The sequence below is a fragment of the Catharus ustulatus genome, chromosome Z, assembly GCF_009819885.2.
Source record: "Catharus ustulatus isolate bCatUst1 chromosome Z, bCatUst1.pri.v2, whole genome shotgun sequence".
NCBI classification, from domain to species: Eukaryota; Metazoa; Chordata; class Aves; order Passeriformes; family Turdidae; genus Catharus; species Catharus ustulatus.
Window position 1 is genome coordinate 28,302,788 of NC_046262.2, and position 288,358 is coordinate 28,591,145.

Genomic DNA, 288,358 nt, shown 5'->3' on the forward strand with positions numbered 1-288,358 from the left:
CCAGTGCTCCCCATATTTGTCTTTTGACCATCATCCGGCATACCACAGGGTTTTACCTGCTTGATCTGCTGGTTGCAGCACACATTTCACACTGTTCTGGTTACAGGGGAAGGGGATGGGGTTTTTAGTGCTGTGTGGGTGTGATGACATGGTTTACTGCATACCACACGCATATTGATGGGGATATGGATTCAACAGGAAAAGCCGAGGATCAGAAAGAAGGGGGAGTGCGCCATCTTGGCTGTCCCTAGCCAGAAGGTGTCAGAATCAGCCCAGTCCCTTCCCTGTTCCTTTGAGCCCAGTGGAGTGAACACCCCTGGCTCTGGCAGAGCAGAAGCAGCCGTGCAGAGTCCAAAACCCCAGCTGAGCCAAGCCAGGCATCACTGATGCTGAACTCAGCCACGTGGGACCAAGCCAAGCCAGGGGAACAGTGCCAAACGCAGCTGAGCTCAGCAGTCCAGAAAACAAACAAACAAAAAAACCCACCTGTGCAACATGAATTATATGTCTTCCAAGATTGTTTTGTCCCAGCTCTTAGTTGTCTTCCTACTGGAGGAGGGAGGGACATAAAGCCATGGGAGCTTTCTGCACGTTATTGCTTTTGGGCATTATCTTCATGAAGTTTTTTGGGTTTTTTTCACAGTGAACACCCTTTGTCTTCCTTGAAAGAAAATCTTTCCCTCCTGTTTGACAGAAATCACCTCCAGAGGCTGACTTTCTGTCCTCTTCCCAGTATCCTTGTCATTGCCCAAATTCTGCGACAGGGATCCCATTTGCTTGGCTTTGCTACCATCTGATTTCATATCATATGCCACAATATCCCAGCATTGAGGCAGACAGTCCAACAGGGGCTCTCCTGTCTGGTCATTGAAATCTTTTCCTATGTCTTGCAGCTCACCCAGGGGTGGGAATTGGGTAATTACCTGTGGTCCTGCCTCTTCCTCTTGTGGTGAGGGTCCTGCTTCCTCTTCATGCCTCACAAAGTAAACTGATTTGGTTTGGGATTTCTTCTTCTGTACAGGGGTAGCTACTACTGGCAGGGGTTGTTCCCCTGATTCAGCTCCAGTTCGAGTAGCCACAGTGACTTCTGATTTGCTTTCCTCCTCCTCTAAGGGGGCTGGTAATGAGCAGTGTCCGACAAATAGTAGCCAGGGTCCAACACACTGCATGTGCCCCAGACACTCAATTGAAAAATTGTTCCATTTGCTCCTATTGTAAATATCTTAAGATCCTCAAATTGAATAATTGAACAGAGAGGAAGATGTCGAACATTTTATGCTTGCATAACAAATGACAGAATAGAATACTTAAAATTTTCAGTCAGTCTTAGGTCTTGAACTAGAGTACCTGTGGAGATAAGCCTGATTGTACACACATCTCAAATAATTTCATCTCAAATAGTTTAATTGTAATAAGGGACATAATAAGAATGTGATTGTCATATGACTTCAATAAAGGTACCTGCCACCTTGTAGAAGACTCTCAGAAGAAATATAAATGTGGGAAGAACCAAAAAGCTAGATTAAGCATGTCAGGAGAAAAAAGGATACTATTGCAGAGTTGTATCAGAACTGCCATAAATCAGACTACCTACACAAGGAAGCACAAAATTCCTGTTAAAGTTCAAAGTTAAATTTAAGTTATGTGATCAGTGCAAATATTTTAAGAATATACGATCAGTTTTATCTAGATGATATGTGGTTGAATGGTGCATGGGAAAAGAAACCATTTTGGTTTATCCCCTCTGTAACATCTGCAATCTTATTATTGAGTTCTTAAAATGAGAAGTCCAACAGATATCTAACAAATGTAATAGTATTAGCTATTTCACTTTGACTCTATAATCTTGTCTACTCTTTTACTGAACCTAGACAACTAATTTTAACTTTGGTATTTATATACAAAAAATTTTACATAACTTAAGAGAAAACTTCATTAAGAAATTGAATATTAACAAATCAATTTTTAAAAATAGTTAAATTTATCTAAGTATCTAGCTCAAGGACATTGCCATTCATTTAAAATTCCAGTAATTTCTCCCCAACAAGAACTCCAGTTAGGAATAATAAGTCTACTATTGAATTTAGCTAACAAGAACAATGAAACAACAAAAAGCTAAACAATTACATCAAGAACAGTTGAAAAAAGCAGCTATTAAATGTGGATATTGAATGTGTTTCCTGAGCTACAGCTGGTCAGCTCTAATTAGATCAATGGACTTTTCAAATTATGCTATTAAAATTCTCAGTCAAGTCAAAGCTTCTTTCTCCTCAAAAATACTGATCTATAAATTAAACAGGTAAATCAACCTTAACATCTAGTCTGCATATAGCAGCTTTTGCCTGGGAAGTGTGGCACTTGAAAATGAGCTTATGCAGATTCTTACCTCTGAAAGTACCTCTTTAAAGATCCCAGGTAACACTTAGGGTTGACCTTAAGTGTGACTTCAGTCTTCAGAAGAAAAGGACCTGCCATAAGGGTATGAATCCCTCTATTCACTTCACCAAAGACATTGCTGTTTAAAGAATGTTTTGACAGCAAATTATTTTGATTGTTCCTAAACATAGGAAGTAATTTAGCTAATTCTTGAAGACAAGTCTGAAGTCTTCCAATGTAATTACAGTCCCTTCCTTCTCAAGACCGTTAGTAAATTCCTCTGCAGCTGTTTGCCAGTTCTTTCTGTAACTTCACTGTCTCCCTTCATGCAAGCAATTAATGAAAATGTCAAATAATACTATACCAAAAGGAAGATCCGTGAATTCTGTTTGGTCTGTCTCTCCTTCTTGAAAGCACACCTTTGTTAAATAGCAGAAACACGACACTAAGAGAATCTGACAGAGATAGTTGTTTTTAGTAGTTATGTTTGTTCTATCTTACCTTGGTTTAATTATGAAGATTTAATTATGAAGTTTTGATGCCAAGATATATAAAATCTAACCACAACATCTGATGTTTTTAAAATCCATGTTGATGTCTCTTCATCATTGTGTAAATAATCATATTGTTCACTTGATTTTTTGCTGCATTTCCTCTTGCCCCTTGAATTACAATTGGACTAAATTACTGATCTGTAGTTTTCTGTCCAGTCTTGCACCATTTATGTTTTTTTTCCTACCACTGGAAAGCTCTCTCATCCTCTTTGAATTTCCACAGATAACTATTAACAATTTTTGGAGGTTAAGCCTGAGTGAGGTAAACACCTAGCTTAACAAACCCTGGCCCTCATAAAAGGGCATAAAGGTGATCTGAAAAATATTTCAAATTTCAAATGGTGGTTTCAAAACCCAAAAATGCATTAAATCCAATGCAGGAAACAGAACACCATAGCTAAAATTAAGACATCTATCTAGCTTCTATTATTCGCTAACAGCCATATATAGATACCACCATCAGGATGGACTCAGCTGGAGCCCTGCCTGTACTGCAGCTGGACTGTGTGACAGATGATTCTCCCCACAAGCAGGTACATTTCTTGGGATTTCAGATTCCTTACCTGACACTGACAGATCCTGCCATGTCCAAGGCAGATCATTAACCAGATCCTTGGTAAGTGACTTGGTAAGTGTGGTGAATTAAAATTAGTGAAATACTACTAATCCTTGTAGCTGCTCAGTATTATGAAAGCATTGTATAGATAATTCCTTTAGACATAAACCATTGTCTAAGTCTGAGACTAATATTGGACCTAGCCCCACCTTAGCTCCACAAAATGTTTAGATAGTAAGAGGGTCCTCTCTGAACCTCATAACTCAGTTATGGGGTCTCCCCTACTCTTGGCATCTCTTGTCTCCATGTGAAGCATTCGAAATTCTAAATCGATTCTCTTTCATTTCCTCCATGCAATAATTGATAAGGTGAACCCTGCCATGGAACTTACTGAACCTTGTCAAACCACTCCTCATTAAATTCCTTCAAATTTATTGAAACCTGTCAAATTACTATTTTACCTTTTTTTTTGTTGTTGTGATGCCCACTATGTCCACATTCTCAACTAGATCTTTTCTTAGGGGTAATTAAGTAACACAGTTTCCTCCAGTTGTTTTCTCCATCTTCTGCAGAGTGCTTCAACACCTTTCCTGAATTGTCTGTATAGTTTATGTCCTTTTGTATCACTTTCTCATCAAAATGGTAATTGAAATTTCCCATTAGTGTGAAGTTTTTCTGCTTTTGTGAAGTCCTTTGATCACACAGAGAAAAACTCATCTCCATTAACAACTTTATTTACTTCATAGTCCCTACATAACAGCAATATCCTTTTTGCTGAGAAATGTTAATCATTCCAGCTTCCAAAAGCCCTTCTGGTCTAAGAATAAACATGTTGGAAATAGCCTTTTAGTGGTAAATACCTTTCCTGAACAGGCCATACATGCCTGTGTGCATTATCCAACCAAATCTCTATCTTGCCAATTAAGACATGATTTTGAATATGATTTAAGAGACCAAGCCATTTTTGTTTCTTGTCCTTGTCCATAATTCTATGTAATAAACTGATTATAGTGTATGTGTATATATATATATATATATATATATATATATGTATAAATTCTTATTATCTGTTAGTATGTAATGAACCATATCATACAATGAATAAATATTTGTATATAGTTAACTAAGATGTGTTAGTTTAGCTCTCTCAAGACCACACCAGGAAAAAACTTCCTTCCACATGTAAGTCTTTATATGAATTACTGTTTTGTACATGGCTCTTTATATCAGCACTGGTCAGCACTCCTGCAGGAGAAATCTCATAGGAATTCACGTTGGGTAAGGTTCTGCCCAGCATGCTCAGCTGCAGTGTCAGACCAGGCTCCTTGAGGTATTACCTGACAGGGCCTGAGAACTCCTCAAAACTGGCAACACAATTTCTCTGGACCCTGGCCCTGCTGCCAAAGCTACCATTGAAGGCTAAAGGCTTCTTTTTATTTCCAGTCTGCACCTCCATGTCCCACTTTGTCAATATTTTCTCTCATCCTCTTCTCACATACTGCAGTGAAGAGCCTTCCTCCCTGGTGACCTCATCATTGATAGCAGCAGACTGTGTCATGGGGATTTTTTGGATTCTCAATTACCTATTCAGGTCAACTAATTTAGATTAGCTGTAATCTAAATTTATAGTTAAATTTAGTCTCCAAGATAAAATTTAGGAGATTATTATGTTAAAGAAACTTCCCAGACTGACCATTCAGGTGTGGGCAGATACTTCCACAGCTGGGATCAAAGCTCCTCCATAGTGAGCATCTCCAGAGAGCTCACACCCCACTCACACGCAGTCAAAGTTTCCTTACTGGTTTGACTTCAGGTTTCCCAGAGCAGAGACTCAGACATCTTAATCTTTCATGCAATTTATTCATGGTGCAGTAACACAGAAAAAAGCCTGAGGTGCCTCCGAGGAGGACCCTGAACAAAGAAATCCCTGGGCTCTTATGCCCTCACAGTCAGTGCAATAAAGGTCTTGCTATTCCATCTGACTCCTTGTCTGAAGGCTGTTGGTCCAGGCTGGCTCGTGCTGTGACTCTGAGTGTCCAGTCACCTTGGCAGCACCACAAGTTGCTGTGCCCTTTGTTTGCAAGGGGTCCATACCAGTTCTCAACCTCTTGCTTTGGGCTGTCAGAGCCCAATCTGCATCTGATGCTGCAGCGGCCCACCAAGCTACCTGCACTGAATGTATTCCCTAAGCCTTGGATTCTGCAAGTCTAAAAGAGGCAATAGTTTAGCCCAGTGAGGAATGAACAGCAGTGATAGTAAGAGCAGACCAACCACTCATGTTACTGAGAAGCTCCAAGGCCAACAGCTACGATGCATCAGCAGGACAGGAATTTTAACTTGCCTTTTGAAATAAGGGGCTGCCTCTCAAAAACTCTGCACAGAGGGCACAGGATTGCTGGGGTCAGCATGGCACTGCATGGGAGCCCTCAGCCCACTGCTGTGAAGTAAAAAGAAAAAAGGTCAGGAGGAAAAACTGTGTTGTCATACTATTGCTATATGAGAAACACTTCATCTCTTGGTGCAGGGACAAAATGATGCAAAACTACAGACAGAGAAGCATTTCAAGAGTAGCCTTTGGGATCAAGACTAGCTACTGCTGGTCTCAATGACTTCTGCAGTACCAGAAGCATATGGTCACAGGCAAACTACACTGGGTTGCTGCCATAGGGAAAACCTTCAATAAATTAACTACTGAGTAGTGATACCAGGAGAGCTGAAACCATGGCATCCCATTCTGATTCAGAGGCATTTTGTTTTTAGCTTGTTTGGACAAAATAGCTCCTGATGAGACACTCCTCAGTACCAGAAGAGATGCATCACTTGCTGGCTGAGATCTCACAAAAATTGGAAAGACCTGCAGAGTTCCAGGTCAAACGCTGCAGTCCCGGGAAGACAATCCAGACAAGGCAAAGTAGCATGTCTGGCTGTGGGCTGTTTGGCTGGCCTGTTTTGAAGGACAATAACCAGGAGTTTTCAAAGCACAAAGGTTGGCAGACAGATTTTTATTCTCATCTGACTTTTTGTACGCTATGTCACTCAACTGTGTTAACAATGATGTGCTCTTGAAAAATCATTGAGATACATCACTCTAAGGTTAAAACATGAGAGTAGGCTGCACTTGAGGAACATGTAGCAATTCAAATGTAGTGGGGGAAATTTCCTGGAAAAACTTAGGTAGCAGGAAGCTTAGATGAAGAAAATGAGCCTGATGCACTAGCTAGAGAATTTACTTTCATTTCCATTAATGCTGGCTCTCTAGATATTGTAGGCCAGAAAAGAGCATGGGACAAGCACACTGTTACAGTGCAGTATCTAACATCGAGACCTCACCACAAAGCAGGTGGCACAAAGCAGTCTCACAGTTTAAATCTGTTGGAACTATAATCCAGGTAAAGGAAGCAACAGTTCAGGTATTTGTTCCCAAGATGAAAGCTGTGTGAGGAATAGAATTCATTCCATATGTGACACAAATTAGGAAAGGACCCCCTTTCAGCTAACTGCTTGTACAAGTGAGTGACTGCAGAGCAGGAAGCAGGGTGCAAGTCTACCCAGGTTCCTCTCTGCTGAATAGGGAAGGAGTTGTTGCTTTCTACAGAGTCATTTGTCTACTGCCAGCTGAGTAGGAAACACAGTAGTGTCTCCCTAAAACTCAGAGTGCTAACTCTTGGTCTGTCTCTGGCTCTGCCTGTAAGTGGAGGCTAAAAAATTAAAAAAAAGAAAAAAAAAGAATAGCACATTTCCTCATGAATCTAGATATCTTCCTCTATGGTTTAAACAACTGGCAAAATAAAGAACTGGCCAAACAGGACTAGGAGGAAGATGTGTCTTTCAGGTCTCTGGAAATTGCTACACAATTCTCTGCAGCACATTTATCACTCTGAATATGGTCAAACTTACATGTCATCACTGTCTGAGGCACTGACCTCTAGATATACCACAATCAACACATTGCATAGTTGCATTAAGAGTTTTCCATCAAATTTAAAACAAGGCAATAGCAGGGAACAGAGCCGGGGAACCTGTTATTACATACTGCTGTGAATTATTCCCATGTCTTTGGGCATTGTTCTAGGAGGTTACAGTCCGATCTGAATCAGACTACACCCCTAGAGAAAAAAATTCCCCAAAACATTCAGAATACGCTTATACAGACACAAATGGCAGTGCTAATTTGGGAACATGCTGTTATACCACTTTCTACTCCTTAACTCAAAATAGTTATTCAGAAGATGGCTCACACATCTTATTAAGATTATCCAGAAATTGGACAATTTCTGTGCAGTAAGACACAATCAACAGGACTGTAAGGAATTTCTGTAAACAGTATACTGCTAAAACAATATTTCCTTAATACCTAATTTCTCTGTGAAAGAAATGTGTGAAAAAACCTCAATTTTTTCCTCATTAAAAAGTGTATATTTCTGAAAAATTCTGATGGTAAGAAGAATGTGTTGCCTTAAACTGCTGTCCTCATGTTTATGCTGCTGAATACATATGGCAGCACTCCCCAAGGCACTATCAGCAGAGACAGCGTCCTTTTGCTCTGCTATCTGGATCAATACCCACCTCAATTATTATTTTACATTTTGCTCCAAAGTATGTGTGCTTCAAAGCGTGTTTGCTTTCCCTGACTAGCAGTCAGACACCTCATTTTACATGAAAGGCTTGCTTCTCATCTTCAGAAAATATCTCTGGATACCAAGTGATGTGAGCAGTAGGCAGATGGCAACCTCTAGACCTGTTCCAGTTGAGTGACACGTAATTGTCACCTTTGGCTACATTGCAAAGAAACCATTAGAAAATACAGCCTTGTGTCACAGAAAAGGGAAAGGGAAAGGGAAAGGGAAAGGGAAAGGGAAAGGGAAAGGGAAAGGGAATGGGAAAGGGAAAGGGAAAGGGAAAGGAACCTTTGCACACATTCATATGTACACAAATATTTTCTTATTCTAAAATACAGACTTACAGTACAGTAATTTCACGATTACAAGCCGCACCATTTTGACTACAGTTTTGGTCCGTACCTGGAAGTGAGGCCTGTATCCGGAGCGACCAATATATGAACAATATTCTAAAAGTTGCCAACACAGAAGTGAGAGCCCGTGGCAGCCCCAAGCCAAGCTGGAGCCCGGCCAGCCCCGGCAGAGGTGGGAAAGCCTGGCAGAGGTGGGGCCAGCGGCGCAGGGTGGGGGGTCGACAGAGCCCGAACCAGCAGCGTGGGGAAGCCCAGCAGAACCGGGGCTAGAAGCGCAGGGGAACCCGGCGGTGCAGGGGAGCATGGCAGAGCCGGGCCAGGGCGAGCAAACGCGTTGGTGGCAGTGCAGGTCGCGGGGGGGCAAGCGAGCCTAGCAGCGGTGGCAGCACCGCCCGGCCAGCCTCGAGCAGCCCTGCCGAGCCGTAGCGCCAAGCTGGGCCACCAGGCCCCGTCGGCAACCATGAGCGGGCCGAGCCTGCCTGACCCCGCCCCAAGCCAGTAAACCCCGCTATGCCGCGATCCTGTTACTAATTGGCAAATCTGTGAAAGTTGCACACGGATCCTCACTACGAACGAAAGTGCGGCTAATAGTCTGTTGCGGCTTATGTATGGATGAGGACCTAAACGTTGCTGACACCCCGGAAATGCGGCTTATAATCCGTGCAGCTTGTATTTGTGAAATTACTGTAATTTCACAACTATAAGGTGCATCCTTTTGACTAAAATTTTGGCCCGAATCCGGAAGTCTGCCTTATAGTCTGGTGCACCTTATATATGGACAAAATTCAGAAATTTGCCAACCCAGAAGCGAGAGCTGCAAGCCACGGGGGGAGCCGGCAGAGCCGCGGCTTCCGGGTGGAGGCGGGGCTGTGGGGCCACGGCTGCTGGGTGGAGGCGGGGCCGGGGCTGCCAGGTGCCTGCAAGGCCACGGGGCTGGGGCTGCCAGGTGGAGGTGGGGCCAGGGCTGCCGGGTGCCTGCGGGGCCGGGGCTGCCAGGTGCCCACCGGGCCACGGTGCCACGGCAACCAGGTGGAGGTAGGGTTGCAGTAGCTGGGTACCTGTGGGGCCGCGGCCAGCAACCGCACGGGGGAGCTGGGGACAGGTCCTCACTGCAAAAAAAAGTGCGCCTTATAGTCCAGTACACCTTATATATGGGCAAAAGTTCGGAAATTTGCTGACACCCGGAAGTACGCCTTATAATCCGGTGCGCCTTATAGTCGTGAAATTACTGTAATTTTTGTTTGTGTCACCTGCCTGTGCTATGTCCTGCCTGCTAAAGTTGTTACAGACGAGGCCTATTAAGGAACACAAATTTCACCTTTTCTTTGAGTTGACTCATACCTCTGAGAAAAGCCTGTTTATATCAGATAAAGACTGATTTTTCTATTTTTAATCCCATCTCAGCCTGAAACAGTTCCACTCCAGCAGTATTTCCACTTACACTATTTATAGTTTTACCAGTGGCTTACATCTAACCCAGCAAGTTAAACTCCAGATTGTTCCATTCAAGGCTTAAATTCACAAATTTAAGGTTTTAACTACATCTTTGGTTCACTAAAGCCTGCTATAACCATATCCACCTTTTCCAATATTTCTTTTCAACAGCTTGGGAGACAGTTTTCTAGCAAGATGAATGCATGCAGAATAATTTTTAGTTTCTTCTTGCATGGAATTTTCATATTTTGGCATTTTGTAGGGACTTTATGTACCTCTTATTCATCACCTTAATATTAAGTAATCTTAACATCAGAAACTGTTGATACTGCTCAAAAATAGGGAATACTTCCCCTCCAGCTCCTCCTGTAGACTTCTAGGAAACTCTGATCTAAACCAGGAGTCTCCAAACCTAAAACTACCTGTGAAGTTGCTGGAAGCCAAGCTATAGACATTTAGTTAATCTGTTGCAAAAACAAACCCACCAAAACTATAGCAGAAAGTCACAGAGCTGCTTTTTCCACTCAGAGTGGCAAAAAGCATCTTAAAGTCACTAGAGCTAAGATGTTTAAGAAGACAACACATTTCTTCGTGTTGTTACAAGGATAGAAAAGATGGTTCTTTTCATGTGGAAGATAACAGCATTCATAGCAAATATCCATTCTGCCCAATCTCTACCAAATGAAACTGATGTCTGAAAAAAATAAAAAGGACTGAGAGATGCCTTAATGCTGCAATAACTAGAATATCTTAAGAAAAGGAACTTAAAAATTAATAATTGCAGGGACTGGTAGTCCAATCAAGGAATGCTTGTCAAAAGATAACATGGAGAACAAAGCCAAAGGCATCAACTGCACAGCCTAAGCCCTGAAGCATACTCTGAGCCAACTACATCTACAAAGACAAATTACCATGAGTATGGTAGATGTCAGGAAAACCAAAACCCTCACCTCATGAACTGTATCGCTGGAAATACAACTTTTACAGCTCAGAAAAACTGGCAGGAATGCAAAAGGATTAGAAACTAAGGATTGAATCATTTAGCAATTAGCAACTTAGAAGTACATCTGAATTTGTGGAGACCAGCATGTCTAAGAACACACAGAAAGATGTCTAAGTGTCTGTAGAGCAGTTACTTGATGAACATCTAGCACTCTTACACAGCAGCAGTAGGGAAAAAATGGAGAAGTAAAGCAAATAAGGAATGACTGAAGTTTTAATACTCTAACTATTTAAGCTTATATACAAAAAAAATATACAGGCTGCAAATGTTGTGTTGCAGTAAATTTTATACAAAGATAACACTGCATAAAAACAATTCTGCAAATACAAGGAAATGGAAAACATGCGGTCAAAATAATCAGTGAGCTGAGTCAGTGTCAAGTGGGGTTTCAATTGGCAAGATATTCTTTCTGTACAGTTTTGAACCATGAATCCCTTTTTAATATTGTTGGATGCTAAAAGGAAGCTGGAAGGGACTCCTCATTAGAAACTTAGTAGCAGTAGAAGTAAGGGGTTCAAACTGAAGAAAGGAGAATTAAGATAGATACTGTGGAAGAAATTGTTCCTTGTGAGGTTGGTGAGACACTGGAATGGATTGCCCAGAGAAGCTGTGGGTGCCCCGTCCCTGGAAGTGTTAAAGGCCAAGGCTGACTAACTCTGAACAGGGAAGGTGTCCCATCCCTGCTTATGTCAGGGGGGATGGAACTAGGTGATCTTTAAGGTCCCTTCCAACACAAGCCATTCTATGATTCTATACTCAGTCTTTTGACAGAGGAAGAATAATTCGGCAACACTTAGTATAATTACATTTTAATGAAATATTGAAGTTCTTGAAGTGTTACAAAGATATAATACATTTGTAATATAAGTGTAAAGGCTCAACATTAAAATGAAAAGACATAGTAAAAAATATAGATTAGAAGTTACTGCAGCGAAACAAGCTCATTGCAATTACATTTATGTTTTGTTTGTTTTGTTGTTTTTGGTTTTTTTTAAAGAAAACTAGCTTTATTGTCTGGCACATATAGACAAGATAAAATACAGCAAGAGTTTTCTTCCATGAACTAATTAATCAAATAGTACTGCAACAAAAACTGGTTTCATGCATAAGTGTAGAGGGGATTTTAAACTCTGCATATAGTACTAATTTCAGCTTTTGTACAGCCCCATTTGCAACACATTCCTGCCAAACCCAGAGACTCCCGTTTTCTTCTGGGATACTTGGTCCAAAGGTAACTGCTTGATTCCATGGGATTTGCATTTCCCGTTCCCCCACTGTCCTTCTGAGTAGCTTCCTCTACTTGGTGAACAACTTTTTTTAAGTCGCCTGCCACGGGTACATATTCATTATAGTAATTTAAACTATACAAGTCCTTAAACGCCTCCCACCCAAGAAATGGGCTGTTTCTCTGCAGCTGCTCCACTTCAGGATCCAAAACTGATTGCAGGTTGAAGCTTCCCAGTAGTTTGTTACTTGCTGTTTGTGCAGAATCTGTTTTAAAGAAAAGACTTGTCTTAGATTCAGACTGCAGGAGCATCAAAAGGATTACATAGCTCAAAGAACAAACCCCATTCAATTAGTATTAAGTGAAACACTATGATGTAGAAAAACTGTCAGTACTTCAGTCTCCACACCATGACTTATTTGTAGCTTACTTTTAGCAGAATCTAAGTTTTAAAGTCTATACCTCCTGTTAGACATGCAGAGTACACAGAAACAACTGCAACTGAAGTAAAGGCATCCTGTCACAACTGCAGTGTTATTTTTCCACAGAAACAGAATTTTATTGTAAAGACATGTATCCAGAAACACCACAGAGCTATGTCATGTGTCTGATGAATTAGATCAGATCCCTCCTCTGCCTCTCCTCCAATCACATAAACTAGCATCATGTGAAGGACAAATGTAGGAAGGACTAAATAAGCAAAGATTGTATGTAAACTGATTCTTAGATTGTATTTTTCTATAGCTATTTTTAACTGATGTTTTACACTAATTTCTTTCATTTCTCAAGGCATGTAGGCTTGTAGAATTTGCTTACAACATTCTTCATCTCACTGACTAAAGCGCTCTCAAAAATCCAGCCCTAATTCCTTTCACCTTACACTGTTTCTCTTGATTTTACCTCTGCAAGGCTAGTGGCATTGCTTATTTCAGCTAATGTGAAGAACAGCAGCTTCTTCAATTCTTAACTTTAAAAGAATCCAGAAAAAGTCTTTGTCTTGTGATCTTAATTCTGTTGATATAGTTACTTTTTGTTTCAGAAAGCTGAAAGAACATGAGAACATCCAGCAAATTTTGTGTTTACTTATGGCTAATTAGAATATAGAACCCAAGTTTCTGATAGAACAGCTGCCTCAATACGTGCAAAAATAAAAGTAGATGTAGCTACTTTATTAATTAGACAGCAACTGCTAAATAATAGTCTTTTGGATAGTTAGACATCATGTAGCATAGTGGAGGCTCCTTAGTGACTGCTGTTCTCAGAAGCTGCTGTTAATAAAAAGGAAAGTAAAACTTGCTGGGAAAGAACATAATCCCCACAGAGGCTGTAAATAACTAATTATTACTTAGGCTACTTTAATCTTTTACTCAACCTGTTGGGGGGGAAAAAGGCAACAAATTCCCAGAAAACCAGAATACTGGTTTCATTAGCTGCCTGAAGTCTTAGATTATTTCACTAAGGTGGTTTAATCAGAAAAAAATTATATTTTCCATTGCAGGTTTCAGCCATAATTCCATCTTTTGTCCTTTTAAAAAGGTTATTTTTCAGTATTCAAAACATCAGCATAAATTGGAGATATCACTTAAAATTACTGTTACCTTACCTCAGTTTGAAAGCACATCCCAAAAGACATCTACTGACAATTTCTTGACACATGAGGCTTGGGACATCAGACAGTAAAACTATGAGGAATATTTTACCCATTAACTGTTTCACCATAAAGCAGTTCTAGCAGCGTCGATTGTAACCTGGAGCACCAGAGTCCATCCTCCAAAGTGCCAACTCTTTGGTGCAGAGCAGCACAAGGGAGGGATTACATCGCCCGATTCTCCGTCCGTGGTGGTCCCGCACATCCCGGGACCTCCGACGGGCAGCGCGGCGCCAGGGTTCCCGTCGGGAACGGAAAACCCCGGCAGGAATCCCGATTCGCTCCGCCACCCGAGGGATTACAGAGCCTCGGGAAGGGAAGAAGCCATAGTGATAGGCATTCCCCACTGATTCCCAGGGCGAGCCAGACCTCCCCATATGGCCAAGGCAGGGGAGGAGTGTGATTTTGTGGGATTTTCTAGTGGAAGCTCCTCTGCAGCCGGCATCCTGCGCAGCCGCGCAGTGTCTCCGAACTGACCAAAAACTTTGAAGATTATCCCGGCAAATAATGCCCCAGCATCTGCCGTCCCTTTCCCTCTGAATCTCAGGGCGTCCTTACAAAAGTCTCGGAAATGCCAACTAGGATCTAGAGGGAAAGCGAGGGAGAGACAGGGACCTTCCCTTTGCGGCTCGGGGCGGGAGAAGCGAGAGGCGCCGCGGGAGGCTCGCCTTTCCCCGTTCCCTTCCGCTCTCCGCATCCCTCCTCGCTCGGCAGCGCCCCGACAGCCGCCTGCCCCTCGGTCCCGCTCCCAGGACACTCACCGGCCGCGGGCGCCGGCTCCACGGCCAGCAGGGAGAGCCGCTTCCAGCGGGACCCGCCGCAGGTGAAGATGACGGCGCGGATGAACTCGCGGCCGCACAGCTTCACCCCGTACGCGTCGCCCTCGCCCGCGGGCAGCACGGCGCCGGGCTGCCCCGGCGGGGCCGCGCACAGCAGAGCCACGGCGGCGCACAGCACTCGCAGCTTGGCCATCCCCATCGCCGTCCCGTCCCGCGGGCGCCTTTCCAGCAGACCCGACGGCCGCCACAACGCCCCCGACCGCGGCGCTCGGCCACCCAGCCCGCCGCTGCCCGCCGCCCGCTTTTATGCGCTGCGACAGGCGCTGAGTCACCGCCCCGGCCCCGGCCCCGGCCCGAGCCCCCTCCCCTTCCCCGGTACCGCGCTCGCCTCTCCGCCGAGAGGTCGCTGTGCCCGGAACAGCCGTCCAGGAGCCCTGGGGCAGCGCTTTCGCCTCCTGCCCTAGCTGGCTATTGCGGCTCTTCACTCCTCCGCACACTTGAGCTTCAGCTTCCCTCTTCGGGGTCCCGTTCCCCACCTTCCCGGAGACACCTCCTTTTCCTCCACCGGCTGTTCGTGCTCGTGGCTAGATAGTAGTGCCGATGCCGTCTCGTATTTCTTTGAAAAAGTGAAAAACTTAATCTCGGCTGTTTTTTCCCTTGCAGGCCTAGAATCCCCATAACTACCTCTGTGCCCTAAAAATGTTGGCTGACATAAAAAGACAAAAACAAGTGAAGTAAAAGAAATGCACTTTCAAAGAAGTACTTCAGCTGTGGATACTTGAAGGGGGATTTCAAAGCCTGGATTTCTTTCAGGTTTGTTGAACTGGGGGCCTGAGTTCAGTGGCAGCCACAGGCATGCAAGCATCAGAGATACCTGGCTCCAATGTGGGCATCCTAGAGATTTGGAGCTGCACAACTGTGTGGCTCCTGAATAGGGCCCAGCAGGCTCTTGCTGACAAGGGTGGTGGTGTTTGTACTCCATTAAGAACTACGCACTCTGTGAAAGTAAACTTTACCTCTGTATTTGTTTGTTAGCTTGCAGTTGGTTTATTTATTTTTTTTTTCCAGCTCAATAGGACAAGAAGTGTTTGCTGTCACCTGTTATAGAAAGCCATACTGTGAAGAACCAGAAAAGTTAATCTCTCTTCAAATACTTTGAAGCTGTTGTCAATAGATCCTTTTTCATGAGGGCTATGCTTTTAATCCTTTGGATATTGTTGGCATATAAAGAAAACCCTCGAAACTCAATCTAGAAGGAGAGCGCAGAGAAGACATACATCTAGAGATTAGTGTACAAAGATGTATGATTTAGTTGTGCTGGCAGAGAAGTTACAGACTCCAGTCTCGTCTTCAAGGAGGATTTGGCTGTTTTACACTGAGCTGGATCTAGAAGAAGCCTGCAGAGGGCTGAAATAGTGAGCAAAGCTGTTGTGGTTTAACGCCAGCCAGCTGCCAAGCCCCACACAGCCACTCACTCATTCCCCCATTACTCTGACTGGGGAGAGACCAAGAAAAGTGAGAAAAGCCATGGCAGTTTAATAAGGAAAGCAGAATCTGCACACAAAAGCAAAGAAAAATACGAATTGATTTCAGTGCTTCCTGTGGGCAAGCAGGTGTTCAGCCATCTCAGGAATGCCATTGCTCCAAAAGCACCCTCCTTTCTCCCCCTTCCTTTTCCCCCCCACTTCATATACCACCAGCATGATATCCTTTTGGTCATTTTGGGTCACCTGTCCTGTCTGTATCTCCTCCTAAGCACCCCCAGTCCCCTCAGCAGCATGGCAGAACCAAAAGCAGAAAAGGCCTTGGCTCTTATCTGTTCAGCAGTAACAAAAACCATCTATTGTCAACTCTGTGTTCTGCACAAACCCAAAACATAGACAAATACCAGCCACCAAAGAAAATTAACTCTGCCCCAGGCAAAACCTGGACAGTTTTTGGTTCAGTCTTCAATGTTTAAACAGTGGTACCTTTCCAACAGTAGGCACCATCATCCAGAATGTTGCTAGGATGCAATCCACAGAAGTGGAGGCTGCTAATCTGAAATTCCTGAAGAACAAAACCTCGATCTGTTCCTCCCTCAGCTGAAGTCCTACCTACTATACTATTATAGACAGAAGTTGTGCAGGGGTAATTACTTGCATTTTGAGAGCAGAACCTTGATTTTGCTGGACTTTTTTGAAAATACCTTCACATCAGGTGATAGTGCAGGACTTCTGCAAGAACTGTAGTCTTCTAGACAACAGATTTCAGTTTTCAGTGACTGGAAAGCTGTAGTAATGTGGAAAAGCACTACTAGGACAAAGCAAGAAGTGAAGGACCTCCTGAGCTGGGCAGTGACTAGAAAACTGCTATTCAAAACAAAGCATGCAGAAGAAGATTAATAATATAAATTTAATTAATTTGAAGTAAGTATATAACTTCCTACTGTTGCTTTATAAAGAAGGAAAAACAACAAGAGAACAAAGAAATTAATTTCCATTCATGAATTGTAGGATGTTTCAAGGCAAGTACATCCAGTGTACTGGCTCAATGGAAGTATTTTGTGTATTTAAATTTCTTAACAAAAGATAAAGATAATTGTACTATTTCTCTCCTTGCACTAAATTATTAATCTCTTGAGCAATAGCAAAGTTTATACAAGGTAAAGGAGGTTTCATGACAACTGGGAGCTAAATATAAAAGATATCTTTTAACAATATCTCAGTAGCCTTGAATACCTTGAAGGCCTTATTCCCATGACTTCCAAATGTCAGACAAAGAAAATCAGCAGTAACTTACTGATTTCATTAGACATTTGCCAGGGACTTCATTTCAAATTCATGCAATTCACTGCTGCAAGGGCAACTCAGTTTTTGAAAGCTGTCTAAACAAGAATTTAAAGTATTTCTAAAGTTTGCTTAGTACCATACAGGATTCTGCAAGAAATGGGAAATACTACTTCATCAATGTTATTGATGACCAAGCACAAGCATTCCTAGTTACCTTCATTAGAGGATTGTGCAGTTTAGAAAAAAGCTCAATCTTAAGATAGCTCATAATTAAAAAGTTAAGAAATCCATGCATTTTTGCATAATGAAGTCCAAGGCCGATTAAGAAAATAAACAATAATGCAGAAGCAATCTTATTTGTCTACATCCACATAAATGCTTTCCCCTTCTTTTAAAAGCAGTGACGTGCAGTCAGCATTAAAATAACTGCTATTATAATAAAGCATGTAGGAAGGGGCTGTGATTTTCAACTTTCCATATTGTAAGGAAGGGCCCAAACTGGACTTGTTGCTTGTTTCTCCTCAATACTCATGCACACTATCACAACCAGATAAAGGTGGAGGCACTTGCGGCTTGCAGGCGGCATGCACTTCCTTGGGTTCTGTGAATGAGACATATCCATAATTAGAACAGCTTAATTTTGACATCCTAATCATGACTGATTTCTCACTTTTCCAGAACAATCCTGCTCCAAATGATACTCATTCAGGATATGTGGCTATCAGGCATTTTAACCAGAAAAATCCAGCAGAATTAAGGTGGCAGGAGTAGTGCCTTCAGGCCAGAACAAGCTCACTCTGGAGTTGCTCTCCTTTTTATCCCCAGTGATTCATGGAAACAAAGACAGTTGTTGTGATATATTAAAGTAAGTCTAAGCAGCTGAGACCAGCTGACCACAAATGACAGGAAGAAGCAGGATGGTTTAGGTGCTTTATTTATTTCTTTAACAAATACGATGATTAGGCAACTTGTGCCGTCAACATTTATCTTCCCAAAGTAAACCTTGTCCCTGATGAGCTCCTGTTTTCTTTCATTGTCCTCTGAAGGAAGTTATACCATTCAATTCTCTTGTGAAAACTGTCTTTCATAGGATTAAAACATGGGCTAAAAGACACAGATGGACACATAGAAATACCCAAAAAGACCAGTTAAATTGTTTTTCTTTTTTTGGAAGAAAGACTACCAATAGATGACAGATATGCAATACTTCTTCAAAACTAAAGGAAGGTGGACTTCAGAACTTGGGGAAAACATAGGGAACACTCTGTTACTCAAACAAGAAAGTGGAGTACTTGTGTTCATTTTATTACACTGACTATCAAAACATGACATTTAAAATCAGTTACAGACTGCACGCATTATTAACATGTAGAGGACAGAACCAATTACAGAAGTGATGACGCAGAAGTGAATGCACTTTCAGAAGGCAAACTGTGGAAACTGTGCTATTAATTTCTTCTATATTGAGAAGCTTTTGTTTCATTATATATTTGCCTTGTCTTATGGTAACAATATTCTAACTTCAGTTAAGTAGTCTTCAAAAGCATAGTTGGGGCATTATCTCCAGCTGGAACTTAATTTTTAAGTCAACAAATTGTCAGTACAGACTACATCTTAATTAATTTTTGAATGCTTTTTGAGCATTTGTTTTTCCTTCCACAATTAGATTAATGCTAGAAGAATTTCCATCCAAAACACAAAATAATCTGTTTCTAAACAAGATTTCCAATACAGAAATATTCATTTTTTTCCAAGTGTGACATAAGAACATTAAAGTATACCAAAACTACATTCTTGGTATGTGCCATGCTAGAGTAAAGGCATGCATAAAATTTCTCAGCTTTTCAGTACTTGTAAGGCCACTTGGATCTACTCACTACAAAAACATACATTAATAATTTTGCTTGCTGTTAGCCTAAGTTAATATTCATCATAGTAGTGAAACTCTGATTTCAATTACCAAAAAACAAATTATCCTGAGTTTCAGAATGTTGAACAAGCATGAAAAAGATTCAGAAAATAGCTACATAATTTGTTTCCTCTTCTTCAGAAACTATCTCTGCTCATGCTTTAACACAGTTTTCCCCAAGAGTAAAAGACACAGTTAGCAAGTTATGTGTTTACTTCTGAACCTACTTCGGATAAAAGCTGTTTATTCTAGAATTTGAAGCAGAGATGGTGAGTTCACTGCCTAATGAACAGCAAATAAAAAGTGTCTTATTTTTCAAAGAAACTGACTGCCTGCTCATGACTTCAAATTGAGCTGTGTATCCTGAAATATATTTGAAAACTGTACATATTTATTTATAAAATTTATATAGTTATACAAACTCATAACCACCAATTACCACATCTTTATTGATTATACTGAGTTTGGTCAGTACCAGACATTTTTACTACAGGTGGAAGTTATTTTCAGACTCTGAACAGTCAATGCAAATTCAGTATTTCACTACAAACAAGGAAAATATACCACAGAATAATTAATATTTTTAAGAGATACACATAACATGAAACCAATTGCTTTAGAAAGTACTAATTCTTAAAAATTAAATTTTGATTTTATATGAGCTCATAATCTTATCAAAACTTTAATTATTTATTTATGTTTAAATGCAGTACTATAATCACTTTTCAGCTATGTAGCTTTAATACCATCTTTCTATTTTTCTATGAAGAAATTGTTCTGAGATATTCTGACTTTCTCCAAGTCTTCAAATGTGATAGGTCCTTTTGGCAATTCTAGCAAAGCGCTCTGTGTGTCAAGTATGTTCTCTGCTTCACCTTAAAAAAAAAAAAAAAAAAAAGAAGTCAATTTCCTCAGTTTTACAGCTAGAAAGCAAAGGAAGGGGAAAAAAAACCTTAAACTGATTTAGCCATTCGTGTTTGGACCACATTAGTAAAATAGCAAGTCATAGGTATGTGTTTTGCAAGCCAACTGATGTCAATACACCAGCAAAGTTGTCTCTAAGGAATTTTGGACTAGTGGGGTAATTGGGAAGAAAGTGGATCAGACATACACATGAAGGTGCACAGAAGCTTTAACAAGTAAACTTGTACACAGTGTCACAGTTGTACCATACTTGCACGCAATTTTTCTTTGTGCCTCAGGACTAGCCTGAAAGGAGTCAGAATGAAGGCAGCACGGGACTTGGAGAAGCATTGGTGAAAGCATACTGCTTACAGGATTTGCTAAGACAATTGCCTAAAAATGAAGCATAGCAGGGAAAAGTTGCAGTGCTCTGGATAAGGCTGGAAGGAAAAGATCTAGGACAGAGAATCCAAAAAACAAAGATACAGACTGAACATCATACATATTTTGTGGTGGTCTGATTTTGATACAAGAAGAGATGAAGATTAGGCAAAGAATGCATTTGTTTTGGCTGATGACATTTGGCAAAATACAAACAATCTTGTTTATCCATGCCTTAAGTCCCAGCTTCATGTTCCTTACAGCAGTGGTTTGAAACTGCATTTATGTGTGATCAACCAGACTGAATATTGCAATGTAGTCAAAGCTACAGTCATTCTACAAAACAGGTCTGAGTGCTGGTATCTCCCAACTGTACTTTTTATAGTGCCTGGGACCATTGGTAATATCCAACACTGGTTACCACGCCCACGTCAGTCATTTGCATATAGCATCTGATTATGAAATATCAAGAGACCTTGGGACAGAGATGTAGATATGCAAATCTCTACATCTGTCCCTCCCATGTACTTCAGGATATTGCCCCACTCACTGCTCAGGACACAAGGACTCAGCTATCTAAATCTTAGAAAAGGTAGCCAGTTCCATTGCTTAGTGGGAGAGTTTTGTGCAATTAGAGGCTGGCCATAAAATCTATCCCATCCTCTAATAATTGTGTGAAAAACACCAGCAGTGTGTGTGCCTCGACTGGGGGGAAAAGTGAAACAGCAAGGCCAAGAACATAGACAACAGGACAATGACTGATTCTTTGTGTCCTCAGAGGTTTAAAAAAGATAGTTTGATGGTTATTCTGTAACCCTGACATACCCAAAAGATTAGGTCCTGATACTCAACCCCGGAAACTTACAGCTTTCCGACAGCACAAGCAGAACTCAAAACAAGTATTTCCCATGACTTCAGTTTGGGGTTTTAATTAGCCCAAGCTACAAGGCAGAAAAAAATACTCTTCCAGTATTTCAGCAAGAAAGAATACTAAAATTATGAGATAATTTTTGGTCAAGTAGGCCAGAGACAGAAGGAAAATTTAACTGTAAGCAGGATCAGAGACAAAATGCCTAATGAAAGAGAAACAATGAAACCTTCTAGGGGTATAAAATGATTCCAAAGATGAAACGCAGCAGATGCAGACCTATGTGATCAAGGTGGTTCAGATATAAGGTTCACTGTGCAGCTCAGAAATAACTGCAGATTATCTTGGGAGAGGGAATTGCCTATGAGGTTGATGACAGGGATATCCTGGAAGAAAGAGACCAATTAAAGAAAGAACAATAAAGGGAATAGTGCATAGGTTCTTACACTGGAGAGATCAAGCATGACATGCACCAACAGAATAGACAGACAAGCACAGAACGGGTTGCGAAGGCATGGGAGTGAACATGGGGATCAGCTGAGTATTGAGAATAAGCATTGTGGCTGCTGGTCAATTGTGTCATAAAACCTTCTCTTCACTACATAATTCTAATCATAAAATAAAAATGAACTCCTGAACCTGATTTCCAGACCAGATTCATCCAGGCTATTCCACTTCCTTTTAATCTAGTGCTGATATTGGCAATTTGTTTCATTTCCTTCTCTTACTTTCCTTTATCCTGTCCTGTAAGTAGGATCTGTAGACCCAAATCTCTCATGTCTTTTTATAAAGCTAAACAAATTAATCACTTTTTTTTTTTCCCTCTTGCAAGGCAGCTGTTCATTCCCTAATAGTTTTAGGTATTCTTTATAATTCCAGATTCCCTTTACAGAAGGGATCTAAATTACATGTACATCTGTTGTCTGTTTGTACTAAGGTTGTGAAATATGCATCCCCAGAGATATTCAAAACCCTTTTGGACATTTTCCTGGGGGATTGGCTATAGATGATCCTGCCTGAGCAGGGGGCTTGGACCAGACAACCTCCAGAGATCCCTTCCAACCTCAACCATGCCATAATACTAGGCAGGCTCACTTGGTATTTCTAGACTCTGCTCAATGCTCAGTTTCACCACACTGTTGGATTACACCCATTCTGTGATCATTGCCAAATTAAAGTTTTCCCTTTTTCTACAATTTCCATCTGGTGAGCTCTGGTGGTAGAAATCCCTATTAGTCCCTAGTTTCTTGCTGACATTATTAAGTTGAATCCTATTTTGCTGTCTCATTTCTTCAGACCATCAGCTCTTCTTGTACTGCAGTTTATTTATTCACTGTTGATGAACTTAATAAAGTTTATCACCCAAATATTTGGTTAGGATAACCTACTAATAATTTATTAATAATAAAACAAATGAATATCCATACCAAATCTTGAGGAATACTGTTGATAACCTTGCTGAAGCCTACCCTTCCTATTCAAACACAAAATGTGATATACAGTAATTTCACGAATTTAAGCCGCACCATTTTGACAAAGATTTTGCTCCCAAACCGGAAATGCGGCTTATACTCAGGAGTGGCTAATATGTGAATAATTTTCTGACATTTACAACCTCAGAAGTGCCAGCCAGGGTGCTGAGCCGAGCACCTGCCAGTAAAAGCTGCCATTTCGCGATTGTTACAAATTGTTACTCTGTTGCGTCATGGGTGGAGCCTGGCTCCCTGCAGGCAGCATGGGGGGCAGGGAGAGAGGAGGGAGAACTCTCTCCTTCCCTCCTCTGCCGCAGCCCGGGGGAGAGACAGGGGGGCCCCGTGCTGCCATCGCTGCGGTTCGGGGAGGAGGCGGTGTGCTCCGGCCCCGCCCGCCTCCGCCGCCGCAGGAGCTGGGGGGGCTCCGTCCCTGCCTGCCACTATGGGGCAGCGCCGGGCCAGGGCGAGAGAGCCCAGAGGCGGCGGCCGGCCCCGAGCGGCCCCGCCGAGCGGCAGTGCCGGGCTGAGCCACCTGGCCCCATCAGCAGCCCCTAGCGGGCCGAGCCTGCACAGCCTTAGCTGAGCCAGTAAACCCCGCCCTGCCACGGTTCTGTTACTAATTGGCAACTTTGTTGCACGTGGGTCCTTGCCGCGAACGCCAGAGCGGCTTATACTCGGGTGCGGCTTATTTATGGACAAAGAACGAAATATTTGCCAACACCCAGAGATGCGGCTGATACTCAGTGCGGCTTGTATTTGTGAAATTACTGTAATTTCTTTACTCTCATGCTTACCTGTCTACTCATTTCCATGTCTTTCAAACTAATTTGATCTTTAGGTAATACCATATCAAATGCTTTCACAAATTTATACTGGATCTACCACATTTCTTTTGGGAAAACAAAAAAAAATCTGGAAATGACAGACTTAGTTTGGCATATTCCATTTATTTTCTATTTGGCTCCACAGTTTCCTTTCTGCAAAACCTTTTCACAAGCCTTGTATACTGCTGAAGCGATGAAGATGACTTCTATTTGGAAAGCAATAGGATACTACATTGCCCTCTTCAACCTACACAGGACCACATGATACACAGTAAACACATCACATACAAATTCTAAATTCCAAGTGCTAATTTTGTGTGTACTAGTGTGTACTAATCTCCTTTACAACACTTTGATTTCCAAGAACTACCCTTTCTTCCCTATGTTTACCTGACTCTTCATATTAAAATCCAAAGAAGTTTGTTTAATGCTGTCAGGGAAATGTTCACCGGTATACATTGCTGCATCACCTAAATGTATTTGCACCTACATGAAGCAGGAACTACAGCAGATTTTCTCTAATTAACCTGCCACTATTTTCAATGAAGCATACAGAAACCTAAATGCTAGATCTGGAGGATAAAGACCAAGAGCTGAAATGGATTTTTATTTTGTTTCAATATGGTTGTGACAGTAGTAGACAAGATAACCAAACTAGTTAACTAAGACAATTTGTGAAGGTGACAAACCACAGCCAGATGCTCTCCACTTGTAGTCAACACTCCCTGAGCCAGCCTCCTTCACTAGGAATCAGAGTTAACATAAATGCATCTCCATAAACATCAACACAATGTATATAATTTAATCAAAAAACAAGGGACAACTATGAGGCAAGACCCCACTTTCTGGGACTCAGCTTTCTTCAGTCTTAGCAGGACACTGAAGATCATCACTTGATGACTGTGTTTGGTCATGAAGGTGTACGGCCACGATTCATGTCTGTATTCCTTTATCTTATAATCCCTAACCCTTTCCCCAAAAAACAGCATCAGAGTGGAACACTGAAGAAAATCACTAGATTTGTCCTTTCTCCCAAATACACAATTCTTACATCAGCTGTATTTATAACCTTAGCTTTCAAATATTTTGAAACAAGACGAGAAAATTCTTAACTGAAAAGAAATGCTCTAAAACTACAGTGAGTACCTCTGATTAGCAAAATACCCGATTTTAACAAAAAGGAAAAAATGAAACATAATATTTCTGTCAAAAAACCCCTCCAAATACCTATTACAAGTTTTCTCCCAGGCATTTAAAAAACATAATAGGTTATCTGGAGCTTGGTTCTACATGAGGACAGGACAGATTTACATACCTTTAATCCTTTGCAACAGTGTCCCATATCCCATATCATATTGATAGCTAAATACAAAGCTTAAGGGAAGTATTGGCAGTAAAACTGCTGGGTTCTTCCTTTTTACTGCTCTGTGCAAGGAAAAAAAAATAAAATTAGGATATTCAGCACATTAGCAATGCTACTTTAGGCTGACCTTGACTGTCTAAGACTTGTGTATCCTTCCAAAATCTCTAATCAAAAAGCAAGTCTTAATTTCCTCAGAAACATTAGTCTTCTGGTTGCCTTCTCTGTCAACCCAAGAATATTTTTAAAATGAGATAGTGATTTTTGAATATATCTAACAAATATGGGATGATCTAACTCATTTAGCTTGCATGTGCAGTCACATGTACTCAGCCACTTGCAACATGGAATAATGTAGATTCTATGTTCATTTCCAAATGCATCTGAGTCTACAGAGAACCAATAATTTATAAGATGCACTTAATTGTCACTGCATACACAAAACCACAAATATTTCCTAAATTCCCTCTAAACATGTTACAGAACAACAAAAACATATTATCAACCAAAAGTAATGATTGATTGTAAGTTCTTCCCTACACAATATAGCTTTATTTATTTTATTTATAGCTTTATTCTTTTTCCCTTGGGTCAGTTGATTCAAATTTGAGTGAGTAGACTTCAGAATATGCCCACTTGTTCACTGCATTTAAAAAATCCAGATGTAAAATATGTTACACATATGTTCCTTAAATGTCAGTACAGACAAGAAAATAGCAGGGCTTTTAAATACTCTCTCCTCTTCCACACACAGTTTTTATTTTACACTGGACTTTTGGTACTTTATATATATACACTTCATAGATATATAATTTTATTGTCAGCTCATGTCTCTGCTTTTAAGGAAATCTACCGTACAGACAAAACCAAAACAATCACATTCTGAAGCAGACAGAATCCAGAGTCCATTTCTCATTTGATCAATCTCTGAGCAATCACTGGATAAAAATAACTACTTGTTGTAATGCAAAAGCAAGATCTAGCAAAATAGAAATATATAATGTAATACATTTGTATTTTCTGTTAGGGAATAAAATTCATACCCAGTTGTTAAAACTACAGCAGCAAGTCCAAAAAATGTCCCAAAATATTTGAGAAATTCTCGTGACCAAGCAATCTGCATGGCTGTTTGTCGCTCTCTCATCAGGTTCTGCAGTACTAGTTGCCTTTCCAGCTAAAGAAGGAAGACAGTTTAAACAAAATTAAGACGTCCATTTATTCTAAAGATCAATCTCTCTGTGGTCTATAAATTCAAAACACTAACTAAGAAGGCAATCTTTCATGGCCTTTGATTGAGAATGATCTTCTTCAGTAATGGTTCATACCAAGAAACGCTTTAGGTCAATTAGCAAACATTTTCATGCAGAATCTTTCTAACTGTGCTTCTCAAGGTCCAGACAACTAAACTGGAACGTTAGGTTTTGAGTGGTACCCAAATCTCAGCAGGACCCTCTAGATTAAGACTCTCTGACCTTTGCATTTCCATGGTGATTCATAGAGTACCTGCTTTCCCAATTCATTCTTCTTAATTCTAATTTAGTTGTAGAAATTTTAGAGTCAATCTTGACACCTCTTTGCACTTTAAGGGTTTCCTCTTCCTCATGATGCATCATAAAGCTAATAACTCTTCTGTAACACCACAGTTACAAATAAAGAAAAACACTGTGAAGACAACATATCTTTTATAGATACTGAATATATATCAAAAGTCCATAAGGAAATACTTCTGTAACTAAAATTAAAAAACAATAATGCAAAAAGTATTGTTAATATATCTAGTCAATATACTCATATGTCCAAGCAGCACTTTCTATGGTACAGAAGAATTAAAAACCAGACTATTAGATTTAATTAATTTTTTTAATTACATGGCCCATCTAAACCTACTGGTACATTTCCATTAAGTAAGGTAAATCCAGTATTTCTCAGAAGTTCCTCTCAACGATACACAAAGTAGAATTTCTTTCTTAGAGTGATGAAAAAAGAAGAATTGTGCCAAAAATTAGCAGTCTGACACCAGAGTGGAGAAGTTAGTTAACAGAACAAGAAGTCTTGTTCTTGACAGCAATATTTATAACTCATCTTCTGGGGAAAAAACTGAGTATCTGGGTTTGTATGTCTAGGCTAACTAACCAAGTTGGATGAAAAGTTCAACAAGGTAGAGGAAACAGAATATCAGCTTCCTATAAGAGTGTATTCTAGGGAAGAACAAAGAGTGAATTCAGAAAGTTCTCTTCTAATGAATCTCTAAAAGTAATTAAATATGTTCTTTTCTCCTGCTTTCTAATTAAAGAATAATTCAAAGGATTTGTAATTACTCAAGGTTTCCACCCATTTATTCATCTCCATTACTATTGATTAAGCCTGAACAGAACAATTTCTGTTAAATTGTTACTAATTATTTCTTCAGACTATGTTGATCTTGCTGTCTTATTTACAAGTTCATTCAGTACCTAGATAGGTAGAAATAATTTTGAGACAGCATAATGAAAAAAGGACAGACCTAATTACATATAATTGTACACAGTAGGAAAAACAACATTCTCTATAGTCTCACAGTAGTATTTAATCTGTTTCCTTTTCCTCAAGACTTACATTGCAATTGTTGTTCTCACAAAAAAATATCAACATGCATTACCTTTCTCATAACCATAATTTTCAGATTGTTTTGTTGTGTTTGTTTTTTTTTCCAGAAGTAATTATATAATGGTTGATAAACCACTTAATAGAATATCAAAATAATTAGCTTTTATTTTGTCACCTACAAGACAGTTGGAAATTCTAAAATAAACAAGTACACTGCCCATTAATTAGACTAATTTTGGTCCCAAATACCCTAGGCCTGGTAAATTGTTGAGGGCTGACATGATAAGATAAAATAATGACTTGTAATAAGACATTTAATGACTTTATTTTCATCTTCAGTGTGATTATAGGTGTAGTTTCCACATATGTGAAAAGTATTAAGGGATCCTTTGTTTGCCTGTCAGCACAGATAAGGGCCTGTGCGTCCAAAATGCACAGTATTACCTTAAATGAGCTTCAATTTGAAGAAGCACATGGTAAGGAAGTGGGACAAGGACATGCTGATGAAATATAGGTCATGCTACATGGGAACAATAGAGAAGAAAAAAACCAGACAGTTCAACATGCACAGTGTTTAGAAAGACGTAAGCATGGCTGTAAAAAGAAGGCTGCAAGTTCAAACTTACAAAAGTAAACTGAAGGAGCCTAACATGATTTCTTTAAAACCAAATACACACAGACATACACAAAAAATCCCCGAAAAAAAATCCCAACAAAATCCCCCTCACACTTGTTATATTTTGACAGCTCTTTAAAACCCAAGTGCTGAAAGAAAAAGACACAAACAATAAAGTCAAACAAACACCATCCTGAAGGAGACTGTCATATCAAATTCCAGAAGCCCAAGGGTACTTTCATGTATATCTACAAGTAGTTCATATAAATAACTTACTATAACTGAAAAGAGCTTGTTTTCTATATTAAAGAAAGCAGCAAGATAGCATTATCAAACATTTTTCATATTCTTTTCTAACTAGATCTTTTTTCTTTCACTTGAGAGAAACGATCCTTAACTTTCTCAATCCAAAAACAAGTAGCAGAATGAAAACGCATGGAAAAATGCCAGTAATTCCTTTCCTTTCAGCAAAATTCTTCCACACAGATGCAAAATGAAACAATACCGTATTTAAATTAATTTCTTTTAAAAAATGTGTTGGAGGCAAATTTTAGAATTGTGAATCTTAGAGATTAATATTCTCTGTGTATATGGGTAAATGTGATAGCCAAGAAACAAGAATTTCAGAGGAATACTAATCCACAAAATGCAGTAAAAAGTAGGTCCAGTGACATTTGGCTAAAAGAATAACTAAATTCTTGCTATAACTGAAGTTTCATGATATTACATTGAATAGTTTATAAGACCTATTTTGAATAACTTACAATACAGCATTCATAAACTTACAATATACCATCTGAGATGTGTTTGGGGATCCTAAGTTAGCTACACTACTGATGCAGGGATTTGCAAACCAATTTTTATTTGGTCATAATTTATACTGAGAAAACTTACAAACAATACATGAACAAGTGCTCCAAAATCCCTTTGTGGATTTCTGTGGTTTTATTCCAAACCTAGGATTACCTCTCTCAAACGCCAGAAGTTCCCTTTGTTCTGTACGCCTTTATTCCAAAAAAATCTTTATCATGCTTTCCATTTCCAAGATCAGTTTTGTCACTTGTTAGTTTCATATTGCTGGTTTCATACTTATAGTTTCATCTTGCAAAACAAAAGACTGTAGTGCTGTAGCTGCTAGGATTACAACAGGAATCTGAGTAATGAAGAGATATATTCTAAGTGTTCCAGGGCAATTCCACACTGACTACACTGGATTTCAAACTCTCCTTCAGGAAAAGTAAAAACTGAGCAATGATAACGGCCAAAGTTGTCCTTCTACACACGGTTTATCACACAACTTAGACTTACTGGGATAACTGTTGAAAAAACATTTTGGAGTACACCTGAGCTCTTTTCAGGGAGCTCTGTAGCCACGGTGCAGCACAGCAGGGAACACCCCTCAGGCATATTCTGACAAAGCAGACAAAAGGCAGGGCACCTGCCCACCCTGTGCCATCGAAAGCTGCTTTAGCAGCTTTTTAGCAGACCTGACATCTGATCAAATAGGTTTAAAAGCAGTGCTTGACTGTAAAAGAGTATATACCTTTAAATAATTTTGGATACTCTAAGTGTCAAAATTAAACACGTACACGGGCACTTAGGCAACTCATCTGAACTAGCCTTTTAAAAATTCAAACAATTCATGGGCAATATCCTTATGCTTATCCATTTAACATGCCAATCTTAAATTAATATCTGAGCTTGAGTAGTTTTGAATGACCAAGATATCCTGATGTGCTGGTTTTACACTGTTAAACAACTACTGGTAGATCTTAAAGCAAAACCAGTGCCTTAAGCAACTGCCTTAAGCTGACCTAAGCACGTCAGGATTTGAAAACATGTATATAGGAAAACACTCAGGAGTCTACACAAAAAATGACTCAAAATTAGATGAAAGAAAACCAAACCATGTTTGACTGCAGTTCAAATCAATATCCCATTTTCAGCTGTTAATTTCCTAGTATTTGTGTCTTATTTTCCTCCACATGCGTTCTGTTGAAAATGTCAGTCATGCTAGGATAGTGAAAGACTTTTGATCTATTAACATGCAGATTTTATGAAAAATGCCAAGTCCTACTCTATTTGGACTTACTTTACAATAATTTTTAAAATTACTTCCTTTCTCAATATGGCAGAACAGAAGTAAGGATTAAGGACAGTAGGTATTAATTTTTACTGCAAATATTTAATAGAATTTTATAGGTAATAAGACAATTAAAAGTGTATCATTCAGACTTAGCAGAGTTGGGTTGCAATTTATTTAGAAAAGTCTTACTGATGGGAGAAGCTGACTATTGAGAAAACAAGCCACAGGTGCATATCACACATATTAGGTGAACAACCATTCACCATCCAAGTGCCATGTCTCAGGGAATAAATTCTACTTCATTTTGAGTAGAATTTATACTATATACCATCTATATAGCCATAAAATCTTCACTAGGAATGATTTACATGACTATACTTGCACTAAAAACTACAGAAAAAGGGTCTAAAGAGCAGCTTTAGCAAAGGAGGAAGAGAGATACTACAATTTCCCTAGCCTGGTTGCTGTGCATAGCACAAGAGAACTGAAGCTGTGATGTGGATCCATGGGTGCACATCCAAGCATGCATTTCAATTACTTGCATCCTATAAGAATCAGACCATGATTTTATAGACACAGTTAATATCATAATTTAAAAAGTGACAATAACAACTCCTATATTGGCAAAAGATATTGATTGTGTAATTTTAAAAATTAGGTATAGTATTCCAAAATAAATGGGTGCTAGTAGCAAGTGACATTTTAAATTTTATAACACTCTCAAGAGGACTCAATCAGAAATAACTTTCCCATTTTTTCTTTAAATAAAGCGAGTAGTTTCTCAACACTGTATGAGCAACTGTAAGGGCTGATTGGGATTTTGAAGTCTGCCACATAGAAACTGTTATAGTAAAAGGAAATCAATTTTACAAAATGAATCATGACAGATGAAGAGAAGTGAGGCACAGAGGGAAAAGGTCAGTTACTCTGAAACTGATAATGCTAATAAACTAGTCTGTGGTAACCATCCTTATCATTTCTACTGATTATTCTTCAGACTGTCACAATGATGTCAAACCACATGAAAGAGCATTTATATCATCATTTCATTGATTAAAATCCAGTGGGACAAAATTCTCATCTGAAATAATTTAATCAACTGTGACAACTTGCAAAAAGACATCCTCTCCGGATTACAAGCCACATCTTACTAGACTAGAAATTTCTCATACTTTAGACTGCTAGCTTGTGTTCTGTCTTCCATGTTCAGATGCTGTAGCTGGAATGGATGCTACTTTGGTTTTGTACACCCAAATGGGATGGAAGGTGATGTACAAATACTCAATAGCAATTAAAAGCAGAGTCAGTGCAAAATACTCCCTTCTTCACTGTCTACATGCATTAAACATAATTTCACTGTATTTTGTGTGAGCTTATGTGTTTATAGGGAGGAAGACATAGTAATCACACCTCAATAAAGAATCAATCTGCAACCCAATATGCTTAATGGCTCTCCTGGGAGATAAGCTCTTTTACCCAAACTCTCTAAAATACTGGGCAGGACAAACATATTGAGAGCATTCATGGCAGTAAACCTACAGAAAACATATTTAATGTCATCATTATACCAATGTACTGGTAAACAGATATTCAGACAGGAAAGGAATTAACAACCTTATAAGAAATAATCAGATAAACACCATCTCTGCTTAAGAAACCCAGTATCTAAATCTAAGAAAACTGAAGCTTGAATAAACTTTCGGAATACCCTTACACTCATGGTAAAAGAGCTCTCCAGTTTGGTCACAGGTTAATACATCTGTTATGGCTACTCTGCCTATAATAGGTTATTTTCACATACAGTTTTTCAGTGTTGAGACCTCCTGAAAGTGTTTTTTTAAAAAGTACTAACTTCAAACTTCTGAGCACTCAGAGGTGCAATGAAAAATCAGACTTAAGTTTTAAAAAAAAGTGACAATCACATATACAAAAATCTGCAAATCCTTTCCAAAACATGAATGGAAGTTAGTGGGCAGATAGTACAGCTACATGTGGCATTTCATCAGCAGATGAAAGATTAAAAGCTCATGTGACTTATCTTTTCTAATCAATGGGTAAAACCAGAAGCTACTGCTGCAAATAGTTCTTTGGAAAAAATAAATGAAAACACCTATCTCTACAACTCCATTGTAAGCCACCAGAGTGTAATACAGAGATGACAACCTGAAATAATTACACAGTGTCTGCTTGGTTCTATGGACCAGCATGCCCACAGACATTCAGGAAATGGGCCTCTAGATCAAACAAAGTTAAAATAAATCAGACCTAAATGTTTTATCCTGCTGCTTCAAAGCTTGTTTGCAGATATTTCTCACATTTAGTACACAGAGCAATTAAAATTATTAGCACTGCAAGAAACTGCACTCTCTAAAAATTTAAAGCTTCCCCATGCAAAGACAGATTGCCAATTATTTACAAGCAAAGAGCAATCAGAAAAAGAAAAGGATCTCACACAAGCCAGAGCATAAACTGCATCAGAAAAAAAACCACAAAATATTCTGAGTTGGAAGGGACCCACCAGAATTGAATCCCAACCCTTGACTGAATGGTCACAGATCAAACCCATGACCTTGGCATTATTAGCACCAACTACTTGATATTCCTTTTATTGTCAATAAGGTACTGAAATTACACTCTGTATAAAGAGAAAATAATATCAAAAGCCCTTAAATCCATGTGAGATTTTGTGCTACCCAAAGGACAGACTCAACCTAATGGGCAAACCATGAAGGTAACATTTCTTGGCAGTAACCCAGCAGAAGGCATCCACCACCTGCATTTAATAATCTTATCTACAAGAGTAAGTGAAGTTTCTACGTACTGTTACCAGTGTTCAGAATTCTCAGAAGTTCAATATCAGCTTTATAGAGGCAAACCTAAGTCATTGAATAACCAGTTACGTAAAAAGCTGGGATCAATGCTGTAGGAACAGTAAAATACATCAAGACGTATAAAACAAAGAGTTAACATTACAATATCAAGTAATTTCAGTATCTGACTAATAACAGAATAAAAGCTTTGTTTTTTCCCCAAACTTAATGTTCAGGAAACAGTATTTCATAGAAAGCAGGTAGAAGACCAAATATTACTTCAGTGTACTTAAGAAAAGACTCAAATGATAGGTTTGTTCTACTAAGAGGAAAGGAATTATGGTAAATTTGTTGTGTCACAGGGAGCACATTCAGAAGGCATTTTTTTCTTTGGAGTTAGTTAAATTCCTCCAACAAATTAAGACTAAACATGTAAAGGTAAGCTACAGGTGCACCACCAAGCAAGACAAAATTTGCAAGCTGCATTCACAATGATAGGTACCAGTCACAGATATTCCCCCCCAAAATACTGGTATAACTGATTCGACTGAGTAAATCCAATTGATATTTGTCTCACTACTAGTGCAGCAACCAGTCTGTTTTGCATCTTTTGCTGGTAGTCACTGCACATTAGAAATAGCTATTAAAATCTGTTCTTTGTTAACCACTTCATTTATTTCTTTACAGTGATCAGGCAGAGTATACAATCTGTATACAAGCTGATACCAACAAAACTGGCTTTTTTCCCTGCAAGACAGATGGTTCTAATCTTCCTCAGTACAGATATCATTTATCTTGTTCTGGTCCATTTGATGCGCAGAAACTAATAAGGGTATAGAATTGTTACCAGAGAGCATTTATTTCCCAGAATTAAGCCCAGATCACCTAAGGGGCAAAACAATTTATGTAATGCTTCAAGACAAATGCATTAGTGATGTCATAAGCGCTACTAGTACCTTGTCAATAGAAAACAAATCTAGCTATTTCCCACCCCAAAGGGATACAGATGGTAGTAATCTGGAAAGGCAAAGCTTGCTTACATTTTACTTCACAAGAAAGGGAACAATTGTTTTCATTTTAATAGAACTAAAAAAAAATCCCTTTGACTAAATTTCACTGAAAACTTTGGGGAGGAAAAGGTTACGGATTTACAAGACCCTGAAGAAAATGACTCAGTGTCTGAGACATTAAGAGAAATTAAATTTTTCAGGTATCATCATAGAGGTAGTTGATCTTTTACTAACAAAGATAAGCTGACAAATCTGTAGATGGAAAAATGTCATCACACAGTTTTATTTGGCACAGGAAGGACTGCAGAAACCTGTTTCAGTACTTTCCTTTTTTTATCAATGAAAGTGAAGAGGCTTGGAAAAAGTTTTCTTGTTCAGAAACTCACTGGCATTTTAACATAGGCCCTTTTTCCTGCCAAGAGTCAAAACAGCACGCATATGCATTTCAAGCACCACTTCATTTTAAGATCAACTGATAAATAATTGATAGCATTTTGACTGAGTAATGAGCTAATTGAATTTATTAAGGAAAAAAAAAAGAACAAACAAAAAAAACCCGAGAGCCCCAAAATTGTATTTGTTAATATAATTATCTTTAAATAAAAGACATGTCATCTTCGCCCCTGCCCTTAATCATACTTTCTCGTACTCTCTTTTTCATTCCCACTTTTAGTTCATTACTCAAAAGGAGTCCCAGGATAAAGGACCAGGACATGTGCAAGACAGAAGTCTCTACCAAGAACAAACAACAGGCTTATGAGGTGCAGGGACAGGAACCGGACACAATGATCCTGATAGGTCCCTTTCACTCAGGATATTCTGTGATTCCATTAATTCCTTTTACCTGTTTAAGACGGAGTACTAAGATTAAGCCTACTAGGTATCAAAAACACATTAATGTTTTTGCTTTTCAAAAGTTTTGGTTTTTCCTCAACCAATTTCCATTAACATTTTGCATTTGTCTTTAAGAATGTGGCCAAGTGTCTAGTTTCTAATAAAACCCCCATTGGCATATCTTAATATTAATTTTAAGGAACTTAAAACTAACTGAGGAGAGAAGGTCAGAGGAGACTCATGAATTGTCTGATAAATAAATCAGGTTTTCCTCAACTCTCCCTCACAAAATTCTCAGTATCTGCAGTAAAGGTAGTCCAGCAAAATAGTATGTGTAGAATCCATGATTCAGTTCAAGTATCATAAAACCAGTAACTTAAGGAAGGTGTACATTTCTACAAAAACAGTATCTCTTTAAATATGCTTGTACTCTATCTCATTTTTCATTTAAAGACGTTTAAAATGCATCAGCTGTCTCTTTTACCATACATCCTGTCACATACTACCATAGCAACTTCAGTTGGAAGTTTCCTAAGAAGTAAGAACTTCAAAAACCACTACAGGATTATCCAGATTATCAGACAGATTCCAATAAGAAACAAACTTAAAACTCCTGCCGGAAGGTTCAGACTTATTTCTTACTGGGCAAATACAAATGTTAATGACTCCTTTGTACATTTTGAAAAAGACTTCGAGGTGAAAAGCAAACACCAATAATAAACGCTTGTATAACTGAAGTTACAACATCTTGTTTCAAGATACACACGAGTGTCTGCATATAAGCAGAGATGTTGTAGTCCTCTTCCACTTCTTTTAATAGGTCTATATTTTTAAACTGTTTTTATGTCTTTGTTTAGAAAAAAAAGAATGCAATTGAGTCAAAAGATATGGTCAATTAATAAGTATGCTATGGACTACTTCTATACTTTCATTTCAGATTTAAGGACAAATTGTTGAACGTGAAGAGAAAACTGCCTTGTTACTTTCATTTACTGTGATTCAAAGCAAACCTCTTAAGGCAGTACTATCCTAGCAGAAGGGTAATGCAATCATGCTATGGTCTGCCTCTAACAAAGTTGCATTTATCTATGCTTTCAGTGAGTTTTTGATTTTTTTGCCCCAAAACCAGATACTTTTGTCACACACCCTTTGTAACATTAAATTACATTCTAATGATATTAGTATTTATACATTAGTATATATGATGAAATAATATCCCAAAGCAATTTCTTGCAAAACTGAGTGCTTTAGTGCCATTTGTGGATATAGAAAACACTCAAAAGCAGTTTCACTTCCAGCTGATTCATGAATGCATGTGACATGACTTGTACATGCAGTGTAAAATGCATACATGTTTCTCCACAGGCAAGAGCTGAAGAACAAATGAAAGCACAGAACATCTGAAAACCATTTTTCAGAAGTCTTACCATTTATAATTTGAATGAGGTAAGATTTTTTCCTGCAAGAGAAAAATACATTTGGCATTTCTGTTTAGTGTCAAAATAAAATTTCACTTACAGAAGAAAATGCTGTATAATTTATATTTATCAAAAGGCAGACTATACCTTACTTCACTAGAGGATGAGTTTCCCTAGAAGTGCTTTATACTATCTGCCCACTTATTCCACTTTTAACTGAGGAAGAAATGCCTTTGGTTTTTATTTCCTTAATTAATTTGCATCACTGCCAAAACTTCAAAAGAAGCTGTCAAAACAAAGCAAGGAGGGGAAAAAAACCATGAAAGACAAGGGGGGAAAAAATGCACTGAGGTACAGAACTATAGAGGATTTTCCATACCACCATCTGGTCCTCATTAGAATAGGACAATGTAGTTTTATCATGGCTCAAAATAGATCTAGATGATGTTAGGGACCCCAAAAGAAAGAAAAAAAAAATTAAAAACCAAGGAAAGATTGCTATAGATTTTCAGGGGAAAAAAAATAATACCACTGCAGTGTCAAAACACAGAAAAATAAGCCCTTACTTTTCCAGATTTACTTGATCTTGACTTTTTTTTTACCACAGAGTATAGAATCTTTTCCATGCCCATACAGGGAGCATACAGGGAGCAAGTCCATAAACTCTCAAAGACTAACTGCTATGAAAGCAGATTTATGACTGTTTCCTGGCTGTCCAATATTACCTGGGGAGAAGAATGCACTTTAAAGTCTGACATAGTAAAACAGGGAGAGAAGAGGGACAGCAGAAGGCTGGGATTGAGACTATCCAGAGATTCATGTTGTAGGCAGGTTACAATAAAACACTTTTATTATTGGTAAATGCAAGATCTGTCAGAAGTATATTATTTTTCTAGCCTGTTTATTTTCTTACAAGTTTAGTGGCTCCCATCAAAGATTAATTTGGAGGACTGTATCTGACTCCTGAAAGCAATGATGCTTTCCCACCAAGAAGACTATCTTTTTGTCTGGTAAGAAATCCTATAGCTGGGAAGGAAAAAAAATCCAAAAGTCTACCAAAAACCCCTCCAAATCACTCTGAACTGCAATCCCAAAACAACAATAAAACAATTATATGCCCTAAGCTCTACTACTCTCTTTTCTTTCCAGCTTTTTCAGTGATTCTTGGCTCCTTCTGTAAAACTTACTCTTAAAAGTTACACTTTTCAAGGATTTCAATCCTCCAATCTGACCCTGAAAGAGCCAGTCTGCTGTAATCTCAAGGCATGATTTTTAAAATGCGTTTTGCTTCAATAATGGTTATAGCTTTCTACTGAAATTTCTGATTTCAAGGGACTTATGTATGTGCTAATGCTGGATACATAATGCTACATACAGGGTAGGGGAAATGTATCTGCTAATACAGCAATATATATTACAAAACTTCCAAAGTATACAGGAGATTAAACAATTCTTTTTCAGGTAGTTTATTCCCACAAACAAGATTTTTGCTTTGTTTTTGCAATCTGACAGGCAGGGCACTTGGAGGTTTTAATTTCTGATTCCCTTCTCCAGCCCTTTTGATGTTATTTCTGTACCATTATGACTTAACATACATATAAAATCTGTCTGATAGCTGTCAGTTAAAAGTTAGATCAAGTCACGTCTTGTTTCAACAGACTGCAGCTGTGCACGTGGTGCTCAGTAGGAGTGCAGACATCAAGCAGTAACTGCTCATAATTCTCAGTCTGCGAAGAAAGAGAGGTAAGAAAATCCTCCCTCACAGGATCCACAAAATACAGTGAGCCACAGCCTGCTTCCATGGGAGTTAGAGCATCATAAAATACTTGGGCTCAACCCCAACAGTTCTGCTCAGAACAGGGTCAACTATGTGATTAGAGCAGGAGACCAGGGTGCTGAGGGCTTTTATCCTGCCAGGCTTTGAAAACCTCTAAGGGTGGAAGCATCACTGAGCCTCTGCTCCATTGCTGGACTAGCCTTGCAGGGGAAAAGGTTTCTCCTTACACTCAGTCTGAACTGCTCCCCAAATCCTGTTTCAATGTATTCCCTTTACCTCTCACCTTTCTGGCTGTGCTTTCTTGATTACTCACTCTTAGTGGGTGGCTGCCCTCAGAGCCTGCCCTGAGAAGGCATCCCACTCCAGGCTAAGTAAGCACAGTTCACTTGGCCTCCTAGCAAGAAGAGCTCCAGCCCTTGGCCATCTTGATGGTCTGCTGCAAAAGCTGCTCTTTTACACCTACATTATTCTTGCACTGAGGAAGATGGGGGGCAAAAGCAGATGCAGTATTTAAATGCATTTAACAAAACACTGAACAGAAGACAACAAAAGATTTTGTCAACCTACTGGCTTCACTATAGTTTATAAAGCCCTTTTTTGTCCTTTTGACTCTGTCTTCTGTCAGGATACACTGCTGACTTATGCCCTAGCTGCTGTTTCCCAGTGTTCCCTGCATCTCTACAGAATCGTTCCCGTCTTTCAGCTCCCAGTCTGTGTTGTGGCCAAGGACACTTAGCTGACACTTAAATCATGTCAGTTTTCCTGAACTCCTTTATCCTTCAAAGCTCCTATGGCACCTCACCTACCAGTTTCCCAAGCAAGATGAAAATCTTCCCCAATGGCCAAGGTCTGCAACTCATCTTGCCACAAGCAAGTCTGCCTCTAATATTACAGTTGTCCCTTATTTGTAAATAACAAACTCAGCTGTGTGTGATGGCCCATCTAGTACATACACACCTGTATCAAGCAATTATCTCTCACATTTTGCAGAAATTTACTCAATTGTTTATATCCTCCTATTTATGGCACTTCCAGCATATTTTGGGGAGACTACAGTCTCATGAGAATCAGTTAGTAATCCAGGGACTTTCTTCAGTTGTTAAAAGAACAGCTTCTGGTTTCTTCACATATTTGTCAGTCTGACTGGTGACCAGCAACATGCTCCCTCCACAGTGTTATGTTTTGTGGACTGTCCTTTGACACTAACTCACAAGCTACACCTTCTCATCATGGGTATCACTACTTCTTGTTTTTCCTGAAGAGCTAGTACCTGTCTGTTAGAGATTTCAAGTATCGTGGTAGCTGTCCTACCACATCACATCTCAGTCATTCTCATGATGTTGCAGTACTGTGACCAGAGACAGCTCTTGCTCTTCCTGCTTTTTCCTCAGGCTGCGTACATCAGTGCTTGAGTGTGCACAGGCTTCCTTTCTCCAGAACCATCAATACTGCAGAAAATCCCAGCCCATTTTCTCATAAAATCTTCTGCAAGGACTGGATGCATTCTAGACTTCTTTATTTAACAATTGCTGCAACAGCACAACATGCTTCTATTGTGATGCTGTAGAGTAGAAACATTTTTTTTTAGGATGACAGAATGTGATTTATTTTTTGATTTGAAGAAAACACAGAGGTTTTAAATTTCCTGGAATTTGGGGCTTTTTTTTTTTTTTTCAAAACTAAAGTGAAGTGCTCTGCAACAGCTTAGAGAATTCTTTGTGCTCTGTTTACCATCCTATTTACTTCATTTCAATAGGCAGGCCCCTACGCAACACAATTTTCTCTTCTATTCTCTGACTCTGAATCAGTGCTTCTCTCCTCACTGCAGGTTTCCCAGAAATGCATCTAGGTGAAAACTTCAAGGGCTTTTAAAACATCAAGAGATGCACTTAAATCCTAGGCCTGATTGTTACACATAAGGGTATTAAAACAAATCAGTCTTTCCATCCATGCCTTTCCACCCATCTATCATCTCATAACAGAGAAAAGAGTCATACAACAAAATTGCAAAGTAGTCTTCAAATCAGATCTCATTATCAATGATGAAGCTAATACAGGAAAGAGTAAAAAAGGTCAGTCAATAAAGGATTCAGTGTATCACCAATTATTTGTGGAGTTTCAATGAAAAAAATTTTCGATTAAGTAATGGAACACTTATAGACTGGAATATAGCTGAAAAGAGTTATGAAGTATTTTAAATGCTACTAGGACTTACATTTTAGTTGTATGGACTAGAAACCGATGCTTACTATGCAGTATTATTCCTACACACATCAAGATATCTCCATGTAATTCAACTCTCATAATACCACTGGAAAAATAACCAAAAACCCTGTTACTAAAACAAAATCTCAGCATCCTCCTCTGTAGAGTTACCCTTCAAGTAGTGCAGACATGCTTTACAGACAGGAAAACTAGGCTAGGAATAGGTTGCCCCTGTGTAGGGTTTCCCAAGAAAAGAAAAGAAAAGCAAATTTTAGAGGCAGAAGCACTGTTACCTCTATAAAAATAACAGTGTGATAAAATCTAACTGGTGGAGTGGGGTGTAGTGTCAGGGGACGGAATGGCATAAGTCTGGTTTCTGTTCAAAATTAAAGAAAGCATTTTTGGTTTCCCTACATGTGTTAGGAAACCTTGCTGAAATTTGGTGGGAGAGCTTATGCTTTTCTATGTCTGCACCCTAAATAAAAAGTATTTTAAAAATTGTGCTTAGAATGTGTTTTACACATCATTGCAAAAATACTACTCTCAGATGCAAAGTTAGTAAGTTCTGCTTTATGCAGTCCTAGAATCAAATTCATCAGCAATAAATAAAAATTTTCATCTGTGCTGTGACATCCTACCATGATTTTGCTTCTTATCACTCTAAATAACACTATACAGAGTATACAAGGTTTTTTAGTATTTTTTTATATTATTTTAAAACATTATTTCAAGACATAACACATACTTGTATTATGCTTCTTTGGGAAGCATCACAGTATGTGAAGTCAGACAACTCTTAATTAAGAAAGCAACCTGTTAGCGTTCTTGACACCTGGCTCTGGACAGCAAGGTCACTGTCTAGAAATATTAATAAGAAATATTTAAACTGTTTTAATCCATACTGAGGAAAGCATAATCAGCCACAAACATTTTTGCATTCCTACTTGCTGCTTTCAGACATGTATAATTTTCCAGGCTGCCTCATACATCTTAAAATGGCTCTCTTAGTAAATATTTATTGCAATAGTTTTCTTAAGGTATACATCTGGGATGTTAAAAAAACAAGGACAAGGACTAAAAGCCTCACTAGAACAGAAAGTACAGAACATAGCACTTTGACTAAAGAAATACACGAAATTCCTGTGTTAATTGTGTTAAGAGGACACACAGAGCTCATATAAAACAAAAGTCTGCTATAACTGCACTGTGGCCTGGAGCAGAGACCTCCTCTAACTCATTCAGCCTCAGGAAAAGCACTTTTCAAGGCCATATACTAGCCTTGAGCTGTTGATCTGATACATTAAAGTGTTTGAAAATAATTTTGCAAACTACACGTCAAGAAGCAGGCTCATGATAAAACCGAAGCCTCAACAAACTTCTACCACAAACAGTCTCCACTTGACACAGACTGGTATTTCATTCTGGAGCCACACAAAGACAATACAAACAACTAGCAAGTCCTTCAATATCAAGGCAAACAGCTGAGTTCTTATTATTCTTCCAAAAACCATTAAGATACAATTTACAAGGCCACAATCCTTTCTTTTCAGAGTTATCTCAAGAAAGGCATAAAGAAAAAACCCATGGACAACATCTTCAAATAATGTCTCATGCTGAAGTAGTCAGGCTGGTTTGGCGGTCCAACAGGTATCAGAACGACTAAAACTGACTGAGCTTCAGCATTCACCAAGTTTGGGATTTGGAGAGGTCTTTAGCAACTTCTATCATGTTATTGCCTTCTTTTTTTTGCAAAAGTCTCTTTCCAACCTACAATCTTCCACATGAAATAAGTCAATCACTAAATAGCTTTGTATTTTCTCTCTGTTCAGAGGAGAGCATACACATATTTGGTTTTTTTTTTTTTTTTAAGGTGTTCTATCACAGAAATTAATAACACATAAAAATCTTGTTCCAAGAACTTTACAGTAACATTAGGACACTTAGTCATCTGCAAGGAGCAGGAGAAGTTTACAGCTTCTGACTATCTCACCAATACCTATTGTGTTTCATTCCAGGTCTACTCAAAGAATGACTAGTTTGTTTCTGTGCTCTGTCACACCATCATTGCTAGTACGGAAGGCATTCCAGGTGTAATAATTCTGATGAATTCTTGACCCACATCAATTGACATAGAGTAACAATTGTACCCTATTCCTTTAATCTCAATCATGCTATGAAAAGCTTCAAGAAGTTTTGATCTCACATGTTGTTTTGAGGTTGATTTACATTTAAAACAAATTGGTAATTTTTAATATCTTATAGTAAGTACATCATATTGCTTCAAGTGTAACCTTCTATTTTATTAATCAATATGACGGTTTTCACAGAAAGATGTCTAAACTGATAGTGAACTAATCCAAGCCCCAGTATTTCACCATAAGAATATATAAATGCTTTAAATTGAGTTGTTTCATTCTGGTCCTAGCATGACCTAACTTCCGCAAGTATTTCTAGTTACAATTTCTGTCTAAAGCAAATAAATCAGGTTATACCATTTTCTACAAATAGCCTGGAAGTCTAGCAGAAGACTCCATGTCACAGGTTTTAGTCACATATGGAAAAGACAAATGGCAGTCTTTCCTCTTCCCTACACTTTCCCCAAGCTTGAGGCAGGGCTACATTCTTCCATCCCCTAATGATATAAAATTTAGTTTACCCCCTGCCCCCACCGAATCTTTTACAACCAATTCAACTGTACGCTTCATGCATGTCCTAAGGTGACTTTAAAATGCTTATATCCCCAAATGTCTATTCTATTTGTGCTAGATATTAAGTTCTACAACTTTAAGACTAGTTCCAAAAGTGAAGAGAAAGAGAAGAGGTGCAGAGTTTGTTATCAGAGACTGCACTTGCTCCCCCACATCCTTTACACAGACTGTGTTGTCCGCAGTGGACAGTAGAAGAGAGCTCTCCTTACCTTTTAATTAGTTTTTAATCAGCTGAGGCAGAGAAGTTCCATGAACTGTTTGGTTCTTTTTTTTTTTTTTTCCTTCTCCTTAAAATTGTTTAAAACTGCTCTGGACTGAAAACCCAGAGGAGCACCAGGAGCTCACACCTGTGGCCCACCACGCCCAGCCTGGACTATGGCATTTCCCAGAGGGAAATGAGAAGAGACTGAGAAAACCAAACTACAGCCCACAAAAGGGACTCTTCTGACTTTATTGTCTCTTTAAAGCTACAAAAAATTCTTTTGTTTAGTATTGTTCATTTTTTCATGCTGGGGAGTGCTTTGCCTATTAAAAAACCAATTTTTTTCCCCACTTCTCTCCAAAAAATATTTTCCCAAAGCAATAAGGGGAAGGGCCACTTGAATCTGTTTCCTAGAGGGAACCCATTCAAAAATTTCCTCCCAAATTTACCCTAAACCAAAACAATGCATTTTCAAAAGATGGGGGTTTTCTAACATGACAGGTGTGTCTGCAAACACAGTAGGAATCAGATATGATCAGGTGTTTGTAGTGCTAAAAAGAAATGTACAATTCTGGCCATAAATACTGTCAAAAAGAAGAAATACAATGCAAGGGGAGTTCCTCAAGAACATCTTGCAAAAAAATTTACATATAATTTTGAAAGGGTATTTTTGTAACTGCCCTCAAAGTTTGTTTTTTTATAAATGCCTCAGCATTTGAGCTAGAAGTAGCCAAGACAGACTGGCATTCTAAGTCTGCAGCTAGCTACAAATGCTAGCTTGAATTCAAGCTCTTTCCTCAACTCTACTTGCCCAGCAGAGAAGTAGCTCACGAAGCAACTTTCCACTTTAATTTCACTATTAATCTGCCAAACAGAAAATCTTGCCATTATATGGATTTCCAAAAACCTCGGCGGTGGGAGGAACATCTCTCTACAGGACAAAAAAAAAAAAAAAAGACTTATACAAAAGCTTGTTTCTACAAAACTTGTGGTTGCATCTAAGAAACACGTAACACAGTACAGACAGAAAATGATGTCTGGAAGCTGTGTGAAAGATTGCATTCTTTGAACAGTTAAGAGTTATCCACGGTTTTATTATATCACCTTTCCTTATGCTATGTTTCTTCTCAGACACATTTCCAAGGTCACCTTCAGAGTTCAGTTTACTTGTGATCCTACAAGACCTACTATCTGCACACTGCTTTGTAAACAAGAATATGCCATCTACCGGCAATTTAGTAAATTGGAAGTTCGTCCATCACTACTTTGAACATTCTAAAAATTTAACCTGTGTTCAATCTAAAGGCAAAACTAAAGGAACAAACTGCAGCAAAATCCCTTAGATTGCATTCCAGCGCTTATTTATAAACACTCTTAAGTATTTATAGCTACAGGATTTACAGGATATTTAACAACAAATCAGAAAGTCAGTGCTATACTGTAAGTCTGTTTGGCACAACTTTCTGAACCCTAATCAAACTGTTTTTCCTTTTTCTTTGCCCCTATTTTCTTATTTTATGAGAGGGAATAAAATCCCTATGCTCTAGTCTGAGGTCTCAATTAGCTGCAGTTACCTAATTGAACTTAAGGAAAGAACTGTTCGTAAATTTTTAAATAGTGGAAGATTGAAACATACTTAACTCATGTATTTTAAGAGTACAAGATCCAATTTTTAGCAACTCCATTATGACTGATTCACTTTAAAATATACATGTTTCTTAACAGTGCAGTGTTACGGTGCAGCAGCACAGCCCAACTTCAGCATAAATGTACTTTTCAAAGTAGGGGTCCAAAACTGCTTTTAGTGTCTGTCTACTTTAACGATAGTTTCCACTTCTGCAGCTTGTTAAGGCAGACTGTAGAGGAAGTCCTTTGGCCCAGAGAGCAGTGCTTTGCACCCCGAGCCCGCTGCTGCAGGTGAGCACCTTGAACCCCGGGCGGAGAGCAAAGCCCGGCAGGTGCAGCCGGCCCGGCCGGAGTGGGCACGGGTTCCCCGCACCGCTGCCGGCCTCCCTGTTACCTGCAGCCGCATAAACTCCTGCTGCCCTTTCAGGCTGTCGTTCATGGCCTTGGAGACGACGAACCCCATGGCGCTCTGCAGCGCACAACGCACGGGACAGGGATGCGGGCGAGCCGGGCGAGGCGGGCGAGGATGAGGAGAAGCCACCCCAGGGAGGAGCCTGCCCCGAATCCCGCCCCGCTGTGGAAACCTCCCCACGAAATTTAAAGAAACCCATCCCACACGAGTAGATGCCCAGGCCCTGCTAGGCTTGTGATCTATGCAATACATGCAAATCAAAAATAATTAAAAGTGCCTTTGCTGCTTTACACTTCTTACCTTCTGCCTTTCGTCTGTAATTACAGACTGGCTTTGAAATACAAAGAAACTAAATTTTCACACTTAAAAATATTGTGTCAGAAATTTATGCTCTATCAGTTGGCCTTTAGAACAGGGTTACAAATCAGTGCCAGAATAACCGAATCACAAAATATTCTGGGTTGGAAGAGACCCACAAGGATCATCGAATCCAACTTACATGAATGGCCCGTATGGGGATTAAACCTACAACCCTGATAATACTAGCACCATGCTCTAATATCCAGAATTCTTTTGGGACTAAAGAGTATCTCATCCCATTTTCCAACTTGAGTCTGTGAGGATACCACAGCACTTCAAACACCACCTCATAGTGTAATTTGACATCTTGTCTTACCACAAGAGTTAATGTTTTTTTCCGGAAACAGTCTACTCATTCAATCTGCTGACATCTTTTTTGCTTTTGCCAATACTTATTTTCTAAATTTGGGCATTTTTCAAATAGTTTTGTTTTCAAATAGTTTTGTATTTTAAAAATACTTAGAAGACAGCTGGTTTCCCGTTTTCCCTCTTTTTTTACAATTTTTTAAATTTTTTAAATTTTCAAATTACTATTATTACTAATAAAGCAAAAATGACAGAAAAATAAGGGAAAAAAAAGATTTTTCTGTTGTGGAAACTTGCTTAGCGATTTTACTTGTAGTAAAGAACATGAAGTAAAGAATTTCCAAAAACTTGAACTATTTTAGTTATATTTTGAAAATGCCTGTGACTTTTTGAAGTATTTAACAAGTATTTGATTTCTCCCCTGAATATCTGATGCAGCAGAGATCCAGGGGAGAAATTTCTTGGTATACTCCAGCTCCACGCAAGATGGCACTGCTGCACTGGCAGCTACTGACAGGTGTTACTTTAACTAGACTCCATCAGACAGAATTGTGATTGGTGGGTGCCTCGCTGATAAATTTGTGAGAATATAATGTTCTTTCAAAGCAGGTTACCAAAGATACCATCCATCTTCACCCACTGAGGCCCTTGCAACCAAGCAAACCGTTTTGGTCTGTCCAAATCTTTTCTTGAGGAGAAACATGTTTCAGAGTGCAGTGGACCTCTGGCAGACCTCTGTGTTACAGAGAGGTGCTTTCTGTGGAGTGGTTAGGCAACGGGACAGCAGATTTCAGTAACACAGGAATAGATAAGGGAGAGTTGCAGGAGCAGAACTGTGGCTTATTGCTAGGGAAACTATTGGTTTCTGAAGAAAGAATCTAGGATTTAAGAAGTAGCATGGGGAATGGAGGCTAGTTTCCATAGGGCAGAAGAAGCCGCTGTGACTCATGCCCATGGAAGGGAGGCTGGTTTGAGCTACGTCAGACTGCAAACACTGGCAGGAGCCCACCTGCAGCAGGGGCTGTAGCTTTGCCTCTCCTTGTTGGCACCACTTGTGGCTCCACACATGAGCAGAATTCTGTGATTACACTGATATTGTCAATATTCATGAAACCACACTGGGGGACCTAGCCCCCGCTGTTCCAGTTCCCAGTCTGTCAGGTCATGGTATGGAGACCACAGAAAAAAACATTGGACAGCATCATATATTGCATGGTGCTGTTAGATTGTCATCATTTCTGAAGGCAGGCAGTGTTTCTGTAGTCCAGAAAGCTACAGGTATTGCTGCCATTACAGATGACCCATGCACAGTCATAAAGACATTTCACAGTAATGCAAATCTGGCAACCATTAGACAGGCAGTCATGTCTCCTTTGTTCTTGTCATATTTTTAAAAATAATATTGAAATTATGAGATGTATTTTCTCCACAAACAGCTGGTCCAAAAATAGTTGAACCTTGGAAATGTTGACTGTGATACCTAAAAAACCCAAAAATTGAGTCAACCGAAGATGGAAATAGTTATAATTTGTGCCAATGCATATATTTATTGGGTAAATTATTTGCAATTGCTACATGATTAGGAACACAGAAAGAACACAGAATTAGAATGAAAAGAAATATTTGAAAGAAAGCAAGTGTTCTTCCTCTTAAGCAAGCGTTCTTCCTCTTATCTTTATATGTAGTGCACTTGGATGCATCAGTTTGAATTTTACCATAATGATTTGGACATTAAATAATTCATGATTCTCTTCAATTATATAATCCAGATTGAGAAGGAAACATATCATGCTAGAGACAGCCTATAGTGTTAGTATCTGGAAAGCAGGTTATATCTGTACCAGTCTGCCTGATTGATTTCACTGAACTCAAAAGATTATCTACAAAATTAAATTCCAAAATCTATCCATCAAAATAGTTAGTTTGAAAGAAATACAGATCAATGTCCTGAATTAATATTTGGCTTCTGAAAATAGGAATTGTGTGAAGGAAAAGTACCTACAGAGCTAAGATAAACCTGGGAGGTCCCTAAGCTATCTGGTGTTCTTAGTTAGCTTGAAGTGTTTATCATAAACTAGAAGCTTCCACTTAATTCTGGAAATGTTTCTGTAGTCATTTTTTGTTCTTACTGGAAAGAAACTTCACAGCTTAGTTTACAATTATTTTGTCTGGTTTCATGACCGTTTTGTAACTCACTTACGCCACATAGCTGTGTAAGTTAACTTGCCATTTTCAAATGTCACATTTATTGCTAAACTATTTGAAGCTTATTAAAATATGAGCTTCCTCTGAGTCCTTTATCTGGGCTTCTGCCTGCCTCGAGGCCTCTGTGCTCCTCTGTGCTGGGGAAGATGGGTCTCTGTTGGACTGATATCCCCTGGGAAGGGCCTGGAAGCAGCAGGGACAGCAGACATTGTCTGTCTGGAGGCATCTGTAAGGGTGTGAGAGCAGTTTTTTACTGCATAACCTCACATCTACATCCTTCTTTTGGAGGGACTCATGTTAACTGGTTTTGGAAGGTTTGAACATGATTAAACGGATCCAACACCTCCACAACAATATGCCACATCAACAGAATACCCGATGGCTTCCAGGTGGGGTTTCCTGTGGTTTCTCAGCCACCTGACGGCTTATGGTCTATAAAACCATTAACGACATACTGCAGGTGGCAGTACCTGACGCTTAGGGTACCGAGTGCATAGTGGTTTGGGCGTCCTTCCCCTCCTTCAGTACACATCCCTGAGACGTGCATGCTACCATGGACCACAATTTTGTATTTGATTTATATGTTACCCTGTAAATATACTCATTAGTAAACCATTCTCACAATGGCTCCTTGGTTCTTTGGTAACATCTTGAGTAATATTCTTATTTCAGGGTTGCTTTCTTACAGAAAAAGTTAAGACTGAGATCTTGTTAGAGTTATGTTTCATAACGCAAGAAATATGCTGCAGCAAAGAAACTATACACTACATTGTATTTCCAGGTTATATTATTACACTAATTAATTGGAGGTTTGTCTCTCAGAAGGCTCTTTAAGTGGCAGGGAGTAGAACTATATAAATAAATTGCTACTTTGTCTCTCTAGAAGCAGGACACGGCTCTTGGAATTTACAGATATCCTGGATACTGTGTCATTTCCAGTCTTTTGACAGCAGTCATCCTCTGCCTGAGTATGTATTAGTCATGTAAGCCATTCCTTTAGCAAGTGAATAAAGCTAACCCACCACGTTAAAAAAAAAGGGAGAAGGAAAAGGCAAGGGAAGAAGGGTGAGGTAGGGAACATACTGGTGGCGGTTTTGTTTTTTTGTTTAGGTGGTTTTTCCCGCCCGCCCCCCCTCCGCCCCCCCTCCGCCCCCCCGCTAGAGCTCTCCGCTCTCAGGAACAACTAAGTTGCATGACGAACTCCTTGTTCCGCCACGGCTGAAGAATTGGGAAACGCGAGCCTTAGGAGCAGGGCGCTGGGGGTTTTCGGAGTGGGTTTCCGCGAAGGGCTGCGGCAGGGAGAGGTTCCCGGCATTGCCACGGCCGGCGCATCCGCATCGGGAGGGGCTTGGGGCCGGTGTGTAACACACCTGACACCTGTTGCGTGAGCGACCGGGCGAGGAGAGAGCCACCAGGTAGAGGATGCCCCAGGTAGGGAGGAGCCGCCGGGCGGAGAGCGAGGAGCCGGATCGCAGCTCTGCAGGGCTCCCGGCAGCCGGAACCCCATCCCGGCGCTGCACCGAGCTCATCCCGCCCTCAGCCGACCACGGCCCCAGCCTGCCCGGGTGAGTGCTCCCTGAAGGCGTTTTCTGTCTTTGGGAATGCCCGGTGACAGGCAGGACTGAGATAGGCGTCTGGGAAGTTTATTGCAAAATAGGTGAAAAATCCCCAAAACTCAAGCCCCGTCACCAGAGTTTAGAATGCGCAGTGAAAAGTGTTTGTGTGCATGTAGATGTGTATGTGTGTGTGTATATATATATATGCATGTATGTACGACAACATTAAATAATAGGAACAAAAAGAAACTCAAGAAAATGAAACCCCACTGTCTTGGTCTTTTATTTGCTGCTAAGCATTTACATGGAAAATGCAGCCCTGTGACCTCGAGACAAGCTATGAAAAAGCAAAAAGTAATTTCCTGACATTGAGAGGTCACTAAATACGTGGCTACTCTGATCTCACAGTATTTTACAAATGTATTTCAGTTTCTTTCTGTTGCACCCTTTTTTTTTTTCTTTCTTTTTTTTTTTTTTTTTTTTTTCACGGTAATTAGACAATATAATTTAGCCTATTTTTAAGAGCAGCAAAAAACCCAGTGGAAATTAACATTTATCTGTTTCACCTACTGCAGATATCCACCCCCTCAATCTTCTAAGGTTGTTAAAACCTAAATGTTACGCTCAGCTATTTTATATACCACAGTTTTCACATTCATCTCACACATCAATAAAAACATTAACCTTAATCATTTTTGTGAATTACGTGGTGTTTCTTCCATGACAAATACTAAGAATGGGCTGTCAAGTGGAAAGAAGAAAACACTGAAAATTTTTAGAGTGGTCATTTCGCAATATTTTAACTCTTCAGAGAATTTCAACCCTTTTTTGAGATATGTGAAGACAACTTAAGAGAATGAATTTACACTGAAACATATGTTTAGAGTTGGATTTTGTGCTGTTGACCCGGTTCTCCTGCTACAGTCTACGAGTTAATGTACGTACGTCCTTTTGCTTCTAACACTTGGCGGTGGGGGGGGGGGGTGGTGGTGGTGGTGTTTGTGTATTCTTAAATGACTTCTAGAATCAAGAAAATCAAAACAACAGTGCTCTCTATTTTTTGCTAACATAGTGCATAGGATTAAGAACTCCTCTTTCACTACACAGTAGCAAGGCAAGGAGTCTTCACTGTGCCCAAATCTCGAGAAGAGAGTATCTGTCTTTACAAGAGGAGGGTAGGAAATGCTTTTCCTGTTATTCCTACATTATTCCTATTCCTATGACCTTTACGGACATGAGGTAGTTGAGTAGAAAGTTCTTGCTCTAGTTAGCAGCTGTTTGGTACTGTCTTACATTAATAATCTAGGGACCCTGACTTTGTGTAGATGGATGAATACTTGCAACTGGTGTTCCAAGGACTGGTGCTCACACATAGCTTTGGTTGGATTACATGTTTGTTAAAACGCCCATGGCATTTTATGCTCTAATTTTTGCAACATTTATTGTCTTTGGTTACTGTGAACCACTGTTAGCAATATAGAATTTTCCCTACTGGGGAACTTTCCAATAATGGGGAAGTTTCCTAAAGAAGTAGGTGTAGTTACATCAACATTTAAGTTGTCACATGAAGTCTTTGACAAATAGTTCTGTTTTCCTGTCTTTTTCATTTGATTGTGGCAGAAACATACAGCAGCAGTACTGAGGAGCAATTTCCACAGTGAATATTTTTTGCTTTTAAAAAAATTTTTGCCACAGATGTTGGAAGCTGGCAGGAGGACAGAAGAGGTATTGTGGTAGGTTCTGTAAGAAAATTAGCAAGCAGATAGCTTTAGTAAAGGACTTTGATTGACATTAAGGTCTCAAACTGTTCCAGAGGATCCTTCTGCTCAAGGTGAAACAGGAGAAGGTTCTATAATGGTTATTGCAGTAGTTTTCTTTTTGCATGTGAACGTGGATTTGACCTGGACCTACATTTTTTTCCTCCTGAAAGTGAAAAATTGAATGCAGAAGCAAACTTTCTCAGCCTTGAGGAAATTTGTAAGTAATAGTCATACATATTCTGTGTACTGTAAAGCTTGTTTTTCCTCCAAATAGGGAGAAAGCATGCTAAGAAATCTCATCAACTGCAGGACATAAACATAGAACTATAAAAGGTAACTTCTTGTCATCTGTCTTCCAGGAGTTAATCAGAACACCTCTCCTGGAGATCATGCCAACATTCACTTTTCCTGTCAAAAAGGTGAAGAGAGGTTGCAGGCAGGAGTATGGGCATCTTTCAGTATCTTGACTGCAGAGCACATACTGTTTATTCCAAGCAGTGCACTAGTTCAGGCAGTTGGCTTTGTTATGAGCAGTCTACAGCCTCTACTTAAAAAAAAAAAAAGGTATTTTGAGTGTGAGTGCACTCTGGTCATTCTGACATGGGGAGTGCAGAACAAGACCCAGTCAGTCTCAGGCTTGTCTCCAGGAGAAAGGATATTATGGCATATTTGTGAAATTGATATACCTCTGTCTTGTTTGAGAAGCATTACTTTGGAGCTTAGTTTGGTGGTCTGGGGTGCTTGCTACTCAAGCAGGGGAATCATGATGGAGGCATACAGGTTCAATGCCTACAGGTTCAGAGAAGCTCTTGGGGACCCACAGGATTGGGCTGCAGTTTTCTAGTGCTTTTAAGGATACCACTTGTGGGTAAGGAATAAGTCTGATATCTAACCACTTTATGAAGCCTAGGATTTATCAATTAATCTGGTTTTACACCCTAAGAATCTTCTATGTATTTTTCCTGCTCATGTTTTCAAACCACGCTTATTTTGTTAACAATGTAATAGATTGCCCTCCTTTCTCAGCTCCATATGCATTGTGTACTGCAAATCAGCTGTTGGGATCAGGCAGCAGCAATCTGAGGAAAAGAAGTAGCTTGAATCAAATTGTTATAAGGAGTCTAGTTTCCTTAAGCCACAGCACTGTAAAGGCATGTGTCTTATAAATACGGGACAATATTGTTTTTTCACTATCATCCTCAAGTTTACAACCAGAGAAAGAAGGAAGAAACCTCTTATAAAAATGGTGAAGAATGGCAGTCAAGATAGAATTCCATCACTTAGGAAGTGTCATGGGTATTACAGTTGTCTGATTTCTTATACAGATTCTGAAACTACCACTAGAAAACAGATAAAGGCAATCCTTCCCTATTTTTGTGGATTTTTGGGTATCCAAAATTAGGATTGTATTTAGAAAAAAAAAAAATCTACCATTTTCTGTTTTCATGAAAGATATCTGTTATGATGTTTGAATTTTTCTTAAGAGTAATTTGAAAAATGGTGTCACTACTGGATATTACTATTGCTCTGACTTAAAATACAGACTTACCAAAAGCAGTGGGTTTGTGAAGATTAAACCTATGAGTTTATATTAATAAGCATTTTAAAATGTTAAAATATTGTGTGGGACTATAAAAGCTATGTCAGTGAAGAGGGGAAAAACTTCTGACAGAAAAATGAAATTACAGTAAATTCACGAATACAAGCCGCACTGAGTATAAGCCGCATCTCTGGGTGTTGGCAAATATTTCGGTTTTTGTCCATAGATAAGCCGCACCCGAATATAAGCCGCTCTGTCATTCGCAGCGAGGACTCGCGTGCAATTAGTAACAGAACCGCGGGAGGGCAGGGTTTACTGGCTGGGCTAAGGCTGTGCAGGCTCGGCCCGCTAGGGGCCGCTGACGGGGCCAGGTGGCCCAGTCCGGTGCTGCCGCTCGGGGCCGGCCGCCGCTGCCACTGGGCTCGGTCACCCCGGGTCGGCGCTGCCCCGCGGTGGCAGGCAGGGACGGAGCTTCCCCCGCTCCTACGGCAGCGGCGGCGGGCGGGGACGGAGCTTTCCCGCGCCCGTGGTGCCGGCGGCGGGCGCAGACAAAGCACCCCGCCTCCTCCCCGAGCCGCAGCAATGGCTGCGCGGGGCTCCTGTCGGCTCCCCGAGACGCGGCAATGGTGGCGCGCCCCGCCCCCGTCCTCCCCGGGCCGTGGCAATGGCTGCGCAGGGCTCCCGTCGGCTCCCCGGGCCGCGGCAATGGCGGCGCCACCCCCCCCTCCTCCCCTGGGCTGCGGCAGAGGAGGGAAGAAGAGAGCTCTCCCGCCTCTCTCCCTGCCCCCCGTGCTGCCTGCAGGGAGCCAGGGCAACACAGTAACACTGTAACAACTGCGAAATGCCGGCTTTTACTGGCAGGTGCTTGGCTCGGCACTCTGGCTGGCACGTCTGGGGTTGTAAATGTCAGAAAATTATTCACATATTAGCCGCCCCCGACTATTAGCCGCACTTCCGGTTTCCACCAAAATTTTTGTCAAATTGCTGCGGCTTGTATTCGTGAAATTACTGTAGTTTTGTATTCAGAGGTAAAGCAGCAGAAATTCAAGGCAATAGATTCTGCTCGTAGATTGACTGGCTTTGCCACTGTTTTTAAAAGGCACTATCGTGTGAATAGTTGCTAAATAATTGTTACTACATAAATATATGTCATGAGATGAGCTACTGCATGAATTATTTCCATGAATTGTTTACACAATATATGTAACTTTGCAGCCTTCTGATACATACTGTTGGACCAGGGTAAAAGAGCAGGATGTATTCATTAAAGCAAAGCAAACAGGTGGGGAAGAACCAAGTTCTATTTCCTGCACTGAGTATACAAAATATTTTCATTCTCCTGTTAGGAGCAGTATTTCCAGGTACAGTTGAAGAACAATTGGTATTTGTGAGTACTAATTTACTAATCAAAAATAATGATAAAGCACCTGTTCAGCCATAGCTAAGAACAGATGTTTAAAGCAAATAAAGTGAGATGCTTTTCCTGGACCTACCCATGCAGGAAGACTTCTGCCTATCTACTGGGTGTAGTTTTTAAATAGGGTGGAATCCAGTGTCTTCTCTCCAGTTCTTTATGTGAACTGACTACAAAAGGGTTTTTGACAGTGCAAGTCAGAAAATGAGTATATATTTATATTTCTCTATTATTTTATCATTTTAGGTTCAACCTGCATCATGGGAAGACCTTTGTTTTTGTATATATTTTTATTCTACTGGCATTTCCTAACTGGTAAGAAGCCAAGCTGTAAAAAGCAGTAGAACTGTTTTACTATGTTTTAGTATGTTTTCTTTCCATGTATAAGCACACAAATATTAATTTCCAGTTTTCTCTCAGCTGCTAGCATTTGAGCTTTTTTCCTTAATGTTTTAAGTGAAAATATCTAAGCATAGCTTTGCATTAAACTTGATGCATGTATTTTGATATTGGGACAGGTTAAAATCCCTCTCAATGCTCCACCAGAGGTACCATTTCAAACAATGTACCATTGTCATTAGACAAAAGGTTTTCTAAGCTCTATCAAACCTGGGAATTATTGTGTGTTCTTTAACATCGTGGGTAAAAAAAAAATTGGCATTTATATAAACAGAACATTCCCATTAGAGGTACTAACACTTGCCAGTTACTACAGCAGTGTTCTCAAAGCAAAAGCTGAGGGCCTGTGCATGTACAGTTCACTGTTTTCAGCACAGCATCACACTGTGTGTGTGCACTGTGTCTGCAGGTGTAAGTGCCCATTGTGTGTGTATACAGCAGAGGTCTTGTGTTTTGTCACACACTTGGACAAGTACATACCAAAATGTTTAACTTTCCAGAACAGAGCAGATACTTTGGTCCTTAAAATTTCCTTTGGATATGGTAAGACATTACTTGAAAGGTTAGGTGTACTATTAAAAAAAATAAGTTTTCTTCCAAATTTTGTTTTTCAGCTTTATTCACTGTTGAGGCTCCTCAGTCACTCTTCACTGTGGAACGTGGGAACAACGTGACCATGCAATGCACATTTCCAGTGAATGGGGAATTAGAGTTTAGAGATTTAAGTGTCAGCTGGGAAAAAAAAGATGAGTCAAAGCAGGTTTATGTACTTCACAAAGGAGAGGAAGACTTCAAAAATCAGCACATTGACTTTAGGGGAAGAATAAAATTGTTGAAAGAGAATTTGAACTTGGGACAGTCTCTCCTTCAGATCACCGATGTGAAGCTCAAAGATGCAGGGGTTTACCGCTGTGTTATTGTCTATGGGGGAGCTGACTACAAGACAATCCATCTGAAAGTTAAGGGTGTGTGTGCTACTACCAGAGGTTCAATACTCTGATACTCTTAAAAGATTTCAGGGGACACCCTGAAGTAAGACATATCTGGATGAGCAGTTTAAGAAATCTCATCAGAGATGGGAGCTGCCTGATGGTGCTTGCACAGCCATGTAACTTGGCACTTCTGTTTAGGTTCTGTCCTTTTAGTCCCCAGTGATATGTAAGGAATGTAGACAGTACACAGGCCATAAAGCCTAGTGAGCTTTCTAAACCACATCAGAATTGTAATAAATCCTGTACCTCCAGTTACAGACACAATAGTGTGACTTACTTTTCCTGTCAAAATCCATGCTGAAATTTGACCCTGGGGGCTGGAGAAAAAGAAAAGGTGTCTTGCATTTAATACAGGCTGCTCTCCTAGTTTCCTATTGGTAATGATTTTTTCCCCCCAATTGTTTAGCTCCTTACAGAATTATAAACCAAGGAGTGGTGAGCACAGGACACAACGAATGGAAGTTGACATGTCAGTCAGAAGGACACCCAGAAGCTGAAGTGATATGGCAAAACAGAAACCATGAAGATATTACTGACAAGGCAAGCACAAGATTTGAAACTGGAAGTGACCAGTTGTACCATGTGACAAGTACCCTTACAATCAAAAGTGGAATTGATGAGATTTTTTACTGTATATTCTGGAATAAAGAGCTGCAAGAAAATACATCTGCTATTTTACACATAGCAGGTAACACTTCTAAATTTAATTTATGGTGATACACTTCAAGGTGCTAATGTAGTTTTTGTCCCAGTTGAATCAGCCATGATTTGCTTCTTTCCTAATTTTGAAGAGGCTACAAAGAAATACCTGTGTCATTAAGTTTTGTCATAAATGTACACTTTCACCATAGTAACATGTCAGAATTTAAAGACAGGAATTTTATGTGACCTGCAGGTATGTGAAAATTCGGTCTAAATGTTAAAAAAGTTCCATTATTTGGAAGACATGCAGCTCAGCACCTAGAAATTTAATCCTCACATCTTCAAGAATATTCTACTTTGTTGATGATTACTATCACATAAACTTGAACAATATGGTCTCTTCCTGCCACTAGAGCCTTTGCTTTGAGCATATTTAAACTTAACTAATTGTACACAGATTTTTTTTCCTCAAAAAGTCTAAAATGAACAAAAACTCATAAATGGACAAGACCAATACAATTCCTAATTAGATCTTTTAACTGGGCAGCTTGTTTGCTGCTTTTCCTTTTGGTTATTCTTTTCTGCATTATAGCCTGATATGTTTTCAACCAGACTGGACACTTGATCCAACTCAAAACCAGTAATTTTCTTTATCAGACACTTACTTAGTCAGGTCATTTCCCTGGTCCAGTTCACCACCTAGTTTTACAAACACCTGTGCAGGCACATATTTTGGGCCTTACAAGGGTTTGGAACAGGCAAGTTGTAGTAAAAAAAAAGAGCCAGTTCTTTCAACAGGCAAGCATGACTCTAACATGAAAAACATCTGGGATTCAAGGAGACCACTTACCCTTTGCATTTAGAGCTTTAACAGATGAAAGGAGCTCTCTATCCTCTCTCTCAATTAGCTTTTTCCTGTAATCCAATTGGGAAACTAAACCAGATGTTACATTTTGACAAGCAGAATTCTGATGAGATCAAAGGCACTATCACATGGAATGCACAGAACAAAGACAAATACTAACATGCTCTATCTTTCCCCTCCTCCTCTTTATTTGAAAAAAGTGTTAAGAACACCATTAGCACCTGACCTTAGACACAATCTAAAATGTTGTTGTCATGTCTTAACTGCTCATGGCGTTAAAAAAACCAAACAAACAAACCTGTGAAAATGAAAGGCAGAGGGAGGATCGTATGCAATTAGGTAACATCTTATTCCCCACTTGTTTTTCTTGAAGCTGATGGCATTCTCCAGACTGAGAGCAGACGCTTTGTTGGAGCAGCTCTCATTGCTACTGCTTTTATTGGATCAGGGCTTCTACTTCTGCTCTGCATAAGAAAAGGTATGCAAATTTTTTATTTTAGAGCATCTCAGTTATTATCACTCTGCTCTGTTAATTCATCCTTGCTGAGTAGAATGAGACAAACTTTTACCACATCATTTGTTTCTCTTTCTTCGCTGGACTTTAGAAGATACTAGCAAGCCGACAGAGTGAAACACGTTATCCGCCCCTCACAAACCACTTACCCATGCATGTCTGTTAATCTTTCTTATAGATAAGGAACTATTTTATAGATAAGGATGTATAGCAGTAAGATTAGTTTCTAACCTATTCCAACATCAAAGCACTTTTTTTTTAACCTGCTGAAAATTGAAGATTCCTGTTCTGTATCCTCCCTTTCGACTGGGGACCAGAATGCTTTTTCCGCATTCTCTGAAATATTTCACTGAACTGTGAGCACCTGTTTCTTTACGAGAATATTCTCACTTAGTCTTCATACCATTGCACTGATTTCCTTGCTAAGATTTGAGCTTTCTCATTTCACTTCACAAATTAGTATTGGAGATTCTCAGCATCAAAGTATGTTGAAAAGCTAAAGCATTGGCAATGATTTGTTTTCACTTCCTAGTTAACAAAATAAAAACTTGGAGAAATAATTTTTAGGTTATCTGAGTATGAAAAAATCATAGTTAGGACCCAAAATAAAGGAAAAAAAGAAAGGGTTTAAACTTGTTACTTAAATAGAAAGTAGTACTGTTAATTTCTTTTTCTTTCATAAGTTGGGTGGGGGAGAGGATTCATAAGATTAGCAGGCTTGCAGGTGATTCTAACAGGCTGCAAAAGCCTGTAGAAAATCCATCAAGTATAAGAATGTACTTGTCCTAAGAACATGATAGGAATAGCAGCAGAGCATGAAAGTGGAAGAAGAGACAGCAAAATCCTGTACTGTTCAAAAGAATCCCACTGGGGATTTCAGTGAAGGTCAGAAGTTTCCTGTGCTGCCTGACTAATATTTATTGTTTTTATGTGTATGTGATAATGTATATCACATTAAGTTTCATATCTATTTATCTATACACACATACATATGTGTGTCTGTGTGTGTGATAAACTACAAGTTGATTCAAAAGCTGAACTAGCTACAATAGGTTTTCACCTTAAAACCTTAAGCTGTCCTGGGTTAACAGACAAGTGATTTTTTTCAGAACAGAATCTTCCCAGAAGGTGGGCATTTTTCCCCTCAAAAAGCACTGAAAAGATGATCCCCTTCTTGATCCCTGTTTTCTGATATGTCAAAATTCTGGGTGAAAAGATGCAATGGGAAACCATTTGAACAAGTATTTTCCAGTGATGTTAGTGTATAGTATCAATGGACTTCTGGCCTAGAAACAAGAAAAGGAAGTTGGAAAGGAAATAAGCAGACTGGGAGCACTGAAGAATTTATTTTAAAATCTTTGAAGAAATTTAGTGTTTTGAGAGCAAATGATTATACTATGCTAAGTGTGCCACTCCCACCAATGTGTTTAAGCTCCTCATTTGATCTAAAGCAAGTATTTGGGGTGGTTTAAAGAATTTTACTTCCATTATTTTCTTTCAGCTAGAGCAAATAAGGACAACAGAACACCTATGGCAAGTTCATCAATACCAAGTATGTACATCTGACATAAATCCAGCAGAGTGTAAATCTTGTGGAAATAACTGCTTGGGAATTAACTTTGTAATGGTGATGCCTAAATGGAGATTAAAATTCATTTTTGATTTTGCTTTCTACATTTCATTTATAAATTATAAATTGCAATTATAAATTAGAGTGGCTTTTCATGACCATGTCATCCTTTCGAAAGGAAAATGAGAAAGAAAAGCATACTTGTTTCAGAAACTGATGCACTTCTAATAGGCACAAGTAAAGGATAGAGCAGTATGCTGTGTTTTGGAAAGTCTACAATAGGATGGGACAGGCTCTGTGGAACATAATATCTCAGAATGGCATCACATCCTGATATGCAGACTTTGTGCTGCAATCTGAACTGCATTGGCATGTTCCCCTCTTTCCTCCGGTATCATAGCATGAGGGTCTTTGTCACAACATTCATGACAGAGAGTTTGGCCCCCTTGAGAGAAACACTGGGAAGCCTTAGTTACTGTGTTGTGATATGCATACTATTTACTACGAGCAAAGCTCAACAGAAGGCCAGAACCACCATTGACAGGTGGTATTGAAAGAAATGAAGAAAAGAGCAAAGAGACTTAATAGGAGAGAAGAGATTAAAATCCTTTTGCTGCCTCTCAGGTTGGTTACTGGTTGATGTATTTTTAATTTGCTGTATGGCTGTTTGGACATCACTGCAAGTTAAACTGCTGTGTGAAAATTACTTCATGCTGGCCATTGGCGTTTTTCCTAAGAAAAACTCTCTTAAGAATACTTACCCAAACGGATGTGGCATTTCATGTTAATCTCACCCCTTGCTCTGGCATTCAAGTGGGTCTAGATCCTGAATAGCCTGAGGTGCAGTTTCTAACACAGATTTATCACTATAGGAAAAGTTTAAGCTATGCTCACTGCTGCATATATGTCCTTTGCCTACAGAGCTGTCAAAAGATAAGGATACACAGGACTGCAGAGATGATGCTTTTGAAGACAGAGAGCTGAAATGTAAGTATAAATGACAAAGGAAAAACTAGTAGCAAATTGCACACAGCATAAACCACCCCTGGCCACTGGAGCCTTGATTCAAGGCTGGTTTATTTAGCCTGCTGTTTCAACCAACAGCCTTCAAGAGAAATATAGACTCCCATTCTGTGTCTTGCAAACTCACCATCACAACTCATTGTGTGCTGTTTGTTACATCAGATAATGAATCTGGTTTTTAAAATAGAAAGTAAAGATATACAAAGGAAAATGTGATGTGGAAATATATAACAACCTAAACCAGTAGTTTTTCTGGCTTGCACTTTTGCTGTAGAAAGAGTTGCTCATGCACATCTGTGATGGCAGTAAGGGAGGAGACAGGAAGCCATCATGGCCGCTTGAGCAGGTCTCAGGGTCTGTGATTCTGTCTCAACAAAGCAAGAAAATATATGATCAAGTATCTCAAATCTGTGAAACATCCCGTGGTATGGAGGAGAAGGGTGAAATTACTGAAGTTTTTATCTCACTTTCTTGCTGACTTCTACGGCACTTGCATTAACTGCATTCCAAATCCCTCCCTGCTACACTTTACTACAGTAAAGTTACAGGTAAGCCTGCTGGTCCTGCAGGTGTAGATCTCTAAGCCAAAGAGTTAGGGCTTGGGAATATTCCACTGGGAATAATGACAGATGGAGCACTAAATGCATTCAAAAGAATTTTTAAAGATTTTAAAAGAAAGGGGGCAATCTCACTGTATTTGCTAAAGAGCATATGCCACCACTATGTTTAAACTGCCACTTTATTTCCTCCCATGAGCACCTTCTTTTTCTGTTTGCTTTTTTAATTACAGTAATTTCACGATTATAAGCCACACCATTTTGACTAAAATTTTGGTCCCAACCCGGAAATGCAGCTTACACTCAGGCGCGGCCAATATATGAACAAAGTTCGGAAATTTCCCAACCTGGAAGTGCGAGCCATGGTGCCGAGCTGAGCTCGCGAATCGAGCACCTGCCAGTAAAACCCGGGATCGCACAATTGTTACAAATTGGTTACTCTGTTGCCCAGTGGAGGGAAGCGGGCTCCTGCCTGCCCTGCGGTGGGGGGGAGGAGGCAGGGGGCTCCATCCCCGCCGGCCCTGCAGAGGGAGCAGAGCTCGTGAATTGAGCACCTGCCAGTAAGACCCGCGATCGCTTGATTGTTACAAATTGGTTACTTCGCTGTGAACGAAAGTGTGGCTTACAATGCGGTGCAGCTTATATATGGATAAAGAATGAAATGTTGCCAACACCCGGAGGTGAGGCTTACAATCAGGTGCGGCTTATAATGATGAAATAGTGTAATTTTAGATCTTTAATTTTGACAATGAAGGAAACTTTTTGGTACCTCCAAACTCTAGGAAAGGGTCCCAAAGCTATGAAGTGTTCTGTGCCTTCATAATTTTGTAATTAGATAATTTTTTCATATAACTCTTCCTGTTACAGATATGCAAATTGAGAAGACCTAGAGAGAGCAGGGGAAGACTTTTTTCCACTATTGTGAAGATTTCAGAGCTCAAATGTTATGTATTCTATCTACTAAAGGGGATATTAATTTTTTGTATTTATTGTGTGATGACAATTTTCTATATTGTTGTAACACAGGAAAAATATAATGAAGTTGAAATAATTATTATAGCATAAAAAATTATTGAACGCAGGCTTCTGCATATGTGACTAGATATTGAGGTATTTATTTTAATATCAAAGTTTCTGCCTTCTCAAGTTTAGGCAAATGTCTTTCAAAGAAACATTTAATTGAAAATATCTTTCAGGTAAAGCACTTTAGGTCTATGACCATCATTAATTTCACAGCTAGTTCTTGATAGGTCATCTTCTGAACCTTTTTCTCTTCCTTCTTCATCTCCATTTCCTGCATGAAACTAGTTTTCCATCTTTTGAAGAATCTTTTCAATACTTTGATCCTCAAAAAAGATGATGGCGCAACAAGACAAGGTGCCATACCAGTCCTTAAAATGCCGGATGCTCACAGCTAAGTCTGGAAAAGATGACTGAAGCCTCTTGGCAACTATGGCTTGGAAATTACGTAATACTGAGCTTTTTGATATCTTTCTTTGAAAAGCATTTTGGGCATTTATCTTCCTTATGATACAGCTGGCACTACTTGGTTACTGCTCATTGCTCTTCTGATTTACAACCTGGGGATAATAAAATTCTTTAGACATTTAGGAAGAACAGCCCTTGTTTTAGATGGCCATTTTGTTTTCTTGGGAATGGAAAAAGGAAAATCTACTTACTTCTAGGACATGAAATACATGCTTACATGCATATTTAATGTGTAGTTAATGTTAATTAATTTTTAATTAACATAGTTAACATTTTAATTAGCACTGTCATTAAGGTTAATTAAAAAGAATGTTAATTGTAATACACATGATTACATAGAAATACTGAAGAAACCTGTTCCTGGATCCCATTTCACAAGTTACTGTTATATTACATTTTGTTAAGTGCATAGGTTTTTTGAGGGAGATCACATATAGATGAAAAAAATGTATGACAATGGTATTCACAATTGTATTTTTTTAATAAAACATGTTTTATCTTGTGTTTTTTCCTGCTTTCCTTGACCTGTCAGCAAGTAGTGTAAGCTCTGTTTGCGTATTTCTGAAAAAAAATAACTAATATTTAGGTGTAAGAGAGAGTCTTCAGTCACGACCACCCTCTAAAGGCTCACACAAAGAGTAGATGGAAGAGCTGGAATCTCATTGGACTCAGTTTTTTTTTAATTTGAAAATAAATAATTTATTGTGTAGTCCCAATAATATGGACAAGTTCACATTCATGAATGCAAGGGCTTCCCTGCCAGTAGCATTCAAACTAGCTACTGTAAGGTTGTGTTTAATAATCTCGGAAAGCTGTCCTACGTAGCACAATAGCGAAATGTGATTCAGAATCATGAGAGTGGTCAACCCCAGTTAAGTAAAATAGTTACTACTTCCCTAATTCATTGCAGACCTCGTGTATTCTGACACTCATTCTTCCCATTTGACTCTTCAAGGTTACTAAGGGAACTTGACTATCTCCTCCTACTTCCCAAGGTGCTTTTTGAATCTGGGTATCATTGAAGGTGATAGCCACATTTTAATTATCTACAGAGGAGTTTTTGAAATATCAGGGCCATTTATAGACAAAGTACTGACTCAGTACAAAAATGTAGAATCATACCACCACATAAATAATTCCCTTTCTGGACAAGATGACCTCTTCGCTTTCTACTTCCTGTTTGAGACTGGACAAGTTATGTGCATATTAAAAAGCGAAGTAAAAGTGAAGAAGTCTCCTCTTGTTAATTCTTATAAGCCTTTGCAAGGCAGTGCTGTCAACAGTGCTTGCTAAGTGTTATGGAACTGAAGTTAATGTCTTCGTCAAACTCTACTGGACAGCAGGAATTGTTACATTTCTCTTTTCCCTGTAGGAGAAAGAGCAAGTTACTGTTGAAAGTGCTGTATATGAGATGAGTAAGATAACAAAACAAGGGGATAAAAATATAAATTCTGTAGCTGAACCCTAACTTCTAAAATGATAGTGCTTGAATCCCTGAATGGTTGATGGAACCATAATATTTTGCTACTTCCTTAGAAAAGCAGGACATGTGCTGACTAACAGACAAAGTGAAAAGACCTGCTCCTGCTAAATAATCTCTATTTCATACTTCTCTGAAATACAAAGCTGAACTTGTCTAATCTTATTTTAGAAATTAAGCTTTTAGTATAATCTAAGTTTTGTGGCTTCACTTTTATGAATACAGGGAGACAGGGCCACATGTTTATCCTTCAATGCCTTAAGTCATTTCAGGTCAAGTATTTTCCTCTCATTATAGAGAATACACACGAAAATGAAAATAGAACGCATTTAGTTCATAGGAACTAGGTAAGTGGAAGTCCTTCCTATCCTAACACAAAAAATGTAGTTAAGCACTACATGTGTAATAACATTTTTTCCTTCCATCAAAAACATTTGCATGTCATTTAAGTGTTTTCAGATACCTGGAAGGCAAAACACAGCTGCAAGCAAGAGCAGACTAGCTTCAGTAAGCTGCATGTTACTTCCTAAATAGCCAGGCATTATTAGGAAGTGAAAAATGCTCAGAAAAGCCTGGTTCATATGCACAAACTAAATTGGCTTATTGGTATTTCAGTTCAGGACTTCTTTATTTGACAAATATAACTATGAACCAGTGTGGCTTTTTGATGCGGCATTTAATTGTGTAGAATACAAAAGCTATTGCTAATTACAATTCCATTAAAGATCTAATAATATGAAATAAAAGAATCATTGCTATAGACCTGCTCAGCTTTTCATGGAGCAGAACTGCAGGATTCTCAAGTATATCCCTTTTCCCCTCTGGCCAAAAAAGTAACAATGGTTCATCATTCAAGCATGGGCTAGCCAGGAAAGCAACAGAGATACTAACACTAGTATGTCTGCTTTTGCAGATGTTAACCGTAGGAGTTCTGGTTTTTCATTCATCATTTTCAGATTCCCTGTCTCTCTCCCTCTCCGTGTTTCTCTGGTCCCGCAAATATAAGATTGTCCCAGACAAGTCAGATATTACTGGGTTCATGTGATGTCCAAGGCAAGTCACTGACTCTTGGGCAATTTCACTGAGCTATCTCCTTGTTCCAAAATGGGAACACATGAAGAAAACACACGCAGGACTGGCTTGGAATGAGTAGAACCTGGTGATGGTGACTGTGAAGTAACTTTGGTGTTTCTTTTCTGTCACCCAAATCACTGATTTCTGCCAAAGAAGTCATTGGAGCTTTTCTGGGAAAAGGTGAGCTATCCATGGATTACTTTGTGTGACACGACATGACAAGCTTACTGAGGAGAAAATAAAGAATTGTAACAGTGGTTTTGTTGAACTAGTTTGCTCTGTACTAGGCAGCAGGAAACTTAATTTCATAAATCGGTCTGGAACTGTGAGGCAGGCAATCATCATAGATCATCTCAAACCAGCTAGGACTCACAGGAGTAAAGCCACAATCATTTTTTATGTTGAGGTAGAGCACAGTTATTGCAAGTAGTGTGAGACAAAAGGAGGCAAAAAAGTATAGGTGTCTCACCTATAGCACAAATGCATTTGTATCTCTTTTATGTCTCTCACTCATGATGTCACCATAAGTAAAAAGATAGAGCGATGAAAAATGAAAAGATGCATCCACTGATAAAGCTGTTTCATAGAACAAAATACTTTTATATGGGAAAGGGGATCTATCAGTCACCTAATCAAATCTTCCACTCAAAACAGTAACATCTTAAAAACAATTGCCCAGGCTTTGTTTGGTAAAGTTTCAAAGTTTGGTGCATTTGTAAGGATAGAGATTCACAACCTCACTGGAGTGTTTCATTAGCCTCGCAGTGATGATTTTTTTTTTTTTTAATAACATCCATTTAGATGAAAATTAAGAGGAAATAGGTTCTGCAAATATTACATAACTACTTGATGAATTCTTGTAAAATTAATCTGATGAAAGCTAAGAAAATGTAACTTTACAGCTTCACGAATGTAGAACAGACCTAGTAAATGCAAGTTCAGACGCCAATGCTGTACACTGCTCTAAATGGTTACAAAGCCACTGAAAAATCAAGGGTATAATCAAAAGCAGAATTTGAGCACATAAATTTTACCGAATGCTGTGTCTAATTTCTTGGATGCATGCACATTCTCAGCAAGGCGGAGAAGTCAGCTCAGTGTGCATTCAGCACAAAAATGAAACTTCTAACAATGCCCTTTCAACTTTTTTTTTTGTTTGTTTTTGACATAAAGCCTACAAGCTGTGCTATTGGTGCATCATACACACTGTCATAAGAGTTGGGTAGTTTCAGCTGTTGTGCAAATAGGATAGAGCTTTGAAACTCTTTGCTGTTGCATGAATCAGATTGCAATGACCTGCATAAAGATCTGATGTGAGTATAACACTGATAAAATGCAAATGTTTCCTGTATTTCTGACTGATGGATTGCAGGTTTTCTCATAGAATCTTAAGGTTTACTTAAGTTTATTTTCAAATTATTACTAGGATACAGACTCTGATTCTGAATGAATGACTGGATGAGTTACAGATCCTAAAACCCAGGTTTATATAATTTCTAATCCTGATTTTTTAGAAGTTGAAACTCTCTTGCATCTCTATTTTCTGTCATAGGCAAAGGCAGAGGAGTGGTGCTGGCAAGCCTCTTCAGCCTACGCATTAGGATGTAGCTCTTAGTAAATATTTAATCCTGAATTTTAGGGAAGATTTTAATGGAGAAAAAAACCCCCTGTGTATATATTTGTATCTGTACATTCCTGTTTACTTTCTTTTAGTTGTTACTAACACACTACCTGTAGATATTAGGTTGTTTTGATCATATTGCAAGTCTGGAGACTTTCACCTTCTGCATCCCAGAAAAGCACAGATTTTGAAGAGAAGTTTTTTTGCATCTCTTAGAAGTCTCTCTGTAGGAGCTGGAAATACAAAAGAAAATTTGCCAGAGTGTCAGCCTGTATTCAGTAATATTTCTTTTCAGCTAGGAACTGAAAAGTTCTGAAAAGTTCTATGATATACACAACTTCTTTTTAAATGTAACAAAATTTCATCCCAATTCTCTCCTATTATCTATAGAAAAAGAAATTCACCTGTATAAGAATGACTGTATTTGTCATAGAACAAAAACTGACAGTGGAAAATATTCAACAGGTGACAGTTAAACAATGCAGGGAAAGTGAGAATTCACAGATAGTGTGATCAAGGGAGGAAGTGAGAAATTATATTTCTTCCCCTGAAAGCTGAAGTGAGGTGCAGAGTAGACTGAAATGATGCAAATAGGCCATCACAGGTAAACATCAGGAACATAGCAATGGTCCCAACAATAAATTGCCTGTGTGGTGAGGTGAGCAACAAGGGACTGCAACATGTGTGTAAAAAACAGAAGAAGAGCAACTGAATGAATCAAGAGGAGAAAAACAATATTCAGTATCATTTAGATCTTTGGTGGAACTTCAGCAGTTTATTTCATTGCCCTCTGGATTTCAGTCAGCATTCACTACTAAAATCTACCAGAATATGTTATTTTTGGACTAGTGAAGTCAAGTATGGATTTCACTTTGTATTTTCAGCAAAGCAAAAAAGCTGTACAAAAAAATAAGATTATATTCCCCATCTTCCCTGATCACAGTCATACTTTTTTTTTCATTGGTCCCATTCAAGCCTTTTGTCTTGGGCCCTACATCTTCCTTGAAACTATTACAACTCATAAAAAGCCATGATGATCTTGAGACGTCTGATGTGATGCTTTTCACCACCTCAATTATCCAAGGTCTTTTAGACTGAAATAATCACAGTGCACTGTGTGATAACTTCCCTTTTTTCTGCAGATTGGTCTGGGAAATCAATTTACTGACTGCATCTGAATTGCTCTTGAAATGTCATGCTACTTCTTACTGTTCTCAGACAGTAAGTGTATTTTCAATTCCTCACTTTGCTGCAAGAAGCATTAAGTGCTGATTTTTATGGTACAATGTTCCTTGTTTACCTCTGTAAATTTGTAACAGGCATAAGATGAATACATTTTAGAAGTGACCTTTTGCTTAACAGAAAAACAAAAGACAGTGCTGTGAGTCTAGGATAAGTTACTATAATTGTTTACAAGGAATTTTTACTATCAGTAATACATATATTTTTAAAAATCCTATCCCCTACATTAAAAGTAAACATGGTCTGCATTCTTAATGAACTCTGAACTAAAAAAAGGCAGCAGAATTCCCAAAAGGTCTCATATAAGGTTAATCCAGGGACCTAAATATTGATGTGAAATATTGTTCCATTCTTCATTCAGTCCTTCCCCTTAAGACAATCTTCTTCTAGGTAAGCTTTGTGGAAAAGTGAGCATAGCAGGAGACTGAGAATGGCAAACAGTAACAGTCTTTTATTTCTGCATCTGGAAAATAGATATAATGATTATTAGCTCCTTTCTCACACAGCAATAGTAGTTATACTACTATACTAGTAATATTATATCACTACTTATAGTGTACTATTATACTAGTAATTATATATTGTGGATAACACATTAAGTAGTAATGGACTCAGTCCTCTGATAAAGGTAACTAGCTTTCATTTACATGTAATAAGTCTGCTTATAGTAGTTTGCATATAAACCTTTATTTGCAACATCATATGATTAAGGTCTAAATTTCCAGACCCATCATTTTGGCTGCTAATTTGCTAAACTTTGAGCCTCACTTTCCAAGACACTGAAAGCTCAAGGGTAGAAGCAATGAGAGAAATGAGCACCTGATAAAATTGGAACCAGAATATTTCAAGCTGAGCCCACAAAAGAACAGGGAAGTAAAATTAAACCCCTTCTCCAGAAAGTCTAGCTCTGGGGAAGTCTAAAATTACTCCTCTTCTTTACTTCCTTGTAGCTTATTTCTGGATCTTATTCACTTTTTCTTTTTTCTTCTTTTTTTCTTTTTTTTTTTCTTTAATCATACTACATGTTAGCAAGCTTTATTCAAAGTAATTCTTCCACCTTTTCTATTATGTCATTATTACTGGAACATAAACATACTCATTCTAAAACTGTACTTTCTCCTTTTGCATTATTCCAGGGCTGTTGGTTTATTATCACTAATACAAGACAATTTGCACAGGTCTGACCAATGTAAAGTGAAAGAAGAGAAGCACTAAACCTTCATTCTAGTCTTTTCTGAAGCAAACTTCAATTTATCCATCCCAAGATTTCCACTGCCTCACAATGTGTTCCAGGTATTTCCTGGTCTTTAGGTTTAAGGCAATAAGAAACTTAAAAATGCCCATGCAAAGCAGAGTTGAAACAAAAGCAGGGTTAAAAATCTTGTAAACTAGATCAGGTGTTAGTGCAGACAATTAAAAAATCTTCTTGTGTTTGTTCATTAATCTCTCCTACATGGGAGAAGCCAATTGCAATTGATTATTATTTGTGGGTAGTAAAAAATAGAAAAGCATTTCCCTGTCAGACTATTTAAAACTGCCTGCAAGCTACAGATCCTGAAAATGTAATGAGTGAAGTTGTGGATATCACAGAATCACAAGGTTGGAAGAGACCTCCAAGATCATTGAATCCAACTCATGCCATAACATCTCAACTAAACCATGGCACCCAGTGCCACATCCAGTCTTTTTTTAAACACACCCAGGGATGGTGACTCCACCACCTCCCCATGCAGACCATTCTAGTGCTTTATCACTCTTCCCATAAAAAACTTTTTCCTAATATCCAAGCTATATTTCCCTTGGCACAGCTGAAGACTGTGTCCTCTGGTTCTGTCAGTTGCTGCCTGGAGAAAGAGACCAACCCCACCTGCCCACAGCCACCTTTCAGGGAGCTGTAGAGAGTGATAAGGTTACCCCTGAGTCTCCTTTTCTCCAGGCTGAACAACCCCAGCTCCCTCAGCTGTTCCTCACAGAGTTTGTGTTCCAAGCCCCACACCAGCCTTGTTGCCTACTCTGGACACTCAAGCATCTCCACGTCCTTCCTAAACTGAGGGGCCAGAACTGGACACAGCACTCAAGGTGTGACCTCTCCAGTGCTGAGCACAGGGGAAGAATGACCTCCTTGCTCCTGCTGGCAACACTGTTCCTGATACAGGCCAGGGGCCATTGGCCCTCTTGGCCACCAGGTCATATTGTTGGCTCATGTTCAGTCAGCTGTTGACCACTACTCCAAGGTCCCTTTCTGCCTGGGCACTGTCCAGCTACACCTTCCACAGCCTATAACACTGAAGTGGGTTATTGTGGCCAAAATGCAAGACTTGGCACTTGGATTCATTAAAATTCATGTTATATTATATATACTATAATAAACATATTATAATACTTTTTTTCTCTTTATTGCCACTGTTTCATTGCAATTGATTCATATTTTTTGTGTGCATGAGTTGCTCTAATAAGGATTTTCCTTGTTTCTGCTGGTAGCCTAGTGTTTGTTTCTGTTTTTCCTCCTTATGACCTGTGATGGATTTTAAAGGTTAGCATGGCTCTTATCTGCCTCAGCAGAAGGTAGTTGTTGCAAGTTCTAATGCAATCCTACTTTTATTTCAGATCTATCTGAGAAAATGTTCCAGATCCTCACAGTGCTGTTGCTGGAAACACAGCTCTCCATTGTTTCAGGTAAGAGAGAAATTGCCTTTCAGTTCCACTACCAGAACCCGTGCAGCTTTTGGTATGTGGGCTTCAGCACCTCCAGCAATACTTGCATGAATGGTCAGTAATGTCTGGAGCCTCTGCTTTTCATCTGATAGAAGGCACTAGCACTGACTGAGCATAGGTGTCCATCACTTTCCAGAGTCAGGCTTCTTCAACATATTAACATATTAACAGCTGAGGTGTCCAGCATCAGTGGCATGGCTGTGAGAAGGAGGATGACCAAAGCAAACAATGCCCACTGGGAAGCATAACAACCTCAGTGTGAGACAAGAGTGAAGTAAAACCACTTGTGTTCTCTGTCCATGCTGGTAGCAGAAGCAGCTTGGCTGAAACCCAGAAAGAGCTTGGCACTTTTTCCACATAATTTTTTCCCTTATTACAGTTGCATTAGAGTGAATAAACAAACATTGCTAAGGGGAACATAGCAATGTGAAGGTTTCCCTGTAAGTACTTCAGAGACACATACAATGCAAAGAATGCACAGTTGCATGGACTTTTCTTTGGAATATCACTACCAACAATTCCAAGTGCCCTCGAATTGTCTACCAATATATGGTACATCCAATATGGAAAGTAGTAACAAGGTATATTGAATGATGTAATATAAATAACTCTGCCATATCAAGTTCACTTTAGGATCGCAGCCTATGCATAAGAATATTAATTTCAGATTGGGTCAATGGCCACAATTATTTTGATATATTTTCTGTAATAATGTCGCATGTATCTGAGAAAATGCATGAGATCAAACGATACTCACATGGTTCCAGGTTTGTAGAAATTGTAATTGCTACCTAATCTATGCATGTTTATCTATGCAACTCTGTTCCACACAAACTACACTGGTATTTCTTTTTGTAAAGGATAATGAAATTAGATTTACAGTTTCCACAATTAATTGTTGCTTTTACTACAACCTTAGGACATGTAAGAGACCATATCACAGTTGGATAAAAATGGTCCCTGTGTAACCACTGGCCTAGCCTTAAGTTATTCATAAAATATAAAAAAAACCCCAAGAAACTTGACCATTTTGCCCTCATCTTTCAGCTTCTATAATCAATACAGAATATAGATGATTTTCTATAATTACTATATGGTACTAATACTAGTGAGAATATGAAAAAAAAATGCTTAAAACTTTTAGTCAAATCAGTAACCATATACCTCTGACTATCTGTATACAGTATACTATCTGTATACTACCTGACAGTTTTGCCCAAATTTAAAGAAAATCAGAACATATTTTGATAAAACAAATGAAACTATTATCTTTTCCTCATATAGCTTTACTTACAGTTGAAGTTCCTCAACAGCTCTACACTGCAGAGTATGGGAGCAATGTGACCATGGAATGCAGATTCCCTGTGAATGGCTCAGTGGATCTAGGACTCCTGACTGTTGTTTGGGAGCAGAAAAGGTTGAAATCAAAAGAGGTGTACACATTCCGCAATGGGAAGGCACTCCATGAATCCCAACATCCTGATTACATAGGAAGAGCATCACTTCTGCACAGTGAACTGAAGTTGGGACGAGCCATCCTTCAGATCACCAATGTGAAGATAGCAGATGCAGGCTCGTACCTTTGTCTCATTGACTACCAGGGCGTGGACTACAAGTACATTGCTTTGGAAGTGAAAGGTAAGTGGTTAAATTAAATGTAAGTGGTTAAATTAAATGTAAGTGTATACTCATTGAGACATCTCTACTAAATTCTTACAAGCTGGTAGAAATTAGTTAATCTGAAGGAATTTGTTGCTAATTGTCTCACCAAGAGTTTGTGTTCAGACCCCAGCTGAACCAAAGCAGTTGTCTTCATTTGGTTCAACAGCTGAGCTCCTCCAGGAGCTGCCGGTATCGGGGAGGGACAGTATCTGTTATCTTTCTATCCTTCTTCCTTACCCCTTCTTTCTACAGCTTCTTCTCCAGTGCCACCTCCCTCCTCTCCTTTGAACCTTTGGCCTTGTCGGGCCACCCTCTGGTCATTCCCAAAAGTTTCTCAGAGATGTTTTGTTATAATTATGAACCCTGTTATAATTACCCAAGTGACTGGAGATTCCCCAAGCAACTGCAGCTCCCAGAGCAAGGACATGTGATTTTCTGTGTTCATTGAAGCCAAGTGGGCATTAGTAATAAAGGTATATGTTACTGGGCAGAATGACAGACCGGGTCTTTGAAAGATTTCTGGGTTTCCCACTAATTGAAGGCCTGTGTGACACAAGGCACCATTCGTTTCCCACCCAGATATTTAAATAGCAATCTTTATCAAATACATAAATGGACACAGACATTCTTAAGATCCACATTAATTTCTCTGAAAAGTCAATTTTGTTCTAATATGATGAAAATACCACATTGTTTATAAGCTACGGTAAAACAAGCATAAAAATCAGCCTTTCTAGAAGTGGCATATTCTAAAAGTGAAAATAAAAGTCCCATAAAATTCCACTTGTCTCCTCTGTCTTAATACATTAGAAATTTAGTGTCAACTGCTGCCACGTATAAAGTACCAGAGCGACTTCTGTTGCTGTAGACATGGTAAGGATTGAATAATCAATTTTGCATTGCTCTACAAATATCCTTCATAATTTTAAATAAGTGTCCCACAAATACAGCCAGAGACAATACATAACATTAAAGGGAAGCAGGGAAAGTGAAGTGGGAAAATTACTACTGCTGCATACAACAATTTCACTCAACAACTTCTTACGCAGCATCTTACAAGAGAATAAACACTGAAGTAATGAGAATACCAGGTGAAGACAAGTTTGTTTTTATGTGCCAGTCAGAAGGCTTTCCTCTGGCAGAGGTTTTCTGGCAACATGAGAACCTCAATCTCAGTGGACTGCCAAACACCACCTATACACTGACTGCAGATGGCCTCTACAATGTCACCAGCACCCTGACATTCAAACCAAATACGAGTGAGAACTACACCTGTGTCTTCTGGAATAAAGAACTGAATAGAGAAACATCAGCTCACTTTTCCACTTCAGGTTCGTATGACCTCGAACTTGTATACTACAGTGCTCATACATACATGTGCTATGATCCATCACTGGAGTTCATTTCTAGAAATCGGTGTAATACTGATTATTGGGAAACGGAACAAGTCAGTATTATTTATGTCTTTGAAGTCTTAGCTTCCTCTCAAAAAAACAGTTTGTATTTTTCTATATTTTTACTTTTAAGGTAGCTTTCATTATTTTCCTTCCAAAACATAAGGAATTTTTTCAGCTGCATGGGTATCTTCCCTGATAGTCGCCTACTGAATTTTCTAACTAGTAGTCTATCTTGACTTCAGGAAGGCTTTTGACACTGTCACCTGTAACATCGTCACGGGTAAGCTCAGGAAATGTGGATTAGATGAACAGGATCAGGAACTGGTTAAATGACAGAGCCCAGAGGTCATTGATCAGAGAAATAGAATTCAGATGGAAGTCTGCCATCAGCGGTATTCTCCAAGGATCAATCCTGGTCTGGGTTTATTCAACTTATCAACAATCTAGACAAGGGAATCAAAGGCACCCTCCACAGGTTTGCTGGTGGGCAGAAGGCTCTGCTGCCATTCCATGGACCTTGATTAGCTGGAGGGTTGGGCAGAGAGAAACTTATTGAGGTTCAACTGAGTGTAAGGTCATGCACCTGGGGAGGAACTGCCTCACATAACAGCATAAGCTGGGGTCTGACCTCTGTGAAGCAGTTCTGCAGAGAAGGACCTGGGAGTTCTGGCAGACAAAAAGCTCTCCACGAGCCAGCCAAGAAAGCAAATGGTATCCTGGGGGTGCATTAGGAAGAACATTGCTAGCAAATCAAGGCAGATGATCCTGCCCCTTTGCTCAGCAGTAGTGAGGCCACATCTGGAGGGCTGTGCCCAGTGCTGTGCCCAGTTCTGGGCTCCTCAGGACACAAGACAGAAGGAAAGAAAGGGTTCAATGAGGGCCACAAGGATGATGAGGGATCTGGAGCATCTCTCTCGTGAGGAGACACTGCTGAGTCTGGAGAAGATTGAGAGGAGGTCTTATCAATATATATAAATATTTCAAAGGCAGATGCCAATAGGATGCCGCCTGACTCAAATGCCACACAAATGAGAGATGCGACTGGCTTTTTGTAAGACTTTTTACAGTATTATTTCAGAACAAATTACTAATAAAATGAGTCACCATGCTGATAAATTTTAAAAATCCTTTGTTCAGTCAGAGCAAGACTTTGGAGAAACAGAACAGATAACTTGATAAACAATGCCTGTTTTGTAAGTTATAAATTTACTCTCCTTTCATATTTTTGACAGCTTTAATGAGTACACAGTATAGTGGACAAAAATTCCTGATCTCTTTAATCATCCCCACATGTGTCACTGTATCTGTCCTTGTCTCTGCACTAATAATATTTCGGAAGAGAAAATCATTCAAGAATGAGAAATCCAAAAAAGGTACATTTTACTTCCGATACTGAAACTTTCTACTGTTTCTTTATGTTTTCCTGTGAACAACCTTTAAGAAATTTTAGTTACTCTAGGCACACTTGTGTGACTTTGGTCACATTTTATTTCTAGATGACAAGAGAGCAGAAAATGATAATGGATAATTGGATAAACTGATAATTGGATAATTTGAGTTGGGTTTATTTTCCTCCCTGTGTCACCTACATGAGACATGGTGTATGGAAAGATAAATTTTAAAAATTGGCCAGTTAGTATTCTGCACAGAGCACAAATTCTGCCTTGTGTAAGGAGGACTGTGAAAGCATAGTTCGAAGGTTGTTTTCTTCATAGCTGCAAAGAGACTGCGGCTATAGTATACTAAATTATTTTTGAACTCCATTATGGCTCTATAACTAAAATGGTGCGAATACAGGACTATCACAGTATTTCTTTCCTTGTTTGCATGTCAAGTGGTGCAAAAGTAATAAAGGAAACAGACTATTACTCTAGTATTTTCTTGCACATGAACAGACTCAGGTAAACCAGACAAATGTATTTATAGTCATGAGAGTCTTAACACTATGACTTCAGAATTTGATTCAAGTTTTGTAAAAGAAATGTAGAGAAGTTCATTTATTTGATATGGTTTAATAATGAACTTAACTGTGCTTATAGCTCAGTTTAATCTAAAGGTTTGCTGAATTGTATAGTTTCTTTCAAATCTAGCAATGTTTAAGCTAAATTTGTATATATTTACTTTAACAGACAAGAAAAGAAAACTGAACCCTAATGCAAAGGATAACAGTAAGTCATAAGCAATTTTTAAAATTTACATTTACAGATTTTTCTTTCTTTGACCTAAAATCTTAAAAAATATGTAGATTGCAACCAAATAATGTTACGTTAAAATAGAGGGTAATTTGGATTAAAATTATTTTTTTCGTGAGTTTTTAAAAAATTCAGTTTCTAAAGTTTTTACTTTCTCTTGGGCAATGTAAAATTTACACTAAGATACCAACAGCTTTCATATATAGCTCAGCACACACCTCTGTATACTAACTGGGGTTCTAGCAGTCTTGGCTGAGAAGGATACTCACAGAAAGCTGGTTTTGGAAAGCATCAAGATTATTGTGGGTACAGTCTGTTATATTTTTGGATTAGGCTACAGGTTTTAATAACAAATAAAATGATACCTCATTTATCTGGAATATTATATCATTTCCTAGGGTACTTCTTTTCTTATGAAAATATGGTTGCCTAGACATCCAGGAATTTTTACATTTCAGAGGGAAGATAATACCTAAAAAACTGTCAGGATGCATCTAACTGTTCTGTACTAAATTTGAACTGAAAGAAAAAAAAGGTACCACCACAGAAAACTATAAATCAATATAACAATAAAAGTCTTAATACACCTACTTATATAAATCAATATTGTTACCTACAGACAAAAGTTTGTAGGTTAATGTATTGTGAGGAGAGACGCTGTGGCCAGTGTTAGGTACAGAGGTACTTGGCTCAGCCATAATTCCTTGGTGTCCACGCAGAGCCTTGCGTAGAGTATTGAGGTCAGCCCTGAGGCTGCGAAGGAACACAAACTCAGAGCTTTTCTAAAGACAGGATTTTTTTCAAGAATCCACCCCCATGTTTCTCACTGCTAAAAGAATACACGAACAAGTCACCAGCTTAAAAAATAAATTTTGCAGGTTAAAGCTAGACATTAGATGAAGAGGGCATGAATTCAATGATTTCCAAATCACCCAGGTTGTCATCTTTACATCTTAACTGTAACTGTTTGATCCACTGCCATCAGTAGATATTACAGTTAAAGTAACACTTTAAGAAAGACACTTTCACCTTCCAGAAACCTTGCTGCAGTCAGTCTCATTCTTAATTTTCATGTGACAGTGTGAAACTTTAGTGGCATCATGCCATGCACTAACGAACACAAGCCCAAGGCAAGCATTCTGGAGGACAGCGTTGGGTGCATGTCCGGACATAATTCCAGTGCATATTGTCCAAGCACAGCTTGGCTTCCTCTGGCTTTTTGTATTACTTTTTTAGAATTTTTCCACTTTGTAGCCTCTTCTGTGCACTTAGTGAAATGAAGAATTAAAGGAGACTAAGCCACTCTTTGCGGTTTTACTTCTTCATTTTAATGACAAAAAATCTTTGTCTTACTTGCAACATGCAGTAAGTCAGATGACAAACATTTATATTTCTCAGCATTGGATATTTTTAAGAAACCCTGGAAAGAACCTTTTTTCCATGATGAGTAGGTAGTTGAAGCATAAAAGCCACAGATACTTTACCACAGTGCCTTGGAAATGACCCATTCAGTTCTGGTTACAGGAACCAGGATTGTTAATGTTACTTTTTAACTTACAGCTCAAGCTGTATCAGAATGGAATATGTAGGACATTTAAACTCATCACTGAAGTCCCAGTTCTGCACACTTTTAATCACATGCACGGATTTACTGATAATCATTACCACGGATGCTCTCTAGACAGATTTCAGTTTTGTTATTTCATTTACACGGCTGAAAGTGAGTGACAACTTTGTTGTAATAGAAAATTCAGAATTTGGACTACATATAAAAGAGATAACTCTTTCCTCGGAAAAGAGTGCAGCTGATGTTGAAAATTGTAATTGTAAATTATGACAGCTTTAAGGAGCCACTGTAACTTCAGCATGTCCCAGAAGACTGATCTTTCATTTTTTACCACTCAGTTGTTAAAATTGGGCTTTTTATTTTCTTAAATCATTGTAGATTTTGAAACTAATATTATTGCATTTTCTTTCTTTAAGGTGATGATTTTAACTCTCACACTGAGGCTTTATACTTGTCAACTGTCACAGTTTCAAGAGACAGTGGGAGTGTGGTTCTGTGAAAATTCTTCATCTTACATGCCATAATTTGCACTTTTTCTATCTGTTTTTGGGGACGTCAGAAGAAAATTACAGCACTTTAGCCTTGGGATAAACAGTGAACTCATGGGGATGTATTTGCACTTCAGTGATGGAAAGCTATGCCTCCTCAGATACCACATCTTCTTGAAGTTACTGGGAACTACACTGTCATGAAATGTGGTTTACCACTGTGGAGAGGTCATCTGAGTGCCTTTGACACACTTTATTTTTGGACTTACTTTTGTTCAAGGGATTTTTGTTTAAGAATACCTTTATTAAGTTCCAGTCTCAGGAACAGTGCTTGGATTCAAACATCTTGTGGAATTTGAATAAAATCTGTAAATACTATCTTATGTCAAATACCTTTCAGGTGGAAACATCCTTACATGCCCATATCCCATTTCCAAATTTTCTAACACATTAAACTGGATATCACTACAAGTGCTCACTATCATTGCAACATCTAGAAGATAATTCATATCACAAGAGCAATAAGATGTTGAAATTAAATCAAAGGAGAGACAAAAAAAATACCAAAACCAGCAATAAATCAACATTATGTTGCGTAAGAGAATTTTCATGTCTATAAAACACCTCACAAGTAAGTCAGGCAAAAAAACATGAACTGTGATACTATACTACATTACAGTAAAAAGTTTCAAATTTGAAGTCATTATTCCACAGAATTTTCTTTAGGAGGAATTTGGAAGCAAAATCAAAATAAAGCTCAGACAGATTTCTGCACTGGTTATTTTTAAACAGTAAGTAGTTTTGCCTCTGTTCAGAGGAAGAAGTGAGTCTTTTCCATGCCAGTCTGCTTTACTTCCTAATACTGAAAGGTCACATTTGGGAAAATATCCAAAATGAAACAACTTTGCATCTTAGATAGTCATGAGATAGTGAAGCAAGGGCACTAGCTAAGATCTGTCATATTATTTTGAAAGACCAGTGGCTTTGGTAAGCTGTCTTTTCTACTAAGATAGATGTAACAAGATTGAAGAAAGGTGTTCCCACGAGAGCTACTTCTGTCATGATTTTGCTCTTAGAAAAGCTCCACTGAATAAAGTTTTTTCATAGCACTTGCTCTGAATTTGGATGGAAGCTGCTTCTCCAGTGGCATTTTGCAGTTATTTACTCCACAAAAAGTGGACCGACAGTGCTGCTATGAGACCAGAACATCAGCATTCATCCTCTCTTGTTTCATCAGGACAGGTGATTTTAAAAAGCAGGACTGCCATTGATTTTACTTGTGGAAAACTAATTTCTCTCTGACATTATCTGTAATTTAATACCTATGTATTGAGCCTTTAATTGCCCATTCGTAGTCACTGGATTCAGCTGAGACAAATCTGCACTAGGCTTGCTATGTCCTATATCCTTGCTGACATGGCAAATCAAGCAGATGTCAGAGAATCAGAGGCAGCTTCTTGAAACATTGGCTAGCTTAATATGGAATAGCAGCTCGGGAACAGCCCTGGCTTGCACCATTTAGCAACATTTAAGGGTCAGTGCATAAGGTTAAGCAATTTCTCTGTGTTCCAGATTTGTACTCAGCTGGTAACTATGAGCCCTTGCCCTTCTGTCAGCCACAGCAAAATCTAAACCGCTCTGTTCCTGGAAAGAGTTAATTTTGCATTTTTCTAATTCTTTTCTCCTCGTGAAAATGAAATAGAAGTAATTAAAATTGAATTTATGTGGATGAACATAAATAGCACACAGCAGTCTTTGCAGTTAGACTATGCTAATTATCATTGCTCCTTACTGAAATGGAAGTCATCCTGTCATTATCTTATACTGGTGAGTAAATGCTGCCTTGGTGTGGGCAGCAATAAACAAGTGTGGGTAGCATTTCCTGCCTGTTTGACTGGCATAGCAGATGCTACCCTGGTTTCCCTCTTACTGGATTGTACACTCAAAGGTTTCACCTAGCATCCCTAGGCAGAGGCAACTCAGTTTTCCACAACACTCCTGTGCTCTATCCATTCTGTTTCATTATGAATGGAACAATAGCACTGTTTAGGGCAATAACTGTAAGAATATCTAGAAATGCATTTTGGCTCACAAGTTTCTATTTTCACCAGATCTTGCTGGATGCTTAGTAAGCTGACTGAGTATGTGAAAGTTAGCTTGTCAGCAGCTTGGCCAGTCTATATATGTCTGTGAATTCATGCAAGACTTGTCTTTTACTGTAAACCATTGAACATATGATACGTGCGTGATATGATGAGTTTCTGTTCTTTCTGCTTCACCTACTATTTTACATGCTGTTACCTTCAAACAGCTGAAGTTTTCACATACAGATAAACTGCCTGCAAAATGTTCGAAGGGCGTGCGTTCTGTTTGGGGTGTTCTCTTTGTGTTTTGTTGTTGTTGTTTTGTTTATCTGTTGGGGTTTTTTTAAAAAAATTGTGTTGTTGGGGTTTTTTATTCGTTTGGTGGTGTTGTCACCTTTTTGTTTGTTTTTTTATAGTTTTGAACTTAGCAGTGAGTCAAGAGTTGGACCATTGTTAGACCATAAAACTATTAGGTGTTTTTAGAGTTTGACTTTAAAACTTGTATTGGCAGAGAGGATACCTTGCATGAGATGATTCTGTTACCCTTTATGATATGTACTGCCTCTATTCATCTCCATACATTTGTCTCAACATGCATATCATAAGCAATAACATCTTAGTACCTGAAAAAAGTACAGATTCAACAGAAGTTGGTGGAATGTTTATGTGAAAACGCACAAAGAATCTACTCAGTGGTTTATAGTCACCTAAAACATAGTTCACTGACTTTAATTATGACCATTTTTCAGAAGCAAGCAGAGAAAAAGTTTGTTTTCAATATTTAATTTTTCTGGTATGGCTAAGGAAAACCTGCTTTTCCAATCTGTTGACTTGCTTCACTACGTATGAGTGAGGTACTTGCCATTTTAGTACAGGAGCAACTCACAAACTCAGTGATTAGTCTTTCTCTTCATTCCTCACCTCTGCTACCTACCAGAGATTTCAAGGGCTTACAGTAGGTTCGTTTCAGCTTTTCTACAACTGTAATGTTTTCAGTAGCTGTGAGCTGCAGCTTGGTCTGTCATTAAGAGAACAGAACAGAATAAGATTAGCTGTTTGTACTAAGTTCGCTTTCATAGTGGCAGCAGCCTGAACCCATACAATTTTCTTGATTCCCAATACCACAGACATGTCTGAAAGCAACAGTTAACATCAAGGTTTCCCTAACATCTCAGGTAAAAGACAAGTGCATGAGATATTTCTAACAGCCAGTTGAAATGCTTTGAAAGACTGAAGTCTGCGTACTAGAAAACAATCAGCTGACTCTGACTATGGGAGAAACTGGAAATACCTTTTGCAATTTTGGATGTTAGGAAACACCTTTCTTAAGAAATACTGAAGTTATCTTTTCTTACAGAATTTCTTCTTTCATCTGACAAAACCATATTGTTTGCCACAAAAACTGGTCTCTACCTACTCCACAAAATAATTACAGAAAAAGGTTTCACAAACCATCTCTATACAGTAAAGGGTCACTGTTACAGGAATAAGTCTAACTTCAAGCTTGTCTTTTCCTTCTGTGGGGATGGGGATCAACTAAGCGACCTCAGAAGTCCCTTCTAACCCAAAATGATCTTTGATTGTAAATTTGCTGCTCAAATTAAATTCCATATCCTTTGCAATTATCTGGCTTTGCTTTTTACTCTGATGTACATGTGGCCTGAAAGTACAGACCCAGATCAATGATTACAGTCCGGTTCAACCAGATATCCTGGTTCTCCTCACCATATTGTCAATCGTGCTATGTAATACTTTTTTATAGCTAGTGTGTTAATATTTCACTCAAAATCAATATGCAGCCATATGGTAAAACGTTAGCTGAAACAGTTAAGGGCACTGTGCAAATATTGTTAAACGCTGATTTTAAAGAACTGTTGAGTTTACTTTTGGTTTTTTTCACTGTGTTTTTTCAGCAGCTAATGTTTGTTTACTCACAAGCACATTTCTTAATGGGGTTTTCCAAGGGAGAAGTGAAACATCTTTCATGAAGAGGCTGTGTTAAAAACCATTTTACATAAAGAATGATGCAGTAGAAATTTGCCGAATGGGTTTAAGCTCATTCCTTACGAGTGTTTTTCAAGCAGTAGGGTAAGGTAACTCTCAGCTGGTGAAGGTGGGGCATCTATCTAGTCAGAAATTTGGGGTTCTAACCACAACATTAGCAACTAATCACAAAATCAGGAAGAGAATTTCTGTGGTACTGGACAACAGTATTTGTGTATGAAATCAACTTCTTTTTTCAGGTGATACAATAAACATACTCTTTACAGAAGTAAAATAGATAATTTTCAGTCTTAATTATGCAAACCTGGCAAAACAGAGGCTAGGTATCAGTGAATAGATGTATGAACTTGAGAAAGTTGCTGAGAAAGGAGAAGCTGTTGGTGAGAATAGGGAACAGGAGAAGGTCAACAATTTTTTCTTTCAAGAGGGACACAAAATGTTTGTGACAACAATAAAGTCAGATGAAGCACTGTGAGCTCAAAGAACTTCCCAGTTCATATAAGAAGATATAACTACTGAGCCATGTTTCTGTATGTTCCAAAAATATTGCAGTCCTAGTGCACAGATCTGCCTCAGACTGGTAGGAAAACTGAGAGAGCAAGACAGATGAAAATTTATTGAGCAGAAGCACCATATTTAGACCTCAGTGCAAAGTCTTTGATTTTTTCTATGCTTGCCATGCATGTACTTCACGGTCCTAAAGAGTTATGAACTAAAATGCAAGCCACAGAGGGTAGACCTTTCTGAGATACTGGGGAAGATGCCAGAATTTAGACCCTGCTTCTAGACTAGTTAAATGCTCAAAACCAGGCGCAGAATCTAACTCACCACACCTAAGAGATGAAGAATCTGGTGAATTCCCATCTGTGAAGCTTATTTAAATGAAATTTCACAGATATAGATGATGATTAGTATATGTTGTGAGTCGAAATGATTTCTACTGTCCCATACATCCTTCTCTTAATGTAAGTTTTAACAGTTTAACTTCAGAAGAGACTACTCACTCCATTGTTTTAATTGCCACTATGTTAGAGTGTATAAAGGACTGCTTGGGTCCTTTATAAAAAGTCCCAAACTTCATTTCTACAAAGTTGTTCAGTTTTCTGAAATGGCTGAGCAAGAGATGTGTCCATGGTCATAGGTATAGGTGGAAAACATCATATCTGCTTAATTATTATTTTGCTAACTTAAATATAACTGATACAATATTGCCTCAATAAACAGTGCACTATACTTATAGCTATGCATACTTTGCAGCAAGTAATTCTGATTAAGGTATTTTAGTCTAATTATCATTATCATCAATAATGAAAAAGAAATAATTTCTTTATATAAGTATATTTGGTTTGCCATTTTTAATCATTCAGGACAAAGTCATATAAAGGCTCAAGTACACCTATGTAAACCTTTAATTGTAAAGGATTAAGAATAAAGTGTAAAATATAAAATAAATGTAAAGAAGTAAACATAATATAAAGTAATAAACTGTTGACCAGGTCTGGGGCTAAGATTGAATCCAGCACACCAAGACTCCACTCTGAGAAGGAATTTGGAAAGCATATATATCCTTTCTGAACTGAAAGGAAGGTCTCCTTGATCAACCTTGTGCAAAGATTTAATTCTGCTCATAACAGGTACCCTGTCAGCAACAGCATATATGACTTAGCTGCAGTTCTGGGCTACACTTATAACACACTCCTTGATATGTTATTTCAAAGTATAATCATAACAGATTATTAAACTTCCTGTTTCCCAGCCTGCATAGTCTTTCTTCTTGTCGTTGTCCTTTGTATAATACTTGAGTACTCCTTGGATTTTGCCTGCCTGTCCAAGTGAAGATAGGATTGTTGATAAGTAAGTTCTCTCACAAAGGTTATTGGAGCAATAGCCCACCAGAATCGAAAGGAATTGTTCAGAAGACAATAGTGGCAGGGAGACAAAGGTATAAAGTGGCTGTATGTTAAATGCACTGTAGTGATTAGACTTCTAGAGAGTTTGAGAGAAGAGAGGGCCAGAAGAAGCTTTATAGTGAAAGAACTAGTGCAAAACATCTACAGCTAGAGCTCAGTAAGTTTATGAAAGGAATTTTATGCCGTGAGTCTTGTGACATTGGGATCCTGGATGTGACAATAAAGACACCTTCAATTCTGCGCCTCTGTTTTAAAGATCACAGAAACCCTCTTTAACACAACCTGAGGTATATACCTTTGAGGACACCATCCCTCCTGGAGCTGGAATTTTGAGACACTGTTTCTTCCTCTGGCATTTCATAGGTTAGGACAATAGGATAAGGTTGGGCTTGTTATCCTCCAAAACCTGGTACCTGTAGATCTCGGTGCTGCAAACTGTGTTTTGATATATTTACAGAAGCACACTGATGTACAGCAGACTATTCTACAGCAAATATCCTTGAAAGCAGGGATACCTACTTTCATAAAGCGACTGCCCGAAGAACAGGACATACACCCCCACCATCACAGTACTGTATTTATTCGAACTTTGGGAAACAGTTGCAGGTAAAAGTAGCAGGAAAATAGCTGACTATGTTTCTGAAAAAGAGAGATTAACTACATTGATAACTCAGATGGCTGCTTTCAGAAGGAACAAGGTGGTCTATTTTGGCCCTATTTTCTATCCTCGGTGTGAGTTCTCCTAAGAAGACTTGAGAAAGGGACTACTTTTTTGTACTGAATCTTGCTATTTGTCATCTGATCTATTTCACAAGAAGTAAGAACTTCCTTAGAAAGGGATTTAATTATCTGACTTCATGTTTTTTAATTGAAGCATCAACACAGTGTCTCCTATCTGATAATCTAAAAATGTTTTCCAAATATCTTTTACTGATGGAGAAGGTAAGTATGTACCTTAATAAAAACAGACTGAAGGACATCTCTGAATTTTCACTACAATCCTCATGTAACTAGTTTTACTATCCTTGCAAGGTAAACTGTCAGTGAGCTGCAAGACCAGGGCTGCTCCATGAGGGGCTATGGACTAAGAAAAGAGGGCAACCTCAGCACCACATCCTCCCCAGCAGGGTTTAACACCAAGGTTAAGCAGGATGAGGGTTGGTGACACATATCTAAACAACCCTTTCTCAGTCAAAGTGATTGAGTGAAGTTCAAGTCCCGCCCAGGAGACCTGGTTGAGCACAGTCAGCCAGGCCTGGACACAGGACAATCTACAGCATGCACCAATGGCCCAGTCACGAAAAGCAGTAAGTGAGGAAGACAGGGGACAAGGCTGGGCACAGATCTACCTACAGCTCAGCTCAGGCAATGCTTGGGTGCCTGGGCATGAACTTAAAGGGGTGTTTATGGGCCCATGGGAAGCATTGAGGCTCGCCAGTGAGGCTGGCCAGGGTAGCAAAAGCCCTCTGTTAGACATATCCACCCAACAATGAGGAGTCCATTGCCCTCTATAAGACATCCTGTGTTCAATATTTCTACTTTTAATAGCAATAATTTTTGTACTAGAGTAGGATGTCCCCTGCAAGTCCTACTTTTAAAACAGCCACTTATGGAGTAACTATGCTACTTCTGCTTTAACTGTAGTATTTAACCACTGCCCTGCATATGGCTATTTTTAAATATTAAACGGTTTGGAGTTTCTTTTGCAATAAAGAAACACAGATGTTCAAATATATTTATTCACAATCACATCACATCTAAATGTCTGTTAACAAAAGCTGAGTCAGTTAATTTCCAGTTGTTCTTCATTGCACAGCAGCACTATTTTTTCCTTGTGAAATTCATAACAGTTTGAGTTCTCAGCAGATTTGGAAAACTCTCAGCAGAAATACAGCTGACATGCACCCACTCAAGATATTTTTGTTTTTCTGAAAGTATTAATCAAGGAAAAAACCTTGTCCCAGCTCCTCTTACAGCTAAGTTCTGCTGAACTGACCACAATGTGTTGACAGATCTTATCTCAATTTAGGAGGACTGGTTATACACTTTATCTACCTACTATCTTTTTTTTCAAAATAAACTTGGTTATATCTAAGGAAATGTCATCTGACATCTGTTTCTGACACATACATAGTGTGACTTTGCAATTTTCCTGCTTCTCACAAGTCAGCAGACCAAAGACTGGTAGGGCTGATAATGCAAGAGCAAGTTCTAGAGATCTTTTTTGCAGAAGTTCTGTCTTTACTGAATAATCACACTTAGGCAAGACCTTCCAATTGAAAGATAGTATTATACAAGGTAGCAAAGAGTACAGAGCCAAGTGATTTTCAGCTAAATAAATCATCAGCACAGTTACCACAGACCTATTACCAACTAGAGTAATGGAGAACTATAAAAAGTATCTCATAAGATCTCACCAACTAAAGAAAAAAACCAACAAAACCAAACCACAAAGTGCAAGAGCAAGGCAAGTACCATTAAAAAAAGAAAATGTTGATAATAACTATGATACCTTCCTGCATCATCTCCACCACCCCAACAGGGAATACATTGCTAAAATTCTGAAACAAGTTTGACTAAGGCACCTGAGGACGTGAAAATAGTTAAGTACCTAAGCAAACTGTGCTGATACGCAGTTATTTAACTGCTGTGCTGGCATACTGCGTGTCTCAAACAGCTACAGGATTCTAATGGGGGTCTTCAATCAGGAATTTGATAGTTAAATTAGTAAAGGTTTTCAGTCCCATTTGCTGGCTGGTTCTTCTCCTCTCCTGCTGCCCTCCTCTGTATATTTCATATTTCAAATTTCTCTTGAGCAGTATGTGCCAATAACCACAGGAGAAAAAAAAATAGAAATGAAAACATATTTGTTAACATTTTTACCTATATAACTAACACCAAGTCAGAGCACCACTGTGAGGTTGATGCTTCAAATAATCCCTTTCTTGCCAGTAAGTCTCCACAGACTTTATTTTACTAATACAGAGATGCAAGTATTTTATGATATTTGACTAAGATGCCATTTCAAGTCAGAATTTATAAATACAACCAGACAAGCTGCCTGATGGCCAGGCATCATGCTCTGTACATGGATGTTGGGGGCATGTGAGGGCTGTTTCTGTATGTCATGAGAAATACAGCTCAAGTTGCTTCTCATAGGAAACAGTGAAGGAAAACAATATCACTGAGAAATCTGGTTATCTTTCTTCTTTTAAAAAAAAAAAGCTGTGTTGTTTCTTCTTTTTAAGAATATTTGCTGTGCACTAGCAGGACTGCGTGCATGCTAGCACGCACTTTGTAATAAGAGAAATTTGGAATTTAGGTCTGGTGCTCCTACATTTTTAATGACACCTAGCCCTGGTCAAAGAGAGCAAACAGTGCTATTGATATGGTGAGACGTGTTTTACCCATCATGTATATCTTGAAACACCCGATGGCCAGTATTTCCACTGGGTTTGTCAGTATTGAAATTATAATGTCCTGTTCTTGGTGCAAAATCTTGTATTACTGCACCTCCACTATTTTACTGGCAGAAGCTGAGGTTTCAGCTCCTTCATTCCAATTTGCATGTCACATTTGGAAATTTCTCGAGACGTTTGCAACAAAGCACAGGACTCTACCTGTAACATGGGAATTTCAGTTTGCTGCCTCACCAAGAGAAATATTATTTTGGAATTTACTTCTTAGTGGGAATAGAAGAAAGGAGGGATGAAATCTCAGTATTTCAACAACTATATAAAAGTCTCATAAATCCAAGAATGTCACATGACTCCAGACATGCACTCCTTTAAATACAGCTTTTCTCCAGATTTTGCTGAGAAATGGCATACCTGGTTTTCCCACATTTACACAGAACTAAATCCTCAGGGGTGCTGAGCTGTTGCAAGTATCTATGTTCAACAGCAGCTCCAAAACTGAACAGTTGCAGGACTAGATCTGTAAACTTAATTTTTCTACGGACTTCAGTTATGAATGTCCTGTGCTTGCTACAAGCCTTGCAAGTTGATAAAGCAAGGTTTCAAGACCAGTGCCTGTGTGCCTTCTCATAAGCTCTCAGATGTCTGTCAGAGGAATTAAACAAAAAATAAAATTTTGCAAATCCATCCATTAAAAAGTAATTTGTAATTGGTGAGTCACTGAGGTTCTGTTTTTTAAATTTCAACAGATATGAATTAGAATTCTATTAGTACAAGGTTGCAGTATAAAATAGATACTCCATCAAAGAACAAAACATATCATTTTGAAATGTGTTGCCTGAATAAAAGCTGAAGCAGGCTCATTGGATACTGTGATTGAAGGATTAAAATTTTACCCCATTTAATGCTGGGGAATGCTTGTGAATTATATATTATGCATTTCAAATGGAGGCATCACAGGAATGACAGTGATTTTCGTTCTAGGCATTTTGATTTTTAACCTTTAGGAAATCTTGTCCACGCTCACCAAGTAACAATACATACTGGCTGATTAACTGATTTTGGAAAAAGTAAAAAAATGGTAATAAAACACATACCTGCAATGAAAACACACCGATTTAGTCCTTCTATTGATTTAGTACCTAACCAAATGCCAAGCTTCACTGGATACTCCCTAGGTATTATACTGGAAAGGACAGTGAATACCAGTTCTTGTTCATATCATCCAGTTTGATAGATTTTGCAATGTTTCCCCCTTATCTCTTCCTTCTGGGCCTCCTATGCAAACAGACACTGCACTCACACAAGAATGGACACACAGGTGGCCTGATCCTGTTCCTCCTCTCTGGCTGATCAACAGCAACACATATACAGGCCCTCACCCATGTACGTCAAATATATGTTCACATTTGCAGTCCTTTTCATGTGATGTACAATAATTTTTCACATTCTTTTTGATGAATTTAACCCTTGGTCAGATTCTACTCAGCAGCCTGCAGTCCTGAGGACTTTAACCATTTCTTGTTGCCCTTTTTTGACATCAAAAGGTCAGAATAGCCTACTAGGTTCATGTGACAAGACCACTTTGAACTTACTGACAAAATACTGTTCTTATTACCATCAGTAAAGTAATATCGAGCTGGCATCTGTTAGGGCAAAACATCAGTGACTAAAAAGTGTTTAAAAGCTGATACTGTAGCTGTAGTTCAGGAGTGCATGCTTCACTGATTTTAACTTGTAAATAAGAACTTCTTAGTACAGTATGCCACAGTACAAAGTACACAGCTAAACAGTTTAACCTATTTACATACTACTGAAGCCAATGTGAGTTGCTAAGGCACTTAAAGCACATGGTTGCTAAATGAGTCTTCTGACTAAACATCCTCCTGTGCCTGCATCTGACATCTGTAAGACATACATTTCCTGTCACAGAGATAATTTCAATATTCATGGTTGGTCAGAATTTTTCACTGACCTACATAAGCAAAACAGAAAAATAGCCCTTAATATAAAAGTACAGTATTCTTAATAAAATCTGATAGATACTCTTAATGAGACTGTAAGCCAGTCACTCCAAGACCTGGGTTCCCCACGTTTTCTTAAGAACAACCGGGGCTATGTTTCATCATATAATGCCTAAAGAGATGAGTAATGGAAAGTTTTTTGCATATCCTTACTATAACTAAGTAATAACCCAAGTCATAAAGCAGTATCCAAACTGGAAAACTAGCATCCAATGATAAATAACAGTTACCAAAACAAGTAATTTTATATTTTGTTCTGCCAGCATTTCAACCAGTTTGCTTCCCAGTTAATATCTTTGTGGGTATGGTCTACAGAAGCTGAAATCCTCCTCTATTTTTTTTTTTTTTATTAACTGGAAATGAGAGCTTTGATTACAATTACAAAAATATGTATTTAACTCTGTCAAGGAACTGCTGAAAAGCTAGCATGACTCAGTGACTGAAAAAATGTGACTACTGCAGTATAGCCTAAAAGCAGAAGTTCATATAACACTTCTCCTTTATACTTTGCTCTTCTGAAGCCGATTTAAATCTCCTGAAGAAAAAGCTCTACAGCTCCACACAGTGTTGATTTACCAACATCAAACCTCTGATCAGGCTACAGAAAATCTACAGATTTTTCTAAATGTGGATAAAGTCAACCAACTTTCTATAATTTTTCAAGTGCATTCTTATTTAATAGTTTTATTTTTCATTTAGGTTATTTAATATTTGTCAGGTTGATCTAGGAATATAACTGACAGTATTTACTGGGGCTTTTTGTGCCTATTTTCAGCTAGTTCCGATGCTACATCTTTTCCGACTTCAGATCTCCAGTTTCTGCAGAAGCACAAGCTTCTGCTTGACAAAAACATCAAATCTGTATCTTTAAATAATTTACATACTTTTGTGTGGTGATGCACATATTCTTAATAAGATTTTAGGAACAAAGACATCGATGACATCTTCAAAACCACAAATATGTCCCTGCACAGTCTCAGACTAGAAGACAGAACTCTTGGTGTGTAACTGTCCTCATTGCTCTGAGCCTTATAATTGGAAAACATTGCCTAATGTGTAGGGTACAGTCAGGAATGAAAGCAATTTACCACTAAATACAGTAATGAAAAGGCTTTATTTTATCTGATATTTTTGCACTGAAAGGGTTACCATTTAATCAATGATGATTTGGAATGAGCAATCAATTTCCATGTAATTTACCAAGAAAGAAATTATTTCCAAGTTCCGTCCTGCAGCTGGAAGGTACTTTATGCCATAATACACAGACTATTAACAAATAGGTGCAAAAGAAAAAACTCAAAATAATTTCATTTACATTGACTTCTATAGGAAACAGCTCAAAATATGATGCCTTCTCAGACAATGACAATTTCCATTTTATTTGCAGTTGTCTTTTAGGGCTGTTTAGACAGCTTTATTTCAGTTCTATTTCAACTTGGCTGAAAATGACACAAGGCCCTTACAAAAAAGTTTATTTTATTTTGCTCAGAACTCTGTATAGCTGTAACGCAAAACCAGTAAGAAACCAGGTTCTTGAAAGAAGCATGTAATTTGAACGCCATTTTATAAATCACTTAAGAGCACTCTTGTGTATGTTTCCAAGCAGCTTGGGAATAAAATTCCAAAGTTCAGATCATGCTCTGCTAGGAAAATATTTTAAAAGAACCACCTCAACCACTAAAAACAGATAACCAAGACAGAATGGAGCTACTACAGCTCTCTCTACTTACCATGAAAAAAGCCTGCAGAGGGCACTGCTAAACACTGTCTGCATCTTAACATCCTTTTAGATGTTATTTAATACACATCTCAGTCCAAATAATGCCTACAATGAAGAGACACAGAAGACAAGATAAGGTTAATATCCACTAACATTATAAAAGAAAATCCCAATGTTTTCTTTCTTCCTTTTACTGTTCCTTATATCTGCTCAAGAAGAAACCTGTGGATGTGTTTTACATCCTGTCACTCTGCCTCTTGGATACAGACTGCGTTCCATGCTGCAGAGGATGTGCAACAGACTGCCTGAACAGACTCCCGTCCCCAGTATCTGTTGTCCTTTACTGTTCACCTTCAGACTGAAAACAATCAAATTCATCAACAGAGCTGAGGCATGATCTGTTACAGGTAACACTGTATTTACACATGTGCTATGGATAACATGTGCGGATATAATATGTATAGCAATGTAATTCAAGTGCATTTCCTTTGAAATTCAGATTATACAATAAAGCAGATGTTCACAAAATTTCAGAAACACCTAGTATAACCAGTAATTTAAATGTATAATATATGACAAATCTAGGCCATCCTATCTACCAAAGCTTCCATATGCAATAGCTCCTCTGTCTCCAACTCTTTAGTCTGCAGCTCCCATACCCGTCTAATACACTCTAACATTTCTGTGTAGCCCGTACTTAACGCAGATGGTGTTATATGGTAAAAACACGCAGTTATCACCCAAAAAAAGTTTCATCAATTTCTTTCCACACATGGCAGCTTGCATGGTTTGTTGGTCAGTTTGTTTACAGTGAATATGTCTTTCCAGTACTGGTTCATACTCAAAGTTATGTTAGTAAATGTACACCAGAGTCACTTAGCTCCTTCTACAATCCCCTTTTTCTCTTGGAAAGTAATATATAGTTTATAAACTCTTTATTGAATAGCATGACCCAATCCAATTAAATGATTTGCAGTTAAGTTGGTGCTTTGCATAGAAGGCAGCACTGGGTGTTTCAGAATCTAAAATAATTTAATTATTTTCTAAAGCTGAGATTTCAAAATGATCTGTGATTCTAGATGTTTTGTCTTCCTAGTATCAAATATCAAAGGAATGCAGTTCTCTAGACACATTCAGAAACCACAATGGCTTTTGGCAAAGTAATTGTGTGTACAAAGCAAATGCTTCAGTGATAAGCTATACATGAAACTAAGAACATATTCACCAGTCACCGAAACCCAGATAATGAAGCCTGAAAGAACAGACTGTATTTCTAAGGATATTTTTACTGGTGTAGAAGATTTTTTTAAAACACCCTCCTCCACTGAATTTACAGCAGTTACGAAAACCAAATTTAAGTCCTCAGGCTGTATAATCTGAAGAATCCAGATTTTCTGCAAATGTTGTGTTAGCTATGTTAAATCTGATAGACCATGGTTTTGGCATTCCAAAACTTTGAAATACTTATTTCCCTTTTAATCTGGCTTTATATATTGCTATGGCTGTTAATGCATGCAATGAGCTCTGTCATGATTTCTCTTTCTATTTTCTCAGAGATAAACAAAAGAAAGTGCTTTGAGCCCAAATTTATTTGATTTCTAATCTAACTACATCACAACCACAACTTTATCCACTCTAAAATTCACTAGTAAACTTTTAAATTTTAGCAAATTTTAGCTTTGGGTTCTTGAATGCTTGGTGAAAGCCACTTTTCAATAATACATACATTTAAGAAATTTAGAATACAATTTTTGTAACTTGTTTGGTTTACCCACTGGGAAAAAAAACCCAAAACAAAACGTTATTGCAATACAATGTTGAATTGTGGGTGGAAACTGGGTTCTAAAACTACTGGTTTATACTGCTGGTAACACAAACAGTTCAGTCAAAAACTGAAATGCTATCATCTGATGTGTGCAAAATACACTATAAAATGGATGGTGGTATATAACATATAGTCAGAGAATGATCTGAAACCAATCATTATTAATTATATTAATTTATAAATTATTAAATGGTAAATAATATTGCCAAATAAATGTTTGACCATCTGTGAGTGACTGATTGCTAGAAAAATCAGGTAGAATTTATCTAATTCATTAGTTGCACTTTCTTAGCTCAGAATTAGAGCTGAACTCTAATTTTACTGTATTTAGATGTAGTTGGGTACAGTAAACAACTTTGAAAACTGTCATAAAATAAATTTAAAATTAGGATTAACAATTCTGCTCCAGAATTGTTTTTGTCCCAGTACTTCAGGCCATCTACTGTACCCAAGCAAAAATTGGTGCATTTAGTAACAGTATAATAAACTATTCTTCCCCTTCTTCCTAACAGCCTCTTCACAGGAATATTCTTTCCAGCTCTCTCAGCTGAATTCAGAAATTGTCTGAAACAATCCATGATTTTATTCTTTACCCACTAGAGGCAACTAATTGGTACCAGCCTTAGCATCTAATCTTTGTTGTTTTCTTCCTTTTACTTCTAAAATATGTAATATTTTCTTGTGGTGTTACAAGAGGTCAATTCCCTTTTACTGGGCTCATTTTGGACTGTCAGGGGTTTTTCAAAATTTCTGATATTATTATTTTGATACTTCATTACATTTCATCTTTAAGGATGGTAACAACCATTATAATTCACCATCTGAGAACACTTCTGTGGATGGTCTGTGGGAAAATGATTTTAGTATTTGTCCTACTTTGTCCTATTTATCTGGAACTGTTCTCAATGTAAATGAGAACCATTTTGTGGGTCAGTGGATGACTAACAACATGGGTAGTTTAAATAACAGGCTAGTCTATGGAAATCTTCACACTTCATCAGCAGAAAGCTGCAAGGTTTAAGACTCATTTGTGCCACAGCCAGTTTTACAAAGTGAAGATGACTTAATGAAGACATTTTAATGTATATAACACAGATGCTTACTCATTGTCACACACTGTGTTTTAGTTGACACAATGCCTGCATGTGTAAGTAGCATGGCAAAAACTTTGACACTGACTCTGATAATGCCTCACTAACAGTCTTTCTGTGAGTTTTCTTCTTTTACTTTGAGCTATGCTGCTACTAGTGACAATAGTGGGGGGAAGAGTAATTATTCTTTTTAAATTTAACATGCAGGAACTGACACTGTCACTGCTCACACAAGGGCTGCAGACACATTAGGTGAGTGCACAGTTTGAATTACAACTCAGGGCAACAGCTGCATATCAACACCAGGATTCTTAACAGAGGAAACTATGCAGAACAGCTAACCTTGTCCAACATTTTCATTCCCCATCTGCTTTGCCATCAGCAGTGTCTCCTCCTTCCTTTCACTAACCTGCTAATATCCAAACTTACATACCTAGGCTTATGACATTTCAACGTCCCTGGATGTTCCCACAGCTCCACATGACCTCTTCTTTTCCAGGACGCAACAATATCAGGGGTGCAGTTTCCAAAACAACATGACTGTCACTGAATAGGCAGCTGCAATCATGACTTATTTCCAACTTGGTGAAGTTGACGACAACTGACAAGTGGATATTTGTGAATAAAGAGCTTTCATAATTCTATTGAGCTTTGTTATCATTATGTTGCCACTATCTCCTGTAATTGTGCCTTGGTAGCCACTGACAGAGCTGTTCAAGAAACCCTCTGAACCTGGTCTACTGCACACATTTAATTTCTACACAACTTTTGCATCCTGAAGTATTATGAGTTCCATACCACAACACTCAAAACCACTTTTCTAGTCAAGTACAAGCAGCCTTTTATTAGAAAAAGTCTATCACTACTGATTTACCATTCTAGGCATTTAGATTATTTCTTGATTCAGTCTACAAAAATGTACCAAAAGCGTTACCTACTTTGGATCACTCACTTGTGTGAGGAATCTGGTAATCACACTTTCAACAACATACTGCCATTGTCATTTTCTCAAATTTCAAATACGTGCCTCATGTCTTTCCACACAGAAAAGAACAATAGCAGCAATCCAAAAATTGCAAAAGCTTGTCTCTACTTTTTGCACTATGTACAGTTACCAAAAAATCCTACCATATAGTTGTTATTAAAAGCAGTAGCTGTTTCCTTCATTAATTAATGCTGGTCTCAGCACAAAACCTCACATTGGTCCACACACAGGAATAGCATGATCTGGAAATATGTTTGCTTTTTACACAAACATTGTAGGATGCTGCAGCATTAACTAAGGAAGCTACAAACAAGTATGAAAAACATGCAGATCTCTTACTAACAGGTTTCATGGAATTTCTTTGACAAATTTCTCCTTACTTTCAAGTCAAATGAACTTGGCTAAATGGAATTAATCAGAAGAAGGATGATTCTATAGTTTTAAGTACTCTTCAGTGTGCATTTTGAACCATTTATTTCATAATCTGAGGAATAGAAGGAGAGTCAGCAAAATGAGATGATGCCATACCCCTAACAAAACTTCCATTTACTAATTTAGAAGGCTAGCAGATCAAGGATTCAGAGAAGACTAAAGCAAGGACAGTATTTGTAGCATAAAGCACTGGCTGGCATATATTTGAGAGTGGTGAATTTGATTTTAAGGCATTTCCAGCTTGCCCAGTTAAAAGCCCGAGGTATGAAACATCTGGGTATTTTGTTCTTTTATTACTGTTTTCTTTTCCAGGTTATGTTATGGTTTTGTTAGAATTCAAATATATGTGTCCTCTTAACTAATTTCTTTTTTTGTGTTTCTGTTCAGATGAAAATATTTCAGGTGGAAAATGGTTTTCATACGGTAACAAAAATTCATATGGTAACATAACCAGAAAGCTGCTGGGTGTGCAGAAAACCTATGTTCTTCGAAGAGCACTGGGTAATCTGTATGCAGTGAGACCTGTTACCAGACAGCTCATTCCAGACAAACTCCTCTAACAGGCAGTGTGAGGGACTGGTTCATAAAACTCTCCTGATTATTTCCACCAATAGCAATTTCTCTCCAACAGAGGCACTGCCCTTGCTTGAAACGACACAGAGATCTTACCCTTGGTTCTCTTCTATTTCCTTTTATTTTAGTTACAGGAAAAGACTAACAAGCCTCATTTACCACCTCTATAGCTACAGCTTCAGTTTCTACTTTTCATCCTTCACACCACGCACTCCTGTTCTCACCAGCAGGACAGAGTAGTGTCTTTTATTCTCAGTACGTGAATAAAAGCATTTGGGCAATGATGAAAACAAGATTTAACAGGTAAAAATAACCCAGTGTGGATCCTTGATCCAACTCATCAATTGATAGAGACGTTTGTGGCAGCACCTGTCAGAAACCTGATGCCAAAACCAAGACGCAGCACACTCACTGTGTGAGGAAATGTGCCCTGCGCTCACGTTGTCCCCTAAACCACCTCAGCGGCAATGTTCACACGGGAGACTCACGAGGCTTTTTCACATGGATTTCATCATAGAAACATAGAATGGCCTGGGTCAGAAGGAACTTGAAAATTCATCTGGTTGCAAGCCCCCTGCCACGGGCAGGAGCACCTTCCACTAGGCCAGGCTGTTCAGAGCCCCATCCAACCCGAACACTTCCAGGGATGGGGCATCTACAACTTCTCGGGGCAACCTGTGCCAGGGCCTCATAGCCCTGAAAGCAAATAACTTCCTCCTCAGACCAACTCTAAACCCACTCTCCTTAAGTCTGAATCCACTCCTCCTTATCCTGCCACCCCCAGCTATGTCCCCACCGTTCGGCTTCCCTCCCTTTCCCGTTCGTCCCCACACTCCAGCACCCCCTCAGCCCCGACCCCAGACGCGCCTCTTCCACCCGGACCAGTGACGATTGTTATATGACGTCATTTCCGTTCGCTCGGGGCCCGCCGCCACCGTCCCTCGGGGCCTCGGACAGCGGAGCGAGGGGAGGAGGAGAAGAAGAAGGAGGAGGAGGAGGAGGAGGAGGAGGAGGAGGAGGAGGAGGAGGAGGAGGAGGAGCAGGAGCACAAAGAAGAGGCAGAGCACAAAGCAAGAGGAAGAGAAGACGGAGGGGGCGGATCCGAAGAGGAGGAGTGGCGGAAGAAGGAGGAGGAAGAGGAGCGGAAGCGGAAGGGGGAGGAGATGGCGGCGGGGGCCTCAGGGACGGCGACGACACCGATCCGGAGCGCGGGCGGGCGAAACACCCGCGGGAGGGCGGAGCCGCTGCTGCCGCCGTCGCAGCGCCCTGGCACCCACTCGGATCAGTGACTGCCCGGCCGCGTCCCCCTCGCCGCCGCCTCCCGCAGGCCGCCTGGCCCTTGCCCAGCCCGCATCCGCCTCCGCCCCCGGCGGCTGCGGCGCTCCCTCGTCCCCGCACCGGCGGCGACGGCCTCAGCGCTGGGGAGGCCTCAGCCCTCCGTCCCCAGTGGTGCTGAGCCCAGGGGTCCCGTCGGTGTGCGAGTGATTATGCCTGGTCGGCCGCGGACGCTTTATCTCTCCTTCCGCTGATGCCCTGCTGTCCCCCCGCCTAGGCTAGAGCAGGCTGAGCGCCAGCTCCTCTGGAAATCTTCAGCCATGTATTTCCTCAGCGGCTGGCCCAAGAGACTCTTGTGTCCTCTGGAGTCCCTGGAGCAACCGCTTCACATCCAGACGGATCCCCAGAGAGCTTTCTTCGCAGTTTTGTTCCCATCTCAGCTAAGCATCTGGTACTGCAGAGTGAGTATCCGTCGTTTTATAAGCTCTCGGACCTTGCTCTCCCAGCTGTCGTACTAATTTTTTTCTTCTTTCAGAAACGGTTATGAAATTTGATGCTAACTTTACAGAATATTCCAGTATCTGTGAAACTGAGTGGTTAGCCATGATGCTTAGTGATAGCAATATCATCTTAAGAAAATATGCGGCGTCAATCTGCTTGCAGTTAATACGAGTTTTTCCTAAAAAATGAGGTTTCCAAGCAACTTTTTTTTGAGACTGTACGTTCTTGTACTTAACATAATGAGTATTTGTAACAGTGTGGGTTTTTTTGTATATATTTTTACGTTTTGTATGAAAGAATATATGAATATAGGAGATATGAAACACTCTTTGTAAAAGACAGAACAAGTGCTATTACTGCGTGGAATGTTATAGCATAGAAGTTCACAAACTTTTCTTTTTACGGAAAGTTTAAAGGTTTTGTGGCTCTAACAGAAGACTTGGCTCTTACACAGAAATCGTGGCTATTGCATGGAAGGTGCTGGTCTAGCTGTATCTAATTTGAAGCTGTGTCAATAACTGACATTAAGCACCTTGCTTTTAATTCACATTGTATTAGTGTGGTAGCAAAAATGCTGTTTGTCAGTTTGATTTCGTGTAGTCAATTAAAATTGTGATACTGACTTTAAATTTTGATACTGGATCCTTTTAAATACTGCCTAGATTAGACCCTAAATATGTCTATAAATATCTCTAGATCCAGGTGGTTTATGGAGTTCATCTCAGATTACCAGGGAAAAACATCAATCCAGTTTTAGAAAGCTGATCCTGAAAGATGTCAAATGACAGCCATAGCCTTAAAATCTTGTTTTAAGTTATGCACATATTTTTCATCATGTTCTATTTTATTGTGTTCAGTAGGGTGTTTACTAGTTCCTGGCTGGGCTGCTGATGCATTTTTTTAAACCCGGGTATCCAGCTAGCACATAATCAGCCCGGTTACTTTGCTGTGCGAACATCATCATCTGGCCTCTGTTTTCTTAGCGTGTGGCACACAGTGTATATAAAGTGTGTACACTTTATGGTGTAGCTTTTGCCAGTTGTTCAACCTTGTAGTTGTAGTCTATCAACACAGCAGAACTGATCTTTTATGTGGAAAGAGGTAGAAAACAACAGGCTCATGGAATGCTTTTCAAGATGTGCACTGTTGTCTAGAATGTAGTTTACTTTATGGTCTGTTCTCAGGGACAAGGTTCATTAGGTTGCATGCTTGGACTTGTTTTGAAATGTTAAACATTGTATGACTGGCTACAGACAGAGCACTAAAAGAATTCACCTGGTGCAGAAGGATTGACTAAACTCACAGGTCATTAATGTTTTTAAAATAGATTTTGATTCACTTTGTAATGGGGTCTTTTGAGGAAGGTGCCAACTTTGCCAGGCCTGATCACTGACTGATCTTAAACTGAAAAACGTGTTACAGTCTCTTGACCGCTGTGGACAACTGGCTGTTGTCAAAAACCTGGAAGAATAAATGTTTTGTTCAAGGTAATTTTTAAAGAGAATTTCTTGCATTATTTTTATGTGTATAGCTGGGGTCCTGGATGTGGTTTGGTTTTTTTCCCTCCAGGCTTTTCTTTTTTTCAGTTTCTTGTTTGTTTTTGGGGGTGAAGCTTAAAATTGTACATTTCCACATTGACAAATACAATTACTTCGTTCTAGAAAATGTTTTAATTTATCAGAAATATAGTCTTCGGAACAAGGATAAGTTCTAGTCAGGTTGCACTAACTTGACTTCTTGTCACAGAAAAACCTTTAGGCTGGTGTTCTTGTTAAGACTTGTTACTATCTCAGCTATTTATCAAAGGCTTCATTTAAGAATAAGATGATGAGATTGGGAAAGTTCTGTTTTAAAAATTTCAAAAATGGGCTCTTTGAAATGCTTCCAGATGAGTGAGTTTGCATTCAGTATATGTATTTTTAAGGTGACATAGTAATGTTTAAAAGTCTTTTTCAGCTACTGTGCGCTAAGAACTAGTAGAACTGAGGAAAGTAGATACCAAAGTGTGGATTGTTTCCTGTTTTAGAATCAATATAGGTATTAGGACTCAAAACCAGGTAACTGGTGTTGAAAAAATACAGAATTCTGCTAGTGTTTTTGAACCAAAAAGTTCTTGACTGTTTCACATGTTAGAAGAGATGGGATTATGGATAGAGAAGACCAATGAGGTTAATGATTTTCATCATGCACCAATATTGGTGAAAGGTTGTTGAGCACAGCCCCCAGATATGTTGACATTTATTTACTAATTATATGCATGTGCTGCTGTGCTAGTATACACGTTATCAAGCATACACAGCATAATCTAATTTTATTTAATCTGTTTAGAAGGAACCTACATTGGTCACCTAGTCCAACTGGCTTACCAAATCTGGGGGACCAGAAGTTAAATCATGTTATTAAGAACATTGTTCAAATGCTGTTATACACTGTTTCATTCTGGGCATCAGTCGCATCTCTTGTATGCCTGTTCTAGAGTTTTAAAAGGAAGAAAAAAGAATAAGGTAATGCCAAAATGAACACATTTTAAAATTTTTATTTTATTTTCTAGCAGTGCAGAAAATCCCTATTGGATTCTGTTAAATACACCCCACTGTGGAGACCTCTGCTTTAAGCATTTTCCTTAAATCAGAAGTTTTAGGTTTACGTACCATAGATATTTCCTTGACACTGAAGAATCAGCATAACTATGTTCATTCATAGCATGCAAAAACTCGTCACGCATTTTCATTTGGGTACTTTTAAATACTTGGATGCTTGAAATGAGCAACATCAATGAATGATAAAACCTTTCTGAAAATGCTATAATGAGGTAATTGCCGTTTAATAGATTGACTTGTGAACTGAAGATGAAGTTTCACATGGTAACTGTGCAGTCCTGTGTGTCATGATCTTTCTTGCTTGCATCCCTATTTTAATGGAGCTTATGGTGGACTAGTGATGTCATTTTACGGGGCTGTTAAGCTTAATGAGTAAGTAGAAACCTGTTTATTTAGTTGATGAAAGGATCAAAGGAACATTGTAGTTAGCCCTTTGAAAGTGTTACTCCTTTGACAGTGTGGCTTCAATTTTAAATTGGTTTACTTATCTGTAGAATTCTAGAAGTTCACCCCTAAGAGCTCTAGATATTAAGGGTCAAGGTAATGCAGCTAAGGAAGAAGGTGTCGCAGATGAGTGGAGTTCCCTGGCTAACCCCTGACAAATGAGTTGTGTCCTGCAAGAATAGTCTGCTGACGTAGTTGTACATGTAAATATGGTTCAGCGTTTCCTTTCTTCAGTATTAGCAAACTGACAATGACAGGAATAAGTACTGGCCTTGGTTGTTGGGACTATCTGCTATTGCTCTGTCAGTCAAAACCAGTTGTATGAGCCCTTGAAAGCCAAGAGTAACTTGTCCCATCTACTCATTCAGAAGAGAATTCTTCATTATCTATATGCTTCTCAGCTTATGATTTACATTTACTCTTCTTTTTTGAACTTCTGTTTTTGTTTCTTTTTTCCTAATGATCTGATATTGAGTCAGAACACCTAAATGAACTAAAATAAGGTTTTGGGAAAGCCTGCATGTCGGAATCCTAGATGGTCAAATAGTTGATATTCATTTGAAATGCTGACTAAACTGATATTCAGACAGCTCTCAAAGTCTCTTATGTGTACTCTTCAATCTCTAGCTGTTGCCACATTAGAGTTGAAGTCAACTTGTGCTTTAAATCTAAGCATACAGTAGGACAAAACTGGGGACTGGGCTTCTGTTGGGGAAGGGATCTCCTTAACCTGGAATTTTGCCCCACCATAAAAGGAGTTACTTGTGACACAGTGCATAGAGTTCTTAAGCTGTATTAATAAATTCATTAAAATTATCTGGAGTTGTTTCTATAGCCTTTTTTTACTTAAAAAAGACTATTAAAAATGAATGTTTTAAGATTATGTTTTCATCTCAGAACTGTAAGCAGAATGGTTTACAGAATCATTGTGCATGGCTTTTTCTTAACAGATTTGGATGCAGCCTCTGGAGGCTTTTCGTCTAGAATTTAATTGTAGAATGGGACAACTGATGTCTTGATATAAGTAGTTGTGTTGGCTGTGTATTGTGAACAATATGATACAGACAGGATCAGTGCAAGTTAAGATATCCCACTGCTTCTGCTATGTTTTCTTCCTTAGTAGTTTAATTCCCAAAATACTGGCTTCTTATTTATGCCCTTTAGACGCTTGTCCGAGAATTCTTATTTGTTGGCAACAGTAACAGTTGTGCTCTTGCTTCTGTTAATGAGATGCATTTGTGATTACATAATGAAACAAATGTTGCATTGATGAATTTATCTGAAGAAATCCAGAATTGTCATGTGGTTATTCAGTAGGACTTGCAGGCTTTCAGTGTCACCTGTATTATAAAATAGATGACCCCTGAAAGCTGTGTCATAATTACGTGCAGTATGGGAAAAGGCATTCTCAGTTATGACTCTTCAGTGTCCAGTTAGTTGCATGCAACAGAAAACCAAGGATGTGTGGAATATACCTTTGCTTTTTGGCAGCATTTTTGGGCATAGGTTAACTAAAAACTTTCACTTGGGAGAGGTAATAGTTGACAATTCTGCATTTTGGTTTTCTGAATTATTTCACAATAGTCATGAAGCACACAATTGGAAGCTGTGTCTGCTCTGTTGGGTGGATACTTTATTGATTCTAAGCTTTCCAAACACTTTCAAAATTAAATTAAAGGAGTTATGGTTTTATAATTGGTTTTATAAATTCATTTGTTATCACCTTGTATCTCTGTTACTGACAAAATGGCCTTTTGTGGTCTATTTACATGAATTTTTCTGTTCCTTATGCACACATGCTTGCTTTTCTCCATATAAACTTTGTTTTATCAGTTTATAATTTTACAAAGCTTCAGCATTTAAAGTGAAGCACAGACCATATAGACACAAAATGAAGTGCACAGTGTCACTAGACTTCTGGTTTGTGTTGGTTTTTTTTTCTCCCAGCCTTATCTTTGTCACTTAGATCATAAACTGATCTGAAAAGCATTTTTGATTTTTGTATTATGCCAACAGCCTAATGAAACATTTGGCATATAAAACTAAACAGAAACAAAAATTTCTTTGTTTGTCAAAGAAATTGCTTCTTTATCCTCAATGAGATGGATTTTTGATGTCTAGAATAATATATAGTTGGGGGATGAGAATATTAGATTTTAATAATTATGCACAGCCATACAGGTTCTTAGATTGATATTACATTAAGAAAGCCAAACCCGTACATAAGACCATGTTGCATATGTGCTGTCAGGTCATGTGTTTGCTTTTCAGACTTAGTCTGGTAGTTTTCTGTTGTATTTGCTGACCTACTTGTAAAATCAACAATATGCATAGTTTGTCATTAACCTGCAGTTAAACCAGAGAATCTGGTCTAAGAAAACTATTTATTTTCATTATTTTATGTTCTGTCAAATGATCGTATCTCTTTCCAGTTGTGTGTCATTTTCTGTGACACTCTGTAAACATCTCAATTAGGAAACTTCCTCATGGGAGAGCTGTTTTTCAAGTCTGTTCAAGGCTACTTGTTCTCTTTAAAGAGGATCTTGGCAGAACAACATTCACATCTTAGTTAAGGGTTTAAATGTAAGCTTGATTTGAATTTATATCAAATGTGACAGAATGCTTATGTTAAGGTACAGTAATTTCACGATTACAAGCCACACCTGATTATAAGCTGCATGTCCGGTGTCGGCAACGTTTAGGTCTTCGTCCATATATAAACCGCACGGGATTATAAGCCGCATTTTCGTTCACAGGGAGGACCCGCATGCAACAAAGTAACAAATTAGTAAGGGAATCGCGGGATCGCTTGCCCTGGCCTAGCGCTGCGCCGCAGTGCTGGCGGGAGCCCGCTCACACCCGCGGTGGCGAGAGGGAGGCACAGAGCCTGCCCTCACCCGCGGCGGCAGCGGGAGGGGAAGGCACGGAACCCCCTGCCTCCCTCCCCCGCGCTACCAGCACGGAGCCCGCCTCCACCCACTGCACCACAGAGTAACCAATTTGTAACAATTGCGCAATCTTGGGTTTTACCAGCAGGTGCTCGACTTGGCACCCTGACTCGCACTTCCGGGTTGGGAAATTTCAGAACTTTTTTCATATATTGGCTGCTCGTGAGTGTAAGCCACATTTCCAGGTTGGGAGCAAAATTTTAGTCAAAATGGTGCGGCTTATAATTGTGAAATTACTGTAAGTGAATTTCATTTATCTAAACTTGCTGAGAGAATTTGCTGCAGGATTTTTTCATAAAAACTGTTATATGTGGCTAAGTGTTCTGACATGGGTTATGCTGCTAACACTTGGTAGGTGAGCAAGTTTCTGTTTTAGGTCAGGTAGAATTAAATAAAACAGTAACAATTTAGGATTATTTCATTATGGGTTTGACTATGGTGTTTTGTGTTGTAAATTTTTTAATTATTTGCACAGATGTTTTGTCCGGATGTTGATACAGAGCTCATCTTTCATAGAGGAAAGTCCAGAGGGATTCTTAATGTACAATTGAAAATGAAACCACTCAGTTTTTAGGTAGTTTGAATTTCGGTGGCTTTGTTGATGGAGCTGTCTTGCTACCTTAGTGTTTTACAAAAAATGCAGTTCATTTCTGGTAATGCAAACCAGATTTTTCTTTCATGTTATAATCTCACATCAGTAAAAGAAGGCTTGTTTTATGCTAGAAAAACATTGTTGTGGAGCGTAAAAACTTCTGAGTAAGAGCTGTTCTTGTCAAGAGATAGCCAAGGTAGCTGGCTGATGGTAGGAGATAAAATTTAGCTGTGAGAACGTGAAGGTCTGTTTCTTTTCAGTACTGTTAATTAGTGCACTGGGGAGTTTGTTTACACTTTAATAATAGTAATGCTATATTCTTTTTAAGGTTACATTTCATATTTTTCTTTTCACCATTTTTCTTATCCTGTAAGCGTCCACTGACACAGTTCCTTTTGTAACTGAGTGGCAGCTTCTGCTTTGCCTGAGCTTACATTCCTCCTGAGAGACAAAATGTACCTTATCAAAATGCTAGATTTTCTTTGCAGCAGATTTAAAAATGCCTGATGTGCTTCTTATCTATTTTGGGAAGCTTTTTATAATGTTAAATTGCAATTTGTATCAAGACTTGCTTTCTCACTTCTTTCTTCCTTAACAACTGAAGGCGTTTACCTCTCCCTGTAAACAAATTTTGACTTCTTTTTAAACAACTCTTTATTTGTTAGGTCCTTTGCTTTATTTCTGGAATCCAGTTTCTCCTAAAGCTGTGGCTCTATCGTTAATATTTCAGTAAGTGAATTTTAAGCATTGTAAGGAAGGATTAATTTATTGGCTTATTTGAGACAGTGGGCATAATTAATTAGTTGAGTTTAACTACATTTCTTTATAATTTAAGTAGCTTCATGCAGAAATGTGGAGAGTGAAAACCATGGAATTTTAATGAAGCTTATATGGAGATTTGGGGGGGTTTTTGGCAGGAAAAAAAAAAATCCTTACATTTAGGGAAAATTCTAATTAACAGGATCTAAGGCCCTACTATTTCTATACAGAGTATGAACTACAACAACAAGAAGAGAGTATCTAACCTACCTTTTCCCCTTGTTTTGTTTTTTGGTGTTTGGTTTTGTTTGGGTGTTTGGTTTTTGGTTTTTTGTTTGCTCTGGTTTTGGTTTTATTTGTTAAAATGTACATTCAGTGGCATGCTGTGCTTGGGTCAAGTAGTTAGGTTGATGTATAATCCTGTTTACAGAAGTATTCCTGTACAATTATACACTGTCAGTCACTTTAGATATAATAAATTACTTGAGATGTAGAATTGCTATTTCTTATGCATAAGCAGAGCAGGATCTTGAGCTCTACTTCTATCTTTGTTAATCCAGACCATTCACATATCTGTGGAAAGCTTTTAAACAGAGGGGTAAATTTGTATGTTAGGGTTTTCCTTACGTCTGAATTAATGCTTTTGAACTATGGAGTATGTGGAAATGGATAGTATTGGTGTAATAATTCTTCCTTTAACCTCTAGCTAGGTAGCCTTTGTGACGTATTTAATTCAGTGTGGGTCTGTTTTCTAATAAGAAGGTTCTTAAATTACAAAAAGATAACATTATGAGTGCAAACATTCATTTTTAACTCCTTAAGTCCTCACTTGTGAGGCGTGAAGTCTAGAAATCAATTAGTATAAATTTTGTAGCTGCTGTGTATGTAGAATCTTCTTCCAGTTTTGAAGGTGTAATAGCAGCTTTCTTGTGAATCAATGTTATGAGAATTCTACACTATAAATACTGTAAAGATATTCTGTAAGTGTAGTACAGTAATTTCATGAATACAAACCGCACCATTTTGACTAAGATTTGGCTCCAAAACCGGAAATGCGGCTAATACTCACGAGCGGCTAATATGTGAATAATTTTCTGACATTTACAACCTCAGAAGTGCCAGCCAGAGTGCCGAGCGGAGCAGCTGCAAAGCCGGCATTTCGTGATTGTTACAAATTGTTACTCTGTTGCGCCGCGGGTGGAGCCTGGCTCCCTGCAGGCAGCACAGGGGGCGGGGAGAGAGGAGGGAGAGCTCTCTCCTTCCCTCCTCTGCCGCAGTCTGGGGAGGCGGCAGGGGCCCCGTGCTGCCATTGCCGCGGCCTGGGGCGGAGGCGGGGGCCCTGCACCGCCATTGCCGCGGCTCGGGGAGGTGGCGGGGGCCCGCGCCGCCATTGCCGCGGCTTGGGGAGGAGGCAGGGTGCTCTGTCCCCGCCCACCGCCGCCGCCGCGGGAGCGAGGGGGGCTCCGTCCCTGCCTGCCACCACGGGGCAGCGCTGGGCCGTGGTGACCGAGCCCAGTGGCAGCGGCAGGTGGCCCCCAGTGGCCCCACCGAGCGGCAGTGCCGGGCTGGGCCACCTGGCCCCGTCGGCAGCCCCGAGCAGGCCGAGCCTGCACGGCCCGAACCGAGCCAGTAAACCCCGCCCTGCCGTGGTTCTGTTACTATTTGGCAACTTTGTTGCATGCGGGTCCTTGCTGCGAGTGACAGAGCAGCTTTTACTCAGGTGCGGCTTATTTATGGACAAAAAACAAAATATTTGCCAACACCCAGAGATGCGGCTTATACTCAGTGCGGCTTGTATTCGTGAATTTACTGTAATATAGAAAGAAAATTGAGTATTACTGGGTTTCTGATTTTGCCAGGTGCTAAAATGCTTCAGGCACAAAAGTGCTTTAAGAATGATCTCCAGGTTTGCACTAATGATGCAGATTACCCAAGCACTACTTTTTCTCGGTGTATCTGAGGCAGCTAGGGTGGTTCTAAGCCAATCAGTGAAAGGCTGTATACTTCATTGGGAATAATCAACATGAATCTGCTAGTAAGAGTAATTAGTTGTCTATTTAATGTTAGATAATTTGGTGCAAAAGAAGCCACACAGATTGAAAAAGCTTGTGCAAATAGTAGGGTAAAGATTAGTGTGCTTGTTATACTCATAAATGTTTAACTTTATTTTTTATCATTCAGTTCTGTGTGGATTTGAAGCTTAAAGAATGCTGTTAGCATCACACCAAGTCATACTGTAAATTTACCAAGGCTAAGGCTGCCCATGTGAAACTAATTCAGCTTGCTATTTACATGCCTGATGACATTTCATTGCTTTCTTTATACTATTAAAAATGAACATTCAAACTTTAAAATTAGGTTGTTTGTAACTCTGCTTTTTCTGGAAGGAAACTGAAGGAAGTGATTCCAAATAGGATGGTAAGTATATATTTAACAAATCCTGGAGTGGTGGACACTCACAAGATTTGTGGATAGGATTAATGGTTTTATATTTCTTGTACTGCTTCTGCTGGTCCATCAAGTAAGGCGAGAACAGTAGTAAACTTACGTCACCTGTGGTCATAGTGGTGTTTGGGAATCTTTGCCTGGTGGTTTGGTTAGTTCAGTAAAATGAGTGATTACTCTTGGTTCCCTCTCAGCATGCTTTTTCTGGTACAATGTTCAATGCTCCAGATCTGAAGAACTGAAATTTATGAAGTTAGGACAGTGTATGGTATGAAGATGAGGGGTAACTTTTTTGACAAAACAAAAAGTGTTTCCTAGTTAGTTTCACTTCTACCTCCCAGGCTGGAGGATAATGGAAGGAGAAATATCCATATAAGGTGAAAACTATTGATTCAAGAGCAAGAAAATAGAAGCAGTTGTGGAATATATTTAAGGAGAATGAACATTTCTAAGCACTAGAGCAAGGAAAGGTAACTTTGCATTAAGTTTTTGTGTTGCAGCTCTTGACCGCATTTGTGAAAGGGAATGAAGGCTTAGTACCTATAGTAGCTTTGTCTGGGCTTCATCACCCCAAAACTTTTCTCCCTTCCCAGGAGGAAAGGTGCTAATGGGTGCACCTCATTTCTTGCAAAATCCTTCCAGCTAACTCTAGAGGTGGATTTTCAGCAGGTTCTGACAACCTGTTCTAGAAAATTTCCTGATTATCATTCTATTTAATACAGTGGCTAAGTAGAAGGTAAGCAAATGGACTCTATCAAATATTCTATAGAGTATTTCATCCTAATTAATTTTACAGTCCTTGTAATTATATGAGCCTCTTTAAGGCGGGTCTGTTCATCTTAAGCATCACTTACCCTTTAACTAAACTGAAACTACCTTTGTACTCTGTATTGACTCCTTTCTGTGCAATTAAGTATTTTATGTATATGTGGGTTTGAGAGAGTGAGATCAGGAATGACAGTGTAGCAACAATTCTCCATGGACTTTCTTTAAAAGCATGATTTTGTAATAGATCGTCAAATACATTATTAATTTTTTTAACCTCCTTCGAGGGAAACACGTAGCTGTTAAGAAGACATAGTTCTTTACAAGTATAGCACAAGGTATAAAACATACCATTCCTTTTTGATATGAGATGTAATTATTTATATTTTCTTTCCTTCAGCCAAGTGTATTAATCGTAAGCTACAAGGAACTTTCAAAAGCAGCTTCTCAGTTTGGACCTTATAAACAAGCAGAATGGCGCCCTGACAGCACAATGATAGCTGTTTCGGTAAGCAGAATTTTTCCTTCTTACTCTGGTTAAACTATTGCAAACAGAATTTTGTGTTACCAATTTCTGTGCATATACAAACTTGCGGATCATAAATACATTTAATTGATACTTGTCTTCCAAAAATATTTAATGATACCAAGGACTTTTTATATAATAGAAACTTTCTTTTGTAGTTTTCGTTAATTTTTCCCTGTGAGAATGAACTACAGTTCTTCATCTTAAAAAAATGGTTAAATGTATTGGCAGGGGTGATACAACATCTCACGACTGTAGTAATCTGGTAACAAATAATACAGTAATGTAAAGTTACGTGAATGAAAGAAATAATTGTGGACTTAGGTGGCATAATCATATTTAACTTGATAAATAGGGTTTAAAGGTGAGTATTAAGAGATTAAACTGTGGCCTTATTACTGGCTTTTGGTAGTAAAAAAACATTGCAAGTCACTAGGGACACAGAAACAAGGGCAGTGATAAGTGATGCACGAACCCTTCTGTTAAGAATCTTAGAGATGAGATCTTGTCTCGCATGGAAATAAAGTCTTGTTTCATAGCTGGTGCTGTGTTCACAGCACTTTGGACTATTTCAGCAGCAGTATTTAAAGTCTGAGGTGCAAGATGAACACAAGAAAGGTGGGAGTACAGTTTGAGAGTTGCAATATGGGATAATGCTCTTAGTGTCTTTTGGTCAGGTCTTAACATTAGGATCAGGTCTTAAATTAGATACTGTTATCTTAGTGGAAAACACCCGATGATTTATGGAGTAGTTCATGTCTCTATGATTTATGGAGTAGTTCATGTCTCTGGCAATATCATGGTAATCATAAATCAGCTAAGCTTCCCATGGTAGTTTTCTTTTGTGTAGTACAAGTTAATGTAAGTAAGTAGTTAGTATAAAATGTTTAAATTGTTTAAAAGTATCTCAAGAAATCAGTGAAGTCAAAGATTTCTGTTAGTGCCAGATTATATTCTCAGTGACTGCTAATAATTATCAGTAAAGTCGGAAAGCTTTCTGTATTTTTTGCTATGACTCAAAACAAATTCTTCAATTTTATATTGCAGCATGTCTATCCAAACACATTTTAATTAAACCTTTTTGTAGCTCAGAGGAAATTTGAGTTTTTATATTCAAGTACTTTGCATACTGTGGGGTTTTTTTCTGAGATATTGTGATCCATTTGCTCGAGAGACCTTGTGGTTTAGCTGATGGTCAGATAACCTTTAGTTTCTGCCACTTAATGCACTTTAAAGTTCTTCTGCAACTAAATGTACAGCGTACTTTTTGGCAGATAGTGTCAGAATCTGAATGCCCATAAAGTGTCAGTTTGTAAACTAATGTTCTGTGAATTAAAATTCAAAATGGTCATTGCTTATAAAATAGTGAGTGTACTAAGATTTCTAATATTCTTTGTGTTTCTTAGGATGGTATTTCATCCCTGGATGTATGTATACAAATGATACAGTCAAGCATGTTTGTTACGGTAGTTTTAACATAAGTTGTTTTGCAGGATACTTTAAATATATGCATAGTTTAATTTGGAACAGTTAGTGAGTCCTACTGAAAGACACATTTACAATATTGCTGGTTTTGTTATAGTGAGACAGAAAGTCTGTTTTTTTACCTTAATGAAGAAGGTGTTATGCAGATGTGGGGTGCAATCATCCCCAATGAGAGTTCTGTGCAAGTGAACAGTTTTCTCTCTTTTCCTAACTAACCCATTCAGATGAAGGAACAATAGCAAAGCAAATTTTTAATGAAAAAACCCAGTAATTTCGAACTGAATTAGCTTCACTTAATTACTGAAGTCCTGTACAACAGCTAAAAGTTTTAGTTTGAAAGCTGACTTAGGTGGTGTTTCTCGCGTGTTACTATCTGTATTCACGAACATGTGATTGCAGTAATTTTCTATAATAAAACTTTTTTTAAGAAGGTGAACATAAGGCTTAGTATGTACTTATTAGCAAGTGGTACATTCCTTTTCCTTTTTTTGCCCCTTTTCCCTTTTTTTTTAAAAATAAATTTTTTTAAAATAATGATGGTGAGTGTAGTCTGGATTTTATGTCCACCAGACCAGTGATATACCATGTTTTTTGTTTCTGACAGCACAAATATTCAGCGTGTCTTTATGAAAACAAATCACTTTGCAGCATATGCTTTGAGGTAAATATTATTTGTACTGCTGGCAGACTTTGGGCTACGCTGTCAGGCTTTATAAAATACCTCAAGTAGCTTTAAAGGTATGCAGTTAAACAAGCATAAGCAGTTTTCACAGTGTCACTATCCCCTAGATTTGCTAACTTATTTTTTCTGCTAGTGTCTTCTGTTGTTAAATTGTTGGCACATTTCATAGGTAGTTATTATTTTTTCCCCTTATATTTTGTAGTTTCTTCTTTCATATTGCTGCCCTTGTAATTTTTCCACTGTTACTTTTTCTTATCTAGATTAGTACATACATCCAAGGTAGTGAATTCTAGTAGTAAATCAAATTTAAGAATTGCATCAAGATGCTTCAGGATGGAGAAGTATAGGAGGCATTTTGGTCCTTCCCCTTACAGGCAATCCTCCAGCTCTTCAGCATGCAGTCCCATAGCTAACGCAGTGCTTTATTAATCATGGTAGCATACAAGAAACCATGTTGTGAAATCCCTGGCAATATTCTCAGTGTTTATACTTCTGTCAAAGTTGAACACAATTCCTTGTGTTCACAGTGATGATTACTTATTTAAAAGGTTTCTCTCAGACATTTTTAAAGCAATGAAACCTGTGTAAATGAATAATATCAATTTGCTGGAAGTCTGTGCTTGAATGCATTTGCATTTCATCTCTCTCTTGATGGAATTTAAGGTTCTATTTAGGAATGAACCTGTAACAATAGCAACTTTGTGCTTTGAATAGTGTTCAGTAAGGCCCTTTGTACCTTAATATCAGTATAAAGATACTTCACAGTATTGTTTTACTCTTCTTTCCAGGATAAGATAACTTACAGGTTAAATATTTAATGATGTAATGGAAAGAACCTGTAAAGATGTTAGAAATGAACGCGTTTCTTTACCACATAATACCTGAACATGATATTACAGCACACAGAAAAGCTTCCATTTATTGTCACCCTGTCTCAAGCTCACCATTATGGTTCAGATTTTATTCTTGCTTGAAAAAGATACTCACTTTGAATGAGAATAATAGTGTTTCTTGGAATTAGAAGTCAAAACACAAATTTTCTAAAGCAAAATGTTTGACTGAAAAAAGCCATGGCATCTATGAAATGATACACTAAGCTAACAAGAGTGTTGCTTTATTCAAGTAAAGAAAAGGAAACCAATCTTGCAAAGAAATGTGAAACTATTCATTTCAGCACTTTTTGTCTCCAGTGCTTTGGATACATGCCCAGCCCCTATTAAAATAATTGGATGGAAACACTATTTAACCAAAATGCATTTACCAGTTTGTCTGGAAAATAAATTCATGCTGTTAGCAAGTAACACTTCTTTGAACACTTAAGCTTATTGGTCATCTGCTTCTTTCATGCTTATGCAAGCAGCTTCTAGGTATGATTGGAGCATTATATAACTAAATGATTTGTGTTTGTTCCTTGTGTGTAGTATGAAGTCATTCTTCCAGAGTGACAGCATATGGTAGAACAATGACAGTGCCTAACTCTTTGCAGTCAGTAGTGTCTGTTTGTATTCAAACACATGGAGAGTTTATTCAGGTACTTCCCACCTTCTACTTTGTTTCCTGCATTAATTCATGTAGTTTGTACAAATTATGTGCCTAGGTTCTAAAATCTGAAAGAGATGAGAGGTTTTATAGGTTTGTGTGAATCACAGAAAAATTTCTGATGTATTTGTGTATAAACAGCATTGTTTTTCCATTTTTTGACCTCTTACCTGGTCTATTCACTTGACTTTAAGGGCAGGTATGGATTTTACCTGGAATTGATATCAACACACGGTATTTTAAATGTCTGGATGAATGTATATTTGAGTTCAATGTATGAGATATTCACAGAAATCACATAAGACTAACAGATTTTATTCATACTGAGACTAGGTATGTATCTTATGAGTGTTTTCTCTTTCAGACTGCAAATGGATACATCTTGTTTTTTGAAATCCCATCAGCAAGAGACAAGTATCTTTATGAGCCAGTATATCCCAAGTAAGTTTTGTAAACTTTGTATCCTGACAATGGGAAAAATATGATTAGACAACTCCTAAGCAGTTTTTATGACAAAAGATATTTCCTTACAGAGTGTGTTTTAACACTTGATGAGTATATGAACCATTATTCCTGTGAGTTAGAGTCAGTACAGGGGAGAAGTCGTGTTTAATTAGACTGCTGTGTGCTGGTATGATTCCTTAGGTCCATCTTGCAAGCGCTCACAGTCCTTGATAGCCGTGTTAAAATTGTCTGCTTTTATAGTTTGAAGTAGTCTGTTGCATTCATGATCTACAACAAGATTTAATATTCCCTTTTGAATAACTCAGTTATAACTCAGGACCTATTGAGATACAATTCAAAAATAGATCCTGTCCCAAATGTTTCATAACTTAGAGGTTTTTTAAAAAGAATGGGAAATAAAATCCCAATATTTTTGAAAGCATATGGATAATTTTTAGTAAGAATGTACTTTTTTGGTGCAATGTGTTGTCAGTTTCATCTTATTTTCCTTATTGTGAACCACAGAATACATCTTATGCATAAAAAATGTGACTGTATTTTGGGTGTATTTATGGTTGACTTAGCTGATTTTGGATTTTGCAAAATTGGGAAATGTCTAGGACAAATTAAAACTTCAAGGAGTATATGTCTGTGTGTTTAGATAGGCAGAATCTTTAGTCTTGGGTAGGATTGAATTTGTCTGTGCAAATAATAACACACTCTTGATTTCTAATTGGCTAGATGCTTCTTTTTTTAATATGTCCCTCTTTATATTGTCATCATTATGATAATACTAGTAAATTTATTTTTTCTCCACATTCATAAAAAGAGTTAAAACTTGAATTGTGGGTGTCTCCACGTGGTCATCCCTGATGAATATTGGATAATCTGGGATGTCATGTGAGAGGAAGACATTTTGAATTTCTTTTTAGTGCAAATGTTAAATCATGAACATTAAAAGAAAATAAAAGGCATTTTCAATAGTATTGAAATTCAAAATCTACCTTCTTTCACAAATATGTCTAGGAAGAAATGACTTAGCAGGTATTATAAATTATTTCAAAGTGAACTTTCCTTTATTGACTAGAAAATTTTTTATGTTTTATGGCTATAATGCATCTTTTGACCTATGAAATGACCCTTAAAGCTCTGGAATTAACTGGAATTTGCTGTTACAATTTACTTTTCTGTTTTCCAGAAACTTAAGACTAATGTAGAGAAGTTATTTTGTTTGTCTCTTTGGAGAACTGAATAGCAGTTTTCAAACTGACTCTTCTGACTTACTGTCATCAGGGAAAAAGGCAGACAACCTGTTGCTGCAACTTGTCTAAATAATAGTAGTAGTATATGCTTAACTGTACATTACCTAACGGAGAAAACTAAGCAAGTAGTTTATTGTGTTTTTCTTGTTCTTTTTGGAAAGTTGGGGGATGTTTTAATTGGGAAAATCTGAAAACTTATGGAAATATATATAAAACACATGGTAAAAGTTGAAAAAGAAGCTTTGGAAAGTTTGCTTAGAGTATCACTTTTAGGAAGGCTTAAAAATACCTATTTAGCCATCAGTGACTACCCAATCTAACTTTTACATAAAGCTTTAGTAATTGGTATGAATTGTTGACCTGAAAATGCATGTTTTAGTTGTGTGTTGAACAGTCGGGGTTATAAAATATATTTGTATAGCCCAAAAAGGACTATAATGCAAACACTGTAGATGAGTAGGACAAAATATTTGTCCCTGGTGTGTTTATAATAGGTTGCTCCAAATTAGTCTCCAAAGACTAATTGTATGTGCTTACCTTTAAGAAGATCAGTGATCTCGCTGAATTTATTGGAATTACTAGTTTGTCTATACTTAGCCCTCAATTTTGAAAACCTAAATGAAGTTACTATTGTTCTGATTGCATTAGATCAAAAGAAAGACAGTAATTTGTGGGTGAACTGTCCTCCTATGATTAATGTCAAATGATTATTTAAGTTATTAAAATGGGATGAACTTTTTATTTGCAGGTGCAGATAAAGTGCACTGCCTGTAGGCAGTCTCACTAATTTGCTTTGTAGAACAAATACTTGGCAGGGGATTCATCAAACTAAAAACCTCCAATCTAAAATGAACAAACATACCAATGAGACCCAAAGCTAAAATTGAAATTTTTATCTTTCTTTTGACATATGTTCATTTTCCAGAGGCATTATTTCAGTGAAATGCTTGGATTTCATTTCTGCTGGGCTGAGCAATACCAGATTAGTTTTCTTCACTCTGAAGCCATTATAGATCAGTGAAAGGCCTTGTATGTGACTTACCTCATGCTTGAAAGGGGACATCTTACTGTTTTCTCCCCCCATAACAGTGTGTTCTTGGCTCCTTCCTCTGTGTTGGCAGCAGTGATTATGCAACTGTGACTTAAGTAAAGTCGGGTTGCTGACTTGTTGGGGCAACTGAACCTGCCTATCTCCCTTTTTTACCCCTCCCTGTCCCCTGCCCTGGATTCTAGTAGCTTAGTTTGCAAGTTGGCATTTAGTTAAAGGCTGGCATTAGAAAATAGTCACCTTGAGGTAGTACAGAGTAGCTACACTGAGTTGTTGAAAAGCATGAAGTGACTGTTCAGTGATACTTGTATAAATCTTATAGTTCAGGGTAAAGATATGGAGATATTAATTAGGACTCTTCCAGCTCTATCTTATGTGACTATTTACCTGTGCTAGGCCAAGTGAGAGAGAGAGTGATAACTTTTGTAAAAAGTCTGACGGTGTCCTTGCATTGGCAAAGTGACAGCTGCTGGAAACAAGCTAGTAAAAACTGAAATGGATGTTCAGTCGTGTTCTACTTTTTAAAGTTATGACTAATTCTTAATGCTTGTTAACAGCCCATATCTACTAATTTTTTGTAAGCAGAAGTTTCTTTAGTAGCCTTTCTTTAAATGATAGTGGCCAGTTTTGATAGAAATACAGAATTTCAATGAGAAATTACTTCAATGAGAAAGGGAACCCTCTTAATACTGCTTCTTCTTGAATAGAATTCTTAAGCCATGCATGTCAATATATGAGGTGGTTGCGCACTGGGAATTCACACCAGTAATGTCCTCAGCTGCACCAAAATACTGGTCCAGTGCAGAATTTCCTAATTTAGTCAATATCCTGAAGTTGAAATTGCAGCTAGGTTTGTTAACAGGTAGGTGAAAACATTGAGAATGATTGTGTTTAAATTCTCTTGTCATCTTAGCTCTCACTTGAACAAAATGTGCATATTTTACCATAAATTAAAGAAAAAGTGGGTAGTCAGAAAAGCAGGTAATTAGGTATGTGATAGATAATTTTTTGACTTCAACTGTTTTTTGCAGTCTTCACAAGATAGGGACTGGTAATTGAAGAAACTTCATGTGGTGTTGGTATTTTCTTAATAACTGCTTTAAAATTTGCTTAATAATGCTTTAGCTTTGATTTGAGGAAAAGGATCAAAGAAGTTGCTGAAAGTCAATATCACTCATCATTTGTCTGTATGGGAGAGGGATGTATGTGGAGAAAATCTCCTTCCAATTCATAGGTACTTTTATACAGAGTAGTTACTATTTGTAGCTGTTGAGCAAGATGGTACAGAAGAGCTTGCCTGTATTTGGTGTGTTAACAGAACTATTCTAGCATACAACTGTTGTGTAAACTGTAATTGCACTTACTTTCCAATTTAAACAAAATGCTTCAAGGTGGAAAACAAAACAAAACTGTATGAAAAATGACAGAAACATTTGTGCTTTTTATAACTCAATATGCACTGTAATGTATCTAATCACAGTGTGATTTATTTTCAGGACCAAGTCTCTCTTCTTTCCTCAGTCTAATCAGTACACGTTTAGTAAAAGAGCTGAAATGTGAATTGAGGCTAAGATGCCATCCAGTTTGAGTGCCAGAGTCTTTGCTTTTCTTTGTCTTTCAGTATTATGAAATATAGAGATTTTGAAAATAAGGTTGAGTGAACTTCCCTTGCACACTGCTGTTGTTTGTTTTAAACCAGACAGAGTCAGAGCCTAGGAAAATTTATTTCCTTTTTAAAAATGCACATTTGGCTTGATTTCCTCCTTTTCATATCAACCAGTTGTAATGGTCTTTATATTCTGAAATTCGATGTTTTAATGGAAGTACTGAAATCCAAAATTAGCATTTGTGGCTGGAGCCCATAAAACTGTTGAAGCTTGTTGTATTAGTAACTGAGGACATAGCTCTTAGGAAATTTAGAATATGCTAAATACTTTAAGAAGGGAAACTTCTTAAACACTATTTTATGCCTTTAAAGATTTAATTTATATAAGATCTACTCATGTTGGTATAGTAAGAGTTAGTCAACTAACCTATTTGGTATTACAAATATTATATGTAAAAGCTTATTACTGGATTTGTATGATAAAACAAGTGCTTATGCTGTAAGTTCCACATATGAATATTTATATATAAAAAAGGAAACTTTTTATTTTTATTGCTGGAATCCATTGGTAGTTTTTTGTCAAATTGTGATATTTTAGGGATGTAGTTTTTCTATCAAAGAGTATTTTTCTGGCACTGTTGATATTTGGCTAGGAATTGCCAGTCTGTTCTTGGAGTGAACTTTCATGCTTAATGAAAACTTATATTTTCCTGCCTAATTTGTGAGACTAAAAATGGGGGAAAAAGCAGTAATTGTATGGTGTTTCTTTTTGAATTGAGCCAGAGTAGCCTGCAGTTTCATTCCAGCTCTTGGGTGCTTTGCTCCAGTTCAGAGCAGATCTGGAAGAGGCTCAGTATTGGCCATTAGCCCACATTCTGGAATATTTTCCTACAGTGAGCACAAGTACAAAGTTCTGCTTCAATTAGTTTAATCTGGTTCTACCATCCAATTATTAAAGTATCTACAAGACAAAACATGAAAAATAATGTATGTAAGGTAAGATAGTAGCATATTAAAATAGAATTTGTCTCTGCCTGCAATTGCTTAAAGAAAGTGACAATGCTTAGAAGCAAATTTGCAACTTTGTAAGCTGTGTCAAGGTACAGTGGTATCTTTTTGAGGAGTTTCCATACAAATTTGTGGGGCTATTCTTATGTTTGTTTGACAGTGAAGAGACGAGTAACACCATCATAGTAGAGGCTTCTCTGTACTGAACTGATTCATATTTCTGTCTAGAGGTTTGCCAAGGAGAGTACAGTAATTTCACGGCCATAAGGCGCACCAGACTATAAGGCGCACCTCCCGGGAGTCGGCAAAATTTGCAACTTTGTAGATCATCTAAGGCACACCCGACTATAGGGCGCACTTTTTTTGCAGCAAGGCTCCGCCCCCAACTCCTCCTGCGCGGTTTCTGGCCGAGGCCCCACCTCCACCCGGCAACCATTGGCCCCCAGGCCCACCTGGACCCAACAGGCGCAATGCCGCGGGCCCCTGGGCCCACCTCCACCCGGCTGCTGCGGCACTGCCGACTCCCCCCACAGCTCACGGCTCACACTTCCGGGGTGGCAAATGTCGCAACTTTGTAGATCATATAAGGTGCACCGGACTATAAGGCACACTTCTGGTTTCAGGGGAAAATTTTAGTCAAAAGGGTGCGCCTTATAGTCGTGAAATTACTGTAACTAAAGTTTTTTCACTTGAAGAACATGTATTTTTGCCTTTCAAAAAAGACAAAATAGAAAAGCTTTACATGGGTAGTTAACTAAATGTGGTAATTGGAGTCTTCTGTCAGTTTTCTTCATATCCTCAAATGGAGCCTGAATTTGGGGAGTGATATGAATGTTGTGTAAATTTAGAATAAGACCTCAATAGTGTAGATTATTAAGTCTCTGAAAGTGCTTTAAAAATTGAAGTTGTTATCTAACCAGTATGAATATGTGAAGAAACTAGTTTATAGACTGGTTTAGAATGCTGTATTGTTGCTTATACTCCTGGTTACTCTATTCATGTCTTACTCTCTCTGACATTTTTGAAAGTTATCTCCTTTTCTTTAGCCTGATGGTTTATAGGTGCTATAAATTACCTCATCAGTGGACTTCTATTTTCTGACTGAATGAACTGAAGATTAGTATGTACAAAGGTTTTGAACTTCAAACTCTGCGAGGGTAATCAATGAGGTATATGGTTAATTAACTTATTAGGTAATTTTTGCTCAGAATTAAGCTTCTGCTGAACTTCACCATTGTGGTTTTCCCTGTAAGATTTTGGCAGTGTTTGGAAAATATATTTTTAAAACTAGATTAGCTGAAGAACTTTTTATTAACCATTATGGCACTTGCAGACTTGTGATGTGGTTCAAGAGGTTTCAACCTCTTAATTTAAGGGAAATTTAGGTTGCATGTTAGGAAAAAAAAAAATTTTACTGAAAGTGTGATTAAGTACTGGAATGGTCTGCCTAGGGAGGTGGTGGAGTCACCATCCCTGGATGTGTTTAAAAAAAGACTGGATATGGCACTCAGTGCTATGGTTTAGTTGAGGTGCTAGGGCATGGGCTGGACTCAGTGATCTTGAAGGTCTCTTCCAACCTTGTGATTCTGTGATCTGTAACTGTTGTCAGGAAATCTTTGCAACTGAAATAATAATTTGGTAAACAATTTTGCTGGTTTATATGAATAATTTATTAATATACTAGATAGCTGTTTCTTTTCTCAAACTGCAGAAATCTGCCACTACCTAATAGTGTAGTAAAGACTATACTAAGAATTACTTTTTAAACACCTACTCTTAATAGTTGCTACCATAAATCCATTTTAATTTTACTGGTACAGCTATTGCCAATCTGTATGCCCTGCATCCAGCCAGACATACATAATCCTCAGCTGGTGACTGCCTGCAGTGTGTGATGGAGAGATGCAGGTTTAGGAGTGAGATGCTATTTGCATGAAAATCGAAGCTCACAGGTGATGATGCAGGCTCTTTGAATCAGGTATTAAAAAAATAAAGTCCTTAGCTTTTCAGTGTGAACATTAACTGAAGTGTTCACATGAGCTATTGTAAAAAATGGTTAGTAAACATTGTGTAATTGTGCTAATGCAGCGATAATGCTGTTGTCAATTTTTTTGCCTTCTTGCCTTAAAGGAGAGCAGCTTGGAGTTCTTGGTGATGTAAATTATTTTAGAAGTACTGCCCTGGTTTTGTCGTATAAATAGTGCCATTAATTGCTGAAACATCATGATTTTTAATCTTCTTGTCCCTTCCCTCCCACTCCAAGTATTACTGAAGAAGCCATTTTATCAGGAACAACTAAGAATATCATTGCCCAAAAGTAATATAAAAATATTTTACCTTGTTTGTATCGAACAGTTGTTCCAGAAATAATTCTTAATTGTCTGAAATATTTCATCTTTTCTTTAGTGAAATGTCTTCGTTATTTGCATGGTTTAGCTAATTAGAATGCTACTGCCTTGTTTGTTGTCTGTTTGTTTAAGTAATACATTGTTTACCATTAGCCACAATTTTTTCTTTTAAGTACTGTATTTTTTGACTTGGAGCATTTCTGAGTTTTTCTAAACTATTATCCAACAATAACTACCAACTGTACTACAGTAATTTTACGAATACAAGCCGCACTGAGTATAAGCTGCATCTCTGGGTGTTGGCAAATATTTCGTTCTTTGTCCATAAATAAGCCGCACCCGAGTATAAGCCATTCTGTCGTTCACAGCAAGGACCCGTGTGCAACAAAGTTGCCAAATAGTAACAGAACCACGGCAGGGCGGGGTTTACTGGCTCAGCTAAGGCTGTGCAGGCTCGGCCTGCTTGGGGCTACCGACGGGGCCAGGTGGCCCAGCCCGGCACTGCCGCTTGGCGGAGCCGCTCGGGGCCAGCCGCCGCTGCCACTGGGCTCGGTCACCATGGCCCAGCGCTGCCCCATGGTGGCAGGCAGGGACGGAGCCCCCCTCGCTCCCGCGGCGGTGGTGGGAGGCGGGGACAGAGCACCCCGCCTCCTCCCCGAGCCGCGGCAATGGTGGCACGGGGCCCCCGCCAGCTCCCCAGGCTGCAGCAATGGTGGCACGGGGCCCTCCTGTCTCTCCCCCGGCCTGCGGCAGAGGAGGGAAGGAGAGAGCTCTCCCTCCTCTCTCCCCGCCCCCTGTGCTGCCTGCAGGGAGCCAGGCTCCACCTGCGGCGCAACAGAGTAACAATTTGTAACAGTCACGAAATGCCGACTTTGCAGCTGCTCTGCTCAGCACTTTGGCTGGCACTTCTGAGGTTGTAAATTTCAGAAAATTATTCACATATTATCTGCTCCTGAGTATTAGCCGCATTTCTGGTTTGGGAACCAAATCTTAGTCAAAATGGTGCGGCTTGTATTCGTGAAATTACTGTATTATGATTACCCCAAACAGTACAGTGGAAACTTAAATATAAATTTAACGCTAATTCAGTCTCTGGACTAGAATTCTCCCTTACTAAACAGAAAACAGTGGACATTATTTTTAAACACTTATAACAGACGTAAAAATAATATGTGTTATGTACCTTAATTGCAATTATAAAGAAATCTTTAAGAGCATGCTTTCAGATTCTGCTACATTTAACTTCTTAAGGTTTTTCTTAGAAATTTTTGGTAGCAGTGACAAATTTGTTAGTACTATTTTTGAGTGAATTTTGTCTGTGTGTCATGTTGTATGACTTAATTGCTGTGCAATTAGTGGAGGCCATAAATGCAGTACTGTGCATCTGAAAAAATTAGCAGGCAGATGTCCTGTTTCCTTGCTGAGCTTCCCACCATTTCAGATAACGAACTTCAAAGAAATTCTTCCTACCAGTTGAGGAGTCTATCTGACACTGCTTTTGCATGGTGCTGCCTCTTACTTCAGTTTAGTTTAAGTTTTGTGTGATGGGGCTTTTAAAAACAGCATCCCTAATCTTTCCATGTTTGAGATTTTCTTAGGTTGCAGGTTTTCCTCAGTTCTAAGAGATTTATTCACAGGCTTAGTTACATTAACAGATGCCATGCAAATAGCAGTGATTGTATTTGATTTGACATGCAACTGGTCAGTCACTGGAATGTACTCCTCTCAATTCTTCTGCAAAAGTGAGTTACTTAAAGTTTGGCTGCAACCACAGCAGATGCTGATGTGGCAGCTCAGACCAACATTCTTTCCTGCCTCAGTCATCTGTGTGCATTCTTCGTTTAAAGGTCAGAGGAACTCTGCCAGTAAGGCTGACTCATGCAGATGTGGACTTCATGAACACAGTGTACTTTCAGTAGCACCTCCTTTGAACCCATACTAGGGATTTCTTCTTGAATTGATGAATTAGACATAATCACAGTCAATGAATTGAGATAGTGGCAGTTTTGGAGTTTCAGTCAAGGTGATGCACCTCAACTCTCTGTGGATCGACCTCTTGCAAGTTGGATAAAAGAACCCTTTTTGGGTCAGGAGTGATAGTGCCCCAGTAGAAAAGATAAGATGCCTCAGCTTGTGACCAATTTGCTAAAACTGTCTCGTGAAACTGGAAATATTCAAATATTCTTGCAAGCTATTGTATTTATGAAAGGTGTTGAAGGAAAAAAAGCCACCCTATGTGGAGACTTGAAATTTTTCTTCCTGCAAAAGATGTCTTTTAAACCATATTGTTACCATTCTGGCTTTGTAATTTGTGCTGTGCAGAAATACTGAGTTTATACTTGGTTATGTCCTTTGGTCAGTTAAAATAGACGTGTTGTGTCTCGTACCTACCTAACATTTCTGCATTACTCAACCCTTTCATCTCAGTTTGTCATTTGTTTGCATGATTCAGTTTGTATCACTGATTGTTGATAAACCAAAATAATTTCATATAATGTGGGAGTATACTCTCTGGATTTGTATGTCTGTGTGGGTTGAAAAGCCTACCTCCAAATACCTGGGGTTTTGTAAGTTTTAAAAAACACTACAACAACCCCACCATGCTAGTATTACTGGAAAAAGAAATTAAAGTAATTTCACGATTACAAGCCGCACCATTTTGACTAAAATTTTACTCCCACCCCAGAAATGCAGCTTACGCTCAGGGGCGGCTAATATGTGAATAATTTTCTGACATTTCCAACCCCGAAGTGCAAACTGAAGTGCCGAGTCGAGCACCTGCCGGTAAAACCCGGGACTGCGTGATTGTTACAAATTGGTTACTCTGTTTCGCGGCGGGTGGAACCCGGCTCTGTGCCGGCAGCACAGGGTGGAGGGAGGCGGGGGGCTCCCTCCTGCTGGCCCCGCAGCTCAGGGGGAGGCGGGGGGCTCCCTCCTGTTGGCCCCGTGGGATGCGGGGGGCTCCCTTCTGCTGGCCCTGCGGCTCGGGGGGAGGCGGGGGGCTCCCATCCCCGCATGCCGCCGGGGCAAGCGAGCCCAGCGGCGGCAGCAGCCGACCCTGAGCGGCAGCGCCGAGCTGAGCCACCTGGCCCCATCAGCAGCCCCGAGCCCTTACGACCCGAGCTGAGCCAGTAAACCCTGCCATCCCGCGATTCTGTTACTATTTGGCAACTTTGTTGCACGCGGGTCCTTGCTGCAAGCGACAGAGCGGCTTATAATTGGGTGCGGCTTGTGTATGGACAAAGAACAAAGTGTTTGCCAACACCCGGAGATGCGGCTTATAGTCAGTGCGGCTTGTATTCGTGAAATTACTGTACTTTTTCATGATTCCTGTCAGTTCAGGCTAACTAACTTAGATGAACAGCTAGATCTTTCCTAAGACAGTTGCCTTTTGCAATTAATTTTTGTTCAAAATGCAAACCAGACATTCTAATAATTTAAATTTGTGCAAGTTGCCATCTTTTGGTGGTAGATTAACTAACATTATAGCAATTTTTCTCATTTTTCGATGTAATTTTTCACAGCCTCCATAGTTTCGTTCTGGAAAAGTTATACTACTTCCATCTGCTAATTCCAGATTTTCAAAGGTTGCCTTGGTTTTACCTTAGCTAGCATAAGGAAAGGTGTAGTGGCCTATAAGGAATAACAGATATGAATTTCACATTGCTATAAAATGGTAATGAATTAAGGAACTTGATATCTACTGAGATAAACAAGACAGGAAAGAGTTTAATGTATTGTTGTTGTGCTGTCACACTTCTCTGAAGCTCCATCTGCTTAGGTTTCTACCATGTCTTGAGCAGTAGTATTTGCTACCCTGATGTAAATTAAAAGTAAGTTACTATTAATTCTGACTTGTCTGCAGTGCCTGTTTCATTCATAGTTTGCTTTGCTTACTAGCATAGTACTCATTAGATAGATGGGCTCGATGGCATCTTACAATACTTAGGACTGTAGGTCAGCTTTCATTAAAGAAAAACGTTAAAGAAGCACGTGGCACATCTGATAACCCAGTTGTCTAAGGAATACTTTAATAATGATGTATAATAATATATAATGCTGTTGTAATGTAATGAATGAAATGTGGGAGATAAGAATAAGAAACTTTCTACATTTAGAAGCTCATATTATATAATGGTCTGTTTAAAGGGACGGAATCAGTGTTCAGTCATCTCTTCTTAGTAGGTCTTAGGTTAAAAACTAGTTACATTAATTTCACGACTATAAGGTGCACCCATTTGACTAAAATTTTGATCGAAACCCAGAAGCATGCCTTATAATCCAGTGCGCCTTATATACGGACAAAACTCGGAAATTTGCTGACAACCCGGAAGTGCGAGCCACAAGCTGCATGGAGCCGCGCCAGCTGGAGGCAGGGGAGGGTGGGAGTGCTTGGGCCTTTGGCACGGGAAGGGCACCTGGGGCTGTGTTTAAAGGCTATGCCAATCTGTGAAAACTGTTTGCAAATTGAGCACCTGCCAGTAAACCCTGTGATTGAACGATTCTGTTACTAATTCATTACTTCGTTGTGCGCGGATCCTCGCTGAAAAAAAAAAAAAAAAAAAAAAAACCCGCCTTATACTCCAGTGTGCCTTATATATTGACAAAGTTCGGAAATTTGCTGACACCAGGAAGTGCACCTTATAATCTGGTGTGCTTTATAGTCGTGAAATTACTGTAATTCGCTGCAGAGAGGAGTATTCCTGTGAAATACTGTGATAGATGTCAGCTTGTGTTATGAATGCTGAATTTATATTATAAACAGTGATCTGGCAAAAGGAATGGAAGAAGCATAATCATTTTGCAGTCTGTATTATCTGTAATGCATCTTGAAAAAGAATGATTTTGAGCTATTTAAGAATTCAGCGTATTTAATTACTGTAACAGATTAAATCAGATTTTTCACGGATACATACCGCTTATTTTAGAAGTACTAAGGCAGGCGTACAGCTACTGTAATGTTCATTATCTGTTCATTGTCTTACTTTGCCTATATACTCTGAGGACGTAGAGGATGATAGGATAGACTAAACTTTTAGCACCAAAATTACATCCTGGATACTTAGAGCTGCTTGTGGCAGATTGCATGTGACTGGTTGGAGGGGAGGATGTGTATACATATAGATATGGGGGAAAAAAGACCATTATAACCCTTGTGTCTTTTGAGGGACAACCTATTTTAATTCTAGTATTTCTCTTGTATTTTAGAGGAAGCCCACATCTGAAGGGAACCCCACATTATAAGGAAGAGCAATGTGCTCCTTCATTAAATCTAGAAATGAAGAAAGTGCTGGACTTACAAGCCTCTATCACAAGGTATGCTCATTAATTGGGTCTTGAGATATTTTCCATGTATACCACTACATTTTAAAAAGTAAAGGGAAAACTGGATGGAAAAAAGGCTTCTAGTAAGTTTTTAGGCTTATTAATAGTAAGGACTAATATTAGTAAGTTACTTTTAGCAACTAGTAAGTCTGAGGAGGGGAGAAAGTGAATTGCTGTTCAAGAATTCTTTCTGTGCTTGGCTATACTAATGTTTTTGGCGTATAGAAGTATGTAGTATTCTCAGTATTACTGTGTATTACTATAAATGAGTTTGTCCTTAAGCTCAAAGTCTTTACTAGAGATTTTATAGAGACATTGATAGGTTAGAGCAAAACTGTATCCAGCATTTCAGCATTTCTCCAGATGGCTGCAAAGAGTTCACTTTTGTCCTTTTTTTTTACCTCTTGCTTTTTTGTGGTCCTATAAAGAAATTTTGAACGTGCCAAGTATGCAAGTGTGAAAAGCTGGTGAAACTTCCTGGCATTGGAGTGAGGTGGAAAAGTAACATAGTGAAATTGGGGAACAGGTTTCTTAGGAGTAAATGGGTTTTGGAAGGCATGCAGTATACACTGGAAAAGGCTTCGCATGCAAGTAGATTAACAGTAGTTGTTGGGATTTTGAAAATGTTTAAGGAGGAATTTAGGAGTCTAATTCTCCTTCATCAATTTGTTTCAACCACGGTTTAAAATGTATTGTGAATTATTTATAGCCTAGGCAGTATTGTTAGTTTTCTGGGATAGTTGAGTACAGTAATTTCACGAATACAAGCCGCACCAATTTGAACAAAATTTTGGTGGAAACCCGGAAGTGCGGCTAATATTCCGGGGCGGCTAATCTATTAACAAAATTCTAAAAGCTGCCAACACGGAAGTGAGAGCCCGCGGCAGCCCCAAGCCAAGCTGGAGCCCGGCCGGCCCCGGCTGAGGTGGGAAAGCCTGGCAGAGGCGGGGCCAGCAGTGTGGGGGGCGGGCGGCAGAGCCTGAGCCAGCAGGGCGGGGCAGGGAGGGCGGCAGAGCCTGAGCCAGCATGGCGGGGGAGCCCGGGAGAACTGGGGCTAGCAGTGCAGGGGAGCATGTCAGAAGCAGGAAGGCCGGCGGGTGGGGCTGCCTGGCAGCGGGGGAAGCCCAGCAGAATCGGGGCCAGCAGCGTGGGGGAGCCCGGCGGTGCGGGGGCCTGCAGTGCCGGCCAGGGCGAGGAAACGCGGCGGCGGTGCAGACGGGAGGGGGCGGCCGGCGAGCCCGGCGGCGGGGCTAGGGAACGCGCCGCGGCCGGCGAGCCCGGCGGCGGGGCTAGGGAACGCGGCGCGCCGCGGCCGGCGAGCCCGCCGGCGGAGCTAGGGAACGCGGCGCGGCCGGCGAGCCCGCCGGCGGGGCTAGGGAACGCGCCGCGGCCGGCGAGCCCGCCGGCGGGGCTAGGGAACGCGGCGCGCCGCGGCCGGAGAGCCCGCTGGCGGGGCTAGGGAACGCGGCGGTGGCCAGCGAGCCGGGCGGCGGCAGGCCGCCGACAGGGCTAGGGAACGCGGCGGCGGCCAGCGAGCCGGGCGGCGGCAGGCCGCCGACAGGGCTAGGGAACGCGGCGGCGGCCAGCGAGCCGGGCGGCGGCAGGCCGCCGACAGGGCTAGGGAACGCGGTGGCGGCAGGCCCCCGACAGGGCTAGGGAACGCGGCGGCGGCCAGCGAGCCGGGCGGCGGCAGGCCGCCGGCAGGGCTAGGGAACGCGGCGGCGGCCAGCGAGCCGGGCGGCGGCAGGCCGCCGACAGGGCTAGGGAACGCGGCGGCGGCCAGCGAGCCGGGCGGCGGCAGGCCGCCGGCAGGGCTAGGGAACGCGGCGGCGACCAGCGAGCCGGGCGGCGGCAGGCCGCCGGCAGGGCTAGGGAACGCGGCGGCGGCCAGCGAGCCGGGCGGCGGCAGGCCGCCGACAGGGCTAGGTAACGCGGCGGCGGCCAGCGAGCCGGGCGGCGGCAGGCCGCCGGCAGGGCTAGGGAACGCGGCGGCGGCCAGCCGCCGACAGGGCTAGGGAACGCGGCGGCGGCCAGCGAGCCGGGCGGCGGCAGGCCGCCGGCAGGGCTAGGGAACGCGGCGGCGGCAGGCCGCCGACAGGGCTAGGGAACGCGGCGGCGGCCAGCGAGGCGGGCGGCGGCAGGCCGCCGACAGGGCTAGGGAACGCGGCGGCGGCCAGCGAGCCGGGCGGCAGCAGGCCGCCGACAGGGCTGGGGAACGCGGCGGCGGCCAGCGAGCCGGGCGGCGGCAGGCCGCCGACAGGGCTAGGGAACGCGGCGGCGGCCAGCGAGCCGGGCGGCGGCAGGCTGCCGGCAGGGCTAGGGAACGCGGCAGCGGGGCGGTGCTGACGGGAGAGGGGGGCCAGCGAGCCCGGCGGCGGCGGCAGTACCACCCGGCCAGCCCCGCCGAGCCGTGGCGCTGAGCTGGGCCACCCGGCCCCGTCGGCAACCATGAGCGGGCCGAGCCTGCCTGGCCCCGCCCCGAGCCAGTAAAGCCCCCTATGCCGCGATCCTGTTACTAATTGGCCAATTTGTGAAAGCTGCGCACGAACGAAAGTGCGGCTAATATTCGGGGTGCGGCTTATCTATTGACAAAGACAGCAACATTGTCGAGACACCGGGGGTGCGGCTTATAATCCGTGCGGCTTGTATTCGTGAAACTACTGTAATTGGTTGTTGGAAGCAATGTCTTGTGGTTAGTCAAAAGTATTGTAAAGATCTTCAGCAGTTAGTATACCAGGTAAGCAATTACTCTAGCAATATAGACTTGTTCATGAACTGAGATTGCTGGAGAAAAGTTGAGGTGTATACCATATTTTGTCAGCATGGTACATTTGTAATTTATGTTTATCTTTATGATGTTAGTACAAGAAGCAGTAATACAGTGTGACATTATTTGATATTTCTGTGACATTGATTTAAGATGAAGTTTTTTAGGGATTAACAAATATCTCTTATTAGTTTGCAGTCCATGTTAGAAGATCTGCTTGTGGCTACTGCTGATGGATTTCTCCATCTCATTCACTGGGATGGTATGACCAATGGAAGGAAGGCCATCAACCTGTGTACAGTTCCATTTTCTGTAGATCTGCAGTCTTCTCGAGGTAGGTTTTAGGGATTGTATTGCTTACATATAGTTGCCTCTTAGTGACATAGCATCTAATATAAAATATTCTCTCTGTTCTTAAGAAGACATGGGAAAATTTGCCATTTGTAAGTAGGAATGAAATAGCCTGTTTAAATTAGATTATCTTCTTGAAGTAATAAGTAAACATCTGAAGTGTCTGTTGGCTTGCAATATTTCTGTGTTCCCGTATTTTTGAATTACTGATACGTTCTCAGCAGGTTCACTTTTGGGATTTGAAGATGTTTATATCAGAGATATGGAATACTGTGCCACACTTGATGGCTTTGCTGTTGTTTTTAATGATGGCAGAATTGGTTTCATTACACCGATGTCAAGTAGATTCACTGCTGAGGTACGTTTCCTTTAGCATTTCTACCACGCACAATAAATGTGTTTTCCTTGGTACCTGCATTTCAGTTAGCTTTCTACTTTAAAACTTGTTCAGCTAAAAATAAACTAAAATTTAACACTTGTTTAAGAGATGATGTGAGACCAAGACTGCATCTTGTGGCATAATTTTATAGGGTTGGTACTGGGAAACCGTAATTGATAGTAGATTTAATTTTCATGCATTTGTTCTAATTATCATTATAGACTCTGTCTCATTGTGTCAGACCAACAGAATTCTTGTTAGGAGTTACAGGTGGGATGATAGGAAGTAGTTTCCCTATGACTAAGTATCATAAGTACTATGTCTAGGACTTAGTCCTAATCAAGTCTATCTCTTTCTCATAGTGATAAGCATACTTCAGATTTTGTTTTACCAATCTTTACCAAGTTAGGTGTTTTCTTACCTAATTCAACCTAAAAACTATTACATTTTGTTGTTAGAGATCTTTTCATTACAGAAAACCAAAAAGAATGTCAAACTCCATCCACTTAAAATACCTGTGATCTTAGATGTTGTAGATGGGAACTTACAGTAATTTCACGATTATAAGCCGCATAATTTTGACTAAAGTTTTGGTCCGAACCCAGAAGTGCGGCTAGTAATCTGGAGCGGCTAATATATTAACAAAAATGTGAGATCTGCCCTTACCTTGTACTGCGCTGTCCCGAGCAAAAATGGGTTGAAATCGATGGTTTCCCATTGTTCCGACGATGAACCAATCAGAGAACAGCTTCTTGCCTGCCTGTGGATGACGGCATTACTGAGGGGTGGGGGATGTTATCGGGGTGAGTTTCCTTGTCGAGTTACCTCGGCATGGCTACGGAGAGGAGACCAGCATACGATGCCAAGTTTAAACTGAAAGCGATCAACTATGCAAAAGAACATGGGAATAGATGTGCAGCTAGAGAATTCAGCATTAATGGATGCATGGTACGCAGATGGAGACAGCAGGAGGACAAACTTCATCTTACGAGAAAGACAAAGAAGAGTTTCCGCTGCCGTAAAGCAAGGTGGCCAGGGCTGGAAGACAGACTACGCCGCTGGATTTCTGAGCAAAGGGCAGGTGGCCAAAGCTCATCTACTGTCGCTGTTCAGATACAAGGCAAAGCAATTGCAAATGAATTGCATATAGAAGAATTTAAAGCAGAACTTGTCTTGGGGCTTCTGTTTCATGAAAAAACAGCAACTCTCTATCCGTACAAGGACAGTGGTGTCTCAGCAGTTGCTGGCGGACTACAAGGAAAGGTTAACCACATTCCAGAGTTACTGCAAAAGCAAGATCTCTGAAAAAAATATACAACCACATTGCATAATCAACATGGACGAAGTCCCCCTGACATTCGATATGCCGCTGACGCGAACTGTGGAGCAAACCAGAACATCGACGGTATCGATAAGAACCACAGGGAACAAAAAGACGTCGTTTACAGTTGTCCTCGGTGTTTCATCAGATGGGCAGAAATTACCCCCAGTGGTAATTTTTAAAAGAAAAACGTTCTCTAAAGACAAATTTCCAGAGGGAATAGATGTTGCAGTGAATCCAAAAGGCTGGATGGATGAACAGGTAATGACTTGGCTAATGGAAGTTTATGCTCACAGACTGGGTGGCTTCTTTCATCCGCTGCCGGGACTGCTGATTTTCAATTCCATGCGTACCCACAAAACCAAAAGCGTGAAAGCCATGGTGAAAAAGAAGAACTCAGAGCTTGCTGTAGTACTGGGTGGTTTGACCGAAGAAGTGCAACTTCTGGACATAAGCATTGTTTGTTCCTTCAAGGCAAAACTGCGATTTCTGTAGGAAAACTGGATGGTAGAAGGAGACCATTCCTACACCAAGACCGGGAGGCTGCACCGAGCAAGTTATGCTACTGTCTTCCAGTGGATACTGGATGCCTGGGGTAAAGTAACAGCCACAACTATCATCCGAGGGTTTGCGAAGGCTGACATTGTTCCTGGACTGACCAGTGACGGCATTGAGATTACCGAAACTGATGACGCTGACTGTGAAGATATGGGTGATGTGGGTTCGGGTTTGCTGGATGCCCCCATAGCCCAACTACAGATTTCTGATACGGAGGGCAAAGAGTTTTAAGGTTTCATGGAAGATGAAGCTGCTGATGAAGCAGCTGATGAAAGAAAAATGAAGTGGTTTAAAAGTTTGATCAAAGTGTGTGATATTTTTCTGTATTTTTTCAAGTGTTTTCAGTCTTGTGCGGCTGCGTGGCTGGCCGTCCTTGTGCGGCTGTGCAGCTGGCCATGCTCACGCAGAGGAGCGGGGTGGCCGTGCTTGTGCGGATGAGCAGCTGGCCGGGCTGGCGCGGCTGAGCAGGTGGCCAGACTGGTGCAGATGAGTGGGATAGCCGTGTTGACGCGGATGAGCGGGTGGCCAGGCTGGCGCAGATGAGCGGGGGGACCATGCTCACACAGATGAGCGGCTCCACTCGGAGCTCGGCTGCCCGCCCATGTGGCTGAGCAGCTGTTTAAATGCAACGCAGATCCATTGGAAATGCTTGCAAAATGACCACACCGTGTCCTTTTCCACTTATAAATAAAACTTGCAGGTTATGCTGCTGCAGCTGTTGTCTGTATCTTTTTTCGCTTGGAAATAATGTTTCCAAAGTCAGCACTTGCCAGTAAGCCCTGCGATCCAGTGATTCTCTTATTAATTGGCAACTTTGTGAAAGTTTGCTGCCAACAAAAGTGCGGCTTATAATCAGGTGTGGCTTATATATTGACAAAGAGCTCAACATTGCCGACACCCCAGAAGTGCGACTTATAATCGTGAAATTGCTGTACTTTCCTGTTTTTATTTTTCTCTTTGTTCTTAATACTATCTACTGATTTTTTTTTTTCCACTGTGTTAGGGACTTTTTTGCCTTACAGGTATTGATTTATTTTGTTATTAAGAGGTCTTATGAAGAGTTTTCTTGCATACTGATATCTTTTTGTAATTTATATTAAGAAGAATGAAACAAGTTTTGCATTTACTGAATTTTGTTTGTTGGAGCTATGTCAATTGATCTTGACATTAATAGAAATTTTGAGATTGTAAAGGTCAACTGACAGATGTGTAATGTCGTGTACATGGATAGAAGCTGACTGTTACTAATATAAGCAGTATTTAACAAAAAAATCTTCTGAATTCGTTTCTCCACAGCAGCTCCATGGTGTTTGGGCACAAGATGTAGTTGATGGAACTTGTGTGGCAGTGAATAACAAATACAGGCTAATGGCGTTTGGATGTGCCAGGTAAGTTTTTAAGGGCTGATTGAGAGCAGGGGCAAATTGTCTCATAATAAAACTGAATACGTAATTGCTTCTTACTAAATTGTATTGCAAGAACTGTAGAGATGAAAATAATCAGTCTGCCTAGAGATTGCATTATGTGCTGTCAAGAAGGCAGGAGAGAAGTGGAAAGAAATGGTTACCTGCTTGAATTGAAATTTATGTTTGCTGTTCGAGTCTGGGAAAAAAAATTAAAAGGTGGCTTGACCAGTAGCAAGGATTAGAAAGTGCTGCTATTTTAGCTAATCTCAAAGCAGGATTATAAAGTCAATTTTAAGTAATTAGTGATAATAATATTGGATAAGAATCAGCACTTCACACTCAACTGAGAAAATACTCTGTGCAGTCATGATTTGGTCAAGAAGGGTATTGCCTGTTTGAATAACTGTGAGTATTTGTAAATTAAATGTTGTGGAAATGCTTTTAGTTGTGGTATTTTGCTTACTGCTCCTTCAAATTCCCCCTGTATAATACTGCTTAAGATGGCTTTAGAGTGCAGTTTTTTATTTTCTTTGATTGTATTTTACCTGGGTTTTGTTTTACAACATTTTTAAAAATCTGGTTTATTTTTCATCTGTCCTCTTAAGAACTAGTATTCTTGTTTGTAGTAACAATACAGTGTGTGTTTCCTCTCAAATAGGAATAGTTACTTTAATTTACTGGTCTTAGTATGCCTTACTACATCCCTCATGAAATTTTGACACAGAGTAAATACTGCCTTCCCTCATGGATCGTCTGGTGGTTGAAAGACATAGATATAGGAGGATTGTGTGTACATATGTATTTTAGGAGAATGAAGTAGTTTTAATGCATTGATTATTCTAGGGCTGGTGTTTTGGGTCCTCTGATACCTTCTGGAAAGCATCTTAGAAATTTGTTTCATAAATTATTTGACTGTTACTTGATTCAACATATCTGTTCATTTGTTACGTAAATTTGTTATTGGTAAGAGAAAAAGCAGCTTTTCTTAGCCTCTTGAAACTGATAAGAAATCCAAATGGTCTGTAGTTTAAAGCATGTGTAATGTCTTCCAGTGGCTCTGTGCAGGTTTATACGATAGATACCACCACTGGCGCCATGCAGTTTTCTCATAAATTGGAACTGACACCAAAACAATATCCTGGTGAGCTGCTTTTATTGCTAGAATTTTCCAGCTGTTTTTAGGATATAGTATATTTTTTTATCCTTGGCTAGTTAACTTCTTGCATAATTACTGATGTGAATAGTATTTTCTGTCTGTTTTTAGTAATTAATGTGTCTTTGTACTTTAGCTGCTTGCTTTTTAATTAATTTTTGGATCTGTTTTCTATATGAGGGTTTGGGTGGGTGGTTTGTGGTTTTTGTTTGTGGGGTTTTTTAACTAGTTCTTAATCTTGAAATGACTTTTCAATTACCTGAGGAAATGAGAGGTTATTGTCAAAACTGATAATGAATATAATAGAACTGTGAATTAATTTGAAGCAACTGACATGTAGGGTACAGAAAAATACTGAGTAATGCAGCATCCTTCCTGCACTGCAGTGTACAGTAAATTCACGAATACAAGCCGCACTGAATATAAGCCGCATCTCTGGGTGTTGGCAAACATTTCGGTTTTTGTCCATAGATAAGCCGCACCCGAATATAAGCCGCTTTGTCGTTCGCAGCGAGGACCTGCGTGCAATTATTAACAGAACCGCGGGAGGGCGGGGTTTACTGGCTGAGCTAAGGCTGTGCAGGCTCGGCCCGCTAGGGGCCGCTGACAGGGCCAGATGGCCCAGCCCGGCGCTGCCGCTCGGGGCCCGCCGCCGCTGCCACTGGGCTCGGTCACCCCGGGTCGGCGCTGCCCTGCGGTGGCAGGCAGGGACGGAGCTTCCCCCACTCCTACGGCAGCGGCGGCGGGCGGGGACAGAGCTTTCCCGCGCCCGTGGCGCCGGCGGCGGGCAGGGACGGAGTTTCCCCGCTCCTGCCGCGGCGGCGGCGGGCGGGAACAAAGCACCCCGTCGGCTCCCCGAGCTGCGGCAATGGCTGCGCGGGGCTCCCGTCGGCTCCCCGAGCCGCGGCAATGGCAGCGCGGGGCTCCCGTCGGCTCCCCGGGCCACAGCAATGGCGGCGCGCGCTTCCCCCCCCCTCCCCGGGCCGCAGCAATGGCGGCGCGCGCTTCCCCCCCCTCCCTGGGCCGCAGCAATGGCTGCGCGGGGCTCCCGTCGGCTCCCCGAGCCGCGGCAATGGCTGCGCGGGGCTCCCGTCGGCTCCCCGAGCCGCGGCAATGGCAGCGCGGGGCTCCCGTCGGCTCCCCGGGCCACAGCAATGGCGGCGCGCGCTTCCCCCCCCTCCCCGGGCCGCAGCAATGGCGGCGCGCGCTTCCCCCCCCTCCCTGGGCCGCAGCAATGGCTGCGCGGGGCTCCCGTCGGCTCCCCGAGCCGCAGCAATGGCTGCGCACGCTCCCCCCCCCTCCCCGGGCCGCAGCAATGGCGGCGCGCGCTTCCCCCCCCTTCCCCGGGCCACGGCAATGGCTGCACGGGGCTCCCGTCGGCTCCCCGGGCCACAGCAATGGCTTCCGCGGGGCTCCCGTCGGCTCCCCGAGCCGCAGCAATGGCGGCGCCGGCTTCCCCCCACCTCCCCGGGCCGCGGTAGGGGCGGCCCGGGTCCCCCCTCTCCTCCCCAGGCCACGGCAATGCCGGTGCCGGGCCCCCCCCGTCTCTCCCCTGGGCTGTGGCAGAGGAGGAAAGAGAGCTCTCCCGCCTCTCTCCCCGCCCCCCGTGCTGCCTACAGGGAGCCAGGCTCCACCCACGGTGCAACAGAGTAGCGATTTGTAACAATCGCAAAATGCCGACTTTGCAGCTGCTCGGCTCAGCACTCTGGCAGGCACTTCTGAGGTTGTATTAGCCGCTCCTGATTATTAGCCGCATTTCCGGTTTAGGAGCAAAATCTTAGTCAAATTGGTGCGGCTTGTATTCGTGAAATTACTGTATTTTTTCATGTAGTATTCTGCTTTTGAGTGTGAGGAACATACAAAGTGGGTAAATTGCATCCTCAACTGAAAATGTGTGTGTCTATTGGTTTTCAGTTAAAAAACAAATCCATAAATGAGTTTTACAGTTGTGTTAAGTGCATCTATTGTCCAAAAAATAATTTTATCAAAATTCTGGTTTTGTGGTTGTGTTATAGTAGTATATGTACTTCTGGCATGTTTTCCTGTGTTCTTAGTTTTTATGAAACCAAGCATCGAAGAAACAATTTTTTGTTTGCTACTTATTCATTTTGAGATTGTCAGTTTGATGAATGTCTCAGTTAATTGAAAAATCAAATATTTACTTTCACATATTTTTGTTTATACTCTTTCGGTGAAACCAGTTGAAGGACTTGCAGTGCTTTCACTTATTTTATTGTCTGCTTCTAAACAGATATTTGGAATAAAACAGGACCCGTTAAACTAATCAGATGGTCACCAGATAGCTGTGTTGTGATGGTGACCTGGGAATGTGGAGGTTTGTCCTTATGGAGTGTTTTTGGTGCTCAGCTTATCTGTACTTTAGGAGGTGATTTTGCGTGAGTATTTTTAATAACATTGTAAAGAGTTTATTAAAAGTGTTTGTTTTTCCAGTTGTAGCCATATACAGTAATTTCATAGCTATAAGGCGCACCCTTTTGACTAAAATTTTCCCTCGAACCCGGAAGTGCGCCTTATAGTCCTGAGCGCCTTATCTGATGTACAAAGTGGCAAAATTTGACAAACCAGAAGTGTGAGCTGAGAGCTGTGGGGGGAGCCGGAAGTGCCACAGCAGCCGGCTGGGGGCAGGCCTGGAGGCCCGCGGCACTGCCCCTGCTGGGTAGAGGCGGGCCAGGGGGCCCAAGGCACCTCCCCTGTCCGGTCCAGGCAGTGCCGTGGCCCCATGGCTGCCGGGTGAATGTGGGCTAGGGGGGCCGTGGCACCCACCTTCCCGGGTCCAGGCAGTCCCGGGAGCCCATGGCTGCCGGGTGAATGTGGGCTAGGGGGGCCGCGGCACTCCCCTTCCTGGGTGGAAGCAGTCCCAGGAGCCCATGGCTGCCGGGTGAATGTGGGCTAGGGGGGCCACGGCACCTCCCTTCCCAGGTGGAAGCAGTCCTGGGGAGCCCATGGCTGCTGCGTGTATGCGGGCTAGGGAGCCCGCGGTACCCCCGCTCCTGGGTTCAGGCAGCCCCGGGGAGCCATGGCTGCCGCGTGAATGAGGGCTAGGGAGCCCGTGGTACCCCCGCTCCTGGGTCCAAGCAGCCCCGGGGAGCCATGGCTGCCACATGAATGAGGGCTAGGGGGGCCGCGGCACCCCCCTTCCCGGGTGGAAGCAGTCCCGGGAGCCCATGGCTGCCAGATGAAGGCGGGCTAGGGGTCTGGTGGCACCCCCGCTCCTGGGTCCAGGCAGCCCCGGGGAGCCATGGCTGCCGGATGAAGGCGGGCTAGGGGGCCCGCAGCACCCCCACTCCTGGGTCCAGGCAGGCCCGGGGGCCCATGGCTGCCACGTGAATGCGGGCTAGGGGGCCGGCGGCAGCCCCGCTCCTGGGTCCAGGCAGTCCCGGGGAGCTATGGCTGCCGCGTGAATGTGGGCTAGGGAGCCCGCGGTACCCCCACTCCTGGGTCCAGGCAGTCCGGGAGCCCACGGCTGCCGTGTGAATGCGAGCTAGAGGGCCCGCGGTACCCCCACTCCTGGATCCAGGCAGTCCCGGGAGCCCATGGCCGCCGGGTCCAGGGTGGCCCGGTGGCTCGCAGCACCGCCCCTACCGGGTGGGGGCGGGCCCGGGGGCCAATGGCTGCCGGGTTGAGGCGGGCCCTCGGCCAGCAACCGCACGGGGTGAGCTGGGGGCGGGGCCTCACTGCAAAAAAAAAAAGTGCACCTTATAGTCCGGTGCACCTTATCTGATCTACAAAGTTGCGAATTTTGCCGAATCCGGGGAGGTGCGCCTTATAGTCCGGTGCGCCTTATGGTCGTGAAACTACTGTAATTAGAAATTAATTCACCAAATTAGCTTTTTTAAAAAACTTTTTCCTTTATAATTTTGTAGATATTGAAATATCACTGGCAGATATTTAGAAGGGGATCATTTAAATATAAACAAAAATGTATTATTTTCATTTTGTAGTTGTCTTTGTCTATAAAAGAAGATTACCTTAGAAGTAAACTTGAGCAAGCAAATATTAAAATTTCCTCCCTACCTGTATTTCAAATCGTTTATGCTAGGCATCTGACAGTTGCATTGCCTTTTTTGTTTTGTCATGGATCAAACAGACTGTACCATGTGAGAAGGTTTGATATAGAACCACATGAAAATATGAAGATAGGAGTTTAATTTACTATTCTGATGAAGTTATTTGCAAACTCAGACTTGTTCTGTTTTGTCTTTAAGGTATCAATCTGATGGTGCCAAAAAGGACCCTCTAAAAATCAGTTCCATGGTAAATATGAATGTAAAATACTGTAATAGCATGGCTATTAAATAGGATAATATTGTAATAGGATGTTTTAAAATTGTTTTTAGTGTCACAGATTTTCAGAAAATCAAACTGTCTTTCTTTTGCTTAATTAGTTTTTGTAGTAAGATGCCTTTATTACACTTCTTAACTGCAATATTGCATCAAAGACAAAAGGGACAACGATGATTTTTCTTTAAGTATACATGACATGCCTTTTCTTGCCTTTGCTTTTAATACTAAAAATGAAGACTTTTGGTTTTTCTAAATTTTTCTTTTTTATCAGGTGCTGTATTTCAAATCGCTGTGAAACACAGATCAACACTAATTGTAAACACCCTTATTTCTCTCAAATTACTAGCTGATCTTTGACAGTTAAAGCAACTTTACTCAGATTATGCCATCCAGAGACGTTTAACTGCTGTTTATTTAATAAAAACTAGTTAACATTAAATCCAATCCTGCTAGTCTATAAAATCAATCAATAAATAGAATAAATTAGACCAAATTTTAAATTAGAACAAATTTCAAACACATTCTACAAGGCCTCATACAAGCCACGGTGAGTGTTTTTTTAGAAATACTACACAATTTATTTTATTTATCATGACATTGTTTCAGTGAAGGTTGACGACTCTATACGTGCATCCCAAGTGGAGGTACATATATGCAATGACAGTACCTTTTAAATGTACCTTTTAAAACATTTCAAATATTGAGATTCTGATGTACAGTAATTTCACGATTATAAGCCGCACCTGATTATAAGCCGCACTTCTGGGTGTCGGCATGTTTTCGTTCTTTGTCCATATATAAGTCGCACCTGATTATAAGCCACACGTTACAATACAGAGTTTGATAAAAGGTATCTATTCTATCACCATCTGTTGAGGGTGGGGGCAGTGATCCTGATCTCCATGGGAGATATTCTGCTAATGGGCCATCCATTGAAACCAGGCAGGGCATTGTACCTGGCTCTGTGGAATTTTTGTTTGTTGCCCTAAACTGCGAATTAAACAGTCATTACTTATGTGGGTGTCTTTGCATAATTGCACGTCATTTAATCATTTTTTTTTACATGAAACAGGAAATAATTCAAACTAGATTCCTACTGCACCTTGTGAATTTTACTGTTTGATTCCTATTATGATACATTTTAGAACAACAAAATATGTTAATTTTTTCCAGGCTCATGTGTATCATAAGATCAATTAGAGAAAGTTTCTGTAGTTTTTGTTTTATAACAATATATAGTTCTATGTATTTATGTAGAGTTGGGTTGGAGATTTTTTTATTCTTATTCTTTTATCTTCAGACCTGGGGATCAGAAGGGTATCATCTCTGGGTTATTGATGGGAATTCTTCTTCAAACATGAAACCTGAAAGAAATGCAAATAATGAAGCTCAACAGTTTGGTATTCTGCAGTTTCAGTTCATCAAGAGTGCACTCACTGTTAATCCTTGTATGGTAAGTTTTTTTGTTGATAAATATATCCTTATTTTAGATCATAATCCCTGTTTTAGGTGACCTCTGAGTTCTTCTCTCTAAGTCTGCAGCCATTAGAGTTGTCTTTTTTTTTTGTCACAGAGCCTTTAAAGTGATACTGTGAAAATTCTGCTATGCAATATTGTAACATAAAACCTGTTAAATAGTTATACAAAAATTGCCTCAACAGTTGTTTTTGATATTGTTTAAATAGAATCGCTTAATATATTGGTCATGTGTTTTTCTTTGTCTTTTGTATGTCGAATTCAAAGTTGCTTTTTTTTCTTTTGGTTTGGTTTGGTTTTAATATAGAGTAACCAGGAACAAGTCCTTCTTCAAGGAGAAGATCGCTTGTATTTGAACTGTGGAGATGCAACACAGACTCAGAGTCCCCGAAATACTTTGGCACACTCTGAACCTAACCACAGCAGGGAAAGAGGCCCATTTTCAGATGGCAGTTTAGATTCTCAGGGTTTAAGCACTTTACTAGGACACCGGCATTGGCATGTTGTACAGGTAATTGATCCTGGTTGCACATATGTGCTTTGTGCTTCCAAGAGTTTGTAGGAGTAGAATATGCAGCTGATCTCCTCACTCTCTGCCATAACTTTTTCCTCTGGCATGGGATCTTTGCCTTTTTATTGTTTCTGGGGATTTGCTTTTCCTCATTGACAAAAGGTAAAGCAACATAGGTCCTGTCAGCTTTGTGGCTATGAGTTTGCCTCCTAGGCAATAAAAAGTCTTAAGTCTTATGACTTTGGGAAGGAGTAATTTCACAAGTATAAGCCACACCCTTTTGACTAAAATTTTGCTCCCTACCCAGAAGTGTGGCTTATACTCTGGAGCGGCCAATATATGGATGAAGTTCTGAAATTTGCCAGCCACAAAGTGTGAGCTGCAGACCAAGCTGAGCTCATGAATTGAGCACCTGCCAGTAAAACCCGCGATCGTGCGATTGTTACAAATTGGTTACTCTGTTGCGCTGCGGGGGGAGGTGGGCTCCCGCCAGCAGCATGGCGTAAAGCGGGCTGGGCTCCTTCCCGCTGGCAGCGGGCTGGGCTGGCTCCCTCACACCACCGGCAGTGTGCCGGGCTCCCTCCCGCCGGAAGCGCGGGGCAAAACCGGGGCTCCTGCTGGCAGCACGGGGGAGCGCAGCTTGCAAATTGAGCACCTACCAGTAAAACCCGCGATCGTGTGATTGTTACAAATTGGTTATTCTGTTGTGCAAGCATCCTTGCTGCAAACAAAAGTGCGGCTTATAATCTGGTGCGGTTTATATATGGACAAAGAACGAAAAGTTGCTGGCACCCAGAAGTGCGGTTTATAATCCAGTGTGGCTTATAATTGTGAAATTACCGTACTTTCCTGTGCTTTGAAAGGGAGAGTAAGTGCAACACTCAATAAATTACTTGGGTGTTTGTTTTGTTATTTATGCAAAATACTTTAAAAGCAATTCCGCTGATGAATACAGCATTCAGACTCCAGCAGTGTTTTCAAGCATGAAAAATGTTATCTATTTAAACATGTAGCTAAAACTTCACAATATCGGGCTTTCAAAGAAGAAATTGCTCCCAGGTAACAATGGGACTTCTTCTATGTTCGCTGTAATATAAATTAGAAGATAAATACCTTTTAATCTGTGATACTAGTGTGTGTTCTTCCATGCTTGAATTGGTGAGACTTTTTAAAATAAAGGTTTCTTGAAGGTCCCCAATATTTTGTTCTTAACATAGCACATTAATCACTAGTACTAAAGAGTATTTCATTCTAGGCTTGTAAGGCAGGTTCTAGTTACTGTTGAATTTCCACTTTAGGCCAGGTAGCTCTTATGTCTTCTGAAACTTGTGTAGGATGGAGAGGTCTTTGTTCTGTGGTAAAAGTAAAGCTGAAACAAGTAGAATTACTGTGGGGAGCAACATATCCATGAAAAAGGACAGTGGCTGGGTCTCAAGAGTACCTACCTGCCATGTGTCAGAGACTGCAGTTAGAAGCTGGGTTTGTATCATCCCACATGACATGAAGAATCCAGCATTGAGATTTGATCTGACGTATCCCAGTCAAGTTCTCTTGTAAGAAGGCTTTTGGAATACTGGTGCGTATTTGTGACAAGACTAGAAATTTCGTCTCTATTTTGAAAGTCCTGCCTCAAGACTGTATTTATCAAAACCTTTGTGCTCCTGTGAAAGATTCTCTTGAAGAGGGAAGTATCTGGGAGGAAAGATGAGCAAATTGTGACTATTAATCTATAATATAGTATTAGCTGGTGTATGTTGTTAATGCATTTTGGTGTTTTGTGTATTAAAAACAAGGTCACGTTTAGGCATCAGTAACTTTGGTTGTGGGGGAAGTAATTGTATTTAAAATCAAAATTCCGACATTAAATACCTTTTTGGTATTGTTTTGAAAAAAAACGCTGATATTGTCCAAAACCCTTCAGGATGTTACAATTAGTCACTCCTTTTAATTGTAGTTGGTATAGTCATGCAGTTTTGGTTTTCTCTCTTTTTTTTTTTTTTTTTTTTTTTTTTAGATTCATAGTACATATCTAGAGAGCAACTGGCCTATAAGGGTGAGTTATTTTAAGAATATACTCATGCTTATTGAAAAATGTTGGAGGGTTATAATTGTCCATTAGGATTGGCTGAATTCTGAAAATGAAATCATTATTTTACATTACAGAAAGAAAACTGTGTTAGTAAAGTATGAAACATGAAGATACTTTACATGTTTTGAGTCTGATGTTGTATTGCCTTGTGTGTCGTATTTTAATAGGATATAACATTTAAATAAGTTCCCTTCTGAGGTTCTGATAACTTTTTTTTCTTTTTTACAGTTCTCAGCTATTGACAAACTTGGACAGAATGTAGCTGTTGTTGGCAAGTTTGGTTTTGCACATTATTCTTTACTCACCAAAAAATGGAAGCTGTTTGGAAACATTACCCAGGTGAGAGGTTATGCATTTTAATCAGGTGCACGGGGAAGATGTTATTTGTTGGGATGTGAGACTTGGAGAAAACTGAAAGAGTATAATTTTCAAGTAAACAGCCTGTAGACACACTTGGGATTAGGAATGCTGGTTTTACTTGTGTTTCTCATAAAGTGTCTGAAACACAGATCTTGTGGTTTTGACACACTAATTTCTGTCTGAGTATTAGCAGAGTACTCTAAATTTGAGTGTATATAGTCAGGCAGTTAATTCCATTTGTCTTATCTGAGAGTTCATGTTACATAACTTTGCATGTAAAGCTTGTAAATTCTGGCTAGAAATACATTTGAGAGAGTTCAGAATGCCAATAGCATAAAGAACTGTAGAACTGTATTTTGTAGGATGAAGTTTGTCCTTCATGTACTACTCTTTAATACTTTGTCATGTACGTAGTCTTGCCACTATGAGTAAAGCTTATAGAGATTATGCATGGCTTTCAGAAACTACCCATATAATGTACATGTCTGTGTGTGTAAGTGTATAAAAATGCATACCTATATGTCATCTGCTTGCTTTTTTCTTTTCAGGAGCAAACTATGATGGTAACAGGTGGCTTAGCATGGTGGAATGACTTCATTGTTCTTGCATGTTATAATTTGAATGATCACCAGGAAGAGGTGAGGTACTTTTCTTCAAAGTAAAGATACAACGATTAGAATATCGGGTCTGCATGACAGTAGTATAAACATGAAAAGTATTGTGGTACTGTAAACATGTTTGTACACTATAATCTTTGGTAGCTTTTGGTCATATTCAGAGTTTATACATTAATATATAAGTAATTCTTCACAGAAAATTTTTGTTATCACTGTTAAAAACTTTTCTGCTGACTACAGTGAATATTGTTCTGAAAACTTGGTGACATTTTTGCATGTTGGCACAAAATGTGTTCTGAGATACCTGTTTATATTGTTTTGGGACACTTTTGCAAGATTTTAAACTATATGAGCAGAGGAGATTTATTTACTCTTTGCTTTTTAAAACCATTCCTTCCTTATGATTGTTGTTCAGTACTACAGATTTGGCTGTACTGTGCTTTAATGGCTTCAGATGTAATAATAAAATGCAGTGGGTAAAACTTTATGACCAAAAACTCAGTAATGTGTCTAGGTAGAAATTTCTGACGGCCATTCCCCAATAAAGAAAACAACCAGAAGTGGAATTACTATTAGCTTGTTGTAAGCAGAACTTGTATTCAAATTACTTCTTTTGCTTTGCAGCTGAGAATCTACCTGCGCACATCTAACCTTGACAACGCATTTGCTTACATCACCAAAGTGCAAGCAAACACGTTACTACTGAGTGTTTTCCGGGACATTGTGATATTGTTCAGAGAAGATTGTTCCATTTGCCTTTACAGTATTGAGAGAAGGTCTGAGGGGTGAGTGTCACCATTAGAGTGCTTTTGCAATAAGGTACTTGTAGGTCTGCTCTCAGTCTGAGTAAATTCTTACAATAATACAAAAGTGTTTGATAACTGGTTGAGTCAGATTTTTAAAATACAGTGGTGTTATCTCTGTGCACAAGATCATGAGTGTTGTCACTTGCATGCATGCTGATAGGCACACTAGATATGGAGGTAGGTACTGACTGATGCATGCACATTTCCAGCTGTCTGAACAAACATGTTCCTAAATTATAGGAACTTGAAAACTGAACAAAAGAAAAAAGTACTAAAAGACACCCACATATTTGAAAATTTTAAAATAAAAACATGTTTCTAACATTAGAAGCAGTAATTAGTGAAAGGAAAGTGGCAGCAGGCTTGCAAAGATGAAGAGAGAAAAGATTTGGTCTTGGTGTGGTGGTGAGGTGCAAAAAAAGTACCAACATAAGATATGCCAGATACTTTCAGACAATTAAGGTTTGTGAACCTAAAGAGGAGATAAAGATTCAGAGTTTGGGGGTTTTTTTGAAGTACCTAAGTAGGTGATTTTTCTTACAGTTATAGTATCTTCTTTTTAGCAAGAAGGGAACTTTTTGTGGTAGAAAAAAGCAAGTTGTTGATGAACTTTAGAGAAAAATATTTTCAATCTTTTTAAAAAAGCTCTCAACAGAATCCAGACCTGGGAACTGTCTTTGAATGGTCAATGGAGTCATATTCTGGAGTAGTTCCCAAAGTATCAAGATAAATAACCCAATTTAGGTTTCTTTTAGGTAATTTTTAGGTAATTTTATATAGAGTAGCTATGTTGGCATTTTTACTGATGCCTGATTAAAGGAATGTCATTTGTTCTGTAGAGCAAACTGTTTGCTAGGAGTAGATTGCTTATTTTCATTAGGTTTATTTCAAGGTAGTTATTTCATGTTAAGTACTCTTGTAAAATTTCTAAATGTAGTCATTTTCCTTTCAGTCTTAATCCTACTGCCAGTATCCAAATTCTTCAAGAAGTGTCCATGTCCCGGTACATTCCTCATCCTTTTCTTGTAGTGTCTGTTACGTTGACATCAGTGAGAACAGAGACTGGCATCACCCTGAAGATGCCTCAGCAGGTAACAAGTCTGAAAAATTGGTGGAATTGGTGCCTAAATTTGTTAGCTTCTCTTTAAGGGCTGCCTGGTTGATAAATCAATTATAAATGAGTCGCTCTTCTATGTGGTAAAATCCAGAATGTGTTTTTTTCTGATGTTCATTAGATAGACATTTTAGTGGGAATTGGGGGTGAGGGGCTGGAAAGAGAAATAAGAGTTTAGATTTTATTTCATACCTTTTCTTGTTAACTTGCAAAGTTTGGGACCAAATCTTGGTAAACAAATTAAATTTGCTCTCTGTCAAGGGTATGTTATTAAAACTCAAAAACCAGAGCAATCCATGGCATTAGGAATTACCTTTCTGACAGCAATGTGTCCATCACTCAAAGAATAAATAGAAAAAAATTAAAAGATGGCATATGATGATATAAGGTACTCTTTTACAATTCTGCAACAGCCAAACAATGACTTAAGATGTTAATGACCCGGTCTTAACTTTGAAATTTAGCCAGGGCACTGAAAGCACATGCAAAAAGTTCTTTGTTGTCTGGGTTGCAAACAGAGTAGGCTTAACTGAGCAGAATACTTACCTTTCTTGACACACCTTACTAAAACAATTTTTCTCTAACTGCAGCTAAATAAAAGTTCAAGATGCTGTTCAAGTGTAGCTCAACTCTTTCTGGGTCAGCTCTTGGGTAGACCTACCAGCGTTAGTCTTTGCAGTCAGATACTGGTGATCATATTGTGATGATAAGAATACAGAGCTTTATTTTTCTTAGAATACTGGCAAATTGCCCATTTTAAGACAACTAGTTGGAAAAAGTCCATATTAAACACATAGAACAAGTTTGGTGAATAAGAAACCTTCCAGTATTTATGCCTTTGCACAAGAACTGGTTCTTGATTTTCTGAATCCTTCTATATTGAATGCGGTTCTTAGTCATTTCTGTAAAGTGGCACATTTACTTTACACTTTTTTCCTGGGTTTTTATTGTGGTTATGAGTAGAATTATCATTCAAAAGCTTAAATAATTTGCATAATATTCTTTCTATCCATAGGCTTGTGAAGCTGAAAGTATTATGCTTAACTTAGCAGGACAACTCATTATGTTGCAAAGGGATCGATCTGGACCCCAGATACGAGATAAAGATAATAATCCCAATCAAAGAAAGCATGTGAGTAAATATATGTGGAGTATTGCATATGACTTCAAAGATGTCAGTGATGGAAGAAGCTGTGCAAGAGAATGTTTCATACATAAAGAAAATAGGACTACAACCAAGGCAGTATCTACACTTACAGACAGAATTGTTAGCTGAAAGTATAGTAGCATTTGCTTGTGTTTACTAGTTATATTGAAGTGAAATAGACAAGCTTAAAGAATAAAGATACTGCCCAAAATTTGGTATGTGCCAATAACAGAAAATTTCTAGTCTGTCCAGAACGGTTTTATTTTTTTATAGAACATTTTTTTGCAGAATATGTTTACAAAGTTCTTGGAAATAACAGCAATATAAATCAGTTATTGAACTTTCAACTTCTCTGGGCTGGTGAAAACCAATTCTGTATGAAACAAGCACATTTGGAGAGTGAAATTTGGAAAGTTCAGATAAAGATTTTTCAGTTCTAGGTTCGACTTCTGGGCTAACTGAAGAAGCAGAGAGCAGGTTTTTATTTTTCTCCTTTATTATTTTTTATTATTCACCTTACCTCTCTGCTTCCTGACTAAGTATTAAGGAGGTTAAAAAAAAGAAGGTCTTGAGTTAATATAAATATTAAGTGGTCTTTTGTTACATGCTAGGATGCAGATAAGAGAGAAGCGGATTTGTTTCTTCTTTATTAGAAGAATAACATGTTTGAAGACAGTAGTTCTTAGCTGAAAAATAGAGTTCTTATGAATAAGGTAAAATAAAAGGAATAATGGATACTGACTTTTAATTTTTTTTTTTTTATTTTTCATTTTAAATAGCTGCCTTTTTGTGCTCCAGTTGTCCTAGCCCAGTCTGTTGAAAATGTATGGACTACTTGCAGGATTAACAAACAGAAACGCCACTTACTTGAGGCTCTGTGGCTCAGCTGTGGTGGGGCAGGTATGAAAGTCTGGCTTCCCCTGTTTCCCAGAGATCATCGAAAACCGCATTCCTTTCTGTCAAGACGGATCATGCTGCCTTTCCACATCAACATATACCCATTGGCTGTTTTGTTTGAAGATGCCTTGGTTCTTGGTGCTGTTAATGACACTGTGCTCTATGACTGTTTATACACTCAAACCAGTGCTAGAGAACACTTAGAGGTTCTCTTTCCTTTCTCCATTGTTGAGAGAACCTCTCAGATCTACCTCCATCACATTTTACGCCAGCTCTTGGTTAGGAACCTTGGTGAACAAGCCTTGCTTTTGGCCCACTCGTGTGCCACATTACCATACTTTCCTCATGTACTAGAACTGATGCTTCATGAAGTGCTGGAAGAAGAAGCTACCTCACGGGAACCCATTCCCGACCCTCTCCTTCCCACTGTGGCGAAGTTCATTACAGAATTCCCCCTCTTCCTGCAGACAGTTGTTCATTGTGCTAGGAAGACAGAATATGCCCTGTGGAATTACCTTTTTGCTGCTGTTGGAAACCCGAAGGACTTATTTGAAGAGTGCTTAATGGCCCAGGACTTGGACACAGCTGCCTCTTACCTTATTATCCTACAGGTAATGGCACCAAATATATTGCAAGAGTGCTGATATTTACTAACATTGCAGTATTTTAAAAATAATGTCATATCAAAGTTATGCATGTTCAACAGATTTTTAATTTAACAGTTTTTTGTTGATATGATGTCCAATTATGAAGGGTGCTAAGATCATGCAGTGTAAGTAGTTAGTTTACTGTTTTAAATAGGAAAACAATAGCATGACTTGCTGTTTATAATCTTCAGTATACTTGAATGTGAAGCAATGTGACTTCACGAAATAGAACTTCTGATACTCTATAGTAAAAATGAATCACTTAATTATGCTTTGTTGCTTGCAGAATATGGAAGTTCCAGCAGTTAGCAGGCAACATGCTACTCTCCTGTTTAATACTGCCTTAGAGCAGGGAAAGTGGGATCTCTGTCGTCATATGATTAGATTTCTTAAAGCCATTGGCTCTGGAGAAACAGAAACACCCCCAGCTACACCAACAACTCAGGTTTGTGATGAGAAAAGTAAATACTTTACGTCAGGCCTTGTATGATTAATCTTCATGTTATATATGGTGTTTGGTCCTTTGAGTGTATGTTTTGATTTTCGTGGTTTTAGGAACCTAGTTCAAGTGGCGGCTTTGAATTCTTCAGGCATCGCAGCATTAGTTTATCCCAATCAGCAGAGAATCTCCATAGCAAATTTAATTTGACAAAAACACTGAGTATGCCCTCTGGCCCATCTGGAAAAAGGTAATGTCCTCTCCTCCCTCACTTTATTAGGTACAGGACTAACTTTCTTACCAATTTAAGTTATAGATATAAATTATATGATAGATTTGTCGTAATCTCCTTCTACATCTTTTGCATTTATCATTTTACAACTTTTGTATTGTTTGTGTCTCATTCTTGGGAGAATATATTCTCACACATGTAAATATATATATGTGTTTGGATGTATTCCCAGGCATGCTTACATAGATACTGCTGACCAAAAGACTCTGAAGCCACTGGACGTGGTACACACTACATTAAGTAGCTAGTGAGACCACAAGCTTCAGATTTAAGGGATCTGTTTTGCTGAAAAATACAATTTGAGCAGCTCACAGTTCACAGCATCACAGTGTACTGCTCTGCTGGTATGCACATCTTGATCTGGCAGTGTGTTTCCAAGCTAGAAGTAGAACCTTTTATGTCTTGGGGTGTACCCCTCTAAGGCTTCTGTATACAGACTTGATGTTGATAGATATTACAGTTCAGAAGTAGTATTGAACTGAAATTCATTATTATCTTTGCATTTTTCCCCATTCTGATTTTTAAAACAATCCTAGTATAAATTCTGAATTCGTACTTTTTAATAGAGAGTACAATCTTAAAGGTTTTGATAGGAAGGGGTCTAGGCCAGTAGTTGACTATTTCTCTGAACTTTGCAATGTCATCTGCCTTTTATCTCTATTTTTTTCTGCATTGATAATAGTTCAATGCTCTGCAAATGCTGCTGCTGTTGTAACTTAAATCCTCTATTTCACCTACCTGTTAAGGCAATGGGATCTTTTAGAGAATGTAAACAGCAAGGAATGATGGAAAGTGCTTCTGCTGTAATATAGAAAGCTCCCCTTCTAGTCAGGTCACTTGATGTTCTGCAGTTGTGGCCAACAGCCTTTGCAACTCAGCTTTATCAGTGTTCCCTCAGCTGTTCTGTGCTCTGTGTGTAGGTGGAGTAAAGACAGTGACTGTGCTGAGAACATGTACATTGACATGATGCTCTGGCGGCATGCTCGGCGTCTGCTGGAGGAAATCAAGCTGAAAGACCTTGGCTGCTTTGCTGCACAGTTGGGCTTTGAGCTGATTGGCTGGTTGTGCAAGGAGCGAGCCAGAGCTGCCCGTGTGGAGGATTTTGTGTGTGCTTTGAAAAAGCTACACAAGGATTTCCTCTGGCCATTTCCAGTTATACCAGCATCGTCCATTAATTCGCCTTTCAAGAATGGAAAGTACAAGACAGGTACAGTAACATCTAAGTTTGATATTAACTAGATTTCCCTCCTGCAATGCTACATCTGTGAATCTGTTCTGCCTCCGTTCAGCCAAGATAAGAACAGGCTGAGGCTTGCCACCTGCACGCCTTTCTCCCACAGCGTATGTTTTTTGAAGAGATTCTCTTTAGCATAGACAGTATCTCTTGTGATACTACCATTTTTGTTGAAACCTGCTTTCTCAGGTATACTGAATCAGACATCAGTGCAGATGTTGAACTGAGCAATGGAAATTGCTCCAGTGTAAATTCTGCTGCAGAAAATTACTAAAATCAATATCCTTTTGTACTCTCTAGATGAGCTTTTGATTTACAGTAATTTCACTATTATAAGCCGCACCATTTTGACTAAAATTTTGGTCTGAACCCAAAGTGCGGCTTATAATCAAGTGTGGCTTATATACAGACAAAGAATGAAAAGTTGCTGTTTTAGTTTGGAGCACAGGTGTCTACTGAGAAAGGCAGGAACTTCTCTTTGAAGTGGAGAATGTAAACCCCCTCCCTCCAAATTATTATAATTTTGAAATCAAGGGGCTTTCAGGCAAAAATAAGGGAATTAGGAATAACAGTTCTTTTCTAGGGAAGTTAAAATAGAAATACAATACTACAAAGAAACAAGCTACAAACCCTGACAAAGTCAGAGTACAACCTGACAGCCTGTCAGGCAGGGTGTTGGTAGCAGTCCCATTAAATGGTGGCTGCAGTCCTCTTGCAGTGACAGATGTGATTCAGTTGGAGCAGTGCTCCTGTACAAGGTGCAGTTTCCCTCTAAAGGTCCAGTGGTGATATGCAGAAATCCGGTTTCCCTCTGGAGTCCAGTGGAGAAGGGGACTCCCTTAGTGTCCCAAAACCTCTGTTTTTATCCTGGTAAGAAATGTTGGACACTTCCCCCTGGCTGGAGCAACTTCCAATGGGATGAAGTAATTTTATCAGTCACACAGTGGGACTCAACGGGCCATTAACAAAAAATGACTCGCTAGAGGAAGGGTGGGTTGTGAAAAGATAAAGAACAATGCCCCGCCTGGTTTCAATGGATGGCCCATTAGCAGAATATCTGCCATTGAGATAAGGATCACTGCCCCCACCCTCACCAGATGGTGATAGAATAGATACCTTTTATCACACTCTGTATTGTAACATGCGGCTTATAATCAGGTGCGACTTATGTATGGACAAAGAATGAGAAGTTGCTGGCACCCGGATATGCGGCTTATACTCAGTGCGGCTTATAATCATGAAATTACTGTACTTTTTAAAAATCACAGCAATTTCACGACCATAAGGCGCACCAGACTATAAGGTGCACCCCCTGGGAGTCGGCAAAATTCGCGACTTTGTAGATCATATAATGCGCACCGGACTATAACGCGCACCTTTTTTTTTGCAGCGAGGCTCCGCCCCCCGCTCCCTCCGCGCAGTTGCTGGCTGAGGCCCCGCATCAACCCGGCAGCCATTGACCCCCGGGCCCACCTGTACCCGGCGGGGCTGGGCTATGCCCGCCGCCACTGCGTGCAGCGTCCTCGGGGCCGGGGTATGCCCACTGCTGCTCCGTGGAGTGTCTGCAGGGCCGGGCTATGTCCGTCGCCGCTCCGTGCAGCGTCCCCGGAGCTCCACTGCTCTGGGAGTTCCCTGGCGGTCCGGGTGTCATGCACCCGTCGGGTGCACCGGGAACCCCGCGCTGCCAGTGCACTCCGGGAGTCCCCTGGCACTCCGGGTGACCTGATGCCGGCAGGCTCACCCTGTGCCGCCGCTGCCCCGATTCCGGCGGCTTTCCCCCAACCCAGCGCGGGGGCCGCCCTGATGCCAGTGGGCCTGCCCCAGGCAGGGGACGCCCCGATGCTGTCAGGCTTGCCCCAGCCCGGCGCTGGCCTGATGCCACTGCTGGGCGGGCTCTGCTCGGCTGGGGACTGTTGCGGGCTCACACTTCCAGGGTGGTAAATGTCGCAACTTAGTACATCAGATAAGGCGCACCGGACTATAAGGCACACTTCTGGGTTTGGGGGAAAATTTTAGTCAAAAGGGTGCGCCTTATAGTCGTGAAATTACTGTAAATAGTAATATAAAGTTTGAAATCTACTTTGTTAGATGGTAAGAACTTCGAAGACTGCTGTAAACCTCCTTTATGTTATTCATCTCTCAGTTCACTACCTTTATCTCCTTACAGCAAAGTTGACGCTTGCTACCTTATCTCCATATGGCAAGGTTGACATTGGCTGCCAAGTCTTCCTCTTCTTAGTAGCAGCATCATTATTTACTTCTGTTGTTGCTAACGCTTTATTACATCATACTTCTTTTATGCCAGTGCTTACATATAAAGTCAGAAATGCCTAAACTTGCTGCATTCCCTTGTATTTCATTGGTTCCCTGAATATTGACTTAGATGCAATTTTTAGCTTTCTGAAATGCCTGGAGAGAACTGTCTAAATTTCCTTTTGGGTAATTACATGATTTTTCTATGGTGTGTTTTGATTTTTTTAGCTGTGGGGGAGCAACTACTAAAATCTCAGTCTGCAGACACCTTTGTAAACATGGAAATGGATGCAGGGGTTTCAAACACACCTCGCAGTCGCAGCTGGCTTGGTACTATCAGCTCTTCTCAGCGAGAGATTGACACTGTTTCATCCCATGGACCACACATGCAAGATGCATTCCTTTCTCCTTTGCTAAGTAAAGGTTAGTCACTCTTCCTTCTATCTGCTTATTGGAAAAATGTGAAGCATGTGCTTGTATTTTGATATTTGTGTGTCACTGCTGTATTGTCACTTCTCAACTGCTGATAAGAAAAATTCAGGAAAAAAAAGGGCTTACTGAAAAGTGAACTGAATTTCTTACAACAGAAGGATAATGCCCATGTTGTACATCTCTAAGTACATGAAATTGAATGTGAAATAGATATTTGTTGAAGTTTCTGTCTGTGGTGACAGCTTGAAGCTCAGTATTTTTTCCATCTGGATAGGAAGAGTGCCCTACCTTGTGGATTTTTGTTTCTTTGTCTCTTGCATGGATCATCCTCTTGGAGGGTTTGGAACAACTCTAATTGCATGAACTTTGTGCTTTTGGGTTTCTTAAAAATGATATTAGATACATTACTTATTGAGGAAGTTGAAGAAATTAGAGACCTATATAGTTGTGTTTTTTCCCATGGCTTTATTTAAATTGCTTTCTAAAAGCTACAATGTCTGATCAGCTTACAAAAAGAGAAAGTGTACTTTGTATGTATTTTTTCTGAACACAGAAAGAGATGGGAAAAGTTTTTCAGACCATTTTAGTATTTTTAAAATCTAATTTTATTTAATTTTTTTTTGATACTTCCTCTTGTCCTTGAGCACAGAGCAATGTTTTCAACAGTATCTTAATCATGTAATTTCCATTCTGTTAGGGCAAAGATCTAAGTACATATTGTGAACTGCACTCTCTTAATTTAAAACAATAGAGCCTTCTGTGAGATTCAGAGCATTTGGAGATCCTCTCTGTCTGCTTGGGCACAGACTCATTTTATTTTTACTCCTGTTTCTCTTGTTTTTTAAATCTGGAGACTGCAAGAAAATGAGTATCTCTTTTCATTGCACTGATTTTACTGCTGTCTACCACTATTGCTCTTTCTATAAACAAGTGCAGTAATTTCACGACTATAAGGCGCACCGGATTTTAAGGCGCACCTCCGGGAGTCGGCAAATTTTGCAACTTTGTACATTATATAAGGCGCACCAGACTATAAGGCGCACTTATTTTTTTTGCAACGAAGATCCGTGCTGCGTGCAACAAAATAACTAATTAGTAATGGAATCCCGCCATCATGGAGTTTACTGGCACGTGCTCAATTTGCAGACATTTTTCACAGATTGGCATAGCCTTTAAACGCAGCCCCAGGCGCCCTCCCCGTGCACGGGCCCCTGCACTCCCGCGGGCCCTGGCACTCCCGCCTGCCCCTGGCTGGTGAGGCGGGGCTCGGGGCAGCCGTGGCTTGAGGCTGCCGTGGTTTGGGGCGGCTCAGGGCTGCCGTGGCTCGGGGTGGCCACAGCTCACACCTTGGGGTTGCTGCGGTTCAGGGCGGCTCAGGGCCGCCCGTGGCTCGGGGTGGCACGGGGCTGCCCGCTCCGTCCCTCCCCATCCGGCTCCTGCTGGCTGGGGGCTGCCCGGTCCCTCCCACCCCGCGTGGCTCGGCTCACGGCTTGCACTTCTGGGTTGGCAAATTTCGCAACTTTGTACATTATATAAGGTGCACCGGCCAGAAGGCGCACTTCCAGCTTCGGACCAAAATTTTAGTCAAAAGGGTGCGCCTTATCATCATGAAATTACTGTATATCAGGGGCTGGATGTAGATCTTTGATTTCAATGGACTTTGGTATGCATTTTGAAGCAGTTTTTTTCTAAAGAAAATAAATTAGTAGCCTTTAAAACATGACAAGCTGAATTCTAATAACAATTTCACAGATTACTAATACGGCACTGGTAATTCAGGGGCAAGAAGATAATCAAATAACTTTTCTTGGAAAATGTTTAGGAAGTCAAAAAGATGCATCTGCTTTAATATGGAAATCATTCTTAAGAGTCGGTGCCTTTGTGACTCACCACTGTAATGGTTTTGGCTTTGATGTTACTGTTCCTTTGAAAATTCTGTTACTGCATATGCTATTCATTTTTTTACTGGAAATACTTCTTTTTATAATTCATCCAGGTAAATATTTACATTACAAAGCATTAAAAATCTTCATGGTTTTGTGTGAGGAAAATAATTTTATATTGAAACTTCATTTTAACAAAATTAAATAAGCAGAATTTTAGACAGACTGTAACCCTTCCTAGACTTAATTCTGGGACTGTATCATGCAAGATGCTGTATTGGTGCTTTTGTAATGGTTGCCAACACATACCTAGGATCACTTACTGATAATAATTCTCCTGAATTATTTTTACTGGATAGAAAAGCTATTGCATTCCTGCAACAGTAGTTCTGCCATCCAGTGTGACAAGAAGAATGCTGAAGCTGGAGGAACAATATGTCTGAAGTAACTGTGATACTCCATAAAGCGTTACTGTTTATCAGTTTTTGTAGGAAGTAGTTCAGAAATTCTGAGTCTTACTAAAGTAAGTAGTTTCTTTTTTCCCTTATGTTTCTGAGTGTTTTTGATAGGTGATGAATGCAGCATTGGTTCAGCAACCGACCTGACTGAAACAAGTTCTATGGTGGATGGAGACTGGACCATGGTGGATGAAAACTTCTCCAGTCTAAGTTTAACTCAGTCAGAGCTCGAGCAGCTCTCTCTAGAGCTGGCCAGTAAAGGGCCGCACAAGTCACAGGTGCAGCTGCGGTAAGTAATGACATGTGTGCCTTTGAGACTGAGAATTGCTGGCATGTGGCATTCAGAGAAAGAAACAATCTACACAATCACACTGTAGTTTTTGTCACGGGAGTAGAAAAATAAACAGCCTTTTTATCCATATAGGTACTTGCTGCATATATTCATGGAAGCAGGATGTCTGGATTGGTGTGTTGTCATAGGCCTTATTCTCAGAGAGTCTTCAGTTATCAACCAGGTTTTCAGTATCATGCAGTCCTCTGATATTGATGGAGAAATCTGTCAGAATATCAAGACTGGCCTAGATGCTGTTGACAAGTGGGCTTCAACGGATTGGTAAGTGTTACTGTCCACTTCAAATTCATTTGCGCTATAGATAGTTTGTTACATGAAAAGTAACTTTGCTTTATTACATCAGCCTTAGCTGAAACCTCACTTCTGAGAGTTGTAATCGAAGTAGGGAAAAAAAAACAACAACGAAACACAAACCAAACCAAAACAAAACCAAAGCAACCAGCTTTCCAACTTTTCTTTTTTATTAAGGTTGCATTTTTCTCTTTATTTAAAAGCATTTCTGCTTTTCAGGCACATGACAGAAGTACTGATTTTAATTAATTCATGGTGGTCTGTTCCATTCTCTTCTTAGCCCTGGGTACAAGCCATTTCTAAGTATCATCAAACCACAGATCCAGAAACTAAATGAAATAGTGGAAGAGCAAGTACAACCTGAAGCATTTCAGCCAGTGAATCCTTCCAAGGTTCCTGAACAAGTGAACCCAAGAGCTGAGGAAAGCAGGACTTCATCTAGCCATGGCACTAATCCTCAGAGTGATAGTGGCAGCAGCAATGCAAGCAGACATGAAGAGGACAAGGCTAAGACTGAAGATGAGGATTCATTTCAAGAAGGCAGTTATGACTGTGTTGTGTCTTAAATGGAAGGTGAACAACTTCCCAAGCATCAGGTGTGAAAGCAAGCAAACCAGCTCTTAGATCTGTTTTGGATTTGAACTCTTTTTTTAATTTTTTTTGTTTTGGTTTTTTAGTATTTCAATCTTTGACATTTTTAGTGGGGATAACTAAACACCAGTTTAATCTAATAATTTCAAAAGAAGGCATGACTCTTTTTTGATGCAATTGCCAGGCTGCAGCTTTACATTTTGATACGTTACATAGTGTTGGAGAGACAGTGAACATACATGGAAACAGATTCAGTCAATGTTCATCAGTACCTTTATATCACCAACACGTTCCGAAGAAACTACTTACATCTTGCTTGAGTTTAAAAGGCGAAGAGGGGATTAAATATAAAAACTTTTCTTTGTGGCTTGCCTGCCTAATAAATGTCTGATCAATGCAGTTTGGATTGGTTTGATACCAATATTTTGTATTAAAGGACTGTAAAATATACTGTATGTTTTTGTGAATAATCTTGTATAAATACTCAAGACTGTACCATATTTGGAGGTACCTATATGTATTTGCATGTTTCTAGATGAGTAGAAAAGTTAAAGCAGAGTTGCACTTCTTTCTGGATGAGGCATACTTTACTGACCTAACACTGACACAAGGTGGCTTACCTGTTTTTTACTGCCACTTAACAGATCTTGTAGTTGGGTTAAGGGACTGCTGAAGGTTATTTATTTCATTGTAAATTCTTTTCTGAAAAATGGATTTTTAAAATGTAAATAATCATCATATACTCTTGCTATGGAAAACTAGTTTAACAGCTCATACTTAAACATTTTTCAAACATTTTATAGTATGCATACTTCTAACTAAGACATATTTAACTTTCATACAATGTTATGAAAACCTGGCTGCAGAAGTCTGTTGCTTTGAGGTACTTATTTTTTCTAGCTGCTGTCCCTATGTAATAACTACCTGTAACAGTATTAATTAAGATATTAGCTTGTTTGTACTGTGCAATCTGAACAAAAATGCAACATTATTCATTTTATACATGATAAACTAGTTTATTTTTTATAACATCACTTGATTACTGACATGGACCAAACTAGTCATTGTAGGGTAGTTATAGCATCTGTTGCTTTTTTAGTGTAGTTACTAAATGCACATCCATTTAAAATCTGAAAATTAAGAATATTCACAATTAAGTTTTAAATGAATTGTGGTTTTCATCATCTTTATTTCTTTTGTAGATAAGATCAAGTGCTTTAAAATGTACAGATATAAAACTGTTGCTTTAGAATGGCTTTACTAAGCCAATACAACCAGTACAAGTGCAATAATTGCGAGTATTACGTGGAAAGCTGGAGCTATTACTGAATGCAACTTGAACTTCATTTTAAGAGTTGAAACTGAGGCTGAAGTTAGAGGAAAGAAACTCAGTCTGAGTCGCAGCATTAAGCTTATTCTGCATTGTAGCTACTGGTTACAGATAATGTCTATCATACCTAAAAGCCTGTTGTGACCTGACGTCAAAATTCATTATTGTTTTAAGGGGATAATACTTACTTAAAGCTTTTTTTTTATGATAAAGAAACCTGCTTAATCTATGTTAAAAGAAATAAAAACTGTGCTTCAAGTTAATACTTTTCTGTGGTTCTGTGGTAATGATGTAAGCCAAGCCTATCCTGGCCAGCGTTCTGCTGTTCAGGTTTTGGATCTGTGCAAGTAAAACATACATTAACTGATATATTAACATTCTTAATATTCATATCTTACTACTGTGCTACTGTTGTTTAGCAGGTAAATCTTTTTAGTTGTGAAATTCTAGAAGTTTGTACTTCTTCAGTAGTAATTATCTCTATGCAAATCTTACGTGCTAATTTTGTATTTTGATTTCACTGCTGTTATACTTGTAATTAAAAGACAAATGTATTCAATTTTACTTGAAGTTACTCCTGTGAAAAATAACTGCTTCTGACTTCAAGCCAGTCAGCTAGGGCATCTTAGAGGGACAAAGCTGTCAGAGAAACCATCTGATGAAGATTGGTTTTTATACACCTGCAGTTTGTTTTTTACAGATTGAAGGAATCAAACCTTTACCTTATTAGTGCATCTTTGAAGTTATGTCCACCTGCTGAAAAGAGATGTAGTGGGTTTGGGTGGCAAGGGTGTGGTAGCAAGGATGGCTGTGTCAGACAGAGCCAGTTCCAACAGCCACGGGGAAGCCTGTCAGCCAGCCTGGTGCCTCCTCTCTGTAATGTATTTAACAAGGGGTAAAGAATGCTGTGGGAGATGAGTGAGGAAGAGTCTTGCAAGCAGCCAGGCCCATAAAGGAGGAGCAGGAGGAGGTATTCCAGGCAGTGGAACAGAACTTCCCTGCAGCCTGTGGCTCTGTTACATTAAATTATATACTAACAGTCTTGCTATTAGCCTCTTACTGCTCTGGTACTGCTCAGCAGCTCAGTCCTTTTAGACAATGGGGAAGCAGGCTCTCCACCTGCAACCCACTGTGGAGCATGCTGTAGCAGATACCCAGAGTAGCTTCCTTGGAGCACCCACATTAAGCAGGTGAGCCCTGAAGGAAGCTGCAGCCCAAAGAACCCACGCAAGAGCAAGTTTCTGGCAAGAACTGTGGCCCCAGAGGATTTCATGCTGAAACAGTCTCTTCCTGAAGGATTACCCCAAAAAGAGGAGGAGCCACTTGGAAGTATTTTATGAGAGACTATCCCATGGAGTGGACCCCACGCTGGACCAGGGCAGTAATGAGGAGATGAAGCAGAGAGACTGACCGTGATCTGACCCTCAACTGACTATCCCCAGTTCTTCTACACCACTGTGAGAGAGAAGGTAGAGGAGTGAATTTGGGAAGAAGGGAGAGGTTGGGGAAAAATGTTCCATTACCATATTTTAATTAGTAATAAATTAATTTTCCAAAGTCGAGTTTGTTTCATCTGTTGTGGGTACCAGTGTGTAATGTCCACATCTCAACCCAGGTGTCAGAAGGCAGTTTGGTAGGTGCCCACCAGCTAGGAAGGGTTAACCTACCACAAAAGGTTTATTTATTTACCTGTAAATCTGCACTATTTTACTAAAGATTGGAAAAAGTGGCCACTTAACCAACTGAAGATCATAATCTCCCATCTTGTTGGAATTCCAACATGTTAACACTCTTTTCATTTTGTGTATCCAACTCACATAAAATTGGCTGATGTCAGATTTCCTCCTTCACAACAATTTGCATAATATTGTCAAGCTCTCTTGAACTGTTTCTCATCCTGTGCAACACTACCTCAGAAAAACAAGAACAATACATTATATTCCTTGCTGCCAATTTAACAGATCCTTTCACACCGGGTACACTTGCAAAACTGCTTCAATCAAGACACATTTTTGAAGGTAATTTCTCAAAATCACTTTTGTCAACCCAAGTAAGCTGATTTTTCCTCAGCATGTTTTAGGTCAAAGAAACCAGTTCAAATGGTTTTAGAGCCAAAGTGTCTCTAAGCTACAGGTCTGAGACCCACTGTTAAGTAAGCAGAAATACATTAATTCATAATCTAGCCAGAACCAGTACAAAGGAGGTCCTTTTCATAATAAATGGAGGGAAGAAGTTGTCTATGGCTATAATGACATTATAAAAGATGATAGGTAACTTGCTGAGGGTGGTAAGCTGGCTTGAACTGAAGGATGGATTTTCTACAATTAAGAGGAAACATAATGGTTACAGACACAACTTAATGTCTCAGCTTAATTTCCTGTTCTAGAGCTGAACACTGCTGAAGTACTCTAGTAGGCAGTGACAGGAATGGCAGCATCGGGTGAGTGGTGTAAGTTATCCCAGTGTTTAAGCAGAGAAAAGAGAGATGTTGGGTGTTCTGTTTATCACTAGCCCCTGAAATAAGAAAACTCCTTGGGATTACTTATTCAGAGAGCACTGAGAGAAGACTTTTAAGAGTCCACAGCTGGAGCCTGAAGCTACTAGCAGCAGACACAAGGTACCTAACTACTCTTTCCTTAATTTTTCAAATTGTTTCCTATCCAAAAAACTCCAAACCGCCCCCAAAAACCCCAACAAATGAATAAAACAAAAAAGCCCCAAACAATACAAAACAAGAACTTCAAAACAAAATGAAACCCAAACCATCCAAGCCCTCCCCTGAAGAAACCATCTCCAAATAAACTCTGCATGGGCGGCTAGATGATGACTTAAATTCATGTCTACACTTACTGGCTTTGAAGCTTCTATTTGTTCTATTCTCAGAACAGATTCAAAGAACTATTCCTTTTTAGATTAATTACTGCTAGTTCTTAAGACAGATTCTTTCCGCTTTCTGAAACTGAATCTGAAAAAAAAAAAAGAACCACTGATGCTTGACATCCTGCTTGAAATACAGACAGCAGTGTCTAGAGCTCCCTAAACTGGCTTGTACTTCCTGCTCGAGACTCTGCTTTAATGCTTAGCATGTTCTCAAGCTGCACCCACAGCTTTGACAGAACCATCTAGACTTGCAGCCCAACAGAACCTCTTCTACAGTGAACAGGGAAGCCTGGCTAATTTCTAAGATCAATTTATCCCCCAAGACTGACAGGGATTTTCACGAAGGTTAAGAATGCATGTTCTGTCTTCAAAATAGAAACCACAGTTACATAAATTGACACTAACCACAGAACACAGGTTTACTGATTTTGCATGTCTTCCTACCATTCTCCACCAAGACCACATACCAAGTTCTAAAATGCATCATCCTGCATCCAGATAATTACCAAAAGTCAGATTACATTTAGCCCTCAAAGGGAGAAAAGTACAGAACAGCTTTTGTTTGCTGTTCAGACAAACTGTTCTCCAGCTCTGTCCCACAACTAGCTCTGTATAGACTTGTTAGATCTTGTCCATTTGGTTAGTGTTTTTCCACAAGGACTGCAATCCAACCCAGACTGACAGATGTTAAAGACAGGTCTTACTAGCACAGAACAGCCCCACTGAGCTCAACAGTCTGTCAGTTTGTGTATGGTAGCTGGAATCTTCCTGTTCATTGCACTTATCTCAACACTTTCTTTCTCCAAATGCATACTTCTACTTGACAGACAATCCTGAAGGTATGGTGACACACTGTAAGGATGCACTACATTGCATAACCACAACATGTAGAGGCCTCCTTCGTTTAAAGTGATGAAGTGCTTAGTACTCAGCTTCAGAAATATGTATTTTAACAGAGAACAGTACATTATCAAAGCCATCAAAACGAGGGAAAAACACAAGAAAGCAATTTAGAAAATGCTGTGGATGTAAATTGTTGCAGATGAGCACAAGGTAATCTAATCAACTGTTTGCTGTCTCCAGTAAGACTAACTAATGTTTCTATGCCCTTGTATCCTTGAAGTTACCAGTTGCTTGCTGGTACACTTCAAAGAGTAAGTCGCACAATGCTTTTTTAGGAGAAATAGTAACCCACAGTAGTAGAAGATTCATCTGCTTGTACTTGAACAGGGAAGCAGATAGACACAAACAGCAAATTTTTCCGTCCTGTTTTTTTTCTTAGATCAACAATAAATCTGTCTCAATCCCATCAATTTTGCAAAGAATACTTAGTTTGGCTACCAGTGACTCCCCTGTATCACATCTTATTTCAAAACCACCTTCCTCTCCAGGAAACCAGCCAGAACTCCCATTTTAACTTTTCTCAACTCAGATGATTTTTGCATTCTTTGGCCAAGCTTATCTTCCACACAGCTGTAACATCAGTTGTCTAACCCAGCATCTCTTAGCAGTATTTTTACCCCACGCTCAAGTAAAACATTAGTGCAATGAATGAAAACAACTTAAATATATAGCCTTTAATCATGCTAAAAAATCAAGTGCCACCAGTCAAGTTTTGCTTTTATTTACAAAGACAGAAAATTGCAACAAACCAGACACACCACATAATTAAATTGTTTAACAAGGATTAAATCCTGAGATAGCAGAAGTTATTGCTTCACTTAAAGTTTCAGAAATTGCCAACAACAGGCATTTTTATATTTTTGGCTCCCAGTATGAATTCCTCACACAGCACTTTCAAAGGTTTAAATCATAGGCAAAACACAAAAATCAAAACTGATGTAGATGGTAAATATCAGTGCAGCTTTAGTTAACTAGCTGTGCATCAGCTAGAGTACAGTACAACACCTTTGTTGAGATTCAAGACACAGGAGTTTTAGTTCATAACTCTGATCTTCAAATCACTAATAGCACTTTTAAATAATATAGGGATTGTACTTTCAAATCAGATACAATCAAGTGACTGATAATTAATGCACACTAATGTATAAACCCACAGGTTTTAAGATACTGATGGCCAGTTCATAATGATTACAGTAATTAAATCTCTTATCCTAGTCCATGAGTGAGTTGACAATTTTTTAACGTCCCTTGCAACCAATGACACTGGTTCTTTCCACTATTACACACAACTACAGAACAATCCAAAGGAAAAATACCTGACTGCAGAGTTGTTATCCATCATAGCTCACGCAAATTAACTATTGTTCAATTTTCTTGCATGTACTCTGTAAACTTACCAGTAGTAGCATGTTTCTACTTGAAATGATGATGCTTGCACAAAATCTGCTCTGCATGATATTAGGTGATACTCATGAGATTAAAAAACCCACTTAAATCTGTAGCATGGTATTGATATAGCCAAATGTTTTATATATAATTTGAAAAAAAATATTAAGTTTCTTCAGATACACCAAGTTCTTTGAATTTCAGAAATTAATTACCCTTAACTATTAACCACTGCACTAAAAAACTCCCAAAACCTGGTAAGTATTGAAAAAAGAGGTCAGTAGCTTCTGATTTCAAATCCTGTCAATTAAAATTGGAAAATACTCTAAAACACTTACAGACATTTATAAATTCATCCTATGAAAATAAAATAAGTGGGATCCAGAATATTAGATATATTTTCAAGACTACTCTTTTAGGTACTTTTCCTTATGGAAAGGAAACCTTATTTTTAAAAACAGTAAAGTGTATTAGCAAGTGCAAAATTGGCAAACTACCTAAAATTTCTCCAGAGGAGATACCAAAATTAGCCAATTCTAATAAATTGGAAGGTAACTTAAAATTTAGAATAGATTAATTATAAGACATTCACTTAAAGGAGTATGGACTTTGGACTCTTACATACGAGTGGGAAAGTCACATGTTCATGTGCTGATAATGAAAGATCCCAATAGAAACAAAATCACAAGGTAGTAAGATTGAACTTAGCCACTCATGCTGCAACACCAAAGAGACAGGAAAAGAGGTATAACTAAGTTCTTTAACAGAAAGGTACAATTTGGACAAACAATTACCACATTCCAGCATAATATTGATTTTTCCTGCATTGTGCATTTCCCAAGGACTCAATGCAACCTACACGAGTACCACAGCTTTCAGTGACTTCATCCAGTGACAAAAGTAAGGCTCAGGACCTTGCCTCCTCTGCCCTGCTCCCACAGCAACACACAACCTTCTAGCTGGAGATCAGACTTGAACAGGACAGATAGGACTGGTAGGTGATACTCGGTGTATCAGTGAATGTATGGTTTTATTTCACACAGCATCAAAATAATTCCATGAAGCCCTTCCATTACAATTGTCACCATTTATTATGCTAATATTACTTCATCAAGTGCAGTTTTCATTTTAAGAAACCCACTAGCCCAACTGTCACTTCAGTGGAAGAGCCAAGGTGAACCGCATTCAGAAACGTATCATTATATCCCCAAGACAGCAGTAGTCTTTAAACAGTCAAACTGCCAAAGAAACACCATTTGCTGAAGTATTTTAAATTCTTGCTGAAGTCTCTGGCATCTTGTTAGAAAGTGCTTGCCACAAGGGCATTCTGCATCACAAATAACCCTATCAGCCCTGCAGCACTGCTGTCAAAATTAAAAGACAAAAAGGTCGTAAGTACAGGACCAGCCAGAAGAAAATGTCCAATTTGGAAACCTCTCCAGTAAGGCATACAGTTGAGGTGATTTTTGATCTTCCCCAAAAAAGTAATGTGCTGCTATGGCAAGGGAGACTATTCCATCAGAATGCTTTTCTGGGACCTGAAAGTGAGAAAAGGACAACACAGTCTTTATGATTGTTCATGACTTTTCAACATGAGATCAATTCAGATGCACTTTTCTACAGAGAGTACCAATGCAACAAAATCCACCCTGTAGTTCTTTGTCCTCTATGTTTCAACAATTCCCATCTTCAACATACCAGCCCGATTACATGACGAGTTCAATTTGAAATGAACTGGCAACCAGACGCTTAGTTCACAGTGCCTCTAATGTGTTACACAGCTTCCACAAGCTCCAACTTCAATGTCTGTATCTGTCCGTTTTGCTGACAAATCAAGATAAGGACTCCAACACAGTATTTACTGATCTTTCTAAGCAAATCCTGAGGATATACAGCCCCTTTTGCCTAGCTTTGCCTCTATCAGTGTTGCAAGGCTTGTCACACTTGAGACTCCAGTCTGCCTTACCTGTCTTAATAATCCTTCGAGGATTATTTGTGTTTAGACTGCCTGGTGCAGGAAGGAAAAAGGGACTTTCCGAACTTTCAAAGATACTTGCAATATTTACTCAAAGGATAAGACACTGTTAAACCTATAGTAAAAATATACATGTCTGCAAAAAATTATTCCTTTGCAAGTTAGAAGAGTGAGGAGGCAGATCATAAATCCCATTGAAACAGCAAGGTTGGAAGCAAGGCTTCCAGCTGAAAACAATGTAAAAGAAAATTTAGAAAACAAAGCTTTTACAACCCTCTTCAGCTTCAAGACAGGTACATTTTTCACCAATTTCCCAAAACCATGCAAACAAGGGAAGAGAAAGGGAACTACTTATAATAATAAAAATTAACTCTGAAATAACAGTAGTAAAGATAAAACTTCAAGAACTGTGAGATTAAAATCAGAGAAATCCAAACTTTTGATCAAAGACCATGCCGACAAGAAAAGTATTTTTCCCTTGGCTGCTTGTCAAGTTGGCAGATTACTCATGGAAAACACACGGGAGCTGGTCTATAAAGCTGACGTATTAAAAGAATTTAGATCCACCAAATGAAGCAAAGCTTTAGGAAGTTACTGTGACATTTTTCACACGGGAAGGCAGCTGTGGTGGGAAGAGGGTGTTCCAAGGCATCACCAGGTTTCCAGCGGTGCCGCACTCACCGTCAGTTCCACCCAGAAATGCCAGGGAGCCGCCTGCAGCCCTCGGGAGTAGAACACAAAGTAGTCTCCCCCCACGCTGGTGACTGGCATTCCATCCCCGAGGGACCAGCGGGACAGTGCCGACCCCGCGCGCGGCCGCACGTACAGGGACATGTGGCTGGGACCTGCGGGGACAGAGATGTGTGTCCACGTGTATCACATGTAACTACCTGCTTTCCCACAGAACACCATGGCATCCTTGAGCTACTCTTCATGTCCTCCAAAGCATGACAGAAATGTCTTCCCTACGGAAGATGCTTCAATTTTTTTCTAAGCATTGGGATAAGTGAGATGATAATCTAAGAGAGGAATACAGGACATTTTATAATAATATATATAATATAATCTCATACATACCAACACATAAAATGCTACAAAATTCAGTTTAGAAAGCATGTGCTGTAAAACAATCAAGATTTACTCAAGACAGATGAGATTATCAGTCCCAGAAATAAGAAGTGCAAGACATCACTCACAGCTTCTACTGTGTGCTACGAAACTGAATTAATTCATGCTAATCTCAGAAAGCTCACTATCTTGGGAATGGTACTAGAACCTGCAGTACTGGAGTCAAAGCCTGATTTATTATGGGTATAAAAATAAACACAAGTCACAAACCAGAATCTCTAATCACTCACCAGATACTTCAAAGCTTAACCTCACAGAGTTCCAGGGCATCAGCTGCTTGGAGAGAAGTTTAAAGCGAATAGGGCTTCTTGGCAAAACTTCTGGAGCAGGAAGATACCAGTTTTTCCTGTGGAGAAAAAAAGTTTCAAGTTATTCTCAATGCAATACCCTGAGGTACTAAACATCAGAAGACAAGAAGTTTTCCTATAGTACAGCTGACTGTGCTGCTACTACATGAAATACTCAAAAGGTGCTGATTCTAGCAGAAGGCAGGTAAAATCAGCTTGTGGCCAAATATTTAAATGGCATATTAACAGAAAAATAGTCACCAGTGTATTAATTCATTACCTTCACCTGCCTTAAATTACATGGCAAATGAGTGAGAATATTTTCACCTTCAAATGGCTAAACTTTTGGTCTCAAGATTCTTGAGGTGTGAGAAATAGCCACAGCAGCTGGCTTCCATATGTGGAGACCTGCTTGTCTAGACATTCTCTGCTGTCAGCTGCGGTGAAGGAAGGGAAGAAGGGAGGACACATACATCCTCCTACTCTGAACTGCCCTTCAGGAGACCCTTCACTTTTTTCTCCACTGGTGCTTACATCTATTTTCACCCACATCAACTTCTACAGATCCTGCAGCACACCCGTAAATGTCTTGCAGCGGCTGTGGCAGAAGACAAAGTATCCAGGCAGAAGTCCGTCTTCTGAAGAGGAAGGATTATTTACTTTTAGACCAAGATGATAGTTATTTTTTTTCCCCTTATATAAACGAAATCGCATAAGTGACCCCCGACTTTGCAGTGAAGTGCTCAAGTGATGCAGAGATCATACAAACCGGAACATGAAATGCACTGGCAGAATCCAAGGAAGGCCACAGAAGGGAGCCTGCTCCTCACATGGAGTTCTAATGGTGTCATTGATTTCAGGAACATGGGGAGTTATGTGAGATATTCCATTATAATCAAACCCATTAATCCATATACCAGAGTCACTTTTTACCACATTTCCATCTAGATCATGAAATCTTCTGCTCGTGTGCTAGAAGGCAAAAAGAAAAACAACACAGAAAGAAATCAGAGCCTCTGGAGTTTGCAAGAGTCAGAGGTGATTCTGAAATATCCTCCATGTGACATCCTTAAGGTCTACTACATTTTCAGTAGACCTTTCAGCACTGAACACATATCTGAGTATTTATGAATTACTCAGGTAAGAAACATACCATAAAAACACAATCGGAAGATGACTGCTTTAGCTCACCTCAAACCACAGTCACTTTTTAAATTTCCATTGCTTACACAATTCACCCACTTAAAACTCCCAAAGAAGTCCTACTCTTCTGACACCGGTGAGCTGAGCACTGAGAGTGAACTAGGGAAACGTTACCAATTGTTTCAAACCCAGGAATAATCACTAGAGCTTTTAAACCAAGAAAGGGAGTATTTAGCCTTGGAAAAACCAAACACTCTTGCAACCAAGAGGCAAAACTTTTCTTACCTGAAGAAAGACTCGCTTAGGCTTTGGATTAGCTGCGTCAGAACTGTAAGGAAAGAAGATTCCACTACAAACGAGAATCAGAGTGACTACAAACACAGTAGTTAAAGTTACTAGCGTCGTTTTTGTACTTTTGACAAGGTAAATGAAGTTAATCTAGAGAATGAAAAAACAGTCCAGTTATAAAACTGCAAAACTTATATATAAGACACTACTTTGTATAATTCTAGAATTCAATTATAGAATTAAGGATACATTAAAAAGACATAATTGCAAGTACCACCTCATACAAGACACTTCTTTTTAATCCCAGTATTTAAAACTAGGATTTTTAGGATTATTAATTTTATAAAAAAGGAATAAAGTGAGTACTTCCTGGAGCTTTTCAAATTTTCCTATTTTTAAAAAATCTACCAACAAAACAAACCCCAACAGAATCTTTCCAGGTTCTATGGCAGCAGAAAAAGCCCACAAATCTGAGTATTCTTTTAGAAGTTTGTACATGTATTGTTCAGTCATATATTACATCTAAAATTAATCTCTGCTCAAAATCCAGCAATACATTTTGTATTTTACATCAGTCTTTACTAAACCATCATAGAGCAATACAAGCTCTGCTTCAATGACCTTTCTTTGACTAACACAAATTGTGGAATCTTTGACATATGTTCTAAAACTTTCCTGTAACATTTAAGAGATTGTCAAATTATCACTAACTTCTAGTATTACAGTAATTTCATGAATACAAGCCGCACCGTTTTGACCAAAATTTTGCTCCCATACTGGAAATGCAGCTAATACTCAGGAGCGGCCAATATGTGAATAATTTTCTGACATTTTCAACCCTGGGAGTGCAAACCAAGACAGCGCAAACTGCAAAGTCGAGCTCCTGCCAGTAAAACCCTGCATTTATGCGGTTGTTACAAATTGGTTACTCTGTTGCACGGCAGGTGGAGCTGCTCCGTGCAGGCAGCACAGGGGGTGGGGAAGGCGGGGCAGCTCCCTCCTGCTGGCCCCGCGGCTTGGGGGAAGGCGGGGCAGCTCTCTCCTCCTGGGCCCCGTGGCTCGGGGGGCTCCCGTCCCTGCGTGCCACTGCCGCAGGAGCAGACAGGTTACAACCCCGCCTCCCATCGCCGCCACAGGTGCTGGCGGGCTCTGTGCCCCTCCTGCCGCCGCGGGGCAGTGCCGGGCTGGGGTGACCGAGCCCAGAGGTGGCGGCGGCCAGCCCCGAGCGGCCCCACCGAGTGGCGCAGCGCCAAGCTGGGCCACCGAGCCCTGTCTGCAGCCCCGAGCCCTCATGGCCCGAGCCGAGCCAGTAAACCCCGCCCTGCCACGGTTCTGTTACTATTTGGCAACTTTGTTGCAAGCGGGTCCTCGCTGCGAATGACAGAGCGGCTTATACTCGGGTGCGGCTTATTTATGGACAAAGAACGAAATGTTTGCCAACACCCGGCGATGCAGCTTATACAAAGTGCGGCTTGTATTCGTGAATTTAAAAACCCATCTTATTCTAAACTACAGAGAAAATTTAAGAGTTTTAAACGATATTTGCAAATTCTACTTACAAAATAGGAAGATAGGATCATAGTGAAGATCACAATAAATCCTGCTAACACCATATCTGGTGGAATTTCAGAACCACTTCGTCCCATGACAGGTGTAAACATTTCAAACACAGTCCAACTAAGATACAGCATATACAGATAGGGAACAAACATCCCCAGCATGTACATCACAATAAACTTTATTGTGGCACCTATACAAAACAGGAAAAAAAAAAAAGACAAAAAAGTAAAAGCTTAAAAGGATATAAACACATAGTTTTACTGATATATCCATGAAGATACACTGCTGCAAGGCCCAATACACAGTACTGGTTCTCATCCCTGACACAAGTATGGAAAGGAGATCTCATTTTGCACAGCCAACACCAGCATAATTTTGAAAACCACCACAAAATTAATCCTGTATTACAAAAAAAGCATAAACAGATTTTCTGACTCAAGCATTTTTTAAATATTACAATATTTTATGAACCTTTGCTGTTCATTAAAACTCTGATCACTTGTTAATATACTCACATATTGCTCTTTTAGCCTGAGACATGGCATGTTTTTCAGTGTATTTTTTTAAAGCTTCTCACACTTTCAAATTGTCTTTAGTTCAAGAAGATTTTTTTCATTACAAAAATGTGACTTAGTTAATTTGACTACTCAATTTACAATTTCATTTGCTTAAATAAGAATAAGGGTACAAGGTTTGAAATGCAACTTCTGCCCCTGAAAACCTATACCTTTTTGGCTGAATTCCTTGTGGATCATCAGCTTAGTGAGTAAAGGAAATGCTACCCATAAGGTACAAATGAATGCTGAACAAAGGCCCATCTGAGTCATCACAGCCAATGCTATTGACCAAATCATCAGTGAGGCATCAAAAAAAACATCTCCCAGGTACTGCTCATTCACATTCTGTAACAAAAATAAGTAAATATGTTTCATTACTGTGCACATTTCATAGATCACATCTCATGAGAACAAACAGAAAAATCCATATTCCTTGTATACAATTTTTGTCCTTGGGCAAAACAATTTTGACAAGCATCATCTCACCATTCTCTTACCATACAGAAATATCCATGACAGTATATTTTTAAAGTTACTTTTCTAAATCTGCTGACATAACTTGAAAAAGAAGATTACAAAGACTGGGGAAGAAGACTGTACAAATAACAATACAAAAGAATACACAAGGTTAGTGTTTTACGCAAAGAGGGTCTTTTTAAAAAAAAATGTAACACAGCGTGTTAAAAAATTATGCAATACTTATGGGTGAAGAAATTACCTGGACCTACTGAGAGTATAAACTTGTTTTTGAATAGCTGTTAACAGGCTTCTTACACAAGCACTGTTATCAGTGCATAGATATCTTATTGGTGCCTTTTTAGGTCACGCCACAAGCTGTCACTTCAGAAGTCTGCTTATTTAAATATGTTATTTGTTTTGAATAAAAGACATCATAGGTGAGACAACATGTTTTTGCGGGAAAAAAAAAGAATAAATTTTACCATCAAAAATGTGATTTTGCTTTGGTTTTGGGGATTTTTAAGTTACATGGGCTGCCATGTTTGCAGTGCATGATTCTTAACTGCAAATCTTGCTAGTAGCAAGAGGGACTGCTTGCATGAACAATGGTTATCAGAAAGCACCTATTTCAATTTTGGGGTGAAAACAACAAAAAGGAAAAAAGTGAAGAAACATACACGTTGCCAAAGCCATTTCAAAACATAAAGCTTATCAACTCACAAGATGTTGAGCCACAAATAGCCACTGATAGCCAAGGAAGAGAGTGGTTTCCAAATTTTTATGCAACTTTTAAGTCAAATACAAGTGACAGAAGCAACATTAACTGTACATTGTGGTGCAAGCTACAGCGTGAAACACCTTTGATTTTCAGTAGGTTGATGTGATGATTAGGCAATCAGCAGGCATGAAGTAGATCCAGAGCCTGAAATGTCCTAACAGCTAATGAAAGTATCAGCCAGCTAATCCAGAAGACTGGAAAACAGTAACATTGCATCTACTGCATCTTTTCCACAAAGGGTACAGTAATTTCACGAATACAAGCCGCACCATTTTGGCTAAAATTTTGCTCCCACACCAGAAATGCGGCTTATACTCAGGAGTGGCTAATATGTGAATAATTTTCTGACATTTACAACCCCAGAAGTGCCAGCCAGGGTGCCAAGCCGAGCACCTGCCAGTAAAACCCAGGCCAGCCCAGCGCCGCAGCGTGGGGGGAGGGAGGGAGGAAGGGGAGCTCCCTACTTCAGGCGGGGGAGAGGCAGGGGGCTCTGTGCTGACATCCCCACGGCTCGGGGAGGAGGCGGGGGCTCTGTGCTGCCATCCCCGTGGCCCGTGGGGTAAGTGGGGGGCTCCTGACCCCGCCTGCCGCGGAAGGAGCAGGCAGGCTCCGCCCCTGCCCTCCGCCGCCATGGCGGGAGCAGGGGGTGCTCCATCCCTGCCCGCCGCCGCGGGGCAGCACCGGGCCAGGGCGAGCAAGCCCAGAGGCGGCGGCCAGCCCTGAGCGCCCCCACCGAGCGGCCCCACCGAGCTGGGCCCCCTGGCCCCGTCAGCAGCCCCGAGTGGGCCGAGCCTGCACAGCCTTAGCTGAGCCAGTAAATCCCCCACCATGCCACGGTTCTGTTACTATTTGGCAACTTTGTTGCACGCGAGTCCTCGCTGTGAACGACAGAGCGGCTTATACTCAGGTGCGGCTTATTTATGGACGAAGAACGAAATGTTTGCCAATACCCAGAGATGCGGCTTATAGTCCGTGCAGCTTGTATTCATGAAATTACTGTAATTTGGTAACATGCATGTATCGGTTAACACTCCTCCAAAAAATCTTTTAAAACCCAACTCCTAGAGAAAGACATGATGGATCCACTTAGAACTTTTCATACAATCAAATGGCACAGAGTTATTAAAACTTTTTCAAACATTTGTATTTGGCTGACAACTAAGGCTTCCTAAATTCCGTTGTCCAAAACCCACCCAAAAGGCTGAGACAGTAAGTAATAGTAAGCTGAATGACTAATTATTTCTGCACTGTAAACTTAAACCTAGCATGCTAGTAAACTTCTGCCCTGGAAGAGTGTCATCCATCAGACACCTCAAGACTATCTGTATTTAACACAAAACCATATGGGACTGTTATGATCTACAACTACGAATTTATTACACAAGGTAAATCACGTTGGTTAGTCCAGAAAAAAGAATCCTAAGCAAAACAGGTAGACAGACAGTAATCATGACAAATGACAGCAATGGAAAAGTAACACACACCAAAACCTCACTGAACCTTGCAGGGGCCTAAATGAGTTTTATCTATTGCAGAGAACAGACAACTAAGAGATCTGTTCCATCTCCAGCTGTGGTCAAGACAACTATAAATGAGAATAATCATGGAATTGTTTAGGTTGGAAAATACCTTTGAGATCATTTGATCTAAGCCCTGCACTGCCAAGGCCAGTGGTAAATCACGTCCTTAAGTGCTACATCTAGCTATCTTTCAAACACCTCCAGGGATGGTGACCAAACCCTGTCCCTGGGCAGTCTGTTTCAGAGCTTGATAACCCTTTCCATAAAGAAATGTCTCTTAATTTGAACCTTCCCTGGCATAACTTGAGGCCATTTCCTCTTGTCCTGTTGCTGGTTGCCTGGGAGAAGAGACCAATCCCCACCTGGCTACAGCCTCCTTTCAAGTAGCTGTAGGGAGTGACCAGGTGCCCCTGAGCCTCCTCTTCTCCAGGCTAAACAACCCCAGCTCCCTCAGCTGCTCTTCACAGCACTTGTGCTCCAGACCCTTCACAAGCTCCACTGCCCTTCTCTGGACATGGTCCAGCATCAAAATGTCTTTCTTGTACCGAGGGGCCCAAAATTGGACACAGTATTTGACATGTGGCCTCACCAGCACAGAATGCAGGGAGAAAATCCCTGCCCTGCTCCTGCTGGCCACACTGCTGCTGGTACAGCCCAGGATGCCTTTGGCCTTCTTGGCCACCTGGGCACTGCTGGCTCATGTTCAGCTGCTGGTCAGCAGCATCCCCACGTCCTTTTCCTCTGGGCAGCTTTGCAGCCACTCTGCCCCAGCCTGTGGCACTGCCTGGGGTTGTTGTGACCTAAATCACAAAGGCTCCTGCCTTTTGCCTGAAACATCTCCTAAAGGTCAAAGCTGCCTTAAATCACATAGCTCTTACTTCTCTGATTATGAAGAACAATCCCTATGCTTAGATGAAGCAATTTTTTACAGCAACGTTTTAAATACTGAAAACTTTTTGCCTTTTTTTTTTTAAGCAGACCAAAAGGTAGGTCTCCCACAGATTAAACACCTCATTGCCCTACAACAATAAAAACAAAGTCTTGCCTACCTTGTAGAAGAACTTTTTGGCTAGCATGTGCACAAGAATGAGCTTAGCTGCAGCTGCAGTGCCATAGAGAGACACAGAAACATAGAAATGGGTGTACCAAGAAAGAGCCCGTCCAATGATGGAGACAAACATTGCCACCATGAGGACTGCCACCAGTGTGCACACCCAGCTCGTCAGGGTTAAGCTGAATGCAGTCAGTAACTTCTTCAGGTTATGAACAGCTGTGAAGAACAAAAAGAAGCTTCATTCAACACTTGCTTATTCTACTGCAGACTGTCATCAAAATTCTAAGCACCCCATAGTGTAACTACTTTAATAACCAAAATAAAGGGGTCCCCAGTGAAGATATTTTAACAGCACAGCTTGCATCACTTAGCCTACTTCTCTGCATGTTTATTTGCACACATACCTGCTGCAAGATTTATTCCCAGAGTACTGATGTATTTTGCAGATTACAGCTTTCTTGACAGCAAAAATTTTACTAGGGAGTGGAGCCATGGTTCCACTTTTAAGTATACAAAAAAAAACCCAACAAGAAACCCAACAAAAAACAACAAAACCTCCAAAAGACAATAAAATCTCCCCTCAGCAAAATACTAAACCAAACCAACCAACCAACCAACCCACAAATAAAAAACCAAACAAGACCCCCTTCCTGTTCCCCCAAAACAACCCAACAACAACAAAATATTTGAGGCTTTTTTATTGTAACATTTTCTTACTCCGAAACTGTTTTCTGGATTGTGACGAGCACATGGGTGTATTTTCTTAAGCCTTTTTTCTTTTAAACAGGCATGTTCCTACACATACTAAGAAGGTCTAATTAGATTTAATTTGGTTTACACTCTCTATTAAGCTTTGCTGTCATTTTCCCCACTTTTTTTCTTACTTGATTCTGTCTACAGACAGGTGTTGAAGAAATACGGTTCTGACACCATATCTGAATTAACAAAATTTAAAAATTACATGGATATTTGGCAACTTTTTTAAAATTTCCAGATCTTTAAAAGGTTTAATTTTAATCTTCACGAAATGATGAGACAAAATCATGATTCATAAATAGTAGACATCTAGGCCTATCATATTCTTTCACAATTACAAATATTCAGATGCAAGATTTAAACACAAAGCAACTCCTGTGGCATGCTGCACACCTAAAATTTATTTCAGAAGTTCAACTAACCAGATGCTGTAATGGCCTGAAACATTTTTTCACCTACACTTTTGCATCTAGTACAGTAATTTCACCACTATAAGGCGCACCTCCAGGAGTCGGCAAATTTCGCAACTTTGTACATTATATAAGGCGCACTGGACTATAAGGCGCACTTTTTTTTTTGCAGCGAGGAGCCGTGCCATGTGCAACAAAGTAACGAATTAGTAATGGAATCCCACAATCGTGGAGTTTACTGGCAGGTGCTCAATTTGCAAACATTTTTCACAGATTGGTGTAGCCTTTAAACGCAGCCCCAAGCGTCCTCCTCGTGCGCGGGCCCCGGCGCTCCCGCCCACCCCCAGCGCCAGCTAGTGAGGCAGGGATCAGGGCAGCCGCGGCTCGCAGCCGCAGCGGCTTGGGGCAGCCACAGCTCACACCTCAGGGTTGCTGCAGTTCAGGGTAGCTCAGGGCTACCACGGCTCACAGCGGTTCGGGGCGGCTTGGGGCTGCCCGCGGCTCGGGGTGGCATGGAGCTGCCCGCTCCCTCCCACCCCGCGCGGCTCCTGCCAGCTGCGGTCGCCCGCTCATGTCCCCTCTCGCGACTCAGTGCTCCCTTGGCGCCGTCCCCCCGCTCGTGGCTCAGCTCACAGCTTGCACTTCCAGGTTGGTAAATTTCGCAACTTACACAAGGCGCACCGGACTATAAGGCTCACTTTGGGTTCGGACCAAAATTTTAGCCAAAAGGGTGCGCCTTATAGTTGTGAAATTACTGTAATTGCTATTTGTTAAAGTGTCAGGCAATTTTAAAAAAAGAAATAATAAAAAAACCCCCAAACCAACCAAACAACAAAACCCCACAAAAAACAACACCACCCCCTCCCCAAAAAAACCCCAACCAAAACTAAACAAAAAAACAAACTAAAAATCACCTAGACTTACCTCTGGGTTTTGGCTGTAACATTTTTTTGCTTAAATAAAAAAAAGCAACTGCTGCTGTAATGTAGTTCATAACTGTGCCAACACGAGCAGGATAAGCCAAGACAAATAAACCAAGTATATCAAAGAACACAACATTTCCATGTCGATACTCAAAAGACTTTGCCAACTTTTCTGATGTAGCTAGGTATTTTAGGACAGCTAGAATATTGTCACCTAATAAAAGAGCAGATACACAATATCATTATATCAAGGTTGATAAACTACCACATAGCATTTTTAATATAACCATTCTGAAAAACTCTATGGAAATATCCTCAATGAAGACATGAATACACAAATGATTGTTCTCAAACTGGTATTTGACAGTACACAAAGAATAGTATTTTCATGAGTTGTTCTATCCAGATGTTAAAATAAGTACATTTGGGAAGCCTCTTGCACTTAGACACGACAGCAGTAAAGGCAACAGTCAAGCTTTCAGCCCATAGACTCCACTTCTGATATTTACCACTGGACCTGAAGGCTATATCATAGAAGAGTTTATAATTTCCTGACCTTCCTCCTCTTCCCACCACTAAGTAACCCCTCCAGGTCTCCATGACCATGAATTACCTGCCTTTCTTTCCCTACAGGACTGTAAAGACAAGGCCACTGTTTTCCTTTGTAGCCTCCAGGCACCAATCATCTTTTTCTTTCATACAGTACACAGCCAAAACACAGGTAACCAAATGAGAACAATCATTCTCAACTCTCATTTTGCTTTTACTAGACCATTAGAAGTGCTTACTGGCTGTGAAGTCTGTCTTGGTTTGGGGTTTTTTTGGGATTTTTTATTATTTGTGATATATTTAGTGAAGTTCTACATAAAACCACCATGACTACTAAAATCATCTTTCCAACAGGAATTTAAAGGTGTTACTTTCTGTCCTGCAGCTAAATTGGAGCCAGGAAGTGTTTAAAACCCTTATTCATGCTGGTCATCTAAGATGGCTTCTACATAAACTTGAAGAGTCAACAATCAAAATCCTGGAGACATTTAGGATTATGCTAGCTTTTCCTGGAAAATTAAAGGCCTTAATAATTTTCTTTACTGCAGTCTGTCACAATCTGTACTAGAAAATGAATCTTGCTTACCCACTCTGTGTGCTACCACAATAAGTTTGACTGAGGTCCATTCTAATACAAAAACCTCTCTAGGTAGATCAGTCTCTACACCACCAACCCACTCAAAAGCTCCCAGTGAGAAACATTAACCAATAATGGGACTTTGTGAGATAAAAAGAACACAGAATGCTGAACAATCAGGTATCTATCAGTGGACAGACAGTAACTTTGATTTGAAAGCAACTGTGGAATCTAATTAACATCACTGGATGCTGATAAAGTTTATCTTCCCAAATTGACCAAACATACTCCCTTTTTTATTTTAAAGGTTTGTATTCAGTTAATTCTTTGTTCTTGAGAACACAACCAAGATGTACTAAATGTGTAATTAAAATTATTAGTTTATCACTACAGCAGTCTTATAGCAAAATGAAAAAGCAGCTACAATATTACTTTTTGGTAAATTACTGAATTCTTAAAATACCAACCTGCTCTCTGAATGGAATCTGTCAAAATTCTGTCTGATGTATCATATTCTGTATGGTAAATGTAGCCATTTTCAATAAAAGCCAAATCTATTCCTACAGAAAGAGAAGCAGCATTTTTTAAAATCTACGCAATCCTAAAACTCCAAAACAAATATGCAAAAGCCTCTCATACACTTCACAGAAAATGTTGCTTTACTTTGTAACCCTGTCATTACCCTTAGAGATAAACAAAATAGTCTTCTTTGCAGAAGGAAAACTGACTTCCAGCACCTTTAAGAGAGAATAGCTTTAAAACATTTTAAAGCATCTGTCCTTTTGCATGTACGATTCCCATAACATCTGTATGCAACTGGAAAAACAAATGAAAAGACCAGATAATCTCAGCTTCAGAAAAGATGTATAAGGTACTTGTCAAATATTTACTTGCAACACTTCAATAAATGGTCATGCTGGAAAGTAATGAAAAGCAGCACTGTGAAACTACAGAGCACCTTCTCAAAATACCACGTGTGCTCTTTGTACTTCTAACGTCTAAAGAGGGCTGGTCTGAAAATGCTTCATTTCAAAGTCCAAACAATTTGTTCAAACAAACAAAAGTATTTACCAAAACCCAAAGGTTATTCTGCTTCATTGGTTATACATTCAGTGTATCCCACTAACCTGTTCAGCTACATATACAAAAGTTGCTACCTGCAATCTGAATTCTCACAATTTCTGGCAAATTAAGTCTCAATTCTGAGGAACAAATCAGTATTTTAGCTTTATTATTTCTTTGTTGGTTTATAAAAAAACTCCCAGAGGTCAGTCAGAAATCATTTACCATCCAGGTACGATTCTGAACAAAGAAGACATTGTACAAAATCAGCTACTTTATTTTCAGACTAGGAGCCTGCTTCAGAACCGTACAGAATACGCCAGAACAACTTTGTACTAACAATCAATTTTAAAAATATCACTTTTATTGAAAGTGACTTCAATGACAACCTGTTCTGGACAACAAGGACTTTACAGAAGTTTACATACAGTCTTTTGAACTGTATTCACACTGAGTGAACATTTCACATTTCTTTCCCACTGTTCATTCTCCACAGAAAGGATAGCAACCTGTAAACAGATTAGCAAAACTAAAAAGATTCTGTCCTGCCCTTGATTATGGAAAAACTCAAACAAAACCCACCAACCCCCCCCAAAAACAACAACCAAATCCCCCAAAAGAAACAAGTAAGGGAAAAAAACACCAGTAAGGGGAAAAAATATCCACAAGAACCAAACAAAAACAACAAAAAACCCAACAACCAAAAATCCCCAATGACACAAAACCCAAAGGTAATGAAAATGCATTAATGACTATGTCACTATCTCTAAAGAAGATGATTTTGGTTTATCCATTCGATACAGACATTTCATTCCTGCAAGCAGGTCATTAACATCATGCACCCAAATGTTTCAAAATAGAGTATTTAATAGAGTACTGTTGATTCCTGGAGTATTTTCCTGATTTTCAGGAAACTTTTCTACCATGCAGTTTTTTTTCTGGAAAACACCAGCTGTCTAAAAACATCCCTAGCAAACTATATGACAAACTCAACCTAAAGACTCTTTCCTTACGAAAGGAACAGGGAAATTCCCTCCCAGTGTGAGAGGGAGACCAAATTTGAGGATGTTCACACAGTCAACCACACAACAGTGTCCTTGTTATAAACGTAATGTGTATTGACATGCCTTTTGATAACATACCTGGAACATTGCCAAAATCCCTGTAGATACGGAAGTCAGTATCTGCTGGGATAATGCCACTCTGAAATATTTCCTGTGCCACCACAGAGGCAAAGGGATGTTTGGCCGCAACTACATATGCTTGTACCAACCAAGGGTTCTCAGGTCCTAACAAAAGATGAGCAGAAAATTCACAGCAAATACTTTTGGAATTTGAGTTAGGACATGTATCCTGATGGTAACAAATAACGCAAAGTAACTTGCTGGAGATTTAAGACTGTTGCCCCACAGAGCATATAGCATGTACAATTGTGTTGGATGAATGACTCACAGTTGAGAGAAAGAATTAGCTACACCTGGGAGGGAAAAAAAATCAAGCCACTGTTGCCTCCCATATTCAGTCACAGAGCAGATAATCCATGTCCCAAAAAGACCAAGCATTAATGAAGAAGTCACAACCTTTAGCCAAGCTTCCAATCCATTATGTATGTATCACATATCAGTACGGTTGTTTTAAAAAAGTGTCTCCCCCTAAAGCATTCAGAGCAAGTAAACAGCTAAGCAGCTTCAGCAGCACAAGTCCACTGCCCACTTGGGATGGGGCACAGATCTAACCACAGCCTACAAAACACAGAAGTTTTGCTGTATCCTGAGCATGAGTTCTAACGCCAACATTTTCCTGCAAAGATTTTAAAAGAACTGCCGTGAAAAAGAAATAGAACATATGGAAGTATGAATATTAAGATATATGTACTATCCAAATGCTTTTCTTCTTTTTATCTTGATGCAAAAGGGAAACACAACTTCTATTATTCTGCCCTCCACAGTCTCCCCACCAATGAAGCAACTTCTGTGGCAGCGCTTTAGCCTGTAACTATCTAAAGACTGAGAACAACTTCATTGCTTCACAAGGACTAGGAAGAAGGCACAGAGATTCTCTTGTCTTTTTCTTATGAGTAATTTTCAATACTCCTTCAAGTCTGCATCATTTATTATCAAACTATCCTAGTGTAGAAATTGGACACAACACAAGATCATACCTGTTTGAAAAACAAGTTCTTTTCCTCCTACACCTGCTGCCTCCAGGTTAATAAAAGCTCTGATTGACTTAGCCCACTCATGTTGTGTAATGAAGCCATGACTAGCCTTGATGGGAAAACAAAAAAATATAGGTCAAATATCTACCAGACAAGCCTAAATGTTATTTTCCATCATTCAAGACTGCATATAACTCAAGACTGCACAAGGCAGTTAAAACAAAAAGATGCAGAAAATGCAAGTTTCTACTTTAATACAGACAATATTCTTAATCCAATTGTATTTTCCCTTTGAAGTCACACACATTTTCCTTAGAAAAGACAGGTAATGAATGAATATTTCAAAATGTTTAACACAAGCCATATCTTTCATTTGTTAAGAGTTTTAATATACTGTTTTGGTGTATAATTTATAATTATGGCACATTCTCACCTGCAAAATGTTTTCTTCTGCACCATTAAATAAGAATATGACAGCATGCTGCAGGGACTCAGATGATTTTGAAAGTGTGTTAAGTATTTCAAGCATCACTGCACAGCTAACAGCATCATCACTGGCACCTTAAAATAATCGGCAAAATAATACGATTTACAACAAATTCACAGATTTGCAACGAAGACAAAAGAGAAAAAATGGTTTATGCTATTCAGTCACTTAATATAACTGCAGTACAATTGTGTTAAGCTTCAGTATATTTTCTGGTACTGCTTGTACCCGCTGTCTATATTAGTTGAAAGCAACAGCTGAAAGAAAAATTATGTTCAGAAGTGAATTACAAGATATCAGATCAAACACTACTGTTCAAGAAAAGAAAAATAACCAGATTACTAATAAAGCAATGTGATCATTATCTACCTCCCTAAACAGAACATGAATAAATAAGGATGTAATTTTCATTCATTTTCATTTCACAGCACTCTCATATTTAAAAAAAAAAAACATTCCCACACAAGTCACCCTTAAAGCATTCTACACTGTTACAATGCATTCAATTAGGAGGACAAAACCCCAAAGTAAGACTGCAAAATAAAGCTAAGGAAGTATCAGGACACCTTTAAAAGCCTCCATAAGGTATACATTATAATAAAAGATTTTCATGATCAGATGCTTTTCACAACGCTTCTTTATTTGCAGAAACCCCTTTCACTCCAATCTTTGTCCTCTTTGAGTTTCTCATCCAACGCTACAATCTCACGCCTCCCACGCCTCATTGTTTTTTATCTTGATTAAGCATCTATCTTTTAGTCAAGGTCTCCCATTTTCCCACTTCCCTTACTTTGGTGTAAGCTGGAGGACCTCCCTATTCCACTCTAATAAATAATATTTAATTTAAATTTAAACCTCATCACTTTTGTCCTGGGTTGCACACATGTTGCTGACATGCACTGAGATGCTGCCAATGGTATGTTCAGGCCTTGGCATGCTATTTAGGTACACTTACTAGCTGCTCAAGATATTCAATTTACACATTAAAAAAAAAGAGTAGCTTTTCCAAAGCTTGCCACCAGGCAAAACTTAAGAAGTGTCTGCTACGAAAAGGGCATACTCCTAATACAAACATAAATCTTAGTCTAGATTTTAGCTTCAGTTTATTGCACATTTGAAATCTTTCCAGTACACCATTCTCTATCCTATTTCTCAGAAATTATGGCCTTGTTCTGACAAAAGCTTTCTATATATCGCCACCCAACCACCTGATTTAAAGCTCTGATTGTCACAGGTTTTCACTAATTTCACTGAATATCACAGAACACTCTGAGTTCAGGAAGGGACCTCAATTACTATGCAAATTTATCAGGAGTCTGCTCTTAGCCTCACTGAGTTCTTTTGTTTAAAATGCTATTGAAAACTCACCAGATGCATATAGCTTACAGTCAGGTTAGTCATTCACCTGCTTTGCAGCAAGGCTAAGAAAAATAAAAGTTGTTGGCTTCAAGAGCCATACAGATTTACATCTGATAGAAGCAGCCATGTTGCCATAGATATTACAGAAACTTGCAGGAAAAATACACCCCAATACCTCACATACAACAAAACTGACAGGAGGTCTTAATGGATTTTATGGCAGATATCAATAACCTTAGAAAACCACATTATGTCTGCAAAGCCCACCTTTTTTGTAATGCAAAAACAGGCTGTCAGTAGATAGCTAAAAGAAATACAGAAAAAGAGGACACAAGGTAATGTGCAAGTGGTATACTAAGAAAACAAAAGACAGGACAGCTCCTTGGTGCTATAAAGGCCTAGGTTGCTTTGTGATTAAGAACAAGCACACTGATAGGCTGATTTCTAGCTCCTCTGCAGATTTCTGTAAAATCCTATACAAATCATTCTTTTTTTTTGGCACTTCAGTGCAAGGCTGGCGAAATATTTTAGTGTGTGAGTAACCGCAAAAAAATAATTGATGTAAACATAATCCTGATTTATAATCCACATAAATCGACACACAATTTACACAGGACATTAATTTGAAAACAATTTTAAATTATCACAGTACTATGCTTGTGAAATATCCTAAGTCTAGGTAGACTATACAGAGACTATACACACAGTAATTAGCACCTCTGCAGTTCCTCAGTCACAAAGCATGTATAATAATCATGTATTTATTAAGCTTAATTTAGAAGCTCACATTGTACAAATATGACTGAGGAGAAAGAGAAGTTCGGTATACTATTTATGGACAGAAAAAAAGGCAGGAGTCCAGCAAAAGCTTTGTTTCTCTGGCTAATACTCAACCATTCCCTTAATAATGAAGACTAATCACATGTGTTAAAGAACAATAGGTTCACCACCAAAAAAGTAAAATAGTGCGTGGGATGTAAATGAAGAAACTCCAGTAAACGCTGGTGAGTGCCATCTGTGGGTGTTTTTCAACTGTAATAACAGGCACACACTTGTGGCAGAGTGTTACAACAAATTCTGTGTTTTAGATCCATACCTTCCTGGCTTTGTTAAACCCATAAATTTACAAAGCAGTTTACACCCTTATGCTGCAATAACAATTTAGCAGGATTAGATTTTAAAAATATAGAGGAACAAAAACAAGAGAGCACCAACAGCTACAGTCAAACTAGCAGTAAGAGATATACACACTACCAAGGCAACACTACCCTAGCCTCTGATCATACAGTCTTTTGAGACAGAAGCTTTGAATGTGCAAAGAAAAAAACCTGGCATATCTTAAACATATCAGACTGAAAATCTGAGGTACCAGCAAAAGGAGGGGAAACCAGACTTGTTAGTTGGGGTGGGCATAGTCTCTGGCACAAAGCGTCCTGTGAAAGGAGAACCAGGATTAAATCAGTACATAAGTATGAAAAGACTTGGATGATGGGTGGAAACAGCATGTGAACTATATGCATAAGCAGTGAATTATAAGAAGGGTAGATTTAACCAAACTTCCCAGAAATCTAAATAAGCATCTGTAAATTGCTGCCTACTAGAAAGTGAGTGTGAAATCCTGAGTTTAACAGGATCAACCTGTCACTCTAAACAATGAATTTCACTGAGATCAAGTTGACTAGTTGACACATGCATTATTCAAATGTGGCTACTTGGTAGGAGAAATCCACAAGCCAAGCTCTGTGGCTCATGTAACACACAGCAACACAGAACAAACACATGGACCTACCCGGGGTATTTGGTACTGAATCGAAGTGACAATTGGATAACACTGCATGCTCAGCTCCACTGCGAGGTTCCAGCTTCACTACCACGTTGGTTATGTTTGCATAGTAACTAGTAAAGCCTCCTAAAAAGTCAATGCTGAAGGAGCCCGTGGGTCTCTGTACGTCTACAGATATCTTGTGAGCATCCGTGCTTTCTCTTTCTATTCCCCTAATTTGTTCTAAGAGGTAGTTAACTGCAAGAACTTCATTTTCTGGACTTCCAACTGTTCTGGGCCCAATTGCTGTAATGTTGTCAAGATACCCCCTGTAAGACACAAATTAAACTTAAGCATCAATACATTCAACATTTAGTATTTAACTTATCTACAACTGTAACATTTTTGTACATGGTTCTGTTTCAAAACTCAAGGTAAGCAACAGAGGCTAAAGCCAGTTAGATGGTAACTTATAGTGGGCATACAGGCCTGATCTTTTACTCAAGACTCCTTATCTCAACTACCATGGTACCAAGCCATTGTATTGGTTTTCTGATGTGAACAAATCTATATCAATTCAGAAAGAAACAAAAGTATGGAGAAGCTAAAGATTTTACCTTCAGAGAGGTTCTGGACACGCATACATGCTCTTTTCTGAATGTCTGAAAAAGCATGCTTTTATCAAGACATACACCTGAGGTTAACACTCTAAAACTGAAATTACAGTTACAGTTTCCGTCTTCCTGACGTCTCGGTGACACAACAACCAAAAATTTGCAAAGCAGCTTTTCGAGACGCAGAGCACCACACGAGACTACTGGAACTAAACAACGGGGGACGCGCTGTTCCAGCAGCTCCGAGCTCTCGCCAGGGTAAGAGCACGACACGACCCCTCTGCCAGGGGCCGCCACCCAGCCCGGCCGCCTCCCGCCGGCGGCCCCGCGTACCTGGCGCGGTGGGCGCTGAAGTCGCGGGGTCCGGCGGCGGCGGGAGGGCGGCTCAGCAGCTGCCGGTGCGACACCTGCGCCAGCGCCCGCAGCCCCAGCAGGTAGAGCAGCACCAGCGGCGCCCCGCGCGCCTCGGGCAGCGGCAGCAGCAGCCGCCGCCCGCCCCGCTTCTTCCCGCCCGTGCCGCGCTCGCCGTCCTCCCGCGGCGGCGGCTGGCGGCGGTCCCGCTGTGCGGCGGTGGCGCGGAGCCGCCAGCCGCCCGTATCACCGCCGCGCTCCATGGCCGCGCCGTGCGCTGCCCGCCCTCCGCGCAGCCGCCGTACGGGCCCGGGCGAGGGTCAGAGCGCGGCCCGGCCCGGCCGGCCCGGCCCCGCCCGCCGCTCACGTGGGCCCGCGGCGGGCGCGGCCGCGGCGCTGCCTGCCCGTACCGCTCGCATAGCCGCGGTGGCTTCGTTGGAAGGAGCGGCGGGAAGCTGGTCCCCCCTCGCCAAGCAGGGTCATCCCAGGGCACGTGGCACGGGATTTGTCCGTTGTTCGCTTGTCTTCTGCCCTCTTGTGTGTTGCTCAGAATCTGAGAAGAAACTGAGAACAACCTGGTTCATTCTTTTGTCACCCTCCCTTCAGAGACTTACAGACACTGATAAGGTCGCCTCGCAGTCCTGTTTTCTTGACGCTGAACAAGCCCAGCTCTGGTAGACTTTCCTCATAAAAGAGAGTTCCAACTCTTTAGTTACCTTTGTTGCTCTCTCTGGACCTGCTCCAGGAGGTCCTTGTTTCTCTTGTCCTCAGGAGCCCATAGCCCTGGGCACAGCCGTGCAGCTGGGCCTGCCTGGCTGCACGCTGAGGCTGGGAATCCCTCAGCAGCGGTTGCCTGTGGAAAGTGGGAGCCTGGCAGTGATGAAGCCCTGGGTCCTCTATCCAGCCACAGCTCCAGAGTGAGACCTGACCCTGTACCTGACCAAAGACTGCCCCGTGCATTATGTGCTGCACCACCTCGCTCGCAAACATTTGCAAGGCTTTCCCTGGTTTCCTGCTTCATTTAGTTGTTTTGGTTGGTTGGTTGCTTTTGTTTTCTTTAAAACAGAAAGGAAAGTTCACAGAAGTAAGAGTGGTATCACGTAGGGGAGCAGCAAAGTGCCACAAGCCTAACTCTAACCTTAGAAACAAGAGATAACAGCACTGGTGGTTCTTGCAGGGTCTCCCCCTCCGCTGCATTGTCTCTTTGGCATCTCATAGCTGTAGCACTGGCCAGATTGGAGCTCAGGTAGGCTGGTGTGCAGAGCAATAGAGCAATAGTGCCAGGTGGTGCTAGTGAATAGCAGCTTCCAGTGAACTCATGCCAAGGAAGCCCCCATGAGGATGGGGCCCTAGCAGAGATGAGGACCATCCCTCATGCAGCACTCCACGGCTCTCTTGGGGACAGAACACTTCTGCCTGCTCTCACGCTGTCTTTGCATGATGGCACAGACCTGTTCATGATCATTTTCCCTATGTTTATCATACTACTTTACAGTATTCTTCACCATTTTTGAAGATATTCTAAAAGATGCTTATTTTTTGCTGCTTTGTGCTGCAATCTGGAAGCAAAATATGTAATGATCTAGAGAAATGGCAGTTTCAATAAATCCAGTGGTGCACTACTGGATTCAATAAATCCACTGAACACTGCTGCTTTCTATCCTGCCCTTGTTGCCAAATGAAAAATAATAGGATTTGCAATACTCTGAAATAAAAAAGTCTGAAAAAAGTGGTGGACTGAAAGGTGATGGACTATGCTCTTTGCACACACCAGCTTCTATAGGAAATTTCCATACTCAGGCTTGGGGAGTTTTCTCATTTGCTTCACTACTTCCTCAGTACAAACAAGACTATTGATGACAATTTATGATTCACAACTTCAGAATATGCTACAGCCCAGTAACATAGTTCTAGGCTGAGAGGCTTAGTTTATTCTGTTTTGTCCAGTTTTTCTTCCTTTCTGCTTTTGTCTCATTTACCTACATTACCTCTCTCTTCACAAGCAAACATACCTACAGATTAGGTTCTCAAAAGCAGACTTTACATTGGAAACTACTATCAAAAATTTTAATATTTTTTTTACTCTTAAACATACCAGCACAGTATTAGTCCAGTGAAAGGCTTGCAACACAAATAACAAAACAAAAAAATCAAATGTGATCCCCCAATATGTCATGTAGTGGAAACTGCCCTTTGTCAATGTCATATTAATAACCACTATAATGTTAAGGTAGTATTATTAGTATACATAAGAAAATATGGTTTTAAAGAAAGACGGGCCTGCTATTGAGTGTAGGTCTCTATTTCTCCTTTGAAATTCTTATGTGGGTCTTGAATTTATATAGAGAAGGCAATCAAGGAATCAAATATGGACTTTCATCTCTTAGTTTGATTTCATGGATAATCAGTGGATTTCATGGATAATCATGGGTAATCATCAATGTTAAAGTACTGGGGGCCACCACTCCTGAAAGACTCAGAAGTAATTTTCTGCTTTAAATCAGAAAGACTTTGTATGTTTGAAAGACAAACACCCCTTTTGTCATCTGTTCTGAGCACAGCGTTTGGGAGGGCGCTGTGTGGTATGAATTTGGCTGGAATTATAGTGCTTACATGTTTTGACATGACTGTAATATCAGGGTCAAATACATCAACAAACACATTGCCCTTTATTGCTCTGTTAGTCTGGAATGACCAATTTAAGATAATTGGATCTAATTTCCAATCAAATTATTTAGCATAAATTCAGTTTGACTTTATGTCAAGAAGGCTGGTGTCTAATCTAGTATCTTGCAATCCAAGCTGGTTCATTTTGTCAGCTTACAAAAGAGAAAAATCCTGTGTTCACTGAGCATTAGTTATACTTGTAAATCTTGTTTTAAGCACAAAAAGTAAAAAGAAAATTCCTTATTGATAAGGACTATAGGTTGGATTTGTTTTGTAGTTTAGTAGCAAAAGCAAGTTAAGTCATAGCAGGTTAGCATTCTTGCTTAACAGAAAAGTACAGATATGAATGTTTTCTATGCTAAGGCCACTATCAGCTGTTTGGGGAGAGAGAACTAGAACACTGTCTACAGAAGAGTATTCCATTTTGATTAAAAATAAACAGTATTGAAATAATAGATAAGTTGTTCCCATTGTCACCTTTCTTATTCAAATGTGACTTACTTATGGTATTAATTTCTTAGCTTCCATTTTCTAGCCATGGAATCTTCTTACATCCTTGACTAATAAATTGGAAATCCCTTTGTTACAGGATTTGTAGTCCAATGTAGGTTTTGGTACACCATGATCAAGGCCCCTCTTACATTCATCTTCAAGCTTAAGTTTTACAAACTTGATTTTTCCAGCCTTTTCATCCTTGTGCTAACCATTCTGATGATTTCATGTTTTCTAGCAACTTTTCTCCATTGCTAAACCAAAATAAGTAGTATTGCAGCACCTACACCAGTGACATATACAAATTGCTACTCTGCAGGGAGGCAGAGATGTTTATTTGCTTTAACATAAGCATGTTGCCACAGCTTTGAAGTGACAGTTCTGTCCAGCTGTCTTGGGAATCTGGTTTTGTCACTCCGGCATGTTCCAGCCATCCACTCAGTGTCCCACAGCTTCTCTGACAGATCAGCTTTCAATGAAATTTGGACTCAGCAGGAAACCCTGTGAGGAAGAAGAATCAGATTTTACATTCCGAGTTTCCAGGGGATTTTGTCAGCCCTATGTCAGCCTTTTCTTAGTGACACATGTGGACTTGGAAAAATCTTGCTTCCCTGCACAGAAGGTGGTGTTGAATCACTGAGCCTTCCTCCTGCAATGGAGCTAGATCTTTACTCCTCCCTCAGGCACAGACCTTTCATCTCTTCAACCATATATCCAGCAGTTACCTCACTCTTCTAACCATAGTGTTGTAACTAGAAGATTGTATTAAATCAATTTTCTGCCGTGTCTTCGAGGTGGGTTTTTTGGGCACTAGTACCAACGATCTAGTTCTCATCCCTTAGTTGTGGCATGGTTCTCATTCTGTGTATTGCAAATGTTTGCCTTGCAAATTTTGTAAGCATTCAGTATTGCTCTGAGTCAACACATATTCTTCGTTATCTGTTGCCATCAGTCTTAAAAATGAAACTAGAAAGAATATTTTGAGAGCTTAGTGCATGAATCCGTCCTTCTAGAAATACAGGGCAGCCTTGTGTAGCCTTGTATTCCATCCAATACAAGCAGCTGTTCATTCTGAAAACTCTCCTATACAGGCACACTTCATGCTGTCAAGGAAACTGGCACTTCTTAGACTTTATTTCCTCACTTTATCGTAACTCCACAATACAGTACCTAGCCATGGATAAACAGTGTGTCACAGGCTAGTTTAGGAAAATAGCAAAGGAAGTCCAATGAGCTTATATTCATTAATGTCTGTGCTCTTAGCTGAATCCTTGTAAAAATCCTTCCCAGACAACAACCAGAGGACATTTAGGGCTAATTTAGCCAAACACATCCGTCTCTCTCCTAAAGCACAAGGACAGAAAATGTCTCATTGACACTCCAGACATTCCCAAGAATTGAGCATTTTCACCTTCATGCTATAATTAAAGCAGAATGATTAAACACTGGTCACTCTTTTCAGAACAGGAAGTGGAAGAAGCCACCCACAGATGCTAGATTGATAGGGCACAGAGTGACTCTTGTTTGCATCAGCACTGTACTTGACCATTTTGTTTTGATAAGCTTAAGCAGTACATTTACCTCTTCTCTGTTTCGCAGTACTCATTTCCTGTACCCCCTCTCCTTCTTACCCTATAATTTTGTAATTTTGTAAAAGGGATAATCACAACCAAGAATTACACAGAGAAAACAAATGATTATTGCTTGTTGAAAAACAAACCAAACAACCTTTATTCAGATAAATATACCCTCCACTTACAGCCAATTCAGGCTCTGTGTCACCCTCCTCCCTATAGATTCTCTGCCCCCCTTTCCATGCAGCCTGATCATTCCCTTTATTATAAAGGAAGGCCAGGAATTGATATTGCCCTGGGGAGGGGAGCAATCAGCACACCTGATTAATTTCAGGACAGAAGGCTTTTCTTCATTTGCTCCCAGCCTGTAAAGCTTCAGTCAATCTTAAACTAATAAGAATTTGTTAAACTGGTAATAGGATAACCAGAACCCAGTCCAAAACCAAGCCACTTATTCTTCCTTTATCTATTAAATAGCTCACTTTTTACAGTCTGACAGCTTCTGACAAACTCTAATCACTCACTTGCTTATTTGCTACCTCTTTCTGCTCTTTAGCCCCTCTGATATCTGCCAGCTATCAATGCCAGCTCTCCTATCTCCACAAAACACACCTTCTTTGTCATCATAACTTTATGCAACTGAATCACCATCCTGGTTCTTCTTCTCTAATCACATCAAGATAAATTTTTTTTTTTTTTCTTCAAGACCTTCAGTACCTCCACACTCATCCACATTTCTTACCCTCGTTCATTTAGCATCCCATGTCAGCTATTTTGGCAGTGATGTCAGCCTGTTTATTTCTTACATAATAGTTTTCCAGTCCTTTCATATGCTATCTCTCCTGCACACAGTCCTGAGTATATTTATGTTCAGGCTACCTGTATTACATCACTTAACACCACAAGTCAAACACAGTAATTTTGATTCAGTCATTTCTATCAATATTTATCTTGGCCTACTATCTGTTTATCACTGCTGACAGAAGGCTTTGGTCAGGGGAAAAAAGAAAAAAAAGAGGATGTATGTGATAAGAGCAGGTAGTTCCAAGCAGAGGGACAAGCATGATCACCACCAAGGACTGATGAATGGCGGAGGCCTGGTTTCATAAGCTCTCTTCCTTTCCATCTGAGCACAGCTGACTACAAGGAAACTTTGCCAGCATCTGTGTGTATTTATGCCAGGCTGGCTCTCAATATTTGTGCAGTTTATTTAAATAAGAACTAAATTCCAGAGACTTATTTCCCAGATTTTATGTGTACTACAATAATAACAATAAAGAGGCAATAGATAGATATGTTGTATCTTCTTCAGAGACAGCCCTGTTCCCATTGAGCAATCAGTGAAGAAATTCTCTGGTAGTGAAAGGGGTGAAGTAATTTTGAAATCAGCAAAGCTGAAATTATTTACAGCAGCAGAGAACACAATCACCACTTTCAATTTTGAGAATACTGAGAAAGAGGCATTTTAGAAATGCATGTATATCCAGCCTCTGTTTAAACCATTGCCAATTTCATTCTATGACCCTAGTAATAAAAGCCAAGACATTAACTCCCGAATGGTTAAATATTTCTTTATGACTTGACTGGACAGAATTTAAGCATAATCTCTTCATAATCGTGAATCACTGTTGTTATCTGAAATACAGGTGTTCCAGGGAGATTCTCGTTTCAATCTACACTAAATATTTAATGGAGCTTTGTGCTTACTCAAGCACTTAAAGTGGAAGCTAACCTTTGGAATTAGAGAAAGCTGAGCTGATAAAGTAGATCTGAGCAGAAGTGACTCTTCTTGCCACCTGGAATAAACTTTTTTTCCTCCAGTGTATGAATGGAAACCTGAAAGTTTTCCAAGATTTTCTAAGATGCTTAAATGTTGAACAAGAAATAATGTAAGCAGTTTAATAGAAGTGCAGTCTACAATTTTTTCTTGTTTCTTAAGTAGAAATAAGAGACACTTAAATTTTATTTGGAGGAAACAAATAAATGATTAAGGATAAATACTGTACACAGGTATAGCATTAAGTTTCTATGTGTTGACAGAAAATTGTGGAAATATTTTAGCCTGATCAAATCAACAAAATCTACTATGGTATTAATGCATAATAGTAGTTCTGGATAACCCAAACTAAATGGTATGAGTAAAGACTAAATGTATTGTGTAAGAATGATCTAGAAAATGAACATTCAGTTAGTCTGGCTTAGACCACTCTAGTTTTAAGACAGAGCCATGACAAGCCATGACAATGTTCCTTTGCACATAATCCCCAGTTGTTTCAGTGAATATAATGTTAAAAATAATCCAATGGACTGACCAGTGAAATATTCCAGACTTCATTATTTTGTCTCTAGACTTGAATTCCCATAATGTAATATTCAAGGGCCACCTATTCCAAGCATCCCAACAATGAGGAAGTCAGGCAGAAACAACCAGGAGGCTTTTCTGGATGAGCAGTGGGCTCTGAGGGAATGGGCAGAGGAAGTGGCTGAGCCGCAATGTCACATTTGAGAAGTCAGTTGTGGCAGTCTGGTGAAGCTATCAATGACTAGTAAAGGGGAAGAATAACTACTCTTTTTAGAGCAGGAACAACAGGCCAATCAGTCACACCCCTGTACCCAGAAACATCATTAGTCAGAATTTGGTGGACTCACAGGGCATGTGAATACATTAATTGTATACAACCGCCATGTGAATTTCTCCTCTGGATTAAGCAGTCTCATCTGCCAGGTTTCATTCCTGGCTACTTTTTTCCTGCCTTCTGCCTTGTGAAAGTACACAACTTGGGGAAACTGCCCCAGTGTAGTGACCAGCAGGGTCAGTTCACCAGTCTAGCTCATTGCATGAAAACCTATGTGTGTGATAGCAGCAAGGTGAAGTAAGAGTGGCAGCAACTTTTCTATGAAGACTGCACACTAATTCCACTTCAAAAACTACCCCATAATTTTCCTTTGCCATCATTTTGTCTTCTCCACCCCTAAAACATAGCTCTAGAGAATTTTTCCAGTAAAACAAACTTGCTGGCTTCCCATTCAAATATGCCAAAAGTAAGAAATATCTGTTTCTTAGTTATGCACGTCAACTGCATATTTATACTTCCCCTTACCACACACAAACTACACAGATTACTGATCAAGTAATGAAGTAAGTATATAAATATGAATTAAAAATATTACAAAAAGCAACAAACTACTGCAACAACCCACCTGCTCCCCCAAAAATTGCAACAGCAGAATAGCCACCACAACTTTAGTGCAAGGCAAATTGGTAGAAAAGGGAATAGATACAATAAACTAGAAGCGAGAGCTGGGAGAGAAAAGTTTTACAAGGACCAGCAGTATTTAACTGTGGGCTCTTAAATCACTGAAGTAAAGGACTGCTGTGGTGTGGTGAAAGGTTCAACTATGCATGTACCATGCTCAGGAGAGCACATTCAAGCTTCCTGTAACTTCCGTAGTTGCTGCAGGCTATGTGATGCTCACTGTAGCAAAAATTTGCCCAACAGCACAACCATAGGGAAGCCACAAATTAATTTCAGATTTGAATAAACATTTGCAGTAAATGCCCCAGAACATAGGGGAGTTTGAATCAGCTGATACATCTTAACTTTCTGGTTGGTCCAAGAGTTGAGTTCAGTAGAAAATATGGACAGCAGTCCAAGGCTAATATAAGTATGATGCAGATAAATAACAAAATCTGCATTCCTTCTCTAAGTTTCCTCCACCCATTCCTGATTTTGTTCCTCTGATCATTAGTCAGAACACAACTTTGTTTTTCTGAGTATAGGTGGAGTCAAATGACTTTTGAGGGGGGGAGGAGGGGATTCTTATAAAATCTGATGCTTACGCATCCTGAAGGAGACAAATTGGTTTGTTCAACTAGCCAGATGGTAGTTAAGGCGAGAAACATGACCTGGTGGTTTGCAGCACAACTCAAGAACTTTAATACAACTGGAAGGTGAAGGAAGCTTTGGCTACCTGAATAAGGTAATTTCTTGCTGTTATACTTGATTTTTGGTACTTCTAACTGGTTGCTCATAGCATTCAGCCTCTCTTTTCCATCCTAATATGCTTTGTCAATAAACTGCTATATATCATACTCATTAGACTGACTCCTTCTAGAATGATGTTATGAAGTTAGAAAGGAAAATTTAATAGAGTTCCTCCTGAATTTGTGTCTGAGGAGCAGTAACTAGTACGACTCTGTTGTAGTTGAGGCTCTTGTGAGCATCAGCAGATCCAGTCTGAGTGTTAGATGAAAATCATAAGGTTCTCAAGGTGACAAACATAGTGCCTGTTCCTTGCTGGTGTACCAAGGCACATGCATGAAGGAAATTTCAGCATAAATTACAATTGATTTCCTTGTTTCTTTCCATCTTTCTTCAATACAACCAATAAAACAAGACTATATTATTTAATCTGTTGTTAATTTATTAAAGATCTATTTTGTATTTAGTTTTACATAGTTACTGTTTCAAGGTATGAGCCTTTGGTAAAAGTAATTTTGTGTCTATGTATATTAAGTGTGTTTTTCTTCCTTTTCTCTGTTTTTATTTTGGTAAGTCCAAATCCAAGGTAATAGTACAATGTTTGAACTGGAAACCCAAACCAAACACACATTACCAAGTCACATTTCTCTATCTAACTGTGGAAAATCTTAATACTTGCCCTTTTTTGTCTTCTTGGGGAACATATATCTGTAAAGTATCACCACGTCACAAGGAGTCCACTCAGCCTCCATTCAGAGAGAGTGAATGCAGTTATTTGGGAGTGTTAAGTACGAGTTGCATGAAAACAAGAAGTTTAGGATTCAACAGTTTTTTCTTGATTCCACCACCAAGTTGTTTTGCAATGTGCAGCAAATGTATTCTACTCATTTTCTTTTTTCTAAAAGGTAAATTAGGACATGGAGCACAAGATAACCAAGTAGAACAAGAAGTATCCATCTTCACAAGTTTATGTGGCACCCTAAAATGCAAGCAATGAGATAAGCATTTTATAAATTATTTTTATGATTGTCTGATAAGCTTTTTTAATAATTCCCATGAATCAAAGCAGAAATAGCTTGGAGAACTTGTAGAGCATGAATAGAGGAACAACCCCAGTGCCTCAGAAAATGCTTTTGTAGTTATCCAGGTGCAAAGATAAAGGCTGCACCCTTGCCTGTGTGTTCTTGCTGGCAAAATTCACCATGAGCATAATAGCACTACTAACAGAGATGTCTGCTTTTGCTGATGCACACACCAAGTACAGGCTTTCCCAGTGGAAGTCCCTGTCTCACAGGACATCTGTTCCAGCTGCCATGAGAAATCTTGGAGAAAGGAGTCAGTGGCATGCTAGACAGAGTGCTTATGCTTCCAGGTACAGCTTTACATTTTTGAGAGACCTTGTGTATGGCAGGCACAACAGAAGGAGCACTTTCCCTACAAGTCTTTTCTCCTTTTTATTTAGAAAGTTAGCTCCAGAGACAAAATGAGTAAGTGAACATATTAATACCTTACTGTTTACCATTACTCAATAGCTAAGAGCAAAAGGAGATTCTATGTATGTTTCTTCACCTTAGGGTGTTTGCAATTACATCATCTTATAATAAATGTTTTCTTGCAAGTGAAGGAAGAAGAAAGCAAAAAAACATGATGTCAGAAACATGTTCCCTTATTGTAATATCTGTGCTTTTTTCTGCCCTGTTCAGGCATTCCAACAATTCCCTGTAGTATGTAGCTGCACAATTTTCACATCCATAGGGCTGCTGGAAAATAACTACCTCATTAATTAATAATGCAACTGAAATAGTAATTTCATTTTGGAATTACATGGAACACTGTGATCACTAGAAGAAACTGAAGGCTGAATTCTGAGCTGTGATATAAAAGATATATTTGTTGTAAGGAAACATGCTTTTTATTTAAGTTTTGTGAGCAGTAAGGGCCAATTTATACTCCTCCTGGGACAGTTTGCCTAATGAAAGTGAAGGGTGCTGGGTGGTGTCATGCAGATTTTATCATGCCTGTTTTAACCTGGGTGTTGCCTGGTAAGGAGCAGGATTTCTTCTATCTGTCTTGTGGCACAAATCATAATCCCTTGCCCAGGCATGTCCATGCAGAATGCAGAAATATCAGTATCACTCCGCCTCTAGGCAGGCATGTTTAACTTGACTGGTGCATCCTTTTTACGTTCTTCCAGGCCTCAAACAAAATTATGACCATGCTACTTGAACCGAGCATTATCAAAAGACATAGCTGCAGCTTGATTTAATTTCTGTATTTTCTTATCATAAACTGAGTACTGATACAGGTATAAATGCTTCCAACTTTACAAAATTTATGATCTTTGAAAGTATTAGCCGCATTTGAGAGCAGCTGAGAAAACAGGCATAGCAAGATCTAACAACTTGCTAGGTCACCCAGAAACTGTGGGAATGAAAACCAGATTCTTTCATACAGACCTCAACACAAGGCAGTGTCTCCTTCTCTTGTGGCTGTTCTAAGATTTTTTAAGATGTGCAAATGTATCAGTCCAGACACATGGCAGTAGAATGATTTTACTTCTGATCTCCACAAGCTCTGACGGCTTCTTTTCCCCACCCTGCTGCAGTGATTCAGATCCTCCTGAGATCACGTACCTCAATGAAGCAAATCACAGAACTAGCAACTGCTTCTTTGTACTGGAGAATTTCAAGTGGTATGGATCCCCTCATGCAACTCATTTTTTCCAACTGTACACAGGGTAGATAATTTTAAGTATTGTACACCTTCAGATGTCTCAAGTTCCCATTCTCCTCACGAGATAGGTGTTTTTTTGGTATTCTGCATGTTGTACAATATCCCTGCTCAGAATTTAGTGTCCATGAAGAAACCAGAAAAATGTATGAATATTTCTCTCCCTCCAGCCAGATCCTGAGTCCTCCATGCGCTGCACGATGACTGCATGTTTATCATAAAACTTTTAAGGGGAAATATACTTTTTAATAAGGTGTTCTTGCTTACAAATATATCTTTGCAAGGATGGATGTGCACTATATTGACTTGGTGTTGCAGGAATGATTAATATTTATAAATGCTAAAATATTGTCAACCCTAAAATTCTTTTATTTTTGAAAATCTTCATGTCTGAATATTTTGACATTGCCTTCTCTCCTTTATTCACATCTGCATGTTTCTTTTGTTTTCTCTGTACTTGAATTATTTTCTTTTTAAATTTCTTTATTCATTCTTCTGTCTCTTGGGGCATCTCTTCCCCAGGTAATATTTTCAGTCAAACTATTGCAATGAATGTTGTATTTTAACTTGGTAATTACTTGTGCAAGCCATTCCTAAAATATTTTAATTAATTTCTCTAATGATGGGCCTTCTACCAATTTTCAGATCTGTTAAAATACCTCACCAGCATCACTACCACTCCAGAAAAAAAAAGAAAAAAAAAAAAAGAAAAAACAACCCAAAACACAGAGAAGATCTAAGAATTAGAAAAGATGCAGGCTAAAGACAGCAATCCACCAGATGGTGGCTATGGATGGGTTGTGGTAGTGTCAGCCTTCATGGTGATGGGCTTCACTGTTGCTGTCCTCAAGACTTTTGGTCTGTTCTTTGTTGAAATCCAGCAGCACTTTGAAGAACTTGCAAGCTCCACTTCCTGGATCACATCAGTAACTGTTGCCGTCTTTCATTTAGGAGGTAGGTAGTAGTACTCCTCTAGCATTTTATTTTAATATCAACTACTCGAGCAAGTTTGGAGATCTTCCTTAAAAACACCCAAACCCAGAAATATGTAAGATTTAGACTTCCTTCTTCTGTCTCTATAGACAATGCAGAAAATTTTCATAAAATTGGCATTTTGCTGCCTCAGATATGGAATGGGTTGATAGCAGAACTCTATAGACACAGGAATCTGATTGCCTGAAAAAAAATCAGGTACCTAAACTCATGATTAAGTTTTGCTACAGGCTTTGAGTTAAACTCATTAGAGATAATTCTGATAGCCACAGAGCTTGTTGAATTTAGTTCTTAAAATAGTTTGTACAAGTTCACTGATCTCAGAGTGACTGACACTTTTTCAAAGTACTTCAAAATGCAAGGACTGTGACCACATCTATCAGGTAAGCCATCTGCTACCAAAATGATTCTCAGTCCTGCTTTTTCCCACTTCTTTTTATCTTAATCAAGATCTCTTTTCTTTGCATGTATTACCAGTTCTGTGCTTTTTTACCCCTCTTAATATGATTTCAAGTTATTGATCTACCAGAAGACCCACAAAATGAAAAAGAATTTAAAAAAAAATCAATTCTCTTAGTGAGACAGCTCCATAAAGATATGTCCATGCAAGCGAAGAGTAGGAGGTGCTTTGGTGTTCCCAGTCAAAGGCAGTGAGCTATGGGAACAGGCCAAATTCCACATCATACCGAATGAAGGAGGGAAAAACATGAAACATATTGAGTTTGACTCAACTTGGTTGTTTAGAGAGTCCTTGGTGCCTTTGTAAACTGCATGATCCTTTACATGATGTGAGGATTCCAAGCATGTGCAGGCTTGAACTGTACAGAATTTGTGAAGTCTGCTCTGCATATTCTCATAGAGATACATGGTTGCAATAGGTAAATATCCTTACATAATAAATGCTATCATAATATTGTTTCTGAAGACACTTCATTGCATAGACACTATATAATTACATGCATCCTACTCAGTCCACACCTATCAGTATTATTGCTTGGAGCTGCAGTACTTCCAAACATCAAGAGCAACTGATCTTTCTTTGAAAAACGTATTTAGAAGGAAAAAATAGTAACCCAAAGTCAAAGTAAAAAGATAAAATAAGTAATGAGTTGAAAAGATTTTATGAGTTCCATAAACTGATATCCTTGATGCCTGCTTTGCAGTGACAGATATAATTAACTGAAAAAAATAATTGAAAAACCTGCTTCACAGACCACAGAAGTGAATAAATGGTAATCTATCAATTGATTTTACAAATTAAACTGACATATTGTGACATTATTTTGTCATTCGGGCATTTGAACTTAATGAGAAGAATAAGCCAGCATAAGAGGGAAAAATTTAACAGTCCTGTTTAGTTTAGGGTTTTTTTACATTGTATAGGAATCTATCAAGGAATAGAGCAAATGGCACAATAATATCAATTATAAACCAGCAAAAATATATTTGCCTAGCCAGGTGTGAGGCCGGCTTACTTCAAGGAGGGCAGTTATAATTTTCAGCAGAAATTGTTTTTCATCCTTTGAAATCCTTTGAAAATAATCATCTTTCAGAATAAAACTTGGTGGTCAAACATTCCAACCTCCCTCTATACTGTAGTTTATAAATGTCTCAGGTCAATACATAATTGTCCTCATCTTCTTCTGCCTTTGCTTCATTTATAGGGACCACAAGACTTCCTGATGAAGATCACCTGAGCCTCCAGTTCTTTGAGCATGTTTCCTGGCCTGGCTTAGGCTTTCTTAATGGGTATCTCTGGGAAACCTTAAGTGTCACTTGGCTCAGTATGATCACTGAAATATTATTTTTTCCTATTTGGATCCTTTCAACAGGTCTGTTTCTTGTGTCAAAGGAGAGCATGTGCATCCACTCCCAAGGTCTGCACTTGCAACAGGCTGTTCAGTTTACCAGAGCAAGGATTCTCTCCATCACCTTCACCAGCCTTCTTTTGGTACTGATGTACACCTCCCAACATCTTTTTCTTTGCACTCTGGTTGTCATCCCTTTCCATTGCTTGTACATTTTCTGTGTGTTGCCCTTATCCTTTCCGACTCTAGTCAAGCTATTTTACCCATTTCCCATTCTGTGGCTAGCTTCTTTCTTACCATCCCATGTTAACTTCTGCCTATTTACAGTAATTTCACGATTACGAGCCACACCATTTTGACTAAAATTTTGCTCCCACCCCGGAAATGCAGCTTACACTCAGGAGCGGCTAATATGAGAATAATTTTCTGACATTTCCAATCCCAGAAGTGCAAACCGAGGTGCCGAGTCGAGCACCTGACAGTAAAACCCGGCATTGTGTGATTGTTACAAATTGGTTACTCTGTTGCGCAGTGGGTGGAGCCGCTCCATGCCGGCAGCATGGGGCAGGGGAGGCGGTGGAGCTCCCTCCTGCTGGCCCTGTGGCTCGGGGGGTAGGTGGGGGACTCTCATCCCCTGTCTCCCTCCTGCCACTGCTGCTGTGGGTGCCAGCGGGCTCCATCCTCACCTCCCACCGCTGCCGCAGGTGCCGGCGGGCTCTGTGCCCCCCCGCCACCACGGCGCAGCGCCGGGCTGGGGTGAGCAAGCCCAGCGGCGGCGGCGGCCGGCCCCAAGCAGCCCCGCCAAGCAGCAGTGCCGAGCCCTCACCTGAGCCGAGCCAGTAAACCCCGCCCTGCTGTGATTCTGTTACTATTTGGCAACTTTGTTGCACGCGGGTCCTCACTGCAAATGACAGAGCGGCTTATACTCGGGTGCGGCTTATTTATGGACAAAAAACAAAATATTTGCCAACACCCAGAGATGCAGCTTATACTCAGTGCGGCTTGTATTCGTGAATTTACTGTACTCTGTCAGGTTTATTTCACTCATCCTAGCTACCAAATTGTCTTAATTCTGGTGTTAACACAGGTGAATGTCCTACAAACAACTACAAACCTTCTTTGCTGGCTGCTCTCTCTTAATCATTGTCTTCCTACTTATTTCAATTTAGAAGCATGGTCCCCATTAACTGAATTCCATTTTTTGCGTGAGCTCCAGTTCCCAGGATATTAACCAAGATTGTAGGGAGCTGGTTCATGCCAGATGGAACTTGGGACCCCCCTAGTGGCCACGGCTATTTAGAGAAATCCTACGGCCTTGACTTCGACTCTATGATGCTGATGGAAAAAACAGCCAGCCAGTAAGACTGATCCTTAATTAAGCAAAAATATCCTTGACATTTCAGGTGTTTCCAGACAGTGACTAGAGACCAAAGCAGCTGCTGCACCTTCAAATCTGTACCACCTGCACCTTTGCCCTTGTGTTGAAGAGCACCGAACTCTGTTTAGAGAAACTGTACCACTAAATAAAGATTTAAGAAATGAACTGCCAATTTCCTGTAAAAACTATTACCACAAAATAAACCCTATTTTTCGTCCTTTATAAACTTTTAAAATTCCAGTAAGGGTTGATTTTTGCAAAATTCTAGAAAACAAAATTTAATTTTCTCCAGAAAGTTTTCATGCCAGCCGTATCAATAATACATTCTCAATAGTACAGTTTTTATAGATGAAGCTATAGGTTCTATGGCTGAAGTTTCACTTTCTGCTAAAACAGTCCATGAGGTTTTGTCTTGTTGGTAGTGTATCCTTACATGAAAATCAATAGAGCTGTCCTACTACAAGGAAGGTACTAAAATGCTATTTCCCTTTAAAAGAGTCCACATATGTCGAATATATTTTCAAATCTGTGCCTCAGGACAGTCATTTTTCTATCAGCAAGGATAAAATTTTGAAATTTTGGTTGACCTCCTACCGCATCCAGCAGAATTAAGGATGTTTGTGTCAAGCATTATAAGGGTAGTCTTTCTCAAAATGTTTTATTTATTTGGCCATGTTGATCAGATTAATGTTCCTAATGTGTTTCTCTCTCTCCAATTTTTCTGCTAATCCAGCCCCTGTTGCCAGTTCATTGTGTGCACAATATACCCATCGGACAGTTGTGATCACTGGAGGACTTCTGGCTTTTTCAGGAATGGCACTGGGATTTTTTGGATTCAACATGGTATGGATGTATGCAACAACTGGCTTCCTACAGGGTATGGATTTATGGCTGTATGGCTTTCATCCACCAGCAACTTATTTGAGGGTGATAGTGGTAGGAGTTTTAAAATCTGGTATCTATTTTCACTTTATGAGCAGCCAGAATAAGCAATGCTCTTTAAAAGTGATTTCCCTCCCGTCCCACTTTGGAAATAAGATTTTTTACAAGAAACCTGCAGCAACAAAGAAGACAAATCTTTAGATGCCAGTAATTTACACCTGCAAATTATATGCAAGCAGAAGATTAAGTGTTTTATTTTTCATTCAGATATAAGAGCTTTGTGAAGTTTTAAAAAATCTTCATAAAGGGTGCTGAAATAAAAAGACATGGAGATCTCAAATTCTATACTTTCTCTCAACTTATCTTATGTTTTGAATAGAGTTCCAGGCTTTCATTTGATTCCAAACCTTTCTTTTACTCTAGGCAAAACCAGGCCAGAAATTTTTCTCCAACAGCTAACAGATTTTCCTGGAACAGGAAGCAAAGCTAGCAGGGAATAAAATAAACCATTCTGAATTCCACACTGGATGCCTGAGAAAATGTCTGGAATTTGAGCCCTCTGGCAGTCCTGGGCTGCCAAAGAGTCTAGGGAGCCATCAAAATAACTAAGTTACAGCAGGTTTTAAATTTGCTGAAAGCAGTCGAGCAAGAAAATGAAGAGCAGAGACAATACACCAGCTTCCTTCATGTCCCACCTTACTGCCTACCCTGAACACAGCTAAGCGTAACCTGCTGGCCTGATCTAGTGCCAGCCTTAATGCACACAGCATGGACACTGAGATCTATCTTCAACCCCATGACCATGTGATTTCTCACACACTGATAAAGTTGTGAAACCAACTTTTTGTTTCTTCTTTTCTTTTTTTAAGAGAAAATGTAATAATGTATATACTTCGTGCACTGCTGTTTCACTTGAATATATACAACTTACAGAATATAATGTCACAAATATACCCTTACATCTACTCCAGCTAAGCTCATGCTTCTGCTCAGCAAAAATGCTTTCCTTCTAACACTATTTAACTTTGCAAGTGTAGAGGCACTGACTGCTTTAATTTCCACCTTTGCAAAATACCTCAATAGTGTTTAACCTGTGCTATTTCTATTGGTGTTTTTCAGGTCTCGGCATCTCTTTTTCATGGACACCAGCCATTAGCATTGTAAGCCACTATTTCTCCAAGAAAAGGGCTTTGGCCAATGCTGTTGCCAGTGCTGGAGAATGTGCCTTTGCATTCATGTTTGGACCATTTTTCCAGTGGCTGATTAGTCAGTATGGATGGAAAGGTGCCCTCTTGATCATAGGTGGCATCCAACTCAATGTTTGTGTCTGTGGAGTGCTGATGCGACCCCTGGCAAGCAGCTGCCTCCTTAAGGCCAGGCATTGTGAAACTGAAACACCACCAGGCAACAGTGCATCCAGGAGAGACAAAGATAAGTCTCCCATCACGCACAAAACCTTTAACTGGATGCTTGTGAGGCGACCAGAATTTGTACTTTATGCCATTTTTGGTATATTAGCTGCTATGAGTTTTTTTGTTCCTCCATTATTTTTAGTTCCACTTAGCTACAGCCTGGGAATAGATGAATCATGGACTTCAACCCTCCTATCCATTTTGGCTATAGTGGACTTTGGAGGCAGACTGCTGTGTGGCTGGTATGCCAACCTCCATGTAACCAAAACCATTCATTTGCTGGCAATGACGATTACATTGATGAGTACTTCCCTGATGTTGTTGCCACTGGCTAACAATTACGTATCCTTGGCAATATTCACTGGCTTCTATGGATTCTTCTTTGGTACAACAGTCTCCATTCACATTACAGTGCTGGCAGATGTTGTGGGCATGCCAGAATTTGACAGTGCTCTAGGGCTTTTCATGCTCATTCGAAGTACTGGAGGTTTTGTGGGGCCTCCTCTTGCAGGTAAGTTAAGACAATTAACTGCCAAATACAGCTTACAAGAAGAAAGGGGAATGGTAATCCAAGCTGAAAAGATCTGGATCTGCACTCAGATTTCCCCCTTTTTAGCTCAGGAGTATTTGAGCCAAGAAGTACATAAAAACAGTTTAAATTCTCTCCAAAATACCTTGCTCCCTCTCTTCTGTGTGATTTCAGAGATACCATTTCAACAAGAAACAAGAGATGAAAGGCAGGGTTCACATGGTGGTCCTGCTTCCTGATTCCCACATAATACCACTTGATGGCCTCCAACTATCTTGCTAAGAAGGTGTGCCTTTGGGACAAGTAGCAGACATACAATTTTAGAGAAGAAACTGAAATTTCAGACTAGTGATGTTGCATAAATGCTGGTGTTGTTGGGAGGGTTTCTACAGAAGTTCAAATTGAACAGCCTGAAACATTAGGCTATGTAAACCTAAAATATTCAGATAAATGCCTGCTGGTTTTAGACAGCATTTGAGCCAACTATTATACTAAATAGGGAAGGCAGCATGTAAGAAGAGTGGGAAGAGAGAACAGACAATGAGACAGCACATGGATTTATGGGCTGGCAACAAGATACAGTCATCTTGGAAAAATGCAAGACACATGAACTGCAAGCTGTAGAGACTTTAAAAAGTGATACAGAAAAAAAAAAAATGACCAGTGTAACTTGTACAATGCAGATCTGAGTCCTCATCCAAAGACCATTGTTCATTCACTACAAGTGACTTTTGTGGAAATCACATTGCTAATGGGTTGCAAATGAGTCAGACTGAATACTGGAAAATTGTAGTTCACTTTTGAAAATACAGGAATCAGGAAGATTTGTAGAGACAGAACAGTATCAAAAAATGTGTTGGAAAGATTTGAATAAAATACAATTTATAGTGGCTGGTCACTAGTACTGGTTATCTGGGAATCAATGCGGCCCCTTTTTGTATATTTAGTAAACTACAAAGAACGTATGGAAGAGCAGGGAACCCTAAGTGCTTCTCAAGCTCTCCTCTCCTCCTTTGAGTGTAAAACCTAAAAGATTTGAGCTCGTGGTTCCTGTGCCTATATAGGGCTGAGCTTAGTTTAGAATGTGGGCTAGGGAGTACCCTAAACATGGACAAACTTCCCACAAGCAAGCAACCTTCATCAGCCCACAAAGGAATGTGCCATCATACCCACAGGGCAGCTGACACTTCTGCAGTGCTACTACTGTACTAGAGATTTTTCAGTATAATACACAATGGCATTACATTTTTTGGTTGGCTTAAAGCTCCCTGAATACCAAGGGGTTTTTGTTAACATCTGTGACTCTTTGTAAAATGATGGATCAGAAACCCATAACATGTTGGACATATTCTCCAACTTTGTCTCCAGTAGTTGGATCTCCTTTCCTTCTTTAAACTCAATCATGCTGTAGTTATGGTCCAAATCACAGCACCTGGTGACAGCTACACCACAGAACATGGAGCTACTCTCATACACAGCTGCACGGTCTTTTTTTTCTGCCAGTACCTGCACTGTCTGCCACACTTCAGGTTGAAAAGTGCTTCAAACTGTGTAATATATTGTTTCACTAGCAATTCACATATAAAAGACAATGAGATGTCAATTGTGTTTCAAACTGAAAAATACTATAGTGGGGTGATGTTCCATGTGCTCATGATGTAGAAATCTGCAAGACAAGTATGTAGCCAGCACACTGCCTTTGTAAGAGAATATAGTCAAACTGCTGAGCTAATTCACATTAGCCTGTTTTCCATCATTCACGTTTCTGTCATATATTTCTCTCCAGGTCTGATTGTGGATGTTGCTGGAAATTACAGAGCAGGCTTCTACATGGCAGGAGCCACTCTTGCCCTATCAACTGGATTTTTAATTTTTTTAGATAGACTTCAACAGAGAAAAAAAAGAGCAAGCAAGATTAGAACTAAACAAGAAAAGTCAACATTATCCTACCCTTCCCTCCATATCCTGAAACATCAAACCAGTAGGTATTGAGAGCACAATGTACTGGTGTGACTACGTGAGACCTCTGACAGCTTTTCAGGACATATGGAAGTTATTTTATTTTTGGCAAACTCACTATTATTAGGATTTACAAAAGAATGGAAGTTTTGGATAGGAATGTTTGAAACAAAGGAAGAAAGTAATTGATTTACATGCAAACTAGAGCAGTAACCATTACCATATTATTTTGATATTGAAGTTGTGTTTTGACAATGAAAGTCTTTAGTAGAGTCCCACGGGGCTGTGCTAAATGAACTGGGGAAACCATGGCCTAAATTAAATTGAAATGAGGCATGTGTGCAGCAAATAGGAACTCCACCTCCAAATACAGACTGCATCTATCACTAAAAAAGAGGAAGAGGCGCCGGATCACAAATGCTTTCCTGGGGAAGTAATGTCCAGTAAACAAGTATTTTCAACAACTTAGATCTGAAAACACAAGTAAATAAATACAGTTTTGAGCTAAAGGGTTTGCAGGTACTCTACAGAGCAATGCTGGAATAAGATAAATAAATAAACCTGTTAAATGTTAAAGTTATATGAGTAATAGAATGCAGTAGAGAGAAAAGCAGTCTTAAACATCAAAAGTAAAAAGCAAAATACAACCACACAAAATGGAGAAGGATTGATGAAAAGTAGAGGAAGACCTAAGGCTACAGTGGACTTCAAACTGAGTATGAATCCCAAATGCAACCCTGTGTCAAAAATAGTAAATGTGTTTCTGTGTTATGGTAATATAGAAGAGATAACAATGCTTGCAAGGCTTTAACTGGAAGAAGTACATCAGTTGCAAAGAATTAAGTGGAACATAAATGAGAAAATTAAGAAAACAGTCTAAGGAAAAAGTATGAAAAATAAAGTTTGCCTGGTTGAGAACACAATAAGTTTTACAGAGTATGAGAATAGCCATAATAGGCTGAGATACAGAAAACAGGATTAATTTATTTCCATGTTAAGACAACTGGTAATTGGTATAATTCACAGAAAGGAAGTTATGTAACAGGAAAAAAGCTTCATTGTAGCCTGTTAAAGATAAAATGCAGACTATGAATGCAGAATATGAAAACACAGAGGTATCAGAGAATAGGTAACACACAATCATCTAAATATATGTGCTTCAGAATAGTAGGATGGGCTAGATGACTTCCTGATGTCCCCTTCAGTCACACATTCCAATTATCCTAAGTCAAATATTTAGAGTAAATATTCTATTTATAAGAATAAAAAAAAGTCTCTATCCAAACAACTGTTTTTTTGGTACAGTAATTTCACGAATACAAGCCTCACGGAGTATAAGCCGCATTTCCAGTGTGTTGGCAACATTGATGTCTTTGTCAATAAAAAAGCTGCACCCAAATATTAGCCGCACTTTCGTTCGCGGCGAACTTTGTGAAAGTCGTCATTTAGTAACACAATTGTGGATCGCCAGGGCTTGCTGGCTTACTTGAAAACATTATTTCCAAGTGAAAAAAGACACAGACAATAGCTGCGGCAGCGTTCCCTGCAAGTTTTATTTACAAGCCGAAAAAGACACAAACAATAGTGTGGTCATTTTGCGAGCATTCCCAACGGATCTGCGTTGCCTTTAAACAGCTGCTCAGCCGTGCGGGCGAGCGGCCGAGCTCCGAGCGGAGCTGCATCTCCGTGCCGGCACAGCCACCCCGCTCATCCGCGTGGGTGAGCGCCCTCCCCACCCCTCTCCGCGCGAGCCCAGCCAGCCGCACAGCCGCACAAGACTGAAAACACTTTAAAAAGTACAGAGAAATATCACACACTTTTATCGAACTGCCGAGGTAACTCACTGAGGTAACTCACCCCGATAACAACCCCCGCCCCTCAGTAAAGCCATCATCCACAGGCAGGCAATAAGCTGTTCTCTGATTGGTTCATCGTCGGAACAATGGGAAACCATGGATTTCAAACCGTTTTGGCTCGGGACAGGACTGGCATGGTACCAGGTAAGGACAGATATCACATTTTTGTTAATAAATTAGCCGCCCCAGAGTATTAGCTGCACTTCCAGGTTTCCACCAAAATTTTGGTCAAAACAGTGTGGCTTGTATTCGTGAAATTACTGTTATTTTACTCTATCAAGGGAAAGACAGAATTTAAGGGAGAAATGGCTGAATAACATTTAGAAAGAAACACTGAAAGGGAAAAAATATAGCACTTTAAAGCCTTCAAACTATTATGAATATCATATCTGTGCTACTTATAAACTGCAGAAATTTTCACCATTGAAACACTTCCTCTGTGAAGCTAAGTTTACATAAATCTCTCATCTGACTTGTCTCATAAGAACAGTTATTTTAAAATTTTGATTTAACTTAGAGGGAATCAGCTGAACCATTCATAAATCAACTACCAGTGAGGGCTTGACTGAAGAACATTTATTGGAAGGAACACACCTGAGTGTGCAAAGTCTTGTAGTAAGGCTCTGAAATACCTAAAAAAATCCTTTTCAAACTTATAAATTGAAAAATCTGCATTTTTCTAGGAGTATTATTCTTCAGTCTTCTGTAGTGTTCCACTACTTAAAATAACTCTTCATTTTATACTGGAGGTATTACTGTATTACTGGAGGTGGGAACAATAGGGAAATATTTAATAGATGCAGTTTCCACCGCTGGCATTCTGTTAAAATTCTATACATTATTTACAAGCCCTATCACCAATTTATTTTGACATATCCTGATATTTGAAATGGGTAGTAAAGAAGGCACTCAGTGGCACACTGTGCTAGAAAAACAGGGGTACAAGGAGTAGGTCACGGGACGTGATTGTTCCCCTCTGCTCCACAGCTATGCATACATTTTGGAGCAGCAAACACAGGAAAGAAGTTGACAAAAATGACTGAGTTTGGCAGAGGATCACTAAGAGGCTGTGGAACCAGGACTGGTTCAGCCAACGGGAAGCAGCAGCTTTGGGGGCACCAAACAACATCCCTGGCACCAACAGGAGGAATAGAGGAAATGCAGCTGGGCTGTTCACAGCAGTGCATGGTATGAAGGTGAGGCAGCAGCAAAGCTGGAACACAAAAAGCTCAGGCTGAAGCTGTGAGGACAGCCCGACATAGACACGGTCCACCATGGTTGGGCTGATTAAATCCTTGGGGCTTTCATGGCCCGACTGAGTAAAGTCCTAAGCAGCCCAGTCTGAGCTCAGACCTGGCTCTGACAGGGCTCAGGCTGGAGATTTCCCCTGGTTCCCACCAGCCTGGACAGGATCTTGTGAGAAATGAAAAATCATACATTTATTTTCTTTGCTAAATGCACTAAATAGTGTTAGTCACTTGGACACTCTGTCAGCTTGTTGCTGTGTATCTGTTTAATGGCACAAAAGAAGTTAAATCATAGAGTCATGGGATATACTCAGCCAGGATCATCAAAGTTCAGCTCCTGACCATCCTAAGAGTCACATCATGTGCCTGAGTGTTGTCCAAATGCTTCTTGAATTCCGCACCACAGGCTTGGTTCTCTGACCACTTCCCTAGGGATCCTGTTACAGTGCCCAGCTATCCTCTGGGTGAAGAACATTTTCTTGCTATCCACCCTGAATGTCCCATGACACAAATTCAGGCCATTTCATTGGGTCCTGTTACTGGTCACCATAAAGAAGAGATCAGGGTCTGCCCCTGCTTTTCTCCTCATGAGGATGCTGAAGACCACAATGAGATCTTCCCTCAGTCTCCTTATGACCAGACTGAACAGACCAAGTTACCTCAGCCACTGCTCACATGGCTTCCCCTCCAGACCCTTCATCATCCTCATTGCCCTCCTCTGAGCAATAGTTTAATCCCTCTCTTACCCTGTGGCACCCACACTTGCCCCCAGCACTCAAGGTGAGTGCTCCAGTGCAGAGCAGAGCAGGACAATCCCCTCCCTTGCCCTGCTGGTGATGCTGTGCTTGATGCCCACCAGGACACAGGGTGCCCTTCTGGCTGCCAGGGCTCTGCTGACTCATGTTCAACTTTCCACAGACCACAACCCTGAGGTCCCTTTCTGCAGTGCTGCTCTTCAGCCTCATTCCCAAGTCTATACACACATCCAGGGTTGTCTCATCTCAGGTCTAGAATCTGACCCCTTCCCTTGTTAAAACATCATTCATTTGATGACCTTCCATTTGTTGAGGTTGTGCTGCAGGGTCTCTCTACCTTCAAAGAGGTAAACAGCTCCTCCTAGTTTAATGTCTTCAGCAAACTTAGTGTTCAAGTTCTTCATCCAAGTAATTTATGAAGATGTTGAAGAGCACTGCCCTAAGGTGGAGCCCTGTGGAACCCCACTAGTGACAGGTGACCAGTCTGATGTCACTCCAATCATTGTAACCCTTTGGGCCTGACCATCACCCAGCTGATCACATCACATGATGTGTTTATTCAGCTGTATGCTGGACATTTTGTATGAGTTCAGAGTCATGTGGGAGCTGATCATTCTCATAGCCATGTTCCTCCAGCTCCAGGCAGTGGGCTCCCCTTAGTCCCTTACTGAAAGTGTTGAAAGTAGAAGCAAAGAAAGCATTAAACATCTCTTTCTTGTCCATGTCTGTGTTTGTAAGGTGACCATCCTTATCCTGTAACAGACTGATGTTACTGCATCAGTTCTACACTGCCTTTTGCCAATGTATTTGAAAAAGCTCCTTTTATTGTCCCCTTCAGTTGTGGCCAGCTTCAACTCCAGTTGAGCTTTGGCTGCTCAAATTTTCTCCCTGCAGTGGTGAGCAGCATGTCTGTATTCCTCCCATGTCACCTGATCTTGCTTCTGCTGAGCCTACCCCTTCCTTTTTGGCTCTACCTCCCAAGAAGATTCCTGCTCAGCCAAGCCATCTTCTGCTTCGACTTCTGACATTTGGGAATTGTCTCCTCCTGTGCCCTTAGAAGATGGTGCTTAAAACATGACCAGCACTGACAGGCCCCAGCACCTGTGGAAGCATTTTCCTGGGGTACCTTACTCACAACTCCCTGAGCAGTCTGAAGTCTGCTCTCCTCGCATCCAGAGTTGAAGTACTGAGTGTTTGTATTAATTTTGGAACTGTTTTTACTTCAGGTGCAGCTGAAGTAAAATATTCCAAGTTAAATTTCACTGGACTAATACTACAGGGATTACTTTAATCAAATTTGGATGAGAGCTTTAAGATCATCATGTTCAACCATCCACCCAGCACTGGCACTGTTACCTCTAAATCCAAATCACATCACCCAGTGCAAAGTCCACACACCTCTAAAACATCTTCAGGGATGGTGACTCTACCACGTCCCCGAGCATCTTACTGCAAAGGACTTTTGATCCAAGTTCTAAGAATGTCAGTGTTGACTATACTATCAAGAGATAGCCTCAGAGACCTAAATCAGCAGCCCACCTGTAAGGAGATTCTCACCCCAAAACGGTTAGCAAATTACTGGTGGAAACTGGATTGTGAGGCATTAGAAAGCACTGCCATTCTCTTGAATCCAGGTGTGGCCTCCTGAAATTACACCCAAGGGAAGTCATAACTCAACCTCACCTTGATAGCAGCCAACTGCATCCAAAATTTTTCACCCACGGTTGATCATCCTCCATCTCATGGAGAAAGTCCCATAAACGTGAACAATCCCCTGGGGTCAGAACCTCCAGTTTAATGCAGACAAAGTAGAAGCAAGGGAAAACTGCCAGAAAGCTGTTAAAAAAAATGGTGGAGTAACAAAGGCACCACTGTAAGCATGGCATCCTCTAGGCACAGCTTCTGCAGGATTAAGACTACCATTCTTCCTTTACTGTAAGATTCAGAGATGGAACAGAGGCAGATGGGTCTGACAGTAAGGATGACAGCTTCATTCAGAAATTACTTGAGGAGGGAGTTTCTGCTGTGAACCAGGCTTTCAGGATGAAAGTGCTTGTGCTTATGGTGCTTGTACAAGGCAGTCTATAGGACATGTTGCTCCCTGGAGGAGCCTGCAGTCAAGGTAGGAGCAAGTTGAGGAATAGCTTCTTTTCAAAAAGCTTGAAATCTGATCTACAGTGGAATGCTTCAGCCAACAATACCTCCTTCAAAGTACAGTAATCTTATGACTATAAGGCACACCCTTTTGACTAAAATTTTGGTCCGAACCCGGAAGTGCGCCTTATAATCCAGATGTGCCTTATATACGGACAAAGTTCGGAAATTTATCAACCCGGAAGTGCGAGGTGCGAGCTGCGAGCTGAACCGGGACCCGCGGGAGCTGCAGCTGCGCGGGGGGAGCTGGGAACCGTGGGAGCCGCGGCTGCCAGGCAGGGGAAGCCGGGACACGGTGCAGCCACCAGCTGGAGGGATGTGGTGTGGCCGCCGGCCAGTGGAAAGCAGCACGGCTGCCAGCTAGGGAGAAGCAGCGTGCCCACGAGCCAGGGAGAAGCGGGGAGAAGTGGTGCAGCCACCAGCCGGGGAGAAGCAATGTGGCCACCAGCCGGGGGGAAGCAGCGCGGCGGCCAGCCAGGGGAAAGCGGCACGGCCTCCGGCTGGGGGAAAGCCACAATGCGGCATAGCCGCTGGCCGGGGGGACACCAGGTTGCGGCACGGCCGCACAGTGGGAGCCGGGAGCCACGAGCCGTGCCAGCCAGTGCCAGAGGTGAGCAGGAGTGCCGGGGCCCACGGCACTGGGAGGGCGTCTGGGGCGCGTTTAAGGGCTACACCGATTTGTGAAAAATGTTTGCAAATTGAGCACCTGCCAGTAATTCATTACTTTGTTGCGCGTGGCGCAGCTCCTCGCTGCAAAAAAAAAGTGCACCTTATAGTCCAGTGCGCCTTATATAATGTACCAAGTTGCAAAATTTGCCGACTCCCAGAGGTGCGCCTTATAGCCCGGTGTGCCTTATGGTCGTGAAATTACTGTAAGTCCCCAAACCATGGAGATACAAGGGTCCTCAAGACAAACTGGAAGGGATGTAATTCTTTATTTTCTCTCACTGTACTGTGTTACCGTAATATAATGTAGATTTAGCAGTGAGTTTCCACTGAATTTCCCATAAAATTAAAAACTAAAGTCTTTACCAAATCAGGTGTCAAGGCCCTTCCATTTCTTTGCTCTGTGTGCTGTAGGAAGTCTCAAATGTCAAAGAATTATCAATTGAAGTAAATTAATAAAAATTCCAGGATCCTGCCCTAAAAAGATGGAATCATACTGTCAACAGCACAAAACCAACCAATAGCTATTCTTTTTCAAAGGTCAGGCCTGTTATTTTCAGTTACACCAGAAGTGTTCATTTCCTACCTTTCACCAAGATTTATCAGAGGGTCCTGGATTTGCCACAGGTTTGGCTATCAGAAAAAAACCTGGGTTACTGTGAGGTTTCTTCAAAATACTCCTCTTCAATCCCCTTCTGAAAAGTTGTCTTTGAAAACATAACACCTTTGGAATCCATATGTCAATGCCAGAGACTTTACACTGATGGAGTTAGCAGCACTACATCAGAGAAATAAGATTTTGTAAAAAGTTTGGGATCAGAAGCAGGATATGGTGTTTCACCTCCTCATTCATCCAACTCCTCAATAGCAGCATTCTGCATTTACATTCCAGATGACACCGCAGATCCATGACAAAGTTGGGTTTTTTTCCCTTTCTTGTTATACTATTAACAAGAGATTATTCAGAACACATAATATTCAAGCAGTTGACATTTTACCCCACGTATCACTTGAAGCAAGTAAGGGTCAGAGACTGGTTTTGCTACATGAAGAAATCACATGAATTTTCTTTATTAGTATTTTGATTCTCACAAGATCAAGCACCACCCTTCAGTTGTCCTCTTCCAGAAGGGAAGCTTTTCTTCAGGAAAACACATGATTTGATAAAGAACTTTACAACATTTTCAGAGTGCACAAGGGCTGGCATGTTTCTTGGGAACTTGGCAGACTGTGATAGTGTCCACTTAAAGTTTTACACACATGGATATTTACAACTTCTCTGCACCTCTTTTACCTTTGAAATTCCTATTGGGCTCATCTCAGTTAACTTGCCCAAATTAGCAAGTTTATACTCTTCATTCTTCCTGTACTCTTTATTTTCCTCTCTGCAAAAACTATGCTGCTTCAAACTTTATTGAGTCTAGCAAAACCAGCTAGATCCTTCTGGCACTAATCACAGAATGAGTTTGGAAGGCACCTCTGGGGGTCCTGCTGTCTAACCCCCTGCTGCAGCAGAGCCACTTGGAGCTGACTGCCCATGACTGTGTCCAGATGGCTTTTGCAGATCTCCAGTGGGGAAGACTCGACAAACTCTCTGGGCAACTCACAGAAAAAAAGGTTTCCTGAAGTTCAGTCTGTGCCCACTGCCTCTGGTCTGATCTCTAGGCACTACCATGGAAAAATATATAAAAGCAGGTCAGATTTTTACCATAATTAGCAAAAATATAGAAGCAGCCCCACAGTAGTTAAAAAATATCAATATTAATAATTTTAATCTGACTTCCTAAAGAAATGGATGTTGGTCACTCACATTATCTGTTCTTTCTTATTTTCTTTTGAATCTGTCAGTGATTTTCACCATATTTAGAGCCCAGTGCACAGCTTCAAAGTGAAAACTTAAAAGTGTTTAATCCTTTGAATTTAAAAAAATCTGGAGAGGGACAGAGAGGCTCAGATTAATGATTCATTAGGACAAATGACAAGTAGAATATGGTTCTTTTATCTCCTTGCTCTTTTGGCAGTAACTAACTGCTGGTATATCACAGTACCCAGACCTCCGAATCAATCACCGACTGCCATTTCTTGCCTTGTAAATGGATTTACTACAGTGTTAGCACAGGCAAAGGCCAGGCTTCATTAGTTCTGCCACCCATGGCTCAGACTCTCTTTTTGTTGCAGTATTTACTTCTCAGTATACAATTAAAGTGCATTTACCTTAATCTAAGACACTTCTGTCACAAGGTAATGAGTTTTGGTCCGCATATACTAGTTTGCACAGTGCTAAATGGTGCAAAAGTGTGCATAGACAAAGCTATAGTAAATACATGCAAAAATACCAGTCCTCTGCAACAAAATACAGAGGATCATAACATGTTTGATCAAACATGTTTGCATATAGAAACAGTCTGTCCACTCTAGGAGCTTGTATTTATTGGTCAGGTAAGAAGGTGTTGGGCTGTCTCTCACAGCACATGTAATTAATCAAGAAATAACAGATTTTTCGGCTACTTTTTAAGATGGAAGGATGCAGAAGAAAATGAGAAGTTGTCTCCTTGCCCCTTTCATGCTAATTAATGCATTCAGAAGCTGTACTGAAAGGAATTTAAACTCGTGATAGTCATAAGAGGACAGATCAAAGGAGAAAAAAACAGACCAAGTCAAAGAAAGCTGCATATGCCTTCAGTTAACAGACAGAATACAGGTCTGAAGGAGGTAAGATTTAATTTTTTATTGGTTTACACAAAATTTTCAGTTTTGCTTAAAAATTATGCTTTAGAAGAGGCTTGACTGTCTCTAAGAGAACTCAAAATGTTTTCTTTCCTTGAATTCTCTTCAGTAAAGTCATTGTCTTTTATAATTTACCTGTTTAGCCTAGGTAGGTTAGTGGGCTGCTATCAAGTAGGATCTGTTGTTGTGCCCTTCACATTACAGAAACGTGATTACATGAGGATTTCTTCTTCACTCTATTTGATTTAATAGATTTTTAACAGTTTAGATAGCTATGACTATCACCTTAAGACTGGGAATAAAGATTGTAATATAAATTCCCTACACATCTGAGTTTAGATTGTCAGCAGACATAAATCAGTATTCCCATCTGAAACTCAACAGATCTCTGAGAGTCTCCAGTGATTGAAAACCTGTCCCCTGAGTGCTTACAGGGAATAACAAAATAGAAAAAAAACAATATTAGTTTTTCTTCTTGATCATTTTTCTTGTTCAGGTAAATTGCCTTTTTTTCTATATTCTAGATTTTGCCATCACTTGGTGCCTAAACAGATCACATCAAATTCTGCAATCTGTTAGACTCAGTTGCAAACACCTTGATATCAGTGGTGATACTAATATGCAGAGTATAGTTATGGTTTTGAGTTTTATCTTAAATTGGGACAGTTGAATGTGTATATGCAACTAATTGATTCTGAAGATATCAGATTATCCTGCCTCTCTAAAATGCTCCTGTTAAAACAAAGAGGCTGAAAATATTATTCTTTAAAGGTAAGAAATTATTTATCACACTGAAACACTGTGTTTCTACCCGTAGGTTTGAGGACCAACCTCACAAAATGCCCAGAAGAAATAACCACCTGGATGGCAACTACTTCAGAGGGAAAGGACACATCCATATTGCAGCAGAAGAGTAAGCATAAATCAAAACCTATGTTAGCATGTAAGCTGGTAAAAGAATTTGCATTGAAAGAAAAACAGAAAATTGTACCAAAAAAAGTCACTGTTGTATATAGATGGAGTATCTTTTAATGATCTTATCATTCTAATGTTTTGTCACAGTGCAATCTTAGCCCTTGATGGTAAGAAAAACCAGAACTACAGAATTCAAGAGTTAAATCATATGATCATAAGATCACAAGCCTTTACCAGGTTTATTGAAGCTTATTTAGAATTTACTTTTGAGGCTGTTGCAAGGTGATCTGTATACTAAATCGGTATATTCACACACCTCTCTTTGGAACCTCAAAGGGACATTGTCTCACCCTAAAGAACGGGGCAAACCCCCCAGAGAAATTGTTTTAAAAATGCGTAAGATGCCATACAATTTTGACTCCCAAATTGTTTCTGGCAAATATTTTTTATCCTTGAATTACAATATAATATGTTTGGTTTAGGATTATTAGAAACACCACTCAACTGGTGATGATTTATTACATAAGACAAGTAAACAAAAAAACCAGAAAAAACTAGCACTACCACCACCAAAAAAAACCCCCAACTGGCTAGTAGGCATGCTTACCTCTAAATGTGCCAAGTGAGCAGTGGGAAGGATGTTTTACAGCACAGTTTGCAAACAATAGTTTCCCCAAAATGACCCAGTGACACAAAAACTGTGGCTAGTATGTCATGCAGGAATTACAGTAATTTCACGAATACAAGCCGCAGCAATTTGACAAAAATTTTGGTGGAAACCCGGAAGTGCGGCTAATAGTCGGGTGCGGCTAATATATTAATAATTTTCTGACATTTACAACCCCGGACGTGCCAGCCAGAGTGCCGAGCCAAGCACCGGCCAGTAAAAGCCGGCATTTCGCAATTGTTACAGTGTTACCGTGTTGCCCTGGCTCCCTGCAGGCAGCACGGGGGGCGGGGAGAGAGGCGGGAGAGCTCTCTTCTTTCCTCCTCTGCTGCAGCCCAGGGGAGGAGGGGGGGGGCGCCGCCATTGCCGCGGCCCGGGGAGCCGACGGGGGGGGGGGGCGCCGCCATTGCCGCGGCCCCGGGAGCCGACGGGGGGGGGGGCGCCGCCATTGCCGCGGCTCAGGGAGGACGCGGGGGGGCCGCGCCGTCATTGCCGCGGCCCGGGGAGGACGCGGGGGGGCCGCGCCGCCATTGCCGCGGCCCGGGGAGCTGACGGGGGGGGGCGCCGCCATTGCCGCGGCCTGGGGGGGGGCGGGAAGTGCGCGCCGCCATTGCCGCGGCCCGGGGAGCCGACGGGGGGGGGCGCCGCCATTGCCGCGGCTCCGGGAGCCGACGGGAGCCCTGCGCAGCCATTGCCGCGGCCCGGGGGGGGGCGGGAAGTGCGCGCCGCCATTGCCGCGGCTCGGGGAGGAGGCGGGGTGCTTTGTCCACGCCCGCCGCCGGCGCCACGGGCGCGGGAAAGCTCCGTCCCCGCCCGCCGCCGCTGCAGTAGGAGCGGGGGAAGCTCCGTCCCTGCCTGCCACCGCGGGGCAGCGCCGACCCGGGGTGACCGAGCCCAGGGGCAGTGGCGGCCGGCCCCGAGTGGCAGCACCGGGCTGGGCCACCTGGCCCCGTCAGCGGCCCCTAGCGGGCCGAGCCTGCACAGCCTTAGCTCAGCCAGTAAACCCCGCCCTCCCGCGGTTCTGTTACTAATTGCACGCGGGTCCTCGCTGCGAACGACAGAGCGGCTTATATTCGTGTGCGGTTATCTATGGACAAAAACCGAAATATTTGCCAACACCCAGAGATGCGGCTTATACTCAGTGCGGCTTGTATTCGTGAATTTACTGTAAATCCTTATAGAGCTCTTTCTGAATAATTCAAAGTTTCTTAGTCATGTTTTAAGGTTGCAATGTCTTTTATGTATCAAAAAACCCTTGTCATTAGAAGCTGGTGCAATACGATGCAATTAGGATACATTTTAAATACTTGCTGCCTAGAGAAATTTAGCAAATAAACATGAGCTGCATCATTCCAGGTGTGGCATTTATTTCACATTCATTTGAAATATCACAATGCTGTGATTTGCCAGATAGGTGTGTTTTTGGAATCAGTAGTCACTGGAAGATAGATATTTTCAAAGCAATTTATTTTTTAAATGTTTAAGAACTTGGTAGAGAAATTAGCTAACAGTTAAATCTACAGAAACTGGCTGAAGTTATTGATACGTTTTCAATTTTCTGAGGTAAATTCTGCTCCATGTCTTCCTCTGATCAAAGGATGCTGACACAAACTTTTGGTCTAGCCATTCTTGCTCCTGGGAGGATGCATCTAGTTGTGGTGTAAATTATTTTGTTTTGCTTTCCTAACAGAGCTCTGGGTATTGGACTTTTTATTTTGGTGCTGGCAATTTTACTTATCTTTGGCTGCTGGTATTACAAAAGACGTAGTGGCTACAAAAGTCTGCGGGTAAGTGTGGCAGCTTATTTTCTCTCATGCTATTATTTTGACAACATATTACCTTGATTTGCATGACATTAATGCAGAGAACATCAAATCTGTAACAGGACATCATTATCTCAGGCAGTATTTACACTAACACGTTATAGACAAAATCACACAGTATGAAACACAGCCTGTCCTGAAGAACCTGCGAGTCAGACAAAGGGGTAAGAGGAACCAAAGCAAAGGGACATGAAACCAGTTGCCCACTTTGCACAACACATCAGTCTCATTTGTAGGAAGAATTCTATTTATATTTACACAAAACAAAGAGATGGGCCCTTTCACTTAAAAAAAATGTAACATATTCACTGCTCATAAGATTTATCCCTAAATAAGGACAGATATGATTAGATTAAATCTAGGAAGCAGCGAAGAAAAATAACTGTTACAAGTAGGTAAATATGCTCACATATGGGTGATGCATGATTCATACATATAAAATTTAACTTGCAATTTTAAGATTTACAAAAAAAGTGGGACAAGTTTGAGATTTATTTTCTAAAGACTACCTTAATATTTTCCTTTGTGTCTTCTTAGAAAATATTCAAAGAAAGGTACAATCCTTCTCATAACATCTGTTGTTAGAAGTGTCAAAGCTTTATTTTTGAAGTTTTCCTCTCTCTCCTATGAAAGGGAGGTATTTCTTAATTGTTTAAAGTGAAAGCTTGTTATGGTTCAAGCCCAGACAACAATTAATCACTATGTAAAGACTTACTTCCCACTGCCACCCTGATGTGGAGGAGAAACGGAAAGAAAAGGTGAACTTCATGGATTGAGATGAGAACAGCTCAATAACTGAAACAAAATCGAACAATGTAATAATCTACTAATAATCATAATAATGAAAAGGAGAGAAAGAGAGGAATAAAACCCAAAGGAACAAGTGATGCCCAATACAGTTTCTCAACTGATGCCCATCTCATTCCTGAGCAGCAATCAGCCCCTCCAGCCAAGTCTCTTATTTATATACTAAGCATGACGTTCTCTGCTGTAATATCCCTTTAGCTAGTCCAGGTCAGGTGTCCCAGTCATAATCTGTCCCACTTTCTTGTGCATCCATTCTCCGGCAGAGCATGAGCCACTGAAAAATCCTTGACTTAGGGCAAGAGCTACTGCTCAAAAACCAAATCATCATTGTGTTATCAGCATTATTGTCATAATGAGTACAAAACAAAGCACTATACCAGCTGTTTGAAAGTAAATTAACTCCACTCCAGCTGAAACCAGGACAAAGCTTTATCCAAATACACATTTTACAGCATCTTTTAGTTATCCTAATATTTTGAAGGAGGTATAAGTAACTATCTGGGACTGAAAAAAACCAGCAAAGCTGTCATCTAAGTCAGCAAATCCATTTCCTTGCTGTTTCTGGTAACTTTGTTCCATTCTCTTTCTATCCAATTATCCAATTACCTATCCAATATGTACATTGACTGGCAAAATACCTAAAAAATCAACTTTCATAGTGAAATGCTGCAAAAATATAAGTAATACAAAAAAAAACAAACTTAAAAAATCAAACCCAATGCGTGCTTTGTATATCCTGGCAAAAAAGCATAACCTGTTTTTAATTCCTTCTCATCACAGATTGCTACTTTCTGGTTTTGAAAACTATATTTTTCTTAGGCTCTTTTTGGCTAGAGGAGAACTGGTACAGAATGTGTATAAAAGAAATGCTGAAAAAATGAAAAACAAAAAGGTTGGGAATTAAAGAAAGAAATGGGTGACATAAAAAAGAGAAGGCATTTGGGTAAATGAGATGTCAGTTCCAGCATCACTCTGGGACCTAAAAAATACGATACTTATTTCCCTGGCAATATCATTGGATCACACAGGAGATAGAGCATATGTCTCAGCAGAGACCGCAAAAAGTGTTAGGTTGAGCCTAATCCCAGATTCTAATACATACTGTATATGTGCTGCCAAATTTTGCTGCAATTTCACACTCTCTGCTTCCTTTCACCTTCCTGATATTTCTTCATGATCTGTCACAGAGCAAAAGCTCTAGTGTGAGCACAATACGAAATGTGGTAGGTGAGAGAGAAATACTGGACTGCAAAATGGCTCTGCAGGACTACAGAGACTTTAATTCTGTGGTAAGTTGCAACTCAAGATTTCACTTAAAACTGAGTAAGACATGGTGAGATAATATTGTTAAACAGGCACTTGATGATTTCTCCCTTGATGTATTCTCTCATACTTGGAGTCTTCAATGCCTCAATATCAACTTACAAAGTAGTATTTGGAAAAATTTGTACTGTGATTTTTTTTTTTAATCTACTATTTAGAAGGCTTATTTTAAAAGTTATTGTCTTCAATTTACATTTATTCCTAAATTGTATGATCATTTTGCAATCTATTAGAATGCTGCAACAACTGAATGCTGAAATATACTGAAAATACCCAAACATCTCTAAACAATTGATTTTTTGCCATTCTGACAAACACCAAATGGATTGTGTCTGGTACACTATACTCTGACAAGCATTATCAGCGAACATTTTAAAACTTCATAGTGTTACCTCTTCTAATCATTATGGAAAGACGAACATTTAAACTTTCCATTTTCAAAAGGGTAGATTAAGTTATAAGTCTATATAAATGGGTATGTTTAAACTGCTTCAGAATCGAGAAGAGGCTAACTGCTGCTCATATTTTTACCACTAGAAACAAGATAATGTGCCTGCATCAAGAGTCTTAAAGAAAAGCTTCAATATTTATCTGAATTACCAATCTAAATTCACCCCATATAGAAGAAAAATATTCCTGCCTTTCTAACATTAAAAATTCTTTCTTTGGATGAACAATAGCAATAAAGCTAATCTGATGCAAAACCAGAAAACATACTACCAAAAAAGTAACCTTAAAAAACAGACACAAAGAATGAGGACAGCCTCTTTAAGCCATAGAACTGTATTTAATATGGTGGTAAATAGCTTGCTGCCTGTTTAACATCATCTTCTTGTCATTTTTCTTGTAAGTCAGTTGGGATTTTTTTTGATCTTTCACACTCACTTTCCTTACCGCAGGTACCTGATGCTCCACCAGCTTATGACAAAATTGCTGCAGATCTGTCACCACCGCCTTATTCACCATGATAACATGAAAGTTGAAACCCTAAATATACTGATTCCATTTCTTCATGCTTGCTCTCTATTTCCTGTATGTGCTTAACTTTCTTAAAGCTAAAATCATACAAAAAACCCCAAGATATTTTCATTAGCAATTACTGAAAAGTATTTCCGCTTAACATATAGAACTGGTCCTTGAAATTAATAAATCTGAACATTTTCACTTCTTGCAATCAGATTAATACATTATGGTCTGGTCATCTTGAATCCTTCATAGGTCTACATACATGTCTAATAACAAACTATTCAGTATCCATCAGAGTAAAAAGTGACAGAACCTTTGTTTTCATCTTCCTCATTTAGTTTCCCTATAAAATAATAAAAAACCAAAACCAACAGCAACAAACCACAAACACAAAAAAACCTCATACTAAAAACCAAAAACAAGTAAAAAACCCCAGCTATTCCTTAGAATGTGATGTAAAAGAATCCGTCACAAAATGAAACAAACCATTTGACTACGTGTCCTCTTACAGACTATTTTCCTCACCAGTAGTTTTAAAATTAACTTCTAAAAAGTGGCTATGTTTTACAACACACTTTTATCTCACATCACTTCTTCATGTACCTGTAATGACTTAATTCCTTATAAAACACAATCAGTCTAAGGAATCTAGGAGATTCTACTCGGAGTCCATACTATTTGATACTGTGAATGGATTTAATGACATCACCTTTTGTTTCCTTGTGGCAGACATGTGAGAGAGCAGAAGAACTCTGTAAATATAATGATTTTTCATGTTCTTTCTAATATGATGAAACTATGTAAGAAAATGGATGAAAACCATGTTTCTTGAAGAATGCAGAAGACAGCAGACTCCTAGATGTTAATTCTCCCAGCTTGTCATAACACTATCAGTAATAAAAAACGAAGAATTTTGATATGCAATAAATTGGCTAGATACATTTGATACTTATTGTTTGATACATTTGATAGTTTATGTTATTGCTTGCTTGCCAGATTACTACTTAAGATTATATGCAGATCAATAAATTTATACACAAGGCCTGATATCTCACAGCAGGAGGTAGCTAAAATGGTACAACATTTATTAAAAGCACAAGTTACAGAAGAAAACTGATTTCATAAAGCAATTGACTGCTATTTGTAAAGAATCTAGTTCTTTGTCATCAAATATGCAAATACAAACATCTTAAAACAAAAAAAGCTTTCAACAGAAGGCACAGTTATTTGCCTAACATAAAAACTCCATATATGTTGAAAAGTAATGACAGCTTTTTTGAAAGGTTTCTTGTGTAATAAAAGTGTTTATACAGATTACTGAAATTGTTAGAAAGTAATAAATATCAGTAATTGCTGTAAAAGGTTATAATCTACCCATATGTTTTTATAAATTCAGTTGATATATTTATTTAGAAACTTAAAGATGTATTTTAACCTAAAAAACTGTTTTACCTGTGTCATTTCCAATATCTGCCTGTCAGGGAAAAAACCTGTGGAATTATTTAGCTACAGGAAGAAGAATGCATAGGAAAATATAAAAAATGCCATCTTATACCTAGTAAGCACTAGAGATGTAGAACACAATTTTATTGCAGGACTGGTAAGCTAAAGCTTGGGGCCATCTTTAGCAACTCAGCATTCTGCATTTCCCTACTCTAGGGCAGCATCCTTTCAAAAGACTGTGTAGTGCTACAGTGATATAGAACTGACGTACACAGCCATTTTCTTGTGTCTGAGAAAAAAAATCAATTAAAATTAATAGAGATTACTTACTATGAAGAAGTGAAATGCTTAGATTTCAAAAATCTTTACTTGATGGCACACGTTTTTAGTAGTGTCAGAATTAAATATATTACCAGATGTTGCAAAAGCTCACAAGGAAGTTAACACTGATGAAGTAGAAACATTAATTGCTTTGTGGAACTATATAAGGTCAAATTGTTAAAACTCCTCAGCAGACAGAACTGGAACAATTAAACTTTGAGCTGAATTTAAAGATAGTTAAAGGATAGATAAGCCCTCTGGGAAACCTGTCCTTAGTTTTCAGAAAGTCTCTCTTTTTTCTCCTGGTGAAAGCAGTATTTTTACTTTATAGACACAGTTAGACAGTGGTCTCAGGTTTAAGTGCATTAAATTAAGAGCATGAAACAGAGTTTCACAGAGCACTCAAATAGTTGTAAATTTCATCACTCATGCTGAATGCCATTCTAAATTCCATTTTTCAAATCTGGCTCTATACCCAGACTCTATATGGCAGAGTCTGGCTGCTGACTCATTTACAAAAATACAAAAAACATTGGTAAAAGACAGGTCAGATCTTGAAAACAAGAGACCTGTAATTGCCAAAGCTGCATGATGCAAGAACTGGTACTTTCTGTATTACACTTAATAACCCTGCACTTTACCAAAGACTAGTTATAACATTCCAGGACATCTGCACCTTTAAAGAGAAATGCACAGAAATGTTTTAATTACCGTACATGGTGAACATGGTATATAGCGTTCAACTTTCCTGGAAAGCCTTTCAGATTAGACAGTTTTATGACTCCAGAGTAGCAACTGGTCACCAAAATTTAGATTCATAATTTCTTTTGTTTGGTCACGTATGTAATAGAGAGGATATAAAAGTCCAAGACTTTCTGCTCCTCTGGTTTTGCCCTCTTTGCAATCAGGTTGCTATCAGATGCCTTGTATGACAACTACAATTTTGAACAAACATGGTATTTGTGCTTCATTTTCTTCCATCGAAAAAAGCTAATGAAGAAATTCATGGGCAATTTGAGTTTTTCCCCAGGATGCTGATGAAGAGGTGGCTAATTATAGCTGGAGAACAAAGCTCTGCTTACTGCTTATCTGCACTATCAGAGCAGCAGACACACTGTTACTAAAGCTTATCTTACAAGAGGATCTTAGGAACTTCTCCATAGCTATGCATGTAACCCTTAAATAGACACAACAAATACTTCAAAAAAAGACCCCCTGCTAATATAGTGTGTTTTGGTCAGATTGGTAAATTAGAATGGCAATAGCAGTTACACTGTCTGTGTTTGGATTGCTGGTATGATCCTGTTGGATCATCTACTTTCTAATGCAGTTAACAGGCCTTAATGTAGCCTTCAACGCTATTGAATAAAGGTAAAATGCAGCAGGTCCTGATAAATTCAACCTTCCTGGCATACTGCACCATGTAGCAAAACACTCCCTTGAGCCAAGAGCAAAAGGGAATAGTCTATACATGACAGATAGTTATCATAAAAGAAAGTACCACAAACCTTCCACAGCAAGCATTGGCTTTTTTAGAGTCTCACCAGTCTAGTATAAATGACTGGCATTTGCAGTTGGTTGCTAGGAGAATCCAGAGACATTTACCTCAGCAATGTCCTTTAGCTTAACTCCTGCTACAACTGGGGATGTATGTATATTATCTTGGCCATAAGAACTGCATTACTATTAGCCACATTGCTTGTAATTTTTCAGTGAAATACTTCGATTAATGTTTATGTCTAATATTGGTAGAATATCCATTTCTTTGTTGGTGTTATGTCCATGTACTCACATAACATAAGAGTACATTCTTTGCCTTTAAAAGCAAACTTCTTTGCACTTCTTATGTAAAGGAAAAGGTTAATGAGTTTCTTTGTCTTTGGAGAAGTAGCATTTATGCACTTGTACTTTTCTGTTAACTGTGTATAAAACTGTACAACAAGGTTGAAAGATTATTGTGTGTTCATATAATTTCATTAAACATATTTTACTGCCCATTAGAGCTGAAAAGTACTTGAAAATTTCCAGTGTTATCTTTTGGATACAGATCAGCACTGAACTTTATATGCAGTAAAAAGGGTAAACTAGCAGCAATATAATTTTAAAAGCTATCTATGTGTATTATCTACACATATGCTGACAGCGAAAATCCAGCACTTGTGTACTTTTTGGGATTATCCTCCATATATTGCATCCTTAGAGAACCTCAACTTTTTATTTTACTTCCTTTACACAAAAAGTCCTTGGCTCAAAGGCAGCAGTCTTAGATTTCTAATGAATAGAGTGAACTATTAGTTTCTTTGCTGCCAACATCTAGCTCTTCTAGATGTTTGTCCATGTAGATTCTACTCTTGTGCCAGTACAAAAGACTACATTTTCGGATGCAATGGTGTTCCTAACTGCCTTTTGCTCTCAGCAATATGAAGAAGAAAGGTTCATCTATCTCATCCTCATCCACCATGAACCATGTCTCAAATCCCACTGGATCACATCTCTCACACTGCAACAGGTTGCCCAGAGAGGCTGTGGAGTCTCCCTTACTGGAAATATTCAAGTATCATCTGGAGCAATAGTGTGAAATGTGCTCTAGGGTGATCCTGCTTGAGCAGGGAGATTGGACCAGGTGACCTGCTGTAGTCCCTTCCAACCTGACCCATTCTCTTCTTTTGTGGTTCTATGACATTTATTCATTAAGAAAAAAACCAGAGACTAATGGGCCCTATTTAACTAGAGAAAAAAAGGCCGGAACATATAGTCCATTTTGGCAACACTACTGACATTAATTGTCACATTTATTGCCTCCACATGGGATAGCTGCAAACTCCAGTCTTGGTGGATTCACATATTCACACGGGTGAAAATCTGAACAATGCTTAAGCAGTGCCTTCACATATGCCTTCACATATGCCTTCACATTTCCAAACCACTTTAGTGTAGCCTCAATTAGATGTATGGACCACATTTGTTCCTTTCCTGAGAGATACATCACATGAGTTCCAATCAGTACAAAACAAAGAGTGATGGCCTAATATAAACACTTCAGTCTTTTAATACTGATTTTGTAAAGTTTTTTCAGCTCTACCTCTTGATGGGAGAAACAGAATTCTCTGCTTCACGTTTGCTATGTTCTCTGCATACACAGAAAAGTAGCCTTCCTTCTCCACAGTTCTTTTTTTTTTTTTTAATTTACCTTACCATCATCTTGTAGATCTGACTAATTTTTGTTGAAAATAATTTTCTTAAGAAAAAGGTGTCATCTTCCAAGTTCTGTAAGTTTGTCCTTTCCTACTCACCATGGCAAAAGTAATTGATTTCTATTTCTCTATTTCTCCACAGTACCACAAATATACCTCAAGTAACTCATTGCTCCTGACACTCCGGAGCAAAAGAGTAGCCCTTTTTAGACATAGCTGAGTGCTAGATTTGATTCTGCATTCATTTGCAAGAGGAATTTTAGGATTGTCATCTGAAAGCCATAAAAAAGAAAAACCTTAGAACTGCTTCAGAATTTTTATTAAAACAACAAAATCATATGGTAAGTGTGAATATTCCCTGACATTGATATCCTGAAGAGAAATGCTTGCAAGGATTTAAATGTGTCAGATGTCTATCTTGTTATAAATTACTCCTATTTCTCTATCTCCAAGAAAATTAAACTGAACATTTTTGGTATCAACACAGATTTAAGAAGCTTGTCTTTCTTACACTTGTAATTCCCAGGATATGCAGCCCACATGATCTTCACTTCCTGGATTTTGGCGCCAACAACAATTTCAGTCAACTCCTCATTAAAACCTTCTGGTGTTCAACAGGATTCATGTACCTCTCCCACCACTTCTTATAATGAGAAGCAGTTTTATGCTTTTATATAACTGTTTTTTCTGTTCTGCTTCTCTGAATTACTGCTCACATTTTTCCAGTACCTGATTCCTTGGCTGCAAGATCTGCCCTTTCCAGGTCATAGACAAGTTCAGGCTTCACACAATTCCCATGGAATTACTGTTGAAGGCTGTGTATACATACTGGGAAAATTAACTCATACTTGATCTATTTCTCAATTCTTTCCATTAAGCATTCTCTACTGACCACTAGAGTGAGTGAAACACCCAGTCCTAGGTGCAGCTAATACAAGGACAGGACTGCTGCACCAGCCACATCACTTGCATTTCATGTTCCTAAGCAAGAAACTCACTTTCAGACATGGGCTCTCTTTTTTTAAAAAATATTGGTTTTCCATCAATTTCTTAGGCCATGGAGGAAGCAATTACTTCACAGACCTCTCCCACTTCCTGTTCTTCCTTGATCTCATTGCAAAAAGCACTCTACTGGCAAGAACAGTATTATTTGAACTATGTGTAGAATACTGTCCAGACAAGTCTCAAACTACTATCATTTTAGTATTGATGTGTTGCTAATATGAATTGACAATGTTTTTTAAAAATAGATACAAGCAATTCCTCCTTCCAAGTAGCTAAAATTGATTATAATACAAAAAATACTCACTTTCATATTGTAAATAGAATCTATCATGATACTACACTTCCTTTATTATAAGGAAGACAGCCTGTGGCTACACAGTAATACCCAGTCACTATTTCCTATCTGTTGTTCAATTTCACTGCTGCATGTTACTAAAAAAACAGAATGAGCAATGATTCTACAAATAACCGCATGTTACGAGGACAGATCTCAATGTATATGCTAGTACCAGATGGCAACAACCTATTGGCAGCCAAAATAGTCTGATTTTACACTTGTTTATTCATTCTTGTGTATTAATACCTGAGATGGAATCAGTATGAACAACTAATTAAATAAGTATATTGTCTTCTTTTTATGACATCAGCATTGACAAGTAAAGTTCTAAAGTCTGAAGACAATCACAAAAATCACAGTTGTTTCTTGACTATCATGCTTCCCTTTGCTATTTGATTTTTATAAATGCTATTTGCCAGTGCTCCCCACATTCTTTAAAATAACTGCATTTTTAAAGTATTTTCTTCATTGTAAACAGTGGGAACAGGGGAAGATCAAGCAGTAATCTATGTGTCTAACCTTTAGTTATGGATGGGATGCTGGAAGTAGTCAGGGGACCAAGGATTCTATTCCCAGTTCCTCCATGTTGCTATGAGAATTCAGAACTTCCTTGGCTTCATCTGCAAAAGGTGGGAAATCACATTTATGCATATTTTAAGAAATATTCTGTGTAACAAACATAATTTCAAGAAATATTATAAGCAATTAATTATATTTTCTTTGCATTACTTTTACATGCCATTTTCATTCAATGTGTTTAGTTCAGCTGAGATTGTAATAAAAGATACTGTAAGAACATCAACTTTATGAAGAACTTCTGGACCAGTCACATATGAAACAATGAACTATCCCGGTTTCAAAGTTTACTTAACACATTCAGGTATGATTACTGACCAGACAGTTCCATATTTTGAGAAAATAAGAAAATACACCAAGATTTATCAAGACTTTAAAGTTTGCTTTTATGCCACTGTAGTTTCAAGGAAAATTTTTAAAAATAACATTGCTCAGTGTCACATTTACAAAGTGGCCTCTTCAAGAACAAAGAAATCCTTATATGGATGCCAAGCTGTATAAAATAACCATACACAGACTTTATTTTAAATCCTATGCACAAAACCAGTGAGATTCAAAAAGCGTCACATTGAAAATCATTATAGCAGTTTGTCCTTTCATATCTTCACGAGACATAAATCAGGTAAAAATAAGAACAGTGCACCAGACTTACAGTGGTTTCAATACCTGGTTTAAAGATCATGTTTTTATAGCTGCAATATTCTGCAAGTGGTAGAGATTTACTGGATGCATTGAGTTGACAGTGATGTGAAGTTAGCTTACAATTGATATTTCTATGAAAAAGTTAGTACTAAAAGTTAGGCTAAATAATAGTCAGAAACCAACCCACAAACGTTTAAATAATTACTAGGAAAGAAAAATCATCAACACACTGCTGAATAGCTCTTAGGGCCTTTAGAACACACACTTTTCTGATACCACATCTCAAAGATATAGTAAAATTGAAAAGGTATACACGGCAATGACAGCAACTGATTACTTCCATGAAAGCAATAATTGAATTCATGATTTCTCTTTATTCTAGAAAAGAGATAGCCAACATGGCAAAGGTCTACATAGACCACATGGAAAAACAGCAAAGAACAACGGCTTATTGTATCTTACAATATAAACATTTGCATCAAATGAAATTAGCAGGTGCCAGGTTTGGAAACCAAAAAGGAGATTTATTTACAAACTCTTTACCACTGGATGTTGTGAATGGTATTAGTCTGTTTACATACTTCCATTAATTCTTGAAAGGATTGGTATATTTCATCAAGAGAAGTACACTGAAAGCTATTAAATTGAAAAAAAATCACAGCTGTGTGAGGAAGACTCTGACTCACAGACTAGTGGATACTAGAAGAGTATTCAGGCCTGTTATTGTGCTCTTTTGGAATGCTACTGTTGAGTGCTTAAAGAGACTAGGTGATGCTGGGATCGATGGCCATTATAAAAGGATAGATGGACCTTAAGTCTGATGCAGCATTAGTAATCTTATTTTTCTTATTATTTTGAGTCAGTAAACTCATTTGAGGTGCAGCTTACTGGAAACAGTTACATTAATTTAAGTGTTTGTGAGCACCTCTGGCCATTCTATTTAAAGGAAACAGTCCTTAAACATAAAACATTCATGCTTCAATACAAATTATTAATTTATTTTTAAATTAATTTGGGCTACTTAAGTTCTGCACTATCACAAAGTATAAGCAAAACCAATTATGAACCACACACACTGTAGTAGCTATGGATGTCCTACAAAGCTAGCTTTTAGTAATTTTCTGACCTACTCCCATGAGACAAATTAGCTTCTCTTCACTCACTGACAAGGAGAATTTTTGCTTCCCTTTTCACATTAAACCCTTTGCTATGTCACACAGTAAAATCAGCACAGGTTTGAATGACTTGACAGAAACACTTGGTTTGACTAGGGACTTCCGTGACCCCTAAGACTTGTCAAATTTAATTGCTTCTAGTGTGACAGAATCCCTATGAGAAAATGGCAGCACACACATGAGGCTTTGTACAGTGAAGCAATATTAATTTTGCTGCATTTTCTACTCATAGCAAAGCAAAACTACTGTGCCAAACATGTCCATTCAGCTAAATAAAAGGATGTCATTCAGAATATTCATAGTCACTAGTAAACCTAAAATTTGGCATGTAATATAGTGTATGAATACTTGTATACAGTATCACAGGGTGTCCAAAAGCACAACATTTTACAAGTTCTGAAAAATTAAACATGAAAGGCTGATTTATATATCCATGTTTCTATTTTTCATTAAATGTCTTTTTAACTTTCAGATGCAGGTAGTTCCGCTTTTTCATTGTATCTGTGAATATAATCTACTTTTTTACAATTCTTTTTCTGCTACTGGTAGCACTATACATTTGGTGGGGAGCAAAAGGTATGTACTAATTGCAAATGGGTATTTATGTTAATTTGAAAAAAAGCCTTATCTCTGACTGACATTCATTGGGAATAGGAATTTTATTCACAAAAATTACTAAAATTTGGTTTTACATAATGAATGTTGCGAGCCCATTACATAGTAATCTCAAGTCCTTCTCTAGCAGGATTTGGAATGTGAACATATCTGAGAATAAAAATCCATGAAAACTGTAATCAAACTGGATCAAACTTCTCATGTTTTAAAGTTTATGTCTACCAAATTATAAAAATCATACAAAAACATTATGAAAATCATAAAATATTGCTATATAAATTCAGAAAACTTGTTGGAAATCATTCAAGCAAGTTACTTGAGTCCTGAGTTCCTAAGTTCAGCTTTTATAACTTTTCTCTTTATTAGAGTCAATTACAGCATAAATCTTTCTAAGACATTAGCACACAGAAAAATGCCATGCAAGAATTTTTTCTCCATCAAGAACAACTTCAATACTAGAATCTAGTCTTGAGCTTTCTAAACAATGTAGACAACTCACTCTACAGTAAATATAAATTCGAAAAAAGAAAAAAACAATCATTGCAAGAAAAGAGAAAAATCAAAAAAGGCAAGTCCCAAGGTTCAACCAGTAAAATGTAAATAAAATGAGTTGCTGGTATATGTGGGTTTTGGGTATGTAAAATGTCCATGAAGAAACTGCTATTCTCTGCCATCTCCCTCTGTTGGAAAAGTCAGCTGCAGCATTCAACTGTAAAATGCAGTCAGAGTTAAAAATCCTTAGTATTGAAACTCTACAAGGGCAAGCAGACACCCTTACTACCAGGTGTCTTCAAAACCAGTTACAAAACACCTTTCATGAGAAGTAGGAAAATCACAGTTGATAGCTTTTTTTAAATTTAAACAAACCTTTTTCATTCCAAAATTAACAGCTTCCATCTTTCCCAGCCCTGAGATAAGACAGAGATTTCTGATCCAGAAAGATGTAATTTCCCAATGCAATTCTTTTGATCAGTGCAAAAGGAAAGGTCCCTATGGAAGGCACAAGCCTTTCTTTCCCCCCACTTTCCCAGAACTTCAGCTAAATAGCTATCAGTTTACTTTTCAGAACAATTTAAAGGGTAGCTGATAGTGGCAAGAAGATGTGGTCCTGTTCTCCAGCTCAACATCTGAATTGGAAAACTGTGTACAGCAAAAGGGGAAGGGAAGTAGAAAACGGAACAGGACAAGGAACAAAAGTTGAAACTTAATTTTTATGAAACTCAGTCTACGAACACTGCTAAATACAGACATGTACGTTTTTATCCCCTTTGAAGTCACAGCTATTTAAAAGGCAACTAGCATTTATAAGCTCTTCTGAAATCTTCCCCTCTAGTTTCTATAAAAAAACAAATCAATAAACTCCATAAAAAATCCAACATATACGATATCAATTCTAAAATCATCATCTTCCATAAGATAAGATGGGCACCCTTTCTGCATATGCAAAATCACAAAAGATATCAAAAACTTATCTCCATGAGCACTGCAGTAAGCAGCTGTAAACACAGCAGATCTGCAGAAAATAACCCAAAGGTTTTATTAGATCAAATGCCAAAATTAAGCCAATAAATATTGAATACACTGTATAAAAAGGGAAGGTTTACGCAATATGTGAATTATCCCCATTCAAAGTAGTAATAAAGCTTCTTTTAATCTTGTATGATGTTTTCCTTCCCGATAGACCACTTATAACCTAAAGAAAAAATACAGATCTAGAAAGTATGACCAGTGAAAAAAATGGGTAGCTGTTATGGCTAGGCAGAAGATTAGTGAGTGACCTTGTTACAGTTACCAGATTTATGGAAATACATACAAGGCTGTAAAATAGAGAACAATGGATTTTTCAACAGATCTTAAGCTTTAAGACAAAGCATGGCAGTCCTTAACAGTAATCAGTGTGACTTAGACTGTTGTCTAGGAAGTCATTTGCAGCCTTACCATTTCACTGGAGTTGCTTAGGCAACATAACCAAACCATTAAGAATGGATGAAGTACGGGTTATCCTGCCCTATATAATGAGGAACAATAAGGAGGCCTTCTTTACAAATCCTCTCAAATCATGTGAAATGTAAAATCAGAGAAGAACAGAAGAGATTAAATAATTTCATTCTACCGTACACCGAAAGAAAGATACATATATATGTATGCATGTACGTATGTATTTTCCCATGGTGTAACAGATACACATATTTTAACTACTGCCAACACAAAGCAGTACAGAAAGTTGATTTATTATATGCAGATTCTTCTGCATTGTTGCTAAACAGTACACTGGTCCAAACTTACTAAAATACTTTAAAAACTATACATTATTTAAACAAAACATAAATAATACAGCATAGTTCTTTGCACATATTGTTTAGTACAGGTTTTTAGGAGTTCAGGAATATGTACAGTCCTATACTATCGATTGCATTTTTGCAATGTATAACTTTTTTTAAAGAAACAAGTCAAAATAAATTTGACAAATAAAAAGGATATATATACTGTCATAAACACACTGGCAAACAGTCCATAGTGTAAGATGGAACATGTGCAAAAGGCGAGATTTCTCCAAACTGTTTACCAAATTGGTAATTTCTGAGCCTTTTACTGGAGAACTCTCTGAAAACTTCTGACAAACTAAAATTTTTCTTTCTCCAAATCCCCACAGGTAAACAGGTAAGAACTGCAACCTTGTTAATATTGAGTAAATCAATTGTTTAAAACATTGTAAGAAATTATTCAATAATTACAACTTCCGAAGTCTGAAGAATGCCCCAGAATTTCAAAGTGGCTCATTTGCAGTAAATTCAGGATGCAGCTTTGTCAGGTTTATCAAGGCAAGATGACTGAGATGCAGGGAAGACTGCGGTAGGATTTCTGCTTGTGGAAACAACAACAGGAAGCAGTGATGAAGACAGGGAAGGAACTTTTGGTACTGAAGTATTTAGAGCATTCAGTATGGCTCCCTCTGGACTAACCAATAGTTTTTTGATAGAACTGTCTAACTGAAACATAGATGTGTTGCTTGGTAAATGAGAATTTGGAGGATGAGCAGCAGAAACAGAAGATGTAGCTACATTAATGGGAGACTTTGTCACTGAAGATACAGACAGAGTTACTGCAGACAGCGGAGTACATGAGCTAGCTGGAGTACTAAATATCTGGGGTGTTGCATGTACAATGGGTAAAGCATCGGCAGCTCCGAAAGAGTTCACAATTTTTGTAGAGCTTTTCAAAGGATGTTTTGGTATTTGCCAACTTAATGAATTACTTGGTGCTAGGATGATTTTTGAGGTTATTGGTTTAACGGCTGGTACACCTTGAGGCTCTTGACCATGGTTAATTGTTAAAGGAGTCTGTTTTGTATTACAGGAGAGAAGAAGAACATGGCTGCCAGCTCCAAGGCCTTGTAGTGGAACGACAAAACGAGTACCATTAATCATTATCTGAGTTCCAGGTGCCAAAGGCATACAAGTGCTAATGACTATTTTCTGTTGAGTGGAAGGTTCATTCAATGGAACTTCACCTGTTCTGTTTGTTACAGAGGGTGAAGCTTCAGACATCTGAACAGTAGAAGCACAAGTGTAATCATGACTTTGTTCCTCTGTACTGGGAGGCACCTGCTGGCTCTGTAGGGCAGAAAGATGGGGAAAAGTAGTTGCTTCACCTGTATTTGGTGACGGAGGGGGCAACAGTCTCTGAGGTTTGTGAACACCTGCGTGACTTGACACAGCAGCTGAAACTCCTGATGACTGAAACTGAACCAGTGTGGGCAACTGTCTTTTTGGTACTGGAAGAGGAGCTGGAACTGTTGCCAACTGAGAAACTGTATGTAACACCTTGTTGGGGGTGGCTGCAGGTCCAGACAAGCTAATGACTGGAAATTGCAGAGCAGATGCTAAGTTTTGTGGAGATACTGTTGGCTGTGTTGAAATCAGCACAGATGAAGCAAGATGTCCTGTTTTCACAGTTGATATACCCACATTATTTCCAGTATTTGATGTGCGAAGTCGGCTACCCAGAACTGGCCTTATTCTAGAGGGATCACTGCCACCAATCAAGACAGTAGGCTGCACCCTCGAGGAAGTTCCACTCGATGTTACTGAAACAGAGTCTATTTGTGCATTTGCTGTTGTTATTGTAAAGGTATTTTCAGCTTTTGTTGCGACACATACAGATTCATTAGCTGACACAGCAAAACTTGGAGCAGGAATCACAGTACTGCTTGTCAAGGATGGGGCCAAGGCCATCCTCTTTTTGTCTTCTCCTTTAGAAATGCCAGAGTGCAATATATTAACTGGTAGGGCCTCCTGTGTACTGCTTTTAGTATTTACAATGGTCTGACCTATATTTAGTCCAATTTTCACATCTTTTACTTGAGCAACAGTTGGTGATGAGTTTATTCTTATTGGTGCTCCTACTGTAGATGGGATCAAAACCAAGTGTGGTTGCTCTGTGGCATTAACAAAGGTTTTGGTTAAGGAAGAAGGAAGGCTCTGCTTCAATGACTCTGCAACTAGATTGGTGGTTGATGGACCATTGGCAATTTGCGTGTTAATGAAAACCAGCTTCTGAGCATTAATAGCAGTGGATACTGGACAGGGTATAATACTAACCCCTGATGTCCCAGAGGGAGATAAAATTGGAGGATTTGTGATTAGTGTAAATTGCTGGACTGGAGTACCACTGATTAACTCTTCATTTTTTGCAGAATTTGACTCAGATTGTGTAACAGATTTTGTTTTCACTTTAGAATCCCCTTGATGCTGCACATAAGAATTTGGAGTTTTGACAGTATTACTTTGTCCAATGCTAGTCACACTAACAGGGTTGTTTGGAGCTGCAGACACCAAATTGCTAGTTAATGGAATGGACGATAAAGAAGAAGAAACATGGCAGGAGTTCTCTCTTACTTGACATGAAGGGTCTCGAACAGCAGGCTGCTGTAATGTAAATTTGGTATTTTTCTCCATTGCCTGGGTAAAATCAGCAGGGGAAGCTGGAATGTTAACAGAAGAAGCTGTTGATGAGGCAAAGCCAGGAGAAGGTGATTGTCCAATATGTGGGATTCCAGATGCAGCTGTTGCTACAGATGGAAGACTAGAGGATGATACTGCTGTGGTTTTTGGCACAAGAAAGGCCTGAAGTTGAGATGCATAAGTGAAAACTGAACTAGGACATAAACTACTGGGCGAAATCTGGTCTGAGTTTGTTTGCACCTTAACAATTCCAGTGTTTCCACCTCGTGTTGTCACCAGAATAGACTGTGATTCTCTTACACACACTGTCTTTAGCTCTTGCTTTGTTTCAAGGGAGTCAGTTTGCTGCTGCGATGCAAGATTATGAGAGGCAGACTCAGTGTTTGTAGATGCACTTAATGCTGTTGCTGGTGTCAAGGACTGGCTAGCTGTGGAAAGCATAGGTGAAGCCAAAGACACAGGCAATGTAGCAGCTGAAATAGTTGTCTTGATTTTGTCAGTTTCACTTTGGCTTACCTTAATTATTGATGATAAGTTATCTGCTGAAGTTACATTAGGCAATGGCTGTGTAGTGTTCACAGGACTAGTCACTTGTGATGAGTGGGTAATATTCTTGCTAAAAACTGTAGTGGGTGACTGAGTGGCATTTGCAGGGCCTGTTACCAGAACAGGTGTTAAAGAAACACTGACATTTGACATTTTTGGTAAAGATGTACAGTGCATCTCCAATGATTTTTGTTGTAGTGAATGAATATCCTTGGACACAACTTTTTCTTCCTTCTGCTGAAGAACAAAATTCTTAGGTAAAATAAGAACTTGTTGCATGACTTTTTCTCCATTTTTAGGGTCAATGATAGGTTGCATCTGAATTTTCACTGAACTGTTGGGAACATCTATTGGTACACAGTGGCCATTTGGCATTTTGTATACCATTTGTAAAGGAGTCTTTGAACTGGCCTGGCACGGCAATGCTGGTTTGATTGGTGATGATTCCAAAGCTGGTAAAACTGACTTTTCAGAAGTAGATACCTTCACGCCTGCAGGAGGCAACACTTGATTTGTTAAGGTCACTTTGTTCCCAGTATTCTTGGCAAGCAAGGCCTGGATGGGTTTGGTCCCTTTCAGAAAGTTTGACACTGATGTTGCAGGGTCTGTCAAGGAAAGCAGCTCTAGAGTTGACCCTTCAAATTGTTTCAGCTCAGTCAAGCAACTATCCGACTGCAGGCTACTTTCTGAACTCTGGACTACAGTCTCATTAGTGCTCAGTTTAGCTTTCTTCCTTGGTGAAAGCTCATTAGTGCTTTGATCCAGACAACTACTTTGCTTGAACTGTCGTTTAAAGCATTTGGGCAGTGTCTTCTGTATCTCTTTAGAAGTTGATTCTTTTTTCAGAATTCTGGTTTTTCCTGCAGGTAAATTCATCTCTAATAGTTTCATCTCATCTGCAAGGATATTAAAACAGAAACTGTGTTTTACATGTTTGCAACTGATACCCCTATAAAACAGTTTCACAGTGTTAAGCTAAAGGCAATAAACTAGTTTGCAAGAGTAAAGATATGTGGAAGGAAATGTCTTAGTTTTTAAGGGCATCTGGTCAGGGACCTTTGCAATACAAAAAGGTGGTAATAAGGAAAAGAGGAAGTAATAAATAACAACATACACGGACTGAAACCTGACCAGCAATGGGAGACAGTGAGAAAAACCAAACCTGGTCAATCACATTAATTGATAACAGTATGTGAGAGCATGAAAATGCATATTCCAGCAAGGTTATCTTGAGGGGAAAAGGGATAAAGCCAGGAAAAAATTAAACAGAGACACTGATCTAACTCAACAAAAATGTAGACAATGTCAAGAAACAACTTCACCAATTGCACCAATTAATGGGCTATCAGGAAACCGCAGAAGCCTCTTGCAGGAAGATCAATTTTTTGAACCTAATATGATTATAAACCAGGGGAGATCCTGGAGACAGAGCCAGGAGGGGCAAGGGAATTGGTACAGCTATACAAATGCATGAAGCGATGTGTAGAAGTAAGTGGAGCTGCAAAGACAGCTGCAAGAGGTTATAGCCTGTGGGCCTGGTGCCAGCTGCTGAGGGGTGAGTGTCCGTATCCTCCCCAAATCCAGTGTGTATGTGTATTCAGTGATAAACTTCAAGCTAGACTAGCTGGTCAGCAGGAGAGCCTGGGGGTCTGAGCTTGCCTAACAGGTGGTCTTGTGAGTGGAGGATGCCTGTGCAATGAAGATGTGAATTCCATGTTTCATTAGTGAGCAGCGAGCTGGACTAGCCACTGAGCAGCAGATGCATGAAGTGGTAAGAGGGCTGAGGATGCATACAGGAGGGCCAGGTGGACAGAAGGGTCATGCATCGAGGTTTAGGTTGCATGGGGCTGCAGGAGGTCCTCTCTGAGGAGAGAGGTGAGGAACTGCTTTGTGCCAGACACAGCTGGCTCCAAAACAAATCCACTGAAAGACATGGCTGAGTCTGTCAGTCAAACGTGATGTTCCATGGATAATGCTTTGCAGAAGTGTGTGACAGAGTGGACTGAGGAAAAAACATAGAGACATAATCCTGTAGACACCAAGGTCGGCAAAGAAGGAGGGGTAAGTGGAGCTCCAGGCACTGGAATGGATTTCCCAGCAATCCAGTAAGACCCCTGGATCAAGCAGGTCTTCCTGCTCCCATGGAAGACCATGCTGGTACGTATGGTACAGATATGTACATTGCAGATGCTTGAGGACTCCATTCTACAGCAGGTGAGCAGAATTCCTTGAAGGAGATTGCAGCCCATGAAGAGCCCACACTACAGCAGGTTCCAAACAGGAACTGTGGCATATGGGAGATCCACACTAGTACAGTCTTATGCTGAAAAACTAGCCTATGGAGAGGACTCACAGTTTGTGAAGAACTGTATTACATAGGGGAGACCCCACACTGGAGCAGGGACGGGAAGGAGCAGAAGGGCCTCACTGTTACGAACTGAACTCTATTCCCAGATTCGATCCTTCCTTGACAAGGGAGGAGGTGGAAGAATTGGGAATGAAGATGAGCCTTGGAAGAAGGTGGATATGTAAAAGGGAGGGGTTTAGGTTTTGTATGTTTCTCACCATTCTAGTCTATTTTTAACTGACAACAAATTAAAATTAATTCTCCTCAAGCGAGTCTGTTTGTAACAGTAACTTGTAAGTGATCTTCCTTGTGTGTACCTTGACCATTAAGCTTACCCATATTGTTTTCTTTCCCTAGCCTCTTAAGGAAGGGAGTTTACAATGGTTGGGTGGGCATTTGGCAACCAGTCAAGGTCAACCCACCATAAAAGTAAATTCCACACAGACCTACTATGTTATCACAGAAACAGTTAAGCACAAAAAAGGGCAAACACTTCAATAAAGCAGAATTTTCATCTTGGTCATGTCTGCCCTCTTCAAGTCTACACTGACAGATATGCACCACAAGCTATTTTCATACTACCACAGTGGTGGAGTTAAGGTAAAAAGCAGGACACAAGCTCACACAGAAAAATTAGGTTACCAAATCAGCTCTGTTCAGTTCCTGAATCAAATTCAAGCTACTGAATTCCAGTAAATGCTTACCATTGTCTGATTGATCTTTTTTAGGAACTTCTATATGTTCTGCAGACTCTGATGATTTACCGCATACTACTGCGAAAGATTCTTTGCCAGAATCAACTTCACTTTCATCATTACTCCACAATTCTCTGGTAAATTTATCATGGTCTGGATGTCTTTTAAACTCATCATAGTCCTTCTTCAATCTAGACCTTAAAAACAACAAAACTAACTTTACTAAAAAACCACACTGTTTTAAGCATTAATTTTATTTGCTGCCAAACAAAAAAGTTGGTGTAGATTTAACTGCTTGTGCCATTCAAATAATTACAGCATAACCCTGTCTGCAAGTCTCTAAACACAGAAAATGTGAATTAACAGCAATGTCCCTTACTTAACCATAACTGAATTCTTTTTCATTAAGTCTTCTAACAACAGCAAAAAGACTGAGTCAAAATGATCATCACCATTTTACTGCATCCATATTCCTTTTCCTCTTTCATCTTTCACGTGACAAATACCTCTATGAACTTGAGTATAAACTGTAAAAAGTCTACTCCTTACTTTGAAGGCAACTCCAAGAGAATTAAGTAAATTTTGTTTTTCTTAAACACATGCCTTTGGTTCAGCTGTGAGACTATAGTGTAACTTTTTCTTTAAGAACACTTTCTTATCTCTGGCCCACTAGAGTAGCTGCTGCTATCATTTATCATCATAGGTTCACACGCCACTAAAGGATGTGCATATGAAAGAAATACATAGGTACTTCACTCATTTGAATACTCTTTAGAAACACATCCACTTACCTTGATATTGCTAACCTGTACATGTTTTCATTGTCCCTTCTTCTAAACCCTTGTTTAGATGAAATATAGTGGCTATTTTAGCATACAAATACATTGACCTTCAGGATTCAGCTGGTGGTAACCAACACAGTACCCAGAAGGATTATTTAGCATATGAATAAATACATTATAGCAATTAACACCTTGTGTGGAATACAATCTAGACTATTTGGGACCTAACTCTTATGACAGTAACAACAAGATCTTAAATTTACTCATTATTTTGCATTACTATAACAGCTGTTTGCATTGAATGCAGCAATGGCCAGCTGCCCTCTATGAGATGGAGAGGGAGGAGCCAAGAATGATGTCATAGCTGGTAGGGCATGAGTCTCCCCAGTCAACTATTCCACTGCCCCTGAATGAGGCAGAAGGGCAGGTCTAGGGATTCAACCAAGAGCCCAGCTCAACAAGCAAGTTCCTGGTGCTGAGGCAGATCTGAGATCCAGCTGGGAAGTCAATTCAAAGTTTAAGATCAGGACCAGGTGCAGCGATGGCTGCCAGGGTCAGGACCCAGTTCAGTCTTTTCTGGGCAGCTCCACAGTGATGATGCAGGTAGAAGGTCAGTCTGAGGGTCAGTCCAGACCATTAGGATCCATGACCAGGCACAGTAACTGCTGTAGTTGAGCTGGGAACTGGCACACCTGCAGCAGAGATTGAAGGCCACAGAATGACCTGAAATGGGGATCCTGGGCCCATGGACAGGGGACATAGACAGATGACCAGTTGGGGCTGCTAAGGGTCAGTGAGATCTAGCTGTTTACTCAAAGCTTTGACACTCTCGCTGAGAGCAGACGTTGAACACTGTATGAAGATGTAGTGTGGACAATACTTCAAATTTCTCATCAGGATTTTGAGCTTGAAGCCTAGGTGTGGAAGAACTATAGGAGCATACTAGGGAACTACTACTGTAATAAGGTTTCTGGTTATAATTTCCTTTTTTCTTTTGAGGAACTTCTGCTGTAAGGCCAGTCAACAACTGTAATCAAGTAACTTTCCCTTTTAAACCTTGCTGCTATTCAAATACAGTTCAACACTGTACTGTCACAATCTTGAAAAGATCAGAGGACTTTTCAGAAGGGAAAGAAAAGGATTTTCTTAAAGTCTGCTGCTACTAGTTAAAGACAATAACAAGGAAGGAAGGAAAACTCCAGACTCCTATTCCATAGTGTGGCATCTAGAGGGAAAAGTGCTGCCCAGTCTTTCATAGATTAGAAGTCAAACATTGTTATGTTATTCAATTACTAGATGTTAGTACCTTGCTGAGACACCCTATAGACAGAACAAGTGAAGTGAGAATAATGGGGGAATTGATGTTTACACCACTGTAAGCAAATTTTGCTCAATTGCTTTTCCCCTATTATGTGGCACCTTTCTTCACCACTGTCACTAATGCTACCTAAGTGCCTAGCAGCTGTATAATGAATCTGACCAAGACAGTGACCTAGAAGCCCCCACCCATTTTTCTTTCCTCTCCATGATTTGTAAACATCATTCCTCAGATGAACCTAGTCCCTGGTATGCTATATGTATGTCCAAACAGCTATGTCATGCAAATAACTGGGGCTTTCCTTGTTGAATAAACTAGGGTCACAGCCTAAAACACACATACTAAAAACATGAGTTGAATTCAGTTAATTTCAGAAGTTATCTTGCACTCCAAGTGCATGCTTCTATAGCTACCAGCACACACCTACAAAAGATAGCAGCTACCCTGTTCCAAACTAAAATTTACTCCTGTCAGTCACAGCTCAGATATAGCATTTAACACACTTTGCATGACAGTTCTGTTCTATAATCACATTGATGCAGCACTGGCAACAAACAGAAGCCGGAACCACTGTTCTGCTAGAAAGTTATGATCTTCTTGCCATTACTGAATCCTGGTGGGATGTGACTGGAGTGTGACTATCAATGGCTACAAGGCTTTCCAGAAGAGACAGGTGAGGAAAGAGAGAGGCAGAGGGCTGGCCCTCTACATCAGGAGGTGGACTGAGTGTGAAGAGCTGTCTCTGAAGAACAGCCATGAGCAAGTCAAAAGCCTGTGGGGAAGAATCAGGGAGCGAGGCAACAAAGGGAACCTTGTGGATGATTTTAAGTACAGATCCCTGATCAAAGGGACCCTATTGATGAAGCCTTCTTGCTCCAGCTACAGGCAGCACCATGCTCGCAGGCTCTGGTCCTGCTGGGGCACTTCATCCATCCCAAAATCTGCTGGGAAAGCAGCATAGCAAGCTATAGGCAAGGAGACTCTTGGAAAGCATGAGGGATACCTTCTGAAGCACAGGAACAGACAGCAGCCCTACCAGAGGGGATAAAATCCTGGATCTGATGGGCAGCAATGGAAGTGAGCTGGTCGTGAATGTTAAGATTGGAGGGAGTCTGGGCTGCAGTGATTGTGCACTGGTGGAGTTTGCAGTCCTGAGGGATATGGGCCAGACAAGGAACAAAGTTAGGCCCCTGAACTTTAGGAAAGCAGACTTCTAGCTCTTCAAGGAGACAGCCATTGAGATCCACTCAGGGAAAAGGAAGTGGAACAGAGCTGGCAGATCTTTAAGGAAGTCGTCCACAGAGCACAAGAGCTGGCAACCCCCAGGAGCGAGAAATTGGGCAAGGAAGGCAAGGGAACAGCAGGGCTGAGTTGGGATCTGCTGGTCAGACGGAGGGAAAGAGGCAAATGCACAGGCAGCTGAAGCTAGGATGGGTGGCCCAGGTAGTGCTTGAAGAGATCAAGTTTGGTTGTGCAGGGTCAGGGTGAGGAAGTTCCAGGCAACACTGGAATTGAACTTGCAAAAGGACATGAAGAATAACAGAAAGAGATTCTACAGGCATGTTAGCCAAAAAAAGAAGGCCAAAGAAGGTGACCCCCTCTGATGAATAAGGGTGGAAAGCTGGTAACAACAAATAAGGTGAAGGCTGAGGTACTCAACAGCTTTTTGCCTCAGTCTTCAAGAGCAACGTTTCTTCCCAAACCTCTTGAGTGGATGGACAGCAGAAAGGGCACTGGGAAAATAAAGTCCCTCCCACTGTAAAGATCAGGTTCACGATCACCTGAAGAACGTGAATGTACAGAAGAGAGGGACTTGTCTGATGTATTTGCCAAAGCAAAACATTGCACCCATCTTCAAAACAGGTAGAAAGGAGGACCATGGGAACTACTGACCACTCAGCCTCACCTCTTGTGAGGAAGATCACAGAACAGACCCTCCTAGAACATGTGCTAAGGCACAGGTACGTGATTTAGGACAGTCAGCACAGCTGCACCAAGGGGAAGTCCTGCCTGATGAATTCAGTGGCTCTCTAGGATGGACTGACTACATTACAGGACAAGGGAACAGCTACTTCTGTCATTTATCTGGACAGCCTTTGACATGGTCACCCTCACAACATCCTTGTCTCTTTAATTGGAAAGACTGGGATTTAATAAGCAAACCATTAGATAGATATGAAATTGGTTAGATGGTGGCATCCAGAGGGTTGTGGTCAATATCACAGAATCCTGATGGACATCAGTGACAAGTGGTGTCCCTCAGGGGTCCATACTCAGACCAGTGTTATTTAATATCATCACTCATGACATAGACAGGGGGATTGAGGGCACTCTCAGCAAGTTTGCAGACACCAAGCTGAGTGGGATGAGATCGCCAGAGGGACCTGGGCAAGCTTGAGAAGTGGGTCCATGGGAAAACACCATGTGTTTTAACAAGGCCAAGTGCAAAGCGCTGCACCTGGGTAGGGGCAATCCCCAGCCTCAGCACAAGCTGAGAATGAACAGATCAGAGCAGCCTTACTGAGAAGGGCTTGGGGGTGCTGTGGGTGAGAGGCTGGACATGACCCAGCCATGGCACTTCCAGCCCAGAAAGCCAAACGTGTGCTGGGCTGCATCCAGAGCAGTGTGGGCAGCAGGGCAGGGAGGGGATTCTGCCCCTCTGCTCTGCCCTGGTGAGACCCCACCTGCAGTGCTGCACACAGCTCTGGGGTCACAGCACAGGAAAGATGTGGAGATGTTGGAGTGAGTCCAGAGGATGCCATCAAGGTGATCAGAATGATGGAAAACCTCTCCTGTGCAGAAAGACTGAAAGGGATTGGTCAGCCTGGAAAAGAGGCAGCTTTGGGGAGACCTAATTGCAGCCTTCCAGTATGTGAATGGAGCCTTCAAAAAAGCTGGGGAGAGAGACTTGTACAAGAACTTGTAGTGAGAGGACAAGGGGCAATGGCGTCAAATTGAAAGCAAGTAGGTTTAGGTTAGAAATTGGGAGGAAATTCTGAAATGCAACTGTGGTGAGGCACTGGAACAGGATGTCCAGAGAAGTTGTTGAAGTTCTGTCTCTGGAAGGTGAGATTAAATGGGGTTTTGAGGAACTTGGTTTATGAAAGATACCCCTGCCCATGGCAGGGGGATTGGAACTGGATTATCTTTAAGGTCCCCTCTAATCCAAACCATGCTATGATTCTGTGATTTGACAGACAAGAATACTGAGCATCGAACTATTCCACAACAGAATTTAGAAAAAGAGTAAAATTGTAAACTTTACATACTAGAAAATTAAATTCTTCCTGACAATAATATTATCTGCCATGTTTCTAGAAGGATTCTGAATTGCGAAAGACAGGAAGATATTGACAGCTAAGAAAAATGAACAGGAATAGAAAAAAGTCCAAAATTCATACTCAGATCCATTATTTAAAGCAAAATATTCAACAATATCCCAAATTTCCAAATAAGAATTTTAATTCATGCATGATATTCATAAAATGATCTACTGAGGAAACAATTTAATGTCTTTGGTGTTATGCTGTTATGTTTTTTAAACCTAACACCTTTTACACTTTTCACCATTAGCTCTGCACCACATAACAATGTAAATTGCTTCCTTCACACTCAACATTTAAGAAGCAGGCTCTTTTCCTATTCTTTGTCACAGAGTTCAAGCCTCTCTAATAATTCCTTGCTTTTAAACTGTCTACATGGCAAAACTAAGGTATGATTATAGCAACAGCTGTACAGTTAAGAGGCAAGAATAGCACTAAGCTTCAAGACCACATCTGATCTCTCCACGATTGGTAATCAGAGTAGCACTTTCACTGGTACTAACACTTGCGCTTTACGAGATTTAAAGTTGTCACTACTTTATTCATATTTCTCTGACGTACCTCTTTCTAGATGCATTTCTAATTTACTGGGTTACAAAGACCCCAAAACAATGCTTCAAGAATTGCTCAGTGGAGAATTCATTAACAGCTAATTTAGGTAGCGTTATATAGTAAGTAATCAGAGTATTTTAAGAAGCCCTGGTATAGTTCTCTAGAGAAAGACTTTCAGCATTTCTTAACCAAACAAGCAGCAATACAAATCCTAGTAGTACTGTGATATACTATTGATCAGCATGTTTAAGGATTCTAGAGTGTTTTAGAGGAAAAAAACATTAGCAGGTTAAGCTCAAATTCTTTTGGAGACAGCAGCTTATATTCTGAAATTCTTTCCAACTAAAGAACTGACAGTGCCTCACTCCTCAAACTATTTCGATTTTATTTATTTAAGAAGCTAACTTATTGATCAGTTTTTAAAAAGTGAATTTTGTTCTGTTTTTCATCCCATGCACCACTGTTGAAAAAAAGAGAGTACGTAATTACCTGTTTCTTTGAAATGCTTTAATTAGCTTTGGTTCCCATGGTAACAGTTCATTAAGCAGTCGTAACAATGTACCATGCAATTCCTTTACTGCCTGCTTCCGGTGGTACCATCTTCCCTGAAAACACAAATTCCATTTATTTATCATTGCATTAGACCTAAATCTTGTCAGATTGGAAGAAAAGATTAGAAACTTACAGAGTTACATCCATCCTTAACCTATGTAGGACATTATTACTCTTATTTTAATACTACAGAAGGATAATGTCCTAGCTGGAAAAGCAATACTGTAAGGACACTCACTTTTTACAGATCAAAATTAAAACTGAAACAGGATTCTACAAATACACCATGTGTTTAAAATTACTTAAATGAGTAAGTAGCATAGGTAGTAATCCACTCATATCAGGGAAATCAACCATGTATGTACACTTTGCTGAGTTAAAATTTTTACAGAAAATCTCCCCATAATCTCATTTAAGAGAAGTGGGTATAAATTATAATATCATTATTTGCAAAAGAAATCTTACTACAATTTTCAAGGATAAAAATTCCACTGGTTTTCCATTACATTTTATTTAAATTTCTAGAGAAAAGTTTTTCTTAAAAGAGAACTTCAGCAAATTCATCTTTTATGAAGCAGCAGACTCTGCAGCAAAGTCTGATTTTCCAACATAAAATCCTTTAAGCTTTTAATTCAAGCATATAATTAAAAATGTTTATTTTCAAATCATATGTCATCTTCATCTTATATTTATGTTTTCATAAAACTAGAAAGTCTGAATAAGGAGAGAAGACATTGGGAAAATGACAACTATGCCGGCCATCATGCTGCAGAACACACCTCTTTAACACTCACAGATAACCCCTGTAGATATTTCTTGTCAAAACTTTATTCTGTAGTTCATTGTATAAAAGACTGAACAATGCATATATATGTAACTTTTATATAAAAGAGATGTGGTGGTTTTTGTATAAAAGAGATGTGTTCTGCCACTCTTCTAACTGCATTTTATTTAAATGAAGATTTTAGCTCTTGACTGGTCAGAGAAGATGTAAAACAGTAATGAGATTATGGTTCTGCAAGAAAAAGAAGCAAGACTTGGGAACTTACTCATTTTATATACATATTTAGCTTTTGATAGTGCACATATCCTTCACAGCATCCTGTGGTATAGCACACCAACGTAAGGCATGAAAATCTGGATAAAGTTTGTCACAGCTGCCTTTCAGCAGTCTACAAGAATTATTTTCCTAAGGAAGGACTCTGGACAATCTCTCTACACATTTCAGTAGATCTCTCCAACGTACAGCAAGATCCCACAGGTTGAATGCTTGTTTGAAGACCGGGTATCTAGTTTCTTATGGATAATAATTTATATGTTGCATAACAACACAAATAGTTACCTTCATTCTTCAATTAAATTACAAAAGCAAAGATTTTAAGTAGGATCATTATGCCACATTACCACATAATGACCAGTGTTGAACACACAGACAAGCCAGTAAACTGTATTATGATTTCCTTCACTTGTGACCGGTCACATGCATAAAACCTGTCACTAATCACTAGAACAAAAACCATACCATACTTTGTGCATACCAAAGCCTACCAGGGTATTTGGTATCATCTCTTAATGTCACCAAACAACAGAATTAATTGTTAACATACAAAAGACTATCACATGCACATATTTATTTTTCTTGTGAGAAAAACAAAACATTTTGCAGACTATTTTACAATAATGTATTCATATACTAAAAAGCATTAGTGCATTGTCTCAAAACAAAAATCAAATAGCAAAAAATAAACAATGCTACTACTATTGTGAAATAGAAATGCTGCACATGCAGTTGATACAGCAAAGAAAATGTGTGAAAATGTAATATTAAAAGAGATGAAAAATCGCTGCAAAGTAAAAACTCCAAGAAATTTTTAATTTCTGAGCCTAATTTGTCTTCAAATAAAGCTAAGATCTTGACTTAAGTAGAAAAAAAAGAGTATGAGAAATAAATATCAACTGACCACTGAATAAATTTGTAGTGGCAACTGTTAGGCAGCCAGCACACGTACAATGTTTAGTCAAGAACAGACTTCAAGAGTTTACTGACTTCATTAATACTTCACAGAAAAACAAAAATGTTACTCTCCTCTCTGCTTACAAAAACAAACAGAAAAAGCTAGCCAATTCCAGTCCCCTAATTCTACAGCTAGTTGGAGGCTTGTCTCTAGTGGTGTCCCCAAGGGTTCAGTAGTGGTCCAGTAAATTGTTCATCAGTGACTTGGATGAAGAGGCAGATGCCTCCTCAGTGACTTCACCAATGACACAAAGCTGGAAGGAGTGGCTGATACCCCAGAGAGCTGTGCAACCCTTCAGAACTATCTCAACAGGGTGGAGAAAAGGAGCCATACTTCAATGTAATTTAAATGACGATTTTACAGCAACATAATTTTAAAAAACATAAATTAATTATTTCCTTTTATCCCAATTACTTATTTTTCTTAGTGGGGTTTTGGAATTGACAATAAACCTGTTAATGGAAGCATGAAGAAATTTTAGCCATAAGAAGAATCTTTTTTCCTCAGAAGTAGTCAGGACAGAACAAATACAGACCAAAGAAGACTGGAATTTTAAAAAAAATTCCTTATCTTTTAAATTATTGTGGTTAAGTTGGTTTTCTGTGCAAATATATAAAAGATAGCTGTTATTATTCCTTAAATATCAAACAGTAAAAAGAGGCATTAAAAAAATTTATATAATCTTAAGACCCATCACTATAAAATTTAGCATTTCTCTTCATATGCAATTTGATTCTCTAGAAGAACATTGTGTGCATCTTTTATTCAGGGGGGAAAGGCAAATCAATAATCAATAAAGCTATGACTTAACTCCTTAGTACATATCCACCTACAAACTTCTACAGATGATAAACTTGTTTTCAACAAATATCTGTGTTGTAAATTCTCAGATATACCAAATAATATAAGAGATCAGCTACAAACTGAAGCTTAGGAGGTTCAGGCTGGACATCCAAAAGTGTATGTTCATCAGAAACATATAGCACTTTTTCCCTGGGAAAAGAGGCCAACCCTCACCTGGCTACACACTCCTTTCAGACAGCTGTGGTCTCCCCTGAGCCTCCTTTTCCTCAGGCTCAACAGCCCCAACTCCCCCAGCTGCTTCTTACAAAATTTATGTTCCAGACACTTCAACAGCTCCATTCCCCGTCTCTGGTCTTACTTCAGCACCAAGATGTCCTTCTTGCAATGAGGGGCCCAGAACTGAGCACAGGATTTGAGGTATGCCATTGGCCTTCTTGGCTACCTGGGCGCTGCTGGCTCATGTTCAGCTGCTGTCAGCAGCATCCCCAGGTCCTTTTCCTGTGGGCAGCTTTGCAGCCACTCTGTCCCAGCACTGCCTGGGGTTGTTGTGACCCAGGGCAGGACCCAGCACTGGCCTTGCTGAACCACTGGCCTTGGTCTGCCCAGATCCCTCTGCAGAGCCTTCCAGCCCTGCAGCAGATTAACATTCCTACCCAGCTTAGTACTGTCTGTGAACTGACTGAGGGTGCCCTTGATCCCTTGTCCAGATCACTGAGAATGATATGAAACAGAATTTAGTTACCATCTTGTTTCAAGCAGTGACAAGACACTATTTTTTTTCTGGAAACACAATATAAGGTATTAACACAGGAAAATAACAGAGGAAAAAAAGGACTAGACAGAGAAGTATAAAATGTGACTTTGGGCTGTGTCAAGTTACAAGTAAATTTCAAAAATGCAAACACGATAAAAACACATTTTAGAAATGGGCTGAATGCTTCCATATAAATGTGGAGAGACATTCAACTGAAAACTTACCTTTTAAAATGAGGTTTCTGACATCCAGAGCAGCCAGGAAATGCTGACTCCACTCTCTGTGATCAATGCCCCAACATACACCATTCTGGCATACTTATCATGGAACCCCAAAGCAGACTGGAGCCAGGATATTGATACATGGGGTAAGGACTGAACTTTTTTAGGAGTTTTTGTTTTGCTTTTAAATAAACACACACACACAACACCACAATATTATGCAGTTTTATAAGATTGTCTGTAATCTTTACTTTATATCTTAGGGACATAAAGTAAAGAAAATTAGTAATCTTATAAAACCATGCAATATTGTTGAAAAGGGGTGGTGGTGGAGGGAGAAAACTTACCCTTAATAGGCCTGCTCCATTCTGCTGCGGGGTTCTGTGGTATGTGTGACATCACCAGTCTAGCGTTTTCTAGTGATGTCACACAGAGAGGGAGTTGGTGATCTCCAGCTGCTTTGGACAACAGATACCTAAAGAAGAGAGATCAGTAACTTTTTCAAATCATATATGGATTAATACTGAAAGTTCTTACTAACTAATTTATGGGCCAAATACTACAATTTCAGACACTTACTTCCAATTTTGACTGAATAAGAATGCATGACAAGATCACGCATTCATACTATGCAAACTCATCTATTATAGAAAGTGTTATAATTTTGAAAATGCTTAGAGTTATCTTCTACAGTAAAAGTTCCTAAAAGTCAGTATCTTATATTTTACTTTCAGCAACATCATTCTGAACATTAGAAATATATATCAACAGCTAACCAACTTCTGATATTCTCTGAAGACTTGGATTAACCAGACTCAGGAAGAATGACCTGTAGTAAATTATAAAACAAATTCTGTTATGACATCTCTTAATCAATTTTATCTTTGAGCATTTACCAGCAACTAATGAAAGGCGCTGACCCCAGCATGCATTTCCATGACCTAGATACCTGATCACACAAAGTTATATCCTATCTCATGCTCTATATTTCTACTACAGCAAATAAAGTTAAACAAGCTAAAAACAACACCATCAAAACAAAGTGCAATAAATTTCTTGCTACCAACGCTGTCTTTGTCTCCTGATTTAGTTCATTACTATGAAATGTTTTTCATTTAGATGTTTAGCCACATGTTCTAATTTTCTTTAGGTAAAATTAATACATAATCATCACTGCATTGATCAATATACCACATTAAAGCATCATATAAATATTTATGTAGAAACATATAAACCACAAAAACACAAGAGAAAGTTTACTATCAGCATGGACTTACTGTTGAACTCTGAATAGTGAAATCATCCAGCACTAATGTTTTACTTCTCCATTAGAAGAACTTCAAAGTTAGTATCTGACTTATACTTCTGCAACTTACAAAGAAATTTGATATATGTAGTATCTTAACCTATTTTAAAAAGTCTATGGCTTTTAAGTTGTTAAGATCTTACTTAAGTCCCTCTCATATATCTGAGTATTTTTATCTTCTTAACTCTGGATATACAAGCGTTTCTATACTCTTCAGAAGAGCATCTTAAAAGCATCTGTTTTGCTAGTACTGTGTACTGACAGGAATGCCTTGAATTATTTCTGCAAAACAGCATACTAACTGACCAAAATCTAAAGCATTGTGAAATCTTCTGAATACATAGTAGTATTTCTGTGACAAAAATGTATAAGAACACATTCATCTCTGATGCACAACCCACACTTTCACATTTGGAACTGTAGAAAGATATGTGTAAAGAAAACTTCTCCAATACAATATATTTATTGGAGGTTTCGTCAGTCACAGAAAGGCATGAAAGATCGAGAAACAGTTGTGAAAAAAATAGACAATAAAGACAGAAAACTGGAGAAGCTAAGAAAAACTGAAGATTGTGACAAAAAATATTGAATGTTAGTGAGATAAGCCAAAGTTAAAAATATCAGAGAAGACAAATATAGTGAAGACTCCAAAAACTGAAGGCTAAAATTCACCTTATGCATTCATATTATACGACTAAATATTACAAACGCGCCACATCTTCAATCTGTCCTCAGAAGCACAAGAAGCTGCATGGAAGTAAATGTGTAAATTTTTGTCTCAAAAATCAGTATTTTGGGCTCATAATAGTGTTTTCAAGAGATGCAGGCAAGACATAGAAAAGCAATAACAGTATTTGGAAGTGACTAAAGTACAAACCAAGTACTTGAGGATAAGGACATAAAAAGAGAGTATGTTAAAGAACTTATAAATTAAGATCCTTACTAACAGAGAAACTAGGCTTAAATTAAAAGAAAATGTTTCAGCTGCAAGACTTGAAGTGTGTCTATTAAGCCTCTCGAACGCTAGTATTTATTGGTATCTCTTACTGTAGCTCACTTTACCTGCAGTTTAAACCTGCAAAGGGGTGCGCAACATGGATTTCTCAGATTTTAGTATTTTCTGTCTGTTTTTACATTTATGTAAATACAGTAATACTGATGAAAACAAGTATAACTGAAAACCCTTTACATGCAAAACTCTCAAGCAAGGCACACATTTAAGTGGGGAGGGAGGAAGTGGTCAGGACAAGAGGAGGCAGGAATGGGGAGAGGAAGTCAGCCTCTGAGTAAAAATTGAGTAAGATTTAACCCAATAATAAAAATGTTTCTCTAGGCCGCAAATGAGTAGATCTTTCCACTTCACTGTTTGCAAAGTTGAGGTCTGAATGAATAAAATATTAATGAGAGCCCTAAACTATTTTTAATGGTTGAGTTTCTGCTGAAGGGAAGTTCTTCAGGAAGATTCTTGTCTAAACATGGTTTCCCTGCCAAACATTTTCAAACATATGACAGTATTTCTATTTCTTGACTGAACAGAGAGGGAATATTTTATAAACTTTTAAAATGAACCATTTTACATTATTTTTTCCATGTATTAACATATTTTAAAAATAAAATGTAGCAAATAAATGAAAAACCTCAGAAAGTAGTCTCCTAGTTTAGATACTTACATCTCATGAACAAATTTAACAGCAGCTTATTTGGAATTTCATTAAAAAACCAACAAGGGAAGTATGTTCCACCCTGGATCAATATATCACAAATCAATTTCTGTCTGAAGCTCCATCTATTTCTGACCGAAACTATTGTGTTTTTCAGGTGTACTCTGAAACACATATTTTTGCAGGTGACTTAAGGCTGCATGGATGATTTAGTCTTCTGCTCAGGAAGGTAGAGTCCGTTATTAATTTTAACCTCCTCACCTTAACTGTGGGAATCCTGGGCTCCAGCCTCCCTTCTGGCCCCATAGACAGCTATGCATTTATCCATCAGACTTAGAGGGCATGATTCAAATCCAACAGTGCTACCAAAATAAAGTCTTGGACTTCAGTAAACAAAAAATCTTTCCATGTTCATGTTAAAAATCCCATACATTTTGCTACAAATTGAGCTAGCACCTGCAAAAAAGCCCTAAATTCATGATCAAGTACCTGCAGTCATGTCACTTTTATACTACACAATGTCAACAAGGGTTTGAAAAAATAAAAAAAAATTAAGATAAATTTCTGCTATGATATGCAACAGTTAAGTACATACAACTGATTAATTAAGCAGCTTAATTAACAGCTTTACATACACACAAAAATTGCTTCGTATCACATGAGAGGCGGATTATCTGAAAGGCAGTAAGAAATTTATATTCACACTGCAAGTCTCACTATTTGACCAGACAGAGAAGACCTAGGGAAAAGTGGAATCCAAAATGCCAGAGACTGATAGTTGTTATCCTGTGTGGTAATCTGACATAATGCATTACTTTACTGCCTCTTCTTCTAAAAGAAATTTCCTATATTAGATATTAGTCTTTATGGGATCCTAAATATACTAACAAAATGCTTCCCTACCATATGTTTGTTAAAACTATTTTTCCAGCAATACCCCTGCAAGTGTGGAATTAAGCTACTTTGCCTATCTTGGTCACTTTGCTAGTTATAGAAAATTTCTAAGAGCTCACATTCAACAGCATGGCCATGCAAATTACATATACAGTCTAAATTTCAAAAAAACAAACAAGAACTGAAATGCAATAAAATATCAGTAGTATTTTTAGCCAACATGTTGTTCTACTTCAGGTTTATAATTGTTTACTGACTGCTTGTAATTTCACCCACACCTTATCTAAGTAAGTACTAGCAACAAAAGAGACCTAATTTCTGCTACTATCTAATTTTCATTGCTGTAGATTCTGTTTTTCTTCTATTGATTCAACCTTTACTCCAGTTTTTAAAATTAAAGGATGCAGCTTCAAATGTCCTAAGCAATGTACAAGAGCTGGAAGACATTCTAGCTTAGACATTACTTAGAGCCTTTCACTAGGCAGTGCACAAAACATTAAACTTTAAGTCTTTAAGTTTCCTTTCCGCACATTTCACATTATGTAATACGTGCTAAGGAGAGTAATCATTCAGTAGCTGAAGGAATAGACTTTTTGGAGTACCCCAGTATTAATATCATACAACTTCACCTGCTACACCAAGGTGCTTTTCCTGCCAAAATCAGTCCTACTTTCTTCTTGCCCATAGATGGCCATTTCTATTCTTACAATGACCATTAACCTGTAGCAGAATACAAGCACAGGTATTTGCAAATCCATGATAAATTTCATTAGAAAACTGGTCTGGCTTACAAACATTTCACTAGGAGAAATAAATAATTTATCACTAACTCTCATCATGTAATGGAAGAAAGAATTTCGCTAGCCTCTTGCATGGGACGGCACAGAAAACAGAAGCTTCCAGAGACACGGGGAGTAGGAACTATTTATTTGACAGCAGTTTTGGCTTATGTCAGTTGAAAGCATATGTGAAAAGGCAGCATAGATTCAGAGCTGTGTCTAAAGTTCAAGTAAAAAGTTGAACTCTTCAAAATTAAAGAACTGAGGTGACCAATTTAATTTTCCACTCCAGTCACAGCAAACTAGCAGAAAGCAAATCTCATCACGGGTATAACAAACTCATCAGTAATCAAGAAAAAGTGCAAAGCTTTTAAAAAGGAAAAATACTACTCATAGCTAATTCAAAAGACAATACAGGTATATAAGAGTAGAGAAACTGTTTTAATCAACCAAACAGTGAAAACACTTCCCATCAGGTTTTTTATTTCATTATTGTAAAAGAAACTTGTAGAAATGCCCAAACTTAAAATTATCCATTACTTTTCCATTACATAACCCTATTCTAATTTTAACTTTCCAAACAAAAAATCTGTCATTTGTCATGTCATTTGTTGTCTCAAGTTGATGTTGTGAAAAGTATCAGATACAACCAGTCCAACTACCTACAAAAAATGAGGGAAAAGAGTGTAAGTTTATTCATACTAAAATGCCTTGCAGCTCAGCTCTTTCATTGTATTCTCCATTACTTCTAAATCTGGAGAAGGAATTCCTTTTATGAACTCTAGAATGCTCTTCAAGGTAACAAAAGGGAGGTCATACTAAGAAAACGTTATACTTGAAAGTCTTAATTTAGAGTTAAATAAGCTGTACTTCTAAAATGTATTAGTATTTAGCATAACAGTAAAGCTTGCCTTAAAGGTTTTTTCTCAGTAGCAGGTGCTAGCAACTACTACAACTGAAATTACCAGGGAGGTTAGTTGTGAAGAAGATGCCTGTGGCTTCACCCAGGTTATTATTTCAAACAAAAACAGTATTAAATTACCATGAAGTTGTAAGAACATCACCGTCTTTCAGTCAAAACAAGAAGAAGTCCATGAACAGCATGTAAGTGCCATTATATTAAAATAAACTTCCATATTAGGTCAAATTTCCATTATCAAATAAGAAAATTGTTTTACTTAACAGACTATGCACTTCAGAAAAACTGGACAAACTCAATTCTGGATGCTTCTAAAACTGCCACAGTCATTTGGTTAGAGCTGAAGAATGAAAGTCTGTATTATCTCCAGTTTTTCAGATAAAAAATATAATTACATATGGCACTTGATATCAAAAATTAAATTCTAAAGACTTTCCTTACAAAGCAAAACCTCATTTTAGCCTTTATTATTATTCTCCAAATTTAACACTTTTCTAGTTGTATGTTTAAAAGATAAATATGACATTTCCCTGATAAAAATTTTTTTCAAAATCAGTATCTCATTTTACTGTTTCCTCACGACCATTTCTTCAGCAATTAATCCTAACCCTTTTTCTTTACATTAAATTTCTAATAACGCAACTGTTTAGAGACATAGAATTATGATTTGATAGGTCTGTAAAAGCACAACAAAAGATTGTCCTTACCACACAACTTCTGAATGCTGAATGAATTGTATCTTAATTCTCCTGTACTTAAGTGTTTGAGTTTTTTAAGGTGGTGCAATTAGAACTAAACATAGTATTCCTGCTGAAGTCATGCAACTTACTTACCTAATGACATTATCAGATTTCAGTTTAAAGTGCAATTATGACATATTTAGCATTTGTCTACCCTTGAAGAAGTCCTGTTCCGACAGTTTTAGTAGCAGACTGAAATGCTCACCTATACTAAGATTATTGATATGCTGTAGCATACTCTAATTTTTGGCTTTTTATCCTATGCTGACATAATCTTTCTAATAACCTCTTGGCTTTCTTATGATTCAACCAGTTTGCAATTTAGCAACTACAAAATAATTTCAAGATTAGGGTGGTATTATTGCTTTGCCTACACAAACAATTATTATGCTAATTGTCTGAGCTGATACTTGTCCTTCAGAATCCTCATTTATTTTGTCTCTCTTCTACCACACCTCTCTCTCCTATTTAAATAACTTAAGAATATATTGATTCTTCATGAGACCATAAACTTTCACTGGAATTAAAAGCAGCCTGATTTCTAAAATAGAAAAATCTACACTTCTAACTATTTTTTCATAGAAATGCCACCATAGAAGTGCCTTGCAAAGGTTCAGTAAACAGAACTACAATGAAAGAAGTAGCAAGCATTCTGTAGTGGCCTGTTTAAATGAGTACTGTTCATGTATTTTAATACATCCACCACTTTAATAAGAATCACTGCCTCCTACAAAAGGTCAGACATGCTGGATTCTTTTGTCTGTTACTCGTTTGACTTTTTAGTTGCACAGACTCAGTGATCCAGAGTATATTGATAAAATTTGTATCTCAATCTGATACCAAAAACCAGATAGCATGCTTTCTGGTACAAACTCCTTCAATAAATATTAAACAAAGTAAATTTTAATAATACATGCAAAAAAGAGAAATTAATTCTAGCTCACTAGAGGTTCTGATCAACACTGCATAGGCAGATATGAAAATTCTATCCTGTTGGTAGGATACCATCTATTTGATGGCAAGAATTGGTCCTTGGGGCAAAACAGTCACATGTTTAATAGAGATGAACCACTCATTCTAAGGTATTATCACTATCTAATATTTTGTTTCGGCATGGAAAAGTGCTAACACAGGTACTTAATTCACTTATTATAAAAACATTGAGAACAGAGCATTACACATAGGAAAAATTAAGAATACAGACGCCAGGTATCAACCTTAGGAGGTTTCATGCAGTACTGAACAGCATAAAAAATTTCAGTTGACAGGTCTCAGCAAGTAACTGACACTGTTTTATATCCATACAAGAGAAAGCTTTTAATGTCACATACCGATTTCTTTTTAATGTCCTCCAGATCTTTGAGTTCATTCTCAATCTTTGTGATTAATTCCCTGAGTTCATCAAGATTAGTGCAAATAAGCTAAAAAAAACACAAATGAACACAAACATTTGGTGATGTGGGACTTGGAAAATGTACAGAGAATTTTTAAGCACATTAAATTTAAAAGCACATTATTACTTAGTGCCACCATTTGATTTTTATTTTATTATAGTATTTTTAAACACAAAAAAACCAAACGAAAAAGCAGGACTTGAGAGGAAGAAAATCTAAGTAGAAAATAGTCTTATTCTTCAGACATAAACCATATCTCTACCTTTAAGCTTCCATTTCAAAATGTAGGTATTTTCTTAGAACTTCTGTGAATGATAACTGCCAAATTTGTCTCAAGTACAGTAATGACAGAACAGCTTTGAGTACCAAACAACTCCCTAGTGAAATAAGTATATTAGCTTTGTGGTATGCTCTGTTTATAACATATTGCACTTAGTACAACTTTTCCTGAACATAACCTTATATGCTTACACAGAGTATTCCATCCCTAGATATGTTCAAGAGGCATCTGGATCTGGTGGTGTGTTTTAGTGGTTTAGAGGTGACAGGGGTAGTGCTGGGTAGATGATTGGACCGGATGATCTTAAAGGTCTCTTCCAACACTGATGATTCTAGGATAACATAATCATCTACCAAATATACCTCTTTAATGTATGTTTTGAAAAAGTATTCTATTCTTTTAATTCTTGTCTATAGAAATCACCTTTTAAATTTTTTCCTTTCAGAAAGTGAATGCTATTTTCTTTCTTTTCTATCATCAACAAAGATGATCTGTGTATTTTGTCTTACCATCATCTAGGACAAGTTAAGACTTAAACTAGAAATTATTAAGATTTTAAGTTCTTTTGGATTATCTTGTATTAAGACTTGCTTCTTCTGAACACACTTAGGTGCACGTTTTCCTTTTTACTGAAAACATGTTGCAGTAATTTGAGAAAATTTAAAAAAAACCATACAAAACTCATCTTCACTAAAATGTTTTTATTAAACAACTGCTAAGCATTTTTACCAAATCAGTAATTTATAACAATATATTTTTACTTCAAATTAATGTGCAGTTTTAGATTTTCAGCAAATTCACATTAAGACACTGAGTTGACATGTTTAGCAAAATAAATTTCATAAACGTCTAGTGCACACATGCCATTATTTTCATAACACTGTGTACATTTGAAGCACTGAAGAAATTGAGTGACTCAAATAGAAGCTTACAGTTTTGACATTTATCAAGTTTAGAATAGCAAATTAATGAGGAAATTGGCAGTGTCTTGCCACAGCGTGTACAAAATTTACTTGTGACTGGTATCTCTCTTAAGCCAGAAAACAGAATTACTATCAGTATCTCTAGGTTCAAAATGCATGTCCTGAACTTAAAGAGTCCCAAATGCCTAAAATAAAAACTGAAGCCAAATACTGGCTGTGTCTGGCCTGTGAAGAAATTTATGACACTGTATTATTAAGCAAAAAACTACATCACAAAGTCTTTGACAAAAGTCAGTAAAGATATGGATAAAGGTTTTCCCTACACAATTATAATCCAATTTTACTATACACCTGACAATTCAGTTACTAAATTCTATAGCTGTTTTTAATTTTCTGCTATGAGACCAATCCAAAATACATCAATGGGAAAAGCAATATCAGGAAATAAAGTTTAATTGCCTTGGGGCTGGGGATGACAGGCAAGAGTAATCAAATCTCTGAGTCACAATTTTCGTCAGATGAGATGTACATTTGAGGGTCATAACTGTGTGTAAATTATGTGCTGGTAAAACAAGGAAGGTAACAGCAGCTGAGCTTGGAGAATTTATGATCAAAATTAGTTTAGTGTTTTAAATACTCCAATACTGTACTGAAAAGCACTATAATAAGGGTTCAAGAAAAAACTCTGATTTTTTTCATTCACAGTATGATTTGAGATAAGGAAATAAAGACACACACTGACTGGGAAAAAGCTAATTCTGAAACATCTCTCATATGGTTAACATTTCCTGTCTTAGAGAATGAAGCTAGCATTTTGAAGGAAGAATGAAAATAACAGTGGTGATGTACTTCATACATTTCGATATGGAATCTAGATGCTATTTCTCCCAAAGATATTCTTATTTATCTTTCAGTATTTTTTGCTCATGGTTGATAATTGGTGGAACTTAGTGATTAGATTTTCTGCAAACAACATTGCCTTCTAATTTGTTTTGTATGTTTTAATGGGTGAGTTAATATGAAGGCAAAAAAAGAGGTATTAATGTTACAATCTAATAATTTTGTCACATTTTGATAGCTTACTGGCAGTTTCACATATGGCTCCTTGAAGAACATGCCTTCTAATCACGTATCATGAGGGAAATAATCAAAGTGAAAAAATGTTTCCATTTTGAATTATCAGAGAAAGTGAAAGATTAGTCCCTATTCTCTAGAACACTACATGGTGGCGTAAAGATTCAGGCTGTTAACATTTACACTAATGTAATCTCATCAGTTGTGTACATGTTGACTGCAACAAAGCCACCACCACATCTGGCACAGTATTTACTACACAGGCACTTATTTTTCATAGGTGATAAGCATCCTGTTTTTCAATTGTATACCAATTACATTACAATTGTGGAGGAAGTTTATCAGATATTCAGTAAAATTTCAAATTCAGTGTTCAACTTTCATGCTATGAGGCAATCTCAGATCTCAGTAATTTCTCAAAGACCCTCATTGACTCTTAGAACTTAAACGAAGAAAGTCAAAAAAATCTGCCCTGAACTTTTTAAGGGAAGGTAATGGGGATCATTCCATCTATTAGTAATCAACTTATAATTGAACTCTTTAACATAATAGAACCATATCTAATCTGTGAATGTATTGATAAATACAAACCTAGTGTATTCCCCCAAACCACTGATACTGTTTCCTTACTCCCTTAACTTCAGACAAACTTTTTGCAGAATTTTTACTCACTTCAACAGGCTTTCACACTTGACTTCAACTTATCTGTGTAATGACTGTTATTTATAATTATATTTCCTATGAAGCTGCTCTTTTATCACTGACATCTACATGTGCAAAATGTCCAGATAGCCCCTTTTCGAGATCTGCATTGAATACAGATGATAGCTGACAAAACTGAAATTGTTTAAGACACACTGAAACAGAGTGTGGATGTCCCTTTTCTCCTTAATTATCATACATGTGAGTCTACACAGCTACATGTAAATGCACATGAGGTGATAGGAGAAAAGACTGAGTGAAGTACTGGTTACCAAAACTAAATGTACTCTGCAACTGGGGAAAAACCCAAAACACATTAGTGTCCCTTCTGTACAGCACTACAGTTACTGTTAATTTCTTTCAAATGTTAATGAGCAACAGCAATAAGAAGATTGGAACTCAGAATAATAAGCAAGAGACAACTGAATTATGATTTATGAAGCTGTAAACGCACTTCTCCAACAATTTTCAGAATATTAAAACCACAACTTGGTTTTTATGCATTTTTATTTGGTTAAAGGAATTTAACTTACATCTGCTTTTGATTTGAGTTTGTTCTGTTGTTTGCAGGGCTTTCTGATTTTTTTTAAAGCAACCTTGAGTTATATATTATAAAAATTACATCCTAAATTCTAGATTAAGTAGCACCCTTACCTACTAAACTTTCGCTATACGATTTGTGTCACCGCACATATTAAAAGACTTATTAATATTAATTTACTCAGCTTTGAAGTCAGGTCATGATTTTCAGACAATCTTTACTGAAGTACAGAACCTAATCTAATAAACTTAAGTGCCTTCTGATTGCGATTTTTTTTTTTTTTTTACATTTGTAGGCTGCAGGCATATGAAACATATTATACTTGTTAATTTATTAACTTTTACTCCAAAAGAACTGATGTGTAGACACAAATAGCAATATTCTTGCGGTTATGTTCTCCCAACATATCTCACAGGGCCAGTAAGTTCTAAGTTGTTTTACCAAATATTTAAAAAATATACTTCTACCTACAATCAGTTATATAATTTCATAAAGTTTGATTATTCGTGTATATGGGGAAGAGTACATTGAAGTATGCATTACTAGACAAAAGTCTTGGTATTATTCCAAATATAAAAGGTTTAATGTTTGTAAATTCTTCTAACAGTCACACCACTTGAAAGAGTCATGTTAAGTTGTTCAAAGTTGTTGTTAAAAAACTCCCCAATAAGATAAAACTGCTCAATACTAATCAGTCTGAGTCTCACCTAAAAAGATATGAGTCCTAGTTTTGATCAAAAGAGCCAGAAGTACTTTGTTACATTTTAAGGTTTTACAGAAGATAAATATACACTTAGATAGATACATGCACGTTTTATCTACTAAAGGTGAAAGGCTGGGCTAAGTTTTAGATAAACTGCTTAAGTGCAGTTGATTAATTATACAAGAAATTATTTCTAAACTATCTGTATATATCCATGGCATGCAGATAATGTGCTTGGAAAAAAAAATTAGACACGTACCTACTTTTTTGGGGGGTGTTAGGGAACATTTTACTCAGTACTATTACAACATGGACAAAGTCAGTGTACACTTAAATATCAGTCATCTCTCAACATTGACTGTTACTTCCCAATTTTAACGTAAGAAATTTTACTAGCTCCATCTGAAACACATAAACATGATGGAATCAACTGATTCAGGGTGAAGGTATTACAAAACAGTCATGATTCAATGCAAGTCTACTGGCCAAACTCACAGAGATTGCTTTCCGAAGAAAAAGAAAAAAGATAGCCGAAGGAGAACTGCAATCCAAGCAGCCTTGCATACACAGACATCAACTTAGAACTGAAGTACTGTAACACTTCCACTGCAGTACCATAAAACCATATTAGCATAATTAATACTCATGTTGCTTTCTAGAGCCTTAGAGGTCCTAGAGGTCTAGAAATCACATGCTGATAAGGAATAACAGCTGCAAGCAGGGTAAGCACAGTTGCCTAGAATTTTTGGTTTTTGTCCTTCATTTAACCAAGCCAGATTTCAATTCAAGATTCATACTGTCACACCTCATACAAAACCAAGCAATTTTAACCTAGACAATTGTATCTACCTTAAAAATGTCTTCAATAAGTCCTAGTTTTTACAGGTTTTATACTGTAGCACATATTAACACATATATCTGGAATCATAAACAACGCTGAAAACAGTGTTCAAGCTGCACGATATAAATAAGGCAAAATATTTTTTTACCAAGAGAAGGTGAAATGTACTTTCAAAAATATCAGTTTAAGCCTTTAAAACTAGAAGAATCTTCAGTAAATATTTCCAAAGTCTTTATCAGAAACTAAACGACTTACTTCATAGAGATTCAGAATTCAAGTGCTTAAAACAAAAATTAAAATAATTTACCTGAAATTCTGGTATGGTAGACTTTCTGACACCTTTCCTCTTCTTTGTGATTGCTTTTTTAGACAGCGATTTTTTTCCTTGTAAGATTAAAAGAGAAAAGCTTCACAATGCTGTTCATTGTACTTCATTAATAAAACCAAATTACTTGTAAGTTAAACTGCAACTAATAGACTGTCTTCAGTAAGTCATGTAAACACGATGAAACAGAACTAGACTTAGCAGAAGCAAACACTGAATAAGTATCCGTGTACTGTAGTCTTTACTGTGGAGTAGAAGGAAAAAAGGGAAGAGAAAACCTACTACAATTTCAATAATACAGCACCTAAAAAATCTAAGTCATAAAAGTAACATTGACACCATTCCTCTGAAAGAAGTGAAATCTAGAACTTAAGACATAAATGTAAGAAACATAGCAGCTTACCTGCAAGATTTGTTTCTCTAACACTCTATAAAGAATCACAGATTAGGATCTGGGATCTCTATATCTAATAGTAAAAAGATACCCTCAAAACACAAGCAGTATCTAGAAATCCCTGATTGAACATACTGAATTTATCAAGGAAATTCGAAGATTTGTTTTTTCTGCCTGTGGCAATACCTAACATTTTCAGAAGAAGGCAAACAACTTCCTACAATGCACTTCACATGCAGCTACACTTATACACAAAGAGACGCAACAAAAAAATCTCTGCGAAGGTAAGGTTAGGTAAGTGCTTTACTGCCTACATTATAAGAGTTCACAAGTCCTACACATTTCTCAAATCAAGTAGTTATGTCACCAAGCAAGACATCAAAGTTTCTTATACGATCATTTCTATATTCATATGGTAAATTTAAACAAAATCACTTCCAACTTGTTCAGGCCAAAACCATCATTCTAAAATTATCTAATATCTAAAATAGTTCATTCAGGAGACCTAAACCTGATAATTAAAAACCTTAAACAAAAAGAGAGAATGAAGAAAATAATAATCCAATGTGGAATTTGTTGTCAACCAGCACAATTGCAGGCACTTGGTAATAATACAAGCACAGGCAGATTCAATATTTATATTAATGAAAATATTGGCATAAATTGCACTTAACCTTCATCCTGCCACATGCTTTTTGTGCATCCATCAGAATGACGGTTAAGCGCAATATATACACAAAGTATATACACTTATACGCAAATGCATATGCACATGTACATACAAATATTCATAGATGCCTGTACATCTATATTTCTAGTCTATTACGCTGTGAGTTTTTTGAACATCTTACCTGACTCTGAAATAAACACACTTACTTGACAAGGCACAGGGCTTGAAGAATCTAGATCTGAAACTCCAGATAAAATCAAACTAAATTAAAATCAGTAAAACAACCTAGAAACTACCAAACATATTTTAAATTTTAAAGAACCCTCAACTACCAAAAAAAAATACAGTAATTTCACGAACACAAGCCGCAGCAAGAAGACTAAGATTTTGGTGGAAACCCGAAAATGCGGCCAATATTCCGGTGCAGCTAATCTATGGACAAAAATGTGATGTCTGCCCTTACCTAGTATCATGCTGGTCCAGTCCCGAGCCAAAACAGTCTGAAATCCATGGTTTCCCGTTGTTCCGACGATGAACCAATCAGAGAACAGCTTATTGCCTGCCTGTGGATGGCGGCGTTACTGAGGGGCGGGGGTTGTTATCGGGGTGAGTTACCTCGGCAGTTCGATAAAAGTGTGTGATATTTCTCTGTACTTTTTAAAGTGTTTTCAGTCTTGTGCGGCTACGGGGCCGGCTGGGCTCGCAGGGAGAGGGCTGGGGGAGCTGCTCAGCCCGCAGGGAGAGGGCTACAATGGCCGCTCCCCCCGCAGTCGCAACGGCTAAAACGGGGCCGCTCCCCCCGCGGGCTGCGAGGGCCAGAGCAGCGCTCCCCCCGCGGGCCGCGGGGGCTAAAACGGGGCCGCTCCCCCCGCGGGCTGCGAGGGCCAGAGCGGCGCTCCCCCCGTGGGCCGCGGGGGCTAAAACGGGGCCGCTCCCCCCGCGGGCTGCGAGGGCCAGAGCGGCGCTCCCCCCGTGGGTCGCGGGGGCTAAAACGGGGCCGCTCCCCCCGCGGGCTGCGAGGGCCAGAGCGGCGCTCCCCCCGCGGGCCGTGGGGGCTAAAACGGGGTCGCTAGCCCCCGCGGGGCTGCGAGCGCCAGAGCGGCACTCCCCCCGCGGGCCGCGAGGGCTAAAACGGGGCCGCTCCCCCCGCGGGCCGCAAGAGCTACAACGGCCGCTCCTGTGCCAGCACGGAGCACGGAGATGTGGCTCCGCTCGGAGCTCAGCTGCCTGCCCGCACGGCTGAGCGGCTGTTTAAAGGCAACGCAGATCCATTGGGAATGCTCGCAAAATGACCACACTATTGTTCCTGTCTTTTTCGGCTTGTAAATAAAGGGTGTGTCTTTTTTCACTTGGAAACAATGTTTCCGAGGTCGGCAGTAAGCCAGTAAGGCCCAGCGATCCCGCGACTGTGTTACTAAATGACGATTTTGTGAAAGTTCGCTGCGAACTAAAGTGCGGCTAATATTCCGGGTGCGGCTTATCTATTAACAAAGGCAACAATGTTGCCAACACACCAGCAGTGCGGCTTATATTCCGTGCGGCTTGTATTCGTGAATTTACTGTACTTACATATTTCAAATCAGAGAACAAGTGATAAAACAAAGAAGCTTATTTATTAGAAAAATAACCCAAACATTTTGACAATGGGCAAAAAAGTCAGCATTTTTTTAATATACTTTATGAATACAGCTGCATGCTACTACTGAAAATAATGTAGTTCACTGAATGAACTTAAAGTAGATGCTTAGAAGTTTTCTTGACAAATTGACTCAGAAAGAAGTCTGGTCATATGGTGGCTACTTGCTATAGCCCTTTTAAAAAATATTATCTGGAAACAAAATGAAAAGACAAAAAAAATAAGACAGATAGTCTTGTTTCGTTATAAAAGGAAAATTTTAGTTACGTTCAAAACAGAATTTTCATTTTACTTGAATAATTTCAACATCATTTTCAACATGTATTTACTTTAATATTTTCAGCATCCAGTGCTATATGATGTATAATGCAGTGTAATTCAAGAAGTAAGAGTTAAACAAAAATATTCTTTCTCTTTTCCCCTTATACCCTTAAGAAAAGCAGGAGGAAAAATTTTAGAAAGAGTTATAAGTAATTAGAAATCCAAATTTCTAATCCACATTTCTTCTTCACATCAGCATCTGAAAAGCAGGAACTAGGAAAGATACAGAGTTACAGACAGACCAAGAATTAAAAGAAACCATCTAGAAGGAAAAGAAAAAAAGCCTTACTCATTAAATAAACAGAGTATGACACATCTAAAGCATACCTATTGGAATATATGTACCAAAAGACCTACAGAATTCCCAGGGTGGTAACTGCTGTGAGCTAAGCATGTATCTGTATAGAGCAGAATCACAGTCATTTTTTTGACACCAGATGTCCTATGGTGCAGGCATTTTTTTATATAATGTATTGAAAACTAAAAAAACCTACAGCTATTTATACCATGGGAGAGAATTAATATATACAGCAAACTACTTATGGCAAATTCGTCTTCTACCTCAATAACACCCTTTTAAAATACAAAATTGATATTTGAAAGAGATTGTAGTGATACTACTGACAATTTCTCCCTTTAAAGAAATTTTGTACCTGGTTTTCCAAAAATCATTTCTTAGTTTTAAACAATGGTAACAGAAACCAAATCTTTCACAATTGGCAGTTATCTGTAATTCATGTGCATTACATAGGTGAAATATACTTTTAAAAAGTGTATAAAAATCCAGTTTTGTAACCCAGAGGTTACAAAGAGGTGTTACACAGAGGTGTGACAGTTCTGTGGATTTCCATTCAGCACCCAGACTTGTAGCTGTGTAATAAACCTGAGCATATTTTCTATGTCATTGGTTATAAACATCCAGCTAGTAACTTTGTCTTGGGATAACAAAATGACTAGTGAGAGGAAATGGCTCAAATCATTCCAACTGAGGTGTGCTAGAGATCTTTTGTCCACAATCCCGGATGAAGAAACTATCTCAAAGGCTTATATTAATTCCAGAGCAGATGAAGTAATGTTTCTCACAGCAGTTAGACCACAGTACATTTTGAAACATGGTGCACTGTGCCTTTCAGAGCATACTCAGTGTACAAATACACTTTATTACTGACTCAAAGCAATCAATTAGAAAAACCTTAGTGGAACCCTATTAACCTTAGTAGAACCTTATTAAATTCTTACTAGAAAAATATTTATAATTAAGAATCTCATACACATAATCTGTTTAGTTCACCTACTCAATTCAAAACAGCTCACTTCCTGCCCACATTTAAAGATATTCCAGTGGAACTTCACATTCACTAACAATTTACTGTGCCATAATTAGTAATTATGTCTCCTCACAGACTTTTCCAAAAGGCTCCACATCTCAGTTTGGTTTCAGTACAGAATGGAAAAGACTATGAGGCATCTCACCCCCAACAGGAATTCATAGGAAGTCAACATTTTATCAACCAAGAGCCCCTTAGCGAGCTCTGTGAAAATTCTTAGATATTAAACTTCAATTCAGTAGGTCCAGGAGAAATCTGACTGCCATAGGTTTCAAGCCGAAACAAATTCTACAGATACTATCAGTGAATAAATACGCAATTAACAAACTAACATAACAGCTAGGACCTGAATGCTAATTATGAGCATCCGAAAAACACACTAGGGAGATCAGATCCAACTAAAACACAAGTTGATCTTGCCATCTAAGGGTGAAGAAGGCAAAACAAAGAGATAATTCAGATCTCTTCTAGTACTATTTTTGGCATAAAAATGAGACTAATAAAACATGAAGCCCCAGAAATGTTCTTGACGCTTGTAAATTACTTCAGCAAGAACAATACAACCTATTTATAACTTTTTCTATATTGGGATCAATGTGATTTGAAAACAAACATTTTTACAGATCTAGTAAAATTTTAATTATTAACTCTGTTATTTGAGTTCCTCTGGCTTCTCCTTGAAGAACAAAAGCAATGTCAATCCATGCTTCAAACTATAAACTGACAACACAGAGCAATTTTGAATAAAAACTCATTTTAATATATATTTTTGATAAGACTGCAATTTTTTTTTCTCGGATATGGAGCAGAGTCTCATTATCCCAGATGGGGCAACAGATGTTTTTAATATCAAATGGTAACTCAGTAGTATTCATCATGGTAGAATACAGTTACGTTAGACCTGTTCAACCGCAAGAATTTCTGTTTTTTCACTACATTCTAGCAGAAACAACAGTATTCCCATATTAAACAACACGCCCTGTATCTTTCTGTTAACAAATTTGTAAGACACACCTCATGTCTTTCAAAGATTTGGCAACTGTTGTAGATACACTATTTCCTTTTAATCTCCTACTCTTCAATCTCACTCCCTGCAGTTCTTTTAGAAAATATAACATGATACAACCTGGAAAATGAAGCATTATTATAAAGTTTTGAAGCTTCCATACTGACACAGCATACATTTTTTGTATATAGTAAAGATAAGTTGGTCTGAACAAGGGCATTAATATTGCTGATTTACAGTACAGTGTCCGAAACCCCATAAAATCTCAGTGGTACATGTTTCTGAAGATACTGGCTCCAAAGTTTAATGCATGGAGTACACTGTTATTTGCTGGAATACCTCAATGTTTTCAACGTGATCAACAGGCTGCTCCTTTATCTACAGGCTAGACAACATGACAAAGTTTTTACAACATTGAAAAGTCTCCAGAAGACTCTCAAGGACAGCAAACCAGATACAGGAAAATTGCTTCCAGGCTGTCAAATTCATTTTCTCATGTTCATGCAATGCTTGACTCTTCCTGCACAAAATGTAATGGTACGTCCAAGAAATAAAATATATAGTAAAATGGACTTTGAGTAGCTAGACCACTGTGAATTGTCCAGAGCATGAATATATGGTACAGAATTTACATCCAAGGTTCTTCTAAAGCTGTATGCTGTACTGGTGTTTTCTATACCAACTGGAATAAAAAAAGATTCCGTTTACACTTACTTCAACCTCTGCTTCAGGCACATCACAGTTTTCAAGTAGCCTCTGATCCCTTCTATTTTCTCAGCCCTACAGATATTCTGAATTTCATCCAATCTCTGTTTCAAACATGCAACTGAAGGATTCTCATGCTCTTGCACTGTGCCTTGCACTGAAACTTGTCTAACTCCAATAAGAAAATAACATTTAAAAGTCAATGCATAGTATGCAGTTGTTTACAGAACTGCTCTGCCTTCAGAAAAATCACACCTTTTTATAAATTCTTAGAAAACTCTATCACTAGGGTAAAGGTCATAACATAGCTGTATTCTACAGTAAGTTCTGCTCACAATATTTCAGTGAAGTTTTCAGATGGAAAAACTCTATGACCAGTCTATATTCACTGTGCCACAGCATGCTGCTACTGCCACAAGAAGTCAGGAATATGCAAATCATCTCAATAGAAAGACAAAAACTGCGATTCAGTTGCATTTAGCTGCCTAAGAGAACCAAGAGCAGGAAAAAAATAATTTTGTTGGAAAGTAATAAAAGGTACGCACTTTTACATTCCTGATGTACTCTTCCACTTGCTATACTTTTAAAGAATATTGTAAAGAGTTATTATGGCTAGGATCAGATTTAAATCAGGTGTCTTTGTGGACTCAGAATAAGCTTTACTAAATCACTTTTCCTGCACTACATTGTAAGGGCATCTTTAAACAGAAGATTTAATTTCAGACAATCTTTAAGAAATATTAATACCAAGCCTTAAACATTAGGAAACACTACAAAACTACAAAGTATTAGCACAAATTCAATCCTATCCATTTCAGCCTAGTAGCTACAGGACCAAAGGACATTTAACAACTATAGGAAGGAAAGTACTTTCTTGCAATGCTGTACAGTTATTGCAAAATTTTCTCCACCAAGGTCAAACGAAGGAGTAGTCAGAATAAGATGGGAAATGCCTCAACATATTAGGAGATAAAGGACAACAGTTCCCCAAACTAGAGCCATTGTTTGCCAATAGGGCTGTTAGTCAATTTGCCTGGTTTTAAGAAGACTGAAAACAGCGACAGATTTGAAAAGCTAAGAGCAAAAAAGGCAAATGTAAAATACATTAGTGTCCCTGAATACTGCATACATGAACTTCAACCGGTACTCTTGAAACTTCTGTTTAGATGTGAGCAGCGAACTATTTTGGAAGGAGGAACTTGTGATTTAAATAGTAAGACAGTTCTTTCGGTGTTATGTGCAAATATTAGGATCTAAATATTACTTGTTCTCTTAGCTTTAAATTTAACTTCTAGTTACATGCACTGCCATATTATTTGTTCTCTTAGCTTGAAATTTAACTTCTAACTACATGCACTGCCATCAGACCTTGGCTAACTTCTTAACCCTTAGAAGACATTTTTTTTGTTACCCAGATTCTTGATTTTTGCTTTCTGCTTTTCAGATGAAATCCAATATTTATCTGTCAGTCTACACTGTTCTGAAAAGCAGCCTGTCACTTCAAAAAAATATAATGTTTGAAGGCGTCTGCTAAAATCTAGCACACATACCTTAGCCCAGGACTCAAAAGGATTAAACTTTTACATTGCTTCATATAACATCAAAAATAGTACAGTTACCTGAACAATTTAAACTGACTTCAGTCTTTTGCAACTTCACTGTTTGCAAATATCTGTGAAATTTTCCAGTGAGTTAACTGAAATCTGGATTGCATATCACTTACCTGAAACATTTAACTAGATGCTGCCCAATTCTGTATTAAAAATGTTATCAGCATAAATTCTGATGCCGATGCATCCTGATTGTTGGACTCAGGCCCACAGTCAAAGCAATACTGTTTGGTGACCTAAGACTGCACAGTTTCACTATGAATGACATTAGATTCATCATCTCATGTAATTATTCTGTATTTCTTCACAATTTGGATAAGGTAATATTACCAGGGAAGGAGAAACATTTCCACAATTGCTATAATAGAAAATACCATAAAATGTCTTCAAGTGACACTCTGATGCTAACCAGTCACATTCATTCTCCTGAATATTTTTTGCAGCAATTAATAACATTTTCATATGTGATTCATTCTGCAAATGCATCACAGTTTAAACACCTGATGTTTCATATGCTTTGTTATCAGGTAGGTAACTTTTACTCTAAAATTAATATTCAAATTGTCTAATGCAATAAGGTTCTCCTTTTTCCCGAAATAAACTGTAGACTTATCAACCAAGAAAACAACTTTAAAAAAAAATCTGTATCCTCCTAATTTTTACTACAAGTAAAAATGTCAACTTACCAGATTTGTGCTTCTTATGTTTTGCTTTCTTTTTAATTATAAACAACTTGTTCTGGATCTCAGATTTATATGATTTGAATGGATGAAGATGAATCTCACGCTTTCTTTGCAAGTCATCAAGTTTTTTCTGTAGATTTTCATTTAGAATATCCTTCAACTTCTTTTTTTTCTTCTTCTTCTTTTTTGCCAACATTTTATTAAGTTTCTTATTATTTTGCAGTAAGGTTTCTAGCACCGTTTCTTTAGCAGATTCATGGTAATTTCTGCCTTGGTTTTCATTATAAGTGCCGTTGACATGCATTTTGCAAGCTTTCAGTGTGTTCTCCTTGAATGGACTCAGCTCAGATCTTACTCTGGCCATTTCAGTGCAACCTTGTTCATTCTCCACATCTGCTATTTCTTCCGAACTAGGGTGACCACCCAAACCAACAATCTCTCCTGAAGTAACAAAATTCCTGAAGTTCTCTTTATAACAACCAGGTTTTTTGATGTCACAAACTCTTGAGGTTTTTATTTCACAGTCAATCTTCATCTCCTCTGTAGCAACTCTAAAGCTACCTAAACGTATTCTTTTTTCTGGACAAATAACAACATCCATACTTTTCTCTCCTTCTGTCTTGGAATGACATAGCATTTCCTTCCCAGCAGTACTGGCCTCCCCATTGCTTCTGCTTCCACATTCATGTTTTACTCTTTCTGATTTAATACGTGGCACTCTTTTAACTTTGATGGGAAGAGATGGGAATTCAGGAGCCTGAAAAGGTTTTTGTTTGTAAATTCGAACATCTGCACCACAGAATTGTGGAAAGTGAACATATGCATTTTCCAAGCAGTCATAACCAAGAATTACTTCTCTGCATTCATGGATAGGCTGACCTAGCACAGCATCCTGAACATCCTTTTGTGTTTCATACACAAAGTCACAGAGACCTTTTAGCAGCCATACTTTTTGGTAGAATGGTAGCTCATGAAATGGTTTTTCCTCCAAGGGATTAACTTCTCCGAGCACTTTGAAAAACTGGGGACACAACCCAAGTTTTTCTGCAGCACCATTAGGATTGTCGGTCTGCCCCACAACAGTATACCAGTGTTGCACTTTCTTTCTGAGTGCTGCTTCCCAAGTCCTGTAGGAAAATGTAGGCCTGCGATGTAATGTAGGTCTGCGATGAGGAGGACTTAATAAAGAAGTCATTATTTTAGATAAAAAAACATTACACTGAGGCATCAGAAGACAACGTTCCAATTCATAAAATACTATTTCAGGTAAATTTAAAATCTGTTGTGCTAAACAAAGAAAATGACCAATAGCTGGAATCTCCCACATTGTCTCCATCCTTGCAGGTGCTGCTTGAGCTAAAAGTGATTTTTCCCATTCTTCTATTTCTTTCTGACTAGCTTCTTCTGCTTCTTTTCTTTCTTGATCTCTCTGCCTATTAAAAGAAATTTCATGAAAATTCAGATATTGGGTGAATAAAAAGAAATGAGAGAGGGAAAAAAATCAGAACTACATTATGTCAAGCATAATTATCTTGAAGTTATAAAGAGCACAGTAAAACTGAAGCTTTATTTTAGTTTGTCTTACTTTGCAGTGCAGATTGTATCAAACAAAATGCGAAATTAATGATTTTTTTCCTATCAACACTAGTCTAAAAAAGGGAAAAATATTTTTAAAAAGCCTGGCATATATCAATTATTTGAGTTGTTTTGATTTTCAGATATTAAAAACAATGTATTTCCTTACTATGTCCCTTTTAATCAGAATTAAGTATGTCAAACAAACTGTCCATATTAAAATCTCTGAAAAAAATTCCAAAATCTTGTTTTCAAATGGTTGCCCTGCAGTTCATGTCACCTGGCTTGTACTTACCCTCCTCAGCACACAAGTATACATGTCTAATTGCTAAGTGCTTCATTTACATGCACAAGAGTCATTTTCCCTCCCACCCAAAAGAGTGTTACTAGTCAGTTTGCAATGGTGGTCAAAAAAGAAACAAGTATCAGGGTGCATAAAAAAATGTGATGGAAAATAATACCAAAAAAAAAATGTTATTACATTAACTGATTTGCCCTCACCTGAAAAGTTCTGGTCCCCCTATCTCAAAAACAGGATAGAGCAGAAATAATATATATTCGGAGAAAAAGGTTATCAGTAACCAGAGGCCTGTAAAAACTGAGTAATCCGGGAGTCCGCACAAAACACTAGCAAGAGGAAACATGACAGCAGTATGTAAACCTCGTATGATAGACTGGGAACTTCTATTCACTTTTATTTGTAAATTCATAATGAAATTTAAGGGCAACATGTGTTAGAAAAATAAATGTCTCCATTTCAGATAATCAACTACATGTAGCTTGCCATCTAAGATACAGGATATGTAATTAATTTCCAAATCAGAAAACTGAACATCTGCATGAATCACACAAATATGAAAAGTTACCAACAGAAGGAAATTTTCTTTAACGCTGATGCACTAGTAAACTAACATTTTTGCCTGAAGACACAAACAGATTTCAAAAGATAGGATTAGGATACAGCTGTACTTATAGAAAATTGTTCTAGAGTTCATCCTAAGCTTCTTTCATCTTTTCTTCTGAAGCTTCTATCAATGATGAAAACTATCATCTGCCTCTAACACAAATGCTACTGGAATTTACACATCCTTATTTCCAAATTGCAAACCTCTGATTTTATTTCTTCATAAACAAGTAGCAGATAAATGCCAGATATCCATTGAAAGCATCAATGCCTTCCAAATTTAGCAAAAGAGTAATGATAAAATATTTTTTTTAACAACATGAAACTCTTAGTGGTTTCTAAATTGAAGTGCATGTATTTCAAACATTAACTATTGAGTAGCTATCTTAACAATGTAAAAAATGCAACAAACATAGCTTTGTCCACATTTTAGTATCAACACAGGAGAAGCATGCTATGTGTATGCAAAATAACATAAAACACAGTAAAACTCTACTGAATACTTTATTTTCTATAATAAAATTAGATGTTCAGTGACTTGCTATCATAATTTGAACAGATATTTTGAATACCACATACATGCATTCTTGTTATTTGTACATCTACTAAGTGCAGGACAGACTCATGTTAAACATAAAAGGTAAAAGTAAACAGACCAATAAATTCTTAACTTCAGTCTCCCATTGCAGCGTTACCTTAAGAATATAAAGGATGGAATATAAAGACAAAATCCCACTTTTCAGCACAAACTTCTATTAGCCAGTCTTGGTGAATAAACCACTAAAGTCCACAATACTACTTGCATGTGTAAAGTGGGCATTATTTTTATTCTTATTTATGTTCTTATTTAAATATGTTAATATTGCATTGATATAATAAATAAAAATAACTGAAAACAATAACTAATGTCTAAGAGAGGAAGAGGAAAAATTTATACTTCGCAAAAGTGGTCTCAAACATACAGTAATTTCACAATTATAAGGTGCACCTTTTTGACTAAAATTTTGATCCGAACATGGAAGTGCGCCGTATACTCCAGTGCGCCTTATATATGGACAAAGTTCGGAAATTTGCCAACCCAGAAGTGTGAGCCGCAAGAGCCATGGGGCCCTGGTCGGCAGCCGCCATGCGGGGATGGCGGGAGCAGGCAGCCCCGGTTGGCAGGAGCTGCACGGAGAGGGCAGGAGCGGGCAGCCCCAGCCAGCAGTCCCCGCGTGGGGAAAGCCGGTGGCCGCAGCAGCCGCATGGGGGGAGCTGGCGGTGGATCCTCACTGCAAAAAAAAAAGTGCACCTTATACTCCAGTGCACCTTACATATGAAAAAAGTAAGGGAACTTGCCACCAACCCGGAAGTGTGACTTATACTCCGGTGCACCTTATATATGGAAAAAGTAAGGGAACTGGACGGCAACCTGGAAGTGCGCCTTATACTCCGGTATGCCTTATACTCGTGAAATTACTGTAAATTTCATAGCACTCTTGGATTCCATTCCCTCATTCCTCCTAACTGTAAAACATACTTTCTAATAACCTCCTGCCTCTAAAAGGTGTGAATACTATTAACACAGTATGGCACCAAAACTAAAGGGTGAGTACACGGTGAGATGAAACGTACGTAGAAACAATAGCATTACAGTATCATTTTATAAAAAAAAGCTGTAGGCCATGCAAAAATACCATCTTCACAAGCACTTTCAACGTTTTACCAAGTAATAATTTAAATCATGGTAGAATTATCAAAAAAAATACAATACCCTAGATTCACCTCTGCCTAGATAAAATTACAATTATATCATTATAAAGAATGCTTTAAAAGGTTCTTTAAAAAGAAAACTGTAAGTTGTTTCACTTGTAAAAAGTTTGCCTTGTTTTTAAGCTGTTGTTTTATCACAATATCTGTTGTCATTCCACTCTCAGCAGATATTAAAGAAAAAATGTAAATACAGTAATTTTACGATCATAAGCCGCACCATTTTGACTAAAATTTTGGTCCAAACCCAGAAGGTTTATACTCAGGTGCGGCTTATATATGGACAGAGAATGAGAAGTTGCTGTTTTAGTTTGGAGGACAGGTGTCTGCTGAGAAAGGCAGGAGCTTCTCCTTGAAATGGAGAATGTAAACCCCCTCCCTCCAAATCATAGTAACTTTGAAATCAACGGGCTTTCAGGTAAAGATATGGGAATTAGGAATAACAGTTCCTTTCTAGGGAAATTAAAATAGAAATACAGTACTACAAAGACACAAACTCCAAACCCTGACAAAGTCAGAGTACAATCTGACACCCCATAAGGCAGGGTGTTGGTAGCAGTTCGATTAAATGGTAGCTGCAATCCTCTTGCAGTGACAGATGTGATTCAGTTGAAGCAGTGCTCCTGTAGAAGGTGCAGTTTCCCTCTGGAGGTCCAGTGGTGATGTGAAGAAATCCGGTTTCCCTCCGGAGTCCAGTGGAGAAAGGGGTTACCTTAGTGTCCCAAAACCTCGGTTTTTATCTTGGTAAGAAATGTTGGGCTCTTTCCCAACATACAGATTAGCAATATTACATATCATTCTAAATTAAGCCAAGATTTAGTAGTCAGAAGATACTAAATTTGGAGATGCCCACACAACCTTATTTCTGTATCTCAAACATCTTAAATGGTATTACTACATACTCTGTATTTTTTCCATTGGATCCAGCTAATTCCATGGTAATACACTCTTAAAAAGAAAAATTGACTACATAAGCACACCTTATTCCACAATTTCCTTAAATAAGTTACTAATTTGCAGCCAGAATACAATTCTTTAATTGCTTTAATGAACATGTCTGAAACTTACCCCAGGATTATGTTTTCAGACATGAAAGACACAGAACTCCCTACATAATTTTCAACAAATCAAAGCCATACAAATACCTAATTTCCACTGAAATCAACCAGTTAATTATCTGCCATTCACTGGTGGTTTTAAAAATTTCAGTAGGAATCTACCTTTACATTTCAGCATCTAACTAAGTAGCAATCATTTCCGATTATAAAATCATTCCACAAATATTTATTGTTAATTAATAAGTAAATCAGTTGATTTGTTACTTACTTAGCACGTAACCAAGCAGCTGAGTAGAAACTCATAGAAATGTAATTAATAATTTGAAGAAGATAATCAATGTTCTATTATTAAAACAATTGAACAAAAGGAATGCTTACAAAAAAAGACTGACAATAAAAGTAAATCAGATGTTATATATGTACTTCGAGGGGAAGTGTTTTTGCTGCCCTACAAAAACTATTAATTCCAAAATAATGAAATCACCTTTGCAATGATAACTTGTCAGTTTTTACATGTTGAGTCTACCATTATGAATGCATCACTTGAGGAAAGTTATAAAACATTACACAAAGAAAAGTTAAATTGATTGTGCAAGAAATGAATAAATTACAAAAGAACTCTCAACACAGGATACCTACATAACAAAAGTATATAATTTCACAACCGTAAGGCGCAACGGATTATAAGGCACACATCTGGGTGTCGGCAAATTTCTGAACTTTGTCCATATATAAGGCACACCGGCCTAAAAGGTGCAATTTTTTTTGCAGCGAGGATCCGCGCACAACAAAGTAACTAATTAGTAATGGAATCACGGATCGCAGGGTTTACTGGCAGGTGCTCAATTTGCAAGCATTTGTCACAGATTGGCGTAGCCTTTATACGCAGCCCCAGCTGCCCTCCCCATGTGCGGGCCCTGGCACTCCTGCCTGCCCCTGGCGCCGGCTGGCGCGGCTGGCGCAACTTGGCTTGCGCTGTGGCTCGGGGCTCCTGTGGCACTGCCGCGGCTCGCAGCTCAGGACTGCTGTGGTGCGGCCGCAGCTCAAACTTCCAGGTTGGTTCGGGGTGGTTGCGGCTCACGGCTTGGGGGTGCTGCGGCGCGGTCGCAGCTCATGGCTCAGGGCTCCCGTCACGTGGCCATGACTCGCACTTCTGGGTTGGCAAATTTCCCAACTTAGTCCATACATAAGGCACACCGGATTATAAGGCGCACTTCCGGGTTTCCATCAAATTTTTAGGTAAAAGGGTGTGCCTTATAGTAGTGAAATTACTGTAATTAAAATATTTGGAGATATTAGGATTTTCCAAAAAAAAAATTTCAAAAATATTTTGGAAATATTAGGATTTCTCTGAAGTTAACTACAGAAGAGAAGATAAAAATCCCCCTTCAGAATGTTCTTCCAAAATATGCAATTGAAAAAAACTTGCAAAATCAATTTCAAGGATTTTGTGGGAAAGAAATAATCAAAAAATATTTTATGGATTTAATCTACTAGTTTAATTTGCATTTTATTTTTATTTCTATACAACATGATTATTTATACGTTTATTATAAATTTAATTTTATTTTAATTTAATTCTTATAAGATGCATGAGTCTTATGAAAGTTTCGAAATATCTGAAGCAAAGAATTACAGCAATTTCACAACCGTAAGGCGCACCAGACTATAAGGCACACCCCCCGGGAGTCGGCAAATTTTGCAACTTTGTAGATCATATAAGGCGCACCGGACTATAAGGCGCACTTTTTTTTTTGCAGCGAGGAGCCGCACGGCATGCAACAAAGTAACGAATTGCTGGCAGGTGATCAATTTGCAAACATATTTCAAAGATTGGTGTAGCCCTTAAACGCAGCCCCAGGTGCCCTCCCCGTGCAGTGGGCCCCAGCAATCCCGCCCGCCCCCGGCGCTATTTGGTACGGCTCATGGCTCCCACCATGCGGCCACGTTGCATCCCGGCTTCCACCCAGATGGCGGTGGCAGCGCTTCTCCCAGCTTTCCCGCAGCGGCGGCCGCATCGCTTCTCTCCGCTTCCCTGGGGCTGCACCACTTGTCGCTGCTTTTCCACAATGGCGCCAGCGCCGGCCGCGCCGCCTCTCGTCGCCTCTGGTTGCTTTTCCGTGGCGGCGCCGTGGCCACAGGGGCTGCGCCGCCACCACCCCTGCTTTCCCCCAGCCGCCCAGGCCGCGCCACCGCTGCTCCAATGCCGCCACCGAGCGGGTTCTGCTCGGGGCTGTTGCGAGCTCGCACTTCTCCTTCCCTCCGCGCCTGGGCCGGGGCCAGCACCGCCCGGCTTCTCGTTCCCCCCGCCCCCGCGCCCGGGGTGGCGTCGCCCGGCTTCTTGTTCCGCCTGGTTTCTTGTTCCGGCAGCAGCTCCCTCCCTCCCCTCGTGGCTTCTGCTGGCTGCGGCTGCCCAGTCCCGCCCTGCCCTCGTGACTCGTCGCTCCCGCGGCATCGTTCCCCCACTGAGGTTCGCACTTCTGGTTTGGTGAATTCTGCAACTTTGTCCATCATATAAGGCGCACTGGACTATAAGGCACACTTCCGGGTTCGGGGGAAAAATTTAGTCAAAAGGGTGCGCCTTATTGTCGTGAAATTACTGTATGTATAAACTTCAACTTCAACAGGCAATTTCTTTAGATATGAGGCAAAGTTTTATAGAAAGGTCCTTGCATTTGCAATCTTACTTTTCTGGGACTGAAAGCATGGAACTCTTAAACATTCTAAACTAAGATAATTTTATTTACAAGCATAAATTACAACTATAACCACACTGAGTCGTCCACTAGATGGTAAGAAACTGAGACCTTTCTTTCTGTTCCTGATAACTCTTCTCAAAGTTGGGTGAAGAGCGGATGCTGCCTATCTAAACACAACCGATTTGGCAGCATTGTGCTCTCCAAGTAAAATACCCAAGGCTGTAATCTTCCATATTGTTTAGAAGTACCTCTTCTGTGCCAACCTCAGAGTATTAGATTTCTAAAGAAAAAGTTGCAGAATAACAATTTTTTTCTTCTTAATAGCATAATATATACCTTAGCAATAAGCCAAAGTAAGCTTAGAAAGCTGCAATACATTTTCAAATAAAAATAGTGTTGAAAGTATGTGCACTTATTTTCCGGAGTGTATCACTCTGAAAATTTATATATACTGTAAAATGTAATCTTACTGGAAATGCACAACTAACTTTATAGGTCTTCCAATTTCCAAGTCCTTTTCATAAAAGTGCTTGGAAACAGTACTTTTGGAACATTTTTGCTGAGCTGGGAAACAATTAGTACAGAGAGGTCCAAATTACTTTGAAAACATGGTGCAATTAAGAAATAAAACAAAGAGAAGATACCTGAAGCATGATTACTTGGAAAGGTCAGTAAAGTCAAAGAAATATTAAACCAGCTATCTACTGACAGATTTTTATTGTTTCTTTTAAAGTGGTACAATTCAAAAGTTTAGGGTGTAAAGAGGCAAGCTAGTTGTGGTCTTCTTCTGTTACCATGAACATTTTCTAGACTCAGCCATCTTCTGCCCAGGATCTGGGAGTTTGAGTATATCCAGATACTTGGCTTTAACAGTTAATTACTAGGGTTTCGCGGCAATATACTTAAAACAGGTGTATGAAAGCATAATTTTTATCTCGTTCGGTAAACTGTTCTACAGACTCTATCAATGAATTAAAATCCAATCCAAATGTCCTCTCTCATAACATTGTTATCAAGTTCTGAGTTCTAGAACACAGAGTTGAGCAAAAATGACGAGAATTTATTGAAGAAACAGTAACTCTAGTGATTTTTGCTTTTTCTTTCGGCAAAGTGTGATTGGAAGATTAGTGGATTACAGGAAGAGGAAAGTTCTACAGAAAAAAGCCCTATTTAGCAGCTAAGTCAGCCATGTATCTTCAAATCTGCTGAAAATTAAGATTACCTACAAACTTAAAAGTGATCTGGTTATATATGGTTATAAGTCCACAAAGCTGTAAACTTTGAAAAAAGCTAGAAACATTTTGCTTTCTGAAGCAAATACTGTCTTACCATTGTGCACCATGTTTAGACACAGTCACTCAAATTACAGTTAAACAAACCTGTAAGCTTCATTTTCCTTGAAGTAAGACATTAATCATTGCCTGGAATTATACAGCTCTTAAATCTAAGAAGACCACAAAATCTCAGTTATTTAAACATACAATCTACAATTTCTACCTCACTGACAAACTGAATTGCCACATCAGTGAGGTAACAGCAGAGGCACTGGCAGAGAAAATTTGCTTTTGGGCTGCCAGTGAGAGAAGCAGTGACAAGATCATGAAATTAGACTCTAGTTAAGCATTCTGGTAGTTTTTAATCTAATTATTGCATGAAAAGCTGTCCAAGGATACATATGATAAATCATCATGCACTAGCAGGAAATTACTGTGGATGTTTTTAGTTAATAATAGAAGTTTTGCTACACTAAAAGAAGAGCATCTGTAATTTAATTCAAAACTTAAAATGACCTCAGCAATTTTTCAATAAAGTGGTACTAGTTTTTTGCTTTGTGGATGCACTGAAGTCGTGAACTGAAGACCACAAGAGTGCCACAACATTTATTTACCTAAAAAAGCCATAAGAAGTTCACCTCTTTAGAAAACTAGGAAGGCACAATTATTTAAAACAAAATAGCTTTTCTCATTACCTCTTTTCCTCTTTTGCTCTCAGTTGCTCCTCTTGTCGAAGAACCTGAACCATCACAGACTCAAACATGCCTGTTGACAAGCCTACTAAATTGCGAGGTGTGGAACGACGTCTTGTAGAAATGCATGCTGTTGTTTTCTCATCCTCCTGCCCATAGCATCCTCTAGATGTTACAGCTAATGATGTTTTCTCTCTTAAATGCCTAGAAGAAAAAAGCAAGCCAATTCACAACTATGAACTTCCACACCAGTGGCATCCCAATGCCTAGCCTATCAACCATGGATAGAGCATCTTTACTCGGAAAAACAGTACAAATTCATCTGCAAAGTTACATTTCTTCATACATTGTTTCAAAACACTCCATCAAAACTCATGATTTTTTTACAACCTGTGAAAACATTTGAGAGACAGAGGAGAAAAGGCCAACCTCCATTTAGAAGGAACCTTCTTTCTAAGGTAATTTTCTGTGGCTTGTAGTATCCAGGAATTACATAACCAATACTGATTGATTCCCTTGAATCACTTGAAGGGGATGATTGACCTAAACACTGCCCTGTAATGATGTAAGAATGATCGTTCCAAGAAGCAGTTCCTCAATTTTACTTTACAAATAAGATTATGTTAAACACTTCAAACAAATTCATCTAATCAAATTGCAAAAGAACTTTGAGACTTCTAGGTTCCATAATCCTTTACACTTACAGTTACTAGAAACTTTTACTAAGCTAGTGCACACAGATATAATGAAAAAAATCTTCACAAATCTCTGAAGAGTTCACACAATACAAATTCACTACATACTGAGGCAGGATTATCTTTAGATAGTTCAGTATTTCCTAACATCTGAAAAAGACTCTGCATTGAATGGAAGAATGGAATGGAAGAATGGAATGGAAGAATGACAAGAGCAACTGAATTTATTTTTTAGTCAATACCTACATTGCTATTTGAAATCACAAAATCTTCCAAGTTGCATTTGGTTCTTTATCTGCCAGTAGTAACTCTATTAAGCCAGGATTTGGTTTGTTGTTTTTTAAATATCAGCTTTTACTCAAGCAAACTAGGAACATTCATGCCCCACCACGTTCAGCACCTTCCCTTCTACGACCTGACTGTCCCAAAACTGCTGTTACACAGAAGCAGTTTCAAATACACTATTGCTACAGCAGCGCTGAATACATTCACTCTGCCTTCAGGTGACTTCTGCACCACTCACCTGAAGTGTTCCTCCTACAGGATCAACGTTCTTACCAGCTGGCAATTCATGCTTCACGTCACTAGAAAACTTAAAGCCGATGGACACACACACCTTTACATGTTCCCCAACACTGCTCCTTCTTCACCTTCATCCTTCACCAGAAACACCTCTCGGTTTTTACATGCAGAATTCTGTGCCATTCAGAAGACCAGAGGGCTTCTCTCTAAGAAGCTACCATGGTTTTCTGGTAATGACTAAACTGTCCTCATGAGAAATCATGCACTTCAGTTGTGATTTAAACTGGGTTTTCTACTCTTTAGCACAAGAGTTTACTATGTTTCAGCTGCTTTGGCTTATAAGAAAGTTCCTGCCAGGGATTTACATTTCAACTTAAACACGATTTCCGTTTTGCCATTTAAGACTATAATATGTTAAGCATTGTCTCTCATTTTATGATTATTAAAAAACCACACAATTTCAAAGTAGGTAAATTCGATTTAATATTTATTCCTATGTATTTTAAGGATGGTAAAAATTCCACAGACTGTAAAAATAACAATTTCAAAGAGCCAAATATTCATACAGAGTTTAGGCAGTTTCACGACAGAATAAAATAAAGAAAGAAGCATTTGACATCTTGTGTAAACAAGTGTCCCTCTATGTTCACAAAAGGCTTCTTTCAGAAGGAAAATCTTAGCCAGGAAATGCTGTGCTCTATTTGGCATTTTGAGGTTTGGAATTTCCAAAGCGTTTTGAATTAATATTTGAACAGTTCCCAGTAGGAAACGTTAATCTTCACGAAAGTGTTGAAGGTTCCAGTGTTCTTTCTGTTGTGGGCTTTTGTTTGATGCTTTTTTCTTTTAACGGAATTTTTACGTAAAGAAACACACCCTCCTGTTCTACTTTATGTAAAGAACATGCGGCACAGCCCCTATCGTTTACACCTACCGGGATAGCAGCGCCAACTTCTGTTCCAGCATCATCTCCAGCTTCTGGGCCTGTTTGGAGAGCCAGTGATCCACACCGTGCAGCCGATAGCAAGTCTCCAGCATGAGCCGGAAGTCACACACAAAATCTCCTATCCCTGTGTATTGCCCACTGGAAAATTTCTCTTCCATTTTTAATAACCATATTCCAGCTGGCAACTGCTGCAAGGACTGACTATTCTTACGGCCCGAGAGGGAGCCAGCGCCTTCTTCCTCGAAAAATGCCTGATCCGCGAGAGGTTTCAGGAACGGCGCCGTCAGAGGCCGGTACTTCTCCAGGAGGAACTCGCGCAGGATGCGGTACCCCTGCTGCAGCTCGGGATTCAGGCTCTGCTGCCAGGCACTCTTTCCTCCCTCATCATCCGCCTCCTTCTCAGGCTCCTCCATCCCACTCGGAAGGGCCGAGGGCCGATCCTCCGGGAGGTCTCCGCCGGACTCCATGTCTCCCGCCCCGGGCCCGTTCTCCGGCACCTGCCAAGGACCGCGGCGCTGCGCCTCGCCCGGCCGCCGCATCCCCACGGGGCTCACCTGCGCATACAGACACCGCGCAGCGCCCCGCCGGCCCGGGGGGCGGGACGCGGCCGCCGTGGGGGAGGCATCGACTGGGCTGGCGCGCGGCCCCGCCCGCCCGGGGACCGCGCCCTCGCCCTCAGGGCCCGCCCCTTTCTCCCCCCTGCGCGGCCGGCAGCAGCGGCGCATCCCGCCGCCCCGCGCGCGCCCTTCCCGCCGGCTTCCCTCTGCGCCGCGCGCCTGCTCCCGACAGGCAGGCGGCACGTGCCGGCCCCGCGCGGCGTCCGTCGGCTAACGGGCGGCGCGCGCGTCAGCGCGAGCTGAGGGCAGGGAGGGGGCGCGGCCCCCCAACCGGGAAAGGACGCGGAGCCTCTCACCCCAGCGCGCATGCGCGCGCCCGGCCAGCAGCGGTGCGCCAGCGGGGGCGCTGGGGTGGGATGTTACGTCATCAGAGGGCGACCAGCTCGGTGCCAGCGGGGGCGACGCAGGGCCGGCCACTGGTGCGCGCGGGGCGGGGTGGGGCGGGGCCTCGCGGTGGGGCCGCAGGGCGGGGCAGCGAACGCCTCACGGACGGGGCGGGGCGGGGCGGGGCTGCTCCGGCCGCCCTTCCGCGGCGCCGGCGGCCGTGGTGCGGTGGTTGTGCGCGTCGGCGGGGTATGTTGGTGCGCTGCTGCGGCTGAGAGATTTCGGCCACGTAACGAGTCTCTTGTCTCAAATCAGAGGTGTGCCACCACAGGTGTTCAGCCGTCGAAGAGTGGCAGCAGCTCACAAAAGCACTTGGTTCTGCCCGACTTGGCTGAGGAGTTGGTGCCTTGTGAGAGGGGCTGCTACGAACGACGTTGTGCTGGCCTGGGGTGTAGTTGTAGTGTTTTCACGTTTACCATAACGTTCTCTCCAGTCCTGGTCAGCCGTCTTAAGAGATCGTAAGGGACCTTGCCCGGGCACCAGGGAGCTCCAGGTAGTTATCTCCTCAGCTAGGCAAAGCACCTGCAAACACACCTCTGTGTGTGGTTTTGATTTTATCCTCCTCGTATTTCCTAACTATATGAAAAACTGAGAGGTAGGGGGAGAGAATGAGTGAAAGAGAGCAGGAAAAAAACCCCCTCTACTTCTGTAGGGACGTTTTTGTTCTTCAGACATCACTCCAGGGACCTTGCTTGCAATGGAGTTCTCTTAAGGGGAATAAATGCCTTCGCACTGCAGGAAGGTGGACCTACTTGGAAGGATTATGTGCATTGAGGCTGTAGAGATCCCTGCAATAGTTAACCCGAGGGTGGCCACATACAGGATGGCCTTCAGGTCTGCATTGTGCTGTGTGTATCCCATGACCACAGGATAAATTCAGGCAGCGCACTGTTAGAGCAGCTGTGAGCAGCTCCCACACTGTACTGGCATCTCCATGATCTTGCCTCTATCTAGAACTGCAGCCAGGATGCAAACTTCCTCTCTGACAGTAAAAATTATGAATAGAGTTGTTCTCTTTTAAGGAAGTCCTCTTACAGCTTGAATGACCACAATGGGATAGCCCTTCTACAAATGGGATCTTGGTAACGCATCCTTTTTAACAAACCATTTGTTGCTGCACTGCTCATGGTTTGTGGGATCTGAAATGGTGTAGGATAACAATTCTCTCTTTCCTTATGATGTTAGCTCTAAAAAATTGCATTTGAAATGATACTTTGCAGAGTCTGAATGTCTTTCTGGTACTGGGACCATGAAAACCAGTATGTCCTGCTGCAAAACAGAGGGAATGCTGTGTTGTGTTTTCTTCAATAATTGAGGAATAGTGTTCATCTTGTCTAAGTCCCACTCCAAGCTGAAGGTGGAGAGTCATCATCAGAGGGATGGTGAAGGTGGAGGTATTCCAGCAACATGTGTGCAGATTAAATTAACTGTAGGAAAAAACATAACTGAAGAGAGCAACCATTCAAGTAAAAGTGGGAATTTCTAGTATAAATTAAATAAATCTAGATGAGACTGGCAGCTCTTTTATAAGTTTTGTGCATGTTAGAGTGTCTGGCCTCCAACACTCACTTCCTGGCTCAGTTATACTCTCTGCAACAATACCTGGTAGTTTAATAGAAGTTTTTGCTTCTTGCTATATATGTGGCCTTACTTTGAGAATATGAGAACTTGTAGTCATAATTCTGCATACAATTATAGGCTGAGTAGCCACAAAATGTCTTCAGAGATTTTAGTGTAATAACATCTCAGCTATATTCCCATCTTCTGTCAAAAGTTGAAATTTTATGCTGATGAAGGAAATGAAGATATTGAGTTTACACTCTGAAATTGAATTTCACTGAAGAAGGGCCCACATATGACTAAATAAGATAATATCTTTTATTGGGAGCTCTGACTTGTATCACCAAAATATTTGAAAGAGGATATTGTTTCTCGGTATGCAATCAAAGGAGTATTAAGAAAATAATTTTAAAAAAGGATTGTATTGGGAACCATCATTGTATCAATCTTTAAGAACCTTTTTGTATTTTCTTATGTATTAAGAAAAATACATTATATTCAAGGAATTCTGTGTTACACTGTCAGAAAGTGCATATATTTCCTGAGTCTTTCCACAAGAGTGCACTGTTGAATAAATGCCATGTACCATTCCTGCCTTAAATTAGAGGTAACAGTCCCATCTCAGTGTAACCATGGTAGAACTGCTGAAGCAGAAGCAAACATTTTGGAAAACCTGTAGCAATGGGGTTTTGATTTACAGTAATTTCACGATTACAAGCCGCACTGAGTATAAGCTGCACTTCCAGGGTGTCGGCAACGTTGAGGTCTTTGTCCATATATAAGACGCACCGGACTGTAAGCCGCACTTTTGTTTGCAGCGAGGATCCATGTGCAACTTTCACAAAGTTGCCAAATAGTAATAGAATCACAGGATTGCGGAGTTTACTGGCTCGGCCCTGCTCGGGGCGGCCGCCAGGGAGCGGCCCCGGCCTCGCTCGCCGCTGCTGCCAAGAAGTGGGAGAGTGGTGTGCCTGGCCACCACTGCCGCCGCGCTTGTCGGGGCTGGGCAGCACCACTGCGCTTGTCAGGGGCGAGCAGCGCTGCTGCACTTGTCAGGGCTGGGCAGTGCCGCTGTGCTTGCGGAGGGTGAGCAGTGCTGCCACACTTGCGGGGGGTGAGCAGTGCTGTCGCGCTTATCGGGGCTGGGCAGCGCTGCTGCGCTTGCAGGCTCTCACTTCCGGGTTTGGAAATTTCCTAAATTTGTTAATATATTAGCCGCTCCTGAGTGTATGCTGCACTTCCGGGTTGGGAGCTAAATCTTGGTCAAAATGGTGTGTCTTGTAATCGTGGAATTACTGTACATATTCAGTATTTATTAGGAGCTATGACCCACATATCAGTGGAAAAAAATGCAGAATAAATAGAGCTGATAAATATTCTTACAATTTATCTCCATACATCTGAATTGGATATTCAGTTTTTGTAAAATGGCATGATAGAGATTTACGTATAGTTTAATCATAAAAAATAGTTGCAAGTGTGGATTTATCTTCTCAATATTACACTAAGTGAGCACCTCTGCCTTCATGTTATCACAAAGACAGCAATAAAAATTTTTCATCACTTTTTAGTGCCAGTGATGTCCTCATTGCCAATTAGAGTATAAACAGAAAAGAGGAAACTGTCCATGAGTTCCATACTTTAGAGACATTCCTCCCTTTTTGAGTCCTGAAAGCTGTAAGCTGTTGACATTCAAGCTTCTGCAGCATATAGTACTGAAACAGTACAGTTCTCCTTAAAATAAGTAATTCTCAACAACTTAAGAAATAAAATTTTACAATGTGTTACCATGCATCAAAAATCCATTCTCTAACAAAGATCATGAATAAGTATATTTTAAATTGACATGACATGTTATGATCCAAAATTCTGTTATGTCTTTTTAGAACTAGGGAAAGGCTAAAGCAATTGAACACATTCAAATGTATTTTTCTTGATTCCAGATGGCCTTTGGAGTCCACTGCATGAGAACTGTATGGAGATGAATGCTGTAGGATGCCCAGAAGCTCTGACGACTAATGCGTAATGCAGCTGGCTGCTGCAGGAAGTGGCATAGCAGTATTTCATTTAGCTATGTTTGTCATTCTGCCTGCTGTTCAGCTGCTGATGTTCACAGAACTTAAAAAAAACCGTGATTTTTTGCAACTAGGCTTCCTCCTTCCACACTCTTGCCAAATGCCTCAATTCCTTAGAAAATTGGTAGCAGGAACTTATTAATCTCCAACACTATTTATTTTTACTCTGCTCTCTGTAATTGTGCAACACAGGAAAGGCAACAAAATTGTTTTATACGGCTCTATTTATTTATTTGAAAGGTTTTGCAATTGTGCTTTGTTGTGTCCAGTTGCAGACTTGAAGTTATTTTCTGTTTAATTTTTGTGGTATTATAGAAATGGCAGTTATTTCCCTTTCCCAATGCTGGAGAGTGGAGAAGAAAATACAAGGACATTATTTTCATAGCAAAGAGAGATTTTGAGAACGACTAGGCACAGAGATTAAAATGCACAGAGAGTCAGTGTTTGAATGACTAAAACATTTGTTCTGCTCGCTGCCTGTTCAGTTCCTTTATAATCATTAACTGTAAAGACTGTGTTATACAGTATCTGAGAAGAAAAATCATGGGCAAAGGCTAAAACTGTAGTCACATAGATATGAATGTCTGCTTCTGACAGGGGAAAAGAGAAATCCTCCAAATATGTTCATGATATCAACCATTATACAGTATGTGTTGTATGTCACTGTTTCTAGTGGATGGTATGAAAGAAAAGAATCTGTGGCAATGTGTAATCACCTTACATATAGACACACCTTGGACAAAGAGCATATCTCAAGACAACTCTTACATGCTACTGTCCATCAAGGAAGAACAGTGGAAAGACTGGACAATATTTGAAACGTGACAATTAAAAGGATTATCTGTACAACACTGACTCTTGTTCTGAGGTGTTGTCACAAAAGTTACAGAAATCTATCAGCAAAATTTGATTAAAATGTAACAGTCTTTACTCTCATTCAGCTACACCTCTTCTATACATCTGATTTTATTCTACACTCAAATGTAAAATACAATTGTTTCAAAATAGGAGATTTAGAAAAGTGAGAGTAATTAATTAATCAATATAAAATCCATAATATTTTCTTAAAATTGGTTTCGCAGAATCACTGTATGATTGAGGTTGAAACAAATTTCTGTGTGTCTGTTGCCTCCATGCTTGAAGTGGGGGCAGACAGAACTGTTTGCTCCAGGCTTGTTCAGTTGGGTTTTGAGTATCTTCAAGGAAGGAGGCTCCACGAAGGGTTTGCATGCAATAAAGACAAACTGCTGTTGTCCAAGGAAGTATCCTGACAGCCTCTATATTTTCCTCTATTTGCGGTTAATGTGCATGGTTTTAGCGTCCCTGAGTATTAGATCTATAGACCATCCTGATTGGAAGGGACCCACAATGATCGTTCAGCCCAGCTCCTGGCTCTTCTCAGGACATCCTAAGATGTGCCTGAGAGCATTGTCCAAATGCTTCATGAGCTCTATCAGTCTGATGCAGCAGCCACTTCCCTGAGGAGCCTTGTCCAATGCCCAACCACCCTCTAGGTGCAGAACCTTTTCCTGATATCCAACCTAAACCTCCCCTGAACCTCCCCTGATACAACTCCAGCCATTCCCTCGGGTCCTGTAACTGGTCCTGTCGTGGTGAAGAGATCAGTGCCTGGCCCTCCTCTTCTCCTTGTGAGGAAGTTGTAACTGCAATGAGGTC

General features: G+C 39.6%; 10 protein-coding genes and 1 long non-coding RNA gene across 24 annotated transcripts; 7 read left to right on the top strand and 4 right to left on the bottom strand.

Annotated features, from left to right (window-relative positions):
* Nucleotides 1-11,163: 11,163 nt before the first annotated feature.
* Nucleotides 11,164-14,812, bottom strand: LOC117010827 (relaxin-3-like). The gene is made up of 2 exons (XM_033085833.1): nucleotides 14,530-14,812; nucleotides 11,164-12,386 (listed from the first exon to the last, which is right to left on the bottom strand). The coding sequence occupies exons 1-2, from the start codon at nucleotides 14,744-14,746 to the stop codon at nucleotides 12,019-12,021; spliced, it is 585 nt and encodes a 194-aa protein (XP_032941724.1). The 5' UTR covers nucleotides 14,747-14,812; the 3' UTR covers nucleotides 11,164-12,018.
* A 3,422-nt stretch (nucleotides 14,813-18,234) lies between these two features.
* Nucleotides 18,235-91,214, bottom strand: PLGRKT (plasminogen receptor with a C-terminal lysine). 4 transcript variants are annotated; one of them, XM_033085224.1, is made up of 5 exons: nucleotides 91,123-91,214; nucleotides 57,663-57,828; nucleotides 26,079-26,209; nucleotides 24,991-25,100; nucleotides 18,235-20,102 (listed from the first exon to the last, which is right to left on the bottom strand). In XM_033085224.1, the coding sequence occupies exons 2-5, from the start codon at nucleotides 57,708-57,710 to the stop codon at nucleotides 19,981-19,983; spliced, it is 411 nt and encodes a 136-aa protein (XP_032941115.1). In that variant the 5' UTR covers nucleotides 57,711-57,828; nucleotides 91,123-91,214; the 3' UTR covers nucleotides 18,235-19,980. The 4 variants fall into 4 exon arrangements, with proteins under 4 accessions (XP_032941115.1, XP_032941111.1, XP_042636073.1 ...); XM_033085220.1 differs by lacking the exon at nucleotides 57,663-57,828 and adding an exon at nucleotides 80,973-81,056; XM_042780139.1 differs by lacking the exon at nucleotides 91,123-91,214 and adding an exon at nucleotides 66,802-66,924.
* LOC117010589 (programmed cell death 1 ligand 1-like) lies at nucleotides 49,406-63,018 on the top strand. 4 transcript variants are annotated; one of them, XM_033085216.1, is made up of 10 exons: nucleotides 49,406-49,761; nucleotides 50,564-50,689; nucleotides 51,787-51,845; nucleotides 54,713-54,781; nucleotides 55,480-55,830; nucleotides 56,264-56,545; nucleotides 57,738-57,842; nucleotides 59,380-59,430; nucleotides 60,370-60,435; nucleotides 61,896-63,018. In XM_033085216.1, the coding sequence occupies exons 4-10, from the start codon at nucleotides 54,727-54,729 to the stop codon at nucleotides 61,916-61,918; spliced, it is 933 nt and encodes a 310-aa protein (XP_032941107.1). In that variant the 5' UTR covers nucleotides 49,406-49,761; nucleotides 50,564-50,689; nucleotides 51,787-51,845; nucleotides 54,713-54,726; the 3' UTR covers nucleotides 61,919-63,018. The 4 variants fall into 4 exon arrangements, with proteins under 4 accessions (XP_032941107.1, XP_032941106.1, XP_032941105.1 ...); XM_033085215.1 differs by lacking the exon at nucleotides 51,787-51,845 and having other exon boundaries at nucleotides 50,564-51,729; XM_033085214.1 differs by lacking the exon at nucleotides 51,787-51,845.
* Nucleotides 66,023-79,245, top strand: LOC117010590 (programmed cell death 1 ligand 2-like). The gene is given in 7 exon segments (XM_033085219.1): nucleotides 66,023-66,383; nucleotides 70,541-70,609; nucleotides 71,933-72,286; nucleotides 73,360-73,641; nucleotides 74,940-75,080; nucleotides 75,837-75,875; nucleotides 77,883-79,245. Coding segments are annotated over 7 exon segments (1,005 nt in total). The 5' UTR covers nucleotides 66,023-66,346; the 3' UTR covers nucleotides 77,966-79,245.
* Nucleotides 91,215-97,374: 6,160 nt separating the features above from the next.
* RIC1 (RIC1 homolog, RAB6A GEF complex partner 1) lies at nucleotides 97,375-157,643 on the top strand. 6 transcript variants are annotated; one of them, XM_033085208.1, is made up of 26 exons: nucleotides 97,377-97,754; nucleotides 108,748-108,855; nucleotides 112,944-113,020; nucleotides 125,504-125,611; nucleotides 128,579-128,721; nucleotides 128,960-129,096; nucleotides 132,293-132,384; nucleotides 133,455-133,543; nucleotides 135,807-135,951; nucleotides 137,782-137,830; nucleotides 139,161-139,313; nucleotides 139,644-139,847; nucleotides 141,862-141,900; nucleotides 142,165-142,275; nucleotides 142,845-142,934; nucleotides 143,538-143,698; nucleotides 144,672-144,810; nucleotides 145,849-145,965; nucleotides 146,760-147,488; nucleotides 147,811-147,969; nucleotides 148,080-148,213; nucleotides 149,176-149,462; nucleotides 151,971-152,165; nucleotides 154,615-154,804; nucleotides 154,940-155,128; nucleotides 155,439-157,643. In XM_033085208.1, the coding sequence occupies exons 1-26, from the start codon at nucleotides 97,614-97,616 to the stop codon at nucleotides 155,722-155,724; spliced, it is 4,272 nt and encodes a 1,423-aa protein (XP_032941099.1). In that variant the 5' UTR covers nucleotides 97,377-97,613; the 3' UTR covers nucleotides 155,725-157,643. The 6 variants fall into 6 exon arrangements, with proteins under 6 accessions (XP_032941104.1, XP_032941099.1, XP_032941102.1 ...); XM_033085211.1 differs by having other exon boundaries at nucleotides 154,627-154,804; XM_033085210.1 differs by having other exon boundaries at nucleotides 132,296-132,384.
* A 3,924-nt stretch (nucleotides 157,644-161,567) lies between these two features.
* ERMP1 (endoplasmic reticulum metallopeptidase 1) lies at nucleotides 161,568-184,268 on the bottom strand. Its single transcript, XM_033086381.2, has 15 exons — nucleotides 183,988-184,268; nucleotides 183,068-183,369; nucleotides 179,866-179,993; nucleotides 179,436-179,541; nucleotides 178,417-178,563; nucleotides 176,680-176,772; nucleotides 175,088-175,300; nucleotides 172,993-173,213; nucleotides 169,357-169,531; nucleotides 168,629-168,819; nucleotides 167,067-167,219; nucleotides 166,408-166,610; nucleotides 165,582-165,697; nucleotides 164,905-165,068; nucleotides 161,568-163,786 (listed from the first exon to the last, which is right to left on the bottom strand). Exons 1-15 carry the CDS (start codon nucleotides 184,266-184,268, stop codon nucleotides 163,622-163,624), a joined length of 2,658 nt encoding a protein of 885 aa, XP_032942272.1. The 3' UTR covers nucleotides 161,568-163,621.
* Nucleotides 184,269-196,068: 11,800 nt separating this feature from the next.
* Nucleotides 196,069-198,170, top strand: LOC122149483 (monocarboxylate transporter 13-like; the record flags this gene model as incomplete). The annotated part of the gene is made up of 2 exons (XM_042780163.1): nucleotides 196,069-196,405; nucleotides 198,109-198,170. Coding segments are annotated over exons 1-2 (264 nt in total), but the record flags the coding sequence as incomplete, so codon positions are not given.
* Nucleotides 198,171-198,214: 44 nt separating this feature from the next.
* Nucleotides 198,215-202,982, top strand: LOC117010860 (monocarboxylate transporter 2-like). Its single transcript, XM_033085889.1, has 3 exons — nucleotides 198,215-198,276; nucleotides 200,364-200,507; nucleotides 201,632-202,982. Exons 1-3 carry the CDS (start codon nucleotides 198,231-198,233, stop codon nucleotides 202,690-202,692), a joined length of 1,251 nt encoding a protein of 416 aa, XP_032941780.1. The 5' UTR covers nucleotides 198,215-198,230; the 3' UTR covers nucleotides 202,693-202,982.
* Nucleotides 202,983-212,186: 9,204 nt separating this feature from the next.
* On the top strand, nucleotides 212,187-224,095 carry MLANA (melan-A). The gene is made up of 5 exons (XM_033085891.1): nucleotides 212,187-213,802; nucleotides 214,635-214,730; nucleotides 217,090-217,186; nucleotides 219,217-219,318; nucleotides 220,252-224,095. The coding sequence occupies exons 2-5, from the start codon at nucleotides 214,657-214,659 to the stop codon at nucleotides 220,318-220,320; spliced, it is 342 nt and encodes a 113-aa protein (XP_032941782.1). The 5' UTR covers nucleotides 212,187-213,802; nucleotides 214,635-214,656; the 3' UTR covers nucleotides 220,321-224,095.
* A 3,593-nt stretch (nucleotides 224,096-227,688) lies between these two features.
* KIAA2026 (KIAA2026 ortholog) lies at nucleotides 227,689-282,623 on the bottom strand. 2 transcript variants are annotated; one of them, XM_033085887.1, is made up of 8 exons: nucleotides 282,034-282,623; nucleotides 279,889-280,089; nucleotides 269,938-271,367; nucleotides 261,564-261,640; nucleotides 256,130-256,219; nucleotides 244,643-244,758; nucleotides 238,188-238,375; nucleotides 227,689-236,032 (listed from the first exon to the last, which is right to left on the bottom strand). In XM_033085887.1, the coding sequence occupies exons 1-8, from the start codon at nucleotides 282,582-282,584 to the stop codon at nucleotides 232,419-232,421; spliced, it is 6,267 nt and encodes a 2,088-aa protein (XP_032941778.1). In that variant the 5' UTR covers nucleotides 282,585-282,623; the 3' UTR covers nucleotides 227,689-232,418. The 2 variants fall into 2 exon arrangements, with proteins under 2 accessions (XP_032941778.1, XP_032941779.1); XM_033085888.1 differs by lacking the exon at nucleotides 256,130-256,219.
* Nucleotides 282,624-282,887: 264 nt separating this feature from the next.
* Nucleotides 282,888-287,532, top strand: LOC117010724. 2 transcript variants are annotated; one of them, XR_004420752.1, is made up of 2 exons: nucleotides 282,888-283,081; nucleotides 286,550-287,532. It is a non-coding gene; the product is annotated as an uncharacterized LOC117010724 (long non-coding RNA). The 2 variants fall into 2 exon arrangements; XR_004420751.1 differs by lacking the exon at nucleotides 282,888-283,081 and adding an exon at nucleotides 283,210-283,539.
* The last annotated feature ends 826 nt before the right edge of the window (nucleotides 287,533-288,358 follow it).

Coding starts and splice junctions, on each gene's coding strand:
- LOC117010589 (XM_033085215.1), top strand. CDS start 54,727: ATGGGAAGACCTTTGTTTTTGTATATATTTTTATTCTACTGGCATTTC. Junction 54,782..55,479: donor CTACTGGCATTTCCTAACTG/GTAAGAAGCCAA, acceptor TTTGTTTTTCAG/CTTTATTCACTGTTGAGGCT. Junction 57,843..59,379: donor TCTGCTCTGCATAAGAAAAG/GTATGCAAATTT, acceptor ATTTTCTTTCAG/CTAGAGCAAATAAGGACAAC.
- PLGRKT (XM_033085220.1), bottom strand. Junction 25,101..26,078: donor GCTGTAGTTTTAACAACTGG/GTATGAATTTTA, acceptor TTCCTTGCACAG/AGCAGTAAAAAGGAAGAACC. Junction 20,103..24,990: donor ACTGTTGCAAAGGATTAAAG/GTATGTAAATCT, acceptor TTTTTTTTTAAG/GTGAAGCAGAGAACATACTT.
- KIAA2026 (XM_033085887.1), bottom strand. CDS start 282,584: ATGCGGCGGCCGGGCGAGGCGCAGCGCCGCGGTCCTTGGCAGGTGCCG. Junction 256,220..261,563: donor CTACCATACCAGAATTTCAG/GTAAATTATTTT, acceptor TGTTTTTTTTAG/CTTATTTGCACTAATCTTGA. Junction 238,376..244,642: donor AAAGCATTTCAAAGAAACAG/GTAATTACGTAC, acceptor GTTGTTTTTAAG/GTCTAGATTGAAGAAGGACT.
- RIC1 (XM_033085208.1), top strand. CDS start 97,614: ATGTATTTCCTCAGCGGCTGGCCCAAGAGACTCTTGTGTCCTCTGGAG. Junction 132,385..133,454: donor ATGGCGTTTGGATGTGCCAG/GTAAGTTTTTAA, acceptor AATGTCTTCCAG/TGGCTCTGTGCAGGTTTATA. Junction 149,463..151,970: donor GAATGGAAAGTACAAGACAG/GTACAGTAACAT, acceptor TGATTTTTTTAG/CTGTGGGGGAGCAACTACTA.
- LOC117010827 (XM_033085833.1), bottom strand. CDS start 14,746: ATGGGGATGGCCAAGCTGCGAGTGCTGTGCGCCGCCGTGGCTCTGCTG. Junction 12,387..14,529: donor GGAGCCGGCGCCCGCGGCCG/GTGAGTGTCCTG, acceptor TCTTTAAAACAG/ATTCTGCACAAACAGCAAGT.
- LOC117010860 (XM_033085889.1), top strand. CDS start 198,231: ATGATCACTGAAATATTATTTTTTCCTATTTGGATCCTTTCAACAG. Junction 198,277..200,363: donor TATTTGGATCCTTTCAACAG/GTCTGTTTCTTG, acceptor CTGCTAATCCAG/CCCCTGTTGCCAGTTCATTG. Junction 200,508..201,631: donor AACAACTGGCTTCCTACAGG/GTATGGATTTAT, acceptor GGTGTTTTTCAG/GTCTCGGCATCTCTTTTTCA.
- ERMP1 (XM_033086381.2), bottom strand. CDS start 184,268: ATGGAGCGCGGCGGTGATACGGGCGGCTGGCGGCTCCGCGCCACCGCC. Junction 178,564..179,435: donor AGAACTTGTTTTTCAAACAG/GTATGATCTTGT, acceptor ATCTTTTGTTAG/GACCTGAGAACCCTTGGTTG. Junction 165,069..165,581: donor GTTAAGCTTTGAAGTATCTG/GTGAGTGATTAG, acceptor CTGTCCCCGCAG/GTCCCAGCCACATGTCCCTG.
- MLANA (XM_033085891.1), top strand. CDS start 214,657: ATGCCCAGAAGAAATAACCACCTGGATGGCAACTACTTCAGAGGGAAA. Junction 217,187..219,216: donor GTGGCTACAAAAGTCTGCGG/GTAAGTGTGGCA, acceptor GATCTGTCACAG/AGCAAAAGCTCTAGTGTGAG. Junction 219,319..220,251: donor ACAGAGACTTTAATTCTGTG/GTAAGTTGCAAC, acceptor TCCTTACCGCAG/GTACCTGATGCTCCACCAGC.